Raw genomic sequence first — 252,135 nt, forward strand, 5'->3', positions numbered from 1 at the left:
AGAATCTGAAGATAATGTTCGTAGATTATTTGCAGATACAATTGCTGTGTATTGTGGACCTCAGTCCATTGATTAAATTATATTAAGTAGAATATTAGCACTAAGTAATGTGTGCTATTACCTCTCTAATCATGAAAAATTTATTAGTTACATACACATGAAGTAAAAGATTTCATCAATAGTGTCTTTGAACAAGCATCAGTTATGAATCTGCTAGTGTTGAATGCAAAGCAAAATTCTAAAGCTATTAAAATATTAGTGTTTGGTTTTATTTTCAATTTTCTTTTAACCTATTATTTACAGAGGTCCTTTTATAATGCTGAAGGCAGTCATCTTGCAACAGATACATTCTCCACATAAAATGTTCAATGTTGCATGGTGCAGATTTATAAATATGTACAAAACCCCACTATATTTGTAGCTAACTTACTACTCTGACTGGTAGGCAACATACAGAAGCATCAGGTGCACATAAAAATCTGAAATTAAAACAAAATTTAGAATTCTCAAGACAGATAACCATTAATTTGTGTTTATAAAATTATGTGAAAAAAAGGCTTTGCGTTTGGGAATTTTCAATGACCCACTAATAAAGCAGTAATTTTAGTTGAAAAAAAAATTCCCCAAACACAAAAAAACCAAGATAAATCAGATGTATGTCTCGGCCAAATGTGTGTAGACAGCCACCCTGAAAACAAACTGATAAACATAAATATACAATTTGTTCACTGAGCATAAAGTATTGCACAAGAACAGTTTTGTCTGAAGAAAATTCAATTTTCCACAGTTCTGAACTTCAAAATCGTTCCCACATATAGATATAATTGCATTTTCTAAACAAGAAACATTAATATTTAGTAATACTGCTAGAACCTTATTTTTCCCATTAACCATATTCCACTCTACTTTATAGCAATGGTAAGTCAGTGGTGAAGATTTGGCAAAGATAAAAAGGCAGTTAAGATTGTAAAATATATATATTTATATATATATACATATGAAACAGATATGTTCCAAAAACCCTTAGTCATGATAACCGATCCCTTAAAAAAATCCACAGTCTAGGTCACAGTGATGGTCAGACAGTGGTTGAGTACGACTCGCTTCTCAGGGGCCGCTCCTTTTGAACCACTTCACTGCTCTCTCTGGTCTTCAGCGCACTGTCTTCTGCTTCGCTTTCACTACCATCTGCCACAGTAGGGTCCAAAGACATCAGGCCAGATTTTCTGTGCAAAGGAAAACCAATGCCACTTTCCTGTAAGGAATTACCTATGAACTCTTCATCAGAGGAATGGAATGATTCATCATCTCCTATTAAATGGCTGACGATGTGGATTCCATCAAAAGGGGGTTGGCCGGAGAAGCCCCTCTGGCCTTTTAGGCACCTGAGCTGTTGAAACAAAATCCAAGTTAATATACTCAACTTGGGGAAATATACACACTCCAAGAAAGCAAACATTTCATGTTTAAGTAAGAAGATACCCTGATCTTTTTCCATTTATGGATATAAATAGTAACTACCAATTTTTTAGTGACTCTCACGTGTTACGCAATGAGCAGATAACTTATTTTAATTGAATCACCACAACAGTCCTGTGTGGTTGATTTTATTACCTTCATTTTAGACATTAGGAAATAGAGACTCAGGTAGTGTAGCTTGCTGAGGACACATAGCTAATACCCAAGTTTAGATTCAAATGGAACCTTTGTTATACTAGAGATAACATGAACTCCATGTGCCCATCACTTAATTTCAACATCTAACACATCATGGACAATCTTGTTACAATATGCCTCTCTTGTTCCTGGATTATTTTGAGGTAAATCCCAGCCATCCTATCAGTTCACCTGCAAATATTTCAATGTACATCTGTAGAAGATATGGACTTAATAAAGACAATACTCTGAACTATCACACACACTGTCTTAGAGCATGTCTCCATAATTTTGTGAATGATGATAATGGTTTACAAATCAATAAAATTTGCTAGGAGTCTCCATCCTGTTATAATATCCTAAACACCACCATACCAGTATCACTCAATTAGGGCAGAAATGCTTCTTCCCACTATTGATATGTCCTTCTGTGTAGAGGGAAGGCCAGTGATGTATAACATTTTTGCCTTCTCTCCCCTATTCCTCCCAGGGAGAAGGAGTGACTTCTTTCACCAGGGGTAGGGAAGAGGAATGGCACATATTGCTCAGCTCTTTTCCCTCTCTTTCCATCTTTGGGAACCAGGTTCTGTTTCTCTATCCCTGGAATTTTATAGGGCCATACCCTTGTGTGGGAAGGGCTATGCAGATCAAATGCCACCTATTACTCGGGGGGGGGGGGGGCAAGTCTGACAAATTCTAGAGTTCAGTATTGAAAAATCCATTGTTGCACACATCAAAACCACATTCTCCCAAACCAGTTTTATCAGTATTAAGGGTGATTTCTTTTCATCATCTGCCACTTCTTTGCCTAAATTCCCACAAATTCCCAAACCCACCACCATAGATACTACCACATCCACTATCATATAATTAAGACATCAGCTTCTCCTCAAGGGCTTATGTTTTAAATATAAAATTTAATTTTGATATTATCACCTGTTTATCTCATACACCATGAATTTTCTCCTACGACAAAGTAGAAGAGTTAAAAAAAATCCAAAACAATAAAAACCATTAACTATCAAAATCTACCTTTATTATCAAGAATTTGCTAAAAATATACTCCATGTCTCTTGTCCTTATCATTACTATCAACCTGCAATTTTGTTTCTCCAGGACAAATTCCTGGTCACTATCTTTCGAATCTTGAGATAAAGACAATGTGAAATATTCAGGAAATATTACATACACTTTCAAAACTAACGGTTCTGAGAGTAAAGACATCACAGCTTTGCCATAACACCTCCTAGCTTTCCTGACAGACTTCCAGGAAGAAGTGAAGAAACCCTAGTAATTCCCTGTTGGTATGTGACAATGGGAAACAAGAGGGATGCTGGGACTCAACACAATGATGTCTGCCTCAGGTAAACCTTCAGCCATTAAGAAATTCCTGTGCCCTAGGCTAAGAGAACATCATAGTGAGGTACAATGTAATTTAAGTAAAACCTTCCTCTTTGGCATAGCAGAAGGGATATAAACTTGGATATAAACTTGGAGTTGAATCTTTAGGGAAAGGGCACAGAGCACCACAAAGACCTCTCCGTGGTTGTGATACACACTGCATTACTACAACTGCCACACTCTGATGCAACATCCTATCACCATATTGCAACACATGATTTATAGCTCCAAGTGCAAAATTAAGTCAGTTGATGTCTTCCTTTTTCTTGTCCCCAAACCCTTTTTGAAGAAATAATATAGAGCACGTGTCTTCCTTCTTCCTGGCTATAAAGGAGGAGTATGGCGGAGGAACCACAACTTCCCAATTGTTTGGAAAGCTATGCTTTTCTTTGCTCTACCAAAATTTATTGCAATTAAAACACTGTACCCTCATAACAAATGTAATAATCGACCTCAAATATTATATAAAGTGGACTACAGATTGAAGGGTCATTTATTCAATGTCAAAGGAGATGCAATTATTGCTTCTTTGAGAACTGCTAATGTAGAACAGCGAAGACATCGAGAAATTTTTTGGTGGAAAGAAGAAAACTGTGAAGGTAAGGGACGGTAAAACTGAAGCTATATCCTAGTTATCCCCTGGACCTAGGAGTGTGCATACTGGTTCTGAAAGGGAAGAGGCCTGTGGTAGGCCCTGAAGGTAGACATCTGGGCAAGGAATTCCAGGGTACTGAGTACGTAGAGTATGGTCTCAGAGGGGTTAGACTTCAGGTGCGGATGTCCTCTGGGAGGGCATCCTGTGAAAAGGGGTTTGGCTGGGAGAGGACCAGAGCTGGGCCCTCTGAAGTGCTGTCTTGGTTGCCTGCATCTAAGAGCTGTACTGCTTACCCTTATTACTAGACTCTTGGGAATTAATTATATTTAAACAACACCAGAGACTTCCCTGGTGGTCCAGTGGTTAAGACGCTGTGCTTCCACCGCAGGGGGCATGGGTTTGATCCCTGGTCGGGGGAACTAGGATCCCGCATGCCGCATGGTGTGGCCAAATAAAAAGAAAGAAAGAAAAAAGAAAGAAAACAACAACAACAAAAAGCAGACAAGTAACCTTCTTAACCCAACCCCCCTAGAAAAACTTTCAGGGATATTACCAATAACAAACTTAGATTAGCATATCTCAAAACATGGCCCACTGATCATTAGCATTAGGATAACCAAGTATGCCTATTAAAAATGTAGAATCGCTCCCCAGATTTAAGGATCCCAAATATGGAGAGTAAAACCCCAGAAACTATATTTTTTACAAGCATCTCAGGAGATTTTGATGTATTCAGAGAATCACTGTGGCAGATCCTATGTTCAAACCAAATGGGGCTGACTCAGAAAGGAGTTGATTTACCTGAAATGCAACTATCAATTATGCAGGACAAAAGTGCTCCTGAACTATGAACATCTACCTGTTTGTGTCTGGTATACACAAATGGACACCATCTTTCAGTAGTACAACCAAGCTGTTCTGGGCCAATTCTACTATCTGGTGGTTGAAACAAGGAGTGGTCTGTTGAAACCTCTTTTCCTGAAACTTTCTTCTGGTCTAAGGGTAGAGTCTACGAATGTATATGTTCAAAAAAGCTGAGTAATTTTGATGTACATCCTAGGATAAGGACCACTCTTTAGGCAATTTTTTTTGTTTGGTTTTGTTTGACATCTTTTTTGGGTCAATCACAGGATAAAGAATCTGACAAAAGCTACTGCCTTTTGTCTTGAAAAGTATACATACATACTAGATGGAGCATACCCTTTTGAGGCCCACTGTCTTTCTAATTTTAGGTTAAAGACTATAGGAATATCTTCGTGACACTGGGAACAGCAATGACAAAAACTTCAATTGTGAAATACACTCATATCGTGGAAAAGAAAAAAATGTATTATTTTTCTGGGTGAAATTAGACATAGGTTTTAAAGTCAATGAATGTGCCTAGAAGTACTTTTGAGATTCACCAAGGAAAAATAGGCACCAGGAGTCTCTAAATTGTATGTAAAGGGATTCAGGAATCTCTGGATTCCCCAAAGAAGAATCTCAGCAGGATCATCCTACAATGACGGTCATAGTCAATGAATCCTACCCAGGCATTCAGAACTTCCTGTCAGATTTTTAAGTTCTTTAGTCTTTTTTATTTTTTTTATTTTTGGCTGCGTTGGGTCTTCGTTGCTGCGCGCTGGCTTTCTCTAGCTGTGGTGAGTGGGGGCTACTCTTTGTTGTGGTGCGCAGACTTCTCATTTCAGTGGCTTCTCTTGTTGCGGAGCATGGGCTCCAGGCACGCGGGCTCAGTAGTTTTGGCCCATGGGCTCTAGAGCACAGGCTCAGTAGTCGTGGCACACGGGCTTAGTTGCTCCGCGGCACGTGGAATCTTCCCGGGCCAGGGCTCGAACCCGTGTACCCTGCATTGGCAGGCAGATTCTTAACCACTGCGCCACCAGGGAAGTTCTTAAGTTCTTTAGTCTTAAAGTTTGCGTAGAGAGTAAAGTACTATCAGACATTTGAGGAAAGCATCTAAGAGAAACCAAAAAAAAGAAACTAGAAGTTAACAGGCTATCTGTGGAGAAGAAAACTTGATGCTGCATCCATGTAAAAAAAAAAAAGTGATATTCTAAAAAAGGGTCTTAGACATAAATTTCTCTGACCTGAAAGACATGTGCTTTGAAATTGAAAAAGCTGTCAAGTGCCCAGGACAATGGATAAAAGTAGACCTATACTACAGTACATCACAATAAAATTTCAGGACACTGGGAACAAAGAAAAGACAAAGTATCCAGCCTAAAACAACAAGTTTTACATAAAAGATTAAGAATCAGAATGGTATCAGACAATTACAGCAATGCCTCCAAAATTCTGAGAAAAACATTTCTAACCTATATTTTAAAAAGTTGTAATTACCTTAAAAAATTTTTTTATACCCATACAAACTATCAATTAAATGTGAGACTAAAATATGAGTTAAAAGCTTAAAGGACTTGAACCGGAATCAGATAAATCCTTTTTATAGTTTATCTTCCATCGTTTTTCTCCCCCTGCCCCACACCGAAAGGTAGGTGATATGCTCCACCAAAATGAAGTACACCAAGAAAGACATCCTTTTGTTTTTGATCCAGGAAAAAGGAAGTCTAATACAAAAGTGAGGCAAAAGGAATTCCTACAATAATAAAAAAAGCTCCCAAGATGACATCTATGCAGGCCTCCAGGCAGTCAGACCTCTTTGAAGAAGAACAGCAGGCCAGAGGAAAGATTTCTTCAAGAAGGTGAAATTAGTAGTACACGTAAATTGTTTGAAAAGAAAAGATTAACACATAACAGGAGATTTACACTGTATTAGAGGAGAGTTATGCATAAGAGACCACACCAAGAAAACGAAAAAACTAAGACAATCATTTGAATAAATGTACGCAGATAAAATGATCACAATAAGACACTATTTCCATACAATTGAATGCTATTTGGCAATAAAAAGGAATGAAGTAGTGATATATGAATGAACCTCAAAAACATTAAGCTGAGTCAAAGAAGCCAAATATAAAAGACAACATATTGCATGATTCCATTTATATGAAATGTCCAGAACAGGCAAGTCCACAGAGACAGAAAGTAGATTAGTGGCTGCCTGCGACTAGGGAAGTGGGGGGAGGACAAAGGGAATGGCTGAAAATGGACATGAGGTTTCTTTCTGGGGTGATAGAAATATTCCAAAATTAGATTGTGGTTATGGTCACACAACTCTATAAATATACTAAAAGCTACTGAATTTTACACTTAAAATGGAAGAACTTTATGATATGTAAATTATATCTCAATAAACCTGTTTAAAATAACTAGAGCCAGAAAAACAAACTCTCCCCAAAACATTATTTTTCAAACTTCCCTGATAAGACCATCTTGGAAATTTGTTAAAAATAAGATTTTCCAGGCCTGTCTTTGGTCTACACTCTAGAGGAGAGGCCTCTAGGGAAACTACTCAGGAGCTTTAACACACACACACACACACACACACGAAATGTACCTTTCTTAGGAGTGGACCCCTTCCAAATCTTTGAGTAGGGTCCTGGTTTCTCTCCAAATGACTGAGTCTGTACCAGTAATTCTTTCTGGTTAGAAAGTATCGCATGGTGTCACACACATTGGAAAGGTCCCTTTAAAGAGATGAAGCGTGTACTAAAAGTATGGAGGCAAGAGAGAGGTCTGAAGAACTGTTAAACAGTTTAATATTAGGCTGCTAGGGGTGTTGGGCAGTGCAAATTGCTAAGTCAAAGAAGTCAATCTGAAAAGGCTAAATACTGTATGATTCCACCCATATAACATTTTGGAAAAGGCAAAATGATGGAGACAGTAAGTAGACCAGTGGTTGCTAGAGGTTCAAAGAGAGAGAAGGAAGAATAAATAGGTAGAGCACAAGAGATTGTTTGGCAGTGCAACGCTTCTGTATGATACTGTAATGGTAGATACAAGTCATCATACATTTGTAAAAACCCACAGAACGTATTGTACAACACAAAGAGTGCATCCTAAAGTAAATAAGGACTTTGGTTAATAATATATCATATATCAGCTTATGTATGACACTAACACAAGATGTGCATAGGGAAAACTGTGGAAAGGCATTGAGGGGGTGTACCTCTGCATTTTCTGATCAATTTTTCTGTAAGTCTAAGACTGTTCCCCAAAATAAATCTATCAATTAAAAAAAATGAGATGTTCTGTGGTATTCTTCTATGACCACAATGCTATAATATCAAAACTGCTTGAGAAAATTTTGAGAGTATGTTTGTTTCAAGGTAATGTTTAGGCTCGTGTTCTTCAAAAAGATAAAACTCAGTAAAAAGCACACAAATTTTAAGTGTACAGGTTGATAAACTTTTACTTATGTATATGCCCATGTAACTACCATCTGGATCAAGATACAGAATGCTTCCAACACCCCAGGAGGCTTCCTTGTATCCCTTCTTCTCTGAGTGATAACCCTACATTCCCTCAAAGGTAGCCACTACTCTGACATCTATCACCATAAAATAGTATTGCCTGTTCTCAGACTTAATATAAAGAAACATGTGGTATGTACTCATTTGTGTCTGGCCCCTGTTACTCGACATTATGTTTGTGAGATTCATCTACGTTGGCATGTATAGCAGTTGTTCACTCTTTTTCAGTGCCATGTTGTATTCCACTATGTGAACATATCAAAATTTAACTATCCATTATAATGTTAAAGGCTTTCTGGGTTGTCTCCAGCCTACTGCATATAAGGCTGCTAGAAACATTCTTAAATATGTTTTTTTGGTGAATATAAGCACTCATTTCTCTTGAATATAATTGCTGGGTCATTGTGTTAAGCTCTAGTAAATTGCCAAGCCATTTTCCAAAGTGCTGTAACATAAGCTCTTTAATTTTTGCAAGAAAACTTTTGCCTTACCTTCTGCCAGGTTGGTCGTTAAAGCAAATTAATGGTCCCTTAACGGATCACACTGATTAAATTCATTCCAGGTTCTTATTAGAAAATACAACATTGAATTTTCAGCTGTCCAATCACATTAGCGAAGACATGGAATGTAAACTGGTGGTAGAAGTAAACTGGTGGTAGAAGTGTAAATCGGTAAAAGCACTTTTGAAAATGGCTTGGCAGTATTTACTAAAGTTGACCATCTATCTACATACCCTACACCTAAAATAATCACAGATTACAGTTTGCTTGGGACAAACTATTTTCATTCTCAAAAGTGGCCTGGTTTGAACGATAAATAATAAGTCACCCAGCAATTCCATTCTTAAGTATATGAACAATAGAAATAAATACAATACACTAAAAAAATTTATAACAGGGTTCAGAGCAATTTTATTCATAATAACCCCAAATGGAAATAACAGTAGAATGAGTAAATAAGTTATGGTATAGTCATATAATTGACACAATAGAGTGACAAAAATGAATGAACAACTACTGCTACATGGAACAACATAAATCTCACAGTACTGAGCAAAGGAAGCCAAACACAAAATAATCCATTCTGTATGATTTCATTAGTATAAGGTTAAAAACTAGGCAGTGAGTGGAAGAGTGACAAAGAGACTTTTGAAATGCTGGCAAGGTTCTAGTTCTTGACCTTGGTGGAAGGTTAAATGGGCATGTTCATTTTTGTGATAATTCATCAAGCTGGACACTTAGGATTTATGCATTTTTCTGTATATATCTTACACTTAAATTAAAATGTCTATTATTAAATAAAAGTCCAAGAACTAATTATTTTAACTGTTAGATTGAATCATATGATATTGCCATTTTTGTAAGTGCAAGTCAAGTATCAGCAATTTCATTTGGCTTAATTAACCTAATTTTTGGTTATTTTTGTATTATATATATTCATACAAACTGCCTCAAAATCTTTAGGGAACAAGGAGGGGTATAAATCTAAAAAGAAACATTATCCACCATGCATATTAAGTTTCTTAGTTTCAATTATTTGTTTAGTTGTATCCCAAGACTAGGTGATCAATAAAGCCTCAAATATGCTTCCAAATTTATCTGTAGCTTGACCATTTTGATAATAAATTAGTTACATTCACCAGAACAAAACCCCCAAATAATCCTATAACAAAAAAATCAAAATTGCTTCTTTTATTTTTGAAAGTATTTTGTTTGTTTTCCAGTATTATTTTGATATTAATACTTTAAAATATTAGCATTTTTACAAACCATTTTTATAACTTTTATAACATTTTAAATAAATCAACAGGCATAAATATATTCACACATACCTTAATATTGTAGTGATTCACACACACATGTATATTTGACTTTTTATTATTATTACTATTATTATTATTATTATTATTATTGGCCGTGCTGCACAGGCATGACGGATCTTAGTTCCCTGACCAGGAATCCAACCCGCACCCCCTCTAGTAGAAGCATGGAGTCTTTACCACTGGGCCGCCAGGGAAGTCCCTGAGTTTATATTAATAGATATGTTTTTTCCAAATGATATGATTTAACACTGGAATTAAATATTTAAAATCAGTACTGTCTGGAAAAATATGGAATGGTTGCTTGCTGTACATATATTTTACCTCTTGTTAGCGCCTGATGATGGGGATTATTTCTTAATCATTTTTGTATCCTAGAACTTAGCATTCTGACTTGACCAGAGTAGGCACCTAAGAATGTTGAAGAACTACACTGAAAAGACAGCAGGATTCTTGAAAAAACCCTGGGGTACTGATTATTCATCCTGTCCTTTTAAATGCTGAATGAGAATACTAATAAGCAGACAGATGAAAGTGCTAATATACAAAATCCAAATAATGTACTGTTTCTTACCTGATGTGGATTGCTTCATCATGTTATGCATTAAGAGACAGAGTAAAAAAAAAGTAAAAACATGTAGAATTTATTTAAATAATACTTAAGACATTCTGATATACTCATTACAACTTAAAAAGTTAACAAAATCTTAACCTCTCACTATCAACAAAGAGTTTGGACTTAAGGATTTCTCTGCATGTATTAAGCAATGCTGACCTAAGAAAGCATTTAGTAATTAGAAAAGGAAAGTGATAAGCTAAGATATTATACAACTTATAAAGAATAAAGCACAAAATGCACTATAGGTAATAAGAAAACAGGAAACTGTCATGTTCATAGTCTGATGAACGTAGGTTTTGACAGGAAACAGCAGAGTTTCTAACTGTATGACAGTAAAAGTACAAACACTAAAAAAGAGTATTAAAAACTATTACAGTTGTTTCACAGAAAAAATTATATTAAAATTTTAAAGCAAGGAAAACCTGCAGGGGTGAATATTCTGAAGCCCCAAGGGACTTCATAATCATTAAGGATATAGAAGTATTTTCTGTAATATTTCCTTAGTCTACTTCATTCGCTAAACAACTAAAGGTTAAGATAGAAGTTTCTTTCGTAAAACAGAGAAGTGTGATAGTTTTAGAGACATACAGCTTTTAAATATAACTTCTTAATAAATAACAGGAAAATCTGTCCTAAGAAAACTTGATCATTTGGGCTAGTGACCATGTAAACAGAGGACACAACATGTTCTCTATGTGTTTGCTTTCTTTCTGCACATTATAGAACAGTGGTAACTTGAAAAATGTTAGAGTTGATTTTATAGTTGATTTTAAAGAGACACAACAGGTTACTCTCCCTCCATTTTCAACATGTAGAGGTAACAGAATTAATAATGAACACTATATGATGCTTTACAGTTAAAACTGCTTCCATGTGTATTATTTCAAGTTAAAAATTTTTCCCAGTGTGTATGCTTGGAAGTTGAATTGTGCAGGCAACTACTACTTTCTGAGATTCAGAAGAATAGTAAGAAGGACTGCACTGAGTATTTTGAAAGACAATCAATCCACAACAAAGTGGAAAAAAGTCATCCACACACCAAAAAAACCCCTAACCAAATGAACTTTGATCGCTACTAGACAGGGTTTAAACCATTGAAGTGAGTCATGTGATACCAAGTGAACTGCAAAACAGTTGCAGTAAGTTTCCAAGACTGAGTCATATCAGATTATAAAAGCTCCTATTTGTACATTTGGGTTTGTATAATCAATCTTTGTAAAACACAGAGCTATAGCTTTTAAAGCTAAACGTAACATTTCTATAAGTGATGTATTTTTTATATATATATATATATATATATATATATATATATAGGCAGATGTACATAAAGTCCAATAACATAGATTTGTGCTTCTAAGTTATAAAGGCTTTACTCTTTTTTCCCAAAGTTTAATCAGTGATTTTGTTGGATTCCTTACAGAATAATTTTAATAGTTTTCCTTATTTTCAAAATTTAAAATAAATGTCAATGGGAAATAATACACTACATTTATTCTCAATTATACACACAACAAAGATTAAAACTAGCGATAATGTGCCCGTCTGGGTAGCTCAGCTGGTGCTGGGGACGGAGGTCGGCTCCCACCCTCTGCCCGCGAGCTCAGGCACAGCGGGCAGCCCGCCCGGCCTCCCATGGGCTGAGGGGGCGACACTCCCAGCTTTAGGTCCAGAAGAGAGTGGCATTCAGAACACAGGTCACTCGTTCAGACAACAGAGCCAGTGTAGACCAGGTGCTAAGTGTGACAGGGAATGACCTAGGAAACTTTGGGTTTTTGAAGTCAATTCTTAATGTTCTATATTGTTAATATCTTGAAAATTTGTTAAATGTTGAAAGCCTTATTACTATTTTCAGATCCTTTCAATAAACAGGCTTGTTTAAAAACAAAAACACCCAAAAAACTAGCGATAAACATAAACAGCCAAAATTCAGTAATTACCTACAGTAATTAAAAATCAGATTAAGTTTAAAAATTCAAGAATTTTATTGAAATAATATAAAATAGACAATGCTGAAAATGTATTTGGTTTTAATATATGTAAATCATTTTTTAAAAACTGATAAAACACTTAGAATTAAAAAAATATAGATTCTATGTTAAATGTATAAAATGCAATAATTAAAACCTACATTATTAGAAGCAAAGAAAAAAAGTACATACCCACATTAATAAGTGAAAAAGGAGAAAAGTAAGGTTTGAAACTGAAGAAATTTATACTGTGCATTTGTTACCAGAGAAGGAGAGAGGGGGAAGAAATAAAAGTCATTTACAAAGAACTCTTAATCTTTCTGTAGCACATACTTAGATTTATCCAGTACACTTGGGCAAACAAAATGAAACTGCCATTGCCCTCTTCCTGGCAGCTGACACATCTTGATAAAATTGAAACCATTAACATTATTTAGAAGGTACTCTAATGTCAATGGTGATGAGGTTAGGAATATATGAGGTTCTATGTAAATTTATGACCAATTACAGGAAATAAATCACTTCACACTTGTTTCACTCTGAACTTTTAAAGCTACATCAAAGTACCACGTACATTTCATATGATTTAACCTTTAGCTGGAGCACTGAAAAAAATTCAAACCTTTAGCAAAACATCCTCATAAAAACGAAGCATTTCTTTTCTATCTGGATTGAATTCTTAAGAGGAATTATTCTTCTCTAAAACTAAATCATGGGTTTTATCAGTCCATCCAATCAGCCAAATTTTGAATCATTTATCTGATAAGGGATCAGTGTCTAGAATATATAAAGAATTCTTACAACTCAATTATAAAAAGACTACCCAGTTTGAACTGGGCAAAGGGTCTGAGTAGATATTTCTCTAAAGAAGATATAAATGGCCAATAAACATAGGGAAAGACGCTCAATATCATAAACCATCAGGAGAATACAAATCAAAAACAAAATGATATGACATTTACACTTACTAGGACAGCTATAAAAAAAAGAGAGAGAATAACAAGTATTGGCAAAGATGTGAAGAAACTAGAACCCTCATAAACAGCCAGCGGGAATATACAATGGTACAGCTTCTTTGGAAAACAGTATGGCAGTTCCTCAAATGGTTAAGCATAGAGTTACCACATGACCCAGCAATTTCATTACTAAGTATACATTCAAGACAGATGAAAATATGCTCACAAAGAAACCTGTACATAAATGCTTGCAGCAGCATTATTTATAATAGCCCCAAAGTGGGAACAACCGAAATGTCCATCAACTGATGCATAGATAAATAAATTATGGTATATCCATATGAAGGAATATTATTAGGCAATAAGAAGGAATGAAGTACTGATACATGCTACTATTTACATGGATGAACTTTGAAAACATTATGCTAAGTACCAGAAACCAGTCACAGATGACCACATATTGTATAATTCCATTAAATGAAATGTCCAGAATAGGGAAATCAATAGGGACAGAAAGTAGATTAGTGTTTGCCTAGAGCTGGGGGACGGGAACTTGGGGGAAATGAGGAGTGACTGATAATGGGAATGTGATTAATTTTTGAGTGATAAAAATGTTCTGAAATTTATTGTGGTGATGACTGCACAACTCTGTGAATATATAAAAAACTACTGGATTGCACATTTTAAATGGGTGAACTGTACTGTATGTGAATTAAAGCTCAATAAAGCTGTTATATATATATAAATATATTAAGTATCTACATCTATATATATATTTACACATATATCAGATATCCATTTTGTGGATATGTTTTCAATGGAGATATTGCCAGACTGAAAAGAAATAATTTTCTATTTAGGAAATGCAGAAATTTTAATTGATTAAAAAAATTCACCAACAATATTAACCTTTAACATCTAGTTTTTTCTCAACAGAAAAAGAAATGATGGCTACCTTCTACAGTTTCATTTTAAACAGGCAGAAAATATTTGCAATAAAATGTTTAACCCTTTAGACTGAAGTTAAAGGAGATGAATGCATTTATAGTATTTACTTTCTTCAGAAACTAAAACTCCTGATGGAAAAATAATTTTAAATATATACTATATATATATATATATATATATATATATGGCTACACACCCACACTATTTTATCACTGAACACAAAATAAGCTTTCAAACAGACAAGGTTAGTATCCCTTTCTTCCTCATTCGGAGGTGCTCACAGGCTGCTTAGTTAAGATTGGGTACTTGCAAACCACATGACCTCACGAATGCTATCTTATCATATCACAGGTTCCTCACACTGACCACAACAACTTAAATCAGACAGGCAGGAAAGGAGCACTGAGTCTTTGACAAGTATTATTGGTATGACATTTTCAGCTGTTCAGCTTGTGGGGAGTGAAAATCTGATTATCTCACGTCCAACTGCATCTGTGAGATATGGTCCATGAAAAGCGCATGATTTACTGCACTAAAGACTTCCAACCACAATGTAAAATTTTTAGTTTTTGTAAATCAGAGAGAGTTAGCTATTCATCTTTTATCGATTTTCCTTTAATCGACACAGTAAATTTATGGAGCACATTTTCAAATGTTCCTAGTTTGAAAAACTGTCAATACTATGTTACTGTTTCTTTTTTTTTTTTTTCTGCGGTATGTGGGCCTCTCACTGTTGTGGCCTCTCCCGTTGCAGAGCACAGGCTCCGGACGCGCAGGCTCAGTGGCCATGGCTCATGGGCCCAGCCGCTCCGCGGCACGTGGGATCTTCCCGGACCGGGGCATGAACCCGTGTCCCCTGCATTGGCAGGCTGACTCTCAACCACTGTGCCACCAGGGAAGCCCTGTTACTGTTTCTTTTAAAAACTAGCATTTTAAAATTGAATTACGTGATGCAAAAAAAAAAAAAAGTTTTTAAAAATGACTATATTTCAAAATCTTAGTGTAGTTGAAGAAACTGGACTAATACTTAAGAATAGAGCACTAAAAAACAAGTGTGAAGTACTGGATAGCTTGGTGAATAATAGCACAAGAATACCTAAATTAGATTGAAAAGATTCAAATTGGCTCTGAAATGCATCATTTGAACCAAGGCCTTAAAAGGAAAATAACTCATAACATAATCAAGGAAGAAGATTGTATTTTATGGATTTCCTCTTGTTTGATTAAGAAAGCTTTACCCTCAGCCATCAGATCAATCTCTACAAATGATTTCTTCACTACCACACACTAAAAACAGACTGATCAGGGGAAGGCTCTCTCTGGTTTCAGAGGTGTCCCTCTTTACTGATTTCCCTCCTACTTTTTTAGCTGTTCCTTCCTTACTTGCTCTCTACTTGCCTCCAAGCCTTTGCATATGATGGCTTCTCTACCTGAAATATCCTTCTACTTTCCTTTTCCTGGTTATCTTCTATTCTTCCTTCAATACAGAGTTTAGGCAGCCCCACGCCCAGATGCTTCCTCAGGTTTCTGGGCCGTGGTACCATACGGTTCTACCACAGCACTGCCCATACTGACTGGCTCTCCCTACCAGTCTGAATTCCTTAACAATTGGGACTATGACTTTTCTACACCTAGCACAGGACTGGGATGGAAAGGACTTTAAAGATCATTTAGTATAACTGTTTTGGGATGTAGAAACTGAGGGAAAGCCTGAGAGGCATGCCTGGGAGCTAAAAGATGTCCAAATGTTCACTGAATGAATGTATGAAGTAAATTGGCATCCTGAGGTCACACAGTTAATCAGTGGCAGAACTAGGCCTACAATCCAGGATGACAGTTTCTCAACCACCTGCAGTAAGATGGAGAGCAAAGACACAAAATTCAGAAACAAAACTAAACTTATCAAATGAAAAAACCCAAAGAACAACAAACAAAATCCGGAAATGCTATTAAGAACCTGATAAATTGCATGGATATTTATTTTTCCCCTCTTCTCTATTTTATGAATGTGTTTAGCAGTAGTGACATGATAGTGAAGGAGAAAGTAAGAGGTGAAGAGTAGGGATAATCAGCTTTCAAATAAATGAAGGAAATTTAAAAACGGAATACTGAAGTCTTGAAACCTGAGTATATGAGTAAATTCACTGGATTTAAAAATCATAGCTCATTTTGGTTGCCCCATATCAGGCTGAATGAAATCTTCAAGCACACCTTATTAGTATCATTCTAAATGTCAACAAGTAATACTGTAGTCATGCTAAAACCTTATTGGTATCATACATATGATTGAAATGGCTTTAGGCATTTATATCTTATTTTCCTCATGTCTTAGATCTAAGAGTATACTATTAGATGGCCTCTTCGTGGGAAGGCTGAAAGCAAGTCTCTTCCACCCCTATTGAATTAAATCTGTTTAAGAACTGCTGTAAGTAACTATAAAAACTGTCACTCTAGGCTTTATAGTTAGCTCCATTTCCTTTAAAAAAATGCTTATTATCATCTACCTTTATTTCTCATAACCCAAGTGGTATTTGACATGCAGTTTCCCTTGAAGTGGTTTCTTGTGAGGTATGTTTCCAATCTAATAGTCATAAGAGTAATTGTTGGGACCATTTATTAAGCAATTTACAGATCAGTACAGTTGTCTCTCAGTGTCCAAGGGAGATTGGTTCCAGGACCCTGTGGATACCAAAATCCACAGATGCTCAAGTCCCTCATAGAAAATGGTGTAGTATTTGCATATAACCTGTGCACATCCTCCTGTATAATTTAAGTAATCTCTAAATTAGTTATAATACCTAATACAATGTAAATGCTATGTAAATAGTTGTAAATACAATGTAAATACTATGTAAATAGTTGCATGTGTGACAAATTCAAGTTTTGCTTTTTGAAACCTTCTGGAATATTTCTTTTTCGAATATTTTCAATCTGAGGTTGGCGGGATCCGCGGATATGGAACCCGCGGATGGTGAGGGCCGACTATACTAATAAACACTGTTTCACTACCTTACATTTGAAAATCCAGCTATACTCATTTGATGTAAAGTACTATTAGTGCCAGAAAACGCAAAAATGCTCAAAGACTAATGGGTTTGTAAAGGAAAAAAAAGATACTGAAGCTAGCCTTAAAGAGCTCCCACTGGTCAAATTCAGGACAATCTGAACACCATGAGAACTAACTGAATCCATCAGTTTATGGTACTGCGTCAGGACTTTTGAAAGACTAAGAAATATAAGGCTGAAGAAGACAACTTTTGCCATCAAGGAACGCACAGCTTAGCTTGCCCTGGAGCATCAAGGACAGTATAACAGCCACTAATTAAAATAAACGAAATTAAGTGCTGTGTTTGCTCCCATTTCTGAACTATCAAGTATTATCAGTACCAACCACATAGTCTTTATCAAATTAACTGTTCTGCTTCTTCCCATCAGACTGTAAATTCCTTGAGAGTAAGACTACACTGTACTTCCTATAGTGTCTGGCACAATATCAGAAAAAGTTCCACCTGACACAGCTTAATATCCAAGTCTGACTTTACACTTCTAATGGGTTCTGTTCCTTGGCCAGTGTGATATTATCTCTTGAGGATATTTACTTGGTCCTTAATTCTGAGTACTTGGTCCTTAATTCAGATCTAAAACCCTAGTTCTATATTGCTTCTGTATTCTCTAAATTGGCTGCTCACCCAGAGTTTATCCTAGAAATCTCATTACAAACCCTTCTAGAGGCATGTCCTACTTCAGTCAATATTCCTAAGAGTCTTCTTTCCTTGGTATCTCATCTTTTCTATGTTCTAATTTCTTTTCCTGCCTTGTTTTCTTTTTTTCTTTAATTTATATTGGAGTATAGTTGATTTACAATGTTGTGTTAGTTTCAGGTGTACAGCAAATTGTTTTATATTTTTAATTTTTCTTTCCTAAGTGATTTCATTATCTCGCTCTCTCCTACCAGACCTTTTTTTTCATATTCTCATGATTCAACTCCAATTCCTTAATGAAATTACCATCATTAGAAACACATTTTTCATTGACAAGTTAAAAAATCTCTTTTTACCTACAGTAGGAACAGGATACACAGATGCATGTAATTAGGTAGAAAACACTCTTTTTATGAATGTAACATAAAACTAGAAAATGGTCTAAAAGTCTTGAATAAAAGTAAAAGTGTGGGATTATTATAGATTTCTTTATATGAATGTGGTATTTCTTTTTGGAGGCAAAGAATGAATGGAAAGACATATATCCCTGGAGATTAAAAGAAAAATTAATCTAGAAACAATTACTGGAAGTTTGGTCACCAGTTAAATATCAAACTCATATATATATATATATATATATATATATATATATTTTTTTTTTTTTTCCTATATATGTATCTCTGAAAATCATATATATATGATTTTCAGATTATTTTCCATTATAGGTTATTACAAGATATTGAATATAGCTCCCTGTGCTATACAGTAGATCCCTGTTGTTACCTAGTGTATATATAGTAATGTGTATATGTTAATTCCAAACTCCTAATTTCTCTCCCCCTTTCCCCTTTGGTAACCGTAAGTTTGTTTTCTATGTCTGTGAGTCTATTTCTGTTTTGTAAGTAAGTTCATTTGTATCATTTTTTAAGGTTCCACATAAAAGTGATATCATATATTTGTCTTTCTCTAAATAACAGACTCTTGAAACAGAATGTATTGAATAGCTAAGCTAATTTACGTCCTTGAGTAAGCTTGTATTTCTTAAATAATATGTATATATAAAATTGGGTTGACTATTTTACCTGGTTTCTAGAAATGTCAGATTTGGCTAAAAAATCTCAGTTGCCTCTGTTTTCAGAAAATCATCTAATATTTAAAAGCTAAGATTTTAGTGGTAACTACTGGAAACTGAAGCAGAATCTGAAGGGTCAAGTCCCCAGTCTCAGATCAAATAAAAGTTCAGATCCTGAAGCTGAAGGAAAAGTAAAGAATACTAAGTGAGAGTAGATTTCTACTATCTAGACACTGGGTTCTCATCTGAGAGAGGTAGTTAATTTTAATTCAATTAAACATCTATGAAACTCCTACTCTATCTACCATGAGACAGCTAAATTGGTCGGCAGGACTGGTAGGGCAGTGGGATGTAGTAAATCAGAGGCCAGAGCTCCTGGGCAGTAGTTCCGTCTCTGCCACCAAAGAGCTGTGCAACTTTGGGTAAGTCCCTTTAAGTCTTGGGCCCTCAGCTTCCTCATTTACCAAGTGAAAAACTAGATAAACTTTAAGAACATGCCTGGTTTAAAAAAAACATAAATCTGAAATCTCAGCTTTAAGTCTTTTACATAGTGATATTATTCCAGACATAAAATATTGTACAATAATTTTTTTAATCTTATGACTTCAAATAAGATAAGCTGCTTACCGAAGATAAAATGGAACATATAAGAGAAACAGGAGTAATAACACTCATTTAAAGAAGTCATTAAGAATCAATTTTTTTATCAGTAATTGGAGGTTGTAAGATTAAAAACCAGTGCTAAACGTTTCATTCAAGGGCCTTAAACCAATTTTCATAGGAGTACAATTATAATCTCTCATTATCTACACAGGACCTTTTTTTGGGGCAGCAGAGAAAAAAGAATTTACTTGCACTGAGGCTTGTGTGAGCTCCTGCATGGTACTTCACATTGTTCTAACTAGAGAAAGAACAAGTTGAAGGAAATAATTTCTTTTATTAAGAAGCTTCTACACTGAGAAACCTAGCACTTTTCACTGTAAAAACATACATGAAGGCTTAAAATTCCACATTCTGAAAAATTTCTTAAACAATAACCTTAAAATTAAACTTCAATTATCAGGGCTTCCCTGGTGGCACAGTGGTTAAGAATCCGCCTGCCAATGCAGGGACACAGGTTCAAGTCCTGGTCCAGGAAGATCCCACATGCCGCGGAACAACTAAGCCTGTGTGCCACAAGTACTGAGCCTGCGTTCTAGAGCCCACGAGCCACAACTACTGAGCCCGTGTGCCACAACTACTGAAGCCCACGTGCCTAGAGCCCATGCTCCTTAACAAGAGAAGCGACCACAATGAGAAGCCCGCGCACTGCAATGAACAGTAGCCCCTGCTCGCCGCAACCAGAGAAAGCCCGCACGCAGCAACAAAGACTCAGTGCAGCCAAAAATAAATAAATTAAAAAGTAGTTGTATTTCTAAAAAAGATAATTCAATTATCAACAGCCAACCGTACAAACAGAAAACACTATTTTTGATTCTTATTTCTGCCTCCAGATACAGATTGTTGTTATCAAAGTTGTTTGTAAGAATGTAAATTCTATTCTAGGTTACCACTCTGTAAACTAGGTAATATACTCAGAGTTTTGCAAGATTTAAAAGGAAACAAACACTGGTCGAAACAGTAGCATAGAATAAGCATCCAGTTAAGAAAACAAAACCAAAATCATTCAGTTGGACAAAAAGAGGAAAAAATAGCTGTCAATACCTACAGAGCCAAATGACTAAGTTCTTTTCTACCTTTATTCTGGTTTTAATGCCTAGATGAAAATCAATGTTTATTGAGTCTTTAAAAAGCTTCTTCTTCTTCTTTTTTTTTTTTAATTCAAGTTCAAGTGGTTTTATTAACTATTTTTAAACTGAAAAATACAGGGAAGAAAAAAAGACTCAAACAGTACCAAAGGGTCATCTGTCATTTGACTCTTAAAGATCCTTATTTCAAAAATTCTAGTTGATAACAAAATGAGTATACATATTAAACATATTAAGACTGTTTAGGACATTAAAATACATTTTGGTAGATATTTAATTAAATCCATAGCTCAGGTATACATAAACAGAGTTATCAGAATTTAAAAACTTAAATATTACATGTATAAATATTTCCTAAGCCACACTGCAGTAAGGGCTTTGTTTAGATTTCTTTTTATTTACTCAAACTCCTAATTTCATACTTGGCTAGAAGAAAAAAAAGAAGATTCTAGTGACATACGACAACTTAACTTAAAAAAACCTGCCTCCCCAACAAAGGAGACAGGAAGACAGAAGACCTTTTGGAAACCAGCACAATGTCTATCCTTCGAGCGAAAGTTGGTTCCACTTACCCGGATTGTACGTTGTTTAGAGCATCCTGTAATAGTTCTTTCTTTTTTTTTTTTTGTCCTGAAATAGCTAACAGTTCTCTAATTTCTTCAAGAAGGAGGTGTTAGTAATCGTTCAGTGACAGACCATAGATCGATCCTTCTCAAGTTCTTTCATAAATCATCCACCGTTTTCTGATAAATGGTAAAAAATGATGACGAAACCTCTTTACATAAACTCATTCTTCAGATGGATCAGGGAAGTTTAAAAATCTAATTAAAACAACTATGCTGAAATGCTTCTTTCTTGAAAGTCTCCTTTTGGGAGGTTCCTATATCTTCACACTTCCCAGTTCCCCTCCTATCCCACTGGTGGTTTTAGCCTCCTTTGCTGGCTCTCTTGACCTTAAAGGTCAGGAGCCCACTAACTTGCTCCTGGACCTCCTTCTCTTTATCTACGAATGCCATTTATATGCCAATGACTAGTAAACCTATTTTTCGCCCTGACCTCTTTTTTAGAACCTCATACTCACATACCCATTGTCTACCTGCTATTTTCATTTTAATGTTTAACAGGAATCTCAATCTTAACATAAACAAAACAAAGCTTTGGATCTCCCCTTCCCTAACCTCAGTAAGTGGCACCAACCATTCACTCAACTATGAAGCCAAAAATCTCTGGAGTCACTGACTGCACTCTCATGTCCCTCATACAATCCATCTGCAAATTCTCTGCCTCTAAAACATATCTCTAATACATCCACGTTGCTAAGATTTCCACTTCTGCCATCCTTCTAAGTCACCTTTGCTCTTACCTTGACTATTTTAACAGCCTCCTAATGAGCTTCCCTATTTCCATTCTTACTTTCCTACAATCAATTCACCACATAGCAGGCAGGGCAAATCAAAACACATCATTCTTTGCTTAAATCCATTCCCACTCAACCAAGAATAAAATTCAAATGATTTATCCTGGCTTACAAAACACCATATATGATTTGACTCTGTCTTCCTCTCTAATCTTACCTCATACCATTTTTTCCCGCCCTGTGCTACACTCCAGCCACATTAGTATGGTTTCTCAAAAAGTCCACTTCATTTTTGTCTAGGGTCTTTGTGCTAGTTGTTTCTTCTGCCAGGCATGATCTTTCCAATGTTTTTCGCATATCAGGAAGCTTCTTAGCATTCCTATCACAACTTATATGTTATGTTATCAGCAAAGCCTTTCACAATCATTTCTTCATTAAAAATGTTTTCATGGAGTAACTACCACATGCCAATATTGTTCTGGATGCTGGGGGGAAGGTACCCAATCTTATTAGTAATTAGGGAAATATACATTAAAACCATAATGAGAATCCTCTTCACAGTCAGTGACTAAAATTAGATAAAGACTGACAATCCTACATGCTGATGAGGATGCAGAACAATAGAAACTATCTTTACTGCTCATGGGAGTATAAATAACAGCAATGTTCTTAAAAGGCCAAAATGGAAGTAATTCAAATATTCACGAACAGAATAAATTGTGGTATATTTATACAAAGAAAAGTTACACAGCAATGAGAATGAATAACCTATAGCTACATTTAAAAATAACATGGTTAAACTGCACAAACAACTTTGAGCAAAAGAAGACACAAAGAACATATACCATAAGAAGCCATTTATATAAAATTCAAAAACTTAAAACTACTGTATTAGAAACTGATATTGTGGTTATTTTTGAGGAGGAGGGAGTAAGGAGAGGTTGTGAAAGAATATGAATGGAGCTCTGGGGTCTATTTCTTGGACCTGGATGGTGGTTACATGGGTGTGATTACTGTGATAATTTACTGAGCAACAAACTTGTCACCTGGGCACTTTTCTGTAAGTTTTACTTCTATAGAAAAGTTTTAAAACAGTTTGTGTTCTTTAGACTGTTCAGTTTTTATGATTATGAACCCATACTATTACAGAATGTTAAGGATAATAGCTGATGGACTCATACTAGAAGGTCTTCTTTATGAAAAGAGCCATGAAGAAACTGTTGTTTGGTCTTAGTATCAGGAATAGGTGTGACTTTGGACAAGTTATTTAGCCTTGGTGAGCCTATAATATGGGAATAATAATTTTTACAGAATAACTGTGAAGATTAAAATAATTATCCAAAAGATCTATACCTGGTTTAGCAACAACCACATAGAAAGCTTAATAAAAATGGGGAATATTTGCTTTACATTGAAAAGCTACTAAGTGAATAGAACTAGAATTACTTTTGTGAGACTTTATGGATATAAAGCACATTAAAACTATTTTATTAAGACATAAAAATTGAGCAAAGCTGTATAATGGGGAAATATTTTTTAGTATAAGTGAACTATCTTCAGTCTGGAATAAATTTACCTATTCCTAGAACATCCACTGGAACACATCACCATCAAGAACAAGTGAAAACATAAAATTTGTATTCCAAAAACATTTTCAAATCAGCTGTTTAGCGCGCATTTTCGCGTGAAACAATACCGTAAATGGTAGCAAGGCTTCAAGGAACCCAGAGGAGCTTAGTTAACTGATAATTTGGGTGAACCATATGATTATACTTCTCAATATGTCAATACATAAATGAGTTCTGAGTACATTTCCTTTGGCTTCTAAATGAGATTAACTTTCTACCTCCTTCTATCTCCCTTTCCTGGCATTTAGAAAATATTCTTCGTCTTTAGTGGTCGGCAGCTGCAAGAAGACAGATCAGCATTGAAAAAGTAGATGGCTTATTCATTTCTGGAATCTACATTTTTGTTTTATGGCTCCGACTGAAATGTTTCTGATGTCCAATCTGCCTGAAAAAATTTCATTTTTCAAAACCCAGCCCAGATGCTGTTGCCATCTTATCCCTGTATGTTTCAAAGGAGGCTATATAGCATATGGTAGTTAAGTGCATGGATGGGCTTAAAGTCATATAGTCTAGCATTCTACCTCTATCACTGACTAGTGTATGACCATGGGGAGTTATTTAATACCCCAGAACCTCAGCACTATGACAAGTAAAGCATGAATAATAATGATGCTACCTATTTCAGAGGACTGTTGTGAAGATTAAAAGAAATAAAGGAAGTATAATACTTAGTACAGTGTCTGACACAGAGCAGCTGTTGAATGAATGGTAGCTACTATAATGCTGTACTTTTCATTATGTATTACAATTTGTTTATTTGTACGCCTACATCCTTTGTTAGACTGTGAGCCCCTTGAGGCTATGGATTGTGTTTCAATCTTCTTTATCTTCAGTTCTAAACCCAGTGCCTAGTACAGAGTAGGTGCTGTGATGATAGATGGGTGTAAGGGCAGGAGGTGGGAAGATGGGATAACGAAAGCACTTAAATTGGGACCTTGGGTCTTTTCTATGTCTCCCATGAGGACAGAATGTAGGCTTAAGGGGAGGATTTAACCACAGCTCCTGCCAGGTCTGGTGCAGCAAGAGTTTCCACAGTGGCTTCTGTGAAGCTCTTGGCAGGGTAAAAGGCTTCAAATTAAAAGATTGCTATGGTAGGTAGGTAATATTAGGAGCAAAATTAGGTGGTGAGGGTAGGAATCACAGGAGTTGGGAGTCACAGAAATCACATGGATGGATGACAGTAAGGTGCAGAAAGTGAAGCTAAATCTCTATTTGCAATGTTAACAGAGAGAGCCCTTGTGGCTAGGTCAACTGCAGAATTTACTTACTGGATATATGCAGATTCATGTGTCAAGGAGGACAACACAGTTAAAATATTGTCATTAATTGACATTCTTAGGATTTTAAACATCGATGACATGTTTTCTAATCTAATGTCTCTGTAAGCAGCACAGAAAAGAACAGGCCAAACTGGATTAGATCCCGGCTCAACCATTTATTATTTGCATCACCTTGGGAAAAGTTACTTAATCACTGTGAGTCTGTTTCCACATCCATTCAACTGAGGATACCACCATCACATGGGATTATTATGAAGATTAGTAGTAATAAATATGAAGTACCTGACACAATGCTTGGCCGACAGACCAATGAATAGTATCTATTATTGTTATTTTATAGATTAACAATATATTCAGCCATTCATAAAAATAACCTGCTTAATCCTCTTTACTATTTCATCCAGCTAACTATGCTAAGTGGTCATAGCTGTTATAACATGTACAACATTGCTGTATCTTCAGGAAGATGAATCTACAAAGTTTGTCTCACTATTTCCTTCAATATTTAGAGAAGTACAAAGATCAGCTAACAAAGTGACTATTAACAGTCACATGCTCAAATACAACATTAACACTTAAAAGTCAATTCTTATGTTGAAAGCCAAAGATTCTGGCAAATTTTAGCATACAGACAAAAGTTAAGTTGGAGCAATTAGATTGACTTCAGTTATCTTTTTTTTTTACCACTGTGAAGTGCTATAAACAAGAATGAAAAAAACACTAAAGAAGTGACAACTTGTTTAAACTTCTCAAGAACCTGGTCCAAAAAAGAGTAATTTTTATAGTAAGTTGACTACAACCATTTATCTCAGTTTAAATGTTCACTTGTTTTCACTTATCTTTTCTTTAGTTATAAGACTTTGAACAGGTGCATATATTAAAATCTGCTCAGAAAACATAATGAAAAGAAGTCTCCAACTGAAGACCTATAGTGGTTTCACATTATCTATAATAGTAAACTTAATCTCTTCTAGCTTTGAAGATTCACCATAAGCTGGCTCTATTCAGTCTAACCTTATTTCCACAACGCAGTCGCATTAATTCTTTTTTTAAAATAAATTTATTTATTTATTTTTGGCTGTGTTGGGTCTTCGTTGCAGCATGCGGGCTTTCTCTAGTTGTGGCATGTAAGCGGAGGCTACTCTTTGTTGCGGCGCGCAGGCTTCTCACTGCGGTGGCTTCTCTTGTTGCGGAGCATGGGCTCTAGGAGCGTGGGCTTCAGTAGTTGTGGCACGTGAGCTCAGTAGTTGTGGCTCACGGGCTCTAGAGTACAGGCTCAGCAGCTGTGGCGCACGGGCTTAGCTGCTCCGTGGCATACGGGCTTTTCCCGGACCAGGGCTCGAACCCGTGTCCCCTGTGTTGGCCGGTGGATTCTTAACCACTGAGCCACCAGGGAAGCCTAGTCGCATTAATTCTTAATCAAATCTGGCCTCCTCTAAACTCCCAACCCCATACCCACTCTCACCTCTGTGTGCTTGTGTGGTCCCCAGCTGTACTCATTCTCCTCTCTATTATGCTTCCTAACTGGGACTTGGTTAAGCCCAGGACTCTGGCCTATTCTGAATCACCTAATTAGCATCTTATCACAAACTGTTCTAGTTTTTAATTTGCACAATCTAGCTCTCTATTTTAACAGAAGAAACTTCTACTTGTTAAGTAATTTTCTTTTCATGTTTGCATAAGATAAAAGATTGCTTTCACAAGCCACAGAAAAAAACCCTACCTACATTAAAGTTAAACCTCATGAACTATTATATTTTCTGCCGTTCCTGATGAGAATATCATTATTTATTTATTTATTTATTTATTTATTTATTTTTTGCGGTATGCGGGCCTCTCACTGTTGTGGCCTCTCCCATTGTGGAACACAGGCTCCAGACGCGCAGGCTCAGCGGCCATGGCTCACGGGCCCAGCTGCTCCGCGGCATGTGGGATCTTCCCGGACCGGGGCACGAACCCGTGTCCCCCGCATCGGCAGGCGGACTCTCAACCACTGTGCCACCAGGGATGCCCGAGAATATCATTATTTTTAGTTAAGGTACATTCCTTATCACTAGATGTCAAAATTATAAATGGGAGATTGCTTTATTTTAGTCATAATTTCCTTTGGGAAAATCTTTGAACATAAGGAATAATTCTTAGGGTTCTCAAAAGAATAAGGGTTTCTAGAACATGTTTATTTGTAATTTGTTCTTTCATTCATGGCTATCAGATCAGAACAGATTATAAAAAATGCACACGAATAGGTAAAGATTATACATGATCCTGAATCCCTCAAATGTTATCAGAGCTGAAAATCAATATTTATAGGCATGACCTCCCAAATTTCAGGACAAATTAAATTAAACCACATCTAAGATTTATCATTTTTGTTAATGTTTTGTTTTTTCATTCAGATTTTACTTAGATTGACTGCCTCCAGGAGGTATTACCCAAAACACTTAGACTTTCACTGAAGAGTGTAATACCAGGAAAGGGTAATATCCAAACTTTTTCCTTTGAGGTTTAAATTAATTTAGTGAAGAAAATGAGTTTCTTTCTTAACAAATGAGGTTTATGTTACCCATTCAAATCTCATCACTGTGAATAAACATTATTGTACAAATAATTCAAGGTAAGAAACACACTTTTCCATTCATGTTTAGCCAGATATTTATCATTAAAAAAAAAAGGAAACTGACCTAGAGCCACATTAATAAAAAGTGTCTCTCTAATCAAAACACATTAAATAATTTAAATTACCTAGTATACTACCTAGTAAAACTATCTGAAAATTTCATGAGCTGAATCTCACAGATTCAAGGCAGTGCCAGTTTAAAAAGTATTCAGATACTAAGAAATCTGTTAACTGATATTAGGCAAGTATCCTTTTTTGCAATCTCAGTAATACCGCTTGGGAAAAAGAAGAGTAAAAAAAACTTCCCTCTATCCACAACGGTAAATACCACAAATCTACTATAGAAGTAAAAAGAAAATTTTCGTTTAATTTAAGTAACTTTGACACCTAGACAAACTACCTTTTCAGATCACAATAAAAAAGTGAAATATTTGCCATACAAATATTAATTGATCGTTTCAGATCATGATTAAAGCGGTTTAAGGAAAATAAATCCTCAATATTGGAACAGAAAAATTCATGTTAAAAAGAAGGTAATCTTCCAAAATATTATTATGAATCATAATCAAAGATTCACAGAAAATATTTACCATGAAAGAGTCAGTCATAAGCAATAATAAAGTGTTGTGTCAATACAGAGGAAGGAAGAAAGAAATATGTGAAGATCAAAATTTATCACTTACCTCATGATTCAGCTCTGCTATCTGATCTTTCAGTTCCCTAATGTACTGGTTAGAATCAGACTTGTTAAGCTGTCCTTGAAGCTTTCCTTCTTCTTTCTGTTTTGTGACAATACAACAAAGCAAAATCAAGAGACAATTTTCACAGCATATACTCGAACATTTGAAGATACAGGATAGCATAAGGGCATATCCTTTAATTGGCTAAATTCTGAACAAATCTATTCTCAAACTATTTCTGTATAATAATTAATAGTAAACTATATTGAATATTTCTAAATAGTGCTTATTAATTATATTAATACAATTTATAAAATGTACCTTTTGAGAGACTCTTAGAAATCAATAATCAAATGGGTCTACTAGTGAAAAAAATTACCCTAGAATTCAGAAGTCATTTATCCAGTTATTTTGAGGGCAAATGCTTTTCTATCCGTTCTATAAGAGATTCAATGCTTAGCTGAGAAGGTTGTAAGCCTCCTACAGCTACACTACGAACCTGCTTTTGCTGGGGAACAGAGAAGGAAAAAAAACAGGTTCTCCAAACCACTCTTAAAAGGGGAGGACAGCTCTGAATCTCTTCTGTTTAATTAGTTCAGGAATGTGATTAAAAGGTGCTCCAATCCTAAGAATTAGTTCTAGAATCATGCTGGGATCATTTTCCAGGGAAGTAGACTAGGAAGGGGAGGAGCTGCCTTTTCTTATACCACCTGAAAACAAATGTACTTTGAAGGTAAAGAACTTATTAAAGAGTGAAAACAGGATTGTTTTTGTTATCTCCAGATTATTTGTTTAGGAAGTTGATGCTTAAAATGTTAAGAAGCTCTGATGCAGAGACATCTACTGAAACTACTCATGCCAGAAAAGTACCAATTCACTTTCAATAGTCATCACTCAGTTTCCTTCCATGGAGACAACCACTGTTGACAGTTTTTTTAGTGTAGTCTTTCCATGGTATTTTCTACATATATAATCAAACACACATGTATACCCACATATTTTTACTCATACTACTGACACTATACAAGCTGTTCTACACTTGCTATTATCTCTCAAGAATACAACTTGAAGATCATTCAATATCAGTATACATAGAGCAGAAAGATAATACATTTTGATTCGAAAGAGCTCTGAAGTTCCTGTAAAAGTTATCTTAGTGGTATCTAAATATTTATCGGTTTTTTAAAGTAGGTTTTAAAAGGTGCCTTAGGTTCTGTACAATTACCTTGTAATGGGTTGTAGTGAAGAGCATTTTCCAATGTGGAAAATGTTTCTTTCCACTCACAGTAAGAAGGGACCTTGGACATTATCCGGTTTGGACCTCTGACTGCAGCCAAATCCAGCCTCTACTTTTCTTCTACACACCTTCCCCTAACATCCTTGGCAGAAAGAAGAACTAGACAGAGCTGCTCCGGCAACAGAATGGGTAGCTCCTCTGCAGAGTCAGGGCACCATGCCAACAGGATTGCTCTTCTGTGTTAAACTATCTTTGCCACCTTGATTTCATTCTCATGTACCCTTAGCGTGTTCTGCAAATCCTTTCATCAAGTTATTCCTATACATACCTTTATTATTTTATTTTTTTCTTTTGGCAACCTGCCTTAAAAACCTTTTACTGGAATTTGGCCTGCTAAAGCAGTTTGATGTAACCAATGTTTGTATAGATGTAAAAGAAAAACTACTGTTTCTACAGGCTTTAAAACTTTTCTTATACATTTAAACACATGAATATCACATATAATCATCTAAGCAAAGAACTAACTTAACAATTACTATATTCCAAATATGCAGGGCTTCTTAAATATATACAAGAGACACCTTATGGTTTTCAGCCACATTCCCATATATTTTTTTTGGGGGGGGGGGTGTTTCGCGGGCCTCTCACTGCTGTGGCCTCTCCCGTTGCGGAGCACAGCCTCCGGATGCGCAGGCTCAGTGGCCATGGCTCGCGGGCCCAGCCGCTCCGCGGCATGTGGGATCTTCCCGGACCGGGGCACGAGCCCATGTCCCCTGCATCGGCAGGCAGACTCTCAACCACTGCGCCACCAGGGAAGCCCCACATTCCCATATTTAAGAAAAAAAATTTTTTGAAGATTTAGTTATAAGTATTAGTATGATGGTCAGATAAATGATAGCAGAACCAATAGAACAGCAGGGATACCAAGTCAGGATCCTAATCAAACCATCTCTGAAGCCTTCCTTACCTGTTTTTTCAGGTATATGAACCAATAAAGTCCCTTTATTATTTAAACCAGTTCGAATATGGATTTGTCCCTTGCAACCAAAAAAAAATAAAAGCTAACATATCTTGAGCACTTATTAGACCTTCACAATTGAGGTTCCCCACAGGAATTAAGCCCTAATGCCTAAAGCATCATTGTATGTAATGATTTAACTTACCTCTTATGCATCTAAAATCGTACTAGCTATGTACCATCCTTAGAAGAATCGAGAAAATAGTTACTCAGTTTTCTGTAGGACTTAATTCTTTTGTGGAGCTGCGGTGGAGAAAGACTGGGGCTTACAATGAGCTAGGAATTGTTCTAAGCCCTTTATATGTAATCATCACAACAACCCTGTGTAATAGGTATTATTTTTATTCATATTTCCTAGATAAGGAAACTTAAATGAAAGACTGAGTGAACTGTCTGCGTAAGAGTCACAGCAACAGTTGACACATTTTTCACCTTAAATTTACAGCACTATGAACATGAGAAATAATGAAACAGAAGATAATATATGGAAATCTATGCAAAGGATCACACAAATTAGCTTTCTTGGATTTGTTACAAAAATCTTTATGTATTTATTTCAGCCTCTGCTGATTTAAACGGTAATTGCAATATCAAAAGAATTAAAGATAAAATGCTATAGCAGGGACTTCCCTGATGGCGCAGTGGTTAAGAATTCGCCTGCCAATGCAGGGAACATAGGTTTGATCCCTGGTCTGGGAAGATCCCACATGCCACAAAGCAACTAAGCCAGGACGCCACAACTACTGCGCCTGCGCTCTAGGGCCCACGTGCCGCAACTACTGAGCCCGCGTGCTGCAATTACTGAAGCCTGCGCACCTAGAGCCCATGCTCCGCAACAAGAGAAGCCCACTCACCGCAAGGAAGAGTAGCCCCCGCTGCCCACAACTAGAGAAAGCCTGCGCGCAGCAACAAAGACCCAATGCAGCCAAAAAAAAAAAAAAACTATAGCAACTTTCATTTATGGCCCTAAGCTAATGACCCATATTATCAATTTACAGTTGTCTAATACCACTTACATGTACTTATACCTGCATCTTACTTTTAATCACTCCACTTTTTAAATTAAATATTTCAAAGGCACAGAATAAGAACAAAAGAGTATTATAATAAAGACTAATGAACCCACCACCCCAATTCAGCCTGTTTCATAACCATCTCATTCTAAGATTTTCCTTGGCTCTAGACTTCCTCCGCCTTAGTCCTGTATATCTCAAAGATGGCAAAGATGATTTTAAGCAGAAGGGATTAAGTAGTGAGTGCATGAGAGAAGGAATAATGTAGGAAAAAAATTTTTGGAGGAAGAATAGTCATTGACGTAAATAAATGAAGCCGTTATTCTTATAGAAAGTACTTTCTAAATCCCATGTGTGACATGAGAAATGGCAGCAGAAATTTAGTACGTAAATATACTTCCAAAGCAGGGTAATTTGATAAGAATTACTCATTTTAACATGTGTCCAGCTGTCCTTTTTGATGGCTTTAAATTTTAGTCTAATTTTACTATCATGTCATATTAATTCCCTTGAAATGGTTGATTAAATGGAAAGTGCAATCCACTACTAGGGAGAAATCCTTCTGAATGAAATAAGCTAAATGTTTATGGTTTGGAATCAGACTTGGAGAAAGGTGGTTTTAAATCAGGTCCCCAATAAAGGCAAAGGTCTTGAGGATTTTGAACACTGCATAGCAATATCATCATGTGGGATAACATAAAATTTTCAGGGCAAATAAAATGACAAAGCCCAAGGTAAGCTCTAATATTGCAGGGAAGAAGCTCAAGAACGCAGAAATGCTTTAGGTCTGAATGGCTGTAGAATGACCAGTAACAATAATTAATATCATTTCTTCCCTACAGGAAAACTTGCATGAAAAAAATGCTTGGCAAGATAGAAATCATTAAATCTGTTTTACAGAAAGCGATCAAGGGACTTCCCTGGTGGTGCAGTGGTTAAGAATCCGGCTGCCAATGCAGGGCACACAGGTTCCTTCCCTGATCTGGGAAGATCCCACATGTGGCGGAGCAACTAAGCCTGTGAGCCACAACTACTGAGCCTGCGCTCTAGAGCCCGTGAGGCACAACTACTGAGCCTGCGTGCCACAACTAATGAAGCCCACGCACCTAGAGCCTGTGTTGAGCAACAAGAGAAGCCTCCGCGAGAAGCCCACACACCACAACGAAGAGTAGCCCCCGCTCGTCACAACTAGAGATAGCCCATGCGCAGCAACGAAGACCCAACGCAGCCAAAAATAAATAAAATAAATTAAAAAAAAATTTTTTTTAAAGCGATCAAGTGACTCCAAAGATTTGTTTCTTCCAAAGGTGGGTCTTTGTAGGGTTTGGCTAAAAAGTTTGTTATAGCACTTTGATTTCTTTGGAGGAAAGGTAGTGTTTAGTGAAAAACAGCAGTTAAGAAATTTTACAATAAAAAATGGAATGCTTTTAGCTTAAAAAAAAGACTCCTGAAAGATATTTGTGAAAATCAAAGAAGCCCTCTTAGATTTTATGACTAAAAAAATGGTGTTCTTTGAATTTCTATTAACTGCAGAAAAAAAGCATAATTTCAAAGAGAAACACTTTATATGTTTGATCAAATCTAACTGCATGTAGTTGTTCTTTTTAGATTTAAATACAAAGGTTACTATTGGGTTTTTTTGCAAAATTTTTACAAACAAAAAGATTCTGATGCCCATCAAACCACTGTTTCTGTGGACAGACAGACAGATACCCCAATAAACAACCTATAAGGCACACTGGCTAAACTGAAGAAAGAGGAAGGGTGATTAAGCAACTCCAGGCTCTAACAGTGACCCCAGGAGAAGACAATCACCATCCTGGCACACTTGTCACACATTAGTAGCACACCAGTGTGACAGACACAACAGCTGGAAAGCTCTGCTTGGGGCATTTTGATTCAATAGTCTGCTTTCAGGGAATATAGCTGATATTTCAAAAATAGAAGTAAAAACTGAGAGATGCCCTAAATGCTATTTAATACATTGAAATGTATAAAAATGACCTTTTATCTAAAAGTCTGTGATTTTTATGTTCTACAAATAGGGTCTCATTTAAATATGTTAATATAAAGCCTTTTAAGGATCCTTTTTAAATGTAAAAACTGAATAACTGTATATTTCTAACACCCCAAAATACAATTAACTATTATATTCTAATAAGTGGATATCAATTTGATTTCACTTCTGAGGCAGTTCATTCAATTTTCTAATGTTTAAGATTTTTTTGCAACTATTTTTATAGCTTTCTGTTTTCAAGCAATGTCCACATGGTTCTTTCTGATAAGCAGGTGGGAAAATGTCAGCTACGCTAATAAATTTACCAGGAACCTGCATTTTCTTGAGGTTTTCTTTTGGTCCAACTGATAACAAAAACAGATTGCCAGTTAACTGGTTTCCTAAGCAAAACTAATAAGGTAAGTAACAAACTTAAAGAGATCCAACATATAAACAATTTTGGCAATTGTCAGTAATTTCAGTGAACAGACCTTAAATATATATCTTTTTTCACACAGCAAAAGAAACTATATCAAGAGAGCATAAAGTAACTTTATGAAAGTTTTAAATGCATATTTCACTCTTAGATCTATCTTTGAATGATTATTTTAGGAATTACCATTATGAAGTCTAAAATAATCTAATTCATATTAAGGCCTTAAGCCACTGAGCTTTATATATGAGCCTCTTAGTCAAAAGGTCATTAATAACTCTGGTTAATAATACGCAAGCTTAAGTGACTGGGGTAAAGTATGACAACTTTAACTTACTCTGACATGCATCAAAAATATAAGTGAGCTAGAATGGTGGATGGGTAAGTATCTGATAAAGCAACATTTAAAACATATATCAAAATATTAGTTTTAGAATGGAGGTGGTGAGTTTATGATGTTCACTATACAATTCTTTCAACTTCTGTATGTTTGAAATTTTTCATAATAAAATATGGGGAGGAAGTCATCAATAAAAAGCAATTAATTTCATCTCCCTCCCCAGCCTGCTAAAAAGTAAGCACTTGGTACACACTGTTCTTCATTTACATATGTGAAAAGACACATATCTACCAAAGGTTACTTAATGTTTCTTCATTTAAAAATCCATGTTTTAAAAAAAAAAAAAAATCCATGTTTTGCTCTAGAATGGATACTACTTTCTTCACATTTTACTGAAAACTTAAGAAACTAAAAAGCAATATGATTAAATCATACAATTAGTACTTCATTAAAACAATATAATTTTGGAGCAGGCTAAATTATAGTTCATCTCTATAATATTTTGTAGTAGATTTTATGGTTGTTACCTCAAGATCCATTCTCTCTCCCTCATTATGTAGTGGTGACAGAATTGGAATTATCCTGATCCTTAACTCCACAGGTATGCCCTGATTGGTGGGGTTTAACTCAAACAAGATGATCGCATCTATTTTGCACAGTGACTGGTTCAGGGGTTTCTCAAAATGTGACACTCAAAAGTTTTGCTGGAAAGTATGGGGTACAGTTTCTTATTCTGGATATTACGATATGTGGGTATAAAGCTCACCGGTAAGCCATTTTAGCACAATAAGGAAAACCTCCTGAAGATAAAAATGACAAGGAGGGCTGAGCCTTAAGAATCATGGTTAAATACAACAAAATGGAGCTCAAACCAAACTTTTCCTGAAGCACACCCTACTTCTGGACTTTTCAGGCATGTAAGCCAATAAATCCCCTTTATTATTTAAGCCATATTATTTATGCCATTAACAAATCCAGAATTGGGTTGCCTGCAATAAAAACATCCTAATAAATATTTTAAAAAATATGGCTAAGTAAATAAACACCATGATATAAACAACATAATCTATGAAATGCTTAAAACAATGATTCCAAATGATGATTATGGAAAAAAAAATCACTTTGGGAGTTTTGTAAACATATAGATTAAGAGAACCAATTTCTGACCTACTGAATTCTAAATGTCTGGGAATGGAGCTTGAAAATCAGTATACTTCGAAAGCTAAACAAGTGGTGATTCTGACATAACCAGCGTGACATAAACTACACTTGAAACGCACTGGTTTGAACCATCTTTGAAAATTAACTATTTTTTTTAAACACAAATTCAAAATTCTATTTATATGCCAATTATAAAATGCTTAATTTTTACCCTATTTCTTAAAAATCTCTAATATTTTATGAATTGACACTCATTACAGAATTTACTTAGTATAATTTTACATATAAAAAAAGAGATGTTTTTACAACTACCACAATGGTGAATGTGGTGAATGACCAAGACTGATAAACTTATCTACAAATAGTCGCTACATTTCCAGAGAGAATATATTTAAAAACAAAAATAGAGGAAAACTGTCAAGGGTTCTTTAATTTCTTTCAATTCTGCTATCAGTTTCACTTCACATTATTTCTGTGATAGTTTCAGCTGGTCAGTTCCCTGTCTGCAGAGGTTGGTTCAATTTTGAACTCAAATCCCTGTCTTGGTTAACGTAGCTCTCAAACAGAAAATATGATTTAAAGTTTGGTAATGCATGATGAGGAACTAAATAAAATGTTTAGGATCTGAGAAAATTCCACATGTATGACCCCTATGACTGAAAACTAATTGTTCTAAAGAATGAAGAAAAACCAAAGATTTGGGGACCAACAAAATAATTCTTTTAAAACTTAAAGTACCAATATTATGAGGAGATATGGCAATAAATAAGGAAAATATGGAGTCCAATTCTCTAAACTTTTTTTTATCAGGTAACAGACTGTTATAGCCCCAAAGCTATGTGCTTTAATATAACACATATAAATGTGTATACAGGAATATTTTACTTAGAGCAGTGATTCTGGTGTTCAACTACCTAGACGGTTGATTAACGACCTTCGGCATATACTTTCACCTGTTTTTGTCCCTGCAACCTTTGGGAGCTCTAATCACAGAAAGGATGAGGTAGAGATGGACTGTGCTCAGGATATGTAAAATATTCTGTTACCTGAATATTTTCAATCTGTTGACTGAAAAATCATAAATGCTGTGCTCAGCAGGAAATAAGTGAATTATGTATTTGTGTAAGTCACAGCAGAAAGTGGACATTTTAATTAGAAATACCTTCACCTACGTCTACTGTACTCCAACATACTATTTAAAAAGGTTGAACAATTAAGTATGGTAATGCATATCAAGCTAAAAGAGTGAAGAGAAAACATGAAATGTTTACCGTATAGCTCTAAGCAGCATGTTTTTACGTGTTATGTTGCAGCAAAACTGAGATAAATATGTTGTTAAGTTGCTTTGAACAAGTGTTTGAGAGAAAAGTGTGGTTTAGCAGTGGACAACGTTAAAAAATATTGTGGCAGTGAGAAAAGAGGAGGCAGGGGCCCTGGTTTGTTTAAATTCATGAATTAGCCTCATTTTAAAAGAGAAGTTGTAATAGGCATGCCTAAGAGTCCATTCTTGTTTATTTGTTTCTTTATCTATGTTTTTAAGGCTGGTTATAACTTACCCCTATCCTGCCACAGGAAGGACACTTCCTTAGACAGGAAGATAGCAGATTTTAAAAAGCTGTGTTTCAAGCCATAGGCTTTTTAATGCTCTACACAACCAGATAATTTGCTTAGAGGGTTTTTGTTTTGTTTTTGTTTTTTTTTTAAAAGAATTTAACCAGTTAACACCCATTTAATATACTAGATGTGTAGATGAAGGTAGCAGAAAGCACCCTATATCAAATATAAAAGCATCTAGTCTATCATTAACATCTTGCAAAGTTTTTCTCTAGCTTTTTAATTTTTAAAATTTTCAAATCTACAGAAGAGCTGAAATAATAGTACAATACCCATATACCCCTTAGTTATAGTCACCAATTACTATTTTGCCACATTTGCTTTTGTTTTTCCTATTTGTGTATTTTCTGAAACATCTGAATGTAAATTGCAGATATGACATTTCACTACTATATATTTCAGCATGCATCTCCTAAAAGAAACCAAATGTCCTTACAACACCTAAATTAATAGTAATTTCACAGCATCATTAAACATGTACTTCCTATTCAGACTTTCCTGAAAGGGCCCAAAATGTTTTATTATTATCCACAATTGAACCAAGGTTCATGGTTACATTTGGTTATTATATCTCTTTAGCCTTTTTTAATCTAAAGTAGTACTTTTGCCTTTTTTCCCCATGATACTGTTGATATTTTAAGAGTCAAAGCTGAAATAGAAAAATTTCCCATTCGAATGAAAACAAGTACTGTTTTTATTCCTTTTTTCAAATCAAACAGGTAACAGAGTAAAACTAGTATAATGTATATTTAATGGTTGGTTGGGTCAAGGGAGTAAATATAGAAGACATGGGCACAGAAATTTAAATATCTGAAGCCAAAGACTCAGAATATTTATAGGAATACAGCATTTTATATATTACCCTTGTAAATATTTACTCTATTATTTATATGTATTTGGTAAAAGATAAACATTATAAATATTAGCAGTTATGATTTCTTGCCTCTTATTAATAGATTAACGTGTTTAACATTTCACTCCTAAGAGGTCCAAAGAACTCTATTTTTTTTTACAGGCTCCTGACGCGCAGGCTCAGCGGCCATGGCTCACGGGCCCAGCCGCTCCGCGGCATGTGGGATCTTCCCGGACCGGGGCACGAACCCGCGTCTCCTGCATCGGCAGGCGGACTCTCAACCACTGCGCCACCAGGGAAGCCCAGAACTCTCTATATTTAACATCACTTTAAACACACAAAACCCTTTGTAAAAATATTCTATAAAGTAGGTAGATGACTTTAAATTCTGGGAAAAGCATAGTGTTCATCACAAAGAAATCTCTAAGAAAGAGAAGACTTGTCATAAAAGAAAGCATAAAACAACCACTCATTAAGCTTTATCTTGCTCACTGAGATAGTGCTCACAGCTGGAAAACTGTGTAACTGAAGAAAATGTGATTCACCTTCTGGAGAGGTGGAACTGTCATATTTTAATACCCTTATATTCCATGTCATGGGGGTTATCATCTCAGTGAAAGATTTATCTCTATTTTTGTTTCTTGGTTTTGTTTTTTTTGTTTCTAATACCACAAACTTAAATTCCAAATAGGTATTCTTATGCACTGTAAAGCAGCTTCTGTCTCACTTGTTCCTTATGAGGAAAGGATATATGGTAATGTATCCCATTTACTAAGGATAAACACTGTTATGCCAGGCTGAGTAAACACCTGACAAACCCTTTTGGGGAGTACTGTCTTGGGAAACCAAGACTTTCGAAGAATTAGTTACAAAAAGCCTTTCTAGATCTATGCAAACATCATTTCATCGCTTTGTCATTCTACTGCCCATCACTTTTATTTCTCTAGATTGTCTTCTCCCAGCTTGATGATGATTACGACCTAGGCCTGTTATTTCCATCCTCTGGATTCTTACTACCACTTCCTTCTCTTAGCCAGATTTTCTCCAGACTGACAGACTAATAATAAGCCCTCTCTTTTGGCCTGGTGCTTTACCTGATTATTGTCCTCACAGGTGGTTTGATCTAAGCACAGCCTGGCCTCAACAACACTAAAAGATTAGACAGACTAGTGGCTTACCTGTCAAAGATCACATGGCTAGCCAGGGACAGAAACCAGATTTCATTCCTAGTGCCTTAATTGTAAGACAAATCACAGCAGGATATGTGCTAGAATTATTTTCCCAAAATTGGTGTTGCTTATGTTACTCATTTATCTTTTTCTGGACCCTCTGTACAAAGTGTTAGTAAGCCAAAGCTGGGGAGTTCAGTCCTTAGCTGTCAAAATTTCTCATCTACCTTCCTTAGCATCAGATGACCATATACATGGCTCTTATATATTCACCTCATGGATAAAACATGTTTTTCTGTGCCCTGTTTAAAGAATCCATGCAGAGCTGATTTTGCCAAAAAGCATCTTTATCAACTTATTAGACTGTTAAGAGTATTAAAACTTGATAGGGGGACTTCCCTGGAGGTCCAGTGGTTAAGAATTCGCCTTCCATTGCAGGGGGTATGGGTTGGGGAACTGAGATCCTGCATGCTGTGCAGCTCAGTGGAAAAACAAAACAAAACAAACAAAAAGATAAATCAAAGACAGCCCATGTAAAGATAATATCAATAATACTTTATAAATTTCAAATTAGTAACTCATATATAAAATTAATTTCCTTTCTCAACTATTTCAATGAGGTGGTCTGGCCTGGCTGTGATTAATACAGTAGAAAAAAACAGGAAAAATATTTTAATTGAAAAAAAAACATAAAGAGAGTAACAATCATTTCTATTCATACTCCTCAGAATTGATCAATGTTAACATCTTGGAATACATGCAGCCAGATTTTTTTTTAATAAAAATAACTGCTTCTGTAAAATTATATATGTTTGCCTTAAGCAACTTGGACGGTGGTAAAAATACAAAAATGAAAATTAAACATTAAATATTAGCTAAAATTAATAGGAAAAGAAAGTACAGTGAATGCCAAGTGTTTCTTCAATATGAGAGGTAATTTCCTTTTTTTAAAAAAAAACCTCTACATTTAAGGGATAACAAAAAAACATTAAGATGTTAGAAGTCTGCATTTTTATTACATGCTTTAAATGTATGTGGTACTGATTGACTATCTTGCTGGGATATGAGTGCATTTATACCTGCCTTCATATCCCCTCTCCCTCCACTTCCAGATTTTTGTTAGCTGTTATTTTTACACTGTCAAAGTTTATTTTAAAAAAACTCTCTCACCTGTAATCATTATTCCCATATTTGTTTAGTATTAGTTCCGTATTTAAACAGATTCAACATTTACCACCCATCTTTTCAAATAGTGCCCACATTTCACAGTTCTTTATTTTGACTTGTTTTAAGCTGGATTTCACTATCCAGTAATTTTTTCAAGATTATGAGAATAGTATCCTAGCAATCTTTTCACACTGGAAAATAACAATCTATTTCTTCAAAATATCTGGATGACACATTGTTTAGCTATAACATTTTTGGGTCAGCCAAACTCAGAATGTTGTAGACTAGTACTAAGACAACTTTCTGTGGTGATGGAAATGTTCTCCATCTGCACTGTCTAATATGTTAGCTAGGAGCTACTGTGCAAAATGAGGCTATGACCACATTGGCTGGCTAGTGGCTATCATATTGGAGAGTGCAGCATAGCCATTGCTCTGCTGATTTCTGGCATTGAATATGCTGTGAGAAATCTGGAGGACAAGTCTTAATCTTCCCATACAACTTTGTAGGTAATTTGCTCTAAGTGTTTAAGGAGCATTCTGTGTCAAATTTTCCTAGAACACAAGGTTTTCTTTTAATTTGCGTCTTCATTAATTTCAAGGACCTCTTCTTGCTTATTTTTGAATATATCTTCCTTCTATTTGTTGTGGGATACCAATTATTCTTAGTGTTAGATTATCTGTCTGTCATCCATAAGCATTAGCTAATATACTTGTTTTTCATTCTTAACCTCTATATTCATTGTGATTATTATCTCAAGCTTTTCTTCTATGCCAATATTCCAATTTTCAGCATTGTCCATTGAATAGGCTATTCTTTTGTGGTTTCTGCAATGGTGTATTGGGCTTCAATTTATTCCCTTAGTGGTACAATCCCCTCCTTCTTACCTCAGTGCACTTTTTAATTATCTTATCTTTTGATTTCTTAATTTTACTAAATTCACGTTTAGTTGTTTTATAGTATGAAGTAATTGTAATTCCTCTTACCCTTGAATTACCTTTCTTCTTGGTTGGGATGTTTCTGAATAGTATTTCTTTCTCTTTTCTCTGCTATAATAATAGAAACCAAGTTGTTGTGCCATTTCTTCTCATCATGCTCATGGCTAGGTGACTGTCTAGATATTCTAAATGCTCTAATGATATGAGTTACTTATTAACTCTCTTTCCATCATATTTAAAATCTATTTTCTGTGCCCTCCAAGCTCAAGTTTGTTCCCATATTTCTAAGGCCTGAGGGACAGCATGGGGAAAAGAAGAACCTGGCTAAACAGGGGCACTCTTTATTCTTCTGAGATTCTGTTAGATATTTTGTATTACCTAACTGGGGGCATACATGCCAAAACCTGGGTTTTAGGATTCAGATCATTTCCCAAATAGTGTGTGTTGTCCCAGGGCCTTCACTTTAATTAAGATTCAGATGTTCACTTTCTAATCTCCTTCACTGGGTTGTTCCTTCTAGAAGTTTCTACAACTTCTCAGTCAGACATACTCATTTTCCTTCTCTCCACATTTGGGATATGACTGAATCTTCCGGGGGTTTTGCTGACTTACCTATATATACAGCGTGGTGACATAGGAGAGAGGGAGATAATTGAGGTTAGAAGCCAAGCCCTGCTAGGCCTCTCTGCTCTTAAATAGTTTATTTCTTTCCTTAACTGTCACTTTTAAAGTTTATTGCATTAGGGTAAGATCCTTTTCCTCTCAGGCTGCTTTTAGTGGGAAAGTATTTGCCTTTAAAAAAAAAATTTACTATTTTGTTAGACAGTTGAGGTAGGAAATTATGGGATCAGTTTCAGTCCACCTCTGGGGCAGCATTTAAACAAATGAATCTTTACACCTGATATTTATGTAATATTGTACATCAACTATACTTCAATTAAAAAAAGGTACTTTGAACCTACCTGTTCTTATGGCATAATAATATTAAATTCTCATGTACATGGCTGCCGCCTAAGATTCATTCAACAATTATTTTTTGATCGCCTGTTACATGCCAGGCACAAGGCATACAGCAGTATGTAAGACAAACCAGGTTCTAATATATTACATGTGGGTGTGAGTTGATTTTTAAAGTGAAGGTAATTTCAGACACTAATAAGAACTACAAATAATATGAAACACAATGATGAAATAGAGAGTTACGGCATTAGGGTCCTACTTTATAAAGGTGGTCAGGGAAAATCTCTATGAGTTGGTGACTTTTTTTTTTTTTTTTTTTGCGGTACGTGGGCCTCTCACTGTTGTGGCCTCTCCCATTGCGGAGCACAGGCTCCGGACGCGCAAGGCTCAGCAGCCGTGGCTCACGGGCCCAACCGCTCCGCGGCACATGGGATCTTCCCAGACCGGGGCACGAACCCGTGTCCCCTGCATCGGCAGGCGGACTCTCAACCACTGCGCCACCAGGGAAGCCCGAGTTGGTGACTTTTAAGTTGAGATATAAATGATGAAAAGGAACGAGCCATGGGAAGATCAAGGAGCATAGCATTCCAAATGCAGGGAAGAGCAAGAGCAAGAGCAAAAGCCTGTAGGAATGAATGAGCTTTGGTTCTAGAAACAAAAATAAAGTTGGTGTTGCTAGAGCATGACATGAAGGGGAGTGTGGTTTACGATGCAGTCAGAGAAGTAGGCAGGAGCCAGACAACTCAAAGACTTTAAGGCCAGAGAAGGAGGGTGGCATTTTTGCTAGGTTGACCAAGTTTTCTACATTGCTGTTTTCCAATGATTCTTATTTCCATTCTAGCAATGGTTACCTCAAGTTATTTTAATGTATGTACATTAAAAAATTATAATGGTAATCATATAAATTCATATGGTATAAAAACTGAAGTTTCCCTTTCTCTTTTGCACCAAGCCCTTTATGCTCCCCAGAGGGAGCTTTGATAGGTATCACAGCAGACATCCCAATCTACTTAAACAAATACACACACACATATACTTTTTAACATACACAAATGGAATTATCACTACATTCTATAATTTTTCTCATTATTATGTCTTGCAGATCTTTCTTTATTCTTTCTTAAAGATACAGACTTTTCCAAATATGGATCTACTATGGTTTAACCATTCTCCTAATAATCAGTAGTTATCCTTGTTTTTAAATAATAATGTTAGATTTATGCACCCATCTTAAGAAGTTACATAAAGAACACACACCAAAGCTAAAACAGACAAAAGGAAATAATAAAAGAACAGGAATAAAATGGGAAAAAAAGTTGCTTATTGTTAAAATTTGCAATTGTTTACTAGTACTGTGCTGGCCAGTGGTATTAGAAATATTGGCTACTGCAAGTACCATTGCTTTCTCCTTTCTTGAACACCCTACAGATGTCTAACATACCACCCAATTCTGAACTGAAACTTATCGTTAGTTATTAAACTTTTATATAGTAACTTTAGAATAGGAAATCAGTACTTAATATATTTTAACATTTTAAGCCTGACAAAGTAAAACTTAAAACATGGTTTACAAATAGACATCACACCCTTAAAGGAAATAACAGAAACAATTAGTAATCTCTCTGTGCGCTCTTCATAGAGATTTCAAAATAAATCTAAGGTTATACATAGGATGTGGGTTTTTCGCTGGGAGTAGTATTACAGAAGGTTTGTGGTATTGGAAGGGTCATGACACAATGCAGGTTGCTTAGTCTCAAATGCAAGTGTAAAGCTTACATTAAAAAAATATTTTAAATTACACCCACAGATGAGAAAATGTAACGAAAAGAGAGATTATGCTACAGAAAGATATATACAAGCTCTCTCTCTCCTTTGTAAAAGTTTAACTATTTTAGAGACCATTAAAAGGCATTATCTTGACTATTTTAAAGGTTAAATAATGCTTTTTTTCAAGGCTATATTATGAAACTATGTTCAACGGTCACAGAGGCAACCATATTAACTTGCAGCAGCAGGAGCACAATTTCTAAGTTCTAATTTGATATTTTCAATTAAAGCAAGCTATATTAACCAAATTATAACTGCATGTGAGATGACGATAGTAGCAGAAAACACAATGATTTGAGTAAGTCTGTGACAGTCGATAAGCAATCACCGCGATTAATCAACATAACCTTACTGAAACATCAATAGCAATCACTAAGCTTTAGTAAGTTTTTACTGATTTGTACTTTGCCTTAAGAAAAATTAATCAGAATAGTAAATGTGGTAAATGGTAGCCTCTCCATGACTTCAAGGTGACTCATTTGAAACATCTAAAACCAAATCATACTCATATCACGTACTATTGGTAAGTTTCTAAAACAGTTTCCTGTAATTTCAAGTCACAGACAAAAAGGTTTGACTATTCTTTATGTTTTAGTAACTAGAAAAAAGTACATATAAATACTTTAAAGAAATAATAAGGTAAGTTGAAAAGTATGGAAGGGAAGAAATAAATCAAAATTTTTTCTCACTACTAAGACTGATTTAATTCCATTTCAGAAGAGAAATACATCCCACACATAGTTAAAGTGATATTTCTTACAGGATCAGCTAAATACACACATGAAAAATCAGCATTTGTACAAGGTCCAAAAGCTAGAAAATATTTCTTATAAATCAGTTTAATTAAAAACAGATCAAATTTTGTGACCAATACTTAAAATTCTATCTAATTCCAGGGGTTCCTAAAAACCATGGAATTATATAAACTATTTTTTCATTTTTAAAAAAATTTTGTTGTTTTTTTTTTTGGCCACACCACACAGTTTGTGGAATCTTAGTTCCTCGACCAGGGATTGAACCCAGGCCCCTGGCAGTGAAAGTGTGGAGTCCTAGCCACTGAGCCGCCAGGAAATTCCCATAAACTATTTTTTATAACAGACGTTTTCTCAAACAGTTTTAGATTTACAGAAAAATTGAGAGGATAAGAGTACTATATACTCCCTTGCACTGTTTCCCCTGTTAATAATATCTTCCATGTTGTTACAATTAATGAACTAATATCGATACACTGTTACTAACTAAAGTCCAAAGTTTATTCAGATTTTCTTAGGGTTTTTTTTTTTTTTTTAAACCCAATGTTCTTTTTCTGTTCTAGGATCCTATGCAGGATACCACATTACATTTAGTTGTCATGTCTCCTTACGTTCCTCTTGGCTGGGACAGTTTCTCAGACTTTCTATGTTTTTGATGACCCTGACAGCTTACAGGAGTACTGGTCAGGTGTTTTGCCAGATGCCCTACTATTGAAATTTGTCTGATATTCTTCTCATAGTAAGAATGTGATTATGGGCTACTGGAAGACCACAAAGGTAAAGTGCCATTTTGTCACATCCTATCAAGAGTATATTACTAGCAGTGTGATTTACAACTGTTGATGCTGATTTGATCTGGGTGAGGTAGTGTTTGTCAGGTTTCTCCAAAAAAGTTACTTTTTTCCCTTACCCTTTCCATACTGGACCCCTTGGAAGGAAGTCACTGTGCACAGGCTACACTTAAAAGAATAGAAATTTATGCTTCCCTTCTGAAGGCAGAGTATCTACAAAAGTTATTTGGAATTCTTCTGCATAGTGATTTCTCTCTTCCTCTTCATTTATTAATTTATTCAATCATTATTGATATCAGTATGGATCCATGGATATTTATTTTATACCTTGAATTATAATCCACTACTATGTTAATTATTTTTTCCTATTTTAAATATTGTTCCACCTTTGGCCACTGGGAGTTTTTTCAGTTGGCTCCTCTCTGTCCCTTTAACATATTCCTGTTAATGCAGGGTTTCGTTTTGTTTTGTTTTGGAACACTTCCTTACTTTCTGACACTGCAAGATACTCCAGGCTCATCTTGTGTATTTCCTGTTCTAGTCCTGGAATCAGCTATTTCTCTCAGGAACCTTGGTTTCTGTTATTGGAGAATGGTATTAGAAACCAAGATCTGTGTGCTAGGTGTACATAAACTAATTTTTATTTTAAAAAGTTTTTGGCCACGCCACATGGATTGAGGGATCTTAGTTCCCCTACAAGGGACTGAACCCGGGCCATAGCAGTGAAAGTGCCAAGTCCTCACCACTGGACCGCCAGGGAATTCTCTAAACTAATTTTAATAACACCAAGATGATCACTGGTAGCATGGTACTTTAAGGGTCTAAACTATCTTCACTAATTCTTTAGATACTATTATGAACTGGTCTTGAGTAAGTGAATGATATCCTTCATTCCTAGATATAGCAAATTTAAAAACCTCTAGATACTTAGTCTCTTTATATTTAACTGCATACTAAAGTTGGAGATCAGAGAATCATCTCTGAGCACTTCAGTTAAAAAAAAAAAAATTTTTTTTAAGTTTTTAATACCTAATGACCAGAGAGCAAGCTGAGTAAAATATTCTGTATACCTAACTCCTTTTGTTGAGAATCAGCATTAAGACTAGATAAGATTATAGAAGTTATTTTTCTAATTTAAAAATGCTTAAAATTTTGAGAAAAATCATTAAAGAAAAATGAAAAATATTTTAATGTTTAAACAAGTTGCTCAAAACAGAAACCACTGTACTTAAAGGGGGGAAAAAAAAGTCCTCCAAAAAGAAGTTTGTTAGTCAAGAGGTGGCATATAAACTACCACCTGCTGTGAAACTATTAACAAATGAGCTCAGGAAATTAGAAAGCACCAACTGATCACAAGGCTTCATGCTAAACTCCATCCTTTAGTAATGTCATTGTAATTTTACATTATTAAAATTTTTTTTGTTAAATGGTAAAGATTTTTATCACTTCCTCTCTATCTCTGTCAAAACTGCATACTGAGCTGGGCACACTGATTTAAATCTAACTCCCTCATTTTATGTCAGAACAGAATTTTGAGTGGGTGTTTCTTAAGCCAAGAGCGGTTGGGGTATTGCCCATCTGAGGCATCCCTAGAGGTTATCTGTTGGGCAAAGTAATGAAAATGGGTAAATGTTACTGGGTACCAGGAAAAGAACACAAAGTTGGATTTGCGTAGAACTAAACTGTTTTAAACTCAAAACTTTTCATTATTTATAACAAAGCAGCATTAACTTTATAGATGTGCTCAGCCCACAGAAGCTTTTAATATGGTTATGACAAATTAATATGTTTATCTTTATAAAAATCAAAACACAAACTCAATTCCAGGTTAAATATCACAAGGCTTGGGTTCAATTTTCATCTATTTTCCTCAATTAACTAAGCAAAAATTAACTTTTCTGTGTTTTGTTCCACCACTTGGAAAATGGAGAAAGTATGATTTAGCATTAACATAAAAATAAAGTCCTCAACTAATAAATAACATTTGGATCAATAGAATAAAGGTGGAAAATTCCACTAAGAGGAGGAGGAAACAATTTTAACCACCATTTCCTCCCATCTAAATACTATGAATTCCTACAAGCATTTTTTTCTGAATCAAGTTCAAATGAATCCTTTTAATAGGTTTAAATGTCATCTAACTGATGACTCCTATGCTCAAAACCCTCCCATGACTTTCTACCTTACTCAGAGAAGGGCCAAAGTTTTTAGGCCCTATGTAATCTGCCCTATTTACCTCTCATACTTCCTCTAACTTCCTCTCTTACTCCACTCAGGGTCTCAGAGATGCCCCTGGCTTTAGGCCCTTTGTCCTTACTATTCCCTTATCAGGGTATTTCTACCACAAATCTGCATGAATCTTTGTTTAAATATCCCCTTCTAGCGAGCTTGCCTGACCACATTATTTAAAATAGCAATGGTACCCTACGCTCAATACCCCAACCCTCTCCTTTTCCTACATTTTTCTCTCCATTGTACTCATCATCTTCTAAATTACACACTATACGATTCATTTATTTTGTTCATCCTACTTCTTCCTCTACCATTAAGCTTGATGAGGAAAGGGACTTTTCATGTGTTTTGTTCACTAATTCTTATAAAGTATGTAGAGTAGTGACTAGCATATAGTAGGTACCCCATAAGTATCTGTTGAATTGAAACTGACACGCCATTTAAATTAATAATTTAATCTGTTCTTCACATCTAGGCTTTTAAATGAGAATGATTAAAATAATGTGAGACGGTATAAGAGAGATCTATAACAGAGAGGGTTAAACAGCAGAGACACAACAAAATTGGCTGGATTGGCATCATCAGGGAAGGCTGATCACAGCATGTCAAACTTAATCTGACCTTTGAAATGATAAGCAAGATCAAAGGAGGAGAGAAGAAAAACAGAGTGAATCTCTATGACATATTTAAAGAGTTCTTAACTAGTTTATTATGGCTCAAGCACAGGTATATGCTGGAAAAAGCGGGAAATGAAGCTAGAAAGGGAGGCAAGAATCAGAGCAGGAAGGGGCTCGTGAGTACAGCCAAAATTTGAACTGTGTCCCGAAAGCCATGGGAAGCTACTGAAAGATTTAAGTGAGGAAAAGGGAACCAGTAGTAACAAAGTTATAGGAGGCAGTTGATCTACCAAGAAAATCCATATAACTAACATGACAGTACCTGTAATACTAAAGAAAAAAAATTTCATTTTAATCCTGGAAAGAATTTAAGTTAGAGTGGGTTCTTAAACATACAACAAAATCTCATTTAAAAATCTTCTTTATGCTTCAGTTTCCTCCACTATAAAATGAGGATACTAACAATAATGTCATATGTAAAGATTAAATAAGTGAATATATTTAAATGGCTAATAGTATTGCCTGGCATGTTTTAAGTATTCAATGATGCTAGCTATTAATACTTTAATTATTAGTATTCTGGAAGAAATAAAGTTACAGATAATATGGTAAAACATGGTAAATACATAAAAAATGAAGAGTAAGTTAAACAGGGCCTACACTGGACAGAAACAAGTTCAATCAAAAAAAAAACCAGCCAAAACAATTCTTAATTTGCAGCTGTATCTAATTCTTGGAAAGGGATAAATTCATTATCTGGGGTGGGTAAACACTATCTTGAAGGGAACTCAAAAGACTTTCTGCACTTTCCATTCTGGTTGTAATTTTTGGAAGCCCTTACAATGCTGAGTGTGATCTTTTATAAAAGGTCACTGATAAACTGATTTGCTGGAAACTAGTTAGGGAGGAAAGAACACTTGACACATGCTTTCTCATTTAATACCAACTCTAAAGCAGATAACTTTAGGACCCTTAGTTTTGAACGAGTAAATTCAAAATCAGGTTAAATAACTTGTCAGACAAGACAGCTAATAAGTAGTTTGTCTTCAAAATCTACTCTCAACCAATCAACAAAATCTCTAGCAATTATAAGAAAACAGAAAGATAAAAGTTGTCACCACAGAGTTATTTAGGATTCTAAAATCCTCCTGTTCCCAATAATAATTAAATTTATTGACTCTTTCTATTCTGATCAGGGTATGTCATATTTATTTTTACAGGCTACTTACAGAAATTCCACTTAGCCTGAGCCATTCAATTAGCTTGTAAAGTATATGTACAGGTAGGAAGAAAAAAAATTCTCCTTTAAAAGACAACAATTGGCATCCTCTCACAGGTAATTAAAGCCATTAACACCAATAAATGTACATAAATTTTCAGAGGTTTAAATTCTACTCAATGATATTGCAAAGAAGGGACCCAGACTCAATCATTCCTTCTGTATAATGATAAATGCACTTAGGCAGAGTCTGAATTCATTTTATCCTTCCTAGCCAGTAGTGACCTAATGATAAAAAAAAAAGCAAATTGATGCATGTGTGAACACAGTGATAATCTCTGAATTAAAAAAATTTGGGGCTTCCCTGGTGGCTCAGTGGTTGAGAGTCCGCCTGCCGATGCAGGGGACACGGGTTCATGCCCCAGTCCAGGAAGATCCCACATGCCGCAGAGCGGCTGGGCCCGTGAGCCATGGCCGCTGAGCCTGCATGTCCGGAGCCTGTGCTCCGCAACGGGAGAGGCCACAGCAGTGAGAGGCCCGCGTACCACAAAAAAAAAAAAAAAAAAAAATTGAATGCTGAAATTACATACATTAAAAATCACTTATTGTAAAAACAACAGATGAGCAAATTATTATATTAATTTCTTCAAATACAAATATTTGAATGATGGCTATATACTAAGCATTATATACCAACGCTGAGAAATACAGCAACTGAATAAAACAGGCAAAAATTCCTCTCTTACGGAGCTTCCATTCTTGTGGGGGGATGTGGACAATAACAACAAACATGTATAATTTATGGCAAGAAATAACTGTTTTGAAGAAATATAAAGCAGCATAAGAGTACAGTGATTAGGATATGAATATTATTTTAGATAGAAGTTTGGCCAAAGGAGCTTTATGTAAGAAAACAATAGAGATCTGAATGAAGTGAGATTATACAGTATTTGAAGTTCATAATGATAACACTGAATTGTCAAAAAATATTAAAATGATATACATGATATCATATTTTTTAATATTTCATGGCACCTTGGAGTTCAACCTCTTAATTCTATTATAGGGGTATGATCTGCTCTAAATAAGTATTACAGTAGATAGTGACTAAAATCCATTAAGAAGTGTAATTCTGTTTGAGAAGGAGGAAACCTCAGCAATAACTTTTACAAAGAGTTCAGGAAAATGGCTAAAACCTGAAAGCTGCTACACTTTAAAAAAGGTTAAATTCACTCTGAGACACTAATATAAAACAGATCCTCCAAAGATGGTGGAAAAGGCATTATTATAAAGAACATTAAGTATATTACAAATGTAGTTATCTCAGATTAACATGGGGAGGGTGGTGATTACGAACTTTAAACCAGACCTTAAAGTTTCAAGTTGACTGAAAGATCTTTGAAAATAAATTTAATAAACTTCAACCTCATAAATATATCTACTACAGAATGCTATAGTGTGTATAAAAATGAGTATTTCCTCATCTAAATGAGACATTCACAAAAGTACAATTTTCATAACTACACTTAAAAAAGCAGGCTTTAATTTTATCAATAACTAATTACATAATTATGTAATTTATTAAATGAAGGGTTTGAAAGAATTTGGTTTGTGGGAAAAAGTTTTATTCACAAGAGAGCAGGAGTAATTGGAAGAGTTGGTCTGAAGAGATCTGAAGTACAAAAATATTTGACTAAGTTGAGTTCTCCCCCTAGTGGAACTTGAAAATGATCTAAGATATTTCCATGAATAAAAATAACCTAAAATGTATTACTCTTATAATTGAAAATGAGTTTCAGGTTTTAACAAAAGATCTATTTATGGATCTTAACCTGCATATAATAAATAAATGAATGAATGAAGTTTGAATCATTAAGATGTTTACTGAAAACACATTTATCAAATGTCTTAACGGCAAACTAGCCATGGAGAACTCAGTAAGCAGAAATACCTAAAAAGCAGAGGACTAGGGGATACAGAAAAACACAGCAATTTTTTGAAGACATAATAGCATGTAGAATGATACAGAATTTTAAAAGAATATAGAGACTTTGTAAAGAGGTGTGTGTGTGTGTGTGTGTGTGTGTGTGTGTGTGTGTGTAGGAGGTGGGGAGAGAGGATGGGGTGGTAATGGTCAAAGAAGAGGCTAGAAATGCAAGTCTGAACAATAATGAAAAGATAAGGTTTTTATGTTTTAGACAGAAAATTCTGGTGGCTCTGTGGAAGAGCTCAGGGTGGAGAAAAAGAAGCTGGACAGGAAGTTGTGACGTTCAGGTGGGGACGAAGGCAGGTGAATGAAGGGAGTGGCAGGGGGGAATAGAAAGGCCATGAAAGATTTTTTTTAAAGTTTCTGAAATGAGTAAAATTACCTTTGATTTAGTTTTAGATTTACTCACGACTTTTATCTTTTGAAGAAATTGAAGAGTCGGACATGGTACTTTAATCTGTATGAATTATTAAGAATTATCTGAAGGCAAATCTATATGAGTAGGTGAGCAGGTGAAACGCTGGTAGGCATGTTAACTAGCAGAAGCACTTTGTAAAAATAATTTGGTACTCTCAAGTAAAGTTGAAAGTTCGCATACGTAGCCTTGATAAATATGGCATAACGTTAAGAAAAGCATAAGTGAAGTTCCTACTAAGCTGAATAATTCAAGACGAGATGATACCACTGAACAAGCCTTGAGATACAAAAGAATAAAAACATTTTGGCTGGAATAGGAACACATTTGATTTTAAACGTGCTGAATTTGAAGGTCCTGTACAAGTTCCAGGAGGAGTTCTCTACTGTCCATTAAACATACTGGTCTACTGATCAAAAGACACAATAAATTAAAAACAACAATGACAAATGACAAGTTACAAAGTGGGAGTAGCTATCTGTAAAACATAACATCAACTTGGAAAGAACTACGCGTACATAAGAAAAAGATAATCCTAAAGAAAAGACATACACAAAAGACTTTAATAGGCACTTTATAAAAGATGAAATCCAAACTGCCAACCTCATTAGTAATCCAGCAAATACAAATTAAAACCATGATGAAATACCATTGCATACCCACCAGACTGGCACAAATTAAAGCATCTGACACCACCAAGTGTTGGGGAGGATGTGGAACAACAGGACTTTCATAGGCTGTGGTTGGCAGTTAAAGTGGTACAAACACTTTGGAAAATAAAACTGAAGATCTATCTGCATGCTTTATGACCCAGCCATTCCACACCCTGGCATCATGCTACAGAAACGTGTGCACACGTAGTCAGTATAGTGTACAAGATTGCTTACGATCTCAGCATTGTGTATAACAGTCCCAATTTGGAAATTTACAAATGACGACTAATACCAGAGTGGATATGTACGCTGTGACATATTCATGAAATGGAACACGTTGCAACAATAAAAATCATGACTCATTAAAACAGTGCTGAACAAAGAAAGAAGAGAGACAAATGAAAATATTCAGCATGACTCTATACGAAATTCAGAAATAGGAAAAACTAAACTGTGTGCATGAGAGATGCATACAAAGATGACACCACTAAAAGGAAAAGCAGAGGAGTGACTGCTATAAAATTCGGGATAAGGGAAAAGGGTGTGATTGGGTAGACTTCTGGAATATAGGCAATATTCTGTATCTTGACCCAAGTAGTGGTTTCATGGATACTGTTTTTATACATATTATAATGTAGCTTTGTTTTATGAACTTTTCTGTTTATTGTCTTCATAATTTTTTTTAAAGGTGTAAGATTATTGATTAGGGGAAACATGCTAGGATGGAGATAGATTAGAATTCATTGTTGTACACTGAGTAGTTTTTAAAAAGCCAAAAAACTTGGATGCTCAGAGGAATACAAACACTCAGAACTGAGGAAAAAAAGACTGAAAACAAAGTTCAACAAGAAAGAAGAGAGTCAAAGAGGGTGGTGCTAGGAAAATTCTGCAGCCCACAGAATGAGAAGAAATATCTGCAAAAATATCTGTTTATATCTGATATGGGATTGACATTGAGAATATATAAGAAACTTCCACAACTCAACAACAACCCATTTAAAAACTGGGCAAAGGACTTGAACTGCCATTTCTCTAAAGAAGACATAATGGCAAATAAGCACAATGAAAAGATGGTCAACATTATTAATCATTAGAGAAACGCAAATCAAAACCACAATGAGATACCACTTCATACACATTAGGATGGGTGTTAAAAAAAAAACACAGAAAATTAACAAGTATTGGTGAGGCTGTGGAAAAACTAGTCCCTGTGCATTGCTGGTGGGAATGTAAAATGGTGCAGCTGCTGTGGAAAACAGTATAACAATTCCTCAGAAAATTAAACATAGAATTACCACCTGATTCAGCAATTCCACTTCTGGGTATGAATGAAAACAAGGATTCAAACAGCTATTTGTACATTCACATTCATAGCAGCATTATTCACAACAGCCAAAAGGTAGAAGCAATCTAAGTGTTCATCAATGAATGACTGGATAAACAAAACGTAGTATGCACACACAACAGAATATTATTCAGCCTTAAAAATGAAGGAAATTCTGACACATATTACAACATAAATGAACCTTGATGACGTTATGCTAAGTGAAATAAGCCAGGCACAGAAAGACAAGTATCCTATGATTTTATCAATCTTTATATAAGATACTTAGAGTAGTCAAATTCAGAGACAGAAAGGACAATGGTGGTTTCCAGGGGTTGAGGGAAGAGGGGAATGGGGAGTTGTTTAATGGGTACAAAGTTTCAGTTTTGCAAGGTAAAGAGTTCTGGAAATTGGCTGCACAACAATGAGAATGCACTTAATGTCACAGACTGTATACATTAAAATTGTAAATTTTACAGCAATACGTGTATTTTTACCACAATAGAAAAAAATGGACTTGGAAATGAATAAGTGTTGAAAATAGAAGCATAGTCATTAGGATGAAGACATAAGTCACTATTCAGGTGCAGAGGGAAGGGGAAATAACTGCATTATTTTTACATGTACTTTATTATTTTCATGTGTTACCTGGATTTCAAGCTCAGCAATGTGCTGCTGTAGTTCAGCCACAGCAGCTATGCTATCTGCTTCCCGGAGTCTCACAGCCATCACTTCTTCCTTGTTCTAGGGTGGTAAACAAAACAAACCAAAAATAAACCATATAATAAACCAAACCATTAATAAAACATAAACACTTGTAACATGCCTCAAATTTAGAAAGTGACAAATAAACTCTTGATTAAATGAGAGAAAAAATGCCATTATATCCTGAACTTGGTATAAAATGAAGAATAAATGTATAGAATAACATTCCATCTCACTGTAGTGGCCCCTCCCGCTGTGGAGCACAGGCTCCGGACACGCAGGCTCAGCGGCCATGGCTCACGGGCCCAGCCGCTCTGCGGCATGTGGGATCTTCCCGCACTGGGGCACAAACCCATGTCCCCTGCATCGGCAGGCAGACTCTCAATCACTGCGCCACCAGGGAAGCCCTACTCAAACTTTTCAACTAAAAGTTAACTTAATTAAAACTGGTGACTGTGAAAGCTGTTAATTTTTTAACCAAGAACAATTACTGAGAACTTTCAAACACGTATCTAGGACAACAGATTAACAGGGAATATAAACACTAAGAGTATGATAGCTAGATAATATTTTTTAAATTACATTTTTTCTGAGGCCATGAAAGTTCACGAGTATTTACATTATACTACATTTTTTCTGAGGCAATGAACTTTAATGAGTATTTACATTACACTACAAAGGAGAGTAATAGAAATTAGATTATATCATAATTTTAATCTTCCTAGGAAAAGCATAATATCAATTCTACCACTTCAAAATTTCACAAATGAAAAGCTCTAAAATTGTATTCTACAATATCCATGCTAAATAATAATGATCCAGAAGTAACAAAATATGAAGAAAGACAGAGGAAAATGGGGTATACAAAAATATTTTGCTCCTTCATTAACTTCAGTAGAAATTTAGCAATCATTTAGTATCAAAAATGTGCATCATGGTGACCATAGGAGAAATTTAGCACCTGACAGTAATATAATATCAAAAATTTAAAAATACTAAATTTAGTAAAAATATAATAATTAAACTTTTAAATTAAAAAAATAGGGCTTCCCTGGTGGCGCAGTGGTTGAGAGTCCGCCTGCCGATGCAAGGGACGCAGGTTTATGCCCCGGTCCGGGAAGATCCCACAGGCCGCGGAGCGGCTAGGCCCATGAGCCATGGCCGCTGAGCCTGCGCGTCCGGAGACTGTGCTCCGCAACGGGAGAGGCCACAACAGTGAGAGGCCCGCATACCACAAAATATACATATATATATATATATATATATATATATTTTTTTTTTTTTTTTTTGCTGCGGAGCAACTAAGCTCGTGCACCACAAGTACTGAGCCTGCACTCCAGAGCCCGCGCACCACAACCACTGAGCCCCCATACCACAACTACTGAAGCCCGCGCGCCTAGAGCCTGTGCTCCGCAACAAGAGAAGCCACCCCAATGAGAAGCCCGCGCACCGCAACAAAGAGTAGCCCCCGCTCGCCGCAACTAAAGAAAGCCTGCACGCAGCAACAAAGACCCAATGCAGTCAAAAATAAATAAATTTAAAAAATATATATATTCAGACAAGTGTACACAATTATAGTACATCAAAACACTATTTACAATGGTAAAAAGTTGTAAATGACCCTACTGTGTAACAATAAAGAAATAGTTCACTCAAAAAATATATATATATTTTAATCTTAGATATGATACTGGTACATCACTACAAGCAAATACTGCTTTAAATATTTTGCCATTTTGTACATGGCCAGAAAGTGTAGTCTCTGTACCCAGTGCTGTGATGGAAAGTGCTTAACGACCAGCTCTCAAGCAAGTGTGTGTACGTGTGCGTGTGTACACATGTGATTGTATGTACATTTATTATATATTTTAATACAGACTGAAATAGAAGATGTATAATATACAACACACAGTTAATAAGATATATATAATGCTATTATAAATTCAATGTAGTCAATATACTCTCAGAGAATGCTTTCACTAATTTTTTGCCAAACTATTGTATCCATAGGTCATCTACCACTGAAAATGAGGAAAAAGTGAAGTATGGATATGAACGTTGGTTAATTTTTGTTCAAGTTATCTATTCTGATAATAGAATTATTATCATTCTGATAACAGTAATCAAACACTGAAAGATGATTTCCTCAATATTTTGTGCTATTCATAATGTAAAGACTAAAGATACAACACATTTTTAAGCTTTAATCTGCATTAACAGTCTAGAGCAGGATTCAAAAACTTTTCCTTAAAGGGCCAGACAGTAAATAATTTTAGACTTGTGGGTCGTACAGTCTATCACAACCACTCTATCTGCCACTGGAGTATGAAAGTGGCCATATACAATATATAAATGAATGCGAAAGGTTGTATTCCAATAAAACTTTATTTACAAAAACAGGCAGCCAGACAGATTTGGGATATGGTCTATAGTTTGCCAACTTCTGGTCTTGATAATCCACAAAACAATAAATCAAGCCCTGATTTGTAGTTTGCCAATTTATGTGGTGTAAATACTCCCATCATGGCTCCTTTCAAGTCGACATAACATTAGTGAACATTAATGAATATAACATGAGTAGCACACATTGGTATTTCCACTAAACAGATACAAATAGGTATAAATAATCTTAAAAGCACAGATAATAGTAAAATGTAAAAATAATTAGGAAATGATGACATTTGAGTATTTACTACCATAATTTGTCTAATCATGTTGAATAATTTAATTTTTAATATGGCTGTTTAACAAATGTGCCACAAAATTCCTGAAAATTTATTGGGGTGGCCAAAAAGTTCGTTCAGGTTTTTCCATAACATCTTGTAACAATCGGTTCTTGCAAGCCTTTACTAGCCAGCTCCAGCACACCTCTGTGTCTATGTTTAATAAAGTTCAAATCTCTTTCTGTCACTCTCTAACTTTAAACACTTTAATGGTACTCCACAGATCTTGAGATAACAGGTTCTTTTACTGGTGTCCAAGATTCTATATGATTTGGCTCCCTATTTACTGCTCTAGCTTTATATCTCACCAGTATTCCTCACCACACACTTCCCTCCAACTAGAATGAACTTCCTCAGTTCAAGCAAAAACCTATTGTTCCTTTTCACTTTTGCTCTTCACATGTGCTATTCCCTTTGTCTAGTGAACTCTGCTGCCTTTCCTTGACTACTTCCTATATATCCTTAAGGTCTCAGCTTAATCATTCCTTAGTTAGCTTTGCTTGAACCATAACCGTAACACTAAATGCCCATTATAGTATTCTATATACCTCCTCAATCATAGCACTACTCATACTGCATTGTAATGGTGTGTTTGTCTATATCCTTTGCTAAGAGAAAGCCCCTTGAGGACAGTGATCTCTCTCCAACAGCCAGCACTACCTTGCAACCATGTGAGTGGGACACCTAAAAAACCTCATCCTTTAGCTTTAGCGAAGCCTTTAGATGACTGTAGCCTCATGAGACTCTCAGTCAGAACCACTTGATTAAACTGCTCCTGAATTTCTGATCCACAGAAACCCTGGGATATTAGTGGTTACTGCTATTTTAAGCCACTAAGTTTTAGAGGTAATTTGTTAAACAGCAATAGATAACTAATACATTTATACTCTACAAATTTTAACATTGTATAAAAATATTATATCCATCAAGTAAAAAAACAAAAATTTGGGCAGCAGTTTTCTCCCAATCTTCCCCCTCTCCAATCCAATCACCAAGTCTCTACAAAAATACTGAACTGATTTAGTACCACTGCCAACACCTGAGCCCAGGCTAGCAACTCTGTCTTGTATTCAATACTATTACCTGATGATCTCATATCAAATCCCTCTCCAACCCCGCCTCAAATCCATCTCCACACACAGTGGCACGTGTGTTCTTTTAAAAAATAATTACAGGGCTTCCCTGGTGGCACAGTGGTTGAGAATCTGCCTGCCAATGCAGGGACACGGGTTCGGGCCCTGGTCTGGGAAGATCCCACATGCCGCGGAGGAACTAAGCCCATGAGCCACAACTACTGAGTCTGCGCATCTGGAGCTTGTGCTCCGCAACAAGAGAGGCCGCACAGTGAGAGGCCCACGCACTGCGATGAAGAGTGGCCCCCACTCGCCGCAACTAGAGAAAGCCCTCGCACAGAAACGAAGACCCAACACAGCCAAAAATAAAATAAAAATTTAAAAAGCTAAAAACAACAAAAAAAATTATATTAATCACTACAAGCATTATCCCCTAATAAATGCTAAAATTAGTTGCTGAGGGACTTCCCTGGTGGCGCAGTGGTTAAGAATCCACCTGCCAATGCCAGGGACACAGGTTAGATCCCTGATCCGGGAAGATCCCACATGCCGTGGAGCAACTAACCCCGTGTGCCACAACTACTGAGCCTGTGTGCCACAACTACTGAAGCCCACATGCCTAGAGCCCATGCTCCATAACAAGAGAAGCCACCGCAATGAGAAGCCCATGCACCGCAACGAAGCGTAGCCCCTGCTCGCCACAACTACAGAAAGCCCTCATGCAGCAACGAAGACCCAACGCAGCCATAAATAAATAAATAAAATGAAATAGAATTAGTTGCTGAAACCTTAAGGATATTTGCATAAACTCAAAATAGTTCCTCCAGATACTTATTAATTATTGTCCTACTCTGGTGGTCTTAACACATGCCCACAAGTCCTTTGATACTCTTTCCTTCAGGAATTGTGGCTCAATGACCTTTCCCCCACTCAGACCATTGTCTAGGCTCAGTAACTTGTTTGTAAGGACAGAATACGAGGGGGAAAAAGCTTTGTAGTAGAGAAAGCTGGCAGATAACCAACTTAATCAAATGACCAAAGTCAACACCACTAGATGTAAGATATATCAAGACAGTATGTCCCTGATATGATGCACTGGGAAAGACACTTCATCTCTGTATACTTTCCTAAAATACATAACCTTGGTCAAAGCATGAGAAAACATATGACAATCCCAAACTGAAAGATTTCTACAAAATACCTCACAAGTATTCTTCAATAGTCAAAGTAATGAGAGATAAGAAAACACTGAGAAACTGTTGCAGCTCAAAGAAGAATGAGACACGATGGGGAAATCTAAATAAAGTCTGTAATTTAGTAATAACATTATACCAATGTGCATTTCTTAGTACTGATAAATGCATCATGGTTATGTAATATGTTAAAATTAGGAGGGGCTGATTAAAGGGTATATGGGAACTCTGTACTATCTTTGCCACTTCACTGTAAACATAAAATTACTTCAAAATTAAAAGTAAAAAAACTGAAGCAAATATAGCAAATCAAAAAATATATCATGTTTCTTTCCTGCTTAAGACCTTTTAGTGGCCTCCCACAGCATTTAAGAGTAAAACTCAAACTTGTTACCAAGGCCTATAAAAATCTACACAGTAAGAGGTGGAGTCCTAGCTTACCTCCCTGACTTTATCTCATTCAGCTCTGCATTATACATGAGACTCAGCAACCAAGTTCTTTCCTGCTTTTGGGTCTTGAACTCTGACCCTTTTCATGCAAAGATCTTCCTCCAACTCTTCATATGGCTGCTTCTTTCTTATTCTTCAGGTCCCAGTTCTGCTACCATCTCCTGGCATTCAATCTTAATTGCCACTTCCCCTAACCTCCCACTCTATAGTACATCATTACTAATGATCTTTCCTATTTTTTACTTATTGTCTCACGAAACATTATGCCCACTTTCTCCATTACAGTATCCCCAATGCCTACAAGAAAAACCGACAAATAGAAGACACCCAAATATTTGACAAATATGTTAAGTACTGATAGATGCCATCATTCTTTAAAGTCTCATAATCTCACCTCTTCCTATCCCTATTTGAAAATCACTGTCTTAGAACATATAAATTATATCTATTTAAAATGAAAAGATTTGGTTACACAATTTGCAAGTAACATGATGAAGAAACTGGTACTATCATGCCCTGCAGGTCAAAGTACAAAATGGTACAACCCTAAGTGGGGTAATTTGACAAAATCTATGAAAGTACAATTGACAAAACAATCAAATTTACAGCAATTTATCCTACAGGAATGTGTAGATATACTTCTATACATCTGAAATTATGTATGTACAAAGTTATTCACTATACACTGCTTGTAGTAGCAAAACACTGGGAACAACCCATGTGCTCATCAATAAGGACCTAGTTAAGTATACTATAGTATATGCATGCAATGGAAAACAATGTACCTTAGTAACTAATGAGGAGATTCTTTAAGCACTGATAATTGAAAGCTCTACAAAACATACCACCAAAAAAAGCGCAAAAAGTAGAATATATTACTGTCTGCTAACTTTCACATAAGAAAGTGAGGAGAAGAAGTATACACTTTTAATTGTATAAAAGTGTATATTTCTAAAAGTATACATTTTAAATTGTTAGTATCTGCCTAAAAGAAACTCTAAAAGAACTTATCAGAAAATAATAAAAGCAGTTACCTGGGAAAAAAGTAAAAGGGTATCTGGTAGGGTCAGGAAGAGACTAAAAGGGGAATGCTTTCATTTATATTTTAGTTTAAAAATATCAAAACATTATGAAAAAATGTGTAAGTATTAAGCTACTAAAATTTATATGAGGGACTTCCCTGGTGGTCCAGTGGCTAAGACTCTATGCTCCCAATGCAGGGGGCCCAGGTTCGAACCCTGGTCAGAGAACTAGATCCCACATGCTGCAACCAAAGAGCCCGCATGCCGCAGGGAAGATCCCGCATGCGGCAACAAAGACCCCGTGTGCCGCAACAAAGACCCAATGCAGCCAAATAAATAAATATTTAAAAAATAAATAAGCAAATAAAATGTATATGAAATATAAGAGGTTTATTTCTTCTTTTTTCTTCCTATGATTATTCCATATATGCACAGTATTATAATCATAGTATAATACTTCACTCAGCTTTCCTCTTAACATTATTTATTACACAATTTTATGTTTGTATATGCATAGAGAATAGAAAATCTTTCTATAGTCTTCAAATTTAGATTTATGTAGGAATCCTACAATCTTATTACTGAAATCCTGAGGGCCAGGTGTGTTACGGAATTTCAGATGTTTTAGACTTTCTAAGAGTAGTAAGGTGCATAAACCAAACATTAGTACTCTCCAGTGGGATCTGAGGCAGCATCCATAATGAAAGAGTATACTCAATGCTTAACACAATGAAGCAGTGAAGTACAAATACCCACACCAAGTGGGATAAATAAAAATTATAAATGGCTGTAAATTAATTCAAATCTGGTTTTGCTTCCAAATGGATTTGTGTGAAATTTATGAAAATGTTTAAGTTTCAGTGTTTTGGATTTTCGTATTAGGGGTCTTAGACTTGTACTGTTTCATCTTTAAGTGGGAACATTCAAATTCAGTTATAGAGGGAAAATAACACTAATATTAAAAACAGTATCCTGACATACTTTACATCAATGAAAATAACATGAGCTTTAATAATTACTTATCAGCAAATCATAAGCCATAATCATATAAAACTAAATGAAAATGAATCAGATTTATATAACTGAAGGACTAGTTCCCTTGAAAAAGTTAGGTTTGTTGCTGAATTGTTCCAACATGACAAAATAAAATACGTACACTTAACCAGAATGTACTAGATGCTAGGGTGACAATTAACACTGATCATTCTTGAAATCTGCAAATGGCATTAAAAAGATTGAATAAATCAATATACACCTTAAACATGGGGGAGATCTCAGAGTCAGTATCTGTAACATACTTTACAAAGGTACTAATGAAAAGTTAAAACTAAATAAAATCTCATATCGGTTCTGAAAATTCTGAATCTGAGCCCATTACTTAGATAAATTCAAAGAAAACAATTATTTTCATCAGCAAACTCCCCAAATATTTATTTCCAAAGAATACTGTACTTTGATTAAAAGGTGCTAAGGCATTTGAGGAGCAATATTAAATCCAGTAACAGTGTTAACAACATGTTTAAAGGAAAACTTATACCAATAATAAAAAAGGCTAAATTTAATTCTTTATTAAAAGTAAGTCAGCACAGACACTATAGCACCAAAAAACTCAAACAGATATTAGTATGATAAATCAAATTGATGTAACCTCATGTCACATCATTTTATTTTTAAATTAGTCTAGGGAATTCCCTGGCAGTCCAGTGGTTAGGACTTGGCGCTTTCACTGCTATGGCCCAGGTTCAATCCCTGGTCCAGGAACTAAGATCCCACAAGCTGCATGATGAGGCCAAAAATAAAAGCCTAGTCACATCCTTCAAGAGGGACTACTCTTATGTCAGTACAAACTTCAGTACTGCCTACAGATTTCTGTCAGTGTAAATTGTAAGAGCCATGCATATTTATTAGGATGTAATTTCATCTCTGGATTTCAGTGACACTGATAAACCACTCAAGCTTCACTCTTGGTTTTTAATGACACCAGAACAAGTTGATGGAATTACAGCTTTATATGTGCCATTGAAAGTCTTATTTCTTATCATAGAATAATAAGGCTGGAATCTTTAAAGGGCATCATTCCTACTATCTCACCATGGAAAGATGGATGTCTAGTTTATTTTTAAAATCCCATTACTTGTCCTCAGTAATCCATTCTAATGTTCACACCACAGTCTTCTCTTTAGTTACTTCACACACACACACACACACAGTCCCTCTCCTTCCACCCCATTTCCCAACCTCCTCTTCTCTCTCACCATTAGTATATTGTAAATTTATTTAAGGAAAAAACGTACTTGCATTCAAAAACTTTTCCACGTTTTACGAATCTAAACACCTCACAAAAAATTTAAAAACTGATTAAAATAGCAATGTGAAATGTACACAATTTTCCCAACCCACTGGTACACGCACACCTCTTTTGCTCTCTAGCCAGAAAACATATATCAATATTGACAGCCTGCCAATAAGGTACCAATGAAAGCAGAGTTGCCCCAACCTTTCTAAATTACCTATCTTTTTGGTTGAGACATTAAAAGCTTCGGTTTTAAAGGGCTATGGGTGAAAAGAGATACCAATCTTCAACCACTTGGTTAACTTAATTTCCTGCACTGGCATTTAACCAAGTGGTTGAAAATGAAGTTTCCTGACTGAAATCCACCCAGAGCAAGATGAGCTAACCTGGCCTGAAAGCAACTGCCAAAGTAACTCAGGAAAAGTAGGAAATAAGACTAGCTTTTTTTTGGTTTTATGATAATGTACTCAATGATGAGACAAAAACAAAAAAGGTATTATTATATTGACAAAAACATAAACTTGCTAAATGATATATTTACCTTGCATTCAATCTCTGCTTGTTTGCGCTTTGCTTCACTTAATTGGGTAAGTAGTCCTTTGTTCTGTGCAGAAAGATACTGCACCTTCTCCTGTAGATTGATCACCTCTTGTTCTGCTCTTCGAAGATGATTACTATTGATCTGGTTCTAATAATTAAAAATATAAAAACTCAGAGTATAGATAAAAGGCCTGAAGAAACTTATAAATTTCTACCTACGCATATTATGCCTCAACAATATTCTTAATATTATTATTAGTTATAGGCCTATTTTATTCAACAAATAGTTAAATACATTAAAAAAATTATAAAACTGCTTTAAGAATCAAATCATCCAAAAGGATGCATAAGGTTCATATTAGAAATTCTCATTAGAGGTCCATTTACCATTTATACAATAAATATCTATAAACTATAAAGATGTTTACATAGAACTTATAGGTATTAATTTCTGAAATAGGCAATATGGTATAAAATAGATGTGATATGATGAATTTAACTCCCTTTTCCAGTTCCCAAAAGAAAACACAGACTAATCAAAAGGTATCATCACCACTTACTGGACTGTAAACTTTTTGATGTCACAAAATATATCACATGAACTTCTACATTCCTAAAATATATATAGCACAGTCTGTTTTTATGGAGGATGGACTGGTTTTGAATTCTGGCTTGCTATTTGGTGAGTAAGCAAACTAGTTAATATCTAGTTTCTATTTCCTCATTTGAAAAATGTATATAAAAATACTATCTATTTCTCATTTGGTTATCTTTAGAATTAAACAAGATAATAATACATGTTAACAGAGCTTAATATATAGTAAGAACTCAATACATGCTAGCTGCTTAGTGTATAACTATAGGACATGATAAAAAAAATAGATCTTTTATTTATTTTTATTGAAGTATATAGTTGATTTACAATGTAGTTTTAGTTTCTGGTGTACAGCAAAGTGACTCAGTTTTTTACATATGTATTCTTTTTCATATTCTTTTCTATTACGGTTTATTACAGCATATTGAATATAGTTCCCTGTGCTGTACAATAGGATCTTGTTATAGATCTTGAATTTACTGACACGAGGCAGTTTTCACATTCAGGCTTGACCCAGCTTGAATTCTCTCAAAGCTAAATTATTCTATTAGAGGCCTGAAAGAAACAGTATGGATTTTCATAACCAAAGACAGGCAAAATTAGGCTCTTCATTTAACCGTTCTTCAACCTTGGTCAAGTTAACTAATGCCATCAAATTATAGTACACTGATAGAACCATAGATATTACTGCTTTTCTTTTAAGGCTGTGCTTTGAGAAGTATGTGAGAAAAGTTTATGGAAGGAGTTCTCACCTAATGCCTGAAATTTAAGACATTTAATAAATACTCAGTTGTTACTATTATTAAACCTATTCTATCTCACTCTATGAAGATGATCCTGCCTCCAGTTTTAATTTTAAAATCTGGATCATCCAATAGATTTAAGCTCTAAAACTTTCTACCACTTCCAGGTTTCTTCATCTTCACCACTCATCTTCCTGACTCACAGAAGAAATGCCTCCTTCCTAAGACCATCCTCTATGTCACCCCCTTCTTTCTCACTTTCAATCAATGAACACTGTCTGTCTACAAAATTAAGAGTGAACTTCTTAGTACTGTATTCAAAATGTTCTACAACCTCTTTTTACTGTCTTACCTCCTACCATTAAGACAAACAACTATACTACAGAGGGACACAACTTCAACACAAGCTGCAAAGAATTCCCACAGACAAAACTCCTCCCTACACCCCTGAATACCATTCCACGATCCAAAATTACAAAACAAAACACTCACACATAAACAAAATCCAAGAATTGACTATGAGTGAGAAATGGTAGACAAAAAAATAAATAAATAGCAAGAATAGATTTTTAAGAACTCTAGATAGTAAAATAATCACATAAGGGCTTTATACAAAATAGTTTATGTTTAAAATTATTAGACATAGACATAAAAAGAGGAAGCAAAAACATAAACAAAGAACAGGTCGCTGTCAGAAAAGCATTCAGCAAATTTGAAAAATAACCAAATATAATTTTTAAAATTAACAGACACTGCTGTTAAAAATTCAATTATGTTGAGACACAGAAAAGAGAATAAGGGGGTATAAAATACACCTATTAGGTGTTTCACGATAAAATATACCTAACAGGTGTTGCAGAAAAAAAAGTGAGACACGATGGCCTAAGAAGATGGTAATAGTTGGGAATCTTTTACAACAACAACAACAACTACATATGAATCTACAGCTCAGGAAGCACAACTAGTCCCAAACAGGATAAATATCAACATAAATAAAGCCTCATCAAAATACATTATAACAAAACTTAAAAAATGCTAAAGAAATGAAGAGGCAAATCAAGGGGAAAACTGAGTATCTGTGAAGGCGGAAAGTGAAATATCCAGCAGACATCTCAACAGGAAAAATTGGTAGTGCGTAAAAAAAATTCATCCTATAAAAGTATACTCTGCTAACAACATACAAGAGTGAGAGAAAAGTACATTTATTTTAAGAAAGTGAGAGAGTTTACAACTCATGATCAAAACTGGAAAGAACCTGTTTGATAAAAGTAAGAAGAGAGCAAAAAATTGGCATGCAGGTAGACAAATCCACAGGAGTACTGACTCCATAAAACAATAATAATGCCTAGGAATTTGGAGATATAAAAAAATGTACAATAATCGTAAGATGTAAGAAGAACACATGGAGTTATTCTAAGGCCCTTATATAGTTTGGAAGAATGACAGAGATGATTACTAACTTTAGACTTTGTTCAGTCAGGCAAGCATTTTCTTCCTTTTTTCTTTCCTTTAGGTAATAAACACTAATAGAAAAGAAAAGGAATTATAAAAGTCAAACTAATAGAAGGAGAAAGGAAACACTAAATCCAATAAAAAGCAAGAAAGGAAGAAAACACATAGAAAGAAAGAAGAAACAGAATACAAAATAAAATAATTTCAAATACATCATAATAAAGACTTTTTGGGCTTCCCTGGTGGCGTAGTGGTTGAGAATCTGCCTGCCAATGCAGGGGACATGGGTTCGAGCCCTGGTCTGGGAAGATCCCACATGCCGCGGAGCAACTAGGCCCGTGAGCCACAAGGACTGAGCCTGCGCGTCTGGAGCTTGTGCTCCACAACAAGAGAGGCCGCGACAGTGAGAGGCCCGCCCACCGCGATGAAGAGTGGCTCCCGCTCGCCGCAACTAGAGAGAGCCCTCGCACAGAAATGAAGACCCAACACAGCCATAAATAAATAAATAAAATTAAAAAAAAAAAGACTTGATTTCTGATTGGGGATATAGAGAATCAGAAAGAACATTGCTTCCACCTTTTCAATTAAAAAAAAAAAAAAAGCCAGCCAAACTCTAAGTTCATGACTAATGTTGAACCCAGAGAGGTGAGGTCACAGGACAACCAACTAGCTCAAAATCTAAGAGACAGGGCAGATGCTGCTAGAAGCTGTTAAGAATAATTCAGCTAGAATAAACATTGAATTGGTGGAGCTCAAGTGTGGGCTGGCTAGAGAGCGTGGAGCCCGTGGGGAGAACAGAGTGCATAAACTCTTATACACTTTTCCCTCATGGACCCCAATAGGTACACACGAAAAAGATTGGTGGGAGTCCTGAGAAAGAGATCTCCATGGTACAGGCCGCAGGGAGGGGGGAAACAGCTGATATGTCAGGGGCACTAATTCTTGCTTATCTCCTCTACAGAACAAAAGGTTTAATCTGCTTGGAGCAGGACAACAAATATTGTTGTCTCTGGGGCACGGGGAATATCAGTGCATCTGGGGAAGGGGCAGGACTATAGCTTGTGGGTAGGACAGGAGCACTAATGAGACCAAACACCCCAGATCCAGGGACATGATGCAGCCTAAGACTGAGGCTTTATCAGAACAATAGGGCAGAAGTGTTCTCTGACCTTCCAATTTCCTGTAACAAGTAACAGTGGAATACTGCTGGGGACTGACCCCCTGAAGTACTGTACGAAGGGAAGACCTAAAGATATTAAGAAAACCCTTTGGCAAACCAACCCCTGATCTAAAAATAAGATATTGCTAGAGGAATTTGAAGCCCGTGGTGCAATGAGGGTAACCACAGAAACAACAAACCTCAAACCAGCCCAACCCCTGACTATATTAACTCAAATCCCCCACATTAAAGACCTAGTAGAAGGAAAGATGTACCCATTTCCAGGCAAGAAACTATTTACCTTAGTCTACTGCTCTACACAAGATACACATCTAGTTTTCAACAAAAAATTACACAGCATAGGAAAAGGTAAAAAACAAAACACTTCCAAGAGACAAAGCAATCAACAGAACCAGCCTCATATATGACACAGATATTGAAATTATCTGACAGGGAATTTAAAATAAGGGCTCTATGGGAAAGGTGAAAAATATGCAACATCGGATAGGTAATATCAGCAAAGAAATGAAAACTATAAGAATTAAACAGAAATACTAGAAGTAAAAAACACAGTTAACAGGTGTAAAGAATACCTTAAACAGCTCATCAGACAACTCACAAATTGGAGGAAAGAATCAGTGAACTTAGTGATAAATCAAGAGAAATATGTCAGTCAATAGAAACTGAAATACAAAGAGAAAAAATAATGGGAGGGAAAAGAGGAGAGCATCCAAGAGTTGCTGGACAACATCAAACAACCTAACATAAGTGTAAATGGAATCCCTGAAGAAGAGAGTGTGGGAGAAGAAATATGTGACGAAATAATGACCCAGAAATTTCCAAATTTCATGGCAGTCACAAATTCACAGGTCCCAGAAGCTCAAGAAAAAACCAAAGCAAAAATCACATCAAGTCAAATTATATTTCCCTAGGAAACTGCCCATTTCATCTAAATACTCAAAGTTCAAATGTATCACTTAAACTTGTTCAGAATATGTTTTTAAAAAATATTTTCACTGGATCTATATTTATGTCCCTTTTTCTCATTCCTAATAGTGTTTATTTGTGCCTTCTTTCTTTTCTTAAAAAGTCTTGAAGAAGTTTAGCACATCTTACAGCACCAGACTCAAGAAGAAACAGAAAACCTGAAAAGATCTATAACCCTTCAACAACTAGGATCAATAATTATTACACCCACAAAACAAAACAAAAAACAAGACTGTTTAAAGGAATGAATTCCAGGGACTTCCCTGGTGGTCCAGTGATCTCGTGCTTCCACTGCAGGGGGCACGGGTTCAATCCCTGGTCGAGAAACTAAGATCCCACATACCACCTGGCCCAAAAAAAAGAGGAATGAATTCCAGCAAATATTCAAGTAATGGGTAATTTCAATCTTACATAAAACTTCTGAGAACAGAAAAAGTTAAATACAACCCAACTCATTCCCCCAGCTCACCTTGGTGCCAAAACCAGATAAAAGGCTCCCCCAAAAGGAAAATTATAGCACAATTTAATTTAGGTACAAAAAAATCTAAATTATGGAAAACCTGATTCCTGCAATGGGAATATGTTGTGTATGTCTCTGTCTGCATTCCATATTACAAACTTGTTCTTCAGCATTTTGATAACTGTACCTCAATATAACTGGTTTTCTTTGAAATCCTATGTAGTTTATGCATTAAAAAACATTTTGAGATGGGGTCCATAGGTTTCAGACTGCCAAAGGGGTTCATGGCACACAAAAAAGATAAGAACCCCTGTACTAAAGAAACTCTTAGAGATATACACAAGAAAACATGCAAGAATGCTCATAGCAGCCCTGTTTGTAATAGCAAAAATCGGTACGAAAAGGAAAGTGGTTCCATAAACCAAGGTATACTTATCAGGTGGACTTTTCTAAAAGTCATTAAAATGAAAGAACTGGAGCTACATGTATCAACAAGGACCTATCTCTTAATCTGGATGCTGGATACATAGGTGTTTGATGTAATATTCTTTAGATGACTAATACAGCATTAACATCACACGACACTATCTGTTTTTATTTTCCTCACTTTGCAATGAGAAAACTTCACGGATCATCACCAGTACATGCACTGACATTTAGGAGCCACGATCATTAGTCAGGCACAGTGCAAAATACAAATTCCTTAGGAAGCCTTTCTCCAAATCACCAAGTTGCAATTAACTGTCCTGTCCTATTCTCCATAGCAATTTCTATCTAACTCTCTACTTACAAATTTCTGAATTATATATTGCTTCCAGTTTTACTGAGATATAATTAACATATAGCATGTATAAGTCTAAGGTGTACAGCATAATAACTTGACTTACATATATTGCGAAATGATTACCACAGTAAATTTAGTTAACCTTGATTATCTCACATAGTGAATTATATTAAATACAGTTTGTGCTTGCCTGATTTCTCAAGTGTAAGATCTTTTTTTTTTCTTTTTGTTTTAAGTGTAAGATCTTTGATGGCTGCATACTGCTTTGTAGTCACAAGTTCCCAAAACCACATTTGCTGAGTTTGATCCATTCACCTACAGTCACTCTGAAATAAATCCTGAACACTGGCTTAAAAGTTGTGTTTGCATCTTTAATATCTATACTGGGATAAAATCTGATTATAAAAATAAAACTTACCATCACAAAGCTGGATTTCTACTTTTCATAATCTTACTGTTATTTTTAATTACAATGAACAATACAAGAAAATAACTTTGAACAATGTAAAACAAGATACATTTAATCTAAAGGATTTACATATCCACATTACCATGTTCAAGTTGGGATAATCATTTTTTTTAATATCTTCTATGTATTTTTAATTTTTTTATTAAGGCATACTTGACATATTAGTTACAGGTATACAACGTAGTGACATATAAATGCCATATTGTATGGCATTTATATATATTGCAAATTGATCACCACAGTAAGTCTGATAACATCACTGTCCAAAGTTATTGCAATATTATTGACAATATTCCCTATGCTGTATACTATATCCCCATGACAACTATTTTATAATTGGAAGTTTGTACCTGTTAATCCCCTTTACCTATTTCTACCAACCCCAATCCTTCACCCCTCTGATGAACATCAGTTTGTTCTCTCTATATATGAGTCTGTTTGGGATAATCATTTTGCAGTTAAGTATACAGAATGATATATGAGTTAACTATGCCCCCTACTGACTGAATAAGTATTTTGAAAACTGAATAACATTACAGAGAATAAAGAATATATAGTCCACACAGATGTACCACATAAAAACCAAATGTACCAAAGGTACTTTTATAACGTAAATGGGTTACATAAAAAGGACTTTGCAGATCTTAAGTCAAGAATATTTGAGATAAGATTTATTAGAGAAAATGGGACTTGAGAAGAAAGAAGTGTAATTTCGGAATTGACTGCTCAGAGTCACCACATTACACAACTTTAGGAAGCATCATTCACATTATATTCTACATCAGTGGTTTTCAACCAGGGGCAATTTTGCCCCCCAGGGGACATTTGGCAATGTGTGGAGATGCTTTCGGCCATCACAATGTGGCAGGGGCGTGGTGCTGAGTAGAGGGTAGAGGGATATGGTAGTAGGTAGAGAGGCCAGGGATGCTGCTAAACATACTACAATGCACAGGCCAGTCTCACAATAAAGAATTAACTGGTCCTGACTGTTAATATTGTTGAGGTTAAGAAATTTTGCTCAACATGAGTATTCCCTTTCAGGTTGTACAACAATGAAACAAAGTCATATAGAGTTTTATGACTTGTTTAAACTTTGTTGAAAGAGTCAAAGAAGATATTAAATCTCTGCTGTCAAGGAATACACTTTTAGCCCTTTTTATCTGGGCTAGAAAACTGCAGTCTAGACAGTTTCATATGTCCACCTTTTGGCTCTGTTCTAAGGATGATACAATTTGTGCATAAACTTTTAATGGGCTAACAGTATTTTTTAAAGCTATTAGGCTTTCCCATTATACCTGTGTTTCCATTTCCATCATCCTTTGTTTTATTTCTCTTATTTCTGCCTGTGTTTCAGCTTCTCTAAGTCGAATGGTCATCAGTTCATCTTGTAACTCATTCACAGCATTTTTCTTAGGTGGGTCTTTCCATCTCCCAGTAGTACGAGCTAAGTGGCGCTGAGATACAAAAAAATTATATCGCAACAAATATTCCCAGTATTACAGTAAGAGCCAACTTAACGAAGCACTTATTTCAGGCCCAGTACTGTATAAGGCACTTTATATGAATCATTTTATTTAATCCCCAGAAAAATCTTAAAAGTTAAACACTATTATTTTAAATATAGAGGTGAGAAAATGGAAATTGTGAGTAACTTCAGAAAGGTCACACAGCCAGTAAGTGGCAGACGTGCGATATAAACTCAGATATAGTTCAATTTTTTTTATACTGTGGATTAATTATTGTAAAGAATACATTTTTCACCCTAATTGTTTTCTGAGAGATTTTTACATTATTTTGTAATGAAATCCCAAGAAAAGGGGAAAATTGGGCCTTTCACGAATTAAGGAAACAATATTAGAAGTTGAGAGCAGTGTTCTCAAAATATCTGTGGTGAAGGACAGTTTTGTTTCATTTGTTTCTAATTTCTAATGCCACCTGATACTTCTTAAAAAAAAAAAAAAGCCATGGCAACTTAAAGGACTGACTTCAGTCTTTGCTAGATGCATCCCCCATCCCAAATTCATACCAAGATCACTATTCTGAAATGATGTGTAGTTTATTTTTTCTTCCCTCTCTCCCTTCTCTTATAGATTCTGTTTTGTTTTGTTTTTTTGCTACTTATCAATAGTTTCCCTCATATGTGAATAAATTTGTGGGTGAATAAATTTGTGGGCATATAACTAACTGAATGTTTTATTTTGTGGGAAAACCATTTTCAAAAGAAGTTACAAATTCATAAACAAATTTATATTGATGTCACCCTTCTGATGTTTCATACTGACCAATGAATTTAATATCAACAGGAGAAGAAATAAGTACTATATAAAGAAGTATTTTCTTTTAGTTCTTTAGAAAAAGTTACACAAATCACAATGGTATAACAACACAATAAAAATGACTTGATCTCTATTTTATCTTTTATTTACTTATAAGAATCAGAAAGGGAGAAAAAGCCTAAAGGTACTTTCAATTTACAAATGCTCTCAGTTTTGTATATTAAACAGGGTCTTTCTCACTTTAAACTCAGATCCTAGTGTTGGTCATTAACTACTTCAAATTCACACAAAATGGATATTCAGGTTTTACCTTTCTTTTTTAAAGCACACAAAATATTTTGATATACCTGCCAGTGTTCCTCTAAATCTTTGACTTGTTGTCTAAGTTCTTTTAAACCCGTAATAGCTTCTGCCTCTCTCAGTTTCACAGCAATGAGTTCCTCCTGAAGCCTTGCAATGTTATTCTCATCAGGAAACGAGTTGTTTCTCTAAAGCAAGAGAAAATTTAATTGGGAATTTTTTTTTAATTTTAAGAATAAAATACAGCATATATAACAATAAAATACAACAAAATAATGAGCTGTTTTCTCCCATATGTAATTGTATTTAATTTTATTGAGATATAATTCACAAACCATAAAACTTACCCTTTTAATGAACACTAGTCAGTGGGTTTTGTTTTGTTTTTTTAATTAATTATTTTATTTTTGGCTGTGCTGGATCTTCATTGCTGCACATGGGATTTCTCTAGTTGCAGCAAGTGGGGGCTACTCTTCGTTGTGGTGCACAGGCTTCTCATTGCAGTGGCTTCTCTTGTTGCGGAGCATGGGCTCTAGGCATGCAGGTTTCAGTAGTTGCGGCGCGCAGGCTCAGTAATTGTGATGCACGGGCTTAGTTGCTCTGCAGCATGTGGGATCCTCCCGGACCAGGGCTCAAACCCATGTCCCCTGCATTGGCAGGTGGATTCTTAACCACTGCACCACCAGGGAGGTCCCTAGTCAGTGGTTTTAAGAGTATTCACAGGGTTGTGCAATCAACATCACGAACTAATTTCAGAACATTTTAATCACCCCCAAAAGAAACTCTATACCATTAGCAGTCACTCTACGTTTCCCCTACCCCCAGCCCCTGGCAACCACTAATCTATGTCTCTATGAATTTGCCTATTCTGAATATTTCATATAAATGGAATCATAAAATACATGGCCTTTTATGACTAGCTTCTTTCACTTAGCATGTTTTCAAGTTTCATTTTTTTTATTGCCAAATAATATTCCATGGTACAGATATACCACATTTTATTTACACGTTCATCAGTTGATGGAAATGTGGGTTGTTTCCACTTTGGGGTTACATGAATAACACTGCTATGAACATTTATGTAAAAGTTTTTGTGTGGATATATGTTTTTAACTCTCCTGAGTATATATGAAAGAACAGAGATGCTGGATCAGATGGTAATTCTACATTTAACTTTTAAGAAATTGTCAAACTTTTCCAAAGCAGTTGCACGTTTTACATTCCCACCAGGAAGGTATAAGGGTAACTGTACTTAATGTTGAGGACACAGAAAGTCTAACTCTGTTTTGTTTAATAAAATACTAATTATGGAGCAACAGGATTAAAAACGTTTTTCAATATGGCAGTGAACATACTAACCTCTGATTAGGACTACAAAGCATGAACATCATTTATGTTTTAAAGATTTATGGAAGAGAATAGTCCAAAATCTGTTTTGTTATATTTTCTCAGCATATCATTTTGAAAAGGGAGTGTAAAACATCTGTACCTTAGTCACTATTTATATCAATATTCAAGAAATAAGCACCAAGGTGACCTAAATATTTGCTTCAAGGGTACAAGATTTAATCTCCTACCATGCTGAAAGACCCACCATAGGATATAGGGTTGCCATATTAAACTGCTCTGGGGAATGACCAAAGAATCCTAAATTAGGCTCTAGTAAAAGCTCCTTAGGTAAACTGAAGTACTGTCGAAATATCAAGTCCTGAGTCTATGAAATTTTCTATCTGAAATATTTCATGAAGATTTTAGCCCACAGAGATGATGGAATAAAGTTATTCTTGCCAACTACACATTTTTATGATGGACTTGAAATATTTTCTCAATTGAAAACCAGAAATTTACTGTATATGCATTAAAAAAAGTATCTTGCATGAAGAAATTAACCATAGGAAGCATGAAACCTTCCAATTTCCTTTCTACTCTATAACATGAATACCAACAAAGCTACTTAAAAATTTATTTTTAAATTGGACCCAAGGACATTTCTTTCTACCAAATATTCAAAACTAAAAGATCCAGATTCTTACCTAAATCATGGAGCCCAGAATACTCTTAATTAGGCAATTTTTACAGCATTCTTGCCGGCTTTTTTCTCAGCAAACAGGAGAATAAGTTTTCCAAAAATCATATAAAAATAGCAAGTAGATTTCTAGCAAAATTATTCCACTACTGATTGTACTTATACCCTATTCTAACAGTTAAGAACAATTTGAGGGTATCTTTCATGTCCATTATTTATGAGTTTTTGACTCAATGGCTAGATACTACCCAAGGGCCAAAGAAACAAACGCAACACAGAGCCCAAATCATCTATGATTTTATAAATGAGAAAACAGAGATTCAGAGTTTGTGATCTGGAACGGAGACTCTCAAGTCGGAGGGTTGTAAGAAACCTAAAATCATTTCTATTTCCACTACTAATCTGTTCTTTAATAACTTTGAAAAAAGGTAAGTTAGCTTCTGTAAGTACACCTCCAGCTAAGATCTTCCTATATATTCGGAGGTGGTTTTTTTGCAGCTTGGAAAGCTGTAACAGTTACACTCAGATGAAATTTTCGCTGAAATGTTTATGTATTGGTCTATTTCTACACCTCTTGCAGATGAAGGTATTATAATATTTGAAGATGATGGTTAATTTCTTTTTTCTCTTTAAAAAAATTATTTTTACATGAAAACAAGGTATATTTGCAATGTGTTTCAATCAAAATACTCACTCCTATATCTCAGATCTACATATTTCAAAGTAAAAATGTTCACTTGTCAGCTGAAATTTCTGATTAGACCTAATATTTGTGTACTTTTGTGCTTAGTCAGAATGTAAATTTCACAGTGGATTTTTTTTTTGAAATTTACCTTTTATTTGGATAAAAGCAACATGATGTATTTATATACTATAGGGATAAAAATGGTAATTTTCATTTTTAAAAAAAACTACCAATGTGATTATGTTTTTAGTTCTTTTTACTTGTGTTTAGCACAGGCTTTAAATTAAAAAATACACTATGGTCTGGATTGACCCAAAAAGTATTCCATAAATTAACAAATATATGGCAAGTTTTTCATAGCTAAATCTAATTCTTCTAGAAGTTGTTGCCTTCTGTTTAATTACATTAATTGAAATGTGCTTAAGACAAATACTTTCAGCATATTTTATATACTAAAAAACAAAACAAAAAGGGTTAGTACTGGGCCAATGGCCAAGAGGCAATATTACTACCTTGTAGACTGTTACAGTTCAAATTGTCCCACTTCCCCCAGAATTTCAGAAACGAGAAGTCTGGGAGATACTGTACCAGCTGCATTCGGGTGATAGTCTAAATGCTGTAAGTACTATTCATCTTGACAATGGTTAATTTCTATCCCCTAAGTTTCTCTTCTCTGACATTTAAACATTATTCATATCAAAATTATCCTGGTTGTTTTCCTCTAAAAGGGCTCTAATCTCCATTTTTACCCTAAATATGGCACTTTGAGTAGTATGGCAACAACAAAGAATAAATGGGAATCATGTATTTTTTTCCTTTCCTCTCTTATAATATGTAAGATTTTTAATGTGCAAAAACACCAAGTCCAATTTCACTACTCAGTAAGTACTTAACAAGTATCTATCACATGTCCCATTCTAATTCGGGAATGAAAGCATTTATGTTGTTCTTACCTTTTCTATATCCAGAACTTTATCCTGCATTTCCTTTAGTGCACACTGAGACTCAGCTTCACTCAGTCGGGCTTGGACCAATTCCTTCTCTAGCTGTAGCACAAAATCTTCATTGTAGTTGGAACTGCATTTATGCTACAAGTTATAGACATACACTGAAATTTTTCATAAGTATGAACATGTATATATAATAAAAATAAGTGCAATTACACAATACAACTATTGAGGGCAACCAGACTGTAAAAGTTCCATCCACCTAATATTTCCAGCTTATCTCCTCCAATTAACTTTCCAATGAACAAAAAATTCCAGGTTTGATATCCATAAAGATGATCATATTATTGGGTGTTCATAATCAGTTATTACACTAACAATCCAATTTATAGGAGATAAATATCTTTTTTATCTGTCCATCCATCCAGATACTAAGAATTTGTTCCAGCTCTATAGACCTGAACTGTACAACAGTGTAACCACCAGCCATATATGGTTACAGAGCACTTGAAATGTGGTAAGTCCAAATTAAGAAAAGTTTTCAGTGTAAAATACAAACTGGATTTTGAAGGTTTAGTGTGAAATAAAAAGGCAAAATATCTCAGTAATTTGTACACTGATTAATGTTGAAATAATATTTCAAATGCCGAGTTAAACAAAATATTAATTTAATCAAATAAAATTTTTATTATTTATTAATTTCATTAATTATTAATTACTCCTTTTAACATGGCATTTTAAAATGCATATCTGGCTCACATTATATTACTATTAGACAGCACCATTACAGACTACAGAAGACAAGTACGTATTTACTGAAAATTCTATTTTAACCTAATAGAAATAAAAACAAAGCATCCACAATAACGTGAACCATCCTAAATCCCAAAAGAATAAAAATTTTAGTATTTGCTGTTAGAAATGTAGATCTATTTAAATATACTCATGAAAATGACTGCTGGAAGCAAAGAAAAAGAAGATGCTGCATAAAGAAATTAGCCATGGAAGCATGAAACCTTTCCATTTCCTTTCCTACTTTATACCAATACAGCTACTTTAGAAATCCCTTTTTTTAAACTAGTTTCTACACAAAGCTGTTCAAAAAAGCAAAAAGATATTGAATTCACCATTATAAAAGACTTCCTAAAATAAACTATCACTTCACATTTAACTCACGTAGTAAAAAAATAGCGACAACTCAAAATTCCAACATAGAGTCATAGGGAATAATCTCCCACTGAACTAGCACAAGTAAAGAATGGTTCCTTTTACTATTCAAGACATTAGGAACAAAACAGATATCAAATTAAAACTCTATTTAAAAACTATTAAATACTTAATTAAAACATATGGTACTCCCTTGCCCCACTTACCCAAAAAGATATTTTTTAAAATGCACCATTCACTTATTAGGCAAATGAGAATTTTTAAATTCAGTGTACTACATGTTGTTTCTCCTAGTAATTTTCTGATACTATTAAAAAAATATATCAATACAAGAAGTACATCTGCAATAGGTGTAACAGCTTAGCAAATACTTACCTTACCAAATAGGAGAATGGCAATTTTGGAATGACCACATCCAAAATGCAGGTGCTATGATTTTTGTTTAATTAGTCATAGTTACTTTATGAGTAATACTAGAATTTTTTGCTTTTAATCTAAAGCTCTATGTTACTTCACACTTATTTTCCAAGACTCTATCAGGAGAGCCCCAGGAATACATCAAACCCAAATAGCCAAAATGAGAATGAAACCATTGATCTGGTATAATCCAACTGATCCAACCAAGTAAACAAAAAACTGTACTAATATTGGGAACAAATTTTTATCAATAAAATTTACAAAACTTCTAATCATCCTCTATTGTTAATGGGATACATTCTATAGTGTACATGCTATTTCTCTTCTCATATTTCCCATTTGTTCCTCAACCCACTGCAAACTAGCTTTAGTCTTCATCCCTTGATGAAACTGCTCTAATCGTTAACAATATTAATACCTAATAACAATATAAAAACTCAATGGAAAGCCCTTTTATTCAGCTCTTACCTTCACCAGATAGTCTATGGAATTTAAAACAACTGACAACTCAAAAATTTCTCCTCCCTCAGATTCTGAGGTATTACTGTTTCACGGTTCTACCTATCTTCTCTGTCTCCTCTGTCAGCTGAACTACTTAATTATAGGTTATGTATGTCTACGTGTATCTGTGTGTGTATATGTCTGTGTGTATCAATCAGTAGGCCCCAGGGTTCCAATATTGTGTGTTTTTTCTCAATCTTCCTGTTAACTTTCTTATTTTGTAGATTCCTCCTATGTGATTTCATCCACTAATACAGTCTGTATAAAGACACTATCAGATACTGTGTATATGTAAATAGTAAAAAAAAAAAAAAAAAGGAGGGAAAGAGGGACAGGAAGAGGGAGGAAAAAAGAACACACAATAATGGAACTCTACGGACAATAAATATATAGATAGATATTGACAGATATACAGATACATAGAAAGCAATGACTCTCAAGTCCATATTCTCAGCTCTGATCTTTCTACTAAGCTACAGATTCATACTCACAACTTCCTACTGGTTTTGTTCATCTCTTTAGCCTCATACTCACCTCACATTCAACATGTCAAAACTGGACTCCCCATCTTTTCCTCCTCGTGTATTTACTACTATATGCTAAGGATCCCACCATCTAACAACTGACCAAGCCAAAACTTCCCCTCTTATACTCAACCCATACCAAATCAATCACAAAGTCTTAGTAACTTGCACATCTCTTGAATTTGTCTGCTTTCCATCTTCACAGTCATTGTTTTTATTTATGCTCTCATCCCTTTCTTTGAACCACCGCAATAGCCTTATATATCACCATCTGTTAATAGTGCTTACAGTGGGTATTATTTAATAGAGGCATACCTCGTTTTATTGCTCTTCGCTTTATTGCACTTTGCAGATACAATTTTCACAAATTGAAGGTTTGTAGCAGCCCTACTTCAAGCAAGTTTATCAGTGTCATTTTTCCAACAATTTGCTCACTTCAAGTCAGTGTCACATTTTGGTAATTCTCACAATATTTCAAACTTTTTCATTATTATTGTATTTGTTAGGATGATCTGTGACCAGTGACTTTCGGTGTTACTAATGTTGTTTGTGTTCTGACAGCTCCACAGACTGGCCATTCCCCCCATCCTTTTCCTTGGGCCTCCCTATTCCCTGAGATACAACACTACTGAAATCAGGCCATTTGATAAAACCACAACGGCCTCCAAGTGTTCAAGAGAAAGAAGAGTTGCATGTCTCTCACTTTGAATCGAAAGGTAGAAATGATTAAATTTAGTGAGGAAGGCATGTCGAAAGCCAAGATAAGCCAAAAACTAGGGCTCTTGTACCAAACAGCCAAGTTGTGAATGTAAAGGAAAAATTCGTGGTTTTTTTTCTTTAAAAAAAAATTTTTTTTTTTTTTTTGCAGTACGCGGGCCTCTCACTATTGTGGCCTCTCCCATTGCGGAGCACAGGCTCCGGACGCGCAGGCTCAGCGGCCATGGCTCACGGGCCCAGCTGCTCCGCGGCATGTGGGATCTTCCCGGACCGGGGCACGAACCCGTGTCCCCTGCATTGGCAGGCGGACTCTCAACCACTGCGCCACCAGGGACGCCCAAGGAAAAATTCTTAAAGGAAATTTTTTTTTATGTTTTTTTTTTTTTGGACAATGATCCTAACTTTAAAAAAATATTTATTTATTTTTGGCTGCGTTGGGCCTTCATTGCGGCACGCGGGATCTCTGTTGCAGCACGCGGGATCTTTTTGTTGCGGTGCGCTGGCTCTTCATTGCAGCACGTGGGCTTCTCTCTAGTTGTGGCGTGTGGGTTTTCTCTCTTTAGTTGTGGTACACGGGCTTCAGAGCACGTGGGCTCTGTAGTTTGCCGCATGTGGGCTCTCTACTTGAGGTGCGCGGTGCGCGGACTCAGTAGTTCTGGAGTGTGGGCTTAGTTGCCCTGCAGCATGTGGGATCTTAGTTCCCCAACCAGGGATCGAATCCGCGTCCCCTGCATTGGAAGGCGGATTTTGGACCACCAGGGAAGTCCCTCTTAAAGAAAATTAAAAGTGCTATTCCACTGAACACACAAATGATAAGAAAGCGAAACAGCCTTATTGCTGATAATGGAAAAAGTTTTAGTGGTCTGGATTAAAGATCAAACCAGTCACAACACTCCCTTAAGCCAAAGCCTTATCCAGACCAAGGCCCTAACTTTCTTCAGTTCTATGAAGGCTGAGAGAAGTGAGGAAGCTGCAGAAGAAAAGTTTGAAGCTAAAACAGATTGGTTCATGAGGTTTACGGAAAGAGGCCTTTTCCATAACATAAATGTGCAAGGTGAAGCAGTAAGTTCTAACGTAGAAGCTGCAGCAAGTTATCCAGAAGACCTAGCTAAAGTCATTAATGAAGGCAGCTACATTAAACAATAGATTTTTGATGTAGACGAAACAGCCTTCTATTGGAAGAAGATGCCATCTAAAACTTTCACAGTTAGAAGAGAAGTCAATGCCTGGCTTCAAAGCTTCAAAGAACAGGCTGATTTTCTTGTTAGGGGCTAATGAAGCTGGAAACTTGAAGCTGAAGCCAATGCTCACTTACCATTCTGAAAATCTTAGGGCCATTAAGAATTAGGCTAAAACTACTCTGCTTATGCTCTCTAAATGGTAACAAAGACTTGATGATAGCACATTTGTTTACAACATGGTTTATTGACTATTTTACGCCCACTGTTGAGACCTAATGCTCAGAAAAAGATTCCTTTCAAAATATTACTGCTCACTGACAATGTACCTGGTCACCCAAAAGCTCTGACGGAGATGTAAAATGAGATTAATACTGTTTTCATGCCTGCTAACACAATATCCATTTTGCAGCCCATGGATCAAGGAATAATTCCAACTTTCAAGTCTTCAAAAAATTTAAGAAATACATTTCGTAACGCAATAGCTGCCATAAATAGCAATTCCTTAGATGGATCTGGGAAAAGTAAATTGAAAACCTTCTGGAAAGGATTCACCATTCTAGATGCCATTAAGAACATTCATGAGGGCTTCCCTGGTGGTGCAGTGGTTGAGAGTCCGCCTGTCGATGCAGGGGACACAGGTTTGTGCCCCGGTTCGGGAAGATCCCACATGCCGCGGAGCGGCTGGGCCCGTGAGCCATGGCCGCTAAGCCTGCGCGTCTGGAGCCTGTGCTCCGCAACGGGAGAAGCCACAGCAGTGAGAGGCCCGCATACCGCCAAAAAAACCCCAAAAAACAAAACAAAACAAAAAGAACATTCATGATTCATGGGAAAAGGTCAAAATATCAATATTAACAGAAGCTTGGAAGAAGGTGATTCCAACCCTCATGGATGACGTGGAGAGGTTCAAGTCAGTGTGAGAAGTAACTGCAGATGTGGTGAAAACAGCAAGAGAACTAGAATTAGAAGTGGAGCCTGAAGATGTGACTGAATTGCTGTATTCTTCTCTCGTCGTACTAATTGCCACTCTAATTAAATAATTTTCACAAAATCTATCTCTATAAATACTACACAATCAATGCCAAGGATAGTGTAATTTACCACTATATTGCCAGAATTAAACCGTACTTTTCATAGTAAGTGAGAAACCTTATTTGCTGAATCAATTAGCTAGTCAACTCTTGGTTTAAAAACCAACAACAACCCCCCCCCATCATAAACCATATATTAAACAATGGGAGTGGAAATTCAATGCTGCAAAAATAACCTATAAGAATCTATTTGGGGGCTTCCCTGGTAGTGCAGTGGGTGAGGAGTCCGCCTGCCGATGCAGGAGACACAGGTTCGTGCCCCGGTCCGGGAAGATCCCACATGCCGCAGAGTGGCTGGGTCCGTGAGCCATGGCCGCTGAGCCTACGCATCCGGAGCCTGTGCTCCTTAACGGGAGAGGCCACAACAGTGAGAGGCCCGAGTATCGCAAAAAAAAAAAAAAAAAAAAAAAAAATCTGTTTGTTTCAAAACGAAACAAAATTTGTAATAGTGTGGGGATATGGTACATTTCCATTGTTACATCCAAAGCATCTGAGAAAATGCCTGTACTATCAAAGAGTCCAGAATGATTCTATGCAAGACAATATTAAAGGAGAAAAAAACTTAAATAAAAAGTTGCTCTCCCACCCAGCATATGATCCCAAAAAAGATGTTTGTAATCCCCTCTACCACATGTTCCAATGAGTCTTTTTTTAAAAATCCAAGCAATATGGATGTACTATTTAAAGATTTGCCACACTAAACTTTTTTGAGAAATTGGGGGCTTTCCTGGTGGCACAGTGGTTAGGAATCCACCTGCCAATGCAGGGGACACAGGTTCCAGCCCTGGTCCAGGAAGATTCCGGATGCCGCGGAGCAACTAAGCCTGTGCGCCACAACTACTGAGCCTGGGAGCCACTACTACTGAGCCTGCATGCCATAACTACTGAAGCCTGCATGCCTAGAGCCTGTGCTCTGCAATGAGAAGCCACCGCATTGAGAAGCCCACACACCTCAACGAAGTGTAGCTCCTGCTGTCTGCAACTACAGAAAGCCCGTGCTCAGCAACGAAGACCCAACGCAGCCAAAAATAAATAAGTTTATTTTTTACTTGGTATATCATTTTAAAATTATTTATTCCCAACATCTGAAAAATTACACACATCCTTTAAAAAGTGGAAGATTATCTCTGATTATTTATATATACAAACTCCAAGATAGTTTGATGAAGAAAATGTTAAGAAAACAATTATTTCCACTAAAATGAATGTTCACTTATTATTTAAGCTGAAAAGAGATGATTACATATGAATATAAAACATTTAATCTTAGACTAAGGCCAAAATTAGTTTGGAAGAAAGCTTCTGTTCAGATTTCTAGGCATACTGAGAGTTTACGAAGCTTAATGTGTTAAGTCATCAGTCTAGTTTGGATTTTTAGGAAGATGTACATAAACTTACCAATAATTACAAATTAAATGGCTTTTTCTTGAAATGTCACCAAAGTAGAGTTTAAAAGTGTTTATAATGCAGGAAGATATATTAAACATTAATTTCCATATTCATAAAGAAAAACAAACCCACTAGGTAAATCAGGTGTGGGGCAATTCTAAATGCTGCTTAACAAACACACTTTCTAAAATAAATTATCTAGACGATTTCACAACTTGCACTAATGGATAGTTTTTAGTTTATTAATGTTTATTCATGTGTTTAATCTAAGTAAGATTAGTTTTTATTCCTCATATCAAATCCTTGGTTCTTAAAAGTATCCCATAATTATTTCATATTTTCTTCTAGAATTATAGGAAGAGGAAGGAAGATCGAAAGAAATCTTGCCTAGCCTCCTGTTAAGTACTTCCTGGTACAAAGGTCCCAACAACCTCAAAAGGCAGTCATTTCAGCGCTCAGCAGCTTTAAGTGTTACAGTCCTTCTTGTATACCCTGATCCTAGCCAACAAACTGCTGGACAACAATTACTTATTCAGGACACCTGAATGATAAGCAGTCATGTATAGGGCAAAAAGTTTATAAATAGATCAAGCAAGACTCAGACAGTTGGTCTCATCAGGAAAAATCATCCAATATAAACACATCTGTGCCCCATCACACTCAAAAAGGACAAAGTCAGACATGCAACTGTATGAAATATCATTGGATCATTTCTACTTCTATGGGTTTCCTAGAAAAACTGGCATGCAACATGTTTAACAAATACTTAAAGGGATAATTTAATCTCAATGCTTGGTTTATCTTGTGCTTAGTTTAATATTATTTAATTTAAAATTACTAAATATAAGTAAATATTAAATTTTATTTAGCGTAAATACTAAATAATAAATTAACACAACATATTGTATAGCACAGGGAAATATAGCCATTACTTTGTAATAACTTTAAAGGAGTGTAATCTCTGAATATATATGTTGTACACCCGAAACTAATATTGTAAATCAACTATACCTCAATTTAAAAAAATAATTAACACGATCGTTTTTGAAAACCAGCAATATCAGGTTCAAAGTATCAAGAGCCAGCATAAAATGCAATGATGTGTTAAAGACAATTAGTCAATGATTGAGTACTGCACAAATGCTTTTTAAAGCATATCAATACTCAAAATTTATTAAAAATAAAATTTACCTTTTAAAAACTGCTGCTCAGAAGTTTAATATATATCATTGTACCAATAGCATTAAAATCATTAAATATGATATGAAACATCAAAACAAACAAAAGCCCATGAGTCTGGAGTGATAGAAAAGTATTCATAGTAAGAGAGAGAGATTGAAGGGGAAAAAGAGAAAAGTCTCTTTTACAGAGGAACATTAGCTAACAGTGCAGAAAAAAATGAGAAAATATGAAAATCTCAATTTTGGAAACCCAATCAGAGAATGCTAAAACCATAGGTAAAAGGTGAATAGAGGGCAAGATATTTATTTGGTACAGAAGTATTTCCCAACGTATTACTTAATCGTGGCAAAGAAGAAACCATACCTTTACAAGGGAAAGGCTGTGTGGTAACCAAACTTAACATGGTGATCAAACTCAGAATCATCACTAATAGTGGGAACTTACATTATGTGATTCCTGATTTAAAGCACAGCATCATCTATAATCTAAATGTTAAAAATGTTTAACTGAATCTAGTTTACAGGAAATATGACCCCATGAGAAAGGAATCAGACAAATCCAGGATATGAGACAAGACAACTTGGTTACATCTGTAAAAAGTCAATGTCACCCCTAAACTGGCTTTTGTTTTTCTATCTTTAGTCAGTCTAGACAGAGTTTTATCAACTTTATTGATGATTTATAAGAACGAGCATTTGATTTCACAGATTTTCTCTATTTTTGTTTTATACTGTTTTCAATTTCATTAATTTCTACTCTATTACTTGTTCCTTCTTGCTTTAGGTTGAATTTCCTCTTACATGTCTAGTTTCTTGAAGTAGAAGCTTAGATTGTTGGTTTGAGACTTATTTCCTTTCCTAATATAAGCATTCAATGCTATAGTATTTCCTCTAAGCACTGCTTTAGGCAGATCTCACAAATTTTGATAATGTTATGTCTTCATTTTCATTTAATTCAAAACACATTCTAATTTCCCTTGAGATGTTCTCTTTGACACAGGGGTAAAAATGTGTTGTTTAGTTTCCAAATATTTTAGGGATTTCCCAGATATCTGTTATTAATTTCTAACTGAATGCTGTTAGAGTCAAAGAAGATACTTCTTATGATTTCAGTTACTTTAAATTTGTCAAAATTTATTTTATGGTCCAGAATATCTTTATCTCCAGAAATATCTTTGTAAATGTTCCATATGTCCTTAAAAATAACATGTATTCTGTTATTAGGTGAAGTGTTCCATAAATGCCAACCAGGCCAAGCTGGTTGGTCTTTGATATCCATTCCATAATGATTTTCCACCTACTTGTTTCACCAATTACTGAGACTGGGGTATTAAAGACTCCAACTGTACCTGTGGATTTGTCCACGTCACTTTTCAGTTCTATCAGTTCAGCTTCATGCTCCCTTATCATTAGGAGCATACACATATTAGGAGACATATATTCCTAAATACATAACAATCCTAAGATTGTTATGTCTTCTTATGGAACTGACCATATTACCAACATGTAATGTACCTCTTTATTCCAAGAAGTCTGAAGTCTACTTTATCTGATATTAATACAGTCACTCCAGCTTTCTTTTGCTTAGTGTTTGCATGGTATTTCTTATTTATCTTTTTACATTTTTTTCTAGTTGTAATTTAGTATATTGAAGACCACCTTGATCCTTTTCACTGTAGGAGTGTCACCCTCATTAGCTATCATACTATCCACATTCCCAATATTCATATAATAGCCTACTTGGCCTCTGTCACTTCCAGCCCTTTTAAGTGAGACCATCTCAGATTCACTGAGATTCTGGGAACAACCTTATTCCTAAGTAGAAGGACATAAAAAAAATAAATAAAATATAAAAATATGTCTGCTCTACTCTGGCACATTAACAGAGATGGCCTATCCTAACACCACATCTTCCCAAATCACGTAAATCACAGCTATGGATAATAGCCTCCATGTTCAACACTTGCCCAAGCTGCTCTCTCATTAGCCCACTCAACTCCTGATAATCCAAATTCTTGTCTCTTTTATGTCTTAAACTCCCTTGCCTTGGGCTACAGTTCCTATAGGGTATTCATCTGACAACCTACTGTAAGTCACTTCTGTAGTTGCCAACCTTGACCTGCTCTGCGCTACTCCACATTGCATTCTCCTTTTAGTATCAATGCAACCACAATGCTGATTAAGACATGCCCAACTCCAGCCCTGAGGGCTCTTCCAGTCCTCTCAGCCTCTTCATACAAGCTAGCTCACTTGCTTCTGGTCCTACCCTGACCTCAACCAATGGGTTTCAGCACTGGGATGTTATATGTTCTCCCTTATTTCCACCTTCTACCACAATTACTCAAACTAAATGCGTCATTTCCTTGAGCCATATACCCTTCAGTTCTGTAGCCTTCTTCTTTAGACAATTAGGCAAAATTCAAATAACACTTTTAAATGAACAATTCAGTGGCATTTAGGATATTCTGAATGTTGTACAACCACAAATTTTTATCTAGCTCTAAAACACTTCCATCAGTCCACAGTAAAACCTCTTAAGCAGTTTCTCACCCTTTTCCCATTCAACCTTCTGGCAACCACCAACCTCTGTTCTGTTTCTATGGATTTATCTATTCTGGATATTTCATACAAATGGAATCATACAATATGTGATCTTTTGTGTCTGGCTTCTTTCACCTAGCTCAATGTTTTGGACATTCATCCATATTATTCATAGCATGCATCAGTACTTCATTCCTTCTTATGGCTGAATATTTCATTGTATGTATATACCACAATTTGCCTATCTATTCTTCTGCTGATGAACTTTTGGGCTATGTCCACTCTTTTGTGAATGATGTTGCCACAAACATGTGTACACATACTTGTCTGAACATCAGTTTTCCATTCTTTTGGGCATATATCTAGGAATTGAATTGTGGGTCATATGATAATCCTATGTTTAAACATTTGAGGAACCACCAGAGTGTTTTCCACAGTAGCTGACCATTTTATATTTCTACCAGCAGTATACAAGGGTTCCAATTTCTCCATCTCCTTGCCAACATTCCTTTTCGTTTTTACTTATTACAGATATCCTAGTGAGTGTGGAAACCTCATAGTGGTTTTGATCTGCATTTCTCTAAAGCCTAATGATGTTGAGCATCTTTTCATACGTTTGTTGATATTTGTATATTTCTTTGGAGAAAGGTCTATTCGAGTCTTCTGCTTACTTAAAAAAAAAGTTTTATTGAAGTACAATTGACATATAACATTATATTAGTTTTTAGGTATACAAACAACAAAACAAACAACAATGATTCAGTATTTGCATAGATCATGAAATGATCACCACAATGTCTAGTTAATATCCATCATCATAGGTAGTTACAATCTTTTTTCTCGAGATGAGAACTTGCAGTATCTACTCTTTAGCAACTTTCAAACAGGAAATACAGTTGCCTATTGTTAACTATAGTAACCATGCTGTACATTACATCCCCATGACTTATCTATAACTGGAAATTTCTACCTCTTGACCCCCTTAACCACAATTCACTCACCCTCCCATCTTTTGCAACCACCAATCCGTTCTCTGTATCTATGAGCTCGGTGGGGTTTGTTGTTTGTTTTTAGGTTCACATATAAGTGGGTCATGTGATATGTGCCTTCTCTATCTGACTTATTTCATTTTGCCCAGCATAATGCCCTCAAGGTCCACCCATGTTGTTGCAAATGGCAAGATTTCATTCTTTTTATTGGCTGAATAATATTCCAGCATGTGCACTATGTGTGTGTGTATTCATGTGTATCATTTTCTTTAACCATTCATCCACTGGTGGACACTTAGGCTGTTTCCATGTCTTGGTTATGGTAAGTAATACTGCAATTCTCTGCTCATTTTTAAATTGAGTTGTTTGCCTTTTTGTTGAAAGAGTTCTTTATATATTCTGGATGCTAAACACTTAAATATGTCAGTTTCAAATATTTTCAACTCTGCAGGTTGCCCTTTCATTTTCTGGATAATGTCCTTTGATGCCCAAAAGGTTTGATTTTGAAGTCCAATTTATCTGTTTCTCGGTTGTTGTTGTTGCTGTTGCTCATCCTTTTGGTGTCAAAGAATCCATATCTAAGAATCCACTGCCAAAAATCTAAGCTCATGAAAATTTATCCTTACGTGTTTTAAAACCATAAAGATCACTGATCCATTTTGAGTAATTTTTTTATGTGGTGTGTGGTAGGAGTCAAAGCTCATTTTTTCACATGGTGATGTCCTGTTTTTCAAGAACCATTTGTTGAAGAGAATATTCTTCCTTATCAAATGGTCTTGGTACCCTTGCTGAAAATCAGGTGGCCATACATGTATGGGTTTATTTCTGAACTCTCAATTTCTATTTCATTGATCTATATGTCTATCCTGTTGCCAGTACCACACTGTTTTGATTATTCTATCTTTGTAGTCAGTTTTCAAATTGGGAAATGTGAGTCCTCCAACTCTGTTCTTTTTCAAGATTGTTTACACTATTTAGGGCTCCCTGTAATCCCATATGAATTTCAGGATCAGCTTTCCCATTTCTGTAAAAGACTGACAGGGTTGATAGAATTAAATCTATACATCATATTAGGTAGTGTTGACATCTTAACAATATGAAGTCTTCCAATACATGAACATGAGATCTTTCCATTTACTTAAATTTCTTTATACCACTTCACACCTACTACTAGCTACTAGGATGGTTTTTAATAAAATCACAGTAAAGAAAAAAGAAAAGAAAAGAACAAGAGTTGTTGAGGATGTGGAGAAATTAATTGGAACGCTGTACACTGGTGGGAATGTAAAATGGTGCAGCAGCTGTGGAAAATAGTCTGCTGAGTCTCCAAAAAGTTAAACATGAAATTACCATTTGATCCAGCAACTCTGCTTCCAGGTATATACTCAAAAGAAGGGACTCAAACAGATATGTGTATGTTAATGATCACAGCAGTATTATTCATGACAGCCAAAAGGTAGAAACAACCCAAATGACCATAAACAGATGAGTGGATAAACAAAATATATACATACAATGGAATATTATTCAGCCACAATAAAAACTAAGGAAATTCTGATATTAATGCAATGCTACAACAAGGATGAGCCTTGAAAGCATTACGCTAAGCGAAATAAGTCAGACACAAAAGGACAAATATTGTATGATTCTTATATGAGTTACCTGGAAGAGGAAAATTCATAGAGACACAAAGTAGAATGGAGGTTACCAGGGGCAAAAAGGTGGAGGGGGGGAAGGAGAGTTATTTTTTAAAATGGGTACAAAGCTTCTGTTTGAGATGATGACAAAGTTCTAGAAATATAGTGGTTATTGTTGCAAAATATTATAAATGTACTTAGTGTCACTGAACTGTGAACTTAAATGGTAAATTTTATGTTGTGTCTATTTTACCACAGTAAAGAAAAAAAATTGCCAAGAAGAAAAAAATTGAGTGAATATGTTAAGTGAATGAAGCCAGACACAAAAGCCTCATACCTTACAATTCCATTTATATGAAATTCTAGAAAAGGCAAAACTACAGTGACAGAAAGCAGAGAGGCTGCTGGGATAGAGAGGTGAACTGCAAAGGGACATGAGAGAAATCATGGGGGGTGATGGAAATACTCTACATTTTGATTGTGATAGTGATGGTTATACAACTAATATCAAAACATATCAAACCATACATTTTAATTTGATGAATTCTATTACATGTAATTTATACCTTAATAAAGTTCATTTAAAATATCAAAAAGAGGGGCTTTCCTGGTGGCGCAGTGGTTGAGAGTCCGCCTGCCAATGCAGGGGACACGGGTTCGTGCCTGGTCCAGGAGGATCCCACATGCCGCGGAGCGGCTGGGCCCGTGAGCCATGGCCGCTGAGCCTGCGTGTCCGGAGCCTGTGCTCCGCAACGGGAGAGGCCGCAACAGTGAGACGCCTGTGTACCGCAAAAAAAAAAAAAAAAAAAAAAAAAAAATCAAAAAGAAAGACTTGAGGTGATCTAGCCTTATGTAATCATTTTACAGAAAAAAAGAAACCCAATCCTTGAGTATCCAAGGTCACAATGTTAGCAAAACAGGATTAGAATTCAGTTCTGTATATGAAATCCAAAGCTATTTATAGCATATAAAATGACACTACTGGCAGTAGAGGGTGGTGGTGGTGGTTGATTATACTGGTAATTCAATACCTCCTGCTGGAATAGACTTGAAACCCTTAGAGAATTCTGAAGACTTCATGTTGTTATATTGGAAGGCTGTAATCAAGACAATTAGCAATAGATGGTAACTTTCTAGCAGTAGTATGCTCACTACTTTGTGAAGAAACTACTCCATTTGTCAAAATTCCGATTGGTAAGATTTTGTATCTCTGGATCTTAAACACATTCTGCCCTCTGAAGCAATATCAAAAGAGACTAACCACTTTTCCATAAGATCACCTCACCTCTCAAATACTTTAAAATGACCATAACTGTGATGTTCTTATAAAAATCTTCTTTAGTACAGTCTAAAAATATCCAGGGATTCCACATCTTCCTATACTTGCCATAACACAGTCTGTAAACATTTCATATGAGTTTTGGTATTCAAACCAGATACAACACTACAAATTTTCTACAAGCTACTTAGAACTGAACTGGATTATTATACTTCTAGAAGACTATACTTGGGATAAGGAATGCAGGGAGTCTCATTATATTATTGGTAATTCCTGATCCGCTGTCAATTTCTCAATTTTGCTACATAAAGCATCACTAAGATATATCTTTAAGTTTTAAACTTAGAGGCAAGGCTATAGATTTACTTCTATGAAATAATCTTTTATTTAGTTTCTTATTCTGAATAGACTGTTTAAATATTTTAAAATCTTGACTCACCATTAACATGTTACCTACATTCCTAGGGGCTTCCCTGGTGGCGGAGTGGTTAAGAATCCATCTGCCAATGCAGGAGACAAGGGTTCGAGCCCTGGTCCGGGAAGATCCCACATGCCATGGAGCAACTAAGCCCATGAACCACAACTACTGAGCCTGTGCTCTACAGCCCGCGAGCCACAACTACTGAGCCCGCGTGTTACAACTACTGAAGCCCGTGCGCCTAGAACCCGTGCTCCGCAACAAGAGAAGACACTGCAATGAGAAGCCCGCACACCACAAGGAAGAGTAGCCCCTGCTCACCACAACTAGAGAAAGCCCATGCGCAGCAATGAAGACCCAATGCAGCCAAAAAAAATAAAATAAATAAAATAAACAAATTTATATATATAAAAAATATTACCTACATTCCTGAAATACTTCATGTAGGAGACAAAGACCTCTGACACCTCTTTACTTCAACATGAACAGCCATTTTGATATAGTTAGTCACCTATAAAGCCACTTAAGTTTACTATTTTCATCTGTATTTCTCTACCTTGCCAAGAATATCATGAGAGACGCTACCAACAACTTGTAAGAAATTTTTGTTTGTTATAGAAACAAAGTTAGTTTGTTATGACTTATGCATAGTAAATTAGCTTTTAGCAAGTAAAAGTTATCTAATTGTTCACAAACCAGATGTTCCAGGAATTTTTAATGAAGCATCAGCAAGGTCACTGATCCTCTTCTGAGGTATCTAACCACTATTACCTAACTGCAGTTGCCAACCTCAAAGCCTTTAGCATCTCTTATTTTCTAAAATCCTTTTTAAAAAATAATATTCCTGGGCTTCCCTGGTGGTGCAGTGGTTGAGAGTCCGTCTGCCGATGCAGGGGACACGGGTTCGTGCCCCGGTCTGCGAAGATCCCACATGCCGCGGAGCAGCTGGGCCCGTGAGCCACGGCCGCTGAGCCTGCGCATCCGGAGCCTGTGCTCAGCAACGGGAGAGGCCTCAGCAGTGAGAGGCCCGCATACCGCAAAAAAAAAAAAAAATAATATTCCTATGATCATCTTGCAAGTTACTTTAATATCTAATATCACTTTACTTTGAAACTAGAAATTTAATGAAAATTCTGTTACTTCACCTATTTTTGTGCATTACTGCTTTATATGTCTGCTTTACAGTTTATTTCAGTTTAGGAGAATGTCTGCTTAGTGAGGAAAAAAAAAAATGGAAGCAAAATCGAAGTAGAGATTTGATTTCTACTTGTTGTATCATAGCCCCACAATATGGGTCTATCTTGTCCTTTGAATTAGAGTACAAAGATTCTTTTTGTTACACTTAACTATTTTCAAAAGCTTCAGTTCATTCTGGCTGTTTTTGCTTGCCCACTTAGCTTTTTCATTATAAACCAACATTTTTTATCTTTGATACACATCTATACACAGGTCTTACTATATGAAAAACTATGCAAAGAAACTAATAATTTATGACTCCAATGTATTAAAGACTGTAGCTTATACTAAATGTAAATATAATACTTATCTTTTCCAATAACAAAATCACATTACACTGATAACTCAGTTCAGCTTAATTCTCAACATGACCCTCCAATTCTGCTTTTCCTATTTTTATGCTTTGATATTATTGACATTTCATACACAGGCAAAACGAAACCCATCTCTTTAGTACAGTCAGCCCTCCACAGCCACAGCTTCTGCATTTGCAGATTCCACCAACCGTGGATTGAAAATATTCAGGAAAAATAAAATCCAGAAAGTTCCAAAAAGCAAAATTCGAATTTGCCATACACAGACAACTATTTACCTAGCATTTACACAGTATTAGATATTATAAGTAACCTATAGATGACTTAAAGTATATGGGAGGCAGCATGAAGCACTAATGTAGTAGAGACTACAGCAACAATGTGTGTGAATATGAATTTTTAAATATTTAACATACAATATAAATGTTTATAATGAAATATTCATATACCAAAATAGCAATTCCAAGATTTAAAGGGAAAAAATACACAATCTCAATTTGTTTCACATTGTGCTACTCTTGTATATATGTTCAAAGCTATACTTCAAGAATTTTCATTATAAAAACATATTTACTAAGTGCAAAAAATTTTAAAAAAAGTATGTGGGAGGATATATGCAGATTAAATGCAAATACTATGCCATTTTACAAAAGGGACTTGAGTATACAAGAATTTTGGTATCCTCAGGGGTCCGGGAACCAGTCCCCCACAGATAACAAGGGATGAATGTATTCTCTTACCACTCTGCTATTCATTTTTTGTAACCATATTCAATTAACATTAATAGGAAAAATTTTATGTTATTTTTTTTTCAAATACCAATTTCTTTTTGCTTTTAGTTTTCTGCTTTTCATACTCAGATGATAATGTTTCTTAGTTTTTCTGAATAAAAATAACATCCAACCTTGAAGTCATTCTATTTGCCTTTCAGACCTATATAGAATTCTAGGTTTACCACAACTTTTTCCACCTGTTACAATCCAACTCCTACTTGAAAACAGAAAACTGAAACAAGAAATAATATCTTTTCAAAGATAAACAGCTGGCTTTCTTTTTAACTCTCATATTCTTTATTAATATCACACTTGTCTGAATTTGCCAATGGAAAATAATATCTAAGTTACAAAAGATACCTGAGGATAGCTGTACAATCAGAAGCTGTTTAGTACTCTCAGTTAACATAATATTTTAAAAGTCCATTTTTTTCATTTTCACAACTTCTCTCTTCTTGAAAAAAATGTAAGCATATAACTGAACCTAATTTAATGTCTTGATGTAAGAAGACTATAGTATTTCACAAGATATAAATCACCATATTATCAAAGACTTAAATGAGATAGTTACATATTTTCTACATGTTGGGTAGTATCTCGTGTACACAATTAACAAAAACTATCAGAAGATTTAATAATTACCCATGGAAAAATATCTTTTGTAAATAAACAGATTTCTAAAACCTAAAAAGCAGGTCTGACATACATCACTTATTTGCTGTGACTTAAAATATAATGTAAGGAAAGAAAACATTACCTAATTCTAACAAAACTGTGTAGACAGAAAAAAAAATGTTAGAACAAGGAGTCTTTAGGCCACAATAAGACCTGTAAATATTACAGAACTTAAAATTGATTAAGAATTCAATTAAAGTAGAAAACAAAATTGTTTAAAACAAGAGCACACAAGTTGTGCTTTAAAAAAAAAGTTTAAAGGAAGGGGATGAGAAAGGTGAGAAAAACCACTACCAGACTCCTTACCCATTGCTGTTGGTGCTGGAGCTTCCTGATGGTATTTTCAGCTTGCTCCAGTTTAGCACTGGCCTCATCACTCTGCTGTTTGATGTTGGCCAACTCCCGTTTTATGAGGTAGTTTTCCTCAGCCTCCTGGGCTCTTGTCACTTGTCCCTTAGGACATAATTTTTTTTTGTGTAAAGCAATTTAGGATAGATTCAAGAAAGACTGCCTTTGTGAGGTTTAGTTACTTACTTTGACATGTTAAAAAAAAAAAAAAAGATCACCTCAGAGAACAGAACAGCCTGAGTAATTATTAGCCAGCAGCTCATTATTGCTCCAGCAAATTTTGGGAAACCAAATGAAAAATTCATCTGATAATCTTAAGAACAATTCTTCTTTCAGTCAATAAAAATTCAATTCATGCAATATTATTGTACATGCAGGACTAATGTTTTCAATGAATAGTGGTTAATTTCGCAGAATCCACTGATTGCCATTTTGGAATAAACTTTAAAATAAGGTTAGCTCTAAAACGTGCAAAAGATGGGTTTATTTTAATAAAGATAACACACTATTATCAAAAATTAAGTTTACACCCATAGATACCACCCCAAAAATTATTTCTAGATAAATGCATGTAAAATTGCATGCATTAAAATATGAATTTCTAGGTTTAGGACTTTCCTTAGATGTTAGAGAAAATGCTTAAAAAAAAAAAACTATACCTGTATCAATCTATCTGCCAAGGAAGCACTTTCCTACAAAAGGAAAAATTCAGATAGAAATATAAGAGAAAGAAACAAAATAAAGGTGATAAAATTAGGAATAAGAAGAAACAACGCATACCCAAATTCCACCTACGTTTCACTGTAATTAAGATGGACATTTAGATTTTAAAACTATTTTTTATTGCATGTGTTTCTATTCTTAAAAAAGTATATATCAAAATAAGGATAAACTGCAGAAAATCATGTGCTTCTAGAAGAGATCATTCCAAGAGAGTTTTCATTATTTGGGACAAGCTAATATCTTCTTTTTAAAGCATACTTTAAGTATTTTTAGCGTCAGCCATATTGTCAAATCATTTATATGAAAAGGAGAAGGAATTTGAGTAAGCAATATCACTTATGAAGTGTGACAGCAATTTGTGCAACAGCAACTTCCAAAGAAGCAAAGCAAGGAAAATATGACAAATGAAATTAATGAGCTCAACCATAATAAACTCTAGCAATTACTGAGTAAGTAAACATTTCAGTTACAGACTTTAATTGCTATCTAAGTATTTACAGAATTCTAAGTGCTAAAGAACACACCTAGGCCATCTAAGCCAGTAAAAAGGTACTTAATTTTCTAGAAGCAAAATCCAAACTTAACTCTTTCAGACAGCACCTTTATTATTCTTAAGGTTCAATGAAATAAAAATGCTTTCTCTGTGAAAATGTCTTACTCCAAAGATAAAAGACCACCTAGGAAGATGTACATTTTACTATAAACTGAGTGTTTAGTGGAAAAAATATATATCGATAAAATCAAAATGACTTAAAAACAATTAAGCTCAACCTTTTTGCAGTCACCAAAAAAGCAGAATTATCTTCAAACTCTAATAAGATGAAAGAAATATATCCTTAATATAATGTACCTGCAATTATCATATAACAAAAATATACATGTAACAAAGATCCTGTCCTTCTGCCATGCTATTTAATATGAAACCATCAATACTTCCAAACAAAAGATAAACATGCAAATAATCTATATCTTCATTCATTTAATTCCTAAATATTGACCTGTAGACTTTCAGGGAAGATTTTAAGATACTTGGCAATATCATGAGGACTATTTTTTAAACTACTAACTTTCATTTTTGGTAAAAAGAAACAAAAAAAAAAACCCAAAACAGTTTGTGAATTCAGATGTTTCTCCTTTAATAAACCAAAACTCTTAGGCTATACTTCTATTACTTAATACATTCTTATAGCATCAGGAACAAGACTACGAAAGACACTACATCAAAAGCACAATAAGAAAAATAATGCAAGATTGACATATTTACCCAGTTATTTTATATGAAACAGAGGAAGAGGTAACAAGCGGTATCAAAATAATTCTAAGAACCAAAAGTTTAGTCACAATTCCTGTGTTGAAAATCAACAAACATCATGGTGAATTTTTACATAAGAAATCAGTCAGTCATTTTGACTAAACTTAAAGCAATCCTAGGCCTTAAAGAAATCACTGCCACATTTAATATATGGCTCGACAGGGCAACATTTGAAATTCATCTTTAAAATACTACACAGAATGGATCCTCAATTAGGTTACCCCTAAAGAACATACTTTTCAGAGATTATGTAACAAAAACAAATGACATCACTATGTTACTCTAATAATCTCAGTTTGAAACTTTAACCTTAAGAGTTCAAGGACTAGTAATGATCAATTTTTATTGACAAGTTATTTAGTTAAGTAGTAAGCTATGCAAGCTAAGCAGTCAATACCACAACTTCAGAGACATGTGCCAGATTTCTTGAGCCTTTATTTAAAATAGAAAAATTATTGTGCATTCAACTGAAGTTTACATAAGTAGCAATTTACTTACTTTTTCTAATGTTTCAATGTGCTGTTTTAATAGTCTATTTTCTGTGCGTAACCTCTGCAGAAAAAGAAAACAAACAAAGGTTTGCTTGCAACATTCCTGAGAAGGAAAAATGACAGTCGATAAAATGTACCACCTTTTATAAGTAGGAAAGAGTCCAAGAAATGGCTACATTATCATCTGTGAAATTCTTAAAGGCTCAGAGTAAGAAATGCATGGCAAAGGAAGAAACGACCACATTCATCATTCCAGCTGTGACTGAATTTTAAATATAAGCTAGAATACATACAAAATAACCCCTTCCTTTTCTGTACCTAGCATAATGACTCATAATCAGTATTTTCTTTTTCTTTTTTTCCTGGCTGCGCCTCACCACTTGCAGGATCTTAGTTCCCCGACCAGGGATTGAACCCAAGCCCTCGGCAGTGAAAGCGCAGAGTCCTAACCACTGGACCGCCAAGGAATTCCCAGTATTTTCTTATACGTCTTAATATCCCTATTAGATAGAAAAGATTCTAACTCATTTATCTCCTACAAAGACTACACAAATAATATTCAAATGTCTATCAAATAAACAAGAAACCTGAAAAATGCATGTTCGTAGGATAAATATCAAATTGTCAGTTTAGAACTAGATCAGCCTCCATTTATGTGTTATATATGCCAAGTTGCAAAGTTCCATTCTGAAAATACGAAGAATGAGTTATTTTCATTGAATGAATTATTTATCATGAGTTGTTTTCAATTTAAGAAAATTACTAGCATTTTCTTGTAGTTAAAAGAGTAAAACCAGATTAAAAAAAAAAAAAAACTTCACCTAATTGCTCAATGCCCAACTCCCAAAACCCTGTCAAATTACTGCTATTAAGTATTAAATCTAAAACACCCTACATTATAAACTGGTGCAGCCACTATGTAAAACAGTATGGCGGTTCTCAAAAAAACTAAAAATTGAGCTGCCATATGATCTAGCAATCCCACTCCTGGGCATATATCAAGACAAAACTATGATTTGAAAAGATACACACACGCCTTTGTTCATAGCAGCACTATTTACAATAGCCAAGACATGGAAACAACCAAGATGCCCATCGATAGATGAATGGATAAAGAAGATGTGATACACACACACACACACACACACACACACACACACACAATATGGAATACTACTCAGTCATAAAAAGAGAATGAAATAATGCCATCTGCAGCAACACAGATGGACCTAGAGATTATCATACTAAGCAAAGTAAGTCAGAAAGAGAAAGACAAATACCATGATATTACTTATATGTGGAATCTAAAATATGACACAAATGAACATATCTACGAAACAGAAACAGACTCACAGACATAGAGAACAGACTTGTAGTTGCCAAGGGGGAAAGTGGGGTTGGGGAAGGATGGATTGGCAGTTTGGGATTAGCAGATGCAAACTACTATATATAGGATGGATAAACAACAAGGTCCTACTGTACAGCACAGGGAACTACAGTTCTTTCCTGTGACAACATAATGGAAAATAATATGAAAAAAACAAAACACTCTACGTTAAAAAAATCATCTCCTTTTTGTATAGTTCACCAATATAAGTTATCCCTTCATTTTGCCATCATTATAATTTCAAACTCCCTCTGACCTTTTTGTACCAATTTGCTCTAGAGTGCAATCCAGACTTCTTCCAACCCTGCCTTCCTCTAAATTCCTGCTAAAAATGTCTTCCTCAGAAAATTCTTCTATTAATTCAACCTATTATTTTGCCAGTAAAGACTAAAATATAGTTTATATGACATATAAAATCTCAGAACAAAGCAAATAAAAGACTATGAATTATTGTTGTCTTATTAAGTGGACCACAAATTGGAACAAATAAATCTTATTTATTACAAAGACAGTTTGCAAATTAAATATTTTTGCTCTATTCACTAGAATATATTTGGATGAATTGAAATAGATATTACTTTATGTGTGATCTCAATCTACAAAATAGTTTGAGAAAAAGAAAATATTTCTCATTTTTTTGCTACTCACATTATGTATAGCATAATGGTCTACACAAATAAGCAATTATTAAATGCTCTTAAAGTCTGGAAAGCCAAAGAAATAAATGTGATTCTCAAAATCTTCTCAACATATTTCATGAAAAAAAAAGTAGCATTTTGTTTTCTAAAAGACTTAGGAAGTTAAGTTCAACCAGACAATTGAGTGAATAAAGTTAATATTTCAATAGAAATAATGCTTAAAATTTAAAACTAAAAACATTCACTTGGATTTCCCTCCCCACCCCCTTTAAATCTTCTGAAATTTTGCTATAAAAACCTGAATTCATTTTCCCCCCAAACACCTACACAAACGTCTTAATACCACTTTTTAAATAAATAATCAATTCCTTATTTGTGTGATACCCACTTCATTATGAGTTGAAAAATATAATAGACTTTACAGTTATTAAAGACTGTTTCAGGGTTACCTTCATAGTATTTTGGTAATTAGAGCTTTGTAATCTATTTTAACGTCTGTTATAGGTAATTTTCCCCCTTCTTATATTGTGTTTTTTATCCTCCGCAAACCTTTACTAGTAGACTAGTAGTTTAGAGACTGGGTTTTGAAATGAGGTAGGTTTAGGTTCAAATCCTCACTGTACAACTAACACCTGTGGATATCATTCAGTGCCCTAGAATCTCCATTTCCTCAACTAGAAAATTACACTAATAAAACCTACAATGATGCTGCAAGAATTCAACGAGATAGCATACTGCCTAATATATACCAAATACTTGGTTAATGATAAGCATTGCTATAATATTTTTAAAGTTAGGGCATGAATATAATTTTATTACTTTCGTCTATTTTTTAAAATAATTATTCTTTAGATTGTTTTTATACAACACGTAGTTATTTTTGTCTCTCCCCTTTACTCATCCTTTAAAAACACCCTTTGCAAAGTTTTTTCGGTGTTCGTTAGGTTTTAAACTATTTTTCCTTTAGGCTATTCTTAAATATGCTTTTTTAAAAATTAGTTTAATTAACTAATTAAATTTTGGCTGAATTGGGTCTTCATTGCTGCACGAGGGCTTTTCTCTCTAGCTGTGGTGAGTAGGGGCTACTCTTCACTGCGGTGCACGGGCTTCTCATTGGGGTGGCTTCTCTTGTTGTGGAGCATGGGGTCTAGGCACGCGGGCTCAGTAGTTGTGGCTCGCAGGCTCTAGAACGCAGGCTCAGTAGTTGTGGCTCGCAGGCTCTAGAGAGCAGGCTCAGTAGTTGTGGTGCATGGGCTTCGTTGCTCTGTGGCATGTGGGATTTTCCTGGACCAGGGCTTGAACCCACGTCCCCTGCATTGGCAGGCAGATTCTTAACCACTGTGTCACCAGGTAAGTCCCAAATATGCTTTTATCTTTATTTCAAATTGAATTTCTTTCTTCCAAGATACTTTTGAAATGTTTATTGCTGCTATATAGGAAAGTTAATGACTAAAATCTATCACTTGACTGATTTCTCATTAATTTTTTTTTTTTTTTTTTTTTTTTTTTTGCGGTACATGGGCCTCTCACTGTTGTGGCCTTTCCCATTGCGGAGCACAGGCTCCGGACGCGCAGGCTCAGCGGCCATGGCTCACGGGCCTAGCCGCTCCGCTGCATGTGGGATCTTCCCGGATCGGGGCACGAACCCGTGTCCCCTGCATCGGCAGGCGGACTCTCAACCACTGCGCCACCAGGGATGCCCTCTCATTAATTTTTGAGTATCCTTACTTTTAGTCACATTTCCTAGAATTAATTAAAAAGGTGTTTTCTAAACTTTAAAGTGAAAGCCACAAAGAGAAAGAGCAACAGATACATACACTTAAAAAGAGAGACTTTTTTGACCTACCAAATTAGAAAAGAAAATGAGACTAAGGGTGAGAACAAGAATGAAATATCTAATATACGCAAGGTATTAGTGAAATGGAAACGCTGCCAAGAACATATCCTGGAAATATTCTTTAGGAAATTTACTTAGTGCATATTGAATGTCGTAAAAATACTAATATCCTATAATTCAGTAATTCTACTTTTTACAACTGACTACAGAAATAGAAGGTACCACAAAACTTTATATACAAAGATGTTAACATAAGCATTATTTTTTAATGATGAAAAACGAAAAACCACCTAAATATGCCAAAATAGGGGAATCTCAGTTTCAAACAAACCACTCTATTCTTTCCAGCTTACTCATTTTATGAAGTAACCCAAACTCAATAATCCTCCTTCTTGTTGGGATAATCCATGGATCCTACCAACTTTTCACTGTCCCTCACTGCCTGATATCCTCTCTTCCCAAACAAAGTTTAATTTCCAATCATTGCAGACTTTCCCTTGCTTTTATCCCCCTTTCCCTTCTCTTCTTTAGTAGTGAGCATACTAGCCTGGGAAACCACTAGTCTGGGTCAACACACTGACAACTCTTGAGTCTGCACCTCAGCCAGTAAATATGACCAAAGAAAAATAAAACGGTAAAGTTTATTTCAATTAACAATCACTAAATTCAGTTGGACTCTTAATGCATCCTAGAATAATGTGTTTCCTTAGTCCATTCCTTCTCCCACCTTCTTAGATCACTATTTCATACTTTCTCCTCTGTTTTCAAACCAGCAACCCTCCACCCTACTGTCACTCTCAGATGATAATCTTGTTTCTGATTTCATTGAAAAAATTGAAGCAATCACAACAGAACTTCACAACATCCCACAACCAACATCTTACCTACATTTTTGCCCATATATTTTACATTCTCTCTTGTTCTTTTTTAAAAATATATTTATTTATTTATTTATTTTTGGCTGCATTGGGTCTTCGTTGCTGCACACGGGCTCTCTCTAGTTGCAGTGTGCTCATAAGATGTGGTTGTTTTGGTATTGATTCTTCTTTTGAGCCGGGGATACTCTTCGTTGCGGTGCACAGGCTTCTCATTGTGGTGGCTTGTCTTGTGGAGCATGGGCTCTAGGTGCGTGGGCTTCAGTAGTTGGGGCACACAGGTTTCCGTAGTTGTGGCTCACTGGCTCTAGAGAGCAGGCTCAGTAGTTGTGGTGCACGGGCTTAGCTGCTCCATGGCATATGGGATCTTCCCAGACCAGGGCTTGAACCCGTAGCCCCTGCATTGGCAGGCGGATTCTTAACCACTGTGCCACCAGGGAAGTCCCTTTTCTTTAGCATTTGACACAGTAAATGCCTCTCTTTCTGAAACACTCTATTCTCTTGGCTTCTAGAACATTACATTTCCCTGGTGTTCTCCTACTTTGCTGATTGGCTCTTGGTCTTCCTAACTTTTAAATGTTGGCTTACTCTCAGGCTTAATTCTTGTACTCTTCTGTTTTATCTACATCCATTCCCCAGGTAATCTCATCTACTCTCATGGCTTTTAATATGATCATGTCAATAACTGTCAAATTTTTATTTCCAGCTTGTCCTCTCTTAACTCCAACTTTAAATAAGTCCCCTACATACGAACCTTCAAGTTGTGAACTTTCAAAGATTTGAACATGCGTTCTTAAAACTGCAGCTTGCCCTCCGTCTCTTATTGCTGACAATCCTTCAGCTCTACCATCTTCCACATCCTCTCCCTCCTCCAGTCAGTAATTCTTCTTGCCTGTTCACTCAAAGCCAGCCCCTGTATGCCAGCTGTGGTACTGTACTACTGTACTTTTCAAGGTACAGTACTATAAGATTAAAAATGTTTTTTGCTTGTTTCTTTATGTAACATTTGTGTGAAAAGCATTATAAACCTATTACAGTACAGTACTATATAGCCGACTGTGTTAGTTGGGTACCTAGGCTAACTCTGTTGGACTTTACAAACAAACTGAACTTACAAATGCGCTCTTTGAACAGAACTCGTTCGTACACAGGGGACTTACTGTATTTCGAGGAGCTACTTGAACAGCTCCTGGGCATCTCATACTTAATATAACCAAAACTGGGGCTCTTGGTATTCCTCCTGTAGACTTTCCCATTGCAGGTACTGGGAACTGCATTCTTCTAACTGCTCAGGCCAAAGTCCTTGATTTCTGTCCCTCTGACACCTCCACAATCAGCTATACCTTTAAAACCTATTCAGAATCTAATAATTTTTTAACACTTCAGTCCAAGCCACCACCACCCCTTGCCTGCATTACTTCACCAGCTTTCTACTTAATATCCCTGCTTCTGCTCTTACCCCCTGCAATATACTCTCAACACAGCAGCCAGAAGATGCACTGAAAACTTAAGTCAGATCTTGATCTTCTCTACTGAAAACCCCAGTGGCTCACCAGAGTAAAAGCTAAAGTCTTCTCATGTTCAGCAACTTCCTACATTATCTGCAATGTGCAACACCTTACCTCCTTTCACTTCCCTCATCTTCATGTTGTCCCATCACTACTCCTCATCAGCATGCTCCTGACCAGACCCTGCTCTCCTTATATATCTAGCTCCCTCACTTCCTTCAGGTCTTTATTCAAAGGTAACCTGGTCAACTTCTCTAAACTTTTAATCTGAACACTATCATTTTATTTTCCCTTCCCTAAGATATTTTTTTCCTCTGTTTAACACTTATCACCATCTAAAACACTGTACATTTTACTTATTGTCTGATTTCCATACTAGGGTATATAGTACCACAAGGGCAGGAATTGGTCTGTTTCATAAACACATATCAAGTGCCTAGAACAGTGTTTGGGCATGTAGCAGGCACTGTAAATATCTGTTAAATGAACGACTTCTTAAATAAATTAAGCTATTATATCCCCATTGGATTTTATTAAGTAGCTATTCATTTTTTAATGAAAAGTTTGTAATGCCACAAAAAACGGGCATCCAAATCCTTCCTACATCACAATACATTAAAGTCTCTCTTGCAAAGTAGTAGTGTGTATACACTGAAGAACATGTATGGGTCTAAGACTAACCCAAATCAGAGTTCAAACTCTTGACTTCTACCACTTTCTGTCAGTATGACCACTAGCTTATTATCTGAGCTTTCTGAACCTTAGTTTCTTCATAGAAAGATAAACAACACTTTCATAAGGTTACTGGAAGAATAAAAGGAGATAATGTACGTAAATTATCCTTCATATATTAAGTGTTGAATAAATGTGTCAGTACTAGTACTTTATATTGATTGTTCAATATAATTCCTGGATGACTTACATAATACTTGTCATGTTTTTTTATGTTAGGCAGTGAAAACACAGATGTTTTTATATTACGCTCTAGTTTTCAGCATATCTGGAATATTCCATAATTTTTGAAATAAGAAAAAATATCCAAATTCTGACTAAAAACCAGTCAGAATTTCTAACTCCTCTTCACAGGGCTTAAATCTCTATACCCCAAAACATAAATTTAAACATAAATTCATATGTCTATCTTAAATAGAGTAGGGGATAAAGGCTCTTCCTTTTTTAAAGATCTGTGGTTTATCCCAATATAAGCTAGAATCTTAATATTTCTTACCTCCTCCCCCTCAGGTGGAACATCAAGAGATTGGAAGAAGATACTGACAAAGGTGTTTCTATTAACAAAAAATTTCGCACAGTAAAATGTAAGATCTACCGTATGAAATCGTTATTATCAAAATCTTCCTGCAATACTTTCAGAGAAGGAATGGAAAATACTTGAAAGTCACCGTCTTGATCAGGGAGCTGACAGGTATAATTCCTAGCGTAAAGGTCACTGACCCGAAGGTCAAACCTTAAACACATGTCACAGCATCAAAGGCTGATTTTTACGTCTATATCAAAACGTCACATAATTATGATCATAATACTTGCGTAAAGAACAGCGTAAGATTATCTCCCTGAAGGCTTTTGAGGAGAACCAAGGCAAGAAAGTACTAGTTTAACAGAATTCATTCCCTTGTAAAAGGGCCCTTGGGGGAGGGGAAGGGAATTGAAAAAGGAAGTGACATTTCCCAAAGAAGAGAGAGGCTCCATGATACATGGCTAATTAATTGTAAATAAGGTGGTCTTCTGGTTGGGAATGAGATGAATTGCCAGGTCCAGCTTAAAAATCAGACATATGCAAACATGAAGTTAAAAAAGTAGAGTTACACAAAAATTGTTTTGGCTTTGCCCTTCAGAGGGCAGGAGGAATGAAGAAAGGAATGAAAATGGTACAAGAGTAAAAAAAGAACTATGTGGAAACAAGATTTTATAAAAGGAACTATCTCTGAGATCAGCGTATTTATTTACCCAATGCACTCCACTAACTTTTTAAACTCCCCCCCCCCCCAGATTCTTCTCTATAAACAACTTTGTGCCATCTGTTTTTGCCTAAGACATACTCAAAAGTATTTTGTGAGGTATATGAACTATAACTTTCCCCAAAAATCAAAATTTGAAAAAAACTGCAAATATAGGCTAATGTCTGCTAGATCTTTTTGAAAAGGCCTTTGCTATTCCTACATTCATGTGACTTAATTTAAAAAAACTTCTTCAAGAGCAAGGATTGTTCATAGAACTGTTATTTTTATTTTTTTATTTTTTGCAACTACAAGCATGAGGAAACGAACAGGATGGCTTCCCCATCCTCAGATTCTTGATTTGCAGTTCCAAATATTTGTGGTATGCAATAACCCATACCCTCTCCCCACTCATCAGGATGATGCACTTTTTACTTTCAGTAGGTTGAAGTGGAGAGTATGATTCAATATTACCCTTACTCATGGAACCTAAAAGAAAAGCAAATGGTAGAGCAGCAGGTGGGTGACAGAACAAAAAAAAAAGAGGGAAAAACATCCACAGGGATCTTTTCCTTCTCTCCTCCTCTCTCTCTCTGAAGAAAATGTATAAGTATCTATTTCCAACAGATAGTGGGTAGGTGACAGAAACGGAAATAAAACATGTATAAAAGGGAGACAGATTTGATGAGGGAAGAGACTGTCTCCCAGGTGGCTTCTGAGCAGGATTATGGTAAGAAAGAGTAGTAATTTAACAGAACCCATTCCTAGTAAAAAGGCATGCGGGGTGTGAGTAACGAAGTGTTATTTTATAGCAAGGCAAAATAATACACAGGTAGGGAATTGTAAATAAGATGGTCATCAAATGTCTTGCCAGGTTGAAGTAAAAAATCAGACACATCCAAATATACAAAAGTGGAGTCATTCAATAAATTTGTTTTTTTGTTTCTTTTTTTCTTTTCTTTTTTTTTTTTTTCAGGCAGCTGGGGGGAAAATAAAAGGTAAGGAATTGGATCAGCCAGTCACTGAGTTCCTTCACTAACTCATGCTTCTACTCATTAGCCCCATCCTGAAATATCAGCATAAATGCCAATTCAATTTTGCTTAACACCCAGCTCACACAATGCCAAAGATCCTCAACAATTTCTGGCCTACAGGGATACAAACAAGAATTTTAAGGTACACGTGGGAATTTACATGTCCTTCAAATTGAAAATCTACCTGTTTCTCTGAACAGTAATTCAAAAATAATCTTTGGTTAGCGATGAGAAAATTTAATTAGTCAAAGCTTTCTGCATCTTTAAGGCAGCCATAATTAGTTCTAATGCAATGATCTACTCTATTAGGTCTCCTTTATACTATACTGCTTTTAGTCTCAGCATGTTACAGATTATATTCTCTATAACTTTTTAAAACATGCTTAAATGAAATGATAATTATCTTCCCCAAAGAAGTATTTTCTCCTGATGACCCACCAATAAATCCAGAAAAAGGAAGCTGCTTTCTTTCACACTAGAACAAAAACCACTTCAGATCAGTTTTTGAAATGTCTGTTTTTAACTATAATCTAGTGGGATGGTAAATTTATCAATAAATAAATACAAACATCATTGTTAAATTTATAACAGGTAATAAATATATCAACATAACATCTACTGCCAAATAACTGACTTTAATGAATTTATGTTCAGTACTTTTAAAAGTCCTAAGATGCTTACTTTAATTTCAACTTGTTCTTCCATTTCTTTAGTTTTTATTGTAGTATATTCCTTTTCAAGCCTGAGAAAGAAAAAAAAAAGTTAAAGGTATGCTTTCATTCCAAACTAGTTACGGAAATTATAAAATTTAAAACCATATATTAACACAAAATACAATTTTGCTATGTTCCCCCAACTTATGACTTGAGATACTTGAAATCAGAAAAACCATCTCAATAGTTATACAGGCTATCAGGAAAAAAAATTACTTCAAAAATAACAAATATAAGAACCACACAAAAGTAAACTTTAGAAAGTAAACTGCTATAAAGCACCAGAGAACTGAGTTTAGAGATTCTATTCAGCCCTTAACTTACAGAAGAAGCACAAACCCTTCCCTCTCAAATTAAAATACACTGATAAAATTCAACTGGATCTTAACTAAACTTGACTAGAAATCTGTAAGGAGAGAAAAGGAACAACTCTTCCTAACAAAAAAATTCCAGTTAATAAATGTAGAAAGAATGAGGCAAATATAAAAATCACCATTAGAACTCCACAATAAATAACTGCCGTAGGCAAGAAAAATGAATGAATGCTAAAATTAGTGGGTAAAAGTTTAAGCACAGTCTCACAGTATCTCTCCCCAAATATTTACTAATTACAAAGGAAAAAATAGTAAATTTATAGTACAGGATCTTAGCAGACAGCATCTGAGCCAAATGATGAAGGTTAACATCACCGGTAACGCATACCGACATGACACACCCCCTGTTAAATAAAAAGTACTGAGAAAGGCGGCACCTCACCTCTGTGGTATCCTTCCCAATAATGCATATCCTCAATCTAATCAAGAGAAATCATCAAACCCCAATTGAAGGACATTCTAAAAAATATCTGACCAGCTCGCATCAGAAGTGCCAAGGTCAGAAAAAACAAGAAAAGACTGAAGAACTGTCACGGACTGTAGGAGACTAAGAAATAACAAACAAATGCAAGGTACTATTTTTGCAACTCTACTATAAACAAAAAATTATCAGCCATCCAAAAATTAGTCCTACCAAATTATTTTTATACCTTACTCTCAATCAAAAATGTTAATAACAAGTTAAACCCTCCAAATAATAACCAGGTCCCACATAACTTATAGCTTCTTTTAAAAATCAAGTTCTCCCTCAAAGGACAAGAATCTATGTATAATTTCATTTATCTCACAGAACATTTTTTTTATTGTGGTAAAATACACATAACAAACTTTACCATCTTAACTATTTTTAAATGTACAATTCAGTGGTATTAAATACATTTATAATGTTGTGCAGCCATCACCACCATCATGTCCACAGCTTTTTTCATCTTATAAAACTGAAACTCTGTACCTATGAAACAATAACACCTCATTTCCCCCTCTCACCAGGCCCTGGCTACAACCATTTTACATTCTGTCTATGTGAGTCTGACAACACTAAGTATCTCATATAAGTGGAATCATACAGTATTTGTCCTATTGTGACTGGCTTATTTCACTTAGCATAATGTCCCCATAGTTCACCCATATTATACCATACATTGAGCGTCTCTTTATGTGCTAACTGACCATTTATATCTCTTTGGAGAAATGTCTATTCAAATCCATTGTCCATTTTTTAATCCAGCTGTTTTGTTTTTGGCTGTTGAGTTTTAAGAGTTCTCTATATATTCTAGATATTAATCTTTTATCAGATATGTGATTTGCAAACATTTTCTCCCATTCTGCGGGTTGCCTTTTTCTGTTGAATGTCTTAGAATACACAAAAATTTTCTCAAAGTACAGTAATATTTTATTTTTAAATTTTATGAGCCTCTAATGGATAGAACTTTTCTGAATTTTTTATTTTTATGTTTTCTTCCAGTTTTATTGAGATATAACTGACATACAGCGTCGTATAAGTTTAAGGTGTACAGCATAACAATTTGACTTATATACATCATGAATTACTACTACAATAAGTTTAGTGAACATCCATTACCGCATATAGATTTAAAAAATCATTTATTTATTTACTTTATTTATTTTTGGCTGCATTGGGTCTTCCTTGCTGCCTGCGTGCTTTCTCTAGTTGCGGCAAGCGGGGGCTACTCTTCGTTGCAGTGCACAGGCTTCTCGTTGTGTTGGCTTTTCTCGTTGCGGAGCAAGGGCTCTAGGCACATGGGCTTCCGTAGTTGTGGCTCGCGGGCTCTAGAGTGCAGGGTCAGTAGTTGTGTCGCATGGGCTTTGTTGCTCTGTGACATGTGGGAACTTCCCGGACCAGGGCTTGAACCCTTGTCCCCTGCATTGGCAGGCGGATTCTTAACCACTGCGCCACCAGGGAAGTCCCAACCTGTTACATTTTTAAATTGAAGTTGTTCCGCTCTAGGGCTTAAAATAGAAAAAATTTTTTTTTCCTTGTGATGAGAACTCAGAATTTACTCTCTTAACAACTTTCATATATAATGTACAGCAGTGTTACCTATCTTTATCATGTTATACATTACATCCCCAGTACTTACTTATCTAAAAACTGGAAGTTTGTGCCTTTTGACTGCCTTTATCAATTCCCCCTCTCTTGGCCCCCACCTCTAGTAACAACAAATCTGATCTCTTTTTCTATGAGCTTATTTGTTTCTGAAATATAACTGACCTACAACACTATGTTAGTTCCTGGTACACAACATAGTGATTTGACATTTCTATACATTTCAAAAGGATCACCTAACAAAGCTATTACATAACTACTGACCATACTCTCCACACTGTACATTTCACACTGAGGACTCATTTTGTAACTGAAAGTTTTTACCTCTTAATAACCAAATTTTAAATTTTTCATGAACTTTAGTTTGTCTATTTTTTCTTTTGTTGTCTGTGCCGTTGGTGTCATATGCAAGATATCATTGTCAAATCCAATGTCATGAAGCTTTTGCCCTATGTTTTCATCTAAGAGTTTTAGTTTTAGGCCTTAGATCTTTGATCCATTTTGACTTAAATTTTGCATATGGTGTTAGGTGAGGGTCCAACTTCCTATTTTCGCATGTGGATATCCGGTTTTCTCTGCACCATTTGTTGAAAGACAGTCCTTTCCATATTGAATGGTCTCAGCATCCTTGACAAAAATCATTTGATCATGTATGTAAGGGCTTATTTCTGTCTTTATTCCAGTGCCAACCTGTTTTGATTACTGTAGCTTTGCAGTAAGTTTAGAAATCAGGATGTGTGAGTCCTCCAGCTTTGTTGTTCTTGTTCAAGATTATTTTGGCTATCTGGGGTCCTTTAAGGTTCCATATGAATTTTAGAATGGGGTTTTCTATCTGCAAAAAAAAATGTCATCAGTATTTTGATAAGGACTGCACTGAATCTGTAGATCATTTGGGGTAGTACTGACATCTTAACAAGATTAAGTCTTCCAATCCTTGAATATGGGATGTGTTTCCATTTGTTTATATATTTAATTTCTTGCAGTAATGTTTTGATGTTTTCATTGTACAAGTCTTTTGCCTCCTTGGTTAAGTTAATTCCTAAGTATTTATTTTGATGCTATTGAAAAATAAAACTTTTTCACTGATCCACTGGTTGTTTAAGAGTGTGTTGTTTAATTTCCAAAAAATTGTTGTTTCCGGTTTTACTTCTGTTATTGATATCTAACTTCAACTTGTTATAGCTGGAGAAGATATTTTGTACATCTCTTAAAATCTACTGAGACTTAATAGTGTTGTTATTGGGTAAAGTGTTCTGTGTATCTCTATTAGATATAGTTGGTTTATTGTGTTGAGTCCTCTATTTCCTTACTTATATTCTCTGGTTGTTCTATCCATTACTGAGAGTGGGATATTGAAGTCTCCAACTACTACTGTAGAACTGTCCATTTCTCACTTCATCTGTCCATTTTTGCTTCATATATTTTGATAGTCTGTCATTGGTGTATAAATATTTATAATTGTAACACCTATTGCTATACTGAACCTTTCATTAATATATATTACCTGTCTTTGCCTCTTGGAAACTTTTAAAATTTAAAGTCTGTTTTGTCTGATATTACTATAGCTACCTCTGCTCTCTTTTGTTTACTATTTGCATGGAATATCTTTTCCCACCCTTTCGCTTTCAATCTATTTGCATCTTTGGATCTAAAATGAGTCACCTGTAGATAACATGTAGTTGGATCATGTGGCTTTTCCCCATTCTGCCAATCTATGTCTTTTGGAGAGTTTAATTCATTTACTTTTTTTTTTGGGGGGGGGGGTATGCGGGCCTCTCACTGCTGTGGCCTCTCCCGTTGAGGAGCACAGGCTCCGGACGCGCAGGCTCAGCGGCCATGGCTCATGGGCCCAGCCGCTCCACGGCATGTGGGATCTTCCCAGACCAGGGCACGAACCCGTGTCCCCTGCATCGGCAGGCGGACTCTCAACCACTGCGCCACCAGGGAAGCCCATTAATTCATTTACTTTTAAAGTAAGTACTGATAAGGAAGGACTTACTGTCATTTTGCTATTTGTTTGCTATATGCCTTGTAGTTTTTTTTGTCCCTCATTTCCTGCATTATTGTTGTCTTTAGTGTTTAGTTGGTTTTTTTGTAGTGAAATGCTTAAATTCCTTTCTAATTTCCTATTGTGTATATTCCATTGTTATTTTCTTTGTGGTTCCATGGAGATTATATTAACATTCTAAAGTTATAATACTCTAATTTGAATTTATAGCAGCTTAACTTCAATAATATACAAGAACTCTGCTCTTTTATAGCTTCTTTCCCACCCCTTTTGGTTACTGGTCACAAAAACATGTATTTATACATTGTGTGCCCCAAAACACAAACTAATGATTCTTTTAAATCTATTAGTCTCCTAAATAATGTAGAAAACAAGATTTGGAGCTACAAACAAAAATTACAATACTAGTAACTTTTAGACTAATAACTGCTTTTTTAAAAATGTATTAATTTATTAAATCATGTAGAAAACAAAAAGTGGAGTTACAATCCACTGTTACGATAATAATAGCTTTCATAATTGCCCATGTGTTTGCCTTAATTAAGAAGTTCATTTTGTGAGATGACTTTGAGTTACTGTTTCGTGAGTGTCCTTTCATTTCACCCTGCAGGAATGAGTATTTCCTGAAGGGCAGATCTAGTGATAACGAGCTTAGCCTTCATTTACCTGGGAATGTCTAGATTTTCCCCTCACTTTTGAAAGACAGTTTTGCCAGATACAGGATTCCTGACTGTTTTTCCTTTTAGCACTTTGGATATAAAGGCCCACTTGTCTTCTGGCCTCCAAAGTGTCTGATGAGAAGTATGTTTATAATCTTATTGAGAATCCCTTGTACATAATGATTGGCTTCTCTTTTGCTGCCTTCAAGATTTGCTCTCTCTTTGCCTTTTGCAAGTCTGATTATAATGTGTCTTGGTGTGGGGTGTTTCTTACATCACTTTACTTGGAGTTAATGAGCTTCTTAAATGTTTATATTCATGTCTTTCAACAAATGTGTTAAGTTTTCAGCCATCATTTCTTCAAACATTCTATCCCACCACCCCACCTTCTCAGATTCCCACAATATGTATGTTGGTCCACTTGATGGTATCCCACAGATCCCTTAGGCTCTGTTCACTTTTCTTAGGTCTTTTTTGTTGTTGCTATTCCTCGAACTCAGTTATTTCCAGTATCCTATCTTCAGGTTCACTTATTCTTCTACCTGCTCAAATCTGCCTTTCAATCACTCTAGTGAACTTTTCATTTCAGTTATTGTACTTTTCAGATCCAGAATTTCTTTTTGGTTTCTTTTTAGACTTTCTATCCCTTTACTGATATTTCCATTTTGTTCATACATCTTCTTTACTTTTCCCACAGCTTCCTTTATTTCTTTGAGCATCTTTTAAAGTTTCTATCTACCAAATATGCCATGAAGTTTCCTTCAGATACAGTTTATTTTTTTCCTTTGAATGGGTCATATTTTCCTGTTTCTTCACATGCCTTGATTTTTTTGTTGTTGAAAACTAGACATTTGAATCTAGTAATGTGGTAACTCTGAAAATCAGATTCTCCCCCTCCCCAGGATTTGCTGGAGGGTTTTTTGTTATTGTTTTTGTCTTTTTGATTGTTATAGGCTGTCTCTGTGTTGATGACCAACCTGAGCTGTAAACTTACGGTATCCACAGGTCTTTTCTGAGCCTCTCCCTTGGGCATACACAGTCACGTTTTAATTTTCTCCATATATGCAGTTGTTTTTGAACGTCCTAGTCTTTTGTGTCTGGCTCCCAAAAGCGGAAAAAGAAAAAATTGAAGGGGAGAAAAGGGCACGAGCCCTTTAAATCTCTTGGCAGTCTCTTCAGCCAGAGGAAGAGGTGCAACAACAGTGGAGAGAGGTGCGACATCAATGGGGAGATGTGCAAAAACAACTTCTTTGCACCTGTCCAATCAAAAACAGTGATCAGGAATCAGAGCACAGATCCCTAATATGTGGAGGACATGGTCTTTTTTGCCCACCCTGACTCCCATAAGCTGCATGCAGGCTGTTCCAGGAATACAAGCACAGCTGCCTGTCAGTGGCTAAGGGGTAGAGAATGGGTAATGTGCTAAGAGCTGAACTGATCAAATTAACTGCAATTTACCATGCCTACCCCTAGCAGTTACAAGTCTTCAATAGACTTCAGAGTTCCAAAACAGTTAACATCAGACAGATTCTGCCAGTGCAACTACTGTCTAGGTGGCAGACAGATTCCTGGTGCTTCCTACTCTGCCATCTTTTCACAATCTTCTGTCCACAGTGACTACGTAATATGCCAATTTTGAGGCTTAGAAAGAAGGAGAAACTTGCCTAAGGTCACACCCTTAACTGCTACACTGCTATGTCTCTTACTTTGGTATGTCTAAAAGAATACAGGATATCCAAAAAATTTTTGATTCTAAAAAAGTGCGAAACATTTTGAGCAATGGCTGCACTGTTGAAATAACTTTATAGCCTTCACAAATGACTACTGTGAAGCAGATATTTTGTAATGTATTGTGATAAATGTCATCATTACTCATTCACAAACCTAAAACAAAACACTATGAGTTATCATTTAATCCTTGATTCCCAATTCAGTCACCAAGCATGTTCAATTCAACCACCTTAACACTGCTCTAAAATTCAATATTACTTTTTCATCTGCATTGATAATTTTTTTAAACAAACTTTATTTTTTAGAACTGTTTTAGATTTACAAAATAATTAGAAGAATATAGAGTTTCTATAAACCCCATCCCCAGTTTCTCCTAGGTTTAAACCTTACATTAGTATAGTACATTTATGACAATTAATGAACCAATATTAATATATTATTAACAACTAAAGTCCATACTTTATTCAGGTTTCTGAAGTTTTTGGCTCATGTCCTTTTTCTACTCTAGGATCCCATCCAGGATACCACACTACATTTAGCTGTCACGTCTTCTTAAAGTCCCATGGTTAGGACAGTCTCTCAGACTTTCCAAGTTTTTGATGACCCTGACAGTTTGAGGAGTACTGGTCATCAGGTGTTCTGTAGAATGTCCCTCAACTGGGATTTGTCTCATGCTTTGCTCATGATTATATTGGTAATATGGGTTTTGGGGGAGGAAGACCACAGAGGTAAGTCCCATTTTCATCAAAGGTATAAACTATCAACAGGATACCACTGTTGATGTTGACCTTGATCACCTGGCTGAGGTATGATCAGGTTTCTGCAAACCCACTTCCAAGTAGCTGCAAAGCTACCTCCCTCTCCCTTCACTGGTAGTATTTTTAGGCCTTTGTTATGGCTTATCTAAATTACTAGAGGAATCTTTTAATTGTTCTTGCTACTTGCCAGTTTCTTAACTCAATCTTTTCTAAACACTATTACCAGAGTGGTATTTTGGGGGGACTTCCCTGGTGGCACAGTGGTTAAGAATTGGCCTGTCAATGCAGGGGACACAGGTTCGAGCCCTGGTCCGGGAAGATCCCACATGCTGTGGAGCAACTAAGCCCATGCGCCACAACTACTGAGCCCGCGCTCTAGAGCCCGTGAGCCACAACTACTGAGCCAACGTGCGACAACTACTGAAGCCCGTGCACCTAGAGGCCGTGCTCCACAACAAGAGAAGCCACCACAATGAGAAGCCTGCGCAACACAACGAAGAGTAGTCCCCATTTCCCTCAACTAGAGAAAGCCCATGCACAGCAACAAAGACCCAACACAGCCAAAAAATAAAAACAAATAGATAAATTAATTTAAAAAAATCAGGGCTTCTCAAAAACCAGTCTGAAAACCACCTAGTAGTTCTTAATTTAAAAAAAAAAATAATAAGACTCAGTGGATTCACACAGATATAAATAAATAAATAAATAAGCAAGCAAGCAAGCAAAGAGATAAAAAGAGAAAGAAGGGAAACCTCTTCCTTATACTAGAATGCCAATTAATAAGGAAGGAATGAGGGAGTGAGACAATCATAAACAGAGACAAATATGGGGAGGGTAAGTTCGGTAAGGAACAGGATATTATATAACCTCAAAGTACCTTGACACAAATTACTTACTCATAAAAGACAAAATAATAACTTTATAGTAGTAAAATCTGGCAGACATCACCTTATTAACCAAGTGATCAAAGCTAACATCATCTTCCTTAAAAAAGTAAAAGTAGAGCTACCATATGATCCTGCAATCCCACTCCTGGGCATATATCTGGAGAAAAACATACGCTGAAAAGATACATGCACCCCAATGTTCATAGCAGCACTATTTACAATACAAGACATGGAAGAAACCTAAGTGTCCATTAACAGCTAAATGGATAAAGAAGATGTAGTATATACACACTATGGACTATTACTCAGCCTTAAAAAAGAATGGAATAATGCCATTTGCAGCAACATGGATGGACCTAAAGATTATCATACTAAGTGAATTGAAGTAAGCCAGAGAAAGGCAAATAGCATATGATATTGCTTATATGTGCAATATAAAAAAATGATACAAATGAACTTATTTATAAAACAGAAATAGACTCACAGACATAGAAAACAAACTTACGGTTACCAAAGCGGGGAGGATAAATTAGGAGTTTGGGATTAAAATATACACATTACTATACATAAAATAGATAACCAACATGGACCTACTGTATAGCACAGGGAACTATACTCAATATCTTGTAATAACCTATAATGGAAGAGAATGTAAAAAAAGAATATATATATACATATATATGTGTGTGTGTGTATATATATATATATATATCTGAATCACTTTGCTGTACACCTGAAACTAACACAACATTGTAAATCAACTATATTTCAATAAAAATTTAAAAATAAATAAATAATTGTTTTTTAAAAAAGGTAACATCATCAATATTGAGACAAGCCAAGACTGATGAGAAGATACAATATTATTGGTATACCTGCCAAAAATGCGCAACCTGAATCTAATAATGAGGAAATGTTAGATAAACCGACATTGTGGGATCTTCTACAAAATAACTAGCCTGTACTCTTCAAATATATCAAGGTCGAGAAACACAAAGCATTGAGAGAGCATTTCAGATTAAAGGAGACTGAAATGACACTATTTACAATACAAACATGGAAGACCTAATGCAATACACGGGACTTTCCTGGTGGCACAGTGGTTAAGAATCCACCTGCCAATGCAGGGGACATGGGTTCGAGCCCTGGTCTGGGAAGATCCCACATGCCGTGGAGCAACTAAGCCCATGCACCACAACTACTGAGCCAGCGTGCTGCAACTACTGAAGCCAGCAAGCCTAGAGCCCGTGCTCCACAACACGAGAAGCCACCGCAAGAAGTCTGCGCACCACAACGAAGAGTAGCCCCCACTTGCTGCAACTAGAGAAAGCCCGCATGCAGCAGTGAAGACCCAACACAGCCAAAAATAAATAAAATTAAATCTTTAAATAAATAAATAAATAAACAAATTGCAATACATGATCCTGTAGGGTCTGGAGTGGATACAGGACCCAGGGGGTAAGGGATTAAGGGTGGGGAGTGGGTAGAAGTTGGGGATGGGAGGAGGAGATTGTTGTAAGGAATATTATTGGGACAAATGATAAAATTTGAACTTCTTTTATGGATTAGAATACTATTGTATCTATGATAATTTCCTGATTTTGATTAACTGCTGACTTCGGTTTAAAAAAAAAAAAAAAAAAGCTCTGTTCTTAGGAAGTACATATTCAAGTATTTAAGGAAAAAGGGCACAATATCTCAACTTACTCTAAAATGTGTCCTCCCAAAAATAATGGGTATGGATTTTACTTACACACACACACACATATTATTTTATTTATATATATGCATGTGGGGGGGGGAGGAAAATAAAACAAATGGGGCAAAATGTAAACAATTGGTGAATTTGGATAAGTGGCATAAGGGAGTTCCTTGTAGTATATTTGTAACTTTTTTGAAAAGTTTAAAAGTATACCAAAATAAAAAATTACAACAAAAGAAGCCAAAGGCTAAGACTGCTTGCTTGCAACATTCATATCTTAAAGAAACCTCTAAACCACATGTGAGTGACTAGTGAGCAGTTGAAACATGGCTAATACAACTGATTTAATGAATCTTTAATTCTATTTAAATAGCCACATACAGGTAGTGGCTACCATACAGGACAGCACAGCTTTAAATACCCCTAGGTTCCCACCACGTTTCAAACATCACTGCCTATTACACTCCCATTTGCCTACAGTACAGTCACACTGGCTTTTTACTGTTCTTAAATACATCAAGCATTCTTATTTCATTCATTACATTTACTGCTCTCTCAGCATGAAATATACTTGCTCAGATAATCACATGGCTCCCTCTCTCACTTCCTTCAGCTGTCTGCTCAAATGGTGCTTTATCAGTCTGTGTGCCCTATCCTGAGTTCTCTATCTAAAAAAAGCACCCCATCACTTCCATGTCCTTCATCCTCCTTTACTTTTCCTTCATGGCACTGACACTGATGGACATGATACTGTATATTTGCTCAGAAGCTGCTCCATTTGATTTTTCTTGCTTTGCTCTCTCAGGGCACACTCCTTCTGGGGCAAGTCATTCTGAAATTGTACCTTTTGTTTGGAACTCCAGAGGTTTTTATATCTCAAAGTCAGTCTTCTGCACTTCTGTAAGTTCCACAAAGGAGGAACTCCCTCTCTGTAGTCATCATTTAACCCCAGCAACTGGAAACATAAGTTTTTTAAAACTATACTCTGGTGCCCTCTCCTTCAGAAAACAACCTGAGGGCTTCCCTGGTGGTGCAGTGGTTGAGAATCTGCCTGCTAATGCAGGGGACACGGGTTCGAGCCCTGGTCTGGGAGGATCCCACATGCCGCGGAGCAACTGGGCCCATGAGCCACAACTACTGAGCCTGCGCGTCTGGAGCCTGTGCTCCGCAACAAGCAAGGCCGCGATAGTGAGAGGCCCGTGCACCGCAATGAAGAGTGGCCCCCCCTTGCCACAACTAGAGAAAGCCCTCGCACAGAAACGAAGACCCAACACAGCAAAAATTAATTAATTAATTAATAAACACCTACCCCCAACATCTTCTGTTAAAAAAAAAAAAAGAAAACAACCTGAATCTTCATCTTCTGCCATCCTCCTATCCAGCCATGTCAGTGGTCTTCAACTTTTTTTTCTCATGTACCTGCTAAAAGAATGTTGCCCCTTATATACTTTAAAGAAGTCTAAAAAATTTTTGTTACCTAAGTGCATATAGTTGCAAAGGATGTGATTTATATATGCTTAAATTTTTTCACTAAAACTTTAAATGAGACTTATTCGATTTATGGATGTCTACTCTATAACCTAAGCAGCAAAGGCAGTCACTGTTACTAAACCAATGAGTCAAATTACATTTACTTTCTCTATCACCAAAGTTCATGTTCTTTTTCAACTCAAGTAAGTATATATGAATACATAACCCCATAACCACCATTCTATTTTTCAATTCTAACTATAAGCAAGATAAGGCAGCCTTGCCAAGCATTTGTCAGCTGGATGAAATAAGAAGCTGCCCCATTTGATTTTTCTTGCTTTGTTCTCTAAGGGCACACTCCTTCTGTAGCAAGGCATTCTGAAATTGTCCCTTTTGTTTGGTACCCCAGAGATTTTTGTATCCCAAAGTAATGTACCACAGTAAGAATTGGAGTGACAGGTTTGCCTTACTTTTATAAAGTGGTAGAAGGCAGATTGTAAAAGGGGAGCTAGAAAGGAGAACAAAGATACTGTAACAAAGAAGAACAAACCTGACTCCATATTGGATCTATTCCTTTAGCTCTAACCTTTGAGCTCTGTTTTTAGTTATGCTGGCTCTGCACCTTTGTAAAAGGATGTCGCCTATAGCCTAAAATATACATGAGAGCCCATTCTCAAGGCTCTGCCTCCCAGGCTTGATCTTTAAAAGTATCAATATAACACTTTTCCATTCATACAGAGATAAAAAGTTGCAGAACAAAACATTTGTTTTGTTGAGGGTTGATAGGAACATTGTGGCTAGACTCAGGTGGACAGCTGGAAGAACAAAGGATTCTGGCACCAAGAAGTCTGCAACAACCAGCTACACACTCTGCCCTTTTAGTATTAAAGAGACCTAAATCCTAACTCGGGTAAAATGGTTCACTGGGACACCAGTCCACCATCTTCCTGGTCTTCCGGCTTTGCAAATAAAGTCACTATTCCTTGCCCCAACACCATGTCTCTCGATTTATTGGCCTGTCGTGTGGCGAGTACTACAAGCTTGAACTCAGTAAAAGTACCTCTACCATAGGAATATTATCAGGGCAGATAAAAGTTAGGAAAGAATGAAAATCTAGTTACCATGCTCTGAACATTTTCCTGGGCCCCAACAGACTAGACTGTGTATGCAGTTTAAAGACACATAGTTTAGGCATCTCTTACATGTTATATTAATAACATGTTATATTGACATCTACCAGACTGTAATAGGCTATTTAATTCTGTTCTGCCACCATCCTACCCACAGGAAATTTGAACCTTCTTCAGAGCCAGGTCCAAGTGTAAGTTCATTACATTCTGAGAGTGATACTTAGTAGAAATGGATGACACTCATCTTTTAATACTGATAAAGTATTATTCTCTAGAATATGCATAAACAGACTACTAACCACTAAGAAGTAGTCAATGCAGTAAGAAGTAGATACTGCAACAGAAAAGGAAGGGAAGTACCAACAAAATAAAAAAAAAGGAAGGGAAAGAAAACAGAAGCATATTTGTTACGGTGATCTATAATCAGTGATCTTTGATGTTACTATTGTAAAAAAGATTACAACTTGATGAAGGCTCAAATGATGATTAGCAATTTTTAGCAATAAAGTTTTTTTCTAATAAATTTATTTATTCATTTATTGATTTATTTTTGGCTGCACTGGGTCTTCTTTGCTGCACATGGGCTTTCTCTAGCTGCGGCGAGCAGGGGCTACTCTTCGTGGCAGTGCGTGGGCTTTCCATTGCGTTGGCTTCTCTTGTTGCGGAGCACAGGCTCTAGGCATGCAGGCTTCAGTAGTTGTGGCACACGGGCTCAGTAGTTGTGGCTTGTGGGCTCTAGAGCACAGGATCAGTAGTTGTGGCGCACAGGCTTAGTTGCTCCCCATGGCATGTGGGATCTTCCCAGACCAGGGATCGAACCTGTGTCCCCTGCATTGGCAGACGGATTCTTAACCACTGTGCCACCAGGGAAGTCCCAATAAAGTATTTTTAAATTAAGGTCAACAGGCAGAAATTGAGATGGTGCCTAAGATTTTATCAATTATAGAACAGAACAGCTTTTCAGTCAGTAATGTCTCAAAATGATGGTGTGATGTGATTGATTATTAGAAATTTCAGAGGTAATTTATTAACAATAATATTTGAATATGATAAATTGTTTTTTTTTCAAATTAGAGCCAACTAATTTTAATAACATAATTCTTACTCATATTCTAATATACTTTCTGGAGTAGGAATCTCCATGGGAATAGTTGTACATGTTAATGTAATTTCACCTTGCAGCAGCAGAGATACTGAGAACAAGTGTCAGGAATGCTAACAATGACCTCAGGCTAAGATTTATTTAATTACTGGAACCTAGAAGAGTAAGAGCTGTTGTTCTTAATTAACACCTTTATCATATTTCAAAAATTAACCTTTACAGGCCAACACTGCATATCTTGAACTTTTATGAAATATATTCAAAGAAAAGTTTCACTAGAAAGTAATACACAGTAAACAAAATTCTAACTTAATGCATACTTCATGCCTATCTTGCTGGTTATGCTAATCTTGAACTTAAGTGATAAACTGGGATCAACTAAGAGGAAAAGAATGTCAGTGACTTAGACCACACCATAAAAGCGGTTTCTAAAATAACAGCACACTCACATATATACACTTACCAGGTTCCTAATTCTAATCAATGTGGAATGGGAAGGGGAGTTTTAAAAGTAATACACAATAATCCCATGCACCACTAGAGCACTATGAAATTCCAATATTAAATTTAGGTTATACTGAAACCAATACCACCAAATAAAACATTACAGCTCTATAAAATGAGGAGGAAATCTGCACTCACCACTAGAATGTTTTGCTTCTTCCATTTAATTTCCTAAATGCATCAACAAACCCCCATAACTAAAAAAACAAAATATAAAATACTTACTTTTTCATTTTTTTTGAGTTATACTTGACTTGGTAAGCTGCCTGGATTAATTTGTCTGGACCACCATCAAACTGATGTGGAATGACCTTCTGAAAGTGCTAAAATACAATAGAAGAAAAGCATAAGAATGACTTAGTACCGTTTATTATCAATTAATTAATAGTAAAATCTAGAGACATTCAAGAAATCATGGCCTGGCTTACCTGTAACATCCCTTCCATGTCGAGTTGCATCAGTTCTGCCTGATTCATTTGAAGAAGCGCTAATCCTACCCGAAACACTATTTCTAAACCCTGAGGAATCAAATTATAAAGTCAAATTTGTCTTATTCTTTCAAAACAAAAACTAATCATTCAAAAGAATACTAAGGTAAACATTTAGGTATCTAAACAGAGGTGCGCACACATTTTCTGTAAAGAGTTGGAGAACAAATGTTTTAGGCTTTATGAGCCCTACCTATGGTTGCTGTCACAAATAATCAACCCTGCCATTGCAGCTCAAAAGCAGACACAGACATCACATCAACAAATGGTCACGGCTATGTTCCAAGAAACTTTATTTACAGAAATAAGTGGAAGGACAGATTTGGCATACAAACCAGAAGAGATTAGTATATGAATCATAGCTTGCTGGCTCCAGACTAACCTAACTTAGCTACATTATACAAACTGATCTTCCCAAGATGTAATTAATAACAATTTATAATATTCTTAGGTGCTCTCCATCACTGATCACCTATCCTTACCTTCCTACCTTCTCACTCAAAATATACAAGACAAAGGATCACTACTACATATCATTGACAATTAGAAGGACTGCCTGCAAGGTGTTCATGGGATAGGAGAAACAATTATACTCATTACTTCTTCCTCTTTGGGTAACAGATGCATTGCAACAATATTGACTGTAAGGTAGATTTTACCCCTCACTAATTCTCACTAAATCAAAAAGGAGGTGAAACAGAGGTCTGATTAAGAGTGTAGGCTCCAGATTTTGAATGCCTACATCTGAATCCTGGTTACTATACCACTTATGTGTCCATAGACGAGCTACTTAATCTTTCTCCAAATATTGGCTTCCTAATCTCTCATCTGTCTATCAAATGGGGAGATGAATAGTACTGATAGGGTTGTTAAAGGATTAAATGAGATTATCCAGGTAAGCAGTTCAGCATGGAACACATGGGTCTCCTTTATCATTGGCCTCATTGCCCAGCTCTCATTAACCCAATGATTCCTTTGCTCAGTCTGCGCATTAACTCACCTCAGACATAAAGATATCAAATATCCTTGTTGCAATTGGTAGTGGAAAAGTCGTAAGGAAGATAGTCAGAAACCAAGATGATGCATACATTGAGGTATGAAAACTCTGAGACTGAAAATGCACAAAGAGCTCTGGAAGATGCTCCTAAAGAGATGAAAAGAATTTCTTAGTTAAAACATGGTAAAACTGAGTATTTTAAGCCAGACCATTGTATACATACTAAAGTAGCTGATAGCAAACACAAACATAAAATTTAGGCTTCATACGGAAGAGTTAAGAGGCAGAAACTGACACATTCTGGATAGTGGTTATTGTCTGGAAAAGAAAGAAGGGAAAAAGGATGTGGAGTTGGAACTTAAAAAGTTGGAACTGGGGGCTTCCCTGGTGGCGCAGTGGTTGAGAGTCTGCCTGCCGATGCAGGGGTCACGGGTTCATGCCCCGGTCCGGAAAGATCCCACATGCCGCGGAGTGGCTGGGCCCGTGAGCCCGTGAGCCATGGCCGCTGAGCCTGCACGTCCGGAGCCTGTGCTCCGCAACGGGAGAGGCCACAACAGTGAGAGACTCGCATACCGCAAAAAAAAAAAAAAAAAAAAGTTGGAACTTTTTAATGATTTATTAATAAAAAGAAAAATTACAATAAATAAGTAAAAATTTTATATTTCTTTAATCTTATTTGTGGGTACATGGGTATCTGATATTTTCTATACTTTTCTATAAACTATAATATTTCCAAAAATTTTTTTTCTTTTCTTTTTTTATTTGCGGTATGCGGGCCTCTCACTGTTGTGGCCTCTCCCACTGCAGAGCACAGGCTCCGGACACGCAGGCCCAGCGGCCATGGCTCACAGGCCCAGCCGCTCCGCGGCACGTAGGATCTTCCCGGACCGGGGCACGAACCCGTGTTCCCTGCATCGGCAGGCGGAATCTCAACCACTGCGCCACCAGGGAAGCCCCCAAAGGTATTTTTTACTTGGTTTTGATTCCTCTCTTCCTCCTCTTCACCCTCACACAGTCACTAAGACTCTGACTCTTAAACTAGTAACACAAAAGGATAGAAACAATATATTTTTTAAAAGATTACAGGCTAGCAAAAAAAAGTGATGAAAAGGGAAAGGCAGGGGAGAGGACTGAAAGAGATAAGAGAGATAGTCTCAAAGGAAATGAATTGATATCAGTGTCCAAATGTCATGGGCTTCTGTAAGAGAGCACAGTCTACGTAAAATAATAGGATACAATATGGCATAATAAAGAAATTCATGCATCTAGGTTATGATATACTATATTTGGCACAAATGCTTAAGGTCTGAATATAAGAACTAGTCAAGTTCCAGACTGTGATCTACCTGCAGACAGCGCCTAACTGAGAAGTAGGTCTAAACTGTGGATTAACTGAACAAATGATGATGTGATTAAAACACTGTTTTTTTTTCTATTGCTTTAATGCTTTTAACATTAAATTTGCTTAGTTGTCACTCAAACCAAGATGACAAAAAATATAAAGGCAATATGTTTTTGGTTAACACCACACTTTTACCTGTATCATGCATTCAAACTGGTACATACAAAGGCCTAATTCTGCCATAGTTGGTTTAAAAAGTTCACGAAGTCTATAATCTTGCATTAATTTAACAAATACACAGAAAGCTTCTTCTTCTGGCATCTGCATTAGGAGGAAAAAAGCAACATAGGTTAATGTTCTGTGATATGCAAATAAGCTAAACACATTTAAACTAAGTACCCATCCAACTATAAACAATGTTGTTATTTTGGTTTTTATTGTCATTAACTTTTTCTTCTACTGGAGCATAATTGCTTTACAATGTTGTGTTAGTTTCTGCTGTACAATGAAGTGAATCGGCTATATGTGTATATACATATCCCCTCCCTCTTGGACCTCCCTCCCACCCATCCCCCCCATCACCCCACCCATCTAGGTTGTCACAGAGCACCGATCTTAGCTTCCTGTGCGTTATAGCATGTACCCACTAGCTATTTTACACATGGTAGTGTATATATGTCAATCCTGAGTGCCATGTGGTACAATATTAAGAGCAATGGACTAGAAATCAGAAGCTTCTAATTTCCCATTCTATCACCGACAATGAGAAGTTAGACAAATCTTACAGCCTCTGAGACCAGCTGCCTCACTTGCCTTACTCATGAATTCAACCAACAAATATTCATTTAAAGCCAGATACTTCTCTCTCTGAGTATATACCAGTGAACAAAATAAACAGTATCTACCCTCAAGCAGACTGAACCTTCTAGTTGGGGGAGACAGATAATACATGGAATAAATCAATTAATATATACGTCAGATGGTGAGAAGAGCTATGGAAATAAAACAAAGTAGAGCAAGAGGGAATCCCGGGGAGCTACACTGCTATTTATATATAGATATAGGTCAGGGAAAGTCTCTTGATAAGGTAACATTTGAGCAAAATACTGAGGTAAGGGAAAAACTGCAGAAAGAACAGTCCTGGGAGAATAATACAAAGGTCTTGAAATGGAATCACAATTGGCATGCTCAAGGAACAATGAATAGGGGACTACTAAATTAGTAGTAATGTTACAAATGAAAGTATGGTTATGGAGGAGAAATAAAGGGAAGCAAATTACATAGGATTTTAGAAGCCACTGTAAGGATGTGGACTTTTACCTTAAGTGAGATAGGAAGCCTTTCAAGGGTTCCAAGCAGAAACAATATGGCGTAAGTGTTAAAAGAACTTGTAAAATAAGTTTTAAAAAAACCTGTAATTAGAGTTTTAAAGGTTCCAATTTCACATTTTATGTGTAACTCACTAGATAATCATATCAACTAAGATAATGAACGTAAAAGCTCTGTAATAAGAATATGTAGGCACATAACACTTATACAAATTATTTTGTGGTTTTTTTTTTTTGGCCTGCCACATGGCATGCAGGGATCTTAGTTCCCCAACCAGGGATGGAACGCATGCCCCCTGCAGTGGAAGCGTGGAGTCCTAACCACTGGACGGCCAGGGAATTCCCCTGTGTGGCTTTTCTTAAAATAAAATTTTCTAATGTTCATTCACTCACATTATACCAGTGTGTTTCAAAAGACGAAACCTCAAAGGGTCTCTAGGCACTCTTCTTACTGAAGACTACTTTTATTAACAATACACTTTTCCTGGCCTTGACACAGCCATGGACAGGAGCCAAGAGTTATTCTTGGCAAAACCCACACTTCCTTCCTTCCTCCCAACACACATAGCCACAGTTTTGCCTTGGAGACCATCCTTATTAATCCTGTCAAGGTTTATAGCCCCACTGATTTTTATATCAGTTACTGCAAGAAACCATACCTCCCAGAACTCTCATCCCATGTGCTTGGTTCTATTGCTCATAATTTAACACCATTTCCAATATTCCCGAAACCTCTTCCACAGTACTTTCTGAACCTGATAATACGCCATCAACAAAATATCCTACCTATACCCTCAATCTGTTTACCAAATGTTCTTTCACTGTCTTTCTCTAAGTGAAACCTGATTCCCCCGAAGAATACTTCAACACGGAAACCTGGCTCTCTCCTGAGGTGGCTGTTTTCTCTCTCAGAGCACTGGAAGAGGCCTGGGGTAGAGAGGTTTATGTCCCTCCTCGGACCTCAATGCCTCACTGCCATTGCATTAACTGACCCTTCTCTCTGAAACATATACCAGCAGATATTACCCTTTACTCCTCTTTTTTGCAGCATCTACAAACCTCTGGATCAACCCCCAACCCCAAACTCCATTCATTTTCATGAGGATTAATTCCCTGGCCTAGCAGATCTTTGACTCCTTTCCTCCAATGATCCTGGCAGGTAGTTACTAGTGCAGGCTCTAGGGCCACACCACCTGAGGTTCAAATCCCAGAGTGATACTTTTAAAGTATGAATCAGATCACATCACTCCACTGCTCAAAACACTTAGTGCCTCCCCATATCCTCAGTAAAAGTCAAAATGCTTACAAGGTCCTACATGATGTGGCCCCTTACTACTTCTCCAAACTCATCTCCCACAACTACCTTCCGCTTTCCACTTCTCCCTCCACCGCTCAACTCCAGTCACAGTGAGAATGAGTCAATTTCTCTCCCTTTTTTGCCTTGTAAGAACTTCTTCTCCTCTGAACATATCAAATAATTCATTCCCTCTCTCCTCCACAATAGCACTGATATAGAAATTGGGAGAAGGTTTTAAAAATGGTGATATTTTAAAAAATAAGTTGAAATGATTGAATAAAAGACCAAAAGGAGGTAGAAAAAATACTATCACTGGGTCCCTCTCAAAAAGATTGAAACGATAGTCACAAAATGAAAAAGTGTGACACCAAGTAAAATATAAATATGAAGAACAATCACCCAGTTGTTTTATAGTCATTCCTTTTATGATAAAGAAATCTGCACACTTGAGTCTTACAGCAATGTGTTTCTACATACTTTCTCTATGACACTGAGTTAATAAGAATCACTGAGTTCTGAACTCAGTGCAGAACTGAGTTGCAAAAACAAGCCCACATGATCAAATGAAGTTATCTCCAAGGTTTCTTTTCAGATCATATTTTAGTCTGAGACTAAATATAGAGTATGATAGACTTTTTTTTTTAATTTCAATAAGGCTGGAGAGGTAACACAACATGCTATTTCCCTTCAAAGTTATGACTGATTGTCCCTGTCCTTGACTTCTGAAAACACCCCACCCAAAATAAGTCACTGCCAATGGAAATACATGTTATATCCCCAGGGCAGTAAAAGTGACTGAGTACCTCTATTATAGAGCCTATAGTAAAACAGGCATAACAAGCCCTCAGCTCTGTGACAAATAAAATTACTGTATAAATTTCCAAAGACGTTGTACATGATAAGTAAGATTTTCTTTTCTTTTCTTTCTTTCTTTCTTTTTTTTTTTGTGGCTGCGCCGCGCAGCATGTGCGATCTTAGTTCCCCAACCAGCGATAGAACCTGCCAGGGAAGTTCCATAAATAAGATTTTCATACCAACACTTTAATCAGTCCTCCTTGGCTGAGAAAAGATTATTCGTCATTAAATATTGACATATAAGTTAAGATTTAAAAGTAGATACAGGCTTTAGAGAATATTATGGTCCAAATGTAGATAAGGTGAAATTTGATTTAGTGGCAGGATATCTACTGTATGTTATTTTCAATACTTTTAATATTTTAAAATGCAAACTAAATGTTCCTATTTAGACTATGTTTAGGGGGAAATACCCAATATCTACTTACTAAAACAAGGATGATATTTAAGTTCTCCAACTTTAATAAAGAACTTAATTGGACATTTAATACTTATACTAACTTACCTGCATAAGCAACAATCCAACTATAAAAGCACTTCCTTGACAGTAACCAACCTCACGATCCACTAAAGAATATGCCTAAAAAGTAAAAAATGTTGTTCAAAATACTTTCACGTGATTTATCATACCTTCCTTCTCTAAAAGCCTAAAGACAGTAAGAAGGTGGATTAAAGACCATTTTTTTTAGAGAAGCTCTTGCTTGCTTTATTGTAGATGTTATCCTATCCTGTAAGTATTTTAAAAGCAAATGATTTACCACATAAAATTTTATTTTGATGATTTCCCAATTAGGAACTGACAACTCCTAAGGACAAGAAAATAAAGGAATCTGTACTCAGGAAAGTGACAAAGCTTAAAAATCATTAAAAATATATATCTGACAAAGATCAAAACTAGAGTAGGATGAAGGCGAAGCACTGACAAAATTGAAATGATTTAACAAGAAATCAACATTTCACGGAGGTAGCTAGAAGGAAAAGGAATTATGCAAAGGGAAAAGGCAACATTGGAGAAAAAATTACAATGGCACACACTTTTAAGGGCTAAGAGCTCTTAGCAATGCTGGCCACAGCAAGCGAAAAATTTGCTCCCAGATTGTGACTCACAGAAGGTGAATTATTCATTCTCATGGAAGATATTCTCTATGGTATGTATAGTGATTTATAGGTTATTTGATTTCAGTCAACTGATACCAAGCAATGTGAGGAATTTTCTAAGAGTTCTCCAAACTACACAATAATCTAGCATCAGAATTAAAGCCAAAATTATGCTAAAGTCAAATTTATTGCCAAAGCAACTGATTACTGGGGTGAGAGTTCATACTTCATTATGAGAAATGTTTAATTTCAACCTCCTGAGAATTCATTTCATCTCAAAAAATGAATAAATAGAACTTACCTTCATTACATTAAACAAAACCTCCTGTCCAAGACTATCTTTTTCCTTAAAAAAATTGTGTTCAGGATAAGTTCTAGCAATGTCCCTTCGGATCAATTTTTCACAAGGTGAGGTCATTTTCAGGAGTTCTGAATACTGATCCTTAATTGGCATACTTTGTGCACTGCACAAAAGTTGCCAAACTATTGCTCTAAAATGATGGGGTATCCCTTTACGAACAAGTTCCTACAAATAAAAATAAAAATAAAAATGTTTAAGTGACTTATTTAGGCTTCCTACCTTGAAAGCCAAAGAAGACTTATTGGAGGTTGGAGTAGAATAGATGACTTTCTCAAATTTATAATTCACAAAGCTACTTTTATAAAAATAAGACTAGGGAACTTTTTAACCAAGGCTACGATTTGGCTAAGATACGGGTATATTCTGTTCTGATCAGAGGGACAACAATGCCACAGATAAATTCTTGTCATTTCACTCAGAGTATGGCCTCTAAAGGTATTAAGGACCTGATAATCTGCAGAGCTGTGAATGATGGCACTGTAACCATCATCTTTCAAAGGGCTGTTTTATGTTTTAAAATAAAAAAAGTAAAATACTGGTAACTGAAGGATATAGGATGTCACAACTTCCATTTCTGAATCTATAAAATAAGAGAATTTAATATCTAAAATAATTTTCAGCTATATATTTCTACAATTAGGAGACCTCTATAACAATTGATAGCTACAAACCAAAACTTCTATGGGCACAAATATATAAAGCAGACCTCTTCATCATAGCACTTGGGAAGTATTGAATCTGATTTTTTTTAATCCTCTATTAATTGATGCCTCATGCCCTTTCGGATAAGAGGAAGGACTTAAGCAAAGAATATGAATACCTTAACTTGCTTTTCCTTCTTTTTGCGCACATCTTCCCATTCATTAACAATTCTTCCCCAAAGAATCCAAGAGTCTTCTTCAAGGTGACTGAGGTTGCTGGAGGCTGATGAACTTGATACAAGGGAGGAGCCACTGTTTCTTCTTGATCCATTTACAGATCTTAAAGATTTACTATCTGTTTCTAACAATCTAAAACATAATTAAAAATTGCTCAACATCTCACTGTGACACTAGATGACATGATGATACTTAAGAGCTTCACTACTGCAATTTAGCCATGGTTTTAAAATATATATAATTTCAATAATATTTGGTCAGCATCTATAAAATTAACTGCTGTATTTTTTCTACTAAGCATACAATTTCAAAATTTGAAATAGTAAATTATGTTAAATATTTTACTATTAGTCCCCTCATAATTTCCCTTCATCACCACTAAAAATTAAAAGAAATCTTCTGGTGAGAAAAGTGATTGGGAGGGCTTCAGAAAAAAAAACTACTTGGAAGAGGTATAACCAATTCTATGAAAGAACTAACCCTATCATGTTTACAATGTGTCTAGGGCTAAAAAAGTAAGGCAGACACACAAATTAATCAAATCCCTAGTCTTTTTTCATTTTGCTTTTACCGATGCATAACTAACCTGCCCAAACAAAAAGTGTTTTGTTTGGCCCATGCAATGTTTGAGTAAAAAACTGAATAATTACTAAAACTAAAATTAGAAGATTTCATTTATCTGTTTATATACACATATATTTATATTTACTTACAATTCTGGACTCTCTTGAAAAATAAAAAGATAGGGACTAGGCCCACATTCCTAAACAGAAACAACAGGATGTAGCAGAATAGGAGCTTCTCCCTTTAAATGAGAAAGGACTTTAATCCACTAACTCTCCATAATCCCTACTATCTCCCAAAAACTCAGGCCAACTAACAGCTGTCATTTATCATTGGACTTGCACTTTTAAACTGAAACGTCTTTACTCTTAAGGCCCTGTTTAAGGCCTCTTCCTTATCTGTAGAATGATGGGTTAATATAATTTCAGAGATCCATTCCATGACTCATTACAACATCAAATCCATTATTTCTTTCACATGTACACAGGCTATTAAAAAAAAAGGCTGGAAAAATGTGGCTCTATCATTATAAAGATGTAAATTACATGTCATTCAATAGATTATTAAAACATCTATTTAGGTATTTAACATGGCTACTATTTCCTTCCAGTAACTCCTTCAGAAAATCATCTGCTTAGACAAGAAATGCTCCCAATACTAATTTATGACATATAAAAAATAATTAAGAAAAGAAACATATGAGTCAAATTATACCAAGCAGATTATAAAAACACCCTTTGTGAGCCATATTTATATCTTGCTTAACTTTACATCCCTTTATATCATCTTTGTATTTAGCTCAATACAAAGTATACTGAACACTGACTGAATCGAAATAAAATCAAAATCCCCATATTAAAAAATACCGTCAAATACCAGATAGTCATATTCAATAACACAGTAATATAAACTGTACTCATTCTATCCTTATTCATGGGATAATTTAATACATTTTTTACGGCAACAATAAATTAAATAAAATGTCCCAAATATTTCTAAGAACAGAAAAACTTACAAAACAGCCAAATTCAGGGTCAACTCTTTGCTATAAATATTCTTTATCAGAAAAAACTAATTAGGACTTTTCCCTGGCAGCACACTGGTTAAGAATCCGCCTGCCAATGCAGGGGACATGGGTTTGAGCCCTGGTCCAGGAAGATCCCGCATGCCGCAGAGAAATTAAGTCCGTGCTCCACAACTACTGAGCCTGCGCTCTACAGCCCGCGAGCCACGACTACTGAAGCCCGCGCGCCTAGAGCCCATGCTCTGCAACAAGAGAAGCCACCACAATGAGAAACCCGCCCACCGCAAGGAAGAGTAGCCCCCGCTTGCCGCAACTAGAGAAAGCCGGCGTGCAGCAACGAAGACCCAATGCAGCCAAAAATAAATAAATAAAATAAATTTATATAAAAAAAGAAAAAACTAATTAATGATGTTTTGCTTTAAATACTATTTTTCCCATGTTATTTTAGTAAGTCCATAATATATCTTATGAAAAAATTAGTGTATGTATTTAAATAATTTTATGTATGACTCTAAACCTTAAGAATTATAAATGGAATACAGAAAAAAACTTTACAGAAATAACCTGAACCTAAGTTCTTCATTTCACTTATTCACTGAATGCTTGCTATATGCCAAATAATTAAATTGCACCACTACCATTAACAAAGAGACACGCAGTTAAAAAGAAAATAATGGTATTTCCTAAGCTAAACATAAATTTGAGATATAATGAAAGTATAGATGAAAAAGTACCCAAATAGGAGTTTTCTTTTATTTTTTCTTTTAAGAGTCAGAAGGGTCTCAGAGATCCCCACGTTGTAACTTTAAGTATAAGCAGGAAAGCCAAGTGAATTCATGGGCAGATTAGAGAAAAGGGTTAAGCAGTTCACCTTCAGAGGACAATGAAATAAGTAACATAAACAAATATACAAAACTGTGAAAAACATTTACAAATGAAATATTCCAAGTAAAGACATTACATTATATTGTCTCTGCCTTAATTCACATATTAAAAAAAAATGACTCAAAATGGACAATAGGCCTGAATATAAAACCTAAAACTATATAACTCCTAGAAGAAAACAGGAAAAAGTCTTCACAACCTTGGAATAGGCAAAATTTGTTAATGGGACACAAGGAAACACTAACATTAAAGGAAAAATCTGATTAAAAAAATACTAAATTGGACTTCAAAAAGCTCTGTTTTAAGAAAATGAAAAGGTACGTCACAAACTGAAAAAAAAAAATCCTTAACATATGCATCTGACAAAAAGGACTGGTATCCAGAGTACATGAAGAACACTTAAAATTGATAATTAAGAAGGCAAACAACACATTTTTTAAAAAATGAGTAAGAGACTTAAACTGACACTTTCCAAAACAAAATAGTCAAGTAGTCAATAAGCAACTGAAAAACATTCAACATCCTTAGTCACCAGGGAAACCCAGGTTAAAACCACACTATGTACACATTAGAATGGCTACAATTTTAAAGACTGGCCATACCAAGTGTTGCTAAAGATGGGAGCAGTTGTGACTTTCATATAATCATGTCAGAAGTATGTAAGAGTTCAACCACTTTGAAGAACTGTTTGGCAATTCTTTACAAAGTTAAACACATTTTTATATGACACAGCAAGAGAAATGAAAACCTACATCCACAAAAAGACTTGCAATTGAAAGTTCAGAAGAGCTTTATTTCTAGCCAAAGCCCAGAAACAACCCCAATATCCAGAAAAATAATCAAATTGTGATATATTCATTCACTGCATATATATTCACTGCAACACTATTCAGCAATAAAAAGAAACAAACTTTGATACATACATGAATCTTATAAACATTAGGTGAAAGAAGCCTGATGCAAACAAGTACATGCTATATGATTCTACTTATAAGAAGTTCAAGAACAAGCCTTCACAGATTGTAGAAGAAAAGCCTTCCTAAACATGACACCAAAAGAACAAGTAACAATAAAGAATATGTATAAATTGGACTCATCAAAATTTTAAATGTTTTGTACCTCACTGGATGCCATCAAGGAAGTGAAAAGAGGGACTTCCCTGGTGGTGCAGTGGTTAAGAATCCGCCTGCCAATGCAGGGGACACGGGTTTAAGCCCTGGACCGGGAGGATCCCACATGCTGTGGAGCGACTAAGCCCGTGCGCCACAACTGCTGAGCCTGTGCTCTAGAGCCCGTAAGCCACAATTACTGAGCCCACGCGCTGCATCTACTGAAGCCCGCGTGCCTAGAGCCCATGCACTGCAACTAGAGAAGCCACCACAATGAGAAGCCCGGGCACCGCAACAAAGAGTAGCCCCCGCTCGCTGCAACTAGAGAAAGCCCACGCGCAGCAACGAAGACCCAACACAGCCAAAAATAATAAATAAATAAAAATAAATTAAAAATTCAAAAAATAAATACATAAAAATAATAAAAAATAAAAAGAAAGTGGAAAGAAAACCCACAGAATGGGAAAAATATTTGTAACCCATGAGTCTTCTATCTAGACTACATAAATAACTCTTACAACTCAATAAGAAAAAGACAAACAAACCAATTTAAAAATGGGCACAGGGACTTCCCTGGTGGCACTGTGGTTGAGAATCCACCTGCCAGAGCAGGGGCCACGGGTTCGATCCCTGGAAGATCCCACATGCTGCGGAGCAACTAAGCCTGTGCACCGCAACTACTGAGCCTGCACTCTAGAGCCCGCAAGCCACAACTACTGAGCCTGTGTGCCACAACTACAGAAGCCCGTGAACCTAGAGCCCATGCTCCGCAACAAAGAGTAGCCGCTGCTTGCCACAACTAGAGAAAGCCTGTGCGCGGCAACGAAGACCCAAGGCAGGCAAAAATTAATTAATTAATTTTTAAAAAATAAAGCAATCATTTAAAAAACTAAAAAATAAATAAAAACGGGCGCAGAATAAGAAAAGACAATTCTCCAAAGATATAGAAATGGCCAATAAATACATAAAAAGATGCTCAACATCACTAATGATTAGGGATATGCCAATCAAAACCATCACAACACACCACTTCACAACCACTAGTATGGCTATAATCAAGAAGACAAATAATAAGTGTTGGTGAAGATATGGAGAAACAGGAACCCTCAGACACTACTGATGGGAATATAAAGTGGTTAAAACCACTTCGGGAAATAGTCTGGCAATTCCTTAAATGGTTAAACAAAGAATTACCATACGAATCAGCCATTCCACTCTTAGGTATATATTCAAGAGAAATGAAAATCTATGTCCACACAAAACTTATACAACGAATGTTCATGGCAGCATTATCCATAACAGCCAAAAAGTGGAAACAATCCAAATGTCCATCAGGTGCTGAATGAATAAAAACACTGGTATATCCATAAGGTGTAATATCATTCAGTCTTGAAAATAAATGAAGTAGTGATACATGTTACAACATGGATGAACCTTGAAAACACTATGCTAAGTGAAAGAACCAGTCACAAAAGGAAACATATTGTATGATTCCATTTATAGGAAACAGCTAGAATTCAGAAAGTAGATTAGATGCTGCTGAGGACTGGAGTGGGAGTAAGGGGAACAAGAAGGAATGGGCAGTGGCTGCTAATGGATACAAAGTTTCTTTGGGGGGTGATGAAAATGTTCTAAAATTGATTGTGGTGATTGGTTGCACAACTCTGTGAATACATGAAAAAACACTCAATTGTACACTTCATATGTGTGAATTGCAGTATATGAATTATAGCCCCCAAATGCTGTTATATCGAAAAAAGAACAAATGAAATATATCCATGGCAATAAAAATCAGATGAAAAGTTTCAGGTGGTGGGGTTGCTAAAAAGGGCACAAATGAATATTCTAAGATGACAGAAATTGTCTCCGTGTTAATGGCCTGTGGGTTATACACAGGTGTATACATCTATCAAAGCTCTAACTGTACACTTAAGAACTGTGCATTTCTCTGTTGCAAATTATACATCAACTTTATAAAAATGTATTAAAAATACTGTCTCTGGTTAATGACATTAGGGGTAGTGAGAATTAGGTGAGAAACTACTGCTTTTTATTACTAGAAGCCCTTCAGAATTGTTTTAAAAACCATGACTATTACTATCACAAAAAACAGTAACTGTTTTTGATATATTAAGTGTATCTATTTCATAAAGAAAGGGAAATATGAACACGACTTCCTTTCTCTTTTTTCAAATTTGTTGGTCACTCTATCAAAATTTAGAATTTTCTAAGGAAAAATTTTATAATTTTTTTCCAGTGCTATGGATATAATGAAATCCTTCTGAGAGACCGCTAACATTTTCCAAAAGAAGTAACATTTGAATTGATACTATCAAGTCTCTCCCCAGTAGCTACTTAGTCATGGTATGTAGAAGAATTTACATACTAATTAAGAATATGTAGACCTTACAGAATGTGTAATTAAAATCAGATATTTTTATTTCTTTTTCCTAAAAGCAGTGATTAAAAAAAAAAAAAACCACCTCAGGAAGACTGCTAGACCGGTTGCCACCTAGTTTAAATTCAATTAAAATACTCTTGACATGGCAGTAGAGGCACAATGCCTGAAAATGCCAACAGTTTCCAAAGACTTTAGCCTGGCAACTGAGAAAGTGGTAATACAACAACATTACTCATGATCCGTGGGCTAGTGAGAAGTCTATTCAAAACTTATTCAGTTATCTTCCTCTTCCCAGAGCACATGGGTTCACTGCCTTGCATGGATTTACTGTAATTTTTTTTTAAAAAAAAAAAAAAAAGGAAACTACCTTCCCACCCCAACATAATTTCCTTATGACTAATACAAGAAGAAATTTATCAAATTAAGGAAAAGAATATTGGCCTGGTAGGAATATTGTACACTATAATCAAAGGCATTCCCCATAGGTATGTGTGGCCTGCTGCTATACAATAATTCAGAGGCCCAAATTTATTCATCCTCCTAGAATGCTGCCAGACTAAGACATCAGAGTTGAATCTCTACTGACTGGGGAATAAATACATAGTCCTCAGTCTCCTAGCTAAGCAATTCCAAATTTCTGTACCTCCAGCTCTAAGGGCAGCATTCAAAATGGCTACAGCTCCACATTATCTGAGGTGGAGGTGCTAAAGCCAATTATCAGTTGGACTTCAAATAGTATCAAGGATGGAAAAAGTCTAGGATTGTTTGCTTGCAGAAGCTTAGAATACTTGGCAGAGAGAAAGCATTTCCAGTACCCTAATAGACAGGACTAGGGACTAAAGTGAGAACAAGAGAATATGCCAACAAAGAGAGTAATCAGGGTCTTTGGGTCTTATTTTAGAGAGATTACCTTCACCATATTCCTGCTACTGAGAAGTGAACCTTCACCTCACCAAGGGGTCACCTATCTGAGAAAAATGGTACTCTGTGCACTTCAATGATGGGTACATGAAAAAAAAAAAGTACCTTATGTATAGCAGGACATATTTGACAAACATGAAAGAAAAAAAACCCTCTACTTACTACAATACTATGAAAAATACAAAGGAGGAGAAGATAAAGAATGGGTTCTCTTTTGGGTTATTTGGAATATGAAGTACTTGTGGGACTTACCCACGTAGATAAGAAGCCCAGAAGTTGAAAAGTCTACAAATGGAAACTGGGCAATTATTTGACAAACTTTTTGAATATCCTGCTGTACTCAGTATAATGCTTTCCTATGGATACCAGAAATAAGAGAGCAGGATACAAAAATGACAGGTCAACATGCCATTTGGGAATGTGTAAACTGCTAAGTTAATTTATAAAGAATTAAGGAAAGATCTAAGAAAGCTAAGGAAGAAAACTGCTATACAAGAAAAACACGTAGAAAGCTAAATACACTGGCACTTTATTGCAGAGGGAGCAACCTTTCAAACATAGGGTCAAACACTCTTGTAATGTTACACCAAACAAACAGGATATGAAAGTGCATGGAGAAAGACAGCAGCTTGCTGGCTAAAAGAAAGGCAAATCAATAGCAACAAAATACACTTCTGACTCACAGGAGTCACACCCTTTCACAGCAACATCATCAAGCACATATACAAGTCTCAGAACAAGAGAAGCAAGAAGGGACAATTAAGAGAAAAGACAAGGAATTAGCACAGGAAACAATTCAGAGACAACTCAGGAGGGAGGTGCCTAGACGACAAGAATCTCTCCAGTTCTGAAAGCAGAGGGGTTTTCTTTGGCTTTTGTTTCCTAAGATGAGATCTCAGAGAAGGTGAATGCATGAGTCTTGCAGCCCCCTCTCAAATATTCTGATCAGAAACTGATGGTTGGCAATCTGTATATGTTCTTGGGAGATGTCTATTTAGGTCTTCTACCCATTTTTGGTTTGCATTGTTTGTTTTTTTGATATTGAGCTGCATGAGAGGCTTGTAAATTTTAGAGATTAATCCTTTGTCAGTTGCTTCATTTGCAAATATTTTCTCCCATGCTGAGGGTTGTCTTTTTTCTTGTTTATGGTTTCCTTTGCTGTGCAAAAGTTTTGAAGTTTCATTAGGTCCCATGTGTTTATTTTTGTTTTTATTTCCATTTCTCTACGAGGTGGTTCAAAAAGGATCTTGCTGTGATTTATGTCATAGAGTGTTCTGCCTCTGTTTTCCTCTAAGAGTTTGATAGTGTCTGGCCTTACATTTAGGTCTTTAATCCATTTTGAGTTTATTTTTGTGTATGGTGTTAGGGAGTGTTCTAATTTCATTCTTTTACATGTAGCTGTCCAGTTTTCCCAGCACCACTTATTGAAGAGGCTGTCTTTTCTCCATTGTATATTCTTGCCTCCTTTACCAAAAATAAGGTGACCATATGTGCATGGGTTTATCTCTGGGCTTTCTATCCTGTTCCACTGATCTATCTTTCTGTTTTTATGCCAGTACCATACTGTCTTAATTACTGCAGCTTTGTGGTATAGTCTGAAGTCTGGGATCCCGATTCCTCCAGCTCTGTTTTTCTTTCTCAAGATTGCTCTGGCTGTTCAGGATATTTTGTGTTTCCATACAAATTGTGAAATTTTTTGTTCTAGTTCTGTGAAAAATGCCATTGGTAGTTTGATAGGGATTGCTCTGTATCTGTAGATTGCCTTGGGTAGTATAGTCACTTTCACAATGTTGATTCTTCCAATCCAAGAACATGGTATATCTATCCATCTGTTTGTATCATCTTTCATTTCTTTCATCAGTGTCTCATAGTTTTCTGCAAACAGGTCTTTTGTCTCCTTACGTAGGTTTATTCCTAGGTATTTTATTCTTTTTGTTGCAATGGGAAATGGGAGTGTTTCCTTAATTTCTCTTTCAGATTTTTCATCATTAGTGTATAGGAATGCAAGAGATTTCTGTGCATTAATTTTGTATTCTGCTACTTTACCAAATTCATGGATTAGAGAACAGTATGGAAGTTCCCTAAAAAACTAGAATTACCATATGACCCAGCAATCCCACTACTGGGCATATACCCTGAGAAAACCATAATTCAAAAAGAAACATGTACCACAATGTTCACTGCAGCTCTATTTATAATAGTCAGGATATGGAAGCCACCTAAGTGTCCATCGACAGATGAATGGATAAAGAAGATGTGGCACATATATACAATGGAATATTACTCAGCCATAAAGCGAAATGAAATTGAGTTATTTTTAGTGAGGTGGATGGACCTAGAGACTGTCATACAGAGTGAAGTAAGTCAGAACGAGAAAAATAAATACCGTATGCTAACACATATATATGGAATCTAAAAAAAAAAAAAAAAAGGTTCTGAAGAGCCTAGGGGCAGGACAGGAATAAAGATGCAGACGTAGAGAATGTACTTGAGGACACGGGGAGGGGAAGGGTAAGCTGTGACCAAGTGAGAGAGTGGCATGGACTTATATATACTACCAAATGTAAAATAGATAGCTAGTGGGAAGCAGCCCCATAGCACAGGGAGATCAGCTCAGTGCTTTGTGACCACCTAGAAGGGTGGGATAGGGAAACTGGGAAGGAGATGCAAGAGGGAGGAGATATGGGGATATATGTATATATAGCTGATTCACTTTGTTATAAAGCAGAAACTAACACACCATTGTAAAGCAATTATAATCCAATAAAGATGTTAAAAAAAAATTTAAAAAAAGAAACTGATGGTTTACTGATTGCTTTATGCAGACACTCCAGACAGAAAGCATAGACACTGCAGACTGAAGCTAAGCTAGTTGCAACAGAAATAGTACAATAAATTCTTTTAATTAATCATATCATCAAATTCCTCAGGAAATCAGATAACCGATTAAAAATTTAAAACAATCCTATGAAAAGAAAAAGAATAAAGAGTTCGAGTGAAGATCTAAAGGCTTCTCCTATGATTAAAAATACATGAATTTTTAACGCAAAGACTTGAAAATACATGTTTTGTTCAGAAGCTTTTTACTACTTCCTTAAATGTTCATGGCTGTGTTATAGAGAGTATCCTTAGGAAAACTGAGGTAATGCTGTGGTGCTAAAATTATAAACATACAAGTTAGATCACCTAGATCAGCACTGTCCAATAGAAATATAACGCAAGCCCCTACATAATTTAAAATATTCTAATAGCCAAGTTTAAAGTATAAAGAAATAGTTGCAATTAATTTTAATAATTTATTTTATCAAATATAGTCAAAATATTACATATTTTTAGTATGTAATCAAAATTTTTTAATTAATGAGATTTTTTTCCCCCCAAAATCAGCTCTTCAAAATCTAGAGTATATTTTACTCTTACAGCCCACCACAATTTAGACCAGCAACATTTCAGGAGCTCAACTGTCACATATGGCTAAAGGCTTCCATATTCGACAGTGTAGACTTAGATATTGGTAGGATACAAAGATATATAAATTAAGGTTTCAAAGATTCCTGCTTACCATATTTTAAAAAATAAATAAAATACATTTACTTTAGTTTAGAAGAACCATTTCCTCATCCTCATATTTCACTCCCCAAAATCTGCTAAAAAGTAAAATCTGATTCTAAATAACAGAACGCAAAAGGAAACAAACATGGTTGCAATGCCAAACTTTTAAACCACACAAATAATGGCCCGTTTAAAATTTAAATTAGCACTATTCCCCTCCTTAATTAAAATGCATTGCTATTACACTTGAACCTTACCTTCTTAAATTCATCTCAGCCAAAGCCTTTGTATTTTTAAAATGAAAAACACACTTAACACAGAAAAAAAAATAGCTGTCCCATTTCAACTTCAAGGCTATCAATAATTAACTTTCATCAAACAGATCTTTGACATTGTATTGAACCATTTCTTCACATCTTCCTGGGGTTGCCAGATGCACTGATTTTTAAAAAGTGATAACTGCAGCAAAACTATGGGAAGGAAAAACAGTTTCTTTATAGAATTTGGTATTTTCATGTTTCTTCAATTTTAATTTTCTAAAATACTGCCAAAGTATTTTATACTTTCTTAATCAAAGACGGTTAAACAACACAAGAGATTCATCTACATTTGCAAAAGAGAAGAAAACATCCTAAATAAAAGCATTTCACCTGTTAGAAGTAACAGTTGCGTCTCAGTTTTTACTTTAGATACATAACTTGCATATCTACATTACAAACCACAAAAGTGGTCGGAGAAAATTTAGCTTATTATTCTTGCAATTTTTTCTTGGACTTAATACATTGCTGGGGTACTAGAGCAGAACAGGGGAAGGTGAGCTAGATCTTAGTGTTTGTCATTTTATTCTTTATTAAAGTCAGAAAGATGTGTTTTTCCACCAGGACTGTTCTCCTAAGGCAAAACAAAATATTGCTACATTTACCCATTCTCTACACATAAATCCTTCCCATGGATTCTGGGTTTTAATGATTTTTTTAAAAAGAGTGAGAGACTAAAAATGTGAACTCAAAAAAGTACAAAGTTTTGAGTAATTCCACACAAGAACAAAGGGTGAAAACCTTCTGCTTCTTTAACTTCTTCAAAGTCTTACTTGTCAAAATTTCTTTTCTAGACATCTTTAAACAATTCTAACAATTATTATTTAATTGTTAAGATATATGCCAAGCACATCTAGTATTCTGGAATAAATTGTGAATTACGTGAGAAAAAGTTCATCTATACACACATCACTTGCAACAATTTTTATATGGTGTTTTCTATATTTTAGTTATACAGTAATTATTGATCATAACCATAAGTTCAACTTTGGTCACTTACAAACTCAGGGCCAAAGTTATCTTTTGTGTGAACTACTTTTCCATATAAGAACCAATTCAAAACTTATAAATTCTTTACATCCTTTAGCACCATCTGTAAGTGTTTTACTTTGCCAGTCCTGCCCTGGTTTTATATTCCACTAAGTTTTCCACACCATACACCTCCTTTTGAGAGTCCTCGCCACTTTGTTTTCTGTGAGCATCTATTTACTCATAACTGCCTTCACACAACCCAACACTCCACTTTGCTCTTTCATGAGCCTCTTCCAAATTCATCTTATCCAAGAAACTTTGCCAATCTACATATTATGCTAGAAAACTACCTCCTCCTAAAACCTCAACCAAAAGACTTTGCTCTAAGTCTTTCAAATGTAATAAGCAAAGGGGCACAAAGTTAATACCAATACACACATAAAACCCACATAAAGTTATCATCATGTGGCACACCAAGCTTTCTATCTTACCCATCAAATGCTGAGAGCCAAAGAAAACCCTTTAAAAGCACTTTCTAGGAAACAATAATCAGAAGGGGACAATTTCTATTGCCAGGTTTGAATGGGATAACATTAGGTCTTCTTCTAGTTGTTCATTTGGGCCAGGTTCAAAATCGCTAGCTTGTAAATTCTATTTCCAGGTAATTTCTTTCACGTCTCTATTTTCTGTCTCCATATCAACAGAAAGGGACCGAACCTGAGGACAGGTCATTTGAAAGCAAAAATTTCAACAACTACCTCAGCAATAAATTTTTTTAAAGCTGAGCAGAGTTAATATTCAGAATATGTAAGACTTTGGCCAACAGGCAACAATGGACAGCAATTTCTGAAACTCAGGAGATAAGTGAGGTAAGACCTATGACTGCCATCTTACCTCCCATGAGAGAGTTTCCAGATTCTGGCATGCGTAGGAAAAATTCAACAGATCCTAGTGAACTTTCTCAATTGAGTAGACAGAGCTGAGAGCATGAGGAGACCAAAGTGGCTAGAGTCCAAGGAAAAGAGTATCAGAGAGGTAAGAAGTACACAAACAAGACCTTCAGAGATTGACAGAGGATACCCATTAAGTATTCAGCTGGGAACTGATCAGCACATGTATGTAAGGAAACTACCCAAAGCTAGAGGGAAAAAAACACCAGAAAAGATTAGATTTAACAGTGGCCACCATTCACACAGGGCCAGGAATGGTATCTGTCCCCACCGGCCAGACTGGAAAACCTGTTTCAAGGCATATTGGGTAAAGTACACAAAAGGGTCGTGCCTCAGTAGGAGGGAATAATAGCCCTAGGCTGTGCACTACTCCAGAGCAAATTCTTTCCAAGTAACTTAACTGCATTCTTGAACAAAGCTCAAGAATATTTATAGGAAAAAAGCCAAACCAAGTGAGGTAAAATTCACAATGTGAGACATCCAATCAAATATTATCAGGCATGCAAAGAAGCAGAAAAATATAACCAATGAGAAGAAAAAGCAATTAATCAAAAGCAAACTGGTATTGATAGAAATGTTAGAACTACCAGACAAGGCCATTAAAAGTTATTAAGACTATACTTCTGTATATTCAAAACTTAAGTAAAGACATACAAACAACACTCAGCTCCACCTTCTAGAGATGAACAATGTGAGAGATGGAAAAACACACTGGATAGGATTAATGGCAAATTAGACATGGCAGATCACAATATAGAGAACTTGAATACAAAGCAATAAAAATTTTCCAGAAAGTGAACACGATATCAGTGAGCTGTGCAACAACTTCGAGTGGCCTAATATTTGTGTAATTAGAGTCACTGAGGAGGAGGAGAGAAAGGAACAAAAACAGTTTGAAGGGGCTTCCCTGGTGGCGCAGTGGTTGAGAGTCCGCCTGCCGATGCAGGGGACACGGGTTCGTGCCCCGGTCCGGGAAGATCCCACATGCAGCGGAGCGGCTAGGCCCGTGAGCCATGGCTGCTGAACCTGCACGTCTGGAGCCTGTGCTCCACAATGGGAGAGGCCACAACAGTGAGAGGCCCACGTACCACACACACAAAAAAAATTTGAAAAATAAAATGGTTGAAAAGTTTCCAAATTTGAGGAAAATTATTAAGTCTACAAGAAGTTCAACAAAACCCCAAAGTAAGAAACATGCAGAAAACTACAATAAGGCACCTCAGAATCACTGCTTAAAACGAGGGATAAAGGACTTCCCTGTGTGGCTCAGTGATTAAGAGTCTACCTGCCAATGCAGGGGACACGGGTTCGAGTCCTGGTCCAGGAAGATGCCACATGCCGCAGAGCAACTAAGCCCGTGTGCCACAACTACTGAGCCTGCGCTCTAGAGCCTGCAACCCACAACTACTGAGACTGCATGCCGCAACTACTGAAGCCCAGGAGGCTAGAGCCCATGCTCCACAACAAGAGAAGCCACCGCAGTGAGAAGCCCATGCACCGCAACAAAGAGTAGCCCCCGCTCACCACAACTAGAGAAAGCCTGTGCGCAGCAATGAAGACCCAACGCAGCCAAAAATAAATACATTAATTAATTAATTAACAAAACCAGGGATAAAGAAAAACTCTAAAAGGAGACAGAGAGGAAAAATGGCACATTATATACACGGGAACAAAGATAAGGATTGCATCAGATTTCCTGATGTAAACAATACAAGAGTGAAGTCAATGACACATTACAGTACTGAAGGAAAACAAACAAAAAAAAAACAAACAAAAAGCCCTGTCAACCTAGAGTCCTATACTCAGAAAAAATATTTTTAAAAATCAAAGGCAAAATGAAGACTCAGACATACAGGAGTAACCCACACTACATGAAACATAAAAGCAAGTCCTCCAGACAGAAGGAAAATTCTATCAGTTGGAAATCTGGAGCTAAAAAAGAACCAAAGAGGGCTTCCCTGGTGGTGCAGTGGTTGAGAGTCCGCCTGCCGATGCAGGGGACGCGGGTTCGTGCCCCGGTCCGGGAAGATCCCACATGCCGCGGAGTGGCTGGGCCTGTGAGCCATGGCCACTGAGCCTGCACGTCCGGAGCCTGTGCTCCGCAACGGAGAGGCCACAGCAGTGAGAGGCCCGCGTACCACAAAAAAAAAAAAAAGAACCAAAGAGCACCAGAAATGGAAGCTATGTAGGCAAATATAAGATTTTTTCTTATTATTTCAATCTCATTTAAAAGATAATTGACTACTGAAGCAAAAATAATAATGTAGTATGGGGTTTATAACATATACAAAAGCAAAATGCATGATAAAACTAGCACAAAGGATTGGAGAGGAGAAATGGAAATGTACTATTCTAAGTTCTTACACTACGTGTGAAATGGTATGAGATCTCTTGAAGGCATACCGTGCTAAGTTAGTTAAGGATATATACTATGAACCATAAAGCAACCGCAAGAGGGAAGAGATATGGGAACATATGTATATGTATAACTGATTCACTTTGTTATAAAGCAGAAACTAACACACCATTGTAAAGCAATTATACCCCAATAAAGATGTTAAAAAAATAAAAATAAAAAAAACAGTTATAGCCAATAAATCAACAAAAGATAAAACAGAATCATAAAGAACATTTCATTCAGTCAAAAGGCCGAAAAATTAAAAGATAAAGAACAGTAAAACAAGATGACAAATATAAACATAACCATATCAAGAATTACATTAAATGTAAATGATCTATTTTCCTCAAAACCTAGAAAATACTATGTTAAGTAAAAGAAGCTAGTCACAAAAGACTACCAATGAAATGTCCAGAATAGGCAAATCCATGGAGACAGAAAGTAGATTAGTGGTTACCAGCAGCTGGAAGGAGGGAGGAAAGGGGAGACTAATGGGTACAAAGTTTCTTTTGGGAGTCATAAAAACGTTCTGAAATTGGATAGTGGTAATGTTTGCACAACTCTGTGAGTGTACTAAAAATACCACTAAATTGTACACTTTAAAGGGATGGATTTTATGGTATGTGAATAATTAAGAGCACAATAACAATACAATAAAAATACTGGAAAAGGTGCTGAAATAATAATAAGCATGTATTTTCTAAGATCCAGCAAGAAGATTCTAATCCTCACTTCACTCTATAAGGAGTGTGAGTATGTGATCTGCTTTGGCCAATAAAATGTGAGTTGAAGTTATGTGTATCACTCTCTAGCAGATGTTTTAAGATATATTTCCACTATTTGCCATGAGTCTGGTTTATCCTGCATAGGGGCTGGTCACTGTTCCAGAAATGAAGTGTGCAGCAAAAATGTACTCAGCCTGCAGTTTCGGATGAACGTTAACGTGAGCAAGAAATAAAATTTTGTCATAATTTTTTTAAAAAGTGATCCAATTACTGTAATTAAAAGGCAAAGATTGTCAGATTGTATTTTAAAAAGCAAGAGCCACTATATGCTAACTGACAAACTTTAAAGATAAAGAAAAAAATAGAATAAAAGAATGGAAAAATATATAAAATTTTAACATTATTCAAAAGAAAGCTACAGTGACTAGATGAGATAAAGTAGATTTCTAAGCAAACAATATTACTAGGGATAATGAGTGCATTTCACAACAGGACATAACAATTCTGAACGTTTATATACACAATAATAAAACTTCAAGTTACATGAAACAAAGACTGATAAAATTTAAACAGAAATAAATCCACAATTATAGTTGGAGGTTTCAATACTCTTCTCTCAACATCTGACATCAATATCTGATACAACAAGTAAACATAAAACCAGCAAAGATACAGTAGACTTGAACAACACTATCAATCAATTTGAATCAATTAACATTTATAGAATACGCCACCAAACAACAGCTAAATACACAATCTTCTCAAGTGCACGTAAAATATTTATCAAAACAGACCACACTCAGGACCATAAAATTTAAAGGGATGTTGCTAAAGCAGAGCTTTAGGAGAAACGTACAGCACTAAACACTTATATTAGAAAAGAGGAAAGATCACAAAGACATTACAAGGACACAAGACATTACAGATAAAGGTCAAAGATGTCGGAAGACAACTACAGACCAATTTCCCTCCTGAAAATAGATGCAAAAATTCCACACAAAATTTTAACACATCATATCCAACAATATTTTATAAAGACAGTAAACAATACTTTATAAAGACAGTATATAATGACTAAGTGGGGTTTATCCTAGGAATGCAAAGTTGGTTTAGCATTTAAAAATCTATGTAATTTGCCATATTAAACTAAAAGAGGAAAACGATGTAATCATTTCAAAAGATTCAGGAAAAGCATATGACAAAATCCAACTTCTGTTTCTTATAAACTCTCAGCAAATGAGAAATAAAAAGGAACTTCTTCAATTTGATAAAAGTCATCTACAGAAACCTACAATTAACTTCATATTTAATGCTTCCCCCTTAAGATCAGGAAAACAAGGCTATCTGTTCATCGCTTACACTCAAATTTGTACTGGAGGTACTAGTCAATTGCAATAAGGCAAGAAAAAGATATAAAAGGCATCCATATTGTAAAGGAAGACACAAACATGCTTTTATTCACAGACCACATGCTCATCTATGTAGAAAATCTAATGGAATCTAAAGAAACAACAAAACCTACCAGAACAAGTGAATTTATCAAGGCAGCAGGATACACGAATGACAAAAGAAAAATGATTGTATTTCTATATGGTAGCAATGAACAATCAAAAATTAAATTTACAAAAACAATAGCATGCACAAGTAATAAGTAAATGAGAAATATATTGTGTTCATGGGTGGAAGGCAATACTGTTAGGAATTCAACAGCATTCTGATTAAAATCTCAGCAAGCATTTTTGTACAAATTACTTCATGTAAAATTCACAAGGGTATGATAAACAGCAAAAATCGTCAAAAGAACAAAGATGGAGGATTAACACTATCTGATTTCAAGACCTATTAGAAAGCTACAATAATCAAGACAGTGTCATACTAACATTAAAGTAGACAAATAGATCAGTGGAACAGAAAAAGAATCCAGAAATAAGCACATAACGTATACAGACAACTGACTTTTGACAAAAGTGCAAAAGTAATTAAGTGGAGAAAGGACAGTCTTTTCAACAAATACAAAAACAATTAAACATGCATATTCAAAAACTGAACTTTGATCTATGCTCTGTTTCATACAAATAAATTAACTCAAATGTACGACAGTAAATCTGAAACTTAAAAATATAAACCTTCTCTAACACAGGAGTCTACCTGTGTGACCTTGAGCCATCAAAAGCAAAGTCCATAAAAGAACAACTTCAAATTGGACTTAATTACAATTTAAAACTTTTGCTCTTCAAAAGATAATGCTAAGAGCATAAGCCACAGACTGCAAAAAAAATTTGAAAAACATATATATGGATAAAGGACTTGCACCTGAAATATATAAAGAACTCTTAAAACACAATAATAAGAAAGCAAACAACCTAATTTTTTTTAAATGGGCAAAAATTTCAGACAGACATTTAATCAAAGATGACATATCAATGGCAAATAAGCACATAAAAAGATGCTCAACACCATTAGGGAAATGAAAATTAAAACCACAAGATACAAATACCTATTAGAATGGCTAAAATTAAAAGACTGTACCAAGCATTGGTAAGGATGTAGAAGAACTGAAATGTTCATACACTGATGATGAGAATGTGGAAAACTATAGGCCCTTTGGAAAACAGTTCGACAATTAAATGTACACCTACCATATAAACCAGCCATTCCATTCCTAGGTATCTACCCAGGAGAAATGAGAGCATAAATCTATACAAAGGTTTGTACACAAATGTTTATAGCATTTCACAACAGGTGAGTAGGTAAACTGTGATATATCCATACAATGGAATACTACTAAGCAAAAAAAAGGAATGAAGTATTCATATGTGCTACAACATAAAAATTATGCTAGTGAAATAACCCATTAAAAAAGAGTACATACTGTATGATTCTATTTCTATAAAACTGTAGAAAATGCAAACTAATCTACAGTGACAAAAGGCAAATCAACGGCTATCTGGGGATAGAAAGGCAGATAACAGATATGTTCATTTTCTTGATTTGGTTGATAATTTCACAGATATATACATATGTCAAAACTTATCAAATTGTATACCTTAAGTATGTGTACTTTATTATGTACATTGTATATCAAAAGAGCTGTTAGAAATTATCTCTCTTATTACCCTTAAAGCCAGTGGTGGTATATATCTTGACTGAACGTAAAAGGACGCTCTTCCAATAACTCTTTAATAGCTGATGCCCTAGAGAACTTCTGATAGTAATATTAGTGAAGGGGTACCCAGGGTCCACAGTACACATTAATAACAGAGTAAACAAGTATTCTATATCACACCATTAAAAGAAAAGAATACTTTGCCTTCCATGAATAAATTTATGAAGAGATTTCCCACTCTAAATCACAAATCAGATATCCATCCTAAATTAAATAATTCTACAGCTTAACCAAAGGGGACTATTTAGAGAGTTTAAAAAACAAAAATGGTAGTTTTATTTGCCTTAAAAACCTTTTCTAAAATTCAGGAAAAATTTAGATAATTTGCTATATTAAGAAAACAAATCTCTACAGCTATCCAAGGCAGAAGAAAATTTTAGTCCAACTTTAGTTTTAAGACCAACTCCTCCAAAAAAGACTTGAATACTTTTGTTAAGTAGCTTTGATAAACAAGGAGCCAAAAACTAAACATTCTTTTTTCTTTGGCCACGCCACACAGCTTGCGGCACCTCATTCCCTGACCAGGACTAGAACCCGGGCCACAGCAGTGAAAGCCCAGAATCCTAACCACTAGGCCACCAGGGAACTCCCCTAAACATTCTTAATTTGAACAAATATTTAAAATTTTGATTATGGCATATATACATATATGAATGGTTGACTTTGTATGATAATTAAAAGAAAGAAAACCCAAGCAACCTCACTTACCTATTTTGTTCCTCCAGTTTAGCCAGGAGTTCTAAGTCGTCTGGACTCAACTGTGATGGGGAAGATGGTGAAAGGGCTGGCGTTGACAGTGTGGTAGACGAGGATGTAGTGTGTAATGAAGCAGATGGACTTGCCACCTGACTGGCCATCTGACTGACTGTATGTGACACTGTGTTCTTCACCCATGAGAGAGTAGAACTCAACTTTTCTGCAACCTTGTCTGTCGCCACCTAAGGATAAAAATAATAGTTGCATACGTCAATTGTATTGTATGCATTACCAAGAACTTGATAATCCTGTTTAGTTTTACTTTATAACCACCATCAGAATATTTTCTTTGAGTTAATAAAGGTAAAACCTGTTTTAGCAATGATTGTCCTAACATACAGCTTTTGGAAACTCCTTATTTCAGTTCTGCGACATGAACAAATTAGAACAATGTTTTCCAAACTACAGGCTAAAATCCATCAGGGAGTGATAAAATCAATTTAATAGGTAACACCACCATTTTTAAAAAATGAAAAAGAGCAGAAAGTGTCAATGTAAAGGTATGTTGTCTTATAAAATTTGTCTCAGTTGCATATATGTATTAAAACTACATACTACATGTATGTTGAGTTGGGATATGAAATATATTCTTTATTTGGGTTACAGTCAAAAACATTTGAAAGCCAAGGAACTAAAACATGTCCATTAGGTGATGAGGACAGGGAAATCCTATATGACCAACAATTCAACAAAAACTGGGCTTAGTATAAATAAGATGAAATGAGACTCATGATGTATCTTCAAACCACTAAAGAGTATTTTTATTAAAGAGGATTTAGCTCTAGAAGAACAAAATTATGATAAATGATTGATTTCACAGAGTAAGAGAGTTTCAGGTACAATTTTCAAATAGTTAGAACTAGTCAGAAATAGAATGGGATGCCTAGAAACAGTAGACATTTCCTACCAATGGCTACAATTAAGAATCCATAACACAACATTGTAAAGCAACCATACTCCAATAAAAATTTTTTTTAAAAATTCATTATAAGAGTCAACATGGAAACCTAAATGTCCCCTGACAGATGAATGGATAAAGAAGATGTGGTACATATATACAATGGAATACTACTCAGCCATAAAAAGAATGAAATAATGCCATTTGCAGCAACATGGATGCAGCTACAGATTATCATATTAAGTGAAGTCAGAAAGAGAATAACAAATACCATATGATATCACTTATATGTGGAATCTAAAATATGACACAAATGAACATATCTATGAAACAGACTCAAGAACATAGAGAATAGACTGGTGGTTGCCAAGAGGGACAGGGTTAGGGGAGGGGTGAAGTGGAGTGGGAGTTTGGGATTAGCGGATGCAAACTGGTATATATAGAATGGATGAACAACAAGGTCTTACTGTATAGCACAGGGAACTATATTTAATATCCTGTGATAAACCATAATGGAAAAGAATATGAAAAAGAATGTTAAAAAAATTAATAATATAAGAGTCAAAAGTCAAGAGTTGGTTGAAGATGAGTTTCTGCTTTAGATGGGCAACCAGGACTAAAAAAGCCTTTCAAATCCCTCCCATCTCTAAGATTCAATGAACTATACAAACGTCTATATATTCTTCATAATCATGCCAAAGTCCTAAGCAGATATGCCTACAGCGAATTCATTTGAAACACAAAATATACATAAGTAATATTCAAACAGGCATTATCACTTCAGTAATGAAAAACAATGTGAACAATAACCATATTTGAATATACATATAAAACTAAACATTCTTAATTTGAGTTTACAAAATAAGGTACAGTAGTTTCTTTAAGGGATTATACTTTTTTGAAACTATCACAAAAAGAGCTTCTTTTTTTTTTTTTAACAGATCTTTATAGGAGTACAGCTGCTTCACAATACTGTGTTAGTTTCTGTTGTACAACAAAGTGAATCAGCCATATGCATACATATACCCCATATCCCCTCCCTCTTGAGCCTCCCTATCCCACCCCTCTAGGTCGTCACAAAGCACCAAGCTGATCTCCCTGTGCTATGTGGCTGCTTCCCACTAGCTAACTATTTTATATTTGGTAGTGTATATATGTCGATGCTACTCTCACTTCGCCCCAGAGTGAAGATAAATCAGAAAAAGAAAAAGAGCTTCTTGATTGTGAAGTTCTTAGACAGAAACTATGAAGTGCTTTTACGTGCTTTGAGAAGATCTTAAATTTTATGCAACAGAAAATGACTAAAGCACTATAAAGTTGTTTTCTAGATAGACATATTCTCAGCTAACCTTGGTTATATACAGCAACTTATACACACAAAAATTAAACACCAACTTATATACACAAATAAAAATGCCACCTAGACTATCTTAGCGGATACTACTCTCCCCTCATGGGTTGTCCAAGTCTTTCCTTCTCACTTCATCAACACATACATGTCCCCACTTCCTCCACCTCACCCAGCAGCAGAAAAATTCAATGTAGGGAAAAGGGATTCTAAGGTCATAGTTATGCCACTCAGTGTGAGGCTGGAACTTCTGAGACAAAGATTTGATTACAAGTGAATAGGGGCAAGAGTTTCATTAACTTAAAGATACCTCTCATTTTCTTTTCATTTTCAGTAACTTTTTCATTTTAGAACTTACTTCCCTTGGAATGGCGTTATAGAAGGGATCAGGGAGCTCTTTCTGTTGAGGGAAGAACCCCCAAGAAAGACAAGCAGGATGAAGTAGGGGAACCAAGGAAAAGAAGTATGGGGACGATCATTTAGGCTTCCAGGCCAAAAAAAAAAGTCCTCGCCAATGAATAGACCAGCAGCACAGTTCATTAAGGCAAAAGGCCAGATAGTAACCAAATAATTTAGCCAGAACTTCCTTTGTACCAGGAAATGGTAAGAGCCATGGCAGACAACAAGACAGCCTGTTGTAGTTTGTTATCCTACTGATTTTCTCTACTCAGTTACAACTACAAATTCAATTGTGAAGATGGCACTAATTTGCATCCCACAAGCACACTATATTGTAAAACAGAAAACCTAACACATAAAATTTACAGAAAAATGTTACCCTTTACTAACACTGATGACAAATTTCAAATATACTCACAACTTTCAAAAATTAATGCTTACAACAAGGACCTACTGTATATATAGCACAGGGAACGATATTCAGGATCTTGTAATAATCTATAAGGGAAAAGAATCTGGAAAGAAAAAAGAATCAAAGGATCACTTTGATTTATACACCGGAAACACTATGAATCAACTATACTTCAATCTTAAAATTGAAGTATATGGAAATAAATACGGAAAAAAATTTTTAAAGAAAGAATTAATGCTTTACGTTTCCATTATATAAAAGTTCTCTACTCAAGCTAACTGTAGCAAAGCAAAAGACACCTATTATTCGCTTTAATTTGTTTTTAAAAATAAATTTATCATACCCTTTCTGCACACTGTAGCAACAGGCTTCCATTTAAAAAATTTGGAATAACCCGGAGCACAATCCTGACATCCTTTCAACCTTGATGAAATGAGATTCAGTCTATAACTAATGAAGGCTCAACAACCCATCTTTACAATTTAAAATTCTTAAATATAACTGAAGTATTTAATTGCAGTTGCACTTTAATAAAGTTTAATTCTCATGGTTCTAGAAATCCCACAGGATGAGTTATTTTTCATGTATCATCATGTCCTATTTTTCCTTTAACTCTACTTTTCCAAATCTCTAACCTGCCACCTCTAAACCTCTTTCCCTCATCCTATGGTAAACTGAGGTCATGAGGACACAATAAATCTGACAATGCAATTATGTCACAAAGGTTGTCACAAAGTTCCTGTCTACCTCATAGAGGTGTTATGCATTTATTTTTAAACATGAACATACTTTGGAAAGATTAAAACCATCATTAAAAATGCTTAGTAATCTGACACAAAAGGCCATACATCGTATGATTCCATTTACATAAAATGTCCAGAATAGGCAAATCCAGAGACAGAAAGTAGTTGGGTGGCTTGGAGGGACTGTAGGAGGGGGGATGGGGAATGATTGCTAATGGGTACAGAGTTTCTTCCTAGAGTGATGAAAATGCTCTGGGATTGGACTGCAGTGACAGTTATACGAACCTGTGAATATACTAAATGCCACTGAACTGTACACTTGAAACGAGTGAATTTTATGGTATGTGAATTATATCTCAATTTTAAAAGAGCTTAGTCAATCTGAAAAATCTACATAATGTATAATTCCAACTATATGACATTCTGGAAAAGGCAAAATTATGGAGACAGTAAAAAGATCAGGATTTGGGCGAGGGAAGGGACAAACAAGCAGAACACAGAGGATTTTTAGGGTAGTGAAAATGCTCTGAATGATACAAAAATGGTAGATACATGTCATTATACACTTGTCCAAGCCCACAGAATGTAAACCATCAAGCGTGAACTATAATATAAACTATGGACTGGATGATTATGATGTGTCAACATAGTCTCATCAATTGTAACACAGGTACCACCCTGGTAGTGAATGCTGATAATGGGGGATGGGTCTGCATGTGTAGGGGTAAGGGGTAGATGGGAAATCTCTGTGCTTTCCACTCAATTTTGCTGTGAACCAAAAACTGCTCTTAAAAAATAAAATACTAATAAAATAAATAAGTTTAGTAAAAGCCTTAGATATTGCTATAAGATTTGAATAGGATCTCCCATGAGAAACAATCATGGTTCCTTTATCACTTTATATTTTATTAGAACTTACAAAGATGCTCTTAACTCCCCAAAAGGACTGTTTTTAAAGATTCCAATTTTAGATCCAAAATCTAAAATACTCTAAAGCAGGTATCACTACTTTCCCCATTGTAAAAGTGATGACACTTTTTAAATGATGACCCAGAGAGGTAACACAACTTTTATATTAGAAAGCTATTAAGAGTGGAACGTAGACAGTCTGGTTTGAGATTCTCTGCTCTTAACCACTGTCAAGAGTGAATAAGACCCGTGATTTCCCCAGTGGTCCAGTGGGTAAGACACCACACTCCCAGTGCAGGGGACCCGGGTTTGATCCCTGGTCGGGGAACTAGATCCCGCATGCATACCCCAACTGAGAGGTAGCATGCCACAATTAAGAGTCAGCGTGCTGCAACTAAGAAACATGTGTGCTGCAACTATGAGCCCGCATGCTGCAATGAAGATCCTGCAATGCCTCAACTAAGACCCGGTGCCACCCAAAATAAATAAATAAATAAATGTTAAAACAACAACAAAATAAAGTGTACAATTCAATGGTCAAAAAAAGAAAAAAAACAAGAGTGTATTAGACCAAAAGTTGGCAAGAGATGTAGTCACTAATGACCTCAATTAATCCATTCCACAGTGAAGGAAGCAGAAACCAGATTACAGAAGGTTGAGGACCATCTTAGAGAATTAGGAGCTGCAAAATAATCCCATTTCTATCACTATGACCTTTATTCTTGAGACATCTTGATTCAGTCTGATTCCTGAAGGCTGGAGGTTCCAGTAAGTTGGTCAGGATTTTACTGTGTAACAAACCTTACTTTCCAAAAATGCCTTCAAACACACTAACTTCAGTTAATTTTATGAAACAAAGAAAAAATTGATACAATTCAGATAACTAGACTCTTTTTTTTTTTCTATCATTTTGCAGTTACTTTGTTTTATAGTATCAAGGCTGGGACTTCCCTGGCGGTCCAGAGGTTAAGACTCCGCGCTGCCAATTCAGGGGGCATGGGCTCGATCCCTGGTCGGAGAACTAAGATCTCACATGCCGTGTGGTGTGGCCAAAAAAAAAAGAAAAAAAAAAAAAAATCAAGGCTGATTCAACAATTTAGCATATTTTTTTAGGACTTTTCACAACAACTAGTATTAACTCTTTTTTTTTTTTGGCCATGCCAAATATATACATATATGTATATGTGTATATATAGATATGTATATCTATATATACACATATATATGTATATATTCACATATATTCAGAATAGATAAGGAACTCCTAAAATCAACAACTCAAACAATCCCATAAAAAATGGGCAAAGGACATTTCTCCAAAGATATACAAATGGCCAATAAGCATAACAGGCATATGAAAAGATGCTCAACATCACTAATTAGGGAATGCAAACCAAAGCCACAATAAGATACCACTTCACACACATTAGGATAGCTGTTTTTTTATTTTATACTGGAGTATAGCTGATTAACAATGTCGTGTTAGTTTCAGTTGTACAGCAGAGTGATTCACTTACACATGATTACATATACATGTATCTATTCATGTACACACTGCTATATTTAAAATAGATAACCAACAAGGACTTACTGTACAGCACAGGGAACTCTGCTCAATACTCTGTATTAACCTAAATGGAAAAGGAATTTGAAAAAAATAGGACAGCTACTATAAAAATTAAAATTAAAAAAATAAAAACGTAAAATAACAAGTATTGGCATTGCTGATAGGAATGTAAAGTGGTAAGACGGTGCAGCTGCTGTGGAAACAAATATGATGGTTTCTCAAAAAACTGAACATAGGATTACCATATAACCCAGCAATTCCACTTCTGGGTATGTACACAAAAGGATTAAAAGCAGGGATATTTGTATATCCAAGTTCGTAGCAGCATTATTCACAACATCCAAATGGCAGAAGCAACTCAAGTGCTCATCAATGAATAAATGGATTTTTTAAATGTACTATAGGGACTTCCCTGGTGGCACAGTGGTTAAGAATCCGCCTGCCAATGCAGGTGACACGGGTTCGAGCCCTGGACCAGGAAGATCCCACATGCCACGGAGCAACTAAGCCCATGCGCCACTACTGAGCCTGCACTCTAGAGCCCATGAGCCACAACTACTGAGCCCACGTGCCACAACTACTGAAGCCCGCACACCACCACGAAGAGTAGCCCCAGCTCGCAGCAACTTAAGAAAGCCCACATGCAGTAATGAAGACCCAACGCAGCCAAAAATAAATAAATAAATCAAATCAAAAAAAAAAAAAGTATTATATACACATTGTTAAGTGTAATGGAGTATTATTTGGCCTTAAAAAGGAAGAAAATTCTGACATATGCTACATGAATGAACCCTTAAGGCATTATTTTAAGTGAAATAAGCCAGTCACAAAATGACAAATATTCTATGATTCCACTTATATGAGGTACCAAGAGTAGTCAAATTCATAGAGGCAGAAAGTAGATTGGCTGCCAGGGAAGTGGGGAGTGGGGAGTTTAATGGGTACTCTGCAGATGGAGTGATGACAGTCGTACAACAATGTGAATGTACTTAATGCCACTGAACTGTACACTTAAAAATGCTTAAAATGTGGAACTTCCCTGGTGGCGCAGTGGTTAAGAATCCGCCTTCCAATGCAGGGGTCACAGGTTTGAACCCTGGTCCAGGGACATCCCACATGCTGCAGAGCAACTAAGCCCATGCACCATAACTACTGAGCCTGCGCTCTAGAGCCTGTGAGCCACAACTACTGACCCCGCGTGCCACTATACTGAAGTCCGCGCGCTTAGAGCTGGTGCTCCACAAGAGAAGCCCACGCACCACAACGAAGAGTAGCCCCTGCTCGCCACAACGAGAGAAAGCCTGCGTGCAGCAACAAAGACCCAACGCAGCCAAAAATAAATAAATAAAATAAATTTATTTTTTAAAAAATGCTTAAAATGGTAAATTTTTTGTTATGTACAGTTGGTCCTTGAACAACATGGATTTGAACTGCATGGGTCCACTTATACACAGATTTTTTGCAATAAATATGTACTACAGTACTACAAGATCTGCGGTTGTTTGAATCCGACGATGCAGAACCATGAATACAGAGTTCCAGCTGTAAAGTCATACATGGATTTTCAACTGTGGGAGGGTCGGTGCCCTTAACTCCTGTGTTATTCAAGGGTCAACAGTGTATTTTATCATAATTAAATGAAAAAAAGAAATTTACATCTTTCATTCCTTATATTAGTAATCTGTGTCTTTCTCTCCTTTGGTCTTTGTTAGACTGGCTAGAGGTCTATCAATTTTATCAATCTTTTCAAAGAACCAGCTTTTAGTTTTGTTGATTTTCTGTTATTGTCTTCCTGTTTTTGGTTTTATTTATTTATGCTCTAATTTTTATTTCTTTCTTCCACTTGCTTAAGGCTTATATTGCTCTTTTTCTCTGGTGCTCTGAGCTGGAAGATTAGAAACTCATTTTATATCTTTCTTCTTTTCTAACATATACATTCCAGGCTCTAAACTAATCTCTAAGCACTGCTTTTGCTGCTTTCCATTTTCCTTTATTTCAAAATATTTTAAATTTTTCTTTGGACTTTTTTTTTGATCCATGTGTTATTTAAAAGTGTGTTGTTTAATCTCCAAATATTTTCAGATTTTCCAACTAACTTTCTGTTATTTCTAACTTAATTCCATTGTGGTCTAAGAGCACATGTTCAGGTATGTTTTATGACCCAGAATATAGTGCATCTTGAAAACTGTTACATGTGAGCCTGAAAAGAATGTATATTCAGTGGTTGTCAGATAAACATCATTAAATACACTTGACTGATGGTACCGTTCAGCTATATCCTTACTGATTTTCTGCCTCTGCTGTATCTATAAATTACTGAAAGACAGGTGCTGAAGTCTCCAACCATAACAGTGAATGTATCTATTTCTCCTTGAAGTTCTATCAGTTTTTGCCTAATAAACCATGTCTGTTAGGAGACTTGACCCCTTTATCAATACATAATGTCTGAACATTTTCCTTCTCAAGTCTGCTTTGTCTGAAATTAATATAGCTACTCCAGCTTTCTATAGATTATACAAAAAAGTAAATAAATAATTCATACAATACATGGGTGGGTTTGAAGGCCATCTGGTTTCCAGTTTCTGGCTGTTTTTGCCTGGGTTATTTCCCTTACCTTCCTGGAAATACAATTTTGCGTTTAAAAAGATGTTTGCATTTCTAGATGCTTTATATAGGAAGAGTTTTTCTAAGCTATGTAGTGAACCGTACTGCTAAAAGCTGAAGTCCTATAGATTACGTGAATTTTTTTTTTTATTATAGAACTTCTCAGAGACATAACTATAGAAGGTAGAGGAATGTACTTTCCAAACTTAACTGCCCGTAAATCCTTTTTTCACCATTATCTGCAAAACATATTCTGAGAAATGCTGTTTCCAAACAGTATTCATTCTTTAAGGCATTTGTAACTTCGTGTTCTCACCTTTCCCTTCATTTCTATGGTACATTTCCTCTATATAGTCAGTCCTCTGTAAACGGTGGTCCCACATCCACCAATTCAACAAACCATGGATAGAAAATATTGAGGGGAAAAAAAATTCCAGAAAGTTTCAAACAGCAAAACTTGAATTTGCCCCTCACTAGCAACTATGTACACAGAACTTACATTTTATTAAGTATTATAAATAATCTATATATGATTGAAAGTATTCAGAGATGTGCATAGGTTTTATGCAAATACTGCGCCAATGAGTATCCCAGAATTTTGGTCCACAGGGGTCCTGGAATCAATCCCCTGAAGATACTGAGAACGACTTTACTGAATATTTTGATATTCATTAGTAAAGTAATACCAGTTAATATTTACTGAGTGCTTATACTCAGATACTTGATGATATCACCTAATTTAACCTCCAACCCTATGGTATACGTGTCATATTGTCCTTATATTGTTACATTATTAACTATTTAGATGTACTGCCTCTTAGTTCCTTACAAAATAAAAAGAATATTTCATATATATTCATATTGTCACCAAAAAGAGTATAATAGGTCAAAGAGACTACTCTCTACTTTTCATGAATCCTTGATGACTTAAGAACAAAGCTATGTGTACAGTAATCAAAACAGAACGGTACTGGCACAAAAACAGACACATAGATCAATGGAATAGAATAGAGAGCCCAGAAATAAACCCATGCACCTACGGTCAATTAAACTATGACAAAGGAGGCAAGAATATACTATGGAGAAAAGACAGTTTGTTCAACAGTGATCCGGGAAAACTGGACAGCCACATGTCAAACAATGAGGTTAGAACATTCCTTCATACCATACACAAAAATAAACTCAAATATAAGACCTGAAACCATAAAACTCCTAGAAGAAACACTCTTTGACATAAATCGCAGCAGTATTTTCTTGTGGCACTCTCCTAAGGCAAAAGAAATAAAAGCAAAAATAAACAAATGTAACTTGATTAAACTTAGAAGCTTTTGCACAGCAAAGGAAACCACTGACCAAACAAAAAGAACACCTATGGAATGGGAGAAAGTATTTGCAAATGATGTGAACGACAAGAGGTTAATATCCAAAATACACAAATAGCTTCATACAACTCAAAGTTGAAAAAACAAAAAACCCAACCCAATCAAAAAATGAGCAGAAGATCTGATTAGACATTTCTCCAAAGAAGTCATACAGATGGCTAACAGGCACATGAAAAGATGCTCAGCATTGCTAATTATTAGAGACATGCAAATCAAAACCACGATGACATACATCATCAAAAAGTCTACAAATAGGGACTTCCCTGGCGGGCCAGAGGATAAGACTCCGTGCGTCCAATGCAGGGGGCATGGGTTCGATCCCTGGTCTGTGAACTGAGATCCTACATGCCACACAGCACAGCCAAAAAATAAAACAAAAATTTGTTAAATAGTTGAGTTGGGGGACGCCTTCAAGATGGCGGAGGAGTAAGACATGGAGATCACCTTCCTCCCCACAATACATCAAAACTACAGCTACACGTGGAACAACTCCTATAGAACGCCTACTGAATGCTGGCAGAAGACCTCAGACTTCCCAAAAGTCAAGAAACTCCCCACCTACCTGGGTAGGGCAAAAGAAAAAAGGAAAAACAGGGACAAAAGAATAGGGATGGGACCTGCACCTCGGGGAGGGAGCTGTGAAAAAGGAAAAGTTTCCACACACTAGGAAGCCCCTTCACTGGCAGAGACAGGGGGTGGGCAAGGGGGAAGCTTCAGAGCCACGGAGGAGAGCACAGCAAGAGGGGTGCAAAGGACAAAGTGGAGAGATTCCTGCACAGAGGATCGCTGCGGACCAGCACTCACCAGCCTGAGAGGCCTGTCTGCTCACCCGCCGGGGCAGGTGGGGGCTGGGAGCTGAGGCTCAGGCTTCAGAGGCCAGATCCCAGGAAGAGAACTGGGGTTGGCTGCGTGAAGACAGCCTGAATGAGGTTAGTGCACCACAGCTAGCCAGGAGGGAGTCCGGGAAAAACTCTGGACCTGCCTAAGAGGCAAGAGACCATCGTTTCAGGGTGCGCGAGGAGAGGGAATCCAGAGCACTGCCAAAACAAGCTCCAGAGACGGGCGCAAGCCGTGGATATCAGCGTGGACACCAGAGACGGGCATGAGACCGTCTGCTTCTTGGTCTGCTGCAGCCACCAGGAAGCCTGTGTGCAAGCACAGGTCACTATCCACACCTCCCCTCCTGGGAGCGGGTGCAGCCTGCCACTGCCAGGGTCCCATGATCCAGGGACAACTTCCCCAGGAGAATCCACGGTGTGCCTCAGGCTGTTGCTACGTCATGCTGACCTTGCCGGGGCCTGAGTGAGCCAGAGCCCCCTAATCAGCTGCTCCTTTAACCCCGTCCTGTCTGGGCGGGGAACAGATGCCATGAGGCAACCTACACGCAGAGGCGGGGCCAAATCCAAAGCTGAACCACAGGAGCTGAGCAAACAAAGAAGAGAAAGGGAAATTTCTCCCAGCAACCTCAAGAGCAGTGGATTAAATGTCCACAGTCAACTCGATGTACCCTGCATCTGTGGAATACCTGAATAGACAATGAATCATCCAAAATTAAGGCGGTAGACTTTGGGAGCAACTGTAGGCTTGCAGTTTCCTTTCTGAATATAATTTGTTTCTGGTTTAATGTTTATTTTAGTTTAGTATTTAGAGCTTATTATCACTGGTATATTTGTTTACTGATTTGGTTGCTCTCTGCCTTTTTTTAAATATATATTTCTTTTTTTTCCTTTTTCACATTTTGTGAGTGTGTTATGTGTATGCTTCTTTCTGTGGCTTTGTCTGTATAGCTTTGCTTTTGCCATTTGTCCTAGGGTTCTGACTATCATTTTTTGTTTCTGTTTTTTTAGTACAGATTTTAGCGCTTGTTATCATTGGTGGATTTGTTTTTTGGTATGGTTGCTCTCTTCTTTCTCTCTTTTTTAAATTACTTTTTAATTTTTTTATTTTAACAATTTTTTCCATTTTAATAACTTATGTTACATTATTTACTTATTTCTTCTTTCTTTCTTTTTCTCACTCTTCTTCTGAGCCGTGTGGCTGACAGGGTCTTGGTGCTCTGGCTGGGTGTCAGGCCTGAGCCCCTGAGGTGAGAGAGCCAAGCCGAGTTCAGGACACTGGTCCACCAGAGACCTCCTGGCCCCATGTAGTATCAAATGGCAACAGATCTCCCCGAGATCTCCATCTCAACACTAAGACCCAGCTCCACTCAATGAGCAGCAAGCTCCAGTGCTGGACACCCCATGCCAAACAACTAGCAAGACAGGAACACAACCCCACCCATTAGCAGACAGGCTGCCTAAAATCATAATAAGATCACAGACACCCCAAAACACACCACCAGACACAGTCCTGCCCACCAGAAAGACAAGATCCACCCTCATCCACCAGAACACAGGCACCAGCCCACCCCACCAGGAAGCCTACACAACCCACTGAACCAACCTTATCCATTGGAAGCAGACACCAGAAACAACGGGAACTACGAACCTGAAGCCTGCACAAAGGAGACCCCAAACACAGTAAGTTAAGCAAAATGAGAAGACAGAGAAATACACAGCAGATGAAGGAGCAAGGTAAAAACCGACCAGACCAAACAAATGAAGAGGAAACAGGCAGTCTACCTGAAAAAGAATTCAGAGTAATGATAGTAAAGATGATACAAAATCTTGGAAACAGAATGGAGAAAATACAAGAAATGTTTAACAAGGACCCAGAAGAACTAAACAGCAAACAAACAATGATGAACAACACAATAAATGAAATTAAAAATTCTCTAGAACAAATCAATAGCAGATACCTGAGGCAGAAGAACGGATAAGTGACCTGGAAGATAAGATAGTGGAAATAACTACCGCAGAGCAGAATAAAGAAAAAAGAATGAAAAGAATTGAGGACAATCTCAGAGACCTCTGGGACAACGTTCAACGCACCAACATTCAAATTATAGGGGTCCCAGAAGAAGAAGAGAAAAAGAAAGGGACTGAGAAAATATTTGAAGAGATTATAGTTGAAAACTTCCCTAATATGGGAAAGGAAATAGTCAATCAAGTCCAGGAAGCACGGAGAGTCCCATACAGGATAAATCCAAGGAGAAACACACCAAGACACATACTAATCAAACTATCAAAACTTAAATACAAAGAAAAATATTAAAAGCAGCAAGGGTAAAATAACAAATAATACACAAGGGAATCCCCATAAGCTTAACAGCTGATCTTTCAGCAGAAGCTCTGCAAGCCAGAAGACAGTGTCAGGGCATATTTAAAGTGATGAAAGGGAAAAACCTACAAGCAAGATTACGCTACCCAGCAAGGATCTCATTCAGATTCCATGGAGAAGTTGAAACCTTTACAGACAAGCAAAAAGCTAAGAGAATTCAGCACCACCAAACCAGCTTTACAACAAATGCTAATGGAACTTCTCTAGGCAGGAAACACAAGAGAAGGAAAAGACCTACAATAATGAACCCAAAACAATTAAGAAAATGGTAATAGGAACACACATATCAATAACTACCTTAAATATAAATGGATTAAATGCTCCAACCAAAAGACACAGACTGGCTAAATGGATACAAAAACAAGACCTGTATATATGCTGTCTACAAGAGACCCACTTCAGACCTAGGAACACATACAGACTGAAAGTGAGGGGATGGAAAAACATATCCCATGCAAATGGAAATCAAAAGAAAGCTGGAATACCAATCCTCATATCAGAAAAAACAAACTTTAAAATAAAGACTATTAGAAGAGACAAAGAAGGACATTACATAATGATAAAGGGATCAATCCAAGAAGAAGATATAACAATTGTAAATATTTATGCACCCAACATAGGAGCACCTCAATACATGAGGCAAATGCTAACAGCCATAAAAGGGGAAATCGAGAGTAACACAATCATAGCAGGGGACTTTAACACCCCACTGTCACCAATGGACAGATCATTCAAAATGAAAATAAATAAGGAAAGCACAAGCTTTAAATGATATATTAAACAAGATGGACTTAACTGATATTTATAGGACATTCCATCCCAAAACAACAGAATATACCTTCTTCTCAAGTGCTCATGGAACATTCTCCAGGACAGATCATACCTTGGGTCACAAATCAAGCCTTGGTAAATTTAAGAAAATTAAAATCTTATCAAGTATCTTTTCCGACCACAACACTTTGAGACTAGATATCAATTACAGGAAAAAATTTGTAAAAAAATACAAACACATGGAGGCTACACAATACACTACTAAATAACCAAAAGATCACTGAGGAAATCAAAGAGGAAATCAAAAAATACCTAGAAACAAATGACAATGAAAACACAGTGACCGAAAACCTATGGGATGCAGCAAAAGCAGTTCTAAGAGGGAAATTTATAGCAATACAATCCTACCTCAAGAAACAAGAAACATCCCAAATAAGCAACCTAACCTTACACCTAAAGCAATTAGAGAAAGAAGAACAAAAAAAACCTAAAGTTGGCAGAAGGAAAGAAATCATAAAAGATCAGATCAGAAATAAATGAAGAAGAAATTAAGGAAACAACAGCAAAGATCAATAAAACTAAAAGCTGGTTCTTTGAGAAGATAAACAAAATTGATAAACCATTAGCCAGACTCATCAAGAAAAAAAGGGAGAGGACTCAAATCAATAGAATTAGAAATGAAAAAGGAGAAGTGACAGCTGACACTGCAGAAATACAAAAGATCATGAGAGATTACTACAAACAACTATACGCCAATAAAATGGACAACCTGGAAGAAATGGACAAATTCTTAGAAAAGCACAACCTTCTGAGACTGAACCAGGAAGAAACAGAAAATATAAACAGACCAATCACAAGCACTTAAATTGAGACTGTGATTAAAATTCTTCCAACAAACAAAAGCCCAGGACCAGAAGGCTTCACAGCCACATTCTATCAAACATTGAGAGAAGAGCTAACACCTATCCTTCTCAAACTCTTCCAAACTACAGCAGAGGGAGGAACACTTCCAAACTCATTCTACGAGGTCACCCTCACTCTGATACCAAAACCAGACAACGATGTCACAAAGAAAGAAAACTACAGGCCAATATCACTGATGAACAGAGACGCAAAAATCCTCAACAAAATACTAGCAAACAGAATCCAACAGCACATTAAAAGGATCATACACCATGATCAAGTGGGGTTTATCCCAGGAATGCAAGGATTCCTCAATATATGCAAATCAATCAATGTGATAAACCTTATTAACAAACTGAAGGAGAAAAAACATATGACCATCTCAACAGATGCAGAAAAAGCTTTCGACAAAATTCAACACCGATTTATGATAAAAAGCCTAAAGAAAGTAGGCTAGAAGGAACTTACCTCAACATAATAAAGGCCATAGATGACAAACCCACAGCCAACATTGTTCTCAATGGTGAAAAACTGAAACTGTTTCCTCTAAGATCAGGAACAAGACAAGGTTGTCCACTTTCACCACTATTATTCAACATGGTGTTGGAAGTTTTAGCCACAGCAATCAGAGAAGAAAAAGAAATAAAAGGAATCCAAATTGGAAAAGAAGAAGTAAAGCTGTCACTGTTTGCAGATGACATGATACTATACATAGAGAATCCTAAATATGCTACCAGAAAACTACTAGAGCTAATGAATTAATTTGGTAAAATAACAGGATACAAAATTAATGCACAGAAATCTCTGACATTCCTATACACTAATGATGAAAAATCTAAAAGAGAAATTAAGGAAACATTCCCATTTACCACTGCAACAAAAAGAATAAAATACCTAGGAATAAACCTACTTAAGGAGACAAAAGACCTGTATGCAGAAAACTATAAATACACTGATGAAAGATATTAAAGATGATACAAACAGATAGAGAGATATACCATGTTCTTGGATTGGAAGAATCAACACTGTGAAAATAACTATACTACCCAAAGCAGTCTACAGATTCAATGCAATCCCTATCAAACTACCACCAGCATTTTTCACAGAACTAGAACAAAAAAAATTCATAATTTGTATGGAAACATAAAAGACACTGAGTAGCAAAAGCAATCTTGAGAAAGAAAAATGGAGCTGGAGGAAACAGGCTCCTGGACTTCAGACTATACTACAAAGCTATGGTAATCAAGTAATCAAGACAGTATGGTACTGGCACAAAAACAGAAATACAGATCAATGGAACAGAATAGAAAGTGCAGAGATAAACCCACGCACATATGGTCACCTTATTTTTGATAAAGGAGGCAAAAATATACAATGGAGAAAAGACAACCTCTTCAATAAGTGGTGCTGGGAAAACTGGACAGCTACACGTAAAGGAATGAAATTAGAACACTCCCTAACACCATACACAAAAATAAACTCAAAATAGATTAAAGACCTAAATGTAAGGCCAAACACTATAAAACTCTTAGAGAAAAACATAGGCAGAACCCTCTATGACATAAGTCACAGCAAGATCCTCTTTGACCCCCCTCCTAGAGAAATGGAAATAAAAACAAAAATAAACCAATGGGACTTAATGAAACTTAAAAGCTTTTGCACAGCAAAGGAAACCATAAACAAGACAAAAAGAAAACGTTCAGAATGGGAGAAAATATTTGCAAATGAAGCAACTGACAAAGGATTAATCTCCAAACTTTACAAGCAGCTCATGCAGCTGAATAACAAAAAAACAAACAACCCAAACCAAAAATGGGCAGAAGACTTAAACAAACATTTCTCCCAAGAAGATATACAGATTGCCAACAAACACATGAAAGGATGCTCAACATCACTAATCATTAGAGAAATGTAAATCAAACCTACAATGAGGTATCAACTCACACCAGTCAGAATGGCCATCATCAAAAAATCTACAAACAATAAATGCTGGAGAGGGTGTGGAGAAAAGGGAACCCTCTTGCACTGCTGGTGGGAATGTAAATTGATACAGCCACTATGGAGAAAAGTATGGAGGTTCCTTAAAAACTAAAAACAGAACTACCATACGACCCAGCAATCTCACTACTGGGCGTATACCCTAAGAAAACCACAATTCAAAAAGAGTCATGTATCACAATGTTCATTGCAGCTCTATTTACAATAGCTAGGACATGGAAGACTGTCATACAGAGTGAAGTAAGTCAGAAAGAGAAAAACAAATACCGTATGCTAACACATATATATGGAATCTAAAAAAAAAAGGCTCTGAAGAACCTAGGGACAGGACAGGAATAAAGACACAGACGTAGAGAATGGACTTGAGGCCACGGAAAGGGGCAAGGGTAAACTGGATGAAGTGAGAGAGTGGCATGGACATATATACACTACCAAATGTAAAATAGATAGCTAGTGGGAAGCAGCCACATAGCACAGGGAGATCAGCTTGGTGCTTTGTGACCACCTAGAGGGGTGGGATAGGGGGAGTGGGAGGGAGATGCAAGAGGGAGGAGATATGGGGATATATGTATAGGTACAGCTGATTCACTTTGTTATAAAGCAGAAACTAACACACTATTGTAAATCAATTATATTCCAATAAAGATGTTTTTTAAAATTTATTTATTTAACGAAGTCATTACTGAGGCTCAGTCTTGGAACCCAGACACCATGCTGTTGAGAAGCCTAAACTAGCCCACACAAAGACCGTATGTAGTTATTCTGGCTAACAGCCCTGCTGACGTCCCATCATCAACCACCAGACATGAGTGTGGATACATGATCAAATAATTCAAGGCCCTAGATGAAGGGTCTTCCCAGCTTCTCAGCTTCACAAGCATTATGAAGCAGAGACAAGCCCTCTCCATAAGGCTCTGTCCAAATTCCTGACCCAAAGAATCTACAGACATACTAAGATGACTGTTTCTAAGCCACTAGTTTTATGGGGGCTTGTTACACAGCTATAACTCACAAAATAAAATTAAAATATTTAATAATGCTTAAAATAAAGCCAGGAAGTTGCAGTATAGTATATTATTAAAGACTTCTTACTGCACTTGTTTTTGTTTTTGAGAGAATGGAGGACGCACATAATTGAGAAAAATCATCTTTTTACATGGCTGTAGTATGCTGTGAGTAGGTACAAGGACAGTATACTAGGAAAATATAAGTAAATAGTAGAACCAGAAAATTATATTAATGCTCCAAAGGCCTGAGAGAACAGCATCTAATTAAGTTAGAAAAATGTATCATTGATTTGCACCTCATAGTCAAATGCACTGAAATCATGTCATTACTTTTTCACTGCTATTAAAATGGCATTTTGATTAGTATGTTAAAGCAATGCCAAGAAATAAGATATTCAAGGAAGCCTTCTGTTTAACAAGTAGGCTATTCTCTTGAAATAGGAATCTTGTTTTTTTGAGTAATATAGGATATAATTAGTTTGAAGATTTAATTGTAAATATTTATATTTTAACTAAAACAAGTGACTAAAATAGAAGAGAAATCTTTCAGTAAAAATATCCAAAAGAGGGCTTCCCTGGTGGCGCAGTGGTTGAGAGTCCGTCTGCCAATGCAGGGGACACGGGTCCGTACCCCAGTTCGGGAAGATCCCACATGTCGCAGAGCGGCTGGGCCCGTGAGCCATGGCCACTGAGCCTGTGCGTCCGGAGCCTGTGCTCCGCAACGGGAGAGGCCACAGCAGTGAGAGGCCCGCGTACCACAAAAAAAAAAAAGAAAAAAAAAAAAATCCAAAAGAGCTTAGTTCAATGGCATCAGCAGATTTATTTATTTATTCATTCGTTCATTCACTTAGCTGCACCGGGTCTCAGTTGCAGCGCACAGGATCTTCATTGGCGTGTGCGCGATCTTTGTTGCGGCATGCGGGATCTTTTTACTTGCGCCATATGAACTCTTGGCTGCAGCATGCAGAATCAAGTTCCCTGACCAGGGATCATACCCAGGCCCCCTACATTGGGAGCACAGAGTCTTAGCCACTAGACCACCAGGAAGTCCAGGCATAAGCAATTTCAATTAAATTTACATTTAAAAAAATAGGTCGCAGGCAGTGAGAGGCCCGCGCACCGCGATGAAGGGTGGCCCCCGCTCGCCACAACTAGAGAAAGCACTCGCACAGAAATGAAGACCCGACACAGCCAAAACTAAAATAAATTAATTAATTAAAAAAAAATAGGTCGCAGCTAAAAAAGGAATGAAGTACTAACACAGTCTATAACATAAATTAATCTTGAAAACATTATGCTAAGTAAAAGAAGCCAGTCACAAAATACCACATATAATGACTCCATTTATATGAGATGTCTAGGCATTACCTATAGACAGAAAGTTGATTAATGATTGCACAGTGCTGAGGAGGATGCAGGGACAGGGAGTGATAGCTAAAGGGCACAAGGTTTCTTTTTGAGGTGATGAAAATGTTTCAAAATTGACTATGACAATGGTTGCACATACCTGTGAATACACTAAAAGCCATTGAATTGTACACTTTAAATGGGTGAATTGTATAGTATGTGAATTACATATGAAGAAAGTTGTTTTAAAAATTCAGGTCAGGGAAGTCCCTAGTGCTGGAATTCCAGTGGTTAGGACTCTGTCTGCTCACTGTGAAGGGCCCAGGTTCAATCCCTGGTTCGGGAACTAAGATCCCACTAGCCACGCAGCACAGCCACAAAAAAAAAATTCAGGTCAGTACTATTAATACTGGATATATTTTATTCCATACTTGATGTATTTTCAATAAAAATTAGTATTATATTGTATATACAACAACAAAATTTAGGTCAGACAAATTTCTCCATAAAATAAAAAAGACCAGATTATGATGCAGACAATGCTTGACAACCTTCCTCACCTCTAATCAAATCTCCTATCTTCCTATCTTCATGTCTTTCCCCAGCTTGCCTCACCATCTGGTTCTTTAGACATTTCCAAGCAAATGGCCTCACCTTGATGAAGCAGAAGTGGTCTAATATTATGTTCCTCATTTACTTCTCTACTCACCTCAAAACATCTTTGTCTCTTACTTCAGAACAAGGTACCCCTTCTATCTGCCAATACACCATATCATTTCTAACATTTTTTTAAAATAAATTTATTTATTTATTTGTTTTTATTTTTTGGCTGTGTTGGGTCTTCGTTGCTGTGCGCGGGCTTTCTCTAGTTGCGGCAAGCAGGGGCTACTTTTCGTTGCAGTGCGCAGGCTTCTCATTGTCGTGGCTTCTCTTGTTGCAGAGCAGGGGCTCTAGGCACACAGGCTTCAGTGGTTGTGGCAGGTGAGCTCAGTAGTTGTGGCTCACGGGCTCTAGAGCGCAGGCTCAGTAGGTGTGGCGCACGGGCTTAGTTGCTCTGCAGCATGTGGGATCCTCCTGGGCCAGATCAAACTCGTGTCCCCCGCACTGGCAGGCGTATTCTTAACCACCGCGCCACCAGGGAAGCCCGATCATTTCCAACTTTTTAAAAGGCAACCATTCTATAATGTGAACAATGAAGCCTGAGCAGTCATAAGTTCTCAGTAAGGTTTTTCTCAGTTTCATCTGCTACTTGACTTCCCCCAAAATAGAGACTGTGTCTTGAATATCTCTATATCCCTAGTACCAAAGACTGTGTCTATCATAAAGAAGATATTCAAGAAATGTCTGTGCAGTAAAGAGTAAGTTATATATATAATAAATGGGAGAGTAATAACTAGTACATATAATGACTATTCATTTTAATTAGCTAAATCATGCTGACATCAGACAGCTACTAGGGGAAAACTCCCTCCCTATTTAGAGCACATGAAAGCATAAGAAATAAAGTAGTTTGCTAATCACTCAAATTATCATTAAAATGCATATCCAAACTTATCATATGCCATATACCTCCTGCTAAAACTGGGCCCACAGCCTCAAATTTCCAAATACCCATACCAATTCAGGTTCACATAACTGCTCTTGAAGTCTCTTTACTTAAAATGCTCAATCAAGGGGACTTCCCTGGTGGCGCAGTGGTTAAGAATCAGCCTGCCAATGCAGGGAACACGGGTTTGAGCCCTGGTCCGGGAAGATGTCACATGCCGCGGAGCAACTAAGCCCGGGCACCACACCTACTGAGCCTGCGCTCTAGAGCCCGCAAGCCACAACTACTGAGCCCACGTGCCACAACTACTGAAGCCCACGTGCCTAGAGCCCGTGCTCTGCAACAAGAGAAGCCACCACAACAAGAAGCCCGCGCACCGCAACAATGAGTAGCCCCTGCTCGCCGCAAGTAGAGAAAGCCCACACTCAGCAATGAAGACCCAATGCAGCCACAAGCAAATAAATAAAAATAATTTTTTTAAAAAAATGCTCAGTCAAGCCACCAAAGTCGACCCAGATGGAAATAAGCTCACAGCACCGCAACGAAGAGTAGCCCCGGCTCAAAAACAGAATCAACACCAAAACAACCACATCTTATGAGCATGCTGAAAAATAACACCATCACCGTATCATCCCCTACACCTCTCTTACTAAGGCATAAGTTTGGACATTTTAGGGTCACAAATCCCTTTGAGAACTTCATGCTCATATAGACAAAATTTTGCAAATAGCTTTAAGGTTCACGTAATCCACAGATGCAGTAATAAGAATACCGGATCTTCCTTCAGCTAATGTCTGCTTCATCACTGTTTTTTCCCCTTACTTAAAATTTTTTACCAGTTATATGAGGCCTATGACCAAAAAGAAACTTTTAAATAATTTATCTATTGACCTCTCACTATGAAAAAAGGACAATTTAGTTCTCTTCCGCATCACCCATACCATCCATTCCTTGCCCACCATAACACACATACACTCCTTACATCTCACCATCCCTATATAATTAAAACATACTTTCGGTTGGATCAAGATTCTGTGTGTACATTAACATGACTATGTAACTTAAGTCACAGCTATTCTATGAAGTGTGCTATGATTAGTTTTACTTTCTTAGCCCAACTTTTTACATTCCCTTGAGTTAACAAATGCTTTAATTTTATTTAGCTTTATATGTACATATTATTAATTCATGCCTAATTTGTTCCCCAATTCATCCAATTTTATAAGCCTCCACAACACATTTATCATGTGTTATCAATTTTTGAACACGTCCATTCTGAAACCTGACCTGCTCCATTCTGGACTGTTCGCTCTCACACCTGGTATACAATTGTCCTCCAGGGACTTCCCTTCAGTGTGATCCACCTTGCACCTGGCTTGGATAATCTGTTTCCTAAATCCTGTCTTCCTTTTTCTTGGTACATACTCTCATTTTGGTGGGTTAACGCCTTCAAAAGCTTCCTGAGAGGGATTGAGCGAGAAGTAAATTTGAGACACTGCATACATGAAAAAATATATTCTACTCTCACACTTCAAAATCTGGCTGCACTGCAAACTACATTAGAAATAATTTTTCGAGATTTTTGAAGATATTGCCCTCAGTTGCCTTTTACCTTTCACTATTCTTATTGAAGAGTCTGTAATCACTCTAATTTTATTAATAACCCATTTTCCCTTCATCTCTGGGAACTTCTCCAACTCTTCTTTGGCTCCTTAGTTGTAAAAGTTTGCAATGAAATGCCTTGACACAAATCTTTTTTCCATCCATTGTGCTTAGCACTATGATGGGTCCTTTCAATTTTTTTTTAAAGATTTATTTTTTTAATCTATTTATTTATTTTTGTCTGCGTCGGGTCTTAGTTGCGGCACGTGGGATCTTTGTTGAGGCATGCGGGATCTTCATTGTGGTGCGTGGGCTTCTCTCTAGTTGTGGTGTGAGGGTTTTCTCTTCTCTAGTTGTGACGCACAGGCTCCAGAGCATGTGGGCTCTGTAGTTTGCGGCTTGTGGGCTCTATTGAGGCGTGCAAGCTCAGTAGTTGTGGCATGCAGGCTTAGTTGCCCTGCAGCATGTAGAATCTTAGTTCCCTGAGCAGGGATCGAACCCGCGTCCCCTGCATTGCAAGGCGGATTCTTTACCACTGGACCACCAGGGAAGTCCCAGATGGGCCCTTTTAATTTAGAAATTCATATCCTTCGTTCTGGGAAGTTTTCCTAATTTGTTTCTTTGACAATATCTTTCTTAAACTCTTATTATTCAGTTATTGTACTTCTTGGGCTGGCTTTCTAATTTTACCTTTCCTCCCAATTTAATCACTACTTTTTACAAACCCTCATATTGTTGCAAAGCAGGACGGCTTAGAGATTGGGCACCTGGGTTTTGAAGTTAAAGGCCTGAGTTCAACACCAGCTCCTCTACTTAATACTGACATAAGTCTCAGCTTCTTATCTATAAATAGGGATAACAGTAATAAATAAAATATAAACAAAGCACTTGGCATATACCTAGCACTCAATAAATGCAGCTATTTTCATACTAACAATCTTTCTTTTTTCTTCTCTCTCTTCCCATAGCTTTTATGACGGCATGTCCTTAGGTTTTTCCTTCTACTTCTCAGGTATCTTTTTTCCTGGATCCTTTTTATGCTTTATCCGATGTTGTCCTCTACAAATCCATCTTTGGCCACTTCTCTTTTTACTCTATGCTAGATCAAATACAAACTCTGTACCCAGGTGTTGCTGTGTGACCTTGGGCAATTTGTTTCACCACTTGATGCCTCAAACCCTCATCTGAAAAACTGGGTTAATAAGCATATCTCCTATGGTTTTCGTTATGTTTTTATAGACTTAGAAGGCTACCTGGCATAGTAGGCACTCAAAGTTTTGCCACTATTACTACATTAGTGCTACCTCTACTGCCTCTGCTGCTGCTGCTACCACTGCTATTACTGCTATTTAAAAGGCTCGTGATGGCCTCCCCACCTATATCCTAAGCTTTTACAGAGGTTTAAACTAACTACCTATATTGAAATTATACTTAAATCTTGCTCGTTTCCTTTCCCCATCTCTAACAGTTTAAAAAGTAAGAATTATCATTCTTCTCCAGATCTCTGCTGCTATTCATGGGCTTATAATCAATATGTTACAAACTACGTTAGTTAACCTTTATTTTCTTAAATACAAATACATAGCTGTGAAATTACTGAAGAACAAAATCAAATTAAATTTTCTTTTTGACAAGAATTCTTCCTTTGGAAGTAATTTCTTAAAGAATTTTATTCTTAAGTTAGCAAAAGTGATACCTGTATACTGACTAGAATACTGAGTTGTATTCTGATAATCTCAGCACATTTAAGGACCAATTTCTTCCGCTTCTCTACATATAACACTGGTACAGCCCTTTACAAGATATTTTCACATATTTGATCTTACAACAGATCTGAGAAGAAGGTATTCCAGTATTACTCCTTTGACAAGTAATTATTTAGAACCTACTCTGAAAAAGCACTTTACTGGTTGATGAATATACATGAATATGGAGTCATAAACAAAAGAGACATGTTCTTTACCCTGATGGAACTAGTTAAGAAGTCAGACAAATAGGGAACAAACAAATGCAGGGAAGGATATATGGCATGAGAGCAACAAACTAGAACTTAATTTGATAGGGCATTTAAAGACTGCCTTTCTTAGGAGGCAATATTTAAGTTAAGATCTTCTAGATGAGCAAGAAGAAGCCAGCTACACAGCGGGCTAGGCAAAGAAAGCAACGACATGTACAAAGGCCCTGAGTAATTTAAAAACTCAGTGGGTTAGATAAGGGATATCTATCAACAGAAATATCAACAGAAACATAAGGTGAGCCAAATGCAAGCCACATTAGTTATTTAAAATTTTCTAGTAGCTACACTTTAAAAAGTAAAAGCAAGTGAAATTATATCTTTTATTTAACCCAAATATATCTAAAACATTATTTCAACAGAAAATGAACATTTAATGAAATATTTTACATTCTTTCTTTAATACTAAGTCTGAAATTCAGTGTGTACTTTATATAGCACATCTCAATTCAGACTAGTCACAGTTCAAGTGCTCAACAGTTACACATGGCTAGTGGCCTCCATACTGAATAGCACAGGTTAGAACTAAGAGGAGATCATTATGGCTAATGCATAGTAGTTTAACGGGAAGTGCAGAAAGATGAAATTAGAAAAGTCAACCAGGGCCCAGTCAGTAAGGATCTTATAAGAAAGGAATTTGGACTCTATCTGGAGTATGACTGAGAGTCACTTAAGATTTTAAACATGTGAAGAATAATATGGTCTTTTCTATTTTATAAAAAAGTACTCTCCTGGGACTTCCCTGGCGGTCAAGTGGTTAACACTCCACGCACCCAATGCAGGGGGCACAGGTTCTATCCCTGGTCAGGGAACTAAGATCCCTCATGCCACACAGCATGGCCGGAAAAAAAAAAAAAAGTATTCTCCTATGTAAACAAATTATAGAGAAGCAAGAGCAGAAGTAGGGAGACTAGGCAGGAAACTGTTACAGAAATCTAGGTAAGAATTAAGATTTAAGTTATTATGGGATAGCAGAGACAAAGAAAATAGATGTATGCAAAATAATTTTGTGGAGGTGGAACAAAATGACTTCCTGATGAAGTGGATAGAGAGAATGAGGGCGAAAGAAGAATCAAGAGTACATTCTATCCTGACTTGAGCAATTGATTGTACCATTTACTGAAACCAGAGAAATTGGCATTTTGTTGTTATTTGGCAGGGGGTGCTAGAGTTCATGAAAATGAAATCAAGAATTTTTCCAAATAAGAAGATAAGTTCAGAGAGGCTCACACTTACAAATAAATACTAAAAGTGAAACTCAAACCCAGATCTCCTAAAATTAGGTATATTACCCTCTGTGGTAATATACTGTGTCTCCAAAATCTATAAATAAAAATACTCCATTAGGATGTAGCTAAGAACTGCCTCCTGTGACACCATCAGCAAAATCCTCAACTGAAAGGCCCCTTTGGGTCTTTTATAATTCTTTCATATTTTGAAAAATGAAAAGAAAAAATTTACCTTCAGTTAATACGCCCAGAAGGAGTCTGAAATCAAAATCTTCTACAGAAAACATTTTCTCCTAACCCAAGCCCCAGAGAACAATAACAAAATAGAAGACAAATGCCAAGACTTCAAAATCAGTGCCAAACTCCTACAGCCAAAGTAACAGTAGTTCAGAAGCTTACTGTGACTACTCTTCAGAAGAAACAGGGTGTTCTATACAAGTTAACAATGACTCAAAAACCTGGCTATCTCAGCTTCAGGAATTTAATATTCCTTCTAACTTCTTTACCTCCACAAAAACCCTATCAATTTCACTCAACAAATATTTACTAAGCATAGGTATAGGGCTAGGCACTGAGGGGGAGAGGAATATGACATATGGTTCCTGTCTTGCCCTGTCCTCAAGTAGCACCATCCATGGAGTGTGAGGAGACAAACATGGAAACAACTATAACACAATGTGACAAAGGCCACAGAAAAGTATATATAAGATAACACAGAAACAAGTAAGAGGGGCAACTAATTCTGCAGCTTTGGGGAGAAGTAAAGAGTTCAAAGGTATTTTTGAATGGCTTTGGTCACACAGACAGAAGATCCTAGCTGATCTGTATTCCTCCCACTCCATTATTCCCATTCTTGTCATTCTCATCATTTACATTAGGGTACACTCTTGGTGTTGTACACTCTATGGGTTTGGACAAATGCATAAAGATACGTTCGGTATCCACAGTGAATTGGTTCCAGGAACCCCGCATGGAAACCAAAATCCGTGGATGCTCAATTCCCTTATATAAAATGGCATACTATTTGGATATAACCTACACATATCCTCCCGTATACTTTACCACCTTTACATTATTTATAATACCTAATACAATGTAAATTCTATGTAAACAGTTGCTGAGCTGAGGCAAATTCGAGCTTTGGTTTTTGGAACTTTCTGGAATTTTTTTCGAATATTTTTGATCTGTCGTTGGCCAAATCCATGAATGAGAAATCCAAGGATAAAGAAGTCCAACTGTACTATACAGAGTGGTTGCACTGCCCTAAAAGTCCTCTGTGCTCTGCCTCTTCATCTCATCCCTCCTCCCAATGCCTGGCAACCTCTGATCCTTTTACTGTCTCCATAGTTTTGCCTTTTCTAGAATGTCATATAGTTGGACTCCTACTGTGTGTAGCCTTTTCAGACTGGCTTCTTTTACTCAGTAATAGGTATTTAAGTTTCCTCCATGTCTTTGCATGGCTTGATAGCTCATTTCTTTTTAATGCTGAATAATATTCCATTGTCTGGATGTACCACAGTTTACTTATCCATTCACCTACTAAGGGTATCTTGGTTGTTTGCAAGTTTTAGCAATTATGAATAAAGGTGCTATAAACATCTGCGTGCAGGTTTTGTGTGGACATTTTTCAACTTTTCAAATCCTTTGGGTAAACACTAAGGAGCATAACTTCTGGATTGTGTGGTAAGAGAATGTTTAAGTTTTGTAAAAACTGGACAAACTGTATTCCAAAGTGGCTGTACCATTTTGCATTCCCACAATTAATGAATGAGAGTTCCTGTTGCTCCGTATCCTTGACAGCATTTGATGTTGTCAGTGTTCTAGATTTTTGGCTAGTCCAATAGGAATATGGTAATATTTTATAGCTGTTTTAATTTGCATTTCCCGGATGACATATGATGTGGAGCATCTTTTCATATGTGTTTTTTTTTTTCATATGCTTTTTGCCATCTGTACATATGGTGAGGTGTCTGATAAGGTCTTTGGTCCTTTTTTTAATCGTGTTGTATTCTTATTGTTGAGTTTTAAGAATCCTCTGAATATTTGGGGTAACAGTCCATTAGTGATAGGGATAAAGTAGGATAATTAAATAGCTCATTTAAAAATCCTGCTAGGCGGGGCTTCCCTGGTGGCGCAGTGGTTGAGAATCTGCCTGCCAGTGCAGGGTACACGGGTTCGAGCCCTGGTCGGGGAAGATCCCACATGCCACAGAGCAACTAAGCCCGTGGGCCACAACTGCTGAGCCTGTGCTCTAGAGCCCACGTGCCACAACTAATGAAGCCTGCACATCTAGAGCCTGTGCTCCAGAACAAGAGAAGCCACCGCAATGAGAAGCCCACGCACCTCAACGAAGAGTAGCCCCCACTCGCCGCAACTAGAGAAAGCCTGCGCACAGCAACGAAGAGCCAACAACGAAGACCCAGTGCATCCAAAAATAAATAAATAAATAAATTTTTAAAAATAAAAATCCCACTAGGGGATTAAAGACAGGGAATTTTAAGGGAGTTTTGGGAGACTCATGTAAGCTAATGACCACTCAAGAATCCAGTAACCTAGCAACAATCTACACTACCTTGAAAGAAGACCAGGCACATTCAAGCCACAAATCCTGATGGTTAAAACAAAACACAATAGGTAAGGGGTCTGAATCTCGTTACATGAAGTCAGAGTTAATGGTCCTTGAAGAGTAGCATCTCTGCATGTAGCCAGGACAAGAATATAGGTGAAAGGGGACATTATAATGAAACCTGAGATGAATTACCATATTTTAGTATATGTTACTACCCTTCTGCTAATATACATATGATTTAAATAGCGCCATGACTGTGTTGGTTAGACCATATAGGGTCAAAGGAGGAACTAATGATATAAGCCTTGATGTAATTCCTTACCCAAGAATAAGGAAGAAGGTGGTCTTCTCCCCTCCCCACTTTTTCTTTGACTATAAAAACGTAGGCCTCTTTGTTCTCCAGACTGCACTCCCTTGCTTGCAAAAGCGTCCTGTGCTAATAAACTCACTCTACTATCACTTTGCCTCTCGCCAAATTCTCTCTGCATAGAGACAAAAGAACCTGAGCTTCAGAAAGTCCTGACACCAGGTGAGCAGTTTTAATTAAAAGACAGTGGGTTCGAGTGCCAGCCCATGGGTTCAAGTTCCAATTTGAGTTTTGGCTAGGTTTGAGTCCCATCTGAGTAGGAGTGTGGTTTCACTATCGGATATGTCTTTAGAAAATATTTTCTCCCAGTCTGTGTCTTGCCTTTTCATTCTCTTTACAGTGTCTTTCACAAGCAGAAATTTTTAATTTTAATGAAATTCAGGTATGAATTCTTTTTTTCATGGATTGTGCCTTTGGTGTTGCATCTAAAAAGTCACCAAACCCAAGGTCACCTACTTGGGTGACCTATTTTCTACCATATTATCCTCTAGGAGTTTTATAGTTTTGCCTTTTACATTTAGGTCTGTGATCCGTTTTGAATTAATTTTTGTGAAGGATGTAAGGTCTGTACCTAAGTCTTTTTTATTTGTTTATTTATTTTTTGCATGTGGATGCCTAGTTGCTCCAACACCTTTTGTTGAAATGACTATCTTTTCTCCATTGTATTGCCTTTGTTCCCTTGTCAAAAATCGTTGACTATTGACTATATTTATGTGTGACTACTTCTGGGCTCTCTATTTCATTCCATTGAGCTATATATCTATTCTTTAATCAATATCATACTTTTTTTTAATTGAAGTATAAATGATTTACAATGTTGTGTTAATTTCTCCTATACAGCAAAATGATTCAATCATACATACAGATATACACTCTTTTTCATATTCTTTTCCATTATGGTTTATCACAGGATATTGAATATAGTTTCCTGGGCTATACAGTAGGACCTTGTTGTTTATCCATCATACTGTCTTTTTTTTCTCCCCCCAGTCATCATTTAGAGTTTGTCTGTATGACCTCATCACCTCCTTCCTTTCTCCCTTTAGAAAAAACAAATTTTTAACATTTTTATTGGAGTATAGTTGATTTATAATATGTGTCAGTTTCTGCTGTAGAGCAAAGTGAATCAGTTATACACATACATATATCCACTCTTTTTTAGATTCTTTACCCATATAAGGTCACTACAGAGTACCGAGTAGAGTTCCCTGTGCTATACGGTAGGTCCTTATTAGTTATCTATTTTATATATAGTAGAGTGTATATGTCAATCCCAATCTCCCAATTTATCCCTCCCCCCTCCACCATACTGTCTTGATTACTATAGCTTTATAGTATATCTTGAAGTTGAGTAGTGTTAGTCTTCCAGCTTTCTTCTCCTTCAGCAGTGTTGACTATTCTGGATCTTTTGCCTCTCCCTATAAATTTTAGAATCAGTCTGTCAATATCAACAAGATAATTTGCTGGGATTTTGATTGGGATTGCACTGAATCTACAGATCAAGTTGGGAAGAGCTGACCTTAAAATACTGGGTTTGGTAGAATTCACCAGTGAACCTGTCTGGGCCTAGTGCTTTCTGTTCTGGAAAGTTATTAATTATCGATTCAATTTCTTTAATAGAAATTGTCTATTCTTGGGATTTCCATGGCAGTCCAGTGGTTAAGACTCCATGCTTCCACTGCAGGGGGCACGGGTTCAATCCCTGGTCAGAGAACTAAACTAAGATCCCGCATGCCGCGTGGCACGGCCAAAAAAGTAAAAAATGATAAATAATAATAAAAAAGAAATTGTCTATTCTTGTGTGAGTTTGGGCAGATCATGTCTTTTAAGAAATTGGGGACTTCCCTGGCGACACAGTGGTTAAGAATTCGCCTGCCAATGCAGGGGACACGGGTTCGAACCCTGGTCCAGGGAGATCCCACATGCCACAGAGCAACTAAGCCCGTGCGCCACAACTACTGAGCCTGCACTCTAGAGCCTGTGAGCCACAACTACTAAGCCTGCACACCACAACTACTGAAGCCCATGCACCCTAAAGCCTGCGCACCGCTACTGAGCCCACGCACCACAACTACTGAAACCTGCACTCTAGGGCCCACGTGCTGCAACTACTGAGCCTGCATGCTGCAACTACTGAAGCCCGCACACCTAGAGCCCGTGCTCAGCAACAGGAGAAGCCACCGCATTAAGAAGCTCACGCACCACAACAAAGAGTAGCCCCCGCTTGCCACAACTAGAGGAAGCCCACACGCAGCAACAAAGACCCGACGCAGCCAAAAAAACAATAAAGAAAAAAATTGGTTTTATGATCTAGAATGTAGAATGTAGTCTGTCTTGATGAATGTTCCATGTGACCTTCAGTAGACTATGCACTCTGTTGTTGGATGAAGTAGTATAAGATGTCCATTCTAGTTAGTTGTTTTGATGGTGCTGTTGAGTTCAATTGTGTCCTCACTGTCTGCTGAATGTGTCCATTTCTGATAGAGGGGTATTAAAGTCTCCAGCTGTGATAATGGATTCATCTACTTCTCCCTGCATTCTATCAGTTTCTGCCTCACATAGTCTGATACCCTGTTTTAGGTGCATACATATTAAGGATTGGTATGTCTTCTTAATGAACTGATCCCTCTATCATTATGTAATTCCCCTCGCTCTTTATCCCTGAAAATATTCCTTGGTCTGAAATCTGCTGTTTGAAATTAATATAGCTATTCCTGCTTTAATTAGTGTTAGCAATGTTGTACCTTTTATATATTTCTCCATCCATTTACTTTTTTTTTTTTTTTTTTTGGCGTTGGGTCTTCGTTGCCAGGCGTGGGCTTTCTCTAGTTGCAGTGAGTGGGGACTACTCTTCGTTGTGGTGCACGGGCTTCTCATTGCGGTGGCTTCTCTTGTTGCAGAGCACGGGCTCTAGGTGCGCAGGCTTCAGTAGCTGTGGCTCGCGGGTTCTAGAGTGCAGGCTCAGTAGTTGTGGTGCACAGACTTAGTTGCTCCACAGCATGTGGGATCTTCCCGGACCAGGGCTCGAACTGTGTCCCCTGCATTGGCAGGCAGATTCTTAACCACTGTGCCACCAGGGAAGCCCACTCCATCCATTTCCTTTTAATCTATGTTTTTTTAATTGAGGTATAGTTGATTTACAATATTATATGAGTACCAGGTATACAACAGTGATTCACAATTTTTAAAGGTTATACTCCACTTAGTTATTATAAAATATTGGCTGTAGTCATCCACTGTGCTGTATAATATATGCCTGTAGCTTATTTACTGTACACATAGTAGTCTGTACCTCTTAATCCCCTATCTATATGTGTCTTTATATTTTAAGGGGATTTCCTGTAGACAACATAGTTGAATCTTGTTTTTTGATCCACTCTACCAGTCTTTGTCTTTTAATTTGTGCATTTAGACCACTGATGTTCAAAGTGACTACTGACATAGTTGGACTAACATCTACCAAATTTGTTACTGTTACCTATTTGTTGCCCTTCCTTGTTCTTTGTTCCTATTTTTGTCTTCCACTCTTTTTCTGCCTTCCATGGTTTTAAGAGATTTTACATGATTCTATTTTCTCTCCTTTCTTATATATTGGTTATACTTTTTCTTTTTTTTACACTTTTCCTAGTGGTTGCCTTAGAGTCTGCAATATACAATTACAGGTAATCCAATTCCACTTTCAAATAACACTACACCACTTCATGGGTAGTGTAAGTACCTTATAGTAACAAAATAATCATATATCCTCCCCCCTGTGCCCTTGTTTCACTGGTGTTATTCATTGAACTTATGCATAGCACACATATATACATAAGTATACATAATGAAATCACAGTTGACATTAATATCTTGAACAAACTTATCTATTAGATCAATGAGAACAAAAACACTAAAGTTTTTATTTTACCATCACTTATTCCTTTTTCCCATTTCCTTACTCTTCCTTACTTTATGTAAGGAAGTAAGGTATGAGTTTCTGACCTATATTACAACCCTTCTCTCTAAAGAATTTATTTTAACTTTTCTTGCAAGGCAGGTCTACTGGCAACAAATTCTCTTAATTTTTGTTTGACTGAGAAAGTCTTTATTTCTCCCTCACTTTTGAAGGATAATACTGCAAGGCACAGATTTCTAGGCTGGTGTTTTTTCCTCTTCTCAGCACTTTAAGTATTTCACTCTACTCTCTGCTTGCTCACATGGCTTCTGAGAAGTTGGGTGTAACTCTTATAATTGCTTCTCTATAGGTAAGGTGTTTTTTCCCCTCTGGCTTCTTTCAGGATTTTTTTTTTAATCTTTGATTTTCTGTAGTTTGAAAATGGTGTGCTTAGGTGCAGTCTTTTGGGCACTTACTCTGCTTGGTTCTCTCTGAGCTTCCTGGATCTATGATTTGGTATCTGACATTAATTTGGGGCAATTCTCAGTCATTAATATTTCAACTATTTCTTCTGTTCTTTTCTTTCTTCTCCTTCGGGAATTCCCATTACTCATGTATTACACCTTTTGTAGTTGTCCCACAGTTTTTGGATATTCTGTTCTGTTTTTTCAGTCTTTTTTCCTCTTTGCCTTTCAGTTTTGGTGGTTTCTATCTAGCTATTCTTAAGCTCAGAGATTCTTTCCTGAGGCATATCCAGTCTACTAATAAGCCCAACCAAAGGCATTCTTCATTTCTGTTACAATGTTTTTGATCTCTAGCATTTCTTTTTGGTTCTTTCTTAGAATTTCCACCCTCTGCTAACATTGCCCATCTGTTCTTGTCAGCTACCTATTTTATCCATCAGAGCCCTTAGCATCTTAATCATAATTGCTTTAAATTCTTCTTTTGGGGCTTCCCTGGTGGCACAGTGGTTGAGAGTCTGCCTGCCGATGCAAGGGACACGGGGTCGTGCCCCGGTCCAGGAAGATCCCACATGCCGCGGAGCGGCTGGGCCCGTGAGCCATGGCCACTGAGCTTGCGTGTCCGGAGCCTGTGCTCCGCAAGGGAAGAGGTCACAACAGTGAGAGGCCCGCATACCGCAAAAAATAAATAAATAAAATTCTTCTTTTGTCCGATAATTCCAACGTCCCTACCGTATCTCTGTCTGGTTCTGATGCTTGCACTCTCTCTTCAAACTGTTTTTTGTCTTTGAGTATGTCTTGTAATTTTTTTTTGATAGTTATGATGTACTGTGTAAAGGAACTACTGTAAATAGGCCTTTAATAATGTGGTAGTAAGGTGTGGAGGGCAGGGAAGCATTTTATAGTCCTATGATTAGATCTTAGTCTTTCAGTGAGCCTGTATCTCTAAACTCTGAACTTTACATGTGCTTCTCAGTCATCGGCCTCTCCCATCACTCCACTCCCCTCCTGTGGCACAAAATGGCTATACTAGGCCAGAATTGCTTATTTCCCCCAGGTCAGTTAGGCTCTGATCAAACCCCAGCAGGTGAGGCTCTGGTTAAGTAGTTTCTCCTAAGGGCAGACCTTGTTAAGAACAGAATACTCTGGAGTATTTCAAAATACTTCCTTTTCCTTCCCGCAGCTGGACGCAAGAGGGGATTTTTCTCTAATATTCATTATGAGAATGTGGCCAAGTTCCTGGAGGCAAAATTCACAGAAGTGTGCGGGCACCCAATGACTGGGTCCCCCTGGAGTTTTTATCTCTCAGACTTGTCCACACTGAGCCTGCAGCAATTCATCAGTAGTTCAGGTTTCCCTTCCCTACCACTGGTTCCCACAGCGGTTTCAACTCACAGGTTTCTCTCCACTAAGTTGTAATTCTCTGTATCTGCCGTCTGTCTTTCCAATTCAGGGGGCGGTGCTTTGTCCTGTGACCTCACCTCCCTGCTGAATCTAAGAACTGTTGATTTTTCAGTTTGTTCAGCTTTTTTACCTGTTGTTAACAGGAAGTGGCAACTTCCATGTTGGACTAGAAACTGGAAGTTGTAACTTTGTTTTAAAAACATGGTTAGGAAGATAATAAGGCAGACCACATGCAGAAGGCTAATGCAGCAAAAAATGAAAAAAACTCAAATTATATATAAATTCTTATTAGAACAAAGATATAAGCAAGAAGAGAATAGAAAAAATACATTAAAATTAAAAACCAAGAAACTCAGTGTTATAGTAGTGAATTTGGGGATGGGAAGAATCCCTTCTTTTAACAATTATCTCCAATTTGGTTATATTAAAAACTGTAAAATTAAGGAATGATACATACATGCAAAAAAAGTGAAAGATGATCAAGAAGAGATAAAGGATAAGAGAAAGAAAAGAATACTATATAGTAAGCCAAAGAAGATAAATATTTTCTGACTTGATTTTGTTTTTATTTATTTATTTATTCATTCATTCATTCATTTATTTATTTATTGGCTGCATTGGGTCTTCGCTGCTGCATGCAGGCTTTCTCTAGTTGTGGCAAGCACGGGCTACTCTTCGTAGCAGTGCACGTGCTTCTCATTGCAGTGGCTTCTCTTGTGGCGGAGCACAGGCTCTAGGCGCGCGGGCTTCAGTAGTTGTGGTTCACGGGCTCTGGAGCGCAGGCTCAGTAGTTGTGGCGCACGGGCTTAGCTGCTCCACACCATGTGGGATCTTCCCAGACAACGGATCGAACCTGTGTCCCCTGCACTGGCAGGAGGATCCTTAACCACTGTGCCACCAGGGAAGTCCCCTGATTTTGTTCTTAAAATAAGTCTTATTTATGGATATTTTCCTTATAAGTGATCCATATTTATGGAAAAAAGGAAAGAAAAAAGAAAATCATGAAGAAAAATGAATCAACCAGAAACACCACTCAATCAGTGCTGGTCTTTTTTTTTTTCAAAAACAATGGAGCATGAACAAGGGAAGCATGAATGAGCAAGACCTCAGCCTCACTTAGAAGTAAAACTGTGAACTAGCCACAAGCCTCTTGCAGGTTCCAAACAGCCTGTCTCCTAATTGGGGTAAAATATATAGAACATAAAAACATGCCATTGTAACAATTTTTAAGTGTACAATTCGTTGGAATTAATTACATTCACAGTGATGTACAACCATCACCACTGTCTATTTCCAAAACATTTTCATCACCCCAAACAGAAACTTTGTATCCATTCCTTTCTCCACAGCCTCAGGTAACCTCTAAACTACTTTCTGATTTTTATGAATTTACCTATTCTAGATTTATAAGTAGAATCATACATACAATATTTGTCTTTTCGTGTCATGGCTTATTTCATTCAGCATAATGTTTTCAATGTTCATCCACACTGCACCATGTATCAGAACTTCATTCCTTTTTATGGCTAAATAAGATTCTATTATATACATATACTTCTCACATTCTTCAAGGTGCTAGAAACTCTGAGCCCATGAAAAACTTGGTATATTTAAGGCTGGAAGACAGAAAGGAAAAAAAGAAGGAAGGAAGAACTCTACTCATCTGATGTTTATCCATTCATCTGTTGATGGACATTTTGGGTTGTTTCCAACTTTTGGCTGTGAATAATGCTATGAACACCGGCATACAAATGCCAAATAGACTTTTAATAGTTTGCTCTGGCTGGAAAGCCAGAAAAGGACTATAAAAAAAACAGCAACAGAAGCTGCCAACAGCAATTACCACAACAGAACAGAATATAAGACATTAACTTCATGGGTTTTCCACGCAGCATGTGGGATCTTGGTTCCCCCACCAGGGATCAAACCCGTGCCCCCTGCAGTGGAAGCACAGAGTCTTAACCACCGGACTGCCGGGGAAGTCCCAACTTTATGGTTTTTAAATTATTTATACTTCTGATTTTTCCAAATTTTGGAGTCCTTCATCATGACAGACTTCATATTTCTAATCTGAAAAATATACAAGAAGGAAATAAAAGGGAGAAAGCAACAATGCTTAAGTAACATATTAACAAATCATTACTAAGGTCAGGATTGCAGGTTAGGAGCAATACTGAGAAGGGAGCAGAGTTATAGCCTGAAACAGCATCTTCTTTTTGTTCTGACCAAAGAGAAGGTATTACTTTGCCCTCCTTAATGCCTAGCACAGAACCCAGTGTATTCTAGAAACTCAATAACAAAAGTTGGCTGAAAAAAATAGATGGATAATTCTATAGGTATCTGAGTTCTTCCAACTACATCATGTTTTTTTAACTATTTATACTTAGTCTGAAACAGATTATTAGGAGCATCTCAAGTTTCACAGGAAGTTTTATACGAACCCATAAATTTATGGGGAAATTGGCCAGTAGATGAGTGACAGGAAATTGTATCTCTGGGACCATTATTTAAACTACAACTCTGACTGATTACTCAAGATTACAAGCCCAGAAAACTCACCAACTTACAGCATCATACTTTTTTAGTGGCTATTTGCCTAAGTGTTTGTAATGCCAAATGGGTCCAGAGAGATCTTTTCTTATTTGCTTCCAAAATAAATAGCAAACGTATCAAACTTAGAAGTATACCTAAAATATATGATCAAATTTCAAAATGGTCTATGCCAATATAAATATAAAAAATAATTATCTGTACACACCGTTACTTCAACATTCTTCAAGGTGTTGGAAATTTTGAACCCATAAAAATCTTGGTATACAACTGAATAAACATGTAGAAAGCAAAAAAAAAAAATTATTTACACTCAACGTTGTCCCAGTAGGATTTAAGCTTGGGGCAAATGTAATATCTATCTTCAATCTTTTAAGCAGGTTATAAGGAAGTGTTATTCCAACTCTGCAAACATGGGAATAAACAACATTATTATATAAATAGCAGTGTCTTGCATGTTTTGAGTATTATCAATAAATATGGAGTGCAGATTTTAAAATACAGTCTATAAATATCCTCAAAGAAGAACTGCAAATTATGTCTTTTACTTTTTTTTTTTTTTCGGTACGCAGGCCTCTCACTGTTGTGGCCTCTCCCGTTGCGGAGCACAGGCTCTGGACGCACAGGCTCAGCGGCCATGGTTCACAGGCCTCGCCGCTCCGCGGCATGTGGGATCCTCCCGGACCGGGGCACGAACCCGTGTCCCCTGCCACTCAACCACTCTCAACCACTGCGCCACCAGGGAAGCCCTGTCTTTCACTTTTTAAGTTAACAGTTGTCAGATGGAAGAAGAGAAAGATACAGAGCACTGGCTTCAACAGGAATAGAAAAAACAGCCAACAGGAATTACACTGAAAGGGAAAAAAACAGGAAATAAGGGTAACACTGCTGACAAGTCTTCTTCCTTTAGATGTCTATATAACAAATCTCTCTGAGTTAATTTATTTTCTATAGGCATACAGCATATATTCATCTCTCTCTGATCCTTCCTACCTCTAGAACAAAATTTCAGAAAAGGAAAACTTGCAACTAACACAACATTGTAAATCAACTACACTTTAATTTAAAAAAAAAAAGAAAAGGAAAACTTTGTACACAGTGATATACTATTGCTGCTGCTACCACCATCATCTACTGTAAGTTTTACTATGTACCAGGCACTTCGACAACACTTACATTCATTATCTTATTTAATCCTCACAATAATCCTGAGACAGATTTTACTGAAGTTTATAGAGGTTAAACAACTTGCCCAAGAATCCATTAGCTAATAAACGATGGAATCAGGATACTAAACATTAAGCCCTAAAACAAAAACATCCTGACAAGTATAAATCATTGATAGGAAGGTGAGCTAAAACAGAAGAACACAAAAGTAAAAACACAGAACGTCAGAACATGTCATGACTCTAAGGATTCTGACAGACAGATAGGACCTGCCCAAAACCAATCTGATTACCTATTTAAGCAATTCAATTAACTAAAATAATGAGATGAAAATTATATTTGAAAATGAAGGACTTCCCTGGTGACGCAGTGGTTAAGAATGTACCTGCCAATGCAGGGGACACGAGTTTGATCCCTGGTCCAGGAAGATCCTACGTGCCGCAGAGCAACTAAGCCCGTGCGCCACAACTACTGAGCCTGCGCTCTTGAGTCCAAGAGCCACAACTACTGAAGCCCGCACGCCTATAGCCCGTGCTCCACCACAGGAGAAGCCACTGCAATGAGAAACCCACGCACCACAAAGAAGAGTAGCCCCCGCTTGCCGCAACTAAAGAAAGCCCCCATGCAGCAACGAAGACCCAACACAGCCAAAAATAAGTAAATAAACAAATAAATTTATTTAAAGATTTGATAATTTGAGCTGCACCTAAAATTGCTATAGCCAAGGTGTTCAAGTTCATGAATAAGGAGCTAATAAGCCTGTTCCCTGACCTCAACCTTCCACTGTTACAAAGACAAAATTATTTAAAAAAAAAAAAAAAAAGGCATATCTACACAATTTTTTTCCCGGCAGCAGCAAGAGTACTAAAATACCTGTTTCCTTAGGTCTTAATCTAGTCCAAAAAAAGCACAAATTCTGAACAAGTACCTCTTAAAATATATCACATATTACGCAAATTTTTTATTTAATATACACAATACATCAAGCACTGTGTCAAGAAGTGTGTTAAGCACCATCACCCCATACCCAGTGTGAAATAAAAATGAACTGCCAGGCTTCCCTGGTGGCGCAGTGGTTGAGAGTCCGCCTGCCAATGCAGGGGACACAGGTTCGTGCCCCGGTCCGGGAAGATCCCACATGCCGCGGAGCGGCTGGGCCCATGAGCCATGGCCGCTGAGCCTGCGCGTCCGGAGCCGGTGCTCCGCAACGGGAGAGGCCACAACAGTGAGAGGCCCGCGTACCGCAAAAACAAAAACAAAACAAACAAACAAACAAAGTGAACTGCCACAGTTCTGAAAAATCCTAAAATGTCACTAGGAATCTTCAACATAATTCTCCAAATAGGTAAATAATGCACAGATCATGGCAAGGCCTTAAAAACTGTATTTTAAATTGTCATTTTAATTAATTTAATTACACTGATACTGGTGAAAGAAGAGTGATGAAATTAAAGAGGTGGAAAATGTATGTTAATTGGAATTGGATAGAAGGACACATGAAAACTCAGGAAATCCTGGCAGAAATATAGTATCAATGAAATAATAATTTTTTGAAAGGTCCTCAGCATCTCAGCAAGGTAAAGTACCATGTTCTTTTGACAAGGTGCATAAGGCCTTCACAAGTTATTTAAATTTTTTAAACCTTGTTTCCTTGTCAGGAACTTAATATAAGGTTGGAGTGAATGGTACCTCTAATGTTTTCCTGTTGTGACACTGTAGAGTCAAGAGAAAATTGATAAACTCATATAAGCAGATTTTTTATGCAATGATTAGTTTCAATAATAACAGGGGAGGAGGAGTCCTCAAAACGTTGCACCAGAAAACTAAGGTCTCATTCCCTGAACCTCATATACTCATATACTATGAGGCTACAGGAATAATCAGAAACCAACAAAATGAGAGTACATTAGCAAGACTAAATTAACACAGGTACACAATAACTTTGGACTTTAACAAAATGCCAAAGAAGCATTTAGGACTACAAGAGTTTGTGTGTTTTTTTTTAATCTGATAATATTAAAGAAAACGAAAGTGTTATAAACTTAACTACTGCCCATATCCACACCTCTGTAGTCTCACCTGCCACAGGTAAGTGGGTCTTCTGTCTGAAGTCAGAAGACAGGCCTCGTGCTCTGTGAATTATCCTGGAACTCAGGTGGTCTCTCTCTTCTTCCCAGTTTCTGCTCTCAACTTTTAAACAGGCTGCTCTGCCATATTTAGCGCTCTCGCTGGACCTTACATCCCACTAAGTACCCCCTGTCTCACAGTATCGTCCCTCCCCCATAGCTAAGCAACTGGACAGATAGCTTTAGCTTTCATTCTTCCCTTCTTCACCTCCCACTTTTTCACTGCAGTGTGGCTTCTACCATACCATTTTACTAAAACCACACTTACAAAGGTCACTCACCAACAGCCCCTTTGTGCTAAATCCAGTAAATGCTTCATAGTCCTTATCTTACTTACAGACCTTTCTGTAACATGTGACCCATACAGTACTTTTCCTGTTATTTATTTTTTATTTTTCTGATTAGCAAATACATGTTAAGAATTGAAATATCACAGAAAAAAATGGAAAAGTTTGAGTACTCTGTAATCCCACTCTCAAAGACAGCCACTGTTAGCTGTACAGTATATATTAAGATTTCTATACATATGGTAATATACAGGTATATGTATTTTTTTTAAGTTCACAAAAATTAGATCATACTTGGGGACTTCCCTGGTGGTCCAGTGGTTAAGACTCCATGCTTCCACTGCAGGGGGCACAGGTTCAATCCCCGGTCAGGGAATTAAGACCCCGCATGCCCTGCCTGGTGCAGCCAAAAAAAATCAGATCATACTATACATTTTTGAGAATTTAATTTAATGTACTTTGATCTTCTGTCCTTGTTAGTATTATGTGGTAGACTAATTAACGGCCTCCTAAAGAGCACATCATAAAACACAGAACCTGTGAATGTTACCTTAAATTGTAAAAGGGACTTGGCAGAGGTGATTAAGGGAAGGATTTTGTGATGAGATTATCCTGAACTATCTGGGTTGGGCCCATCGGAAGATGCTATGCAGTTGACTTTGAAAATGGAGGAAGGGATCAAGGAATGCAATGCAAGGAATACAAGGAATGCAACTGGAAAAGGCAAGGAAATAGATTCTACCCCAGGAATCAGCTGGGTCAATACCTTGACTTTAGCCCAGTGAAACATTTGAGACTTCTGGCCTGCATAACTGTAAGAGACTATATTTTTGTTTTAAGCCGCTAAGTTTGTACTAATTTGTTACAGCAGCAATAGAAAACTATATAATACTCTGTGTATGTGTGTGTGATACCTTTCCACATTTGTCTGTTTCTCTAGAAGTTATTCCACAAAGTGCAACTATTGGGTCAAATAATAAAAAAAAGTTAACCTCCAGAAAGGCTACACTTATTTTTTACTCACATTAACAACATTCAAGCCCCTCCCTCCTTTTTCGAAGTTCTGTTCTTTCAGTTTGTTAAATCACTTCCCTGGTTTCCCTTCTGTGGTGGCTACTCACTCCTTCTGCTCCTTTGCAGACTTCTCGTCATCAGCTCATTTCTTATATGTCAATGGTCCCCAAAATTCCAATTCCATCCTGGGCCTTCTCCTCACTATACACAGTTATTTAATCTACTTCCTTTTGCTACTTCCTTTTATTACTACTTACAAACATAACAGATTTACTTCTCCCTCTTCCCTCTAAAATCTACTCCTCCACTGTATTCTCTCTGTTAATGACTGACACACCAATATCCAACAGCCTATGGCAGATGCATGGGGATCACCTGACCCCTGCCTTATCCTCACCCCCACATACCACAGGCTCCAGAATCTGTAAGTCTCTCCCTCCCTATCAATTCCTTAGAACAAGAATACATCAATTTTCAATTGTATTACTTAACTGTGTGTGTTCCCTATCTCAAGTCTCATACCCCACTGTACCAGTCTTTCTGAAACTCAATTCTGATTTGTCACTCAAGCAGACCTTTCACAGACTGCTGGTTGCAATGTAACATGATATATTCCCTTGGGAAAACTGTTTGGCAATGTCTTCTAAAGTTCAACATACATCCGCTCTATGAACCAGTAAGTCCACCACTAGTTATTTATCCAAGAGAAACGAAAATGTACGTCTATAAGAAGACTAATAGCTATGTGTTCATAACAGCTTTCATAATAGCCTAATGGGAGAAGTGATAAACAAACTGTGTTATTGTTATACAATGTTATTACTATACACCAGTTAAAAAGAACTACTGAAAGGAGCATTAACATGGATGAATTTCAAAACATTATGTTGAACAAAAGAAGCCAGCCAGAAAAGAATACACACTAATTCTACTGTTCTATTAGGTGAAGTTCAAGAACATGAAAAATGAATCTGTGGTAAAAGACAGCAGAACAGGAACTGACTAAAGGAACCATGTGGGATTACTGGGGAGGGAGAGATTAACACAGGAGTACACATTGGACAAAATTCATTCAATTGTAGAGTTAAGTTCATTTCACTATACGTAATCTTTACCTCAAAATTTTTTAAAGCAAATATTAAAATTTAAAACTTTTACTTCACTCAGCATTTTTCCATACTAATTATTTAAAAAGCCTCACACTTGTCAGAATGGCCATCACCAAAAAGTCTACAAATAACATGCTGGAGAGGGTGTGGAGAAAAGAGAACACTCCTATACTGTTGGTGGGAATGTAAATTGGTACAGCCACTATGGAGAACAGTATGGAGGTTCCTTAAAAAAACTGAAATAGAACTATCATATGAGGGACTTCCGTGGTGGCACAGTGGTTAAGACTCCATGCTCCCTACACAGAGGGCCCAGGTTCCATCCCTGGTCAGGAAACTAAATCCCATATGCATGCCACAAATAAGAGTTTGCATGCCACAACTAAGGAGCTGGCAAGCCACAACTAAGGAGCCAGCGAGCTGCAACTAAGACCCGGCACAACCAAATGAATAAATAAAAATTTAATTTAAAAAAAAGAATTACCATATGATCCAGCAATCCCACTTCTGGGCATATATTCAGACAAGACGAAAACTCTAATTTGAAAAGATACATGCACCCCAATGTTCACAGCAGCACTATTTACAATAACCAAGATATGGAAGCAAACTAAATGTCCATCGACAAATGGATGGATAAAGATGTGGTATACACACATACAAAGGAATATTAGCCATAAAAAAGAATAAAATAACTTGCAGCAACATGGATGGACCTAGAGATAATCATAATAAGTAAAATCAGACAAGGAAAGACAAATATAATATCACTTACATGTGGAATCAAAAAAATGATACAAATGAACTTATTTACAAAACAGAAACAGACTCACAGACATAGAGGAAAGGGGGGGGAGTGATAAATAGGAGTTTGGGATTAACAGATACACACTACTGTATATAAAACAGATAAACAATAAAGACCTACTGTAGAGCACAGGGGACTATATTCAATATCTTGTAATAACCTATAAAGAAAAAGAATAGATTCAGTATAACTGAATCACTTCGCTGTACACCTGAAACTGACACACTGAAAATCAATTATACTTCAATTTAAACAAACAAAAAAAAACCCTCAAGATTTAAGACAAATTAATCACTTAATTACCCTGGTCTGCAGTGGTCCCTGGTGGTCCAGTGGTTAGGACTCAGTGCTTTCACTGCCGGAGCCAGGTTCAATCCCTGGTCAGGGAACTTAGATCCCACAAGCTGCACAGCATGGCCAGAAAAAAAAAGAAGTAAAGAAACAAGACTATACCAACTGTGTGTTCCCCTGGTTTATAAATTTTGTGAAAGCAAAGATTTTTGTCTATGTAGTATTGATCACCGTTGTCTTCCCAGTACCTATCATTATGCTTGACACATAGGAGATGCTATATATGTGTTACCTTTGGTGGTTCTTACTGACGTACTGACAATGTTCATAACTTCATTAAATTTCTAGATCATTTACTAACTCAGTTTTCTGATCTCGTGTGTTAAATGCTTGACAACATTTATAACCTTGTTCATCCAGCAGCAGAAAAGAAGCTTCTCCACATTTTCAAAAAAGCAGCCAAGTTGAGTCTTTGTGCTCCTCTCTTACATGTATTTTAAATTAAATGTTTAAAGGCATTACACTTTTCATGAGATTATTCCCTAAGATTCGTTCTCAATTTACTTCAAGGTCTACCTCCTCACCAGCAAATTCTGGCTCAGTCTTCTAAACTATCCTGATTCTGGTATACTTGAAGATATTAAATTTTTCTTCTTTCTCTTATGTATCTCATTCAAATATCATATTATACAGTGGTTCATTCAAGTGAAACTTTTAACCAGTATGTTTTTTTCTAATATTTATTTATTTATTTGGCTGCGCCGGGTCTTAGCTGCAGCAGGCAGGATCTTCATTGCCATGTGCGGGATCTTTAGTTGTGGCATGTGGGATCTAGTTTCCTGACCAGGGATCAAACCCAGGCCCCTGCACTGGGAGCATAGAGTCTTAACCTCTGGACTACCAGGGAAGTTCCTATCCAGTACCTGTTAACATTGTTCTAACAAACTTACTAGCATAATTTATGAGAATGCTGGATTCATTTTTAACATAGCAAAAGATCTGTATCAAGCCAAATACAGCAACTAATCATTTGAATACCAATTCAAAGGTACGACAAAATCCCCATCTTCACCTCCCTATCAGTGCTTACACTTTCTTATGAAAAACAAAAAGAGCAATGATCCATAATAAAACCATTCTCCTCCTATCTCTATCAAGGTTCCTTCCAAAAACACAGGAGCTAGCAGTTCCTTAAGGAGAGAGCCCTAATCATGAACCCAAAAGACAATGAATAGCAAAACCAACAATGAAGACCCAGATAATAGCTAGTTTAACCAGCTTTAGGGAACATTTTTCAAAGTACAATTGTGAGCAGTTGGATTAGTACAAAGAACAATTAACAAGCACTAAACCCACATTGTCTGGCCACTTAAACAATAAACTGCCAACAGCACAGGCAGGGAATGCTCTCATGAAGTACAGAGACAGTAATAAACATCTGGGAATGGCAACAAATAAACACACCAGGCAACTTACAATTATGAGAAATTGGATGACCCTTTCTGAGCAAACATATGAGGCCACAGTCAACAGCTTCTAGCCACAAAACACACATTAATTAACCTACATGTTTCCAATAAGGAAGGACTATCATACCGCCAAAACAGATAGTAATAACTGCCAATGTTATCTTTAATTGATAGCTTGAATTTTATATGCAAACATATAAAACTGTGTGCAGTGATAAGCAGACTTTTATATTTTATGTAACTTGTCCAAAATTAATTTGAAGAGTAACAAAGGGCTAAATAAGGGCATTACAGAAAATAACAAAAAAACCCACTCACTATCTAGCATAAATCTCAAGTGTAAAAGGATACTGTAACACAGATAAGGATGGACACAATATAAAGGTAAACACATAAAATTTTATAAATTTAGCCTAAGAAAAAACAAATTATATTGAGAATAATATTTTCATTTCATCATGAACTTTATGATAAAAAACTCTTATCTCAAAGAGCATTTGGAAACATACTTAGTGTTTTAAAGAAAAAAGGAGTGCAAAGCATAACAAAGTTATCAGAGGAGCTTAACAGAGAGGCTTTAGTGGGTGGTTCTAATTAATTTACCAGTTAACTATAAGATTTCTACAACTTTAGCAATACTTTTCAATTTTTTCTGGAATATAATCTTTTTCTCAAAACAAAAAATACTGGGCAGCAGAATGGTCAGTCTCCCAGCGGTGTCTGGGTAGGGTCAGCATGAGGCCGCGGGCTCCAGGGACAGCGGAGGCAGCTGCTGCCGGCTGGGCTGGGGACCTGGTACTTGAGAGTCCACACCACCCACGCAGTGGGCACCTCGGGGTGAAGCTGAGGCTCACAGAGGCTCCACTGAGCACCTGGGGCCGCCGCCACACACAGACCTTGTTCCTGGTGCGCTTCACTTCCCAGCTGCTCAGGGCTGTTCCCGGGTAGGCTGCAGTGGGTCCTGGCCTGTCTCAGGGGTGCTGGGCAGGCATGCCTGCAGGCCTCGCTACAACACGCAACCAACAGGCCCAAGTGGCGCTGCCTCCCTCCCTGGCAGACGGGTCCATCTGGAGCTTGAGGAGATGCTGCTGTGCAGGAATATATCCATCAGTCCCCTGGAGAGCTGGCTGACCTAGAGAGCTGGCTACCTCCTGCCCAGACTGGACGCTGGGGTCCCAGGGACTGTGTCTCCAGCCCAACTCTGAGTGTCCGCCCAGCCAGGTGGGGGAAGGGGTCGAGCAGTGGAGTAAGGAGGTCTGGGATGCACCCCAGATGCAGTGCAAAAACACACTCAAGATCTGCCAGTACAATATGAATCATCGCAAGTACCGCAAGCTGGTCAAGAGGACCCAGTACCTACTGCGGAAAGTCAAGGAAGGACGCCTGAAACGGCAGCAAATCAAGTTCAAGAGAGACCTGAAGTGCATCTGGTGGAAGGCGGGCCTGAAGGAAACCCCCACAGGCTGGCAGACCCCCAAGATCTACCTGAGGGGCAAATGCATCTCCTATCTCTCTCCCGTACCCCTATTACTGCTGATGACCCGTTGTAATAAGTATTCAGAGAACTCAGCTAAAAACAAAAAACAAAAAACAAAAAAAACAAAAAAAATTCTAAGTATTACCTCCCACCCATGACAGTAGCTGGATTTAAGAATTATTGATTAAAATAACAAAACCACCACGACTTTTTGATAATTCCTGTATGTTACAAATATGCAAGATCTATTATTTGTTCTTTCAATATTAAATGTTTAACGCACATATTGATTTCCAGACCCACTGCAGAGATCCACAGCCCACTCTGTTTCTCCAGTCATTTCTCTCTTTATAGCAGGTTTCCCACTACAGAAAGTATCAAATAGCTCATAAGCTGGCTTATCTTTAAAATCATTTCCAATCCTGAGATTATAAGATTCTGGGACAATGTAAACTTCTCAAAAGAATTTAGAGGTTTCTAGAGAAATTACAGTTTGATCCAACATTTAAGTGCTCTTCCTCCTAACACTCTATGTAGATAACAGTAAAGAAATTTTAACAGCTACAACCCCACAGGGAGGAGAAAACAGTGGTGGGCAGATGGCAGCACATTTTTGTATGATGAATGGAAAGCAGATGAGGGACTTGCACGTTAAGACTGCAGACTGAACCCACACATCTAATTTTGCTCCCTCACGAAACCCTACTAAAACAAGATAAAGAAAATGTTGCTGTTGTTTTGTTCTGTTTTTAGGACACAAACCATAAGCATTGAGAGAATGGAAGAAACAACAGCAACAAAATTTTGGAAGCTGGAAAGATGGATGAGTGATAACTGATTTGGTCAAAGACAAATTATAAGACAGCAGTGCTGACAACTAAGAACAAACCCACTTTGCGCTACAGAATCCTCAAAGGGTTCAGGAACTGCCAGAACACAGAGGGGGAAGGGAGACTAAAGAAAGAAAGGATCAGGTGAAAGCTGTTTGAACAGTTAGAAACCTAGAGCCCATGCCTCTCCCGAGTTGCTGAGTGACCCAACCTCAATGGGGCAGCAGGTTAGAGATTTATTCTCTAAAAAGAGTAAATCACACATGGTGGAGGATGAAGGTATCCTAACATAAAGAGGCAAATTGTATGTCCCTTCATATTAAATGCTCTATGGCTCATTACCCAGCCCTCTTTTCCTGAGTTCCCAGACCACCGGCAACTAGACCTCTGGCCTCCAAGCAGAAAACTGGGATACTCTCTGGGAAATCTGACCAGGCCACATGGAAAGACAGACACTGGAGAGAGCCTCAAACAGCCCACCCAAACCAATGATTTCAATCCTGACCACACACTGGAATCACCTGGGCAACTTTAGAAAATACTGGTGCTAATCTATGCAGACAGAAATCAGAATAGTGGTTGCCTCTGGGCAAGGAGTGGGGAAGATAGAAGGGATATGAAGGAATTTTCTAGGGGTTTCACAATGCTCTGTACCTTGTGTTCATTACACAGGTGTACACACAGCAAAATCATCAAACGATACACTTAAAATCTATATATTTTACTGTGTGCAATCACACTTAAATTTTTAAAAAGTACTGCTACCTGATGTATTTGGTCCCTCAGTCACAAGCAAACAACCAAGGAGGATTATCAGACCTCTGAAGAGGGCCTCTACTGCTGAGACTACACCAAACAGAAAAAAAGTAACTTGGAGGAAACAAGCTATGCAAGGAAAAAGAAAGCTTAAAGAAACTGCCTTTAACAATCTCAGGTAGGTAAGAGATATGGCATCTATGAAACAAGAAAAGAGACTTTTTCTTGTTTCATAGATGCCGTAAGTAACTGAGGAATAAGTAACTGAGTAGAGGATGGGAAGCTAAACCTACAGGCCTGCACAAGGGAATATGGTCAACGGGCTGATGTGCCTCGCTCACAGAGCCCCAAAAGGCTCAGCCCTTGAGAGTCTCGAGGGATACAGTCAGTGGGGAAGAAGTATGGGGCTGAAGAGCAGGTCAGTGGTTTAAAGTCTGGTAAAGTCTGTACATGGACCTCCAGTTTCCCTCCTCCACTATTCACATCCTCTCATAAATTTATTCTCTGGAAACAGTGACTTGGAGAGACTCCAGACTCAAGAAGAGTGGAGCGAGGCTCAAGGCTGAAAGCCAAGGAATAATGCAGAAGTATGCGCGGTAATAGCAGCCCTCACCCACAGCCCAATTCCTCCGTGCAGCTCTCAGGACACCGGGAGCCAGGCACAGTACGTGCCCCACACTTGGATTTAAATGCCCCTTTTGCATGCAGCCAAACTAATTTTCATCACAGCACTTCTCCTAGTGGAGGATAAAGGTCTTCTGAATTTCTACAACTCCTCTTAGACTCTCAACTTCTTAAAGGCAGGGGCAGCATCTTAATCAGCTTCATATCCCCAGAGCCTAACACAGTTACACTCCATGTTAAACACTCTATAAATCTTTAATTGGTCCCAGACACTGGAGATAACATACAAGAGATTTTAAAACCTTGGAAAACTAGAGCATGCAAGGTGTAATTTGGACTAGGTCTTGAAGGGACATTAAAGATTTAGGATTTATTGATGAAATGACGTCTGGGATTTGTTTTAAAATAATCCCAGAGCCACTCTCCCCACCCCCCAAAATCAGCTGTATTTCTATATACTGGCCACAAATGTTTTAAAATATCACTTACAATAATATTTAAAAAAACAAATACCTAAGAATAAATAAGAAAAGATGTGGGACTTCCCTGGTGGCACAGTGCTTAAGAATCCACCTGCCAACGCAGGGGACACGGGTTCGAGCCCTGGTCCGGGAAGATCACTCATGCTGCGGAGCAACTAAGCCCGTGCACCACAACTACTGAGCCTGCGCTCTAGAGCCCATGAGCCACAACTACTGAGCCCGCACGCCTAGAGCCTGTGCTCCGCAACAAGAGAAGCCACCTCAATGAGAAGACTGCACACCGCAACGTAGAGTAGCCCCTGCTCACGGCAACTAGTGAAAGCCCATGTGCAGCAATGAAGACCCAACACAGTCAAAAATAAATAAATAATTTTAAAAAAAGATGTGGAAGACTTTTATACAGAAAACTACAAAATATTAGAGAAATTTTAAAAGACATAAATAAGTGGAGAAATATACCATGTTCATAAACTGGAAAACTCAATATTGTTAAGATGTCAATTCTCTATTTCCAAAATTTGTAGCAATGGACAAGATTCTGAAATTTATGTGGAAACTCTAAGAACCAAGAACTTCCCAGACAATCTTAAAGAACAAAATAGGAACAACCATCGGGACTTCCCTGGTGGTCCAGTGGTTAAGAATCCACCTTCCGATGCAGGGGATGCGGGTTCGATCCCTGATGGGGGAACTAAGATCCCACATGGCCACAGGGCAACTAAACCCACGCGCCGCACCTAGAGAGAAGCCCACAGCGAGGAGCCCGCGTGAGGAAACTAACACCCAGCATAGCCAAAAAAAAAAAAAAAATATATATATATATATATATATATATATACGAACAACAGATATCAGAGCTTATTATAAAGTTACATCAGCTGATAGTGATATTGGTGCAAGGATAACAAATAGACCAATGAAACAGAATATTGTCCAGAAACAGATCCACACTTATACAGTCACCTGATTTATGAAAAAGTGTCACACAGTGCAGAAGGGCAACGATGGTATATTCAGTAAATGGTGCTGGGTCAAATAGATACCCATATGGTATAAAGTGAAGCTGGACCCCTACAATCCATCTGGAATTTACTGTAAATCGTACATCTTAAATACGAAAAGTAAAACAAAATAAAACTTCTGTACAGTAACATGGGGAAATATCTCCATATTCTTAGGCTAAGCAAAGATTTCTTAAATAGGGCACAAAAAGCAGTAATCATAAAGGGAAGGATTAAGTATATTTCATTAAAATTAACAATTTCCGGGCTTCCCTGGTGGCGCAGTGGTTGAGAGTCCGCCTGCCGATGCAGGGGCATGGGTTCGTGCCCCGGTCGGGGAAGATCCCACGTGCTGCGGAGCGGCTGGGCCCGTGAGCCATGGCCGCTGAGCCTGCGCGTCTGGAGCCTGTGCTCCGCAACGGGAGAGGCCACAACAGTGAGAGGCCCACGTACCGCAAAAGAAAAAGAAAAAAAATAACAATTTCCATTCATCAAAAAAAGGCCATTAAAAGAGTGAAAAGGCAACATACAGAGTGGAAAAAGATTAAGTCCAGAAAGGACTCATGGAAGACAGATGTGTATACACACACACACACACACACACACACACAGAACTCATATCCAGAATAAAGAATTACAGACCAATTAAAAAAAATAATAGTGAGACTTAACAGGCACTTCACAAAAGACGACATATAAATGGCCAACAAAAGATATCCAACCACAATCATCAGAAAAATGTAAATAAGACCACACATATATTACTACACTTTTACCAAAATCGCAAAAATTTTTAAAACTGACAAGCATTAGCAAGGATATGAGGTAAATGGAATACCATTCCCTGATAATTCGTAGAACACTGGGAAAATGTTCAACTGTATCTAATGCTAAAGTTTTATCATTTACATACCTCATAAACCAAGAGTTCCACTCCTAGACATAAACCTCAACCTAGCAATGTTCTGTTTCTTGATCTGTGATAGTATACTTAGTAAAAATTCTTTACCTGCATACTCAAGATTGTGCACTTTTTAAAATATATTATACTACAATAAGTTTTCTAAGATTTCTTTGACACAAATTTCTCAGAGACATTAACACTAGCATTTTAGAATAGAAAAGGAGCTTCTGGTAAACAGCCGAAAGTTTATTAATAAAATTTTTTTAAAAAACAAAACAAAAAAAGCTGCTAACACATTTCAACCCAGAACAAAGGTAAAAACTATGAACAGATAACTTTTCTTGATCTTCACGAAGCACCGGATTTCTTTCAGCAATAAAAGGAGTCTGTTATTCTACACTGTAACCCAAAGAAATCTTTGCAAGGAAATGCTACTTTTTGAAATCACCTCTAACAACAACAGATAGGAAAGTGAAGAAACCATTCCAAAAGTTTTGGTTAACTCTTCGGTGAGAGAATGCCAGCTGAGTTGATTTGTGTAGCCCAAAAAACAAAAATGAAGCCACAAAGAAATCACAGCAACTCTAAAGCAAACACCAACACCACAATCCAACCTACCGGAAATGCTGTGGTTAATTTGAGGCTTGCCCCGCTAGTCATAAGGTGATTCAGTGATGGCTACAAACGCTCCCCAAGTGCATCCTTGGGCGTCATCTAGCACACCTGGCTCGCCCATCACCTGCCTGGAGACACGGCTTTGCGCAGAATCCCAGAGGCCAAATAAAGACGCCAACTTTGCAAGAGGCGCGGACAGTCTCGCCCCATCAGGTCACCCAGAAGGAACAGACTCCTGGCCTCGAGGGCGGGGGTGAAGAGTCAGTATTCCCCCACAGAATTTACGAGGAAGCGCTCCCGAAGCTGCCTAGTCCCTCCACCTCCCCGGGACTCCACTGGAAGTCCCGCGGAAGAGTTTCTTCCCCAGCGCCCACGGCAGGAGGGTCGCAGCGACCACAGGGAACTTAGGCCCCGGGGGCCTGGGCGCGCCCGCCCCGCTCGCGCCGCAAGTTTGGTTGGCGGCCTCCACTCGCCGCGCCTCGGCCCGGCTGTGCGCCCCGCGGAACCCGGGCTCGCGGCCCGCCCGGCCTGGCGCGGCGCCCCTCACCTTGGAAACGCTGGGTGGACTCCGCCGTAAACATTAACTTCCCATCCAGCCGGCAGCCGCGCCGCCGCGTCTCAGCGCCTCGGCCTCTCTCCCGGCTCCGCCGTCTGCCGTCCGCGCCCCCTCTTGAGCGCCGCGCTCACTCAGGAGCTCGGGGCCGCCTCAGACGCTGACCCACTCCCCCCGCACCGCCGCGGTTTCAACTACCACCCAACCCCTACTGTGCTCGCTGCCGGCTCCTCCCGGGTCCGGCCCGGCCGCGTCAGGAAGGCTCAAGGCGCAGGCGCGGCAGGGCCTTAAAGAGACCGGGCCGCCCTAGCGCTTAATGGGTTCGAGCAGGTTAGGGGACGGGCGGGCCGGCTGAGAAAGCAAGCCGAAGGGATTGGACCGTGGGGAACGGGGGCGGGGAACTCCCGCTTGTTCCTCCGCCTCTCTTTCAAAGTTCCAGCGGTCGGACCCACAAATTGCTGACTTCCCCAGTCTCTGGAACCGCCCCTTGCCTGTAAGAGCTGCACCAGACACTACCCCCGCCCCGAAGCGACCCCGCGCTTAAGGCTGCGGGCCTCGCATTGCTGCACTGCTTATGCGCATGTCGCCAGGTCGCGGCCACGGGATGCAGACGCGCAACCTTCGAAAGGCCGTCCGTGCTTCCCCGAGAGGTGACCTGGTCACTCCCAAAAACAATAATTAACGTGTAAATGGCACTTGTGATTGCAAATCACTCTACCATCAGTCGTCTCGACACATTGGATTTATGCGGAGTCCGGCAGGGACATGGGCACAAATATGTGAGGTCCAGCCGGGCAGTCATCCAATATCAACGAAGAAATTCTTAGAAGGAAAGTACTTAAGAACAGAAACAACCTACTAATTCCGGTCTAATCCCAGGAAAAACAGGCAAAAAATAACAATAATAATAACAAAGGCAATGTAAATTACTTTCATTATACATTTAGAAGTGACAAAATGATAGTAATTAGCACCAAAAAAATTGCCTAGAAATTAGATAGTCCTGGTTATTACCTAATTTAAATTTATAATCTCCAGAAGGGGTTCCACTGTAATAAGTATTTCAGAAAAAGAAAAATCCTCTATTTTTTTTAAAAAACAAGATTAAGAAATACCAGAAAATAGGAAGTAGAGCCATGCTCTCCACCCAGCTAAAAACTTGAAATTGCATCTGAGGCAAAATTTTGCATAACTTCAGATTATGCCATTATTTAAAGTAATTTCAACTAACAGTTTCATTGCAACTGAATCCATCTTGTATAGGAAGCTAAGTGACATTTTGTTAATCTACCTTTCCTTCCTATATTCCATCTATCAGCAAATTCTATAGATTTTACGTCCCAAAATTTCCTTGAATCTGTCCTCTACCATCTCCTGCATCACCACCCTAGTCCAAACTCCCTTTGTCTGGGAGGGCCAGGGGCCTGGGAGGGCTACAAATTTAGTCTCTAATTGGTTTACCCTCATGTCCTCTAGCCCCTCTCTAATCTCTTCTCCACACAAATGGCTGTGTGATCTTTTATCTTCTCAGCATGTACCACTTCAATGGCCTCCCACTTCCTTAGACAAAACCTCTTAACTAACCTGCATGGTCTGGTGGCCTGCCCACCTCTCCACCTCTTCTCACTGCTCAGACCACATTCCATCCTTTCTCTGTTCCAGCCAGACTGGCCTCTTCCAATTCCTCAGTTTTCTCCCTCCACAGACCTGCATATGCTTTGCTTTGTGCCTGGAAGGCTCTTCCAATCCTCATCCTTCTAACCACACCTCTAGTCTCTACCTCTGAGAAGCATCTTCACACTTCCTATCTTGGTCCATTCCTATCACATGACACTGAAACTGTAATTATATGATTATTTTGGTGAATTTTTGTTTCCCCTCCCCCACTGGACTAATTACATCAATAAGGCCAGGAGCTTGGTTTTCTTTGGTTCATGGTTGTATTTCCATATTTGTTCAATATTTTTTTGTTTCATCAATAAATGAGAATCATAGGATGCCAGAACTTGAACTAGATATGGCTTGAAGGTTACCTAAGTCATAGATAGGTAAAATGTCACAATTTGACATTCGGAATCAGAGTCTAAAAAGAACTCCAGTTATTTTTAAACTGATTTTATATTGTTTTAGCTGGGCTGTCAGAAGATCCTTTGGGTAACCTTTAAAACTGAGTTCTCAAAGTACCTGTGTAAAGCCCTGAATTAATAATGATAGCTATGGGATGGACCCACATGAATCTAATAATAATTTTTGCTTCAAGGGAGGAAGATTGAATGATTGGGAGTCAGGGCTGGGAAGGAGACTGCCTGCCCTTTTGTATACCTTCTTAACTTAAAGCCATGTGAATATATCACCTACTTGAAAATAAATAAATGACACAAAAGAGTGCATACTCTATGATTCTATTTATTTGAAATTCTACGAAAAAAAAATTGTAACTGGTTGCCTCTGGCCGGAAATTGGCTGGGAAGGTGTATGAGAGAAATTTCTGGGTCATAAAACCCTCCCGCACTTGAGCTTGGCTGGGACCTGGGACCCTTTACTAAAGTGCTTGCACCTGCACAAATGTTTCCTTGAGCAACAGAATACAAAGAAACTATAAGGGACTAAAAATAACTGTGCACATGTGCAGTTGGGGCAGTTAGGACACAATACAAAAAGGCCACAAACGAACTGCTGTTTCTGAGATGCCAGGAACAGAAGCAGGGTACTATGCAGGACCCCTGCACAGAGCACCACCAAGGGGGTGGACAGACCACCTAAGTTATGCCTCCTGCCCAAGGGAACCAGCTTGCCCCCTGACCCCTAGGAGTGAGTAAGAGCACCTGTTACTTGTTTTTGCTCCCTCATGCTGCACCAGGAGCCCCAGTAACTTGCCTGAATTTCTTGTCTGGCCTCTTATCAATTTCTATTGATTAGAGAGTTCAAGTACTCAAATCAGTAGCACACTATTGGTGAGAATGTAAATTGGTGCAGCCATATGGAAAATCGTATGGAGATTCCTCAAAAAATTGAAAATAGAACTACATACAATCTAGCAATTTCACTTCTGGGTATTTATCTGAAGAAAATGAAAACACTAATTTTAAAAGATATGTGCAGGGAATTCCCTGGCGGTCCAGTGGTTAGGACTCCGTGCTTCCACTGCAGGGAGCATGGGTTCGATCCCTGGTCGGGGAACTAAGATCCTGCAAGCCTTGCGGCACAGCCAAAAAAAAAAAAAAAAGGTAAAAAAGATATGTGTACCCCAAAGTTCACTGCAGGATTATTTGTAATAGCCAAGATACGGAAGCAACCTAAGAGTTCATCAGAAGGTGAATGGATAAAGATATGGTGTATATATACACAATGGAATATTAGGCATAAAAAAGAATGAAATCTTGCCATTTGCAACAACATGGAAGTACCTAGAGGGTATGTATGCTAAGTAAAATAAGTCAGGCAGAGAAAAACAAATATCATATGTTTTCTCTTACATGTGGACTCTGAAAAACAAAACAAACAAATAACAAAATAGAAACAGACTCAAAGATACAGAGAACAAACTGGTGGTCACCAAGGGGGTGGAGGATTGGGTAAAATAGGTTAAGGGGATTAAGAGGTAAAAATGTCCAGTTATAAAATAGATAAGTCATGGGAATGTAATGTAGAGAATATAGTCAATAATGTTGTGATAACTTTGGTGACAGACTGTAACTAGACTTATTGTGATGATCGTTTCATAACAAAAATATCAAATCGCTATGCTGTACACCTGAAACTAATATAATATCCTGAGTCAATTATACTTCATTTTAAAACAAATAAGCTAACACACGGTTGAGCACTCTCTGTGTGAGTATTGGCTAAGGGCTATACATACATAATTTCTTTTAAGCCTCATACTATCCTCATGAGGCAGATATCATTATAACCCCCTTGCATATGAGAAAATTGACACTTAGTAAATACCATGTAACTTGCCCCCATTTATACAAATGGAAAATGGTGGGGCAGGGCTTTGAAATCAGTCCGTCTAATGTCAGAAGTGGTTTATATTACTTACCCACCAGATCAAGAGCTTTGCAATGACTGAAATCATATTTTGTCTTAGACTATTCAGTTGCCCCAGCACTTTGCATAGTAGCTGTTCAATGTATTTTGAATGAATGATAAAGAACAAGCTTGGTGTTAATTTTATTGGTACAAATTACACATTTTTAATTGGTACAAATTGTACATATATATAAAAAATATTCTAAATAATCCAAATAATCAGTACCATTGTGCTAAGTGCCTGAGATGTACTATCTCTAATGAGGTCATGGGCCTGAGGAGAGAAGCTTCTACCATTAGCTCTGACTTTCCAATTTATTTGATGAAAGAGCTTGCACATTTATTTTACTGAAAAATTAAAATTAATATTTTTATTTTTAATAAATAAAATTTGTATAAATAAATAATAAAATTAACATTAAAGCTAATTCTAACCAGAGAAATAGCTAATTCTAACTTCTCCCAAGTGCTTGAGCACTCGCATAAGTGAAATCCCACTGTGTGAATTCCACACCAACACTGCCTCTGCTCCAACTTTCTGCCCTCGGGTGTTCACACCCTGAAACTAGAGTAGAAGATAGAGGAAGTATGGGGGCAGTGGGCAGGGGCACCCTCCTCAGAGACAGTTGAGTATGAGGCAAATTCAGTTAACAATTCAAGATTCCCTATGTTCTAATACCACACACCCTTATCATTGATTTGTTTCACTCTCCAGGAGGGGAACAGAAGGAGGGTCTGAGCTCTAATCCCCTCTAAACCAGGCAAGGGTTAAGTATCAGAACACAGTGCTCTCAACTGCCAAAAGTGTTTTATAAGTCAGCCATGTGAGCCTCATTGCTCACAGAAAGGAAAGGCAAGGGAGGCATTCCCCTGAGAGGCAAAAACTACCCAGAGTACAGAAAAGGAACTCACCAGTGGAGTCAAACTCACTGTCCACTCTCACTTTGAGCAGCTGGCATCTGGAGCTTCCAGAGAGAACCAGGGCATCTCAGTTACATTCTAGGATTGCACTGTCCAATACATCAGCCACTGGTCACATGTGACTATTTACATTTAAACTTAAATTAAAATTTCAGTTTCTCAGTCGCGCTCACACCTTTCAAGTGCTTAATAATAGCCACATGTGGCTGCTTGTTACTAGGGCAGCACACATAGACCATGTCCATCCATCAGAAAGTTCTCTTGGCAGAACTATTCTAGAAAAAGGAGAAACAACACTCCATTGTGACCTCCAGCTAATATTCAGATTTTTTTTGCCTTGAAAACTGAAGGCTCACAACGAAATAGTGAAAGCTTATTTCACTCGGCTCAATGCTTTCCACAGCACAAATCCAAAAGCCACTCAAGTGCAAAAACTGTGGCCTCTCCTTATACCGAGTTTGTAAGAATGGCTTTAACGTCACCACTTCACCTCCACTGCATTCTGTTGTTTGCAAGACACAAACATTGTTTGTTAAGAGGAACACACCTCTATTGCCATCTCTTGGCGTTTGTGCTCAGGTAGGGACAATATCTGCCACAGTTGTGGTAAAGAACCTGCTCTCGGGCTCTAGAGGTTGGACATCATTTCTATGTGTGATATCAGACATTCACATTATCAACCCAACAACAGCTTTTGAAATTGTGCCACCAAAATGGGACATCAGTAGAGTGCTAATTTCCACCTCACCCACCAGAGGAGAAGTCTATTCTTTTCTTGACTGTCTGAAATATCTGTTTTACCGCAAGACAAAATTTAGTGCAACTATAGTAGCAATTCTAATCTATCCAATTATCTGGGAACTAGTAACCTCCAAATTAATGCATGTGACTAGATTGTGACCTAAAATTTCAAGTGTGCTTGCCAAAAGTGTGTTTAACCTCACTGAGCTCCAATCTTCTCGTCTATAAACTGGAGATAATAAAAGTATCTATGTAAGTGTTGAATTAAATGAAATAATATATGCAAGGCACAAAATAAGCATTCAACGAATGGTAATTGCTATTATCCAAAGCCACAAAGCACCAACACGCAAAAAATTTTAAATAGATTTTAAACAGACTCTTAAGTAGAAAACTCTTGACTCTACCACCTGCTAATTGTTTGGCCTTTGACCTCTGTAAGCTTCAGTTTCTTCATCAGACAAATAAGGATAAGAGTTGCCAACAATGGATGTGTTATTTCATGTGAAAATTGTCTAATAACAGTATAAAGTACAAACTTTAGCTAATGTTAATTAGTACTCTGTCCCCACCTCTACCAAAAAGGAAATTGGGAAACTACATTAGGAAGGTGCTACTTTATGGTAAAATTAATTTAGTTTTTATTATGTCCTGTGCTCCTAAACAGGACTGGGAAGCAACCACTGCTGAAGTCATCACTGAAAGGCCATACAGCCATCGACATTAGGACCAAATGCTGGTAACCAGCATTTTCCTCAGCTAATCTTTTTCTCCACGTGAGAAATTTGAAACCCATACAGACACATTGTCTCCTCTGAGAAAGCACATTCAAAAAAGATAACCAGCTGCCAATTACAGCAAGGAGAGAAATGGTATCGAATTACAAAAGGCACTTACTAAAATAATCTTTCTTACAGGTGTGGAATTAAACCTAACCCTTCATAAATTTTTGTTCCTCACTCAAATGGCCGCAATACAATGAGATAACATTCTCAAAATAAAACTGAAATGTTCACAGCTGTTCCTGTGATTTGAAGATTAAGGAAGGTATATTAACCCTAACTCAGTAACAAAATATCTTCTGCACAGTAACTACATTTTTATAAGTTTTAATGTAAAATCGAACATTGTTAGACATTTACCTGTTTCCTATTAGGGTTTCTAAAGGCAGAAGTCATTTTGGTGGTAACCATGATAAGCAAAGACAGGGAGACTGGGGATTTGAATTGAATTTATAGCTGACTCATAGGGAGTGTTTACAAGACATTGCCACGGGGATCCACCCACCTAACACCCTTTCAGTTCCACCCTGTACATTTGCTAGGTAGTATCCTTAGGGGAAGCTGAGAATGTGGAGGACTAGGAATGCAATAAACAAAGCTTTCTGGGCATGAGTGCTAATTGATTTTGTTTTTCTTCCACCTTTCCTTCTTTTATTCCTCCATCCCTCCCTTTTCTTTCTTTCACTTTCCTTCCTTCAATGAATTGATTGGTCTCAGAATGACAATTGTATACTAATTGTTACTGTGTTTGGGGGTGCCCAGTCTGAGGCATTAGTTAGAAGCTTCTATATATTAGGTGGTTTCAGCACTTGAATTTGACATTAGACAAAATTACTAACTTGGTAGAACTTACCCTTTGGGGTTTTTTTTAACTCTTTAACTGAGGTTTTGGAATACTGCAGGCTTTTGTGTTCTATTAATAGGTATTGCATTTGTGTTATTCAGGACTATTAATTGAGAGTTTCTATGAAATACAAAGGCAAGTGATGCACCTTGTGAGAGAAATCTAAATGGAGATACTCCATTCTCCGTGAACTGGGCTATGGAAGCACTTTTTATCTATCATCTCACTTAATCTTCACCATAACCCTATTATTGTCCTCATTTACAAGTGAACCCAAGCAAATCACTAAGAATGCTTCATTTATTTATTCATTCAATCATTCATTCATAAAGGTATTAAGGACATACAATTGTGTCAGGCACTTTCCTAACAGGAAGGATAGTGACTAACATTCTCAGCTCCTACAACATGTCAGTAATAATATAATGTGCTTCTAAATGAGGCAGCCATCATTAGACCCATTTAAAAGTTGAGGAAGCTCTGGCTGGTCCAAAGTCACAGTGACAGAAAAATGAAAAGCAAAAATACAAGCATAACTCTGTCTTCACTACAAAACCTGTGTCGTCTGGAGTTACAAAATGTAGTACCTGTGTTCAGACTTTAGTTTAAGAATGTATGGTCTGGAGTAGAAGACAGACATGTGAACAAATAAATGGACAATACTGATATGTTCTATTATATGGACATATAGTATGGCGGGAACATACGGTATGGGGGTTACCTAACCTGGCCAGGGAGTTGTACAATTTTTATTTGTCCACATCCCCTTCCATCTTCTATGAACAATTATAGGCACCTGACACAAGCTAAACCAATCACATTACCTTAACCCTCTGACCATAGTAACTGGGTCAAGGAGGTAAGACTGGGAGAGTCCTCACCTAGAATTTTTCAAACCAGAGCTGCAAAAGTAAAGTCCCTTTGCCCTCTCATTATGAAGCTCTAGGGATTTGAACCCAGAGATCCTGGCTATTCTCAGAAAACTAAAAATGAAATGGAGAGCATCCTGAAGATATACAATCCCTGGTTCCAGTCAATCCTGCCTTTCCTAAGCCTCTGTTGCTCTGATTTTTCTTTTTCTTTTTTTCCCCCTTCTAAATCTTTTTTGCCTTAATGCCTGGCCTGTTTTGGGTTTTCTTTTTGAATTTTATTTTATTTATTTTTTTATACAGCAGGTTCTTATTAGTCATCCATTTGATACACGTCAGTGTATACATGTCAATCCTAATCTCCCAATTCATCACAACAACACCCCCCACCGCTTTCCCCCCTTGGTGTCCATAGGTTTGTTCTCTGCATCTGTGTCTCAATTTCTGCCCTGCAAACCGGTTCATCTGTACCATTTTCCTAGGTTCCACATATATGCGTCAATATACGATATTTGTTTTTCTCTTTCAGACTTACTTCACTCTGTATGACAGTCTCTAGATCCATCCATGTCTCCACAAATGACCCAATTTCGTTCCTTTTTATGGCTGACTACTATTCCATTGTATATATGTACCACATCTTCTTTATCCATTCGTCTGTCGATGGGCATTTATGTTGCTTCCATGACCTGGCTATTGTAAATAGTGCTGCAATGAACATTGGGGTGCATGTGTCTTTTTGAATTATGGTTTTCTCTGGGTATATGCCCAGTAGTGGGATTGCTGGGTCATATGGTAATTCTATTTTTAGTTTTTTAAGGAGCCTCCATACTGTTCTCCATAGTGGCTGTATCAATTTACATTCCCACCAACACTGCAAGAGGGTTCCCTTTTCTCCACACCCTCTCCAGTATTTGTTGTTTGTAGATTTTCTGATGATGCCCATTCTAACTGGTATGAGGTGATAACTCATTGTAGTTTTGATTTGCATTTCTCTAATAATTAGTGATGCTGAGCAGCTTTTCATGTGCTTCTTGGCCATCTGTATGTCTTCTTTGGAGAAATGTCTATTCAGGTCTTCTGCCCATTTTTGGATTGGGTTGTTTGTTTTTTTAATATTGAGTTGCATGAGCTGTTTACATATTTTGGAGATTAATACTTTGTCCATTGATTCGTTTGCAAATATTTTCTCCCATTTTGAGGGTTGCCTTTTGGTCTTGTTTATGGTTTCCTTTACTGTGCAAAAGCTTTTAAGTTTCATTAGGTCCCATTTGTTTATTTTTGTTTTTATTTCCATTACTCTAGGAAGTGGATCAAAAAAGATCTTGCTGTGATTTATGTCAAAGAGTGTTCTTCCTATGTTTTCCTCTAAGAGTTTTATGTGTCTGGTCTTACATTTAGGTCTCGAATCCATTTTGAGTTTATTTTTGTGTATGGTGTTAGGGAGTGTTCTAATTTCATTCTTTTACATGTAGCTGTCCAGTTTTCCCAGCGCCACTTATTGAAGAGACTATCTTTTCTCCATTGTATATCCTTGCCTCCTTTGTCATAGACTAGTTGACCATAAGTGCATGGGTTTATCTCTGGGCTTTCTATCCTGTTCCATTGATCTATATTTCTGTTTTTGTGCCAGTACCATATTGTCTTGATTCCTGTAGCTTTGTAGTATAGTCTGAAGTCAGGGAGTCTGATTCCTCCAGCTCCGTGTTTTTCCCACAAGACCGCTTTGGCTATTCAGGGTCTTTTGTGTCTCCATACAAACTTTAAGATTTTTTGTTCTAGTTCTGTAAAAAATGCCATTAGTAATTTGATAGGGATTCAATAGAATCTGTAGATTGCTTTTGGTAGTATAGTCATTTTCACAATATTGATTCTTCCAATCCAAGAACATGGTATATCTCTCCATCTGTTGGTATCATCCTTAATTTCTTTCATCAGTATCTTATAATTTTCTGCATACAGGTCTTTTTTCTCCCTAGGTAGGTTTATTCCTAGGTATATTATTCTTTTTCTTGCAGTGGTAAATGGGAGTGTTTCCTTAATTTCTCTTTCAGATTTTTCATCATTAGTGTATAGGAATGCAAGAGATTTCTGTGCATTAATTTTGTATCCTTCTACTTTACCAAATTCATTGATTAGCTCTAGTAGTTTTCTGGTGACATCTTTAGGATTCTCTATGTATAGTATCATGTCATCTGCAAACAGTGACAGTTTTACTTCTTCTTTTCCAATTTGTATTCCTTTTATTTCTTTTTCTTCTCTGATTGCCATGGCTAGGACGTCCAAAACTATTTTGAATAATAGTGGTGAGAGTGGGCATCCTTGTCTTGTTCCTGATCTTAGAGGAAATGCTTTCAGTTTTTCACCATTGAGAATGATGTTTGCTGTGGGTTTGTCATATATGGCCTTTATTATGTTGAGGTAGTTTCACTCTATGCCCACTTTCTGGAGAGTTTTTATCATAAATGGGTGTTGAATTTTGTCAAAAGCTTTTTCTGCATCTATTGAGATGGTCATATGGTTTTTGTTCTTCAATTTGTTAATACGGTGTATCACACTGATTGATTTGCATATATTGAAGAATCCTTGCATCCCTGGGATAAATCCCACCTGATCATGGTGTATGATCCTTTTAATGTGTTGTTGGATTCTGTTTGCTAGTATTTTGTTGAGGATTTTTACATCTATATTCATCAATGGTATTGGTCTGTAATTTTCTTTTTTTGTAGTATCTTTGTCTGGTTTTGGTATCAGGGTGATGGTGGCCTCATAGAATGAGTTTGGGAGTGTTCCTTCCTCTGCAATTTTTTTGGAAGAGTTTGAGAAGGATGGGTGTTAGCTCTTCCTAAATGTTTGATAGAATTCACCTGTGAAGCCATCTGATCCTGGACTTATATTTGTTGGAAGATTTTTAATCACAGTTTCAATTTCATTACTTGTGATTGGTCTGTTCATCTTTTCTATTTCTTCCTGGTTCAGTCTTGGAAGGTTATACTTTTCTAAGAATTTGTCCATTTCTTCCAGGTTGTCCATTTTATTGGCATAGAGTTGCTTGTAGTAGTCTCTTAAGGATGCTTTGTATTTCTGCGGTGTCTGTTGTAACTTCTCCTTTTTCATTTCTAACTTTATTGATTTGAGTCCTTTCCCTCTTTTTCTTGATGAGTCTGGCTAATGGTTTATTAATTTTGTTTATCTTCTTAAAGAACCAGTTTTTAGTTTTATTGATCTTTGCTATTATTTTCTTTGTTTCTATTTCATTTATTTCTGCTCTGATCTTTATGATTTCTTTCCTTCCGCTAACTTTATGTTTTGTTTGCTCTTCTTTCTCTAGTTCCTTTAGGTGTAAGGTTAGCTGTTTATTTGAGATTTTTATTGTTTCTTGAGGTAGGCTTGTATAGCTATAAACTTCCCTCTTAGAACTGCTTTTGCTGCATCCCATAGGTTTTGGATCATCGTGTTTTCATTGTCATTTGTCTCTAGGTATTTTTTGATTTCCTCTTTGATTTCTTCAGCGATCTCTTGGTTATTTAGTAATGTATTGTTTAGCCTCCATGTGTTTGTGTTTTTTATGGTTTTTTTCCCTGTAATTGATTTCTAATCTCGTAGCATTGTGGTCAGAAAAGATGCTTAATTTGATTTCAATTTTCCTAAATTTACTGAGGCTTGATTTGTGACCCAAGATGTGATCTATCCTGGAGAATGTTCCGTGCGCACTTGAGAAGAAAGTGTAATCTGCTGTTTTTTGGATGGAATGTCCTGTAAATATCAATTAAATCTATCTGGTCTATTGTGTCATCTAAAGCTTGTGTTTCCTTATTAATTTTCTGTTTGGATGATCTGTCCATTGGTGTAAGTGAGGTGTTAAAGTCCCCCACTATTATTGTGTTACTCTCAGTTTCGTCTTTTATAGATGTTAGCAGTTGCCTTATGTATTGAGGTGCTCCTATGTTGGGTGCATATATATTTATAATTGTTATATCTTCTTCTCGGATTGATCCCTTGATCATTATGTAGTGTCCTTCCTTGTCTCTTGTAACATTCTTTATTTTAAAGTCTATTTTATCTGATTTGAGTATTACTACTCCAGCTTTCTTTTGATTTCCATTTGCATGGAATATCTTTTTCCATCCCCTCACTTTCAGTCTGTATGTGTCCCTAGGCCTGAAGTGGGTCTCTTGTAGACAGCATATAGATGGGTCTTATTTTTGTATCCATTCAGCAAGCCTGTGTCTTTTGGTTGGAGCATTTAATCCATTCATGTTTAAGGTAATTATTGATATGTATGTTCCTATTATCATTTTCTTAATTGTTCTTTTTTTTGTTTTTTAGTAAATTTATTTATTTTTGCTGTGTTGGGTCTTTTTTGCTGCGCACGCACTTTCTCTAGTTTCGGGGAGCGAGGACTACTCTTCATTGCTGTGCGTGGGCTTCTGGTTGTGGTAGCTTTTCTTGTTGTGGAGCATGGGCTCTAAGTGAGCAGGCTTCTGTAGTTGCAGCATGCGGGCTCAGTAGTTGTGGCTCGTGGGCTCTAGAGCACAGGCTCAGTAGTTGTGGAGCATGGGCTTAGTTGCTCCACAGCATGTGGGATCTTCCCGGACCAGGGATCAAACTCGTGTCCCCTGTGTTGGCAGGCAGATTCTTAACCACTGCACCACCAGGGAAGTCCCTTTGGGTTTGTTTTTGTAGGTCCTTTTCTTTTCTTGTGTGTCCCACTTAGAGAAGTTCCTTTAGCATTTGTTGTAGAGCTGGTTTGGTGGTGCTGAATTGTCTTAGCTTTTGCTTGTCTGCAAAGCTTTTGATTTCTCCATGGAATCTGAATGAGATCCTTGCTGGGTAGTGCAATCATGGTTGTAGGTTCTTCCCTTTCATCGCTTTAAATATATCATGCCACTCCCTTCTGGCTTGTAGAGTTTCTGCTGAGAAATCAGCTGTTAACCTTATGGGAGTTCCCTTGTATGTTGTCATTTTTTCCTTGCTGCTTTCAATAATTTTTCTTTGTCTTTAATTTTTGCCAATTTGATTGTCTCAGTGTGTTTCTCCTTGGGTTTATCCTGTATGGGACTCTCTGTGCTTCCTGGACTTGGGTGGCTATTTCCTTTCCCATGTTAGGGAAGTTTTCGGCTATAATCTCTTCAAATATTTTCTCGGGTCCTTTCTCTCCCTCTTCTCCCTCTGGGACCCCTATAATGTGAATGTTGTTGCATTTACTGCTGTCCCAGAGGTCTCTTAGGCTGTCTTCATTTTTTTTCATTCTTTGGTCTTTATTCTTTTCCGCAGCAGTGAATTCCACTATTCTGTCTTCCAGGTCACTTATCCATTCTTCTGCCTCAGTTATTCTGCTATTGATTCCTTCTAGTATATTTTTCATTTAAGTTATTGTATTTTCCATCTCTGTTTGTTTGTTCTTTAATTCTTCTAGATCTTTGTTGAACGTTTCTTGCATCTTCTCAATCTTTGCCCCCATCCTTTTTCTGAGATCCTGGATCATCTTCACTATCATTATTCTAAATTCTTTTTCTGGAAGGTTGCCTCTCTCCCTTCATTTAGTTGTTTTTCTGGGGTTTTATCTTGTACCTTCATCTGGTACATAACCCTCTGCATTTTCATCTTGTCTATCTTTCTGTGGACGTGGTTTTTGTTCCACAGGCTGCAGGAGTGTAGTTCTTCTTGCTTCTGCTGTCTGCCCTCCGGTGGATGAGGCTATCTAAGAGGCTTGTAGAAGTTTCCTGATGGGAGGGACTGGTGGTGGGTAGAGCTGGCTGTTGTTCTGGTGGTCATAGCTCAGTAAAACTTTAATCTGCTTGTCTGCTGATGAGTGGGGCTGGGTCCCCGCCCTGTTGGTTGTTTGCCCTGAGGCGACCCAACACTGGAGCCTACCCGGGCTCTTTGGTGGGGCTAATGGACGACTCTGGGAGGGCTCATGCCAAGGAGTACTTCCCAGAACTTCTGCTGCCAGTGTCCTTGTCCTCACGGTGAGACACAGCCACCCCCGCCTCTGCAGGAGACCCTCCAACACTAGCAGGTAGGTCTGGTTCAGTCTCTGTGGGGTCACTGCTCCTTCCTCTGGGTCCCGATGAGCATACTACTTTGTATGTGCCCTCCAAGAGTGGAGTCTCTGTTTCCCCCAGTCCTGTCGAAGTCCTGCAATCAAATCCCGCTAGCCTTCAAAGTCTGATTCTCTAGGAATTCCTCCTCCCATTGCCGGACTCTCAGGTTCGGAAGCCTGACGTGGGGCTCAGAACCTTCACTCCAATGGGTAGACTTCTGTGGTACAAGTGTTCTCCAGTTTGTGAGTCACCCACGCAGCAGTTATGGGATTTGATTTTATTGTGATTGCGCCCCTCCTACCGTCTCATTGTGGTTTCTTCTTTGTCTTTGGATATAGGGTATCTTTTATAGTGAGTTACAATGTCTTTCTGTCGATGATTGTCACTCTGATTTTTCTTTAATGCTGTGATCTCACCAAGAACCTCCAAGTGACTCATTCATCATCAAGTATTTTCTGAACATTTACATATATATACTGCTTATATATAATATACTACTTATTATACCAGGTTATTATTTAGGCACTGTTCTAGGTACTGGGGATAGATACACATGGTAGCCATCCTCTAATTTGACCCCCAGTGATCCTTGCTGCCTGTTCTTCATGTCCTTGTATAGTCCCTCCCACACTGAGTAAGGGCTGGACTGTGTGATCTATAAAATACGGCAAAAATGATAGAGTATAACCTCTGAGACTAAGTCATTAGGACACCGTAGTTTTCCCCTTTTCTGTTAGATTGCATGCTTTGGGGGAAGCCAGCTGCTATGTGTGAGCAGCTCTATTAAGAACAAATATAGGATTTCCCCGGTAGTCCAGTGGGTAAGACTCTGCGCTCCTATTGCAGGGGGCCCACATTCGATCCCTGGTGGGGGAACTAGATCTCGCATGCATGCCACAACTAAGACCCAGATCAGCCAAAATAAATAAATAAATAAATAAATAATTTTAAAAAACGGGAAAATGTTTATGACATTGGACTTCTTAAATATGACACCAAAAACACAGGCAACAAAAGAAAAAATACATAAATTGGATTTCATCAAAATTAAAAATGTGTCTGGACTTCCCTACTGGCACAGTGGTTAGGAGTCTGCCTGCCACTGCAGGGGACACGGATTCAAGCCCTGGTCCAGGAGGATTCCACGTGCCGCAGAGCAGCTGGGTCCATGTGCCACAACGGCTGAGCCTGCGCTCTGGAGACTGTGAGCCACAGCTACTGAGGCCCGTGCACCTAGAGCCCATGCTCTTCAACAAGAGAAGCCACCTCAATGAGAAGCACGTGCACCACAAGGAAGAGTAGCCCCTGCTCGCTGCAACTAGAGAAAAGCCCATGCACAGCAACGAAGACCCAATGCAGCCAAAAATAAATAAATAAATAAATGTATTTTTAAAAATGTGTCTGCATCAAAGGACACTATCAAAAGAGTTAAAAAATAACTCATGGAATGAGAGAAAATATTTTCAAACCATATATTTGATCAAGAATAATATCTAAACTATATAGAGAACTGCTACAGTTTAACAATAAAACACAAATAAGCCAATAAAAAAATGGGAAAAGAACTTGATCAGACATTTCACCAAAAAAGATATACAATAGCACACAAAATGATGTATAATATTATTAGTCATTAGGAAAACGCAAATGAAAACCACAATGAAATACCACTTCACACTCACCATGATGGCTATCAAGAAAAAAACAGAAAATTACAAATGTTGCTGAGGACATTGGAGAAATTGGAACCCTTATACATTGCTGATGGAAATGTAAACTGATGCGGCCACTGTGGAAAACAGTTGGCAGTTCCTCGGAAAGTTAAATAGAATCACCATATGACCCTGCAATTCTACATCAAGTTATTTAAAGGAATTCAAAACAAGAATTCAAACATACACACCAATGTTCATAGCAGCATTATCTACAATAGCCAAAAAAGGAAGCAACCCAAGTGTCTATCAACAAATGAATAGATAAACAAAATATGGTATATCCATACAATGGAATATTATTCAGCTGTAAAAGGCAATGAAGTTCTGATACATACAAGATGGATAAAGCTTGAAAATATTATGCTAAGTGAAATAAGCCAGATACAAAAAGAACAAATATTGTTTGATTTCACTTGTATGAGATATCTAGGTACTCACAGAGACAGAAAGTAGAATAGAGGTTACTAGTGTCCAGGGGAGGGGGACATGGAGAGTTAGTGCAAAATGGGTACAGAGTATCTTTATTTTTTTAAAAATAATGTACACATACTTCCTTTCTTTCTTTTTTGATTTAATTAAATTAATTAATTAATTTATTTATTTAGCTGCATTGGGTCTTCTTTGCTGTGCGCGGGCTTCCTCTTGTTGTGGTGAGCGAGGGCTGCTCTTTGTTGCAGTGCTCGGGCTTCTCATTGCAGTGGCTTCTGTTGTTGCGGAGCACGGGCTCTAGGCACGCAGGCTTCAGTAGTTATGGCACGTGGGCTCAGTAGTTGTGGCTTGCAGGCTCTAGAGCGCAGGCTCAGTAGTTGTGGAGCACGGGCTTAGTTGCTCCGCGGCATGTGGGATCTTCCCGGACCAAGGCTCGAACCTGTGTCCCCTGCATTGGCGGGTGGATTCTTAACCACTGCACCACCAGGGAAGCCCGAGAAAGAGAATCTTGATTTGACTTAGTTGAAATAGTAAATTGAACACATAAATAACCACCCCCCAAAATATATAGTATATGAGATGGTGTAAGTATATGGAGAAAACAAACAGAAGCGAAGGGGTGTGGGGGAGGGTTATTACAATTTTAAATAGAATAGTCAGGGAAGACCTCACAAATAAGGTGGTAAGAGAGCAAGAGGTCTGGCAAAGAGCATTTCAGGCAGAGAGAAAAGCAAGTACAAAGGCTCTGAGGCAGGAATGTGCCTGGTATATCCAAGGAACAGCAAGGAGGCTTTGGTGTAGTTAGAATGGGAAGAGCAATATAGAAGATGCTAGGATATGAAATCAGAGAGAAAATGGAACCAGAATACATAGGGGACCCTGCCATCTTCAGGACTTTGGCTTTTACTCTAAGTGGGATGGATATGCAGAGTGACGTGATCTGATCCATGTTTTACGTTTAAAATCATCAGCTGGCTGCTGTGCAGTGAATTGACTCTAGGGAAGGGTAGAAACGGGGAGACGAGTCAGAAGCTATTGAGAAAAGTGAGTGCTTGGACCAGAGTAGGAAGTGCAAGAGGGAGAGGAGTGATCAACGTGGATGTATTTTCAGTCAACATGATTTGTCTTCAGATTGGCTATGGGAAAAAAGAGAGAGAAATCAAAGATGACTGCAAGATTTGGGGGCCGGGCAACAGAAGGATGGAGTTGCCATTTACAAGACAGGGAAGACTGAAGGATGAGCAGCGTGAGTGGTGGTGGGGAATAAGTTAGAGTCGGGTTTTTGTCATGTGCAGTCAAGAGTCCTAATACTGAGGTAGTCCGAAAAGTTTCCACAAAGTAAGTGATATTTGAGGCAGATCTTAGTGAACAAAAGTTCTGCTCTGTTAGGTAACTGAAAAGGGTGTAGATGTATTTAGTCAATGCTTATTGAGCTCACTTTCTTTGGAATCTCATCTATTGGGCTGTATTCTATACGTGCATATTATTGTATATGCTGTATCATCAGGCTTTTGCTGAGTTATGCCGTAACAAAAACCTCCAAATCTTGAGTAACAAAAGTCCCCCAAATTTTGGCAGCTTACACCAACAGAGATTTATTTTCCACTTACATTTCCTTCCATGGCAGGCTCTGCTCCACACCAGCTTCATTTTATCTTTTAGATGGTGACATGTAATACTTGGAGAATTGTTGTATGGCATCACTATGTTCACTCATTCATTCAATCAGCAAATGTTTATTCAACACCTGTTTCATGCCAGGCAAGGTTAAGTACTAGGAATACAATAATGAACAAAATAGACAAAACCCTAGATATTTTGGAACACATATTGAAAATGAGCAATTAAACACATATGAAATAACTATAATAATAAATATTGTATTCACAAATAAAAGCTGTAAGTACCTCATTTAAATTAGACCAATATAAACATAATTAGAGGGCTTCCCTGGTGGCGCAGTGGTTGGGAGTCCGCCTGCAAATGCAAGGGACGCAGGTTTGTGCCCTGGTCCGGGAAGATCCCACATGCCGCGAGGCAGCTGGGCCTGTGAGCCATGGCCGCTGAGCCTGCGCATCCGGAGCCTGTGCTCCGCGGCGGGAGAGGCCACAGCAGTGAGAGGCCCGCGTACCGCAAAAAAAAACAAAAAAAAAAATTAGAACTGGGAATTCCCCAGTGATCCAGTGGTTAGGACTCCACGCTTTCACTGCCCAGGGCTAGGGTTCAATCCCTGGTCAGGAAACTAAGATCCCACAAGCTGTGAGGCCAAAAATAAAAATTTTTTTTTAATTTTAAAGATAATAATAAAAATTAGAACTAAAATCTATTCAATTTGTAAACCTTACTTATTTATTGTTTCCCAGAAAGCTGAAAGTGATTTCCCTGCCCCAATACTACTCATTCTGTAAAAACTGGGGAGGATGAAAAAGAATATTTTATCTTTGTTTGTAATTAAGTATAAGTTATGGGCAACACACAATTTACTAGTCTTGGATCCTAACTTGTGCTCACTTCAGCATTTAGTATTTTTTTCTTTTATTGAAATATAGTTGATTTGCAATATTGTGTTAGTTTCAGGCATACAGCAAAGTGATTCAATTATATATACATATATTTTTTTCAGATTGTTTTACATTATAGGTTATTACAAGATGTTGGCTATAGTTCCCTGTGCTACACAATAAATCCTTATTTACTGTTGCTTATCTATTTTATGTATAGTAGTTTGTATTTTTTAATGCCATATTCCTAATTTATCCCTCTCCCCCTGCCTTTCCCCTTTGGTAAACATAAGTTTGTTTTCTATGTCTGTGAGTCTGTTTCTGTTTCATATATAAATTCATTTGTATTATTTTTTAGATTCCACATATGTGATGTCATATAACATTTATATTTCTCTGTCTGACTTACTTCACTTAGTATGGTATTCTCTAGGTCCATCCATGTTGCTGCAAATGGCAATATTTCTTTTTTTTATAGCTGAGTTCAAATTTTAAGACTTTAATCTCTTGAGGTAGACCTGAAACAATGGCACAGAATTCTATTTTCTCCATCATATTATCTTTTAAAGGGCTTAACTCCCGTTTAGTTATGATCCATAAAGTTTTTGTAATAAGTATACTTAAGTATAAAAAAGGCAAAACTGTAGCTCTGTGAGTCTCAAATAATATCTAATTCAAGTCACAATTAACATCCAGCAATAAGAAAAACACAATGTAATTCACTTCTATTGTATATTTTTGCCTGAATGACAATCAGGTCTGATTTATTACCATCTATATGTAGCCAAGAAATTATCAATCATTTGTAAAACTATCACCTGTGACTCCATGAGCTCTATCCACTTATTTTTTTTAATATAACTATTCACTCTAGATTTTTATCTTAGATATTCCCAAATCTATACCACAAGGAAAACTCCTAATCTATCCAAAGCTGAAAACATTGTAGTGAAACAGAATAGTGTCAAAGAAAATATCTCAGTAGCGGCCAGAGAGAAATGAATGGTAATTAGATAAACAGCAAGTTTAAAAGCAAATAGTTTAGAAGACAGAGAAATGAGGTCATTAAAAATGCTAAGAGAAAATAATTGTTAGTGAAGAATTGTGCTCCCATTCAAGAAGAATGGTGAAATGAAGATCTTTTTGGATAAATAGGAACTGAGAATGTTTACCATAAGAGACTTGCACTAACAGAATTTTGAAAGGGAATTCTTTGGGACAATGCTTCTCAAACTTTAACATGTATACAAATCACCCAGGGATTGTATTAAATGCAGATACTGATTCAGTAGATCTTGAGGAGGAGCCTAAGAGTCTGCATTTCTCCTAATTGCCCAGGTGATGCCAATGTTGCTGGTCTCAGACCAGGAGCAGGAAAAGAAAGAAGGAAAATAATCCTAGCTAAAAGGTGGGAGATGAACTACTGAGCAAAGATATAGGTAAGCAGGTAGTCAAATCTAAACAAATATCTGTATAACAATAAATATTGCTAATTTGAAAGATTAAAGAAAAGGGTAAAACAAAAACTGGAAAAAATAGCATTTAGGTTGGTAAGGTGGATGACCAAAGTTAAAGAGTTCAAAGGTCCTTATATTGTTTCGGAGGGAAGAATTAACTTGGGATATTGTTACGAATGCTTCAAGGGTGACCACTAAAAGAACAAAAATAGAATATGCAATTTCCAAGTTAGTAGAAGGGAGAAAATGGAATATGATAACATACTAGATAACAATAATTTTTAAACCTTAATATGAAAAAACAAAGGGTCATGAAGAAAAAAACAGGAAAAAAGAATAAATAGAAAGTGGAAACAAGTAGAAATGTTAGTAATTTAATAAATGTAAATGGAATGAACTAGCCTGTTAAAGTAGATTGGATTGAAGAATAAATGAAACCCAACTATTTACAAGAGACATACGTAAAACATAAGAATATAGAAAGGTTTAAAGAGATAGAAAAAAGACAAATCATCAGTGTCTGTAACCTGGTGATGATATACCATAGTTTTGCAAAATGTAGGAGAAACTGGGCAAACTATACAAGAAATTTCCCTGTATTATTTCTTACAACTGTGTATAAATGTACAATTATCTTAATAGAATTTCAACTAGAAAAAGAAGTCAGGCAAATATCAACTAAAGACAGCTGTGGTAAAATCTCAAACTTTAGTGTGCATCAGAAGCACCTGGAGAGTTTGTTAAAACAGATTGCTGTGTTCCATCCCCAGTTTCTAATTTGGTAGCTTAAGGGTGAGACCAATTTATAGCAGGTTCCCAGGTAGTGTTGATGCTACTGGCTGGAAGACCACACTTTGTGAAACCTTGGTATGATGTAATGAACCTCTAAGTACTAAACCATTTGGGCAATTTTTTTTTTTTTTTTTTTTTTGCCTGCACTGCGCGGCTTGCAGGGGCCACCGCAGTGAAAGCGCTGAGTCCTAACCACTGGATCACCAGGGAATTCCCCATTTTGGGAATCTTGTTTAAGATATCTCTGCAATTTTTTTCTGAGGAAGAGGAACTGGAGTATTTTAAAACAAATTTTTTTTTAACTTTGTATTGTGTGCAATTAAAATAATATATTTATTTATTTTAGGCTACATCGGGTCTTAGTTGCAGCATGTGGGCTCTCTAGTTGTGGCCCGCATGCTCAGTAGTTGTGGCACAGGCTTAGTTGCCCCATGGCATGTGGGATCTTAGTTCCCCAACCAGGGATGGAACTCGCGTCCCCAGCATTGGAAGGTGGATTCTTAACCACTGGACCACCAGAAAAGCCCCTAAAGCAAATTCTTGCAGCAAATCATTTCATCTGTAAACATTGTTTTAAACATTCTTAAAAAATCTTAACCTTGGCAGTGCAGTGGTTCAGACTCCGCACTTGCACTGCAGGAGGCGCAGTTTCCATCCCTGGTCGGGGAACTAAGATCCCACATGCCTCAAGGCGCCACCAAAAAAAATAAATTAAAATTTTTTAAAAAGTAATTAACCTTGACTTATTATGGAAAAATAGAAACCTGTCTCCAATAATTTGAGAATACTCATCTGTCTCAAGCACACACTGAACATTTCTAAAAATTGACATGGGACATTTCTAAACAGTGACCACTTTTCAGACAATAAAGCAAGTCTCAACAAATTTCAAGCAATTGGTATCATATGGAATATTTTCTCTGACCAAAATGCAACTAAATTAGAAGTCACCAGCAAAAACTTTATCTATTTACCTTTCTATCTTAAAGATAAGAAGATAGATAAATCAAATTTTTTTTTTTTTTTTTTTTTGCGGTACGCGGGCCTCTCACTGTTGTGGCCTCTGCCGTTGCGGAGCACAGGCTCCGAACGCGCAGGCTCAGCAGCATGGCTCACGGGCCCAGCCGCTCCGCAGCATGTGGGATCATCCCAGACCGGGGCACGAACTCATGTCCCCTGCATCGGCAGGCGGACTCTCAACAACTGCGCCACCAGGGAAGCCCAGATAAATAATTTTTAATCCCTAGAGATCTCAATATTTGAAAATACACTTCTAAATAACTTCTGTTTTCCAGCAATAACTCTACACTATGGAAATGTATGAACCCCTAATCATCTGTGCCATATAGGTGTACTGAACTGCAAAGTAAAATATACTTATTGCTTGGGTTGCAGTGAAAAAAGCCTGAAAGCTATTGGCCTAGAAAAACGCTTACACATGTATATTAGTTTCAAGAAAGTTCATAGCAGCATTGCTAGTAATAGAGAAAATTAAAAACAAACCAAATATCCATTGACAGGTGAATGTGTATGGAATATTAACACAATGGGATATTATGTAACAGTGAAAATGAATGAACTACAGCTCCACACAACAGTGTAGATGAACTTTAGAAACATAATACTGAGTTGCAAAAGCACCTTGCAGAAAGCCTCATAAGATATGATACTATTTTTAGGAAGTTCTAAAAAGAACTAAATAATACATTGTTTAAGAAAGTATACATACCCAACAAAACTACTAAAATAGATATGAAAATGGCAACGACATCAGGTTAGTGGTATTTTCTTCTGGGGAGAGAGGTAGGGGAATAGGATAGGAAAGGGGTGGCCCAGGTACATGCAAAGGTATTGGTGATGTATAGGGACCAGGTAAATTTCTGGGTTGTTCAAGGCCATCTGTTTTGTTGCTGAGTTTCATTACACACAGATATCCTTTTTTTGAGGAAATATTACATACCAAAACAATTTTAAAGAGGGAAACTCTGATTTAGTAAACAAGAAGTAATACTATTAAAATTCTATTTGTAGGGAACAAAATATTCAGGGAATTTTTTTTTCGACATCAGAGAAAATTCTGGAGCCTAAGTACTCAAGGACTGGGATCCTCAAGCCTTCAGACTTTCCCATTGTCCTTCCCCAGGAAAATGACTGTGACTCTCAGTCATTCAGAGCTTGGGAAATATAAACAGGTCCCGTCCTGGACAATGCAAGCAAGTTGGCATAGTTTTTGCTGACCAAGGCTTCTTTTCTCCCACTCTTAAAGAATCGCTTCAAATCTGCATGCCTCTCTTTATTTCCAAAGCGTTCTGATGCTTAGGTTGGGAAAAGAACGTTTTAAAGTTTTTTGGGGTAAATCTCTCTGCATCCCTTCAGCCATGTATCCTTCTTTTTTAAAATCTGATTACAGAAACATGTTAATTGTATAAAATGTGATTACAGAGATTAAAATCACTTGTAATCTCATCATCAAATGATAATCACCCTTGACTTTTTTGGTCTCTTTCCTTTCTGTCTCATTTCTGAGTAAATGAATACCTATAGTTGGTTAATTTATAAAAATGGGATCATAGTTACTGATACGATACGTGGAAAGCCATAAGATTGAACTGAGTGAGTATAGATGGAAAAAAGAAGAGGTTCAAAGACTGAGTCTTACCTAGGGCACAATTAGAAAGGTTGAAGAGAAGAGGAACTAACCAAAGAGACTGGGAAATAGCAGCCAGTGAAGTGGAAGGGAAACCAGGAGAGTGTATAGTCTCTGGGAAGCCAAGAGAAAAAAGTATTTAAAGAATACTTAGTCAATTGCTATTGATGGGTAAAGAGAAATGACCATTTGATTTAGCAAAATGGAAATGATTGCTGACCATGAGATGTTTCCATGGAACAGTGTAGGAAAAAGCCTGACTGGAGTGGGACCAAGAAAAAAATAAAAGGAAAGAAAACGGAATCAGAGAAACAGACAAACCTTTGAAAGAGCTTAGCTGTAAAGGAAAGGTGAAGAATGGAGGAGTAGTTGTAAGAAAGTGTTTTTTGTTTGTTTTTAAAGTGAGATAAATAACATCTTGTTTGGATGCTAATGGGAAAGATCTATCAGAAAGGGGAAATTGAGGGTGCAGGAGAGAAGGGAGAGAATTACTGAAACAATAACACAGAGTAAGGTGCTGGCGTGGAAGAGTTAGCCTCAGATGGAATCATGGGCAATTCATCCATTGTTACAAGAGAAAAGGCAGGGTATCTGTACACAAAAGTGTTTAGTTGGGTAGAGATGCTGGGAATTTGTGGACATTCTTTTCTGATTGTGCTTATTTCTCAGTGAAACAAGAGGAGAAGTCATCTTCTCTAAGCTAAGAGAATGCTTGCTTTGGCAGCACATATACTAAAATTGGAACAATACAGAGAGGATTAGCATAGCCCCTGTGCAAGGATTATATGCAAATTTGTGAAGCATCCATTAAAAAGGGGAAGGAGAAGAAGAAGAAGAAGAAGGGGAAGGGGAAGGAGAAGAAGAAGAAAGAGGAGGAGGAGAAGAAGAAGAAGAAGGGGAAGAAGAAGGAGAAGAAGAAGTGGAAGATGTAGCTAATAGGAAAGTATGAAATAGTTGTCTAGGAGAGTGAAAAAATAAATTCACTAGAGAAATATAATATGATTGCCAGGCATCAATGGCCCACTTGATGTGCATAGTCACAAATTTAAAATGAGAGCAGTCAGTATGGTTGTGCTTTTACCTCAAACACACTGAGCCACCTGGATGTAGACACATAGTAGACAGAGATACAAATGAAATCAAAACTCAGATTTTGGTCAAATGAACAGCATTTTCTCTATGATTTTACAGCTTCATTCTTCCTCAAATTATTTCTTTCATGGAAAATAGGATGAAACATATTTCTACCAATACAAAATTTTATCAATATCTACTCAATACTTGCCTCTTCATTCTGGTCTTTCAGTTTCATGGACATCAGTTTCACTGTCTACCCATTCTGACCCTTCAATTTGATTCTTCAGGTTAGTCATCCAAGATTTTATCAACAGTTTTCACACATTGATTAATTTCTCCTTCCTTATTACTTTCTCTTGTGCTTTTTGGCTTAGTAAATTCTTGAGTATCCTAAGGATCACATCTTTCCATGCTTAATCTTGTCCACAGACCCTTTTTTCCTACCCTTTATTAGGACCTGGGAAACATATGAACACCTGATGGGACGTAATTAGTTCCTAACTCAGCTCAAACTTTTTCAAAATTAGTTTGTCCAAACAATGACATAATTTCCAATAAATATCCACTGATATTGTAATGATCTTGATCTATCTTTGGAAACACTTTTTACAAGGGAAGAAAGTTTTATAGAATTTTAATTAGAAAATATAGATATTACTGTTTTATGTACCCAGGTTTAAATCAGAGGAAGCTCATTATTAATCATGATCTGATAAAGCTGGAATTTCAGAAAGGTGAAACAATGGAAGTAGGGAGAATAGATGGAGGTAGAAGATGCTAATGATAGGTTAGAAAGTTACCCATGGTGCAAGAAACTTAAGCGAGACAAAAGAGTGTGTATAATTGGCCATGTTTGATCAGCTAAGCATTTGATGTTTGTAATACAGAGAAAAGCTTCTCACTGAGACAGTCCACACTGGTACTGTGCCTCTTAGGTTTCCCTTCATTCAGATGTTCTTCAAAGCATAGTAATGCCTTGATTTTTAAGTAATTTTAAGCAGAGTATGAAATGAGTGGTTCTTGAGTCATTTGACAAGTTGAATTTTAAAAATCTGAATCTTTAATATGAGTATTATCTAAACAAATTCTGCTTAATTAACTGCTTCATTGCCCAGAAGCAGCAGTTATTTTATCTGAGTTCTAATTAATAGCTGGGTGCCCTTTGGGGCTCTAAGAGAGGAATTTCCAACTCTGATTCCAATCACTATGTTATATCTGTAGTATTTTTGGAAACATGTAACAGTAAGTGACACACAGCAGGAGAGAGTCCATCCTTGGAATCCTTAGGGGTTGGAGGAGATTTTTGTTCCCATCTGACTTTCTCCAGAGCCACTAAGGAATAGGAGGCTGAGAGGGCCAGTGTTCCTGCAATGACTGTGGTACAGCATCTTTCAGTCCTCAGTCCCTGAGCCAGGAGGAAAGAAGCACCTCTGACCGCTCCTCCCAGTGAATCCCATAGGACCACAGAGGAAGGGGTGTGGTTGAGCAAGCAATTCAGAGTGGAAGAAGATCCTCAGTAAGAGCGAGTGGAAGTTCCTCTGGGGGGACCAGGCCCAGCTTTGTGCAGCCACTTTGGGTTGCACACTAGTTGAGGGACTCCCACTTCCTGTGGAAATTCTACTTGGGTTTATGGAGCTGTTTAGAGGATCCTATTTTTCTTATAACCTCTCTTGCCCTCTCTCCTTCTTTCCACTCTCTTAACTGGATTTTCTAAGCCTCTTGCGTTGATCTGTGCCCATAGTATAACCCATGTATCAGTCAGTGTCCTCCAGAGAAACAGAACCAATAGAATACACACACACACACACAATTCCTTTATTTTAAGGAATTGGCTCATGCGATTGTGGGGATTGGCTAATGTGAAATCTGGCAGGGCAGACTGGAAGACTAAAAACCCAAGCATGATTTTATGCTACATACTTGAGACAGAATTTCTTCTCCAAGAAATCTCAGTTTTTGCTATTAAGTTCTTCAACTTATTAGATGAGGGCTATTCACATTATCAAGATCATCTCCTTTACTTAAAGCCAACTGATTGTAGATGTTAACCACATCTATAAAATACCACTGCAGCAATACTTACATTAATGTTTGACTGAATAAATAGCATAGCCTAGCCAAGTAAGACAAACCATCATACCTCCATATAAAAGTGATTACAAAAATCCTATACTTTTTTGGGCATTTACTATGCACCAAATATAATGCTAGGCACTTCACACGAACTCTATTTTTAATATTCACAACCCGACTTCCGGGAAGATGGCGGAAGAGTAAGACGTGGAGATCACGTTCCTCCCCACAGATACACCAGAAATACATCTACACGTGGAACAACTCCTACAGAACACCTACTGAACGCTGGCAGAAGACCTCAGACCTCCCAAAAGGCAAAAAAAAATCCCCACATACCTGGGTAGGGAAAAAGAAAAAACACAGACAAAAGGATAGGGACGAGACCTGCACCAGTGGGAGGGAGCTGTGAAGGAGGAAAGGTTTCCATACACTAGAAGCCCCTTCGCGGGCAGAGACTGCAGGTGGCAGAGAGGGAAAGCTTCGGGGCCGCGGAGGAGAGCACAGCAACAGGGGTGCGGGGGGGCAAAGCGGAGAGATTCCCGCACAGAGGATCAGGGCCGACCGGCACTCACCAGCCCGAGAGGCTTGTCTGCTCACCCGCCGGGGCGGGCGGGGATGGGAGTTGAGGCTCGGGCTTCGGTCCGAGCGCAGGGAGAGGACTGGGGTTGGCGGCGTGAACACAGCCTGCAGGGGGTTAGTGCGCCACGGCTGGCCGGGAGGGAGTCCAGGGAAAAGTCTGGACCTGCTGAAGAGGCAAGAGACTTTTTCTTACCTCTTTGTTTCCTGGTGCGCGAGGAGAGGGGATTAAGAACGCTGCTTAAAGGAGCTCCAGAGACGGGCGCCAGCCGCGGCTAACAGCGCAGACCCCAGAGACTGGCATGAGACGCTAAGGCTGCTGCTGCCGCCACCAAGAAGCCTCTGTGCGAGCACAGGTCACTCTCCACACCTCCCTTCCGGGGAGCCTGTGCAGCCAGCCACTGCCAGGGTCCCGTGATCCAGGGACAACTTCCCCGGGAGAACGCACAGCGCGCCTCAGGCTGGTGCAACGTCACACTGGCCTCTGCCGCCACAGGCTTGCCCTACACTCTGTGCCCCTCCCTACCCCCGGCCCGAGTGAGCCAGAGCCCCCGAATCAGTGGCTCCTTTAACCCCGTCCTGTCTGAGCGAAGAACAGACGCCCTCCAAAGACCTACACGCACAGGCAGGGCCAAATCCGAAGCTGAGCCCCTGGGAGCTGTGAGAACAAAGAAGAGAAAGGGAAATCTCTCCCAGCAGCCTCAGAAGCAGCGGATTAAAGCTCCACAATCAACTTGATGTACCCTGCATCTGTGGAATACATGAATAGACAACGAATCATCCCATTTTGAGGAGGTGGACTTTGAGAGCAAGATTTATGATTTTTTCCCCCTTTCCTCTTTTTGTGAGTGTGTATGTGTATGCGTCTGTGTGAGATTTTGTCTGTATAGCTTTGCTTCCACCATTTGTCCCAGGGTTCTATCCGTCCGTTTTCTTTTTCTCGTAATAATTATTTTTTATTTTAATAACTTTATTATATTTTATCTTATTTTATTTTACTTTATCTTCTTTCTTTCTTTTTTTCCTCCTTCCCTCCTTCCTTCCTTCCTTCCTCCCTCCCTCCTTTCTTTCTTTCTACTTCTACTAATTCTTTCTTTCTACTTTTTCTCCCTTTTCTTCTGAACCGTGTGGATGAAAGGCTCTTGGTGCTGCAGCCAGGAGTTAGTGCTGTGCCTCTGAGGTGGGAGAGCCAACTTCAGGACACTGGTCCACAAGAGACCTCCCAGCTCCACATAATATCAAATGGCGAAAATCTCCCAGAGATCTCCATCTCAACACCAGCACCCAGCTTCACTCAACGACCAGCAAACTACAGTGCTGGACATCCTATGCCAAACAACTAGCAAGACAGGAACACAACCCCACCCAATTAGCAGAGAAGTTGCCTAAAACCATAATAAGGCCACAGACACCCCAAAACACACCACCAGACGTGGACCTGCCCACCAGAAAGACAAGATCCAACTTCATCCACCAGAACACAGGCACTAGTCCCCTCCACCAGGAAGCCTACACAACCCACTGAACCAACCTTAGCCACTGGGGACAGACACTAAAAACAACAGGAACTATGAACCTTCAGCCTGCAAAAAGGAGACCTCAAACACAGTAAGATAAGCAAAATGAGAAGACAGAAAAACACACAGCAGATGAAGGAGCAAGATCAAAACCCACCAGACCTAACAAATGAAGAGGAAATAAGCAGTCTACCTGAAAAAGAACTCAGAATAATGATAGTAAAGATGATCCAAAATCTTGGAAATAGAATAGACAAAATGCAAGAATAAGTTAACAAGGACCTAGAAGAACTAAAGATGAAACAAACAATGATGAACAACACAATAAATGAAATGAAAAATACTCTAGATGGGATCAATAGCAGAATAACTGAGGCAGAAGAACGGATAAGTGACCTGGAAGATAAAATAGTGGAAATAACTACTGCAGAGCAGAATAAAGAAAAAAGAATGAAGAGAACTGAGGACAGTCTCAGAGACCTCTGGGGCAACATTAAACACACCAACATTCGAATTATAGGGGTTCCAGAAGAAGAAGAGAAAAAGAAAGGGACTGAGAAAATATTTGAAGAGATTATAGTTGAAAACTTCCCTAATATGGGAAAGGAAATAGATAATCAAGTCCAGGAAGCACAGAGAGTCCCATACAGGATAAATCCAAGGAGAAATACGCCAAGACACATATTAATCAAACTGTCAAAAATTAAATACAAAGAAAACATATTAAAAGCAGCAAGGGAAAAACAGCAAATAACACACAAGAGAATCCCCATAAGGTTAACAGCTGATCTTTCAGCAGAAACTCTGCAAGCCAGAAGGGACTGGCAGGACATATCTAAAGTGATGAAGGAGAAAAACCTGCAACCAAGATTACTCTACCCAGCAAGGATCTCATTCAGATTTGATGGAGAAATTAAAACCTTTACAGACAAGCAAAAGCTGAGAGACTTCAGCACCACCAAACTAGCTCTAAAACAACTGCTAAAGGAACTTCTCAAGGCAAGAAACACAAGAGAAGGAAAAGACCTACAATAACGAACCCAAAACAATTAAGAAATTGGGAATAGGAACATATATATCTATAATTACCTTAAATGTAAATGGACTAAATGCTCCCACCAAAAGACACAGATTGGCTGAATGGATACAAAAACAAGACGCATATATTTGCTGTCGACAAGAGACCCACTTCAGACCTAGAGACACATACAGACTGAAAGTAAGGGGATGGAAAAAGATATTTCATGCAAATGGAAACCAAAAGAAAGCTGGAGTAGCAATTCTCATATCAGACAAAATAGACTTTAAAATAAAGACTATTAGAAGAGACAAAGAAGGACACTACATAATGATCAAGGGATCAATCCAAGAAGATATAACAATTGTAAATATTTATGCACCCAACATAGGAGCACCTCAATACATAAGGCAAATACTAACAGCCATAAAAGGGGAAATTGACAGTAACACATTCATAGTAGGGGAATTTAACACCCCACTTTCACCAATGGACAGATCATCCAAAATAAAAATAAATAAGGAAACACAAGCTTTAAATGATACGTTAAAGAAGATGGACTTAATTGATATTTATAGGACATTCCATCCAAAAACAACAGAATACACATTTTTCTCTAGTGCTCATGGAACATTCTCCAGGATAGATCATATCTTGGGTCACAAATCAAGCCTTGGTAAATTTAAGAAAATTGAAATTGTATCAAGTGTCTTTTCCGACCACAATGCTATGAGACTAGATATCAGTTACAGGAAAAAATCTGTTAAAAATACAAACACATGGAGGCTAAACAATACACTACTTAATAACGAAGTGATCAGTGAAGAAATCAAAGAGGAAATAAAAAAATACCTAGAAACAAATGACAATGGAGACACAACGACCCAAAACTTGTGGGATGCAGCAAAAGCAATTCTAAGGGGGAAGTTTATAGCAATACAAGCCCACCTTAAGAAACAGGAAACATCTCGAATAAACAACCTAACCTTGCACCTAAAGCAATTAGAGAAAGAAGAACAAAAAAAACCCCAAAGTTAGCGAAGGAAAGAAATCATAAAAATCAGATCAGAAATAAATGAAAAAGAAATGAAGGAAACAATAGCAAAGATCAATAAAACTAAAAGCTGGTTCTTTGAGAAGATAAACAAAATTGATAAACCATTAGCCACACTCATCAAGAAAAAAAGGGAGAAGACTCAGATCAATAGAATTAGAAATGAAAAAGGAGAAGTAACAACTGACACTGCAGAAATACAAAAGATCATGAGAGATTACTACAAGCAACTCTATGCCAATAAACTGGACAACCTAGAAGAAATGGGCAAATTCTTAGAAAGGCACAAGCTGCCAAGGCTGAATCAGGAAGAAATAGAAAATATGAACAGACCAATCACAAGCACTGAAATTGAAACTGTGATTTAAAATCCTCCAATAAACAAAAGCCCAGGACCAGATGGCTTCACAGGTGAATTCTCTCAAACATTTAGAGAAGAGCTAACACCTATCCTTCTCAAACTCTTCCAAAATATAGCAGAGGGAGGAACACTCCCAAACTCATTCTACAAGGCCACCATCTCCCTGATACCAAAACCAGACAAGGATGTCACAAAGAAAGAAAACTACAGGCCAATATCACTGAAGAACATAGATGCAAAAATCCTCAACAAAATACTAGCAAACAGAATCAAACAGCACATTTAACGGATCATACACCATGATCAAGTGGGGTTTATTCCAGGAATTCAAGGATTCTTCAATATACGCAAATCAATCAACACGATACACCATATTAACAAATTGAAGGAGAAAAACCATATGATCATCTCAATAGATGCAGAGAAAACTTTCGACAAAATTCAACACCCATTTATGATAAAAACCCTGCAGAAAGTAGGCATAGAGGGAACTTTCCTCAACATAATAAAGGCCATATATGACAAACCCACAGCCAACATCATCCTCAATGGTGAAAAACTGAAAACATTTCCACTAAGATCAGGAACAAGACAAGGTTGCCCACTCTCACCACTATTATTCAACATAGTTTTGGAAGTTTTAGCCACAGCAATCAGAGAAGAAAAGGAAATAAAAGAAATCCAAATTGGAAAAGAAGAAGTAAAGGTGTCACTGTTTGCAGATGACATGAGAATACATAGAGAGTCCTAAAGATGCTACCAGAAAACTACTAGAGCTAATCAATGAATTTGGTAAAGTAGCAGGATACAAAATTAATGCACAGAAATCTCTAGCATTCCTATACACTAATGATGAAAAATCTGAAAGTGAAATCAAGAAAACTCTCCCATTTACCATTGCAACAAAAAGAATAAAATATCTAGGAATAAACCTACCTAAGGAGACAAAAGACCTGAATGCAGAAAACTATAATACACTGATGAAAGAAATTAAAGGTGATACAAATAGATGGAGAGATATACCATGTTCTTGTATTGGAAGAATCAACATTGTGAAAATGACTCTACCACCCAAAGCAATCTACAGATTCAATGCAATCCCTATCAAACTATCACTGGCATTTTTCACAGAACTAGAGCAAAAAATTTCACAATTTGTATGGAAACACAAAAGACCCCGAATAGTCAAAGCAATCTTGAGAACGAAAAACAGAACTGGAGGAATCAGGCTCCCTGACTTCAGACTATACTACAAAGCTACAGTAATCAAGACAGTATGGTACTGGCACAAAAACAGAAAGATAGATCAATGGAACAGGATAGAAAGCCCAGAGATAAACCCACGCACCTGTGGTCACCTTATCTTTGATAAAGGAGGCAGGAATGTACAGTGGAGAAAGGACAACCTCTTCAATAAGTGGTGCTGAGAAAACTGGACAGGTACATTGTAAAATTATGAGATTAGATCACTCCCTAACACCATACACAAAAATAAGCTCAAAATGGATTAAAGACCTAAGGCCAGACACTGTCAAACTCTTAGAGGAAAACATAGGTAGGACACTCTATGACATAAATCACAGCAAGATCCTTTTTGACCCACCTCCTAGAGAAATGGAAATAAAAACAAAAATAAACAAATGGGACCTAATGAAACTTCAAAGCTTTTGCACAGCAAAGGAAACCATAAACAAGACCAAAAGACAACCCTCAGAATGGGAGAAAATATTTGCAAATGAAGCAACTGACAAAGGATTAATCTCCAAAATTTATAAGCAACTCATGCAGCTTAATAACAAAAAAACAAATAACCCAATCCAAAAATGGGCAGAAGACCTAAATAGACATTTCTCCAAAGAAGATATACAGACTGCCAACAAACACATGAAAGAATGCTCAACATCACTAATCATTAGAGAAATGCAAATCAAAACTACAATGAGATATCATCTCACACCAGTCAGAATGGCCATCATGAAAAAATCTACAAACAATAAATGCTGGAGAGGGTGTGGAGAAAAGGGAACACTCTTGCACTGTTGGTGGGATTGTAAATTGATACAGCCACTGTGGAGAACAGTATGGAGGTTCCTTAAAAGACTACAAATAGAACTACCATATGACCCAGCAATCCCACTACTGGGCATATACCCTGAGAAAACCATAATTCAAAAAGAGTCATGTGCCACAATGTTCATTGCAGCTCTATTTATAATAGCCCAGAGATGGAAACAACCTATGTGTCCATCATTGGATGAATGGATAAAGAGGATGTGGCACATATATACAATGGAATATTACTCAGCCATAAAAAGAAACGAAATTGAGCTATTTGTATTGAGGTGGATAGACCTAGAGTTTGTCATACAGAGTGAAGTAAGTCAGAAAGAGAGAGTCAAATACCATATGCCAACACATATATATGGAATTTAAGAAAAAAAATGTCATGAAGAACCTAGGGGTAAAACAGGAATAAAGACACAGACCTACTAGAGAATGGACTTGAGGATATGGGGAGGGGGAAGGGTAAGCTGTGACAAAGCGAGAGAGAGGCATGGACATATATACACTACCAAACGTAAGGTAGATAGCTAGTGGGAAGCAGCCGCATAGCACAGGGAGATCAGCTCGGTGCTTTGTGACCACCTGGAGGGGTGGGATAGGGAGGGTGGGAGGGAGGGAGAGGGAAGAGATATGGGAACATATGTATATATATAACTGATTCATTTTGTTGTAAAGCAGAAACTAACACACCATTGTAAAGCAATTATACTCCAATAAAGATGTTAAAAAAATATTCACAACCCTATGAGGTAAGTATTGTTAATCCTGTTTTACAGATGATGATACTGAGGTTTAGAGCAGTTAAGTAATTTGCTTAAAGTCACACAATGAGTAAGCCGTTGAGTCAGGATGCAAACCTAGGCTTGTCTGACTCCTGACAAGTCCGTGTTCTAGGGAATCTTTTTGGTCTCGAATAGATCTCCTGTGTATGCTTAGTCCCCAAGTCTCTGGTGAAATCACGGAAACTACCTCAAAGCCAAGAGCCCCAGGTCTGAGAGTGGCCAGCGCACTCACTGTTACCCTCAGTTCTAGCTCTCAATTTCCAAGACCACATGATTTTCCAGAGAAATTAGCCCAAATAAATTCTGGTGGTGAGGTTAAGCAATTTAAGAGCGAGAGGAAAGCAAACCTAACCACTCACTCTGGTTTCGAAGACAGCACCCACAGACTGAAATATCCACTCTCCATGTTGGCTTGTCTAACACTGCCCACATTCATAATCTGCTACACTCTCAGGATTTTGCAAACAGACTCTCTTAACTATTAACATTTGAACCACTAAATCCTTCAAGTTTGTCTTTGAGGCCCACCTCTTCTCAATTTTCTAACTTTTTCTTTTTATGATTATCAGAAGTCTGTTCATTGCCCCCATATTTTCTCCTTCATAATCTCATTCAAAACCTCTTCTTAAGAAAGGAAGGTTTTAAATTATTCACTCCATGGTTATCTTTACCAGCACTATTTGTATTTACATTTGAATAAAACCTTTATTTATTTAATTTTTGCTCCCGCCAAGCCGCTTGTGATATCTTAATTCCCTGACCAGGGATCGAACCCTGGGGCCCAGCAGTGGAAGTGCGGAGTCCTAACCAGTGGACCATCAGGGAATTCAAGCCTTTACTTAAATGACTAGATCTCTTGTGTGTGTGTGTATGTGTGTGTGTGTTTTAATTTATTTATTTTATTTATTTTACTTTTGGCTGCACTGGGTCTTTGTTGCTGACGCGGGCTTTCTCTAGTTGCAGCGAATAGGGGCTACTCTTCGTTGCGGTGCGCAGGCTTCTCATTGCGGTGGCCTCTCTTGTTGCAGAGCAAGGACTCTAGGCACGTGGGTTTCAGTAGTTGTGGAAGCCCGAATGATTAGATTTCTGATCCCGGAATATTAGGCAAGAGCTGAGGAGGCATTTGGTAGTTATGGAGCCTTCAGGCTGTGGTGTTCTGAATAATCCCTTGTTATCATTTGCCTGCGCCTGCCTTGTCTATGTCTAGCTCTATTCAGGAGAAACTCCTTTTGTGTTCAGGTACACTGACACTTTCCTCCTATCCATTTCAAGAGATAAACCTGAACACTAAGAAGATTATGAAACATCAGCATAGAAACTGGGTTTGTATGTATTTCCATTAATATTTCCATCAATACTGCTAATAAGAATGAACATTGAGTATTCATTTAATTCTCACAGTGACTCTGGGAGGTAGGTACTATTATTATTGTCATTTCTCAGATAAAGAATTTGGGGCTCAGAGTGAAGTAAGTCAGAAAGAGAAAAACAAATTCTGTATGCTGACACATATATATGGAATCTAAAAAAAAAAAATGGTTTTGAAGGACCTATGGGCAGGACAGGAATAAAGACGCAGACATAGGGAATGGACTTGAGGACATGGGTAGGGGGAAGGATAAGATGGGACAAAGTGAGAGAGTGGCATGGACATATATACACCACCAAATGTAAAATAGATAGCTAGTGGGAAGCAGCCGCATAGCACAGGGAGATCAGCTCCGTGCTTTGTGAGCACCTAGAGGGGTGGGATAGGGAGGGTGGGAGGGAGACACAAGAGGGAGGAGATATGGGGATATATGTGTATGTATAGCTGATTCACTTTGATAAAGCAGAAACTAACACACCACTGTAAAGCAATTATACTCTAATGAAGATGTTTTTTAAAAAAGAAAAGAATGTGGGGCTCAGAGAGATAATAAGTGGTGGAGCCATGCTGAAATCTAGAAGCTGCTCACCCTAAAACCCAGGCTTTCACAGGTACAGCTTAACATTCATCCCAGAGAAACAAGGTGCAGAGGAATAGAGTAAATTATAATGGCGCAGAACATAAATCAGTTCTGGGGAGATTTACCAAAGTTGATACTTGGGCATATCAGAATTCCATTCTTAAGCCCCAGTTAACTGCTTAAAAATGAGATATATTTCTCCAAAATTTTGGAGATGGAAGAGAAAATTTTAAAAAACACAGTTAGTAGATTATTTAAGGTAATACAAAAAAGCCAATTCTTGGGACTTCTCTGGTGGCACAGTGGTTAAGAATCTACCTCCCAATGCAGGGGACACGGGTTCGAGCCCTGGTCTGGGAAGATCCCACATGCTACGGAACGACTAAGCCTGTGTGCCACAACTACTGAGCCTGTGTTCTAGAGCCCACGAGCCACAACTACTGAGCCCACGTGCCACAACTAATGAAGCCCGTGTGCCTAGAGCCCATGCTCAGCAACAAGAGAAGCCACCAGCCCTTGCTCACCGCAACTAGAGAAAGCCCGTGTGCAGCAAGGAAGACCCAATGCAGCCAAAGATAAATAAGTAAATAAATTAATTTTTTTAAAAAGCCAATTCTTATTACATGGGTTTAAATTTCCAAATTATGAAGTTAGGCAAAAATTACCCTTCCTTTTGACAGGAACTGTCAGGTTTGACACTCCGTGTTAGGCAGTCCTCTACCTTCCATAAAATATTCTCTTCGAGGATTAATTCAGATTCAGCTGGGGAACCTCCTTTCCTCTCAGAGAGCTCAATCCCTCAGTTTCTGAGATCTGTAAAACACAATGTCCTAATCAAGGTTTCTGTTACTTCCCAGTGGCTTCTGATTTCATGGCCATCTCTGCCTTTAGCTCATATTTTGGGCCTTGCTGTCTTTGTTCCTCTTTCATTAATGCCTTCCCAGAACTCAGCCCTTCATGAGCTTTCACAAGAAATTCACTTCCACCAACATTTTGTGAATTTTAGTAGACTTCACTGAAGATATGTGGGATCATGGTGAGAGGTCAATCCATAGAAAGCTTCACTTTTCTCTCTTTGCTTTCCATTCTCTCTCACCTACCCTACTCCCTTCCAGAAGCAAAGCAAATTCTTCACCTGGCTTTCTGCATAGCAATTTAGCAAGCTTTACGCTTGAACATGTCCTTGGGATCTCACTCTTCACACCAGCACCTTAACCAAGTATTTTCTCAAGTGCTCTCTTTGAGAAGAATTCTGGTAGGAAAAAAAAAAGTTATCTACTCTGTTCTAGAGAAAAAACTTACTTTGTTCTGGGAAAAAGGACCTATGATTCATTAACAAATGTGTCAAGTAATGGTAACAGCAAAATTTTAAGTCTTCTGTCTAGAAAGTCATGTTAATTTTATACTTTTGGCAGATGAAAAATTATTCTTATACTTGTGGTTTTAAACCAAAGAGCCATTTTATACATCTGAAACTAACACAATATTGTTAATCAACTATGTTCCAATAAAAATTAAAAAAAATAAAGCCAAGAGCCATTTTAGACTTTTTTTTTTTGGACTGGGCCTTTACTTCACTATGACTGGGATAACACCATGTTTTAATGATTACTTCCATGATTAAATGGCCAAAGTATGCACAGTGAACTAAAAGCAAAGAAGTTAAAACTACACTTAAGTACCCATACTAATGCTGATCAGAACCTGTTATTCCAATGTAAACACTGCAGTTACATTGGTTGTATGAGACTTGAAGTTTAGCAAAGTTCAAAGACTCTCAATTGCACGCACTCGAAAACCGAAGATGAGACTGTAATCATCAAGCCAAGTCAGGAAGCCGAATGTTGTTGGGTCATTGCAGATAAGGAACTAGTGATGGATTTAGGATTCCTACATGGCAGGGGCCTGGGACAGGCAGCTTTCTAGGGGGGGAAGGTAGGGTGAGGGAACAGGTCTCGAAGCTGCATTTACATAACACTTTACAGAAATTGAGAAAATACTAATTGTCTATTCAATGACTGCGGTGCTAATGAACATTGTGCAGATACTAAAGCCTATTCTCCCTCTTTGACACTACCCTGGCCCTGGGACCCATAATGGTCTGGAGTCTTTCTCGTTTGGTGGTTTCAAATTTAAAGTTATCCCAGAAGTGATTCAGTCACTTAAGGTCTTCAGAACATACAAAGTCACTACAACTGAACCTCAGATATTCTTGAAAAGGTGTCCCACACTAAGCTGGTCTTTATCTCAACCAGAGTGGCAGAAGGTATTAATGGGTTAAAGAGATGGGGCAAAAATTAGGAGACAGTGGGCCTAGGAGATACAGTCAATTCCGTGCTGGAGGCAGAATGTCCATCTGTGTATTATAGAAGATTGAAATACAAAGGACAGTTGTGGCACACATATAGGTCATCTCGTATTTTAGGGCCAAACATAGAAGTGCACATGGATATGAACTGTATAATGTCTATGAAGTCCTGTGCTTACTTCCTGTTTTGTTTTTGTTTCTGTTTTGTTTTTTTGTGAAGTCGCTTACTACTGTAATGACACCTACTGTAAGTCGCTTACTACTGTAATGACACCTACTGACTGTCATTACCCATGTTCTCTCCCTGAGGCATTCCTCCCTATCCTCCCTGCCCCACCTGAAACATACACACAGACACACATGCACAAACCCTAAAACTGACCTGCTCCTGTCCCGCCGTTAGTGGAAATAGAGGAATCTTTAAAAACTTCCCCCAGCTTTTCATTTGCATCCTCCTCCTGTACTTCCCATATTTTGGGACAGTAGCCAGTAGCTGTGCCCTTCTTCAGGTACACTTGGACGGAGAGGAGCAAGTCATTTGTTCATTTCCCTACTGGCTTTTCTCTCTTGAAATACAGCTTGATCTTCTGGCAGCTTTCTTTCTTTCTTTTTTTTTTTTAAATAAATTTATTTATTTATTTATTTTTGGCTGCGTTGGGTCTTTGTTGCTGCACGCAGACTTCAGTAGTTGCGGCACGTGGGCTCAGTAGTTATGGCTCACGGGTTCTAGAGTGCAGGCTCAGTAGTTGTGGCTCATGGGCTTAGTTGCTCCACGGCATGTGGGATCTTCCCGGACCAGGGCTCAAACCCTTGTCCCCTGCATTGGCAGGCGGATTCTCAACCACTGCGCCACCAGGGAAACCCCTCCGGCAGCTTTCTGAGTGCAATCCTCCTTCTGGTGCACAGAGGCACTGCAAGCAATACCAAACTACCCATAATCAACTGTAAACTTATAAACATCAAAAAATACCTCACGTAAAATTAAAAGACGAACAATCATGCGTATCCAACTACACAAAAAGAGGAATATTTGAACATGAAGACAGTTAAGAAAACGTTTGGGGCCTTCCCTGGTGGCGCAGTGGTTAAGAATCCGCCTGCTGATGCAGGGGACACGGGTTTGAGCCCTGGACCGGGAAGATCCCACATGCCGCAGAGCAACTAAGCCTGTGCGCCACAACTACTGAAGTCCGCGTGCCTAGAGCCCGTGCAACAAGAGAAGCCGCCGCAATGAGGAGCCCGCGCACAGCAATGAACAGTAGCCCCCGCTCGCCACAACTAGAGAAAAGCCCACGGGCAGCATCAAAGACCCAACACAGCCTAAAATAAATAAATTTGAAAAAAAAAAAAGAAAAAGAAAACGTTTGGGATGTGTGGTCAGAATACATTTATTGACTTTTTAATTGCTATTTTAAATTTTATTTAATATAATTTTTTAATAGTAGAGGAAAGAAAAGAGCAAGAATTCAGTCCTGGTTGAAGTCCCTTTTAAAGAGGTGGTTATGGAAGCTGGAAAAGAGTCACAGAAGGTAGGACCAGAGGTGAAGACCAGAAAGAAATTGAATATTTCTTTTTCTGAGATACTCTAAGCATAACTTGTAACATGAGCCCCCAAAACGTACAGTTATTATGTAGCACAGTTCCATACACACCAATATATTTGTTGTTATAATTATTTTATGGTTTCTCAAAAATTGGTTTAATTAGCATAGATGATTGTTTTTTGTTTGTTTGTTTGTTTTTGGCCATGCTGCTTCCCCAGCCAGGGATCGAACCCCTGCCCCCTGCAGTGGAATCACAGGGTCTTAACGACTGGACCACCAGGAAAGTCCCTAGAATATTGTATTTTTAATAGATGTCTGTAACAATCTCTCCCATTCTACATGCGCTTCTAGAACTATGCCACTTACTGGGTAAGAGGTGAAGTCCATGCCTCTTCTCCTCTTGGGTGGGCCTTTGTGACTGCCTTGTCCAGTGGAGTACTGTAGAAATCACACTATGCCATGCACTTCTACCTTGTTCTCTTGGAACTCTGTCTAAGAACCAAGTCACCATTCTGCGAGGAAGTCATAGAGAGGCCCACATGGAGAGGAACCAAGCTCCTAGCCAACAGCAAGCCCAAATTACCAGCCATGTGAATAGGCCATCTTGAATGTGGATCCTTCTGGCCCCAGTTGAGCTCCTTTAGCTGATGCCAAATGGACCACAGCTAAGCCGTCCAAATTGAGACCTGCCCAAATTACAGATTCACAGCAAAATAAATGAATGTTATTATTTTAAGCTTCTATGTTTTGAGGTAGATTGTTACATACCAATTGATAAATGGGATAATCAGAATAAATGATCAGAGATTATCATGTGGCTATCATGATATTATTCTCATTTTATTTATCATTCAATTTATTGCATACAAAATTCTGTTCTTCATGGTGGTGATACAGCAGTGATTGCAACAGATAATGTCCCTCCTTTCCTTAAGGGGAGGGCTTGCTGTAGGGAGGGCAGATAGATTATTAAAAAACTAACAAATAAATTGATAATTGCTAGGTGGTAATAAATGCTTTGTAGAAAAAGCAGTCTATGGGGAATAGAGAGTGATGGAGTGTTCTATATTAGATGGAGTGGTTAAGAAGGGCCTTTCTGAAAGGAAGACAATTGAATAGAGACTTGAAAGAAGTAAGGCAGCACATCCCATGAATATCTGGGGGATGAGCTATCAAGAGAGAGGGAATGGTGCAAAAGCTCCAAGATAGGCATGGCTTCGAGGCCAGTAAGTTGGAGTAGAATGAGGAAGGGATGGAATGAGAGGAGATGAAGTCAGAGATACATAGGGGCAGGGACAGACCCTGTAGGGCTTCATAGGCTATGATGGGAACTTTGGCCATTGAAGGGTTTTGAGGACAGAAGTGACATTATCTGACATATTTTTAAAAGATCAGTCTGACTGTGTGGAGAATAGATTGTAGGAGTGCAAGGTTTGAAACAGAGAGAACTGCTAAGAGGTTAATGCAATGATCCAGGTAACAGATGATGGTAGCTTAGACCAGGGCATGAGAAGTGGTCAGATATTTTATTTACATATATATATAAAAGTACAGCCACCACAGGAGTTCCCTGGTGGCCTAGTGGTTAGGATTCTGGGCTTTCATTGCCGTGGCCCAGCTTCAATCCCTGGCTGGGGAGCTGAGATCCTGCAAACCATGTGGTGTGACAAAAAAAAAAAAAAAAATACAGCCACCACCAGGATATGGATGTGGAACTTGATTAGAAGAGAGGCATCAAGTATAACTATAAGGGTTTTTGTGTTATTTGCTCTATAGCAAGTACATTACATGTACTTGTCCTGCCCTCCATTGGAGCTCCTAGAGTCATTCTGAGTATTCACTCATCTAATGGCTATGATGCCAGTACCAAGTGCCATTCAAGACACTGTGCCTTTAATCACAGACTCTTCAAGATGCTGACCCCTCACAGAAATGCGGGAATGACTCAGAACGTTATGAACATCGCTTTGAAGTTGTCTGTAACAGATCTAATTACACCTTTTTTTGTTAGCAATATTTCCTTGAAGAAGTTGACTCAGGATATAGGGAGAATCCAGAAGCTGGTTTTACTGTCATGTCGTAAGGGGAGAATCAGCCACAATAATTTATGTTGTTTCTCCCACAGAATTTGGTGGGCTTTCTTTTTTTTTTTTTTTTTAATATTTATTTATTTATTTATGGCTGTGTTGGGTCTTCGTTTCTGTGTGAGGGCTTTCTCCAGTTGTGGCAAGCGGGGGCCACTCTTCATCGCGGTGCGCGGACCTCTCACTATTGCGGCCTTTCTTGTTGCGGAGCACAGGCTCCAGACGCGCAGGCTTAGTAGTTGTGGCTCACGGGCCTAGCTGCTCCGCGGCATGTGGGATCTTCCCAGACCAGGCTCGAACCCGTGTCCCCTGCATTGGCAGGCAGATCCTCAACCACTGCGCCACCAGGGAAGCCCTGGTGGGCTTTCTTGTGTGTACCTTGGGTCCTCCTTATGTTCCCGAAGTAACTGAAGAGGGAGACAAATATTATTAGTGTCATTTAACAAGTGGAATCTCAAAAGGATGTATGGAGTTTGTCATTAGTCATATATTTTAAGCCTTGAAGAACTGGCGAAATAAGACTATAGTTAATTTTGATGATTCCAGGAAAGAAGAAGACACATAATTTTAATTCCCAGGTAGGTTCTTTCCCCTAATTTCATACCTCCATGGATTTTGTGGCAGTAATAGATTTTATTAGGTGAGCAGGTAGGTGATAACTGCCCTGAAAGCAGCACTGACCTCTAAAGTTTAGCAATCCCTAGACATTCAAACTTTTTCTTAATAACTTACTATAAATCTAGTCTCCAGGAAAACATGTAAATATTACTGAATCATTTAAATTTTTTGACTTTCATGTATTAACTAAGCATCTAACAAAGTGGTTCTGGACTTCTCAGATTTGTCCTGAGACTGTCTTCTTTAGCTTAAAGGGCTTCTCTCCTACTTCTAATAATATGGGCTTCATCTAGTGAACAAGCTACATTCCTTAGTTCAAACTGATCAGAATTTTGTTAAGTCTTCATTTTCTGGAAGTTTGTAAAGCTTCAGGTTCACTTTGATAACTTAGAAGATGACAACAGTTTACTAGCTGCAGTTTCACCTTTATTTTTATACAAAGTTAATTGTCGTTAGTCTAAGCCAAAGAATGTTTACCCCTTAGTCAAACAAAAATACATCAGGGAATATATTCCAAAGTCAAATATACACATTTATGAGTTTTTTAGAGTACAAGGTCCTTATTTTAGTACAGTTTTAAGGCAGGCTTAGATTCAAAAAATCCCTGTGTCCCACTGTGATTGGCTGTGGCATCCTTTTCTTCATCTGTAAAATGGGGATAATGAACTACTGCTAAAGCAGTTTTGAGATTAAATGAGAAAATGTAGTAAACGCTTAGCATAGACTCTGGCACTTAGTAAAGTCTCAGTAGATGTTTGCTGTTTCTAACATATATGTAGAAATCCTCCAACTCCCTTTCTATTCCCCATTCACTACCCTCCCAATCAAGTGTGAGTCATTGAGGCCAGTCCGGAAGAACAGGCCAATAGGGAGGAGCTCAGACATTTCAAGTCAGGTGATCTTCGGTGGTTGTGATGTTTCCAGAAAGTACCTCCCCTTAATCCAGGCAAGAGGCGCCCTTGCCAGGCCCCTTGCCCTGGTCCTGTACTTAATAAAACCCTGCATATCACAAACACACAGAAAAGTAAATTTATCAAGGAATGTGTGGCTATGGCTGCCTCTGTCATTTAGGACTTGGCATTTAGCTCTCACCAGAAACTCTAAGCATCTGCCCTGGTAATGAACACCTTCCAGGCCCCAGGGAATTGCTGTTCCACATTTCTTGTGCTGTGTCCTCGACACAAAAGGCAATTGTGTCTGAATGTCATGAAGGTTTTAGGTTTGTGCTGCTGTTAACATTTGAAACAGATACTGCTTTGGAGTACAGGAGGATTTGAGTAATGGAAATTTTTTTTAGGAAAGACAAAAAAACAAATTAACTTGTTAAATCCTTTCTTTGTGATAATGTGAACACAAAAGATTCTGGAATAATGAAGTTTCGTGACTGAGTAAAGCCAAGCCTCCAATTTCTTGCTTATTTTTATGTTCCAGTTCCTGGTTCCAGAGGTTTTTCATTGTGTTAAAAGTTAGATTTGATTTAGACCAGACATGAGAGGCTGTAGAAGAGTAAAGTGAAACAACAGAAGGTGCTCAAATAATGAGCAAATCAGTCTTTGGCAGAAAAAAGTGAATTTTAAATTTGTGCTATCTAATTTTTTAATATGTAGTATTACTTGCTTTTAATCATAGTACAAGTGTTCAAACCCCAAACAGATCTAATTTTTAAAAATATGAAAATTATAGACAAATTTTTTTCTAAATTGAATGAAACTGCATGAGGAATATTCAACAAATGTGACATTCTAATGAAATATAAGGAAATTAGAAGAAGGAAATGGAAAAGTTTGCATGAATGTGAAGAAGAAAACATGTACAAATAAACCTAAACCTAATTTCGATAGAGATTATTTTCTGACCCTAATAGGTCAGTGTATATAGTCTGATTGAAAAGACATTTGAACAAATTGAGCAACATACTACTATTTTTGTTTTCCTGTATTACACCCCATCATTGAAATATTGTAAGAATAATAACAAAACTTGGGTGGATGTGGATATTATTGTAAGAGACAGAGAAAATTGCAATAAAACTGGCAATGGTTTATATAATACCAAAATATCTGGTAATAGTTTCTATTGTATTCTATTGAAAACAATAATTTATCATATATGACACCATTATATTGTTTGAATGTGATATGTGAAAAATCCGGTTCATTTCCAAATCTAAGTATTGCCTTATGAACATTATTTAAAATTCCAGTTTCTCTTGCTTCAGCATAGCAAAGTTTCTCCAAATTGAAATTAATAAAAATTATTCAAGAACCACAATGACCCAAGAAAAGTTGTCCAATTTGGCCTTCTTATATGTAGAACACAAATGACGAGCTATCTTGGTGATGACAACACAGAGATTTTGCTGAAATGAAGAGATAAAAAGGAAGTTTTATGGAATAAATATATTATAATTTATGAATTTTGTATGTCTTTATCTTATTAGTCATTCAAACATAAATATCCTATGAACAGAACACCCAGACATGCTCAATCATAATTATGTTTGATTGTCCTTGATATCTTGTTGACTTTCAGTCCTATAAAAATCATAGCTTTATACATTTTCCTGTTAAGAAACAAAGTTTATTCTTTCATTGAAGACTAATTATTTTTTTCCTAGATAAAAATACAGGTTTACAGGACTTCCCTGGCGGTCCAGTGGTTAGGATTCTGCACTTCTACTGCAGGGACCACTGTGGGAACTGAGATCCCACATGCCAACTGGTGTGGGAAAAAAAATACAGGTTTAAAATGTTTCTCATGTGTTGATATCAAAAGAGAGGATCCAACCATAAAGGAGTTTACCTATTTGCTATCCTTCAGTGTATAACCATAAGGTCATGTAAAGCAAAAACCAATTTCAGGGACTTCCCTGGTGGTGCAGTGGTTAAGATTCCACACTTCTAAGGCAGAAGGCCCGGGTTCCATCCCTGGTCAGGGAACTAGATCCCACATGCATACTGCAACTAAGAGTTTGCACACCACAACTAAGGAGCCTGCGTGCTGCAACTAAAACCCAGCGCAACCAAATAAATAAATTAATTAAAAAAATATTTAAAAATCTGTCATCATCATGATTTAAGAAAAAACAATTGCAAAGAAAAAAACATTTTGAGATAACTTAAGTTGTTTTTTTTTTTGCACTACGTGGGCCTCTCACTGTTGTGGCCGCTCCCATTGCAGAGCATAGGCTCAGCGAGCCCGCTCCGCAGCATGTGGGATCTTCCCCGACCGGGGCACGAACCCATGTCCTCTGCATCGGCAGGCAGACTCTCAACCACTGCGCCACCAGGGAAGCCCAAGACAACTTAAGATGTTTTTTGATCATAATTATGGTGGTTTCAATAAAGAACTAGCTGATTAGAGCAGTAGGTAGGTACCTCAAATTCATAATATATGGGTAACATATATGGCAAAATAAATATGGGAAAACTTTCCATATTTTATTGTTAAATCACCACTACCAGAACTAAAAACTGCTGATTTATTTGATAAAACTGAGTTTGCTTTCATTTCAAATAATAAAAGAAATATTTCCTATTCTAACAGGAATCAGTGTTTTATTTTTAATAATTTCCCCATTTTTTTTCCTCCCCTTTGGCCACACCGTGCTGCTTTCAGGATCTTAGTTCCCCGACCAGGTATTTCACGGGCAGTGAAAGCACCGAGTCGTAACCACTGGACCACCAGGGAATTCCCAATGTTTTATTTTTTATCTTGAAATAATTTCAAGATCACAGATTGGTTGTAAGAACAGTACAAAGAATTTTCATATACCCTTCTTCCAGATTCCCTATTGTTAACATTTTAACATGTTTGCCTTATCATTTTCTTTCTCTTTACATATATGTATATGTGTACATACACACAAATGTAATTATTTTCTGAGTCATTTGTTGAGCGTAAGTTGCTGAAATAATATCTATTACTCCAAAATAGTTCAGAGTATATTTCCTAAAAAATAAGAACACTCTCATATATAACCATAGTGTGCTTATCAAAATAAAATCAACATTGATCTATTGCTACCATCTAATTCACAGATTCCATTCAAATTTCACTGATTGTTCTGAGAATGTCCTTCGTACAAAAGAAATAAAAAACCTTCCTTTTTCTTTTTTTCCTTTCTTGACCAGGATGAAGTCTAGGATCACACATTGCATGAAGTTTGTCATGTCACTTTGGTCTCTTTTAATCTGGAATAGTTCTTTAAGTCTTTCCTTATCCATCAGGATTTTGTCACTTTTGAAGAATGCAGACAGTTACTTTGTAGAATATCCCTCAATCTAGGTTTGTTTGCAGTTTCATCATGTATCAGACAATTAAATTAGACTGTGTTCTCAGTGCATGATATCAGGAGGCACACAAAACTGACTTGTCCCATTACTGTGATTTTTAAGTATTACTACTTGAACAAGATTATGTTGGTCAAGGGTGCTGGACAAGTTCCCCCTGGTTCCTGGTGTCACCAACTGCACTGGCTGAGCCAGCCACGCTAGCCACAACCCCCCAGCTGCAACCAAAGTGAATAGGTTCACATATTTTAATTTTGTTCTTATAAAGGTTTATAAGGTAAGAAGAAGCATGATAAGAAGAATAAAACATTTAATTGTGTGTTAGCTTGCTTCATAACATCCAAATATTCAGGTTAATGGTATGTGGCCTTCATTTGTACCCTTGCCCTACAACGTGCAAAAGTTAGGGCTGGACCTATTTCCAGGTAGACTTTCCCTCTTGATGATTCCACCTGCAATGTAAGCAGGGCCTGACTAAGACACATGGCATGTTTTGTAGGCTAATAACTTGATGGACTACCAAAATGAAGGTCTTATGTACTTTCTATAAACACAAATTGTATGCCTCTTTCTTTACATTTCCAAAAGCCACTCGACAAAGATGGAACCACACTTGCCTGTGAGGAATGTTTCAGCATTTCTCCTTGAGGGCTTTGTAGACCTTGGCCAGAGTGGACTCAATGTAAATTTTTCTGGTTATAAAAGGAGTTACAAATTGAAACCAGAGGAAACTGGCCTCACGATTCTGATTTGTTTCAAGTGGCAGTTCTTTAGAACCACTTAATCTGGTCATTCTGTTCAGCAGACCCTTCTCCCATCTCTGACACTGAGCAGTTTACATGCTGATTCTTTCCTGCTAGATTAAACTTATACACACTCATGTCCCAAGAGCAGTCTTAAATCATTGGAGGATGGGGGTACAGAGTTAAAATTCATTCTAAGGATGGGTACATTTTAAATTGCTGTGCCAGTTGGTAATTTGTCTTTTTTTCCTGGTGGAGTCAGTAAATTCCAATATTGGGAAAATAGAATTTGTTTTCTACGTTCCTGAGACCTTTTGGCTTGGCTTGATTGAGGCCAAATATAAAATGTAGACTCCCAGTCCCCAAGCCAGCCAGTCTGATTTACTAGAGGTGGTGAATATTCAGATATTTGCATTTTACCTAGTACCCACACAATTCCCATGCAATAGCCCAAAGACCACCTTTGAAATACTGTTGGGTGAGGGAATACTGTTTCTTGAGGTGCTTTTTTGTTTGGTGGGTTGGTTGATTGGTTCTTCTCAGTCTCTGTGTGGAGAATAGGGAATTCTTAAGTTGCAATTAGTTTTAAAAGAAGGAAAAAAAGGACTTAGAAAAAAGTTATGTTGACTAGATGAGAGTGATGGAGGGAGGGAAAAGGAATAAGGCAGTCAGGGATCAGGGAAGACGATGGAGGGAGACAGTAGTACGTTTTTTTTTTTTACCATTTAACAAATACCGAATACTTACTGAATGTGAGTACTGTGCTAAATGCTGGAGATTCAAAGGTGAACTCGACAGCAGGGCCCACCCTCAGGGAGTTTACAATCTAGGGTAGGCTGAGACAGGTACAAAGGTGCTGTGGGAAGGCCCCTAACCCAGGCTTGGCTTCCTGAGGGGGAATCTGCATGCTCTGGACCCGGAGTAGTCAAGGAGGGGGTAAAGGGGCTCTAGAGCTAATTCATTCTATTTAATTTTTAAACTTTTTTTTTTCTTGCTTACAAAAGTAATAATGTTTG

General features: G+C 37.2%; 1 protein-coding gene and 1 pseudogene across 11 annotated transcripts; one reads left to right on the forward strand and one right to left on the reverse strand.

Moving 5' to 3' along the window:
- Positions 1-958: 958 nt before the first annotated feature.
- EVI5 (ecotropic viral integration site 5) lies at positions 959-203,771 on the reverse strand. 10 transcript variants are annotated; one of them, XM_079939213.1, is made up of 20 exons: positions 203,271-203,543; positions 150,593-150,822; positions 130,843-131,032; positions 129,963-130,187; positions 129,069-129,143; positions 125,279-125,404; positions 123,745-123,888; positions 122,685-122,774; positions 122,482-122,579; positions 107,832-107,892; positions 97,924-97,977; positions 96,050-96,082; positions 95,349-95,495; positions 77,022-77,114; positions 73,405-73,545; positions 72,077-72,235; positions 64,134-64,280; positions 54,782-54,877; positions 28,421-28,516; positions 959-1,390 (listed from the first exon to the last, which is right to left on the reverse strand). In XM_079939213.1, exons 2-20 carry the CDS (start codon positions 150,739-150,741, stop codon positions 1,079-1,081), a joined length of 2,436 nt encoding a protein of 811 aa, XP_079795339.1. In that variant the 5' UTR covers positions 150,742-150,822; positions 203,271-203,543; the 3' UTR covers positions 959-1,078. The 10 variants fall into 10 exon arrangements, with proteins under 10 accessions (XP_079795339.1, XP_079795335.1, XP_079795338.1 ...); XM_079939209.1 differs by having other exon boundaries at positions 77,022-77,156; XM_079939212.1 differs by lacking the exon at positions 203,271-203,543 and adding an exon at positions 153,727-153,789 and having other exon boundaries at positions 77,022-77,156.
- On the forward strand, positions 196,770-198,278 carry LOC307193651 (small ribosomal subunit protein mS38-like; annotated as a pseudogene). The gene has a single exon. The product of its transcript is annotated as a small ribosomal subunit protein mS38-like (transcript).
- Positions 203,772-252,135: the final 48,364 nt, after the last annotated feature.

The sequence above is a fragment of the Stenella coeruleoalba genome (genome assembly GCF_951394435.1).
Source record: "Stenella coeruleoalba genome assembly, chromosome: 1".
Taxonomy (NCBI): Eukaryota; Metazoa; Chordata; class Mammalia; order Artiodactyla; family Delphinidae; genus Stenella; species Stenella coeruleoalba.

Coding starts and splice junctions, on each gene's coding strand:
- EVI5 (XM_079939209.1), bottom strand. CDS start 150,741: ATGGCCAGTCAGGTGGCAAGTCCATCTGCTTCATTACACACTACATCC. Junction 107,893..122,481: donor AACTCAAAAAAAATGAAAAA/GTAAGTATTTTA, acceptor TTTCTTTCTCAG/GCTTGAAAAGGAATATACTA. Junction 1,391..28,420: donor TAGCAGAGCTGAATCATGAG/GTAAGTGATAAA, acceptor TTGTTTCAACAG/CTCAGGTGCCTAAAAGGCCA.